Source organism: Megalobrama amblycephala, linkage group LG18 (assembly GCF_018812025.1).
Source record: "Megalobrama amblycephala isolate DHTTF-2021 linkage group LG18, ASM1881202v1, whole genome shotgun sequence".
Classification (NCBI taxonomy): Eukaryota; Metazoa; Chordata; class Actinopteri; order Cypriniformes; family Xenocyprididae; genus Megalobrama; species Megalobrama amblycephala.
Window position 1 is genome coordinate 1,486,835 of NC_063061.1, and position 288,358 is coordinate 1,775,192.

The 288,358-nt window shown below is 37.1% G+C and overlaps 1 protein-coding gene across 1 annotated transcript; it reads left to right on the plus strand.

Annotated features, from left to right (window-relative positions):
* Positions 1-14,537: 14,537 nt before the first annotated feature.
* Positions 14,538-241,737, plus strand: fstl4 (follistatin-like 4). Its single transcript, XM_048166722.1, has 16 exons — positions 14,538-14,683; positions 24,072-24,210; positions 36,677-36,710; positions 99,063-99,290; positions 162,791-162,972; positions 167,715-167,835; positions 203,140-203,306; positions 210,648-210,768; positions 213,868-214,029; positions 220,974-221,108; positions 223,007-223,033; positions 228,096-228,214; positions 228,362-228,511; positions 233,000-233,107; positions 237,022-237,131; positions 237,281-241,737. The coding sequence occupies exons 2-16, from the start codon at positions 24,082-24,084 to the stop codon at positions 237,981-237,983; spliced, it is 2,496 nt and encodes an 831-aa protein (XP_048022679.1). The 5' UTR covers positions 14,538-14,683; positions 24,072-24,081; the 3' UTR covers positions 237,984-241,737.
* Positions 241,738-288,358: the final 46,621 nt, after the last annotated feature.

Below are 288,358 nucleotides of genomic sequence, written 5' to 3' on the forward strand. Positions count from 1 at the left end.
GCAGTTATTTGAACTTTAGAGTATTTCTGGGCCACTTAAGTAGCGCTTCTGTACATCAAACAAGGATTAAGCTAGTCCTAGAATAAAATGCATGTTTGAGCTTTTAGCTGAATGTTAAAATATGTCAGTGCCATTGTTTTGTCTCAAGATGCACATCAGTAATGTGTTTTTCTAGTGAATGTTTATAAAAGCTACTTAAATGCCCTAATTGAACTAAGGCCTAATCCTGGTTTAGGCTAAGCTCTGTCTGTGAAACCGGGCCATTAACTTTTGAATAAGACACTACAGTTAAAATTACAATCAAGTGCTTTAGTATGTTAGTCAACACATCAAAATAAGTGTACTTATTTAAAGCACGACAGTTCTTTTATTTGACATTATTACAAAGTGCACTTTTTAAAGACAGTCATGAAAGTGTACTCTCGTTAAGCACACTTAAAGGTGCCCTAGAACTTCTTTTTAAAAGATGTAATATAAGTCTAAGGTGTCCCCTGAATGTGTCTGTGAAGTTTCAGCTCAAAATACCCCATACATTTTTTTTTATTAATTTTTTTAACTGCTTATTTTGGGGCATCATTAACTATGCACCTATTCAGGCTGTGTCCCCTTTAAATTGCGCGCTTCCTGCCCTCCGAGCTCTCAACTATAAAACAGTGCATTTACAAAGTTCACACAGCTAATATAATCCTCAAATGGATCTTTACAAGATGTTCGTCATGCATACTGTATGCATGCGTCGGATCATGTGAGTAAAGCATTTATTTGGATGTTTACATTTGATTCTGAATGAGTTTGATAGTGCTCCGTGGCTAAAGCTAACATTACACACTGTTGGAGAGATTTATAAAGAATGAAGTTGTGTTTATGAATTATACAGACTGCAAGTGTTTAAAAATGAAAATAGCGACGGCTCTTGTCTCCATGAATACAGTAAGAAACGATGGTAACTTTAACCACATTTAACAGTACATTAGCAACATGCTAACGAAACATTTAGAAAGATAATTTACAAATATCACTAAAAATATCATGATATCATGGATCATGTCAGTTATTATCACTCCATCTGCCATTTTTCGCTATTGTTCTTGCTTGCTTACCTAGTCTGATGATTCAGCTGTGCACAGATCCAGACGTTAATACTGGCTGCCCTTGTCTAATGCCTTGAACATGGGCTGGCATATGCAAATATTGGGGTCGTACATATTAATGATCCCGACTGTTACGTAACAGTCGGTGTTATGTTGAGATTCGCCTGTTCTTCGGAGGTCTTTTAACAAATGAGATTTATATAAGAAGGAGGAAACAATGGAGTTTGAGACTCACTGTATGTCATTTCCATGTACTGAACTCTTGTTATTCAACTATGCCGAGGTAAATTCAATTTTTAATTCTAGGGTTCCTTTAAGTGGACTTTAATTTCATTAATATTATATTATCTGCAAGTACAGTTTATGTACTTGTTCAGTTTATGAACTCTCAGGAGATTGTTATGGTAATAGAGATTGGCATAGTAATGGATATGGCAATGTTAATGTATTTGGTCTTGGCAGAATAGTACAGAGATTGCAACAGCAACCAATCAGCTGTGCTATGTAGATAATGATGTAATCACTACCAAATGAGTTGAAGACCTTTCAGCCAGCGCCATCTAGATTTTCATGCCAGAACTAGGTAATATTATTTTTGAATATAAGTTAAATATAAATATATACTTTTAAGATTTAAAATACACTACAATTGCACATTCAATGTAGTGTATAGTAGCCGTGTGGAGCGCTGGTGTTCTGCTTTAAGGAAAACTAAAGATGTTCTATGTGCTCCTTGCTTACAATTTTAGAGCGACGATACAGGGTTTAGTGTGTTTTGAACCATTTATCCCATGAGCTGTCAAGTGTAGAGCCTTCAACTCTGAGAGGCTCAGGGAATGACCATCACAAATTATAGCATTTTGAAATTCAGTGAGTGCAACCATCACACCACCGTTTATCCTCTTCAACTTACATTACACATCAGACCTCATCATTTTTCTATTGCCAAGTTGCCTATATCATTTACTTCTTTATTCGAGTTGCTTTAAAGGTGCAATCTATCATATCTGGAGATGTTAGGTTTGCAGTAATCAGTGTTGCAGCGTTGTCAAACCAGCCTTTCAGAGGAGTTGGAAACCTGCGAGAAATTTCCTCAGGAAAGTTTTGGGGCAAATGCTGCAGAGGCTGAAAGTTAAGAAAAAAGCCTTGTCAAGTGATTCCGAGGACAGGACTGTCAGCGCAGGCAGGTGTTTCTCATCAGCAAGGCTTCCTCTTGTAACTTGGAGATATTTTGTTTGATTCAAAGAGCATATCAAAGGATTTAACTCATGCACTTTGAACAGCTGTTGACTAACAGAAGAGCCTTGATCTGTGAAAGTCTTTTGGATGACAAGTACATTAATCCCTTGTTCTTTTGGAAATTTCATTTCTTTAAGAACTTGCAAAGGAGATGCTTTGGTTCAGCTTGTCAAGCGGTGCGTGTGAGAGTTCAGACATCCGACATCGGTCTGACAGTCATCTTGAGGTCTGTGATGTGTGGTGTTTTCCTCCAGCTGAATATTGGCCACAAGATGGCACTCAATAAAGCAAATAATACATCTTTTGCATAAATCAGGGGGTTGAAGTGCTGATTATTGGCACGTGATCTGAGCGATCATTTATTTTACTGTAAAGTAAAGCAGCATCACATGTTTGGCATCCCTTCTTTTAACCATGTTGGAAGACGTATCCCACATATCCCCTTTGCAAGTTCAAATCTGTTAAACTTTTAAAAAACGAAAACCTTGCGTTTGTTCCCCATTCCACTCTCCTCATCTCGCATTTTTCAAAGCAAAAATGAGTTCTGTGTGAACAAGCCCTTAGACTCTCAAGAGTGGTTTGACTCCCCCATTGTCAATAACATAATCTTGGTCAAAAATGAATCCAACTCTTGAAGGAAATAAATGTTGTGACTTTGCATGAGGTTGTGGAAACGATGCACACAGTAATCAAAGCTAAAGGCGGTTCAACTAAATATCAGTGAGTGCAACTTTTGTTTTGGTCAGGCAATGTATGTTCCAGTGAAATTGTCAGGCATGGTCCAAAATGATTAATCAATCTATAAATTCATGAATGCAATATCAGAGTTATTGACAAAGTACAAACGAACACGAGGGCCCAGTTGTTCAAAAACTTGAATCTGGATCAGAATGATCTAGATTTGGAAATCCCATGTTTTGCTATCCAGGATCAGGTAATCCATCTTACAAAGCAAAGCAAAATATGATTGGATCTGGCTGATCCAGTTGCACAGTTTTCACAAAATCTGGATTACCAGTACTCCAATTGGGGTTAAATTGCACAATCTAGCTAAAGAACAGCAGGAAGAAGAGTGGGTCATTTGAAATTTTTTATTTGAAGAGAAAGTAAACAAACATCCCCTTCTATTTTCAATTTCATTTAAACAAACTACTTATGGAGGCACTAAAGGGACACGGTGATGGAAAAAAGTATGAAATGGGAGAAAAAAAAAAAAAATATTTTAATGCTTTTGCACTTTGTTTTGCAAAAGTTTTGCAGTTCCCCAAGAAACTTTTGAGAGTGAATGCAAAACGCTTGCGAGTACGGAAGCGGATTAGGGCCAAGCAATAATAAAAAAATAAAACCATCTCGAGACTAAAGTTGTTAAATTTCGAGAAAAAAACTCATTAAATTTCGAGAAAAAAACTCATTAAATTTCGAGAAAAAAGTTGAGATAAAATGTTGAGAATAAACTCATTAAATTATGAGAAAAAAGTCGTTAAATTATGAGAACAAATTCATTAAATTACTTTATTCTCATAATTTAATGACTTTATTCTCAACATTTTATCTCGACTTTTTTCTCGAAATTTAACGACATTTTTCTCATAATTTAACGAATTTGTTCTCGTAATTTAACAACTTTTTTCTCGTAATTTAATGACTTTATTCTCAACATTTTATCTAGACTTTTTTCTCGAAATTTAACGAGTTTTTTCTTGCAATTTAACGAGTTTTTTCTCGTAATTTAACAAGTTTATTCTCAACATTTTATCTCAACTTTTTTCTCAAAATTTAACAACTTTTTTCTCGTAATTTAATGACTTTATTCTCAACATTTTATCTTGACTTTTTTCTCAAAATTTAACGCGTTTTTTCTTGCAATTTAACGAGTTTTTTCTCGTAATTTAACAAGTTTATTCTCAACATTTTATCTCAACTTTTTTCTCGAAATTCAACGACATTTTTCTCATAATTTAATGAATTTGTTCTCGTAATTTAACAACTTTTTTCTCGTAATTTAATGACTTTATTCTCAACATTTTATCTTGACTTTTTTCTCAAAATTTTACGAGCTTTTTCTCGTAATTTAACAAGTTTATTCTCAACATTTTATCTCAACTTTTTTCTCGAAATTCAACGACATTTTTCTCATAATTTAACGAATTTGTTCTCGTAATTTAACAACTTTTTTCTCGTAATTTAATGACTTTATTCTCAACATTTTATCTTGACTTTTTTCTCGAAATTTAATGAGTTTTTTCTTGCAATTTAACGAGTTTTTTCTCGTAATTTAACAAGTTTATTCTCAACATTTTATCTCAACTTTTTTCTCAAAATTTAACAACTTTTTTCTCGTAATTTAATGACTTTATTCTCAACATTTTATCTTGCGTTTTTTCTTGCAATTTAACGAGTTTTTTCTCGTAATTTAACAAGTTTATTCTCAACATTTTATCTCAACTTTTTTCTCGAAATTCAACGACATTTTTCTCATAATTTAATGAATTTGTTCTCGTAATTTAACAACTTTTTTCTCGTAATTTAATGACTTTATTCTCAACATTTTATCTTGACTTTTTTCTCAAAATTTTACGAGCTTTTTCTCGTAATTTAACAAGTTTATTCTCAACATTTTATCTCAACTTTTTTCTCGAAATTCAACGACATTTTTCTCATAATTTAACGAATTTGTTCTCGTAATTTAACGACTTTTTTCTCGTAATTTAATGACTTTATTCTCAACATTTTATCTTGACTTTTTTCTCAAAATTTAACGCGTTTTTTCTTGCAATTTAACGAGTTTTTTCTCGTAATTTAACAAGTTTATTCTCAATATTTTATCTCAACTTTTTTCTCGAAATTCAATGACATTTTTCTCATAATTTAATGAATTTGTTCTCGTAATTTAACGACTTTTTTCTCGTAATTTAATGACTTTATTCTCAACATTTTATCTTGACTTTTTCTCGAAATTTAACGAGCTTTTTCTCGTAATTTAACAAGTTTATTCTCAACATTTTATCTCAACTTTTTTCTCGAAATTTAACGACATTTTTCTCATAATTTAATGAATTTGTTCTCGTAATTTAACAACTTTTTTCTCGTAATTTAATGACTTTATTCTCAACATTTTATCTAGACTTTTTTCTCGAAATTTAACGAGTTTTTTCTTGCAATTTAACGAGTTTTTTCTCATAATTTAACAAGTTTATTCTCAACATTTTATCTCAACTTTTTCTCAAAATTTAACAACTTTTTTCTCGTAATTTAATGACTTTATTCTCAACATTTTATCTTGACTTTTTTCTTGAAATTTAACGAGCTTTTTCTCGTAATTTAACAAGTTTATTCTCAACATTTTATCTCAACTTTTTTCTCGAAATTCAACGACATTTTTCTCATAATTTAACGAATTTGTTCTCGTAATTTAACAACTTTTTTCTCGTAATTTAACAAGTTTATTCTCAACATTTTATTTCAACTTTTTTCTCGAAATTTAACAAGTTTTTTTCTCAAAATTTAACAACTTTAATCTCGAGATGGTTTTATTTTTTTTATTATTGCTTGGCCCTAATCCTCTTCTGTATGCGAGACTACTTCCCATCTCATATTTTTCCTCCCATTACCTTTTCCCTTTTGGGTTTCCGTAGCCATTCATGTGACCCACAACAGAAACAAACAAATATACACTCAATAAGGGGTGCAGTTGTTAGAAACTACTTTTGATTAGTTCATCTCTGATAATTGTGCAAATGTAGTTTATTAAAAATGTTTGTTTGATATGGGGATTTTTTTTTTTATGGTGCCAAATTTTTTGTTTTGAAAGGACTGAAAATAATTGGTATAACCTAAAGCGTATTTCTACTTTATTACTTTAACGGTTAAACTAATAAAGAGCAAAATAAAAATATAAATGCATATATAAATTATGTATTTTTTAACCAGTTTTGAAGTTTGAAATCCTGAAATCCACCCTTCTGCTGGGATCAGGACAATCCCTTATAAACATTTCTTACTAAAAGGTTTTGAACAACACAAACTGACAATTTGATCCAGATCAAAACCAAGATTGGATTTCTGAATCCTTTTTTTTTTTTTCTTCTTTTGAAGAGCCCATTTTCAAGGTTTGATCCAATCTGTTAGCCAAAATCCGATCAGATTACATTTTGAACAACTGGGCCCTGAGGATTCACCCCAGATGCGATCAAATGCCAGTCCTAAGGGGCGCTAAAACGTTTAGGATGACATAACGAGTGTCATTCATCTCATCATCCTTAAAAAGCCCTTTTACCTTCAGCAACAGCATCTGCAACATCTGCTCTGCCAAACATAGTGAATGTGCTCATTCTCTTACCATGTGACTAGACCCAATTGACTGTATTTCTTATAACTGCGGATCTGTTTGTTAATGGGTTATTAATGCAAGTTTTTGACAGTGTTGCAAGAATTGGAATAGAGCATTCTCCAGCCGCCCCATTAAAATGTTGTTGACTACTGCTGCCTGAAACAACACTGTAAAAAGTAATATCTACTCAATAAAAAAGTGGCAACAGATTACAAGCAATATTAATAATTAAATTCAACATTTAAGAATTGATTTAGAATAAATTCCTTAAATGTCAAACATTTAAAGTGCAAACACCATTACAAAAACCACAAGCTGACAAACACTGATCACCGTAATGGCGACTAAACATTTTCAATAAAATCAACATCAACATCTAAACCTCATGTGTTTCTCTTTCCTTCAGTGATTCTGCTTGTTATCATCAGGTGTCTTCAATGTTGGCAATAAAAAATAAAGAGTTCTTAATTCATCTTTGACGTCTGTCTGATATTCAGATATTTTTGTTTATATTTTACTCGTTTTAAATGGTTGACATTTAAGGAATGAATTTGACCAACTAAATTCTATTTATTGAATTTAATGAATAATATTGCTTGCAATCTGATGCCAACATTTGATATAGCGTATTACTTGTTACAGTGAAACGGCATCCTCCTGTCACTTGCATCACTTGCTTTGCCGCTTTGCAGTATTCCATGGAATCAATTGGCTGCTGCACTAATAAAGCTCTTTTCTCTTTTGTGATGAATGTTACATTGGGCATAAATATTTCAGGCACACATGCAACTTTGATGGCTCACCCTGTATTATCGCCTGTAACTGTGTCACCTCCTCTCTGCCTTTGAAACAGTGAAGCTGAAGCCAAGCAGACACTCTGCTGTTGCGTATGTGCACTCAAAGGATTCTCAAACTTCTGTTATTTACTGTATGATGTGACTCCTTGTGTAGTTATTTCTTTGTGTCATTACTTTCTCCATGATCAGTTACTGGAGACAACAGGGCTTGTTGTCACAAGGGCTATATATGCGAAATGCCGTGCGATATGGCTGTATATCAGTATAATGTAGAGTATTATTGTATTATGAGAGAGAGTTCGACTAAATGAGAGTGTCACCTGCATCTGATATAGCATTCATTCTTCAGGTCGATGACAATAATATTATATCCATTATAAAAAAATCAGTTTGAATGTCCACAGAGGAATGCAACATCTTTGTCTTTGTCCTTTTAAAAGTTCCCACAGAGCTAAAAGATTAATAAGACCAAAGATTGCTCGTTTGATATACCCAAAATGAATTATATCATAATCTCCTCTTCCAGGGAGACCTGGTCAAAACGGCAGCACACATAGTTGCATACAAATAACAAAAACAAAACAATCCAACAAATCAAATAGGCCAAAGGTCAAGAGAAGCACTTACAAGACTCTTTAAAAGCAGAATACAAAATACATTTAAAAGCACTCAAAGGAGACAAAAACTCTAGTTTCAGTACATTTTGTAAGTCGTTCCAAGGCCTAGGGGCATAAAAAGAAAAAGCATGCTTTCCAAATTCGGGATACCTTTGGGACTTTTAGTCAAAGATGCAGCTGCAACGAGTACCATAACCATTAGTAATAAAAAGCTAAAAATTTTGTAATATAAGATGGTAATTTACCAAGAAGCACCTTGGCAATAAATATATACATTTGCAAATTCCTCCTATGATGCAAAGAGGACCATGCTAAAGATTCATAAAAGATACAGTGATGTGTACGAAACGCCGCACCACATACAAAACGCAACGCTGCATGATAGACAGAGTCCAATTTCTTTAATAAAGATGACGCTGCATGCATGTAATCAAGATCACCATAATCAATTATTGATTAAAAGTACTCTCAACCAGCTCCTTTTGGGCCTTATAGGGAAAGCGGATAGAGGAACCCCAATTTTTGGCGTTAAATAAAAAATAATTTTTGGTAAAATAAGTGCTATGTTTATATATGAGTCACATATTTGAGGTCTTAATAACTACATTCTCACCTAAAAAAAACTCTTCAAACCAAAGCTCATACATCATCATTTTCTCTATCTGTTGGGTAACAAGTGAACAAAATAAAAACACACTGGCATAAAAAGAGTCATTATATAACAAATTTCAATACAATCTTTAAGGTTGAACTGATGTCACAGGCCTTGTCCAACTTTGAAAACCCAGTTTTTCTCTCCATTTTGGCCTTACACAATTTTTGTCCTCATTTTGACGTAATGTATAAGTATATTTAGGGTTTGTGCTTTTACAAAACTTGCGTTCCAGAAAGAAAAATATTCACTGGGGTAAAAAGTGAATAGTCCTGTTGTGCCAGGAGTTACTGCGTTATATTGATGAGAAATCAAAACTGCAGGGTCAGTAAACCTATTTTTAAATATGTATCACAAGTTTGCTATTCAAACTTAATTTTGGAGCAGCTTGTTTTTATTGGTTATGTTCAGTGTTGGGGAGAGTTACTTTTAAAGTGCCCCTATTATGGATTTTTGAAAATGACCTTTCATGTAGTGTGTAACTGCTCTAAGTGAATGAAAACATCCTGCAAAGTTTTAAATCTGAAAGTGCACCGTATATAAAGTTATTGTCTCTCAAAAGTAAGAGTCGACTCTGAGTCAATTAAATGAGTCGTTTGTAAACGAATCCCAAGTCGTTTACATTACATGGGTGATTTCAAAACACTGCTTCGTGTGTTCATGCATTCATTTATGAATCTTTTGTTTCGAATCAGTGGTTCAGAGCGTGTATCAAACTGCCAAAGTCACTTGAGCCATTGAAATTTCAAAACACTTATGATGTAACTAAGCCTCGTTTACTGAAATCATGTGATTTTGAACCACTGAACCACTGATTCGATTCGTAAAGCTTCGAAGCTTCATGAAGCAGTGTTTTGAAATCGCCCATCACTAGATATTGTGGAATAAAGTCACTATTTGTGTTATTTTTGGCGCACAAAAAGTCGTCGCTTTAAAATATTAAAGTTGAACCACTGTAGTCACATGAACTGATTTAAATATGTTTTTAGTAGCTTTCTGGGCGTTTGAAAAAGTGAGTGTTATTGCTGGTGATGCAGACCTCACTGAGCTATCAGATTTCATCTTACGGGTGTGGAACGACATGAGGGTGAGTAATTAATGACAGAATTTTCATTTTTGGGTGAACTAACCCTTTAAGGCACTTTTCACCAAAAGTGAAATGAATTAGCCTCTAGTCTCGTGTAGCCAGAGCTTCAGACTGACAGCAGAAGGTCTGGACTCTATCACAGCTTTTATTGGCCAAGGACCACCCAAGAGGACGTTTGACTGACATGTAACGCAACCAATTACAGTTCATTTTGTTCCGAGGCATGAAAATGTAAAGTCGATGTTCTTACAATAACAGACCAGCGTGCATCTGATAAATTATTCATTCAAGAACGTTGTGCAAGTTTACTGCAACAATGGAGCAGCGAACTTCACATACTTTTGAAAATTGAGCGTTTAGTTGATCCTGATAACACAGTTGTAAACATGACAGCGTTTTTCTTCCATGAGGGGGTTTGCTGTTACAGCATTTGTTTCCAGGTGGATTGTTAAAGAACACAACACACACGTCTCCTGGACATCCTGTAGAATTCAACCAACCAGATGACAGGATGAAGATGTCCAAATTGTTCTTATTTTATTGAAATATCATTGCTTTTCATTTAGTACTGCCCTTCGGAAGCAACAGAAGATACTTGCATGTTTCCCGGAAGAAAAAATAAGTACAATTTACCTTGATATTCAAATTCAAAAGTTTTCACCCCCCAACTCTTAATGCATCATGTTTCCTTCTGGAGCATCAGTGAATGTTTGAACCTTTTGTAATAGTTGTGTTTGAGTCCCTCAGTTGTCCTTGGTATGATAAAATGGATCTGAAAATCATTCAGTCACTGCTGGAAAGGGTTCAAATATGCAAAAAAAATGCTTAAAACTGATGAATCTGCAGGACCTGGAGGATTTTTCTGAAGAACAGAGCTCAGTTTAACTGCTCAGGACAAACAAGAGACTCATGAACAACCATCACAAAACATAAAAACAGCCGTAGATCATCAGGTAACCACACACAGTATTGAGAATCAATGGTTCACATACTTATGAATGGGGTTATTTTAATAAATTCAGCTTTTTTTTTTTTTTCTTGTGGACTATATGTAAACATCTTTTATGTAAAATATCTTACTCAGGACAGTACTAAACAAAAAATTACATGCATTTTGTAATCTAAAGTAATATTTGCTTGTTAGTATGGTTGAATTGGATCACTGAAGGCCAGCAGCAAAGACATTGGTTAATAAAGTGAGATTAAATACATAAAGTATATTTTTGCAATTTTATGTATTTAATTATTACAGGTTTGCATAAAATTCTGAGATTGCATTTCACTGTTTTTATTCATTTTGAGGAATACTGAATGTTTTTGTGCAAGTGAGAAGAGTACATGCATGTTCACATTTGTGACCCTGGACCACAAAACCAGTCATAAGTCGCACAGGTATATTTGTATTTGTATGGGTCAAAATTATCTTTTTTTTATTTATTTTTTTTATGCTAAAAATCATTAGGATATTAAGTAAAGATCATGTTCCATGAAGATATTTTGTAAATTTCTTACCATAAATATATCAAAATATGTATTTTTGTGAGTGGATATGCATTGCTAAGGACTTTATTTGAACAACTTTAAAGGTGATTTTCTCAATATTTCGATTTTTTTGCATGCTCAGATTCCAGATTTTGTATCTCGATCAAATATTGTCCCATCCTAACAATCCATACATCAATGGAAATATTATTTATCCAGCTTTCAGATGATGTATAAATCTCAATTTCAAAAAACTGACCCTTATGACTTGTTTTGTGGTCCAGGGTCACATTTAGTCTAGAACTACAATAACCATGATGTTCACATAGCGACACAACACCTCTGACCTTTGTTTCTCATGGGGACAGGAGAGCTGTCATTCAATAAATCTGAAGTTACTTGTAATCAGTGTTGGGGGTAACGCATTGAGTTATGTATTCAGATTACCTTTTCAAGTAACTAGTAAAGTATCGCATTACTTTTTCAATTAATTTTTTTTTTCAGATTTATTGACTGACAGCTCTCCTTTCCCCATTTTCAGAGAAATAAAGGTCAGAGGTGATGTGTCGCTGTGTGAACATGATGGTTATTGTAGTTCTAGACTCAACGTGAACATGCATGTACTCTTCTCACTTGCACAAAAACGGTCAGTATTCCTCAAAATGAATAAAAACAGTGAAATGCAATCTCATTTTATGCAAACCTGTAATAATTAAATACATTAACCCTCAGGGGTCTGAGGCTGATTTGGGGCCTGAAGAAGTTTTGACATGCCCTGACGTGTTTTTTTCAGTTGTTCATAAACATATTAATGGAAAAAGTTTCATTACACTGTATTCAGCACAAACTAGGCTACAATAATATGTGAGGAACATGTATGTACATGTTTGTGTTTTTGAAGGAATAACGTTTATGCGTGGTTATTGAAAAAACAAAAAACTCAAGTCACTGAAATAAGGCCAAAAAAAGTATATTAAATCTGTGTTCACAAGACTTCTGGGTATTGGAGGTTGTAGACTAGAGTTTTTGCTTCAAAATTATGTAAAAATTATCATTCCTACTCCTTCATATAAAACAATAGAGAGATTTAAATTTTCTAAAAACATCTTTGGTCAAGAAACACAGTATACGTGGAGGCGTGAATCATCATGAATAATGGGTGATTCTCACCTGAGAAGACAAAAGAATCGCATAAAAGAGCTCTAATTACATGCATAAATAATGAGTCCTTTCAGTCAGATAGGCTGTGAAAAAACCCTCTGTTGATCATGTCTCAAGCTCATCATAATGTAAATCAAACATACAGAAAAAACAGCAATACTGTGAAATATTATTACAATTTAAAATAATGGTATTCTATTATTAAAATATAATGCATTTCTATGATACAAAGTGTCTGAACAGTTATGTTACCTCTATGGCATTTCATATAGGCTTTTAGCTTAAAAGCATGCACATTTGGAGAAATATTGATGGATTCTCATGTTTATGTCAATTTTCTATACAGAGGAGTATTTATTCATTATTTATTGTCATCACTGTGAGCGCTGGATACTGTGTTTACAATTCATACTTGCAGCCGGAGGGCGCTCTGTGCACTTTTAGTCCACAAATGCCAATGCTAAAGAAGAATAGGCAATCCAGGAAATAACTGAACTAACAGAGGCCAGAGATCGCTAACTATGGCTATTCAAAACACTTTTCAAGACAATAAATACACGATTGAGACGATGTATGCATGTATTGACTGAATTTGCGTCTGAATAGCGCTCCCTCCGTGGGCGTGGCCGCATTAGCGGATAATGAGCTGAATCACAGACTTCTGACATGGCTCTCTTTTCATACAGATTACATAAACACAGAATGTTTGTTTTCGATTTGACTTGCACGATTTAAAACCTGACATCTCAACGTTTCTTTAGACACAAGTCTAATTTTTTTGTGATTAGTATTCACTAAGTTACAGTTCATTTTCTGAGAACTATCAGATTGGACTTCGTTCAGAGGGAGACGAGAGATCACGCATCATGTTAGTTGTCTTTATTTTACAAAAAGCACAACATTGTGTTTTTACTCTGAGTGTACACAAATAAAAGAAGATATTCCACAGATTAAAATGGTGTATAGCTCTTAATTGTATGTGCAACATTGACAGAGTATTTTGAGTCTCTTTCACACTGGTTAGAAGAAAAACGCGGTGATCACTCCGGCGTGACCGCCGACCCGAGGGAGTTAAACTGCACATATATACTTTATGTATTTAATCTCACTTTATTGCAATGTCTTTGCTGCTGACCTTCAATGATACAATTCAACCATACTAACAAGCAAATATTACTTTAGATTAGATTTTGAAATTTTGCACTTCCTTCTCCTGTATCTATTCTTCTTTAATCCAGAAAGGCAGCACAGCTGAAAGGTTTGTTTGAGCTGCGCCCTCTACTGTACAGGAGTAAATATGCATTTCCTTCAGCCTGAGGCTTCATTTCACTTTTGGTGTGAAAGGGCCTTAACATTTGCCAAAAATAGAACTTTTTTTTTTGTTATTAAAAACAAACAAGCCCAGCCCGGTGAGAAAAAGTAACGCAAAAGTAACGTAATGCATTACTTTTCATAAAAAGTAACTTTGGACTTTTTTAGGGAGTAATGCAATATTATAATGCATTACTTTTAAACGTAACTTTCGTCAACACTGCTTGTAATGTGTTACCCCCAACACTACTTATATAATGGATTTGAACACAATCTTTAAGGTTGAAGTGTGTTGTCATGATCCTCGTCCACACTAATAAGTTTGCATTTGAAAACACATCTTTTTCTCTCCGTTTTGGCCTTCCGTCCACACTGAGACAGCTTTTTTGTCCTCACTGTGATAAAATGCATATATATTTTAGTTAAGATTTAGGGTTTGTGCTTTATATTCCCTGGAGTAAAAAATAAGTCCTGTTGTACTCCTGCTCCAGGATTTACTGCATTATATGAATGAGAAATCATCACTATGCATTTTCAAATGTGTAACACTACACATCATTGTGGAACAGCTAGTTTTTATTATGTTTACTATACACAGACATGACTTTAATGTGATGATTGTAGCAGCATCTCGTGTGTGAAAGGAGTGTGGCAGGAGACAGAGGTGCGTGTGTGTTATATATGCGCTGTGTGACGTCGCAGGGAGTGTGTGTGTGTGTGTGAGAGAGAGAGGCAGAGAGAGAGAGCAGCTGAAATAGGGTGAGCTGGAATAGCGGGTCACTCTCAGTTGAAGGATGGAGTGAGAGAGAGCGGGTGTGTTCTTGTTTTTCGCGTGGACTGTGAGGTCTGTGAGTCTCTGGACATCTATAGCGCGCATTACACGCAGCATTTCTGTCTCCGCGCAGGAACACGACAGGTAACGAGCTACAGCGCCGTCTGTCACTTTATCCTGTGCTGCTGCTGCTGCTGCTGCCGCACGGAACGGTCGCGCGTCATGCAGAGCGCGCGCGGGTTTCCATCTCAATCGAAACATTAACGCGATCATTATTGTGAAGCGCGAGCGCGGTCGCTTCTGCGTGCGAACTGGAATTGTGTACGCGCTTTATGCATGCATTTCGTTTGTATCGAGTTCCTCAGCAAGAGTTTATTCTGCACTCTCGCTGTGTGCAGTCAGCGTGTGTGTCTCATGTTTAGTGCGCTCCCTACCTAGGCAGCACTTCTGGGCATCAGAGGCGCGCGCAGCGGTTGTGATGCCCAAACATGCGCTCTAGTTAGGCAGCAGAGGGTTCACGAGACAGCCGAGGAGATCAGTGACTCAAACTCACACATGGAAACATCAGCAGCACAGCAGATATATGTGAGCAGGGTTTATCACAGCTCATGTTTCATCAGAAGTTGTGTTTTTATAGAGTTATAAACTGTTATTTCAAAACATTGTTCTGTTGCTGTTTATTAATTATATACCAATCTATTAAACATTGTTATTTTATTTAACAGTATAATAAATGGTTTCATATAGGCTAAAAGATACTTGTGCAATCAACTTTACACTGTTACTATAATGAATGTAAAAAATTCTACAGTTAAAAACTTTTATATTTCAGAAGATAATAGGCTACATGTATAATATTGTTGTAAGTTAAAGGTATGAATCTCTTCCCAAATGCAAACCTGCGTTATTAAGTTAAGTTGATTGCATGTCTATATAGTGTTATTTTAGCTTCGCTGCTGGTGTTTTGTGTTTGTGTCATGTTTTTATTAGTCTGCTGAAGTCACTTTTGGTGGAACTGAAGTCATCATGTGCTCTTCTGTGTTATCTGTGATGTTATTTCAGATGTTAACAGCTCAAATAGGCTGGGTTATTGACATTAAATAAGCTGCAGGCACTAAAATGCTGGTAACATCATCATCATTGTATTTTGTAATGTAATGTTTTGGCACAGCGGCCAGATTTCAGCGTAAATACAACAAAAAAACATGTTGACAGTGCATCGGAAGAAAGAAAGAAAGAAATGTCTCACTTGCTGTTTTATTGTTTTATACTAAATGTAATGCTGTGATTATATAATGTATTTATTCTGAAGCTCTGATGATAAATCTGCTCATTGTTGGGTTGTGGTGTTGGGAAATCAGCTTCAGGACTCACAAAGTAATAAAAAATGATATTAGCATGAACGTAACCTATAGGATAAATGGGAAAACTGACAATACAGAAAAGCAGTAGTTCGACTGAGGTCATCTGGGTCATATTTTCTTTAATTTTGTATAATTGTGTTCATGTTTTTTGAGGATGAGGAGGTCACACATGATCTGTGCGTGTTGACTAGTTAAAAACAACCCAAATTGGGTTAAATAATCGACAAATCCAGCGATTGGTTTGTTTTAACCCAGCGGTTGGGTTAAATGTTTGCTCAACCTGCTGGGTAGTTTTATTTAACCCAACTATTGTTTAAAAATGACTGTAGAGCTCGCTTAAAATGAACCCAAAGTATGTTGGAAATTAACATTTAGATTTAATGAGATTAATGATTAATAATTAAGCAATAAACATTTATTAACAATAAACATGTTCACCTTTTGATTATTATAGTTTCCTCTAGTAATTATGTTTCTGATTTTTAATTTCCAACATATTTTGGGTTCATTTTAAGCCGGACATATAGTCATTTTTAATCAATAGTTGAGTAGTGTCCAGCACATTTAACCCAATCACTGGGTTTGTCCATATTTAACCCAACTTGGGTTGTTTTTAACCCAGCATTTATTAGAGTGTAGTTTTGCTTGTTCAGCATGATGGAAGAATTTGCCTGAATTTGATCTTTAACATCAAGAAAGCATTTCACCCTCATTTTGTTTTATTTATTCTCTTCCTTAATTATTGTGAAAATGCGGATTGTTGTTAGTTGTGTTGACGAGCCAATCAGAAGAGCCTTGCGATTACACTCTCATTTATGAATTTATAATGCAGTGATATTTCTGTCTCGTGTTCAGATGCAGTGATGATGCTTGAACGGATGTGATCTAGTGTGAACATTGATGTCTTCATTGTCAGTCCCAGTTCATTGTTTGGAGTTGTTTGCGAATCAATCCGTATTGAGAATTGCTCAGCTGCGCTTCCACATGTAATCTACTATACAACGAGCTCTTGAAATGTCACAGAAGTTATTTTTAACCTTTGTCATGCTATTCACGATCCTCCTGCAATATCTGAAGTTGTTTGTGTGGATCTGTGGTCATGTTTCGCTCGCTGAATAAGAGAGATTTTAATGCATTTTGTTCGTTCACGACGGCAGATGCTTATCTTCATTTCATGATTGAGATTTTCAGAAGATTGTTTTGATTTTCATCTTCCAGTTTATGTCAGTAAATCCTTTAAAACATTTCTCTTCGTTTGTGTTGGTAATATTCATACGAGCAGCTCAAGCTAATTTTATCTCATAAAATCATCTGCTGGCGCTGTTGCTGTCAGTTCACATGAGCTGTCTGTTTATGTAAAGCCAGATATAATTAGCATAAAACAGAATTAAATCGTGAGGATGATCATGATAATGTAAGCACAAAACAGCATGGAAGGAACAAAAACAGCTGCTGTTCCTGAAAAGCAGAGAAAACTGCAGTGCATCACATGCAAGAATAACATCTAGAACTATAAATCTAGCCAACGTGATCTAGTAATATTTTTATGTATTCATATGTCAAGAAGACTTCACTGACACACATAATAGTGTTCCTTCATTCACACATGAAGATCGCTCTGGATTAGTTTGAAGGTTCAGTGTTTGTCCTGCTGACGTGACTAACAAAGCTTCTTACGACAAATGTGGGAAATGACTTAGTTACACTCTCTAAATCTGCAATAGAGGCAGTCTAGGAACTGACTGACATCTTCACCCTATATTATCAAATTGTGTAAAAGATTTTGTAAGCATATTACGTAGTCGATTGCTTTATTTGTGATAATAATGCATTAAAACATGACAAATTCTGCTGACATACTGTCATACAAAGACACAAGAGAGAACCATTCAAATATTGGTAACACTTTACAGTATAGGTTTCGTTAACTACTTTATTTTTAATTATCTACTTTAATCTTAGTTAATGTTAACTTCAACATTTACTAATGCATCATTAAAATCTTGTTAATATTAGTTCATGCACTGTGAACTAACATGAAAAAACAATGAAAAGCTGACTAACATGAACAAAGATTAGTAAATACAGTAACAAAAATATTGCTCATGTTAGTTAATATATTAACAAATGAACCTTACTGTAACGTATTACCAAAAAATTAAATTATGCTGTATGCTTTTTCCTGCATGTGAGCTTTTTGTTTTTCTATGCATTTTTATATATATTTTTTTTAAAGTTACTATTGCATTGTAAAATTAAACTTGGTTATGGTATTTATCTGACACTTTTATTGACTAAAAAAAAAGGGCAAACTACAGCACAGGTTTTGTATATACAGTACTGTGCAAAAGTCTAAGGCCACCATTAGATGTGTTTTAGCAATGATATAATGACCATATATAATTATTTGTCATTCTCTTTATTAGAATATAAACAGAAAACACAGTAAATGTGTGTGCAGTATTACAAATCAGGAAAAACAAAACAAAAAAACGCTTTTATAGTCTAAAGTGGCGAGTATTTATTACACTTGAGCAACAGCGGGAACCGGCTCTCTTAAACAGAAATGGAATGGAAAATGAGTGGAAGGCCGAGAAAACTTCCAAAATCTAATGAGAAGCTTCTTTTTTTGTGAAAATTGTGAATGCATTTGGTTTATAATGGATTTAGTTTGGAGACAAAGAGAGACAGAGAGAGGAAGGAATGGAGCAAATATGCATATGAGTTTTGCTCAGGTGAAAGGCGTCATGGACAGGAGTGTTTTTTCCTGATTAGATTGCATGACTTTAACCTTTATATAAAGAAAATACTGATCATATTTCTGTAGCACACACAGCAGGTCCCGTTTCTTATGTTGCTCGAGGTTAGTGTGCCACAGTGAGTGGTCAGAAACACATGTGATTGAGAGGCATGTGAATAATCTCAGTACAGCAGTAGTAAAGCAATGACTCGAACTCAAATGACAATCGTGATAACAGCACGGGTACTCGTCTGATGAAAAGCAAACAATTATCTAAAGTTTCACTCCAGACAAACACCATATCACAGCTTCAGATCACCAGCATCAGCTCTCACATCTGCAGAAACACGCTGCTGTCAGAAGAGCTCAGTATTAGTGTGGGAAATAAGGCTTCGTAACCTTATCTTTCTCACGATAAAGCCATGGCATCAGCAATATCTGCAGCTTCTGCATGCCTAGATGACACATGATCTGGATTTTATGTTCTAATTTATATGATGCACAAATTCTATGATGCAACCATTTCTTTTAATAACAAATATTCCATGTAGTCTCATTCATAGAATAACACATGCATAATAATTATAAATGATCTAGCCAGATGCATTTAGCAGACCATGTCAACTCATTTATTTTCAGCTTTTCTCATATATTAATTTGTTCTGTACATTTACTAAAAAGAACATGTTCTTTCATGTGTACAGTTATAATCATTAATAATAGTGATTTTCAGATTGTTAACAGACCCGTGTGGGAGGTAGTGATTAGTTCAGTAAATTAACTTAGGTTAGTGAGTAAATCATTTTCTGTAACAGTGCCTTTTTAGAGCCGACAGCGACTCTGAATGGATTCAATTAAACGGCACCTATTCATTATTGATCTGAGTATTGACAATCTGAGCTGCTTCACTTTCAGATGCAACATGTTGCATATTTTTGCTATTTACAACATTCAAACACACTCAAAACTATAGTGACGTCCAGAGCTCTCGGGCGCTGACCGATATCAGACGCCTTCAGAGACTGACAGCAGATGTGTTGCTTATAAGTTTATGGAGAGGTTGTGTAAGAAGCTCATTTATGATGTTTTAGCTGTGTGATATTTGTGTAAAGAATCTACTATTCAGTTCATTGTATTTATTGAGTCGTGAGCACAAAATGCTGCGTTCACCATTTGATGACCCTGTTCAAAACTAAAAAAATTGACTTTTGGCCAATTGTTTTATTTTTAAGTTGGATTTGTACGTCTTTCTTTACAATAAATGACACTTGCTTTGATATTTTGTATCTACAGTGACATTCATATTTTTCATTTACATACACTGTATGTATATGCAACAGTTGGTGTTCCAGAATTAAAAACTTTTTTCATTTTATCCATATGGAAAATATAACTTATAAACTTTTAAAGACAAAACTACTGAGAGCAATCAATGATATTTGTTTCTGTTGAAGCCGTCAGCCTGCATTATTTCAACTTATTTTTAAAATAATTGTTTAACAGTGAATTTCATGGTGGAGAACTACATTACCCATGATGCAGTACAGAAAATCCCACCAATCAGAGAGGCGAAATAATTCTTTAGCTCCGCCCACTCCCATGAAGCACTGCAAATGATAAAATCAATGTTTTTCTCCAATGCATGTTGGCCACAATTATTGGCACCCTTAGAAATTCAGGGGTAAATATCTCTGAAGTATATTCCCATTCATATTCACATTTTTTAGCACACCAGGGTGACTAGGAGCATGAAATTGTCCAGCCATGACAGTTCTACAGGAGTATAAATATGAGGAAAAACAAAGGTCAAATTCCCTTAATCATTCATCATAATGAGTAAAATCAAAGAATATAGTGATCTGACGTGCAGCAAAAGATTGTTGAGCTTCACAAAATAGAACATGACTGTAAGAAAAGAGCTAAAGCATTGAAAATCCCCATTTCTACCATCAGGGCAATAATTTAGAAGCTCCAATTAACTAAAGATGTTACAAATCTGCCTGGAAGAGGACGTGTGTCTAAATCATCCTAATGCAAAGTGAGGAGGAGAGTTTGAGTGGACAAAGACTCTCCAAGGATCACAGCTGGAGAATTGCAGAGATTAGTTGAGTCTTGAGTCTCAGAAAGCCTAAAAAAATATATCAAAAGCACCTACATCCACACAAGATGTTCAGGAGGGTTTCAAGAAAAATCCTCTGCTCTCATCCAGAAACAATCTCCAGCATATTCAGTTGTCAGACACGACTGGAACTTCAAACAGGACCGGCTTCTTTGGTCAGATGAAACTAAAAAAGCTTTTTGGCAGCAAACCCACCAGATGGGTTTGGTGCACACATGGATAAAAAGTACCCCATGCCCACGGTTAAATACACTGCTGGATCTTTAATGTTGTGGGCCTGTTTTTCTGCTGGAGGTCCTGAACATCTTGTTCAGATACATGGCATCATGGATTCTATCAAATACCAACAGATAAAAAATCAAAACCTGACCGCTTCTGCTAGAAAGCCCATAATGGGCCGTGGTTGGATCTTCCATCAGGACAATGATCCAAAACAAACATCAAAACCTCTCTGAGCACAAAATGAAGCTTCTGCCATGACCATCCCAGTCCCCTGACCTGAACCCTAAAGAAAATGAGTGGAGTGAACTGAAGAGAAGAAGCACCAACATGGAGCTGGGAATCTGAAGGATCTGGAGAGATTCTGTATGAAGGAATGATCTCTGATCTCCAATCAGAGCTATTATCTTGGAAAAAGGACGTTGCAATAATTGGTTGCCAATAATTGTGGCCAACATGAACTAGAGAAAAATTTATTTCATAATTCGATTTTCCCCCACTTTCAATTGTTTTACTTTAGAATTTTGTGAATTTTTAGTGAATTATAAAGGGTCGTATACAAGTCGATGTATCAGAATGGTAATATGTTTTATATATCGCTTTCTACAACGTCGGACACATGACGATAGTTAATATGATTAGCCTTTGGCTTGACTATGTTATCAAACATCTAAAATCAGTATCCTTACAAATGCTTTGAACGTCATAGAAAGTCAGAGCAGAAATAGTTCATATACATAATTCACCTGCTAGATTGCTAAATCTACCTGATTTTTTATATTAACAGAAAAATATACCAGGATAACCTGGATAACTCCCCGCTTCGCAGCATAGTTAATGATATGCTAAAGCCCGCCCCCACATTGACGTGATTGGTTACAAGGTAGATTGTGACGTCAGAAACACCAGCGCTTGCAAACCGCGTTCTTTTTTTCACTGCAGTTTTAAAGAGAAAATACTCAGCAGTGGTGTTGACTGATGAATTTGCACATGGTTTGCCTTTAAGCATATTAAAAACACCACATAGACATATAAACAACATTAAAAACTTGATTTTCACCACAGGGGGACTTAAAGTGTCCAATATAATAGTATGAGATATGAAATATATGAAAAGGATAAGTCTGTATTATAAATCACACAAGCTGTACATTTGAGCAGTCCCACATGTCTGAGCTTCAGTTTAGTCATGTCCGGTTAGCATGAGACGTGCTCGAGCGAAAATCAGCCCACCGCATCAGAAAGCAAGCATTATGGTCTCATCTGAGATGTTTCACTCTGCTCACTCTCTGTAGAAACTGCTGCCGCACCATGCCAGGGTGAATTAGACATTTTTATACAAGGGAAAGGACTACTGACAGCATAATCCAACTTTGCATACGGTCATTATATTCATTACAATAAATAAATAAATACAGCATGTATTTGAACACGTAAAAATGTCTTTAACTCTTTTTTACCACCATTTACGGACTTTTATGTCAGCCCATGGCTGTGTCTGAAATCGCCCTTTATACCCTTAAATAGGGCACTATTTAAGGGAACAGCCATTTGTAGTGGTGACTGAAACATCACAACCCATTATCGAGAGCACTCATTCAATCCCATAATGCACCGCAATAACAAGTATACATCCGATGTACACTCAACAGCTAGAGAATACCCATAATGCACTGTGAGAGCCGCACACCGAATGAATTCCTGCGTCTGACCAGAAGATGGCGCCATTTTCCAAATTGCTGGTCCAATGTGGGTACAGTGTAATATCATACAGGTATAAATTCATTTTTAATTGATTATTAAATTGTTTAATTAAGGTTTATGCAATGACAGAGTTCAAGATAAATACTACTGGAGTTTGCAAAGTTTAAAATGATAGCCTCATGGACAGCATGCCGACACATTACGCCGTTGAGCTTCGGGTGACCCGAGTTCGAGTCCTGGCTCATGGACCTTTCCCAATCCCGTCCCCTTCTCTCTCTCTGCTTACTGTCCTGTCATAATAAAGGCAAAAACGCTAAAAATAAATCTAAAAGAAAACACCAAAACAATGCAAAAGCACTAGCTCCTCAGTGTCGAATTCACTCACTCGTTTTCATTCACTCCTTCAAGTGAACTATATTATTGGATTACTGTAGTAGGGAATAGTGAAAGAGGGTATAGGGGGTGATTTCAAACAAAGCCCATGTTTTCACTGTTATACGGTAGGGGGCGCTGTTACGCATCTTCTGAAAGTGTATTAAATCTCCGGATCCAAAAACGAACGATAGAAGCATTGCTAACGCGATCATCAACATTAAACAGCACATAAATCAAAACTGCTACTGTCGAACCCATGAAGAGGAAACGACTGTGAAGCTTTGGAGGTGTTGATGGAATCGATCTACTCCATCTGTGTTTTGATCATCCTTCTGAATCTGATCCAGATGTAGTCTTGGACAAAAACTCAAAATGTTGCTTTTTTAAATGAAAATTACCCACATTCAAGTGTTGATAAAAGTGCATGAAGCATGAAGCATGAAGAATAAAATGTTTTTTCTTTTTTCTTATTTTTTTCAAGGTGTCTGGCCATGAAAGTTTTGTGAAAATTATACAACTTTTTTTTTTTTTTTAAATACACTGGTGGTGAAAGAGTTAAACATTATACATTATACTTGTATCATTATGCATCAAATGTGCTGTTTTCATATTACATATTAAATTCTTACTAGATTTGCATTTCCCGAAGCAAATATTTAGGTTACACAATTTTACTCAAACTGTTTATGGGATTTTGTCTACTGGAAGTTTTGGCGGCACACACAGATTGAGCTGCTGCAGGAAAAGAGCATGATCCGACAGACCTAAACATAAGAACGCTTTATTCAAACTCACAGTTTAATGTGGCTTTCTGATGTCAGGTGCTCTGACAGATACAGCTGGATCGGCTCTGGAGGACACTTCTGACGTCAGTACAGCGACATGCAGCAGTCTCAGACACCTTGGGAGTGAGAAGGGGTTTATATCCTGCTGAAAGAGCGAGTGATAATGTGCTCTCTGTGTTTGAGTGGGTATTTGATGCTCATCATGTTCACGTTCTGCTCCTGACAGGCTGACGCTGATGGGCTGGTTGGGCGTTTGGGCTTTGTCCGTCCTGCTTGGATCTTCACTATGGCTGGCTTACGGAGTCCGAGCCGGCGCTGGAACTGGAACTACAGTGAAGGAGGGTGAAAAGGGACTTCATGAAGAAGTAGGTTCCATTTTCTTGTGTTAATATCCTGGCATTCAGTGCTAAAAAGTTTCAGTAATAGTGCAGGTTATGTCTGTAAAGCAGATAAAAAACTTAAAGGATTAGTTTACTTCAGAAATAAAATGTCCTGATAATTTACTCACCCCCATGTCATCCAAGATGTTCATGTCTGTCTTTCTTCAGTCGAAAAGAAATGAAGGAAAACATTCCAGGGTTTTTCTCCATATAGTGGACTTCAATGGGCACCAAACGGTTGAAGGTCCAAATGTCAGTTTCAGTGCAGCTTCAAAGAGCTCTACATGATCCCAGACGAGAAATAAGACTCTTATCTAGAGAAACAATCGCTCATTTTATTAAAAAAAATAAAATTATATACTTTTTAACCACAAATGCTCATCTTGCACTGCTCTGTGATGCTCCACGCATGACGTAATCATGTTGGAAAGGTCACGTGTGATGTAGGCGGGAGTACCGATCCAGTGTCTATGAAGCAAATGAATTTACAAAATTTACAAAAATGGTAAAACAACTATGTCGGATGATTTTGAAGTTGGAGGAGAAAATGAGATGGAGTTTTTCACCCTACCGTAGTATTTCTGCCTACATCACGCGTGACCTTTCCAACATGATTACGTAATGCGTGGAGCATCACAGAGCAGTGCAAGATGAGCATTTGTGGTTAAAAAGTCTATAATGTAATTTTTTTTAGAAAATGTCCGATGGTTTCTCTAGATAAGACTCTTATTCCTCGTCTGGGATCATGTAGAGCTCTTTGAAGCTGCACTGAAACTGACATTTGGACCTTCAACCTGTTGAACCCCAGTGAAGTCCACTATATGGAGAAACATCCTGGAATTTCTTTTCAACTGAAGAAAGAAAGACATGAACATCTTGGATGACATGGGGGGTGAGAACCAATGCTGAGGAAGTTGTGATCATCTTTTCTTCTCTATTGTGACGTATATCCAAGTGCAACACTTCTGGACCAAGAACAAATGTAGGACGGGGCTTGATTGGATGGTTGGATGGTTGTGGTTTGCTATTGGTGGATCTCATGTGAGTGACAGGTTGCTCTCCTCACTTATTATCCAGCTAGAACAAGCAGCAACTGCATCTAACAAAAACTTTATTCGATTGAATTCGTTATTCGTTTTGAAGTTGTTCAGACCAGTCAGCGTCTGACTTGAAGCAGCTCATGCCGGTTAGAAATTGTGTCCAACAGCGTAACTTTAAATACCACAGTTTATGCTAGGAATTAATCAAGAATCAAAACTAGACATCTTTACAGTACATACAGTACAGAGCATTAGCACTGATATTTCATCTAATGATACCGGACGGTTAGTGCTCAACAGAAATGTTCAGCCTCTTTGAAGGGGTAATAAAGCCCTTAATGAGCCTCTTCAGTCAGCAAATGTCATGTCTAATGGAGATGTTGTGGCAGGAATTGTTTGTCCCAGATGAGATCCTGAGGAGTGTCCTGAGCTGATGATGTCATTGTCTTCGAGCACACACACACACACACACACACACACACTGGGCTCGTCGTGAGGCCTGCTGGGACTTCTTAATGATTTCTCAGTGCTGTAAGACATCGACAGGCGGCATAGTTAAACACTGGTGCAGCAATTCACAATCAATATATGTGTTATAGTTCAACTATCTAGTTATTGTTTAAGTTATTTTTTAAAATTAGTTAAAGCAAGACAACCCAGGAGAATAGGGCAAAAAAAGTATTGCAAGTTTACTTAAGTTATGTTTAAATATGCAAATGAGCCGTCATCTAAATAAATATGCACTAATTTTTTCAGACCTGAAATATGATCATTGGATAAAGTCAAGTTCAACATTCTTGTTCCATTTTGTTTATATATTTGAAGGTTTGTACAGAGGGGATTTTGGATTTCTATTTTATTACATAAATCAGAAAGTACTGTCAACAGACCGAAAAAAAAAAAAATCACTATGTTTTTAGGCATGAAGTGTTTTATAAATCAGGCAAATGAAAAATGAACAACCCTTCAGAATTTAGACATGAATAACACTGTAAACTTGTTGAAGTGATTTCTGACTCACGGTCTTTAATGAGATGTACTGTAAATTAAATCTATGGGTGCAAATACAGTGCAATTAAATACACACTTAAGTTCTGAAAATTTCCTGATAATTTACTCTCCTCCATGTCATCAAAGATGTTATGTTTTTTATTTCTTCATTCGAAATGTTTTTTTTTTTAGGTTTTTGATGAAACCATTCCAGGATTTTTCTCCATATAGTGGACTTCACTGGCCTCCAAATGGTTGAAGGTCCAAATGTCAGTTTCAGTGCAGCTTCAAAGAGCTCTACATGATCCCAGACGAGGAATAAGAGTCTTATCTAGAGAAACCATCGGCCATTTTCTAAAAAAATAATTCAGCTGCACTGAAACGGACATTTGGACCTTCAACCCGTTGAACCCCAGTGAAGTCCACTATATGGAGAAAAACCCTGGAATGTTTTCTTCAAAAACCTTAATTTCTTTTTGACTAAAGCAAGACATGAACATCTTGGATGACATGGAGGTGAGTAAATTATCAGGAAATTTTAATTCTGAAGTGAACTAATCCTTTAAATGTGTATTTTGGATGTTTTCTTTCCATTAGTCAAAAAAGAAGGTACATTATGGAAGCAAAAAAGGCCAAAATCTCAACCAGTGTATTAAAAAACAATGGTTTTGCCTGTAGTGTCTTACCTTGAATATTTAGTTTATATCTAGAATAATCACAATGCTGTTTTTCCTGTGAGATTCAGGTCGGTTTGAGAAGTTGCAGACTCAGGCATATTTTCCAAATGACAGTACTGATGGCTGGATGAGTTTTAAGGTCATTGAGGGTCAAACACGTTTCATATTTCCTGCGTACTCAAGCGAGCGGCTCCTCCTGCCTCTCACAGATTGATTGCACACTGTAGCTGTGCAGCTCTAATTCATTTTCACAATTCCTATTGTATTCTCATTGCTTATTAATAGTGCATCCATTAATGTATCTCAAAACATCTAGCAAACGCTTCTTGCGCGTTGCATCTGTGTTCGAGTCGCCACACATTCATCATCATATACTCAAAACCCATATGATGATTTTCTGTGTCTACTGTCCAGAATGTCTGAGCTGCTCTTTTTCATATGATGACAGACATAACAAAAGCATCATAACATCAAATCTGTTAGACTTATTCAAAATCTCTATTTGCTTCCCCAAGATTGGAAAATTGCATACAAGTGCTACTGTAAAGGTGTTTTTTTTAAATATTCATATAAATATTTGTGCCTGTATATGACATGCAGGGAAAAAAAGTAAATTGTGCTCACAATTTACTATTTTGTTCCTTCGATTTGCTAAATCGTCCTCATGATTTACTATTTCGTTCCTTCGATTTGCTAAATCGTCCTCATGATTTACTATTTCGTTCCTTCGATTTGCTAAATCATGCTCAAGATTTACTATTTCGTTCCTTCGATTTGCTAAATCGTCCTCATGATTTACTATTTCGTTCCTTCGATTTGCTAAATCGTGCTCAAGATTTACTATTTCGTTCCTTCGATTTGCTAAATCGTCCTCAAGATTTACTATTTCGTTCCTTCGATTTGCTAAATCGTGCTCAAGATTTACTATTTCGTTCCTTCGATTTGCTAAATCGTCCTCATGATTTACTATTTCGTTCCTTCGATTTGCTAAATCGTGCTCAAGATTTACTATTTCGTTCCTTCGATTTGCTAAATCGTGCTCAAGATTTACTATTTCGTTCCTTCGATTTGCTAAATCGTCCTCATGATTTACTATTTCGTTCCTTCGATTTGCTAAATCGTCCTCATGATTTACTATTTCGTTCCTTCGATTTGCTAAATCGTGCTCAAGATTTACTATTTCGTTCCTTCGATTTGCTAAATCGTGCTCAAGATTTACTATTTCGTTCCTTCGATTTGCTAAATCGTGCTCAAGATTTACTATTTCGTTCCTTCGATTTGCTAAATCGTCCTCATGATTTACTATTTCGTTCCTTCGATTTGCTAAATCGTCCTCATGATTTATTATTTCGTTCCTTCGATTTGCTAAATCGTCCTCAAGATTTACTATTTCGTTCCTTCGATTTGCTAAATCGTGCTCAAGATTTACTATTTCGTTCCTTCGATTTGCTAAATCGTCCTCATGATTTACTATTTCGTTCCTTCGATTTGCTAAATCGTGCTCAAGATTTACTATTTCGTTCCTTCGATTTGCTAAATCGTGCTCAAGATTTACTATTTCGTTCCTTCGATTTGCTAAATCGTCCTCATGATTTACTATTTCGTTCCTTCGATTTGCTAAATCGTCCTCATGATTTACTATTTCGTTCCTTCGATTTGCTAAATCGTGCTCAAGATTTACTATTTCGTTCCTTCGATTTGCTAAATCGTGCTCGTGATTTACTATTTCGTTCCTTCGATTTGCTAAATCGTGCTCAAGATTTACTATTTCGTTCCTTCGATTTGCTAAATCGTGCTCATGATTTACTATTTCATTCCTTCGATTTGCTAAATCGTGCTCATGATTTACTATTTCATTCCTTCGATTTGCTAAATCGTGCTCATGATTTGCTGTTTCGTTCCTTCGATTTGCTAAATCGTGCTCAAGATTTATTATTTCGTTCCTTCGATTTGCTAAATCGTGCTCAAGATTTACTATTTCGTTCCTTCGATTTGCTAAATCGTGCTCAAGATTTACTATTTCGTTCCTTCGATTTGCTAAATTGTGCTCATGATTTACTATTTCGTTCCTTCGATTTGCTAAATCGTGCTCAAGATTTACTATTTCGTTCCTTCGATTTGCTAAATCGTGCTCGTGATTTACTATTTCGTTCCTTCGATTTGCTAAATCGTGCTCAAGATTTACTATTTCGTTCCTTCGATTTGCTAAATCGTGCTCATGATTTACTATTTCATTCCTTCGATTTGCTAAATCGTGCTCATGATTTACTATTTCGTTCCTTCGATTTGCTAAATCGTGCTCATGATTTGCTGTTTCGTTCCTTCGATTTGCTAAATCGTCCTCATGATTTATTATTTCGTTCCTTCGATTTGCTAAATCGTGCTCGTGATTTACTATTTCGTTCCTTCGATTTGCTAAATCGTGCTCAAGATTTACTATTTCGTTCCTTCGATTTGCTAAATCGTCCTTGTGATTTACTATTTCGTTCCTTCGATTTGCTAAATCGTGCTCATGATTTACTATTTCATTCCTTCGATTTGCTAAATCGTGCTCATGATTTACTATTTCGTTCCTTCGATTTGCTAAATCGTCCTCGTGATTTACTATTTCGTTCCTTCGATTTGCTAAATCGTGCTCATGATTTACTATTTCATTCCTTCGATTTGCTAAATCGTGCTCATGATTTACTATTTCGTTCCTTCGATTTGCTAAATCGTGCTCATGATTTGCTGTTTCGTTCCTTCGATTTGCTAAATCGTGCTCATGATTTGCTATTTCGTTCCTTCGATTTGCTAAATCGTGCTCATGATTTACTATTTCGTTCCTTCGATTTGCTAAATCGTCCTCGTGATTTACTATTTCGTTCCTTCGATTTGCTAAATCGTGCTCATGATTTGCTGTTTCGTTCCTTCGATTTGCTAAATCGTGCTCAAGATTTAGTATTTCGTTCCTTCGATTTGCTAAATCGTGCTCAAGATTTACTATTTCGTTCCTTCGATTTGCTAAATCGTGCTCAAGATTTACTATTTCGTTCCTTCGATTTGCTAAATCGTGCTCATGATTTACTATTTCGTTCCTTCGATTTGCTAAATCGTGCTCAAGATTTACTATTTCGTTCCTTCGATTTGCTAAATCGTGCTCGTGATTTACTATTTCGTTCCTTCGATTTGCTAAATCGTGCTCAAGATTTACTATTTCGTTCCTTCGATTTGCTAAATCGTGCTCATGATTTACTATTTCATTCCTTCGATTTGCTAAATCGTGCTCATGATTTACTATTTCGTTCCTTCGATTTGCTAAATCGTGCTCATGATTTGCTGTTTCGTTCCTTCGATTTGCTAAATCGTCCTCATGATTTATTATTTCGTTCCTTCGATTTGCTAAATCGTGCTCGTGATTTACTATTTCGTTCCTTCGATTTGCTAAATCGTGCTCAAGATTTACTATTTCGTTCCTTCGATTTGCTAAATCGTCCTCGTGATTTACTATTTCGTTCCTTCGATTTGCTAAATCGTGCTCATGATTTACTATTTCATTCCTTCGATTTGCTAAATCGTGCTCATGATTTACTATTTCGTTCCTTCGATTTGCTAAATCGTCCTCGTGATTTACTATTTCGTTCCTTCGATTTGCTAAATCGTGCTCATGATTTACTATTTCATTCCTTCGATTTGCTAAATCGTGCTCATGATTTACTATTTCGTTCCTTCGATTTGCTAAATCGTGCCCATGATTTGCTGTTTCGTTCCTTCGATTTGCTAAATCGTGCTCATGATTTGCTATTTCGTTCCTTCGATTTGCTAAATCGTCTGCATGATTTGCTATTTCGTTCCTTCGATTTGCTAAATCGTGCTCATGATTTACTATTTCGTTCCTTTGATTTGCTAAATCGTGCTCATGATTTACTATTTCGTTCCTTTGATTTGCTAAATCGTGCTCATGATTTACTATTTCGTTCCTTCGATTTGCTAAATCGTGCTCATGATTTACTATTTCGTTCCTTCGATTTGCTAAATCATGCTCATGATTTACTATTTCGTTCCCTCGATTTGCTAAATCATGCTCATGATTTACTATTTCGTTCCTTCGATTTGCTAAATCGTGCTCATGATTTACTATTTCGTTCCTTCGATTTGCTAAATCATGCTCATGATTTACTATTTCGTTCCTTCGATTTGCTAAATCATGCTCATGATTTACTATTTCGTTCCTTCGATTTGCTAAATCATGCGCACAATTTACTATTTTGTTTCGTTGCTTTGCTAAATCTTGTGCATGATTTACTATTTCACATCATTTAGTCTACAGTTTTTTTCCTGCATTTCATGTGCAGGGCTCTGTATGTGTATATATACATATGTATATATATATTTTTTTTTTTTTTCAAAGTTATTTTTTATCCATGCCAAAATATGGAACTTGGCATTCAAACCACTTCTATGCAGCATTCATCAAGTCATACAAAAGGTGAGAATTTGCAGGAGGAAATTCACTACAGGCACGTTTCCTGATGAGACCGCAATGATTTCAAAGATAGTTCAGGCATTTCTTAAAGCCTCTACGTTTACAGACAATATTAGGCTTAGACTTGGCTAAAACAAGTCTGTGTAGAACACAGACGTATGAAAGTAAACGCAGACATCTGAAAGTGCTGCTGAAATGACGTTTGTTCAGTGGTGCGTGTGCTGTAAAAAGCCCTTAGTTTGAACCCAGCGCTGTGTCAATCTCCCAAACTACTCATGTTAACACACTAACCCCAAGAACATACCCTTTTTTAATTCATCAGAGATGTTAAGGTATTAAATATGCATGGATTTATGGTGCCAGCATCCAGTGGCCGTATTTGAAACGACTTCATATGTTTTTAACCTACACTCTTAGAAGAAAAAGTTCTGTCAGACACTTTATATATAGAACCTTTTAAGAGTTCTATATAGAATATTGAACCTTTTTTTCTAATAAGATAGATGGCTTCATTTATTGTATTACTTTGAACTGCATCTTTTTCTCCTCAAAGGAGTTTTCTTGATCATGAAATGTAAAACAGAAAGGGTTAAACAGTTTGCTGTACACCATATAATAAGACATTCAAATGACAGCTATTCATTTAATTTAATTGAAATGGCTAAATTCACTGTATCATCCATATGTTTTGTCGTTTATTTGTTATTGCACATTATGAGAACTTTCATTTGAATGAAATAAGAAATAATTAAACATCTATTTATCTACTTATTTAGATAACTGTGTACATCATATCAGGGCACTGAATCAGCTGTCTGTTAGAGATCCTCATTGTACTGCTATTTGTGCAATTTTTTCAATTCCTTTTGAATTATGTCAGACTCATCGATATGTCCTCATTTATCAACATCAGAAGTTTTATTACGTTCTTCACTGCATTGTCACCGTTTGAGTGGAATGGTGGATGTGTTCGATTGAAAACAAAACACTTATCCTCTGGAGGAAATTGGCTGAGTGATAACTAAAGGCTTTCAGTGTTATCATATTCTTCACTATTTTGGGATGAAACAATAAAGGGTCTAACAGATAATTAAAAAATCATTTTCAGTTAATTTTCTCAATCTGATTAATTCATACAACACCACAGGGAAAAAAAAAACTGATGTCTTTTCATGGTGTAAACTATTAATGAAAGCCAAAGATTGTAACTTTGACATACTTTTGTTCAATGAACATCTGATCATTTGAATATTTCTTGCAGACATTTCATAAATACTTCTCAGTCTCAGTTTAGTTTTTCAGTTCAATATAGTTTGTTCTATATTCCAAGTCTTTCAAAGTCATTCAGTAACTTGATGTGAGGAACAGATGGGTATTTAAGTTGTACAATTATAGTTCAGGGAAATGTCTTTGGTTATGACTGTAACCATGGTTCCCTGAGAAGGGAACGTCTCGCTGCATCTGATGACAGTGCTATGGGGAACCCTGCAGCATGACTGTGTCTGAAGCACATGTGCAACTATTCCAATCCTGATTGGTGCTGGATAACCCCGTATGATGGCGTATAGCAGAAGCTATAAAGTATACCCGGAAACAAAGCAGCATTAGCTTCTGATTGGCTGAAGCAAGCTACTCACAGGCATGCAGGATGTATGGCAAGGTGACGCAGCATTCTCAGGGAACCATGATTACAGTCATAACCCGAGACGTTCCCTTTTGAGGGATCTCCACGCCGCTTGATGATGATGCTATGGGGAACAGAATACCCATTGTACCATACTGACAAATGCCTGTCCTAGTGTGAAACTTTCTGGGCACAACTTAGGAAGAGATTACTTGAGACTGGTATATAGTCCAGGTCCAGGCTGTAAAACCTGATAAATGTGTGCAGAGAAGACCAGCCCACAGCATCACACACTTCTTGGAGGAAAACTCCTGATAATAAAACTTTCAAAGCTGCCATACTCCTGGTAGACTGGGCTCTCACAACCAGAGGCAGAGGAAGGTCACGTGCCTCATAAGCTGTAGAGATAGCCTCAACTATACATTTACTAATGTTCTGCTTGGAAGCTGGGGAACCCCACCTGGATGAACCGAAGCATAACAGCAGCTGGTCAGATTTACATCAATGAGCAGTCCAGTGGATGTAAGTTTCATGTGCTCTAACTGGACAAAGCAAGTTAGGCTTCTCTTGGTCTGCCAACATGAAAGTAAGACGATGAAAGGTCAGCGAGATGGTTGAATGTGCAATGGAACTTTAGGCATGTAGCCTGGTCTAGGGTGCAAAATTGCTTTGACCCTACCTGGAGTCCAAAGTCTCGACACGTGCCAGGGACAACCCCTCTAGAACCATGCCCAGATCCCAGGCTGGAACTCTCGCATGAACAGCAGGCCTCAACCTTCTTCAAGTGCCATGAAGGAAACAAGTTACTTAATGGTGTCTCCCCAAAGAGCCACCGTCTAATGGTGCGTGGTAAGCAGCTATGGCTGCCAAATAGACCTTAAACATGGAGGGGGCTAGACCGGGAGAAAAACAATCCTGAAGGAACTTCAGCATTGAAGTCCAACTGGTGTTCTCTGCACCATAAAGTGAAGACTCTCCACTTTAAGGTGTAAAGTTTCCTCATGGAGGGACCTCTAGAGTTTAGAATGGTCTCAACAACTTCCATTGAAATACCAGCGTTTAAGAGTTGATCCCCCTCAGGGGCCAAACCCAGAGTTTCCACATCTCCAGCTCGGAGTGATAAATTGTGCCATCTTGTGACAGAAGGTCCTTCCTGATGGAAATCTCCCAAGGAGAGCTGTCTGTGAACCACATTCGGGCCGGCCAGGGGTGCGTTTCCCAAAAGCATCGTTAGCCAACTAACATTGCAAGTTCCGTCATTACTAACATAGCTCAAATGAACATTCACAAACTTGTTTAGTTGGAACAACAGCTATCGACCTGTGGTTAGAAGCATAGTTTCTTGTTTTTAGGACATGTAGACTTAATAAATCATTATCTTCAGCAAAAGCAGCAAACTGAGATTAAGTACAATGCATATATTTTATTTTGAATATATACAAATGTCACTTACATATTTTAGTCAAGTCAAGTCAAGTCACCTTTATTTATATAGCACTTTTTACAATGCAGATTGTGTTGAAGCAGCTTTACATTGATAACTGGTATATAATTGTGGCTGCACAGCAGCTCTTAAAGAATAGTGTCAATGCAGGCAGATCAAAGCACTGTTGAATAAATGTCAAGTCAAATGTCAAGTGTCCCCAACTAAGCAAGCCAAAAGCAACAGTGAAAGATCCCAACCTACAACAGGTGACATCAGGTGGCAAACAAGTGGCAAATAGGTGTTAAAAAGGAGAAAAAAAACCTTGGGAGAAACCAGGCTTAGTCGGGGGGCCAGTTCTCCTCTGGTGAACAATGCTTTGTTACGATTCAGGTTGCTATCATAAGTCCGATAGGATCGCAACAGTCAAAGTATTTATTCCAGTTCCATCCAGTTGAGGATCGTATTCATCACGGGGGTATAATAGTTTGTCAAAAGATTTGAAGCACCGTTTTTGAAGAGTGTGCATGTGCATACGTGCTCTAGTTGGTAAGAACGAGCCTATGATTGAATCTGGAACTAAAGCAAAATAACTGAGAAAAATTAAAATTAGTCCTTAGATGCAATTTCTGTAATTTATAGCAAAAATCTAGCATTAATTCAATCTCAAACGGATTCATTTAAAGAAGTTTTTACTCCACCACCTGCATGACATCATTCACCAACGTGGCTGAAAGACAGGTTTGTGACAATACGGTTTCGGGAAACAGTTGTAACTAGCTAGTTGATTTGCTCAACGATGCATCATACTGTGGTAGTGAAGTAATGAGTTATGTCGTTGTACGGGAAATGCATCCCAGAACGGGTTACTGAGAGTAGAGCTGACTGTGCATGCTCCGCTCCCAGGCAGCTCACTCACAGATTGTGTGTGTCCCCTCCCATAATGTAGAGAGGGCAGGGAGGCACACACAGACCGAACTGCTTATTCACCATAATATATATATTATTGGACATACTGTATACACAGAGAGCTTGCTGAAGAAATAGAAGCTAACTCTGCTTTGTTCCAGGTATCCTTTACAGCTTTCGCGGTACGCCGTCACGGGACAACATAGTGCCAATCAGGATTGGAATAGTTGCTCATGTTGCACGCATGCATTTTTAAACATTGTGTCACGTTCTGTTTACAACAGTCCACTCAGTAATACTCTCTCCAAGATGTTTAAATGTTCACTATGAGTAATCGTCTGTCTGTTGAGTAGAATATATTTGAAAGTGAAGTAAAATGGCTTAGTAAACTGTTGGACTGATGCAATACACTGTGTCACATGCACAATAGCTCTTCTCTAACTCTTATTAATTGTTCAGTGAAGCGAGGGTCGCCCACGACTTTAAGTAATGTGAAACAGACGTAGCAACAGATCTTTTCTTTATTGTGATGTACATCAGAGTATAATGGTTTATTGAAGAAAAAAAACCCTGTGTGCAGTATGTTTTGATCAGTACAATGTAATGTTACTTACATACTTGCTTTGACATTGTGTTTATGTGCATGATTTTAATGACATTACACATTACTGACTCCCATATCATCAACCTTGTCAGACTACTTGTTCTGTTCAGAGTTGTTTTCTCCAGGGCAGTGGATCCCAAACCTGTCCTGGAGGACCCCCAGCACTGCACATTTTGGATGTCTCTTTCATCTAACACACCTGATTCATCTCATCAGCTCATTAGTAGAGACCGCAAGACCTGAAGTAGGTGTGTCAGATATGGCAACATACAAAATGTGCAGTGCTGGGGGTCCTTCAGGACAGGTTTGGGAGCCACTGCACCAGGGTGTTTGTTGTATTCTTACTCGTAGGATATAAATTCAGAGTAAGAGTATTTGCTGTTTGAAACACAGTCACTTTTTGACATCCTTAATGGGAGAAGGACATGCTCCACTGAGACTCAGTAATGTTTAGGGTTATCACATGTTGAATAATTTTTCAAATTTGTAAATTAAACTGATCAACTGATGTCATGTTTGTTTTTTTTCTGGAATGTGTCAATCAGACATGCACTTGTAAAGTGGACTATACTGTCTATCTTAAATTTGGTTTACAAAACAAAGGTTTATATTTTCTGTTTTACTCTACGTAACATTTTTAGCTTCACTACTTACCAATGAAATAGTTCTGCCACACAGTTATGGATTGCATATTAATTTTCCACCCTTTTCTTTTGCAGCAATATGGAGGAGTTGAAAATAAAGTCAAGCTAAGTAAGTCCAAACTTGCATGTTTTTAAACCTTGTTTACATTGAGTTTGTGCATTAACTTACAGAAGAAACGGTTCTATATAGAACCTTAAAGGGTTCTGTCAGACGCTTCATATATACAGTACTGAACCTTTTAGGGGTTCCCATTATGGGATTTATGGATTTAGTTTTAATTCATTAATTATATTTACATTTAATTTTTAATTTTAATTGCATTTTTAGGAATTGAACAGCTCATAAACATACCTTATACAAGAATAAATAAATAAATAACATGTTAAACATGAAAGTATGCAGTCATTTAAGACATTTCTCCTTATTTAGAACCTTTTTGGCATAAAATTGAGCCAAGAACCCCAGGGATCTATATAGAACCACACTGAACCTTTTTTTCCAAGAGTCTGGGGTGTTTTATTTGAATTCACCTTCGGCTTTGTTGATTTATGGCATTGTCTGTCATTTTCGAGTGTTGGAGTTTGGGAAAACCAAAGCAAACTTTGGTCTTTAGGGATCTAAAGGATCTAATTATTTGGAGATACACTATATGGGAGTTGTAAAACCGGACAGTGAAATTACCTAAATTAGTTAATTTCACTCAAATATTACTGAAAGTTCATTGTACTTATTAGACAAAAGTTAAGTGAGGTGAATAACTGAATATATTAAATTGAACTTTAACTGTATGAGTGCAGCAGAGTTCTAGTTCCCAGCATGCTTTGCGTCAGACTGCATAAGGAGAATACATGTTGAGATGAAGTGTTATTTTGTGTTTTTTTTTTTGCAAAAATTTGGACAGATGTGTTAATCTATTTTGTTGAGATTTATAGGGGTTTCTGGTTGGGGTTTCCTCTGTGGTGAAGAGAAGAGCTTGTGGTTAGGACGGGCTGAGAAACTTTAAAATTAAAATTATACCTTAAAATTATATATACTGCATGTTGGTTAACAGTGCATATGCAAGTGTATAGTGAGAGTCTCTTTGTTACATTTGCACATACAAGTGTTTTTCTTTTTCTTTTTTTTCTCTCTCTCTCTGTGTGCTGAATAGGCATTAGATTGGCTATTGTGTGCACTTATGTGTCTCTGGTTGTAGTGCTGTATAGCAGTAATGATTTGTTTTCTGTATTGATTGCAGGGCATGCTTTGACATTGCCAAATCAGAAGTAACCTTTGCACATCATTGTGGCCATTTGATTTGAATGAAATGATTGTCTGAGAGCTAGCTATAACTAACATGTTACTACCCTTGTAAAAAACTTAATAGTATTGGTTGTGCACTTGTAGTGTACTTTAAATCTTAAAAGTATATTTAAACAAACAAACTTGCAGATAATATATTAATGACATAAAAGGCCACTTAAGTGTACACTTTCATGACTTTATTTTTTTAACACACTTTTAAAAAGAGAACTTTGTAATGTCAAATAATTGTTTTACTTTAAAAAAACATTTTAAATAATTATGTTTTAAAAATCTTTTGTCATGCTTTAAAGAAGTACACCTAATTTGATGCGGTAACTAACATAACGCACACATTGTAAAAATTTAATTTAAAGTAAGTTACCTCATTGCCTTAAAATTTTGAGTTCATTGAAATTAAAAATTTGAGTTAATACAATGAAGGCGATTGGTTTAATCAACAGAAACTCAAACCACATTAATTATCAATTAAGTTGATTTGACAAAAGAAAAAATAACAAATCATGAAAATAATTGTTTACAGTGCATATAAAGTAACTGATTTAAAGTCATTACAAATATATTTAAATACATACAAGTTTCAATAAAACGTACATTAAAATATATTTTAGTTTATCAGAAATACTTGTCAGTAAATTCATCAGTACACTATAATCTTATTTCAAAGACAATAGAAGTAGTTATGAAATTACATATAAAGATGTACTTAAGTGCTACTTAAAAACAGTTTAAAGTTGCATTTAATATACTTTCAAACTATAATAAATTTTTATTTAACTGTAATTAACATGAAATTAAGTGTCTAAAAACATTACATTCTGTTCATGCTTAAGTATATTCTTATTTTGGTAATAAATACTCAAATTATTAAAAAAATTGCTTCTTTTTCACGAGGGCGATGGGTGGTTTTATGCAAGCATTCATCAAACCCACTAACTTCAACATTAACATGATACATTATACAGTAAATAATGCCAGAATTCTTGTTTATGAGTAAATGATCCCTTTAGTGTCTAGTTTGTAGAAACGCAGCTGCTTTTAATGTTTTAGTGTGTCAATTTGGATTTGAGCAAAGGAAAGTCTTACTTTTATGGATTTACACCTGAAAAAAAGTAAGGCAGATCAAAAGCTTCACAAAAATCACTCGGAGAAAAAGTTTCCCATCCTTTGTGTTTGCAGACAGACAGCCTCTCCAGTGTGTCAGAAATATGCAAATGATGTGCTGATTTCCCCTCAGGGACTAATTATTCACTGGCTTCGGACTAAACTTAACAAAACACGCAATGGCATGTTTGATTTTTCTTTCCGCGGCTGGCATCACAATCCCTTCTCATGTGCGCGCGTCTGCGTATCGCGGTGCGTTATCTCAGTTTCCCTCCCTTCCAGAGAGGCCTCTTTGTTGTCATGTCTGTGCGTCTCGCTTCCAAAGGCTGACATTAATCAGACTGCCCCAGTTTCTGAACGCCACGCTTCTACCCAGCCACCCAGCCACTTAAGTGGATGACCAAACGATAACAGGGCAGGCTGACAGCCTTTTGGCTTCTACACAAATCATAAATAAATAACGTGCCGCAGGCAGCGCGCCGAAAAGGTCACTCAAGAAGAAAGACGGGAGAACGCTTGCGAGAAAGACCCCTTTTGTGGCAGAAACAATGCACAATCAAATCAGCGGCTGAACCGCCAGGATTCATTAGCCTGAAATCACAAGGAGAGGTTTGTTACTGCTGCGAATTACATGATATCACTAGGCAAAGCCCATTAAGGAGCCCTCTGCTTGGTTTCTACGCTAATTGGAAGGGAATTCGATAAGGCGCAGCACCTCGCCCGGCTCGCTTACGCGTCTGGGTCACGGCGGTCCGTAATGGATTGAGGGTTCGTGAAAAAACGGAGGGATGGTCTTGTTAGTCTTGGTCCCCAGCCCTGAACTAATAAAGCAATCACTTCGGTCACATCCACATTACAACATAACACACGGCGAAACGGCTCCGTAACGTGCTGAAGTACTAACTACAACAGCTGCCAGCATGACCATTGACACGCTGCGGTTAAATTCAGTTGCCAGATCACCTTTTAGTGCTTAATCCTGTACTGTTCACACACAGTTTGTATTTAAACACGCATCTGGCATGTGTGTCTCAAAACAGTGAACTAGTCCATTATAAACTGAGATACATCCAAATGCTTTATATTGAAAATAAGACCAGAATATTGCGACCCGCACCTGCCTATTTTATTAACTCCATAAACTAGATCGCTTTTTACGCCAAGCTCAAACAACAAGCCCAAAAAATCTTAATAAGATGGACATGGCAACACTGCAAGGCAGCCTAATGAGCATAAACAAAACTAGTTGTTTGTTACTTTTGTCAAAAATAGCAGACAACAAATGTGTGAGACACCAGAATGTTGCCATGGTTACAACAGTGTCAATCATTGCATTTTCGGGAGTGAGTTGTGTTCTGTACACACACAGAGAGCGGTAATTTAAGGGATTCACTTCCATATTTGAATGCAGTTGTCACTAAAGAAACCATTGCAGTGAATACATGGCCATAATGTCTTGAGTGGAGAGCTACAGTGTCTTCACACTATCTTTGGAGGTTTTAAGGATGTTTTTCATGCATTCCAGTGTTATTTTAGTATCATTGATATACTATTATAGTTTTTGTTAATATTTTGAATTTGATTTTATTTTTGTATTTTCTGATTTCATATATATATATATATATATATATATATATATATATATAATATATGCAGTGCTTCCCACAGGTTTGAAATATATGGTGGTAGCAGGGCGAAAAATCATCCTATTACCCACAGCACAGAAATGGTCTACTACATGTGACAAACAAATAATGTGTGATTTTTAACAGTATTTTTATTTATTGAAATTAATTTTAATTACATAGCATACTATTACATTTAATTACATACTAATATTATGCATTGTAAATTATGCAAAATTACAGCATTTAAATGGTTCTCATTTTCCTGTGTTCTCCTTGCTGTCATATAGTGTCTCTCTCAGTGAATGGGACACAGATTTTACTAGTAAAATGTATATAATGAATAATATATGCGTCAAATAATGTTCTTCCTGTGGGGGAGACTACAATAATTTACTATGAATTAAATGGAAATTAAATTAAATACAATTTAATGTGTAACCAAAATACCAATAATGCCCAAAAGAAAAAGAAAAAAACTTAGCATGTGACTTTTAATTATAAACAAGCCCGAAATAAACCTGGACTCTTATTTTGAAATGTCTGTACTATTGCAGGCTGATCCTTCAGATTCTTACAACCGTCTAAAACATTTTATATAAAGGCCATGAAGTAGACATTGTCATAATTCATCAAATTGAGTTCATTAGCAATCGCTTGGCATAAATCTGCGCTTTTCATTGATTGAGAATCACTTTGAAGCAGACTGAAGCGCTGTTGTGTGAGCTTGTAGAAAGCGCAACAGCGCCCCCTTGTGACTTTGCAAAATGCAGCGCCCGTGGGAATGTTAGCGAGAGTAAACAGTTCTGACGCACACATAACGAGCAGGTACGAAACGACTAGTTAATCGATCACGGATGGTTTCATTATCTTGGGTGCATATAAAAGTATAAGAGGATAAAAATAATAAAAGCAAAAATGTATCTCCAAATATACTTGGGCGGCCGTTAATATACCTGGGCGGCCCGCCCAAGTAAAGTCTATGTGTGGGAAGCACTGATATATATATAATGTATATTACCTATGGAAGCCCTAAGAGGCCATGGATTATTATACTTTCTGGTTTTCTCATTATCACTACTTAATATTTTCACATGATCTCGTCTTGACAACAAAAATTGTTCTCTAAGTTACACAACTGCGTCAACAGGCGGCAGTATAGAAATAAATATAATATCCGGTCATGGACGGCCGAGGCTCATTGATGCACGTGGGGAGCGAAGGCTGGCCCGTGTGGTCCAATCCAACAGATGAGCTCCTGTAGCTCAAATTGCTCAAGAAGTTAATGCTGGTTCTGATAGAAAGGTGTCAGAATACACAGAGCATCACAGTTTGTTGTGTATGGAGCTGCATAGCTGCAGACCAGTCAGGGTGCCCATGCTGACCCCTGTCCACCGCCGAAAGAGCCAACAGTGGACACGTGAGCATCACCTTGGATCCTGCCATCCATGTGGATGTTACTGTGACACGTACCACCTACCTAAGCATTGTTGCAGACCATGTACACCCTTTCATGGAAACGGTATTCCCTGGTGGCTGTGGCCTCTTTCAGCAGGATAATGCTCCTGCCACTGGTTCAGGAATGGTTTGAGGAGCACAACAACGAGTTTGAGGTGTTGACTTGGCCTCCAGATTCCCCAGATCTCAATCCAGTCGAGCATCTGTGGGATGTGCTGAACAAACAAGTCCGATCCATGGAGGATCCACCTCACAACTTACAGGACTTAAAGGATCTGCTGCTAACATCTTGATGTCAGATACCACAGCACACCTTCAGGGGTCTAGAGGAGTCCATGCCTCGACGGGTCAGTTCATATTGGCCCAGACTGTAAGAGAGTGAAGACCTTCTTCATGATCGCTATAATTTGTGCAATATTGTGTGCGTTACTGACAAGTAATTAACTTATAAATGTTAATTGCTTGTATCAATATGATTATTTTGCTTAAAAAAAAAATAGGCTATCTGTTTGCCGTTACGTTCTAACTGCTAGATGCTTGACTCAGTTTCATTACTGCAATAGCGAATATGCAATTTGAAAGGATTTCTTGTAAAATGTCACCAATATATTGCATTTATACCACCGTATGTGGGTATGAGAAGCTTTTCAATGTGGCTAGGCCAAAATCAGGTGGAAATCCACCAAAATGGTGGAAGTTAATTAAAGTTTTAATTTGAGTTAATAATAACACCTCTGCTGCACAGGCTTTAGCTTTATTTCAGAATCGGCTACTGAACCTCTTTGACATTCAGAGCAACACACAGATATTACAGTGCAGTATCAGTCATACGTCACTGTCAGATTACTGGAGAATAACTCTCCAGAGGTGTGTAATTATATTATTCCTAGGTCCAATAAAGTCTTCACGGCTCGCAGTCCATAAAATTCAGAAACCAAAATCAGCAGGCCATCAGAAACAAATCGTAATGTTGAATTATTATGGCTGAAGTTGAGCTTGTGAGTAGGGATGAGAATCTTTTAACCATTCTTGTTCCACTTCAGGATTCGTAGTACCTTTGAGGACACAGACTACGTTGTGAACACACTCTAAAACTAAAACATTCAACAGTTTGAGTACACAGCAAAATCCCCAGAGTTAAATCAACTCTGCTCAGAGGACATATGGTCCCTCTCTACATAAAGTTAAAATAACACTGAAGCAGAGTTCAAATTAATGAGATAATGTGCTATTTGTGGAGTTGTTTAATCAGATCTTGAGAGATTTAATGTCTTTTATCTTCAGTTGATTTCATCTAAGGCTGTGGCTGGAAGTCATTTGTAGTTATTGTGTTTCTCTTCAGTGATTCTGCTTGTTAACAGCAGGTGTTCATCAATAATGCTCAATCATAACTTAATCACTTAATTATCTCATTAACTTTAACTCTGCTCCAGTGTTACTTTAACACTATATAGAGAGGGACCATATGAAATCTGAGCAGAGTTGATTTAACACTCTGAGGTCTGAAGGTATCGCCGGCGATACCACCGTGGTTTTTTTCTTACCAGTGTGAAAGAGACTCAAAATACTCTGTCAATGTTGCACATACAATTAAGAGTTATACACCATTTTAATCTGTGGAATATCTTCTTTCATTTGTGTACACTCAGAGTAAAAACAAAATGTTGTGCTTTTTGTAAAATAAAGAAAACTAACATGATGCGTGATCTCTCCTCTCCCTCTGAACGAAGTCCAATCTAATAGTTCTTAGAAAATGAACTGTAACTTAGTGAATACTAATGACAAAAAAATTACACTTATGTCTAAAAAAAACGTTAAGATGTCAGGCTTTAAAACATGTAAGTCAAATCGAAAACAAACCTTCTGTGTTTATGTAATCTGTATGAAAAGAGAGCCATGTCAGAAGTCCGTGATTCAGCTCATTATCCGCTAATGCGGCCACGTCCACGGAGCCAGCGCTATTCAGACGCAAATTCAGTCAATACATGCATTCATCGTCTCAATCGTGTATTTATTGTCTTGAAAAGTGTTTTGAATAGCCATATTTAGCGATCTCTTGCATCTGTTAGTTCCTTGATTGTCACATGATTTGCCTCTTCTTTTACTGAGGCATTTGTGGACAAAAGGGGCAGAGCGCCCTCTGGCTCAAGTATGAATTAAAAACACAGCATCCAGCGCTCATAATAATGACAATAAATATAGAATAATACATATTACTCCTCTGTATAGAAAATTGATATAAACATATGAGAATCCATCAATATTTCTCCATATGTGCATGCTTTTAAGCATATTAAGAAATTATGGTCAATATAAGATTTTAAGAGTCAAAATGTGAAGCTTGAGTCTTAGATCTTTTTAATGATGTATAGTTTGTCAACTGCACATCAACATTTAGGCTCTATAATATAACAAATATAGTAGCCTATATGAAATGCCCTAGAGGTAGGAATATTCAGACGCTTTGCATCACAGAAATACATTATATTTTAAAGTATATTAAAATAGAAAACCATTATTTGGTTAGAGACTTGAGACTTCTTTTAAAAACATTATAATGGCAATGTGTTCAATCTTTTGACTGGTACTGTAATTTAACATAGGCCTATACACAATTTTCTTCATATCATGTGCAATAATACGTACATGCATGAGATCACAAAAATCATGTTTTTTTTTTGTCCTGAGTGGACTTTAATCCTGTTATCAGCATGATCATAGAGGGTTTTTTCACAGCCTACCTGACTGAAAGGCCTCATTAATATGCAAGTCATTTCAGGTCATTATTATTCAATTCTTTTGTCTTCTCAGGTGAGAATCACCCATTATACATGAGGATTCACGCCTCCACGCATACTGTGTTTCTTGACCAAAAGTGTCTTAGAAAATTTAAATCTCTCTATTGTTTTATATGAAGGAGTAGGCAGCATAATTTTTACATAATTCTGAAGCAAAAACTCTAGTCTACAACCTCCAATACCCAGAAGTCTTATGAACACAGATTTAATATACTTTTTTTGGCCTTATTTCAGTGACTTAAGTTTTTTGTTTTTTCAATAACCACGGATAAACATTATTCCTTCAAAAACACAAACATGTACATACATGTTCCTCACATATTATTGTAGCCTAGTTTGTGCTGAATACAGTGTAATGACACTTGTCATTTATATGTTTATGAACAACTGAAAAAAGCACAAATGTCAGGGCATGTCAAAACTTCTCCAAGCCCCAAATCAACCTCAGACTCCAGAGGGTTAACTCTGGGGATTTTGCTGTGTAACTGTAAAGTACTGGGTAATATAAAGTAACTACATGGGTTAAGCTTAGGTTTAGATGGTAGAATTAGGGTTAGTACCAAGTTATTACCCAGTTATTGTAATTACTGTAATAAGTACATAGTATGTACAGTATATGCAGCACAGGACTGCAAAATAAAGTGCTACCAACATAACTCAAATGATGTTTGCAACTTAAAAGGTTTACACTTTATTTTAACCTTTTGAGGCGCACTGTCCCGACCTCGGGCTCGACGTCACTTTGTTTAAAACATATAGATTACATGTTAACAAATATTAACAAATTATACATCTTTTGTAAGTGCTAAGGGTTTGGTTTCAATCTATGGTGTCTGTTTTATGATAGAGATGCTCCAGCAACTGTAATATTGTAATTTGTGTCGGGAGTGCAAATGACAACAAGCAAAATCAAAACGGGACTTCATACCTTTGTGATGAAATAGTGATCGTGAGATGAATCCAATCCGCCGCACTTGTGTAAAATTTCCATGATAAACATCCATTGAAAAACATCCAATAGCACTTTCTGTCCACAAAAGCATTATATCTGTGAAATATTGATATATTGTCCATTGTTTATGTCAGATTTCGCCTGAACGATCTGCTCTCCATCATCATTCTTCAATAAATTATGATCTGACGTAGTTACATTGTACTTACTCAAATAAGTACTGAGTGATATTAATTAACTATAGAGTTACGGTTAGGGTGAGGGTTTGATTTAGGGTCAGTTACTTGTAATTATACATAATTTACTGTTATTGCTATAGTAAGTGCATGTAGTAACATGTAAATATCTCACCTAAAAATACCTTTAAAAGGATTAATTAAATAAATAAATTAGAATTTCTATCTTGCCACCATGCATCCTATGAATCCCATGAATTTCTTGTTTTTTTAGTCTATATATATTTTATATGCATGAACAATATTGTTGGTTGATTGTATTTTCAACACCTTTTATTACAAGAGGACTAGCACAATGAATAACTCTTGAGTAATTAGACTCATTTAAGTCTCACAGTATAACACAGTAACAGTTCTTGCTTTATTTGGAATCAGTATTGATTGAGAATAATAACCTGCAGCTCTCATCCGAAGATCTTAAGTCGTAAATTACCTCTCAGAAATAATGAGCAGTTTTTGTAAATGACCATTTAGCAGGCAAAACCCATGGTAAATGCTGCATGTACATCAGTCTCTTGTTAACACTGCGAGAAGAAAATACCATATTCAGAAGTCATTTTACCTTTTTAACAAATTCTAAATGACGGCAATCTGGTATTTTTACCAGATTATTATTTGAGCTGTTGATTGGAGACAGTGACCTGAATCTTGTCTTGCTGTGAGTTGAGACACTTCTCCTAGTTTTACCCTCCCGGTCAGAGGAATAATAAGAAGAGAAACAGATTAAATCAGTTCTTGGCCCCTTAATACAGAATGTACAGTCGATTTTCTTAACTGATGCCTGTATTATAAGCTGAACATCTTAATCTCATTTGGTCTATTTCGAGGAGCGATCGGACCATAAGTCATGGCTGTGACTCTCATCTGTTGAAGTCCTTTGCAGCACTATGTCATCCTGCAGAGGACACGCTGTATCTGCATATCTCTGGGGCAGTGGAAATATTAATCAGAGACTGTCACGACGGGTTACATGACTCAGTAAACAGAGGGAGTGTAATGCCTGCGCACGTCTGACATCTTATCGATACCAAGCGCAGCAACACCAAGCCATTGCTATCTTTTAGAGATAATAACTTCATTAAAATTTTGTCTTTTATTTACTTATTTATTCATTCATTCATTTATGCATGATACGTCTGTGTTTTTGGTTACTATTGTGGTGAAGAGTTGAGGTGCTAAGCTCACGAGAGACGAGCCGATGGCTGTTCACGATTATTGCACTCTTTGTGTAGGGAGTGGCAGCCCCAAAATTACAATAACAACCTACATTTTGTCATATAAATGCATTGAAAAAATACGGAATTGTTGGATTATTGCAACAAACACCAGTATTATAACCAGCATACTCGTGACAAATAGCAACACAGCATGTTGGACCTTTTATTGAAAGTAGCCACTTTTACCTGTTGAGACATGCCTTCACAAGCATGTAAACTTCAGTTTTACGTTTTAAGTAGACTGAACACAATACAATTAATACGTGATAAAAAGCATTTGTTTTTAGCTCATTTTACAACCTGGTCTCATGGAAAGATGGAGAAACGTACCTGTGGGAATGTTTTTGTGAGTCGCCAAAATACGTACATATCACTGCAGAATATATTTTGGACTTTGCATCGCTTAACCAGCTCTATATGTTTCGCTTTCCTGACATTACAAGCTTGCAAGGTAGCTCAGCTGAAACGTAGTTGTACTTAAAGCCTAGGGTATGAATCCCGTGAAAGGCGAGTCACGGTAAAAGAGCGTGAAGACAGATCTAAACAAGCTAAAACGGCACAATTACAGATGCTTTTTATGTCACATTTGCTTTTGTTAACACTATCGGGTAGGTTTAGGTGTAGTGTTGGTGGTACGTTATTTTAAAACGTGAAGGAGTGCAAATTTCAAATCAGAACTGTGGTGATTCATATAAAAACCAACGTCATAAAAACGTACCATATTCATGTTTGTATGTTCAGGCAAAAAAATGAACGTATGAATGTATTTTACGACTCGCGAAAACTTTCCCACAGGTACATTTTTCTAATGAGACTGGGTTGCAATTTAACTTAAATAAACTGAACAAGCAGCAACAACTTTTTATTCAGTGTATTTTCCAGTCTTCCATTAACTTTCATGAAAAATAAGAATCGATATCTACCTCATTTTTAACATAAGAGTGGTTGTGGTCATTTGTAACGTGAATGTGCGAAGCTCTTTTGACAAAATGACAAAAATCACTTTGAAATATTATCGCTCAATGTTCCAGTTAATGAACATTTTTGAATAAGGCAAGATGTTACAAAATACATCTTTAACACGTTCGTAATATTGCTGCAGAAATAATTGGGGGTTATTCATGGACTTTGGTAGTAATTTGTTGATGCTTTTACACTTTTAAATGTCTTTGTAACGTTTGATGGATGAAAGAAAAGCCAAATAGTTGGGTTTAGGTTAGGTCAGGGCGGTGTTAATCTCATAAGCAAAATTACTGGTGAACTTGGTAGATATAACATATTGTCATTTCATCAACAATAACAGGCTTGTGTTCATAGTTTTAAGTGTGTCTCGATCACCAGCTGGAGTGCCCTTGATAGCCACCAGAGGGCACTCCACCCCAGACTGTTGTCAACTCCATCGAGGACTACATTACCCATAATCCTTTGCTCAGACTCATCAGCACTCATTGTTTTCAGCTGTGTCTCATTAGCCTGTTTAGCTCACCCTATATAAGCCTGGTTCATTCTGTTATTCTCTGCGAAGTCTTGTATGTGTCATCACTGCGTTTCTGAGCATGCCGTTGTTTATCTGTTTTCGAACCTTTGCCTGTTCTCTGGATTTGTCCTGTTTTCCTGTCTGTCCGAGTTCCTGTCCTGGTATCTGTTTGGACTGTTTGCCCGTGTTTGTGACCTTTTGCCTGTTTTGTGGATTACCCTTCTAATAAATACTACATTTGAATCCTCAACCGCTGTGTCTCGGAGCAGTAAATGACAAAGTCTTTGCTTCCTAAATATCTCTTGAATTTTGATGGTTCCATGTTTGCCCTCGCTGAACTTTAATACAGTCTGAGTCTTCTTTTACTGTAACTTTTTTACATCCTGATGTTATATCTGCATATGTAGAAGTGCAAATGAAATTTGAGAGCTACAGTGGAGGAGAACATTACAAATGAATAATGACTGATGGTTGGTGAGGCTGCGAACGGCTGATCTGAAGCAATATTCAGCTACTCAAACACACTTCCCATTCATTTATCCACCCTGAGAAATGACAAGTCAAGATGACAGCATGTCAGAGATGCACTACATAGAAAGTGAAAAAATAGAATAAAGTTATCATCTCGTTACTTATATGATGATATGGCTTGAGCCTCGTTATATCTTCCTGAAGACATGCAGCGTATATCTGTGTTAATACAGGGTTTCATGGCTGTCTTCTAACACCTCACAGATATGCAAATCGAGCAGCTGAGCAGACTGCCCAGATGCACACGCGACAGAACTGCCCGCCTTTCATTGTGTCACTTTGTTCATTTCTGTATTTGACAGGCAATTACCAGCGTCTTCATTTGCTGCTTTAGGACTGCACTATTATGCATATTCAGTTCCAGCATTTATTAGGCAGAATAAGTTGGCCATTGTGTTCATGGAAGGGCATCAATCGACAAGACCCTGACTGTGACCTATGAGTATTTTGTAGTTGTTACACACTTCTTATTGTGGTGTATAATGGGATTGAATCAGTGTACTAGGTAATGTGTTTTCGTACACCACTACATGGTAATAGTGCACTATATAACGTGTGATTTCAGACACGGTTTTGGTTTTATTGTTGCTGCTTCAATGTAAACAGCTTGACTGCCTTGGCAACAATTAAAGTCAGCTTGAAAGGGAAGTTGTGCAAGTCTTGTGTACCATATTGTGATGTATATCTGAGTGAATCGCTTTCGGAAGAAAAACAAATGTAGGACGGGGCTTGATTTTGTTTGTGTGGAATTGATTGGAAGGTTGTGGTTTGTGATTGGTGGATCTCATGTGAGTGACAGATTGCCCCGTCCTCACACCAGTAAACACATCATCAGAGAAGAGTTCAGATGCAAAAGCCGCTAAACGCCACCTCCATCAAAAATGAGATAATGATATTGAGCAAATGCTTTCTGCACATAGTATTCGTTCATCAAATACTTTCACTTCAAATCCGTTAAATCAGCCCATTCAGAAATACATGGCAGAAACCGCTAAACGCCACTTCCCTTTGTCAGCAAAAGCCTCTAAGTCCACAGAAGAACCAATCGGAAGACGCAAATCGAATTATATGATTTCAAGATGAATGGCGGTGTGCATATGAACCGGCTTTCACTTAAGTTTTTATCATGTTTTGTCCATCGTTACAGTTGCCCAAACACAACAGTGTTCCTTTTGCTGCTGTAAAACTGACAGAAATGGATGTTGTCCAAAGAGGTGGACTTTGTTTTTGCGAAAAAAAAACAAACAAACATTGAATTGACTAAAGTGACATTGTTGAAAATGAGACATTTCAATAACTGACTAATAACATTTTCATTGCCATTAAAGTAAAATTACTAAACCCAAATATAGGAGCTTGATTAAAAAAAAAAAGCACATTTAAAAGAAAATATTTCAGATGGACTTAGAGATTTTTGCATCAACACTACAAATATTGCAATATTGCAATTGCACCCCCCCCCCCCCAAAAAAAAACAACAACAAAAAAAAACAAGAGTTGTCAATTTTGATTTCATGTTGTTTTTAAAAATGCCTGTCTAGCTCATGTTTATACTGCAACAATTTAAAATGGAGCAGGACTGAGTGTGTGAACAACCCTTACTGGTACATTTGAGTGTGTGTTCAGACAGTGAAACAAAAATAACAACAGAGACGTGAGCACGGTTTTGTTGTGTCGCTAGTATTAAAACAATGAATTATTTATGAGCAAATGTGAATCTGGCTCAGGTGAACTAACTCTCTCTCTCTATATCCGGGCTTGTTTTAGATACTTGTGGTGGTTTCTGGTTTACCTACTAAATGTTCTACAGCTGGAATTGTGTGACAGCACTTTGCATGTGTGCTGTGCTTCAAGACCAATCAATCCTTTATTTCATCCATGTGTTCATCCTGACCGCTGTTTATCAGATGGACAGAACACCATTTAAAGAAATAGTTATATTATTATATTATCCTGTATAATTATACGGGACTCAAAAAGAGAAATATTAAGAATCTTTTCCATTGACAGCAGTTCATAGTTAACATGAAGTTTCACGAAATACCATAAAGATATAAAAGATTGTTTGACTCAACACTATTCCACCAGGTTTCACTTCATTGATGGCAAATGTCATTGGTTCTCTCATGACACGGCACTATGACTTGAGCTCTATCATTCGGCTTCAGATGATTCATAACAACTCACAAGGCCTTTATCTTGAATAAAGTGTACACTACTGTATATAGATTTATTTAAAAGAAATTAATTCTTCTAGTATTATTCATGAAACAAGAAAAACATTTTCGAATGCAGGGGTAAGAAAAATGAATGTACATTATTATTTTTAAGTATGTCTAGAGATTTTTACTGCAATATATGTTATTTTTTACATTTAGTGCACATAATATTTTATTTTAAAAAAATGTCATATTTTTATTTCCACTTTATCTTATTTTGAGAGGCTATTTGGTAGGGGATGACCGTGATTTGATTTATGTGGATATTTGTGAATCAACATTAAACTGTCTAATAAACACCATGTGTTTGAGCTAACTAGAAAACCTTCAACTCTGGTACCTGTAAATGTAAAGGCAAAACTTGGGTAACACTTTATTTCAACCTGGTCTCATGACGAAAACGTACCTGTGGGCACGTTTTCGCGAGTCGCAAAATACGTACCAAGGAGTACATATCGCTGCAGTTTCGCTCTGAAATGTCCACTGAGCGGCGCTAAAAGCGTGTTCTTTTTTTTTTTTTTTTTTGCCGGAGCAGATAATAGGGTGAATGCGGTACATTTTTATGACGTTGCTTTTTAGACGAACTGCCGCGGTTCTCGATTTGACATTTGCGCTCCGTTGCGTTTTAAAATAACTTCCCACCGACACTACGCCTAAACCTACCCGATAGTGTTAACAAAAGCAAACGTGACGTAAGAAGCATCCGTTTTTCAGCTCGTTTAGATCTCTCTTTGAGCTCTTTTTTTTTTTGCCGTCAATCGCCTTTCACAGGATTCGTACCCAGGCAGGGGGAGTCGACTCCTCGCCGTAAGTCCAACTCCGTATCGGCTGAGCTACCGAGCAAGCTTGGTTACGGTCAAAAAAAGCGAAACGCATAGAGCCGGAAAGTCCAAAGTACGTTCGTTTACAAATCGGGCACTCTGGTCAGATGCGTTTTGAAGTCGTAACATGATATTGCACGAGGAGACGCCAAAACGAGTCTTTACGAATCGATAATCCGACCCCGGCTGTCATCGAAACCGTGTGTGAAAACGAGCAAAAGCGCTTATCGACGTTTTACCGGCCTCTAGCGTTCGTTTCTGTCGGAAACTGCAGCGAGACGTACTTGTCGGTACGTAATTTTGTGTCTCGCGAAAACGTGCCCACGGGTGCGTCTCTCCTATGAGACCAGGTTGCTTTATTTCAATGGTCTACTTTAGACCTTCTACTAACTGTAAGTAACTTTGCAACTACATGTCAACCTGTTCTACTAGCCCGAACCCTAACCTAACAGTCTACTGATACACTAAATGAGAAGTTAGTTAACATGTAGTTGCAAAGTTATTTATAGTTAGTAGAATGTCTAAAGTGGACTATAACCAAAAGTATAACATCCAAAACTTTATCCCAACGTACACTATATTGCCAAAAGATTTGGGACCCCTGCCTTTACGTGCACATGAACTTTAATGACATCCCATTCTTAATCCGTAGGGTTTAATATGGAGTTGGCCCACCCTTTGCAGCTATAACAGCTTCAACTCTTCTGGGAAGGCTTTCCACAAGGTTTAGGAATGTGTTTATGGGAATTTTTGATGATTCTTCTAGAAGCACGTTTCTGAGGTCAGGCAGTGATGTTGGCGAGAAGGTCTGGCTCGCAGTCTCTGCTCTAATTCATCCCAAAGGTGTTCTATCAGGTTGAGGTCAGTACTCTGTGAAGGCCAGTCAAGTTCCTCCACACCAAACTCTCTCATCCATGTCTTTATGGACCTTGTTTTGTGCACTGGTGCACAGTCATGTTGGAACAGGAAGGGACCATCCCCAAAGTTTTCCCACAAAGTTGGGAGCATGAAATTGTCCAAAATGTCTTGGTATGCTGAAGCATTAAGAGTTCCTTTCACTGGAGCTAAGGGTTCAAGCCCAACCCCTGAAAAACAACCCCACACCATAATCCCCCCTACACCAAACTTTACACTTGACACAGTGCAGTCAGGCAAGTACCGTTCTCCTGGCAACTGCCAAACCCAGACTCATCCATCGGATTGCCATTGATTCATCATTTCAGAGAACACGTCTCCACTGCTCTAAAGTCCAGTGATGGCGTGCTTTACTAGCCTGACTACGTCAGACTTCCTACTTCCGCTCAATTTCATTTCGCTTCTGTACTCAGTCTGATACAGCGTCAGAGCTTTGTGTTTGCCACCGGTCTGGAAACAGCCGGGCCAATCAACGAACAGAGGGCGGGCTGAGAGCCGTGACGTAGATGCTAAGCGCCGAGTTTTACATTGTAGGTTAGAGAAATCGAAAACCGAAACGACCGCGGAAATGGGAAACGAGACACGGGATGCAAACTTCGGGATACATTAACTTCGCATAATCTGCAAAAGTCGTTTACAGCCATGTTCACTCCGGTATTTCGCTCACATCATCATGTGTTTACAACAGGTTTACAGTGGAAGTTCAATCATAGATTTGAGTTCGATGCATGATGTCTGTGCTTCGATGCGGCTGTACAGGCGGATAACATACGTCATAACTAAACGTATCTGATTGGCTTACGGGTAACCAATGATTTTAAACTTCAGACAAGCGTCCCCTAGCGAGAGAGAAAACACTTCTCTATTATGCCATTCCAGACTCTGTCTACGAAGCAAAGTGAAGTAGCAGAGTCTGGTATTACCAGGCTAATGCTTTACACCACTGCTTCTGACGCTTTGCATTGCACTTGGTGATGTAAGGCTTGGATGCAGCTGCTCGGCCATGGAAACCCATTCCAGGAAGCTCTCTACGCAATGTACTTGAACTAATCTGAAGGCCACATGAAGTTTGGAGGTCTGTAGCTATTGACTCTGCAGAAAGTTGGTGACTTCTGCACACTGTGCACCTCAGCATGCGCTCTGTGATTTTATGTGGCCTACCACTTTGTGGCTGAGTTGCTGTTGTTCCCAATTGCTCCCAAGTTGACCGTGGAATATTTAGCAGTGAGGAAATTTCACGAATGGACTTATTGCACAAGCGGCAACCTATCACGGTACCATGCTTGAATTCACTGAGCTCCTGAGAGTGACCCATTCTTTCACAAATGTTTGTAGAAGCATTCTGCATGCCTAGGTGCTTGATTTTATACACCTGTGGCCATGGAAGTGATTGGAACACCTGAATTCAATGATTTGGAGGGGTGTCCCTATACTTTTGGCAGTATAGTGTATATTATTGTTGTTGAGATAATTTGTTAACAATTAAAGAAATTGGCTGACAGAAGTTGAATGTCCAATTGGAAAAGCCATTGGTTTCATGAAATGGCATCACGATGGAGGTCACCGGTTCCCATCACTGACATAGAATTGCACAGAGCATTTTATTGACATTGGATTGTAATGTCTGTTATAAGTTAGTTATTTTAACATATTTTATGACTCATTTGAAAGGAGTACATCTCTATTTATAATCATGTTCACCTACACCTACTCACCTGTTTAGTGGACATACATGTTTAAAGACTTTGATAAGGTACAGAATCTCAAAGCCCAGAGTTCCTAGTGGAGCCCTGAAAGCGGAGGGAAGGAAATCAGTGTGAAGAAACACTCATCTGGTGTTTGAGCCCCCTGGGAAATACCTTTGTTAAAAATGTACTTCATATTCAAACACAAACGGGGCAATTTGTGCAAATATCATGTGTAATAGTGGGCAGGATCGTATAGACCCCTGAGAGGGGGTCTCACCCTATCTCATCACAGTTAAAGTTTCAGAAGTGGGTCAGCAGAATGAATTAGTTGTGTCATTGGATAAGGACATTGGTGGAGGATGTGAAAGCAGGCATGGCAGTGGGTTCAGACAGACGGTTCAGTCTCTGGTCGATTGAACTCTATGGCAGTCATTTCTCAATCATTTTTCTTCTGCGTTGTGAACACGTTTGTATTCAGGAGTGCTCAGGATCGTTTGCTCCCTCATCACTAGCTAAGAAACTATCACTGTAAAAAAGTTTCTTTGAAGTTGCAAATGCGACCTTGTGCTTATGGCCTAATCACAGCTATAGAGCCATATTGCACGGCTACGAGTGTGATATTGCGTTTATACAACAATTCAATAGCACGTATGTAAATGAATAAGAAACAACAATGGAATGTCTTTAAAACCCTCTTTTGTGCAGAATTACTTCCTTCCGCCACAGATTCAAATCTCAAGTTGACAGTTTAACAGTTTAGCCCAAGCCTCCGTTACTAATTTTTTTAAAAATCACTTCGTAACGAAGGAACACTGAGAAGCTTCGTTGAAGCTTGTTGTATTATGTAAAGAAGAGTATTATGGTATTATGAGAGAGAGAACAATTAAGCGAGTGTATTACCTGCATCTTGCTCATATTCTTCAGGTCAATCTTGTATTCATAATCACAAAAACAGTTTGAATGTCTGCTGAGGAAAGCAATATCTTTGTCCTTTTAACATTTACAGGGATTTCCCATGACAACACTAATCAATGCATTTGACGGTTGCGTCTTATAAGGTGTTGTATAAAGTAAAAATAACATCCTTGTTTCAGTTCCTTTCAATGTAAAAGTCTTTGCTACTGACTTATTCATGAAGACAGTCTTTGCCACCATCTAATGGCGTAATAATGTAACTTTCACTGAAGCTGAAATAACAATCACTCACAGACCCTTTCTCAATTCCAAATACAACATTTATATTAAATAATATTTATTTATTGAACAATAATATTTTAAATTATAAAATATAAGAAGTTTTTACATTAGGAAATAAACAAAAGGAAACAATTCAGTCAAAAGTACAAAAGCAGCACTCTAGTTAGTACAGGATTTGATTTAATAAAAATATAAAGTTATGAAACTTAACTTTGCCTCTAGCCAAATCGATTTGCCCTTGAACAAATAACAAATTAATAAGACCAAAGATTGCCCATTTGATATACCTAAAATGAATTATATCTTATGTTTAACCACTATCTACACAAGAACCAGCAGCAAAGTGCCGCAAAAAGCTGTTCTCAGTGGGTGCATGAGCGTTGAATGGCCACTGACGGTCTGGAGCTCACATCTCCAAAAACGTCTAAACTTATTTTCAAATACACGCTGTGTTTATAAATGGCATATTTGAGGTCTAAACAACTACATTCTCATCCTAAAAACTCTTAAAACGACGTTCCTTGACACAATAACAGTAGTATTTGTACAATTTAGAGTGGGTTTGCTCCTCCACCATTGACGTGTTTTCCTAGCCCCTCTTCTTCCCCAGCACCACCTGCCTAGATCTGTGTTTATGTGCATGTTTCAGCAGTAGCCTTCACTCATGCCAGCGGAGAAAAGCCAAGTGGAGAAAAGCCAAGCCAAGACAAAGCCTATCTACCTTCAATTCATATCAAAATGCTGTTTAATTTTATTCCAAAAGTTATGGTTGAAATCTCCTCTGTCACATTTGTTTCACTATATTAGTGATGACATTGTGTAGACTTCTATTGATTTTATATCAGGTTAATGATATTTTCAATGGCCTAACCCAACCCCCACCCCTTAACCTACCAATCACAGAAACATGCAAAACACTAGATTTAAATAAAAATGTACCAGTAAAATGTCCTCACTAGTCAGTTGTCTTAATATTTCACTATATAAGCGAGGACATTTGGCCAAGTGTAGTCAAACCGGTACACACACACTCGCCATTTGGCTGCGTAACAGTAATTTAGTGCAGAATCAAATATTAATGAGGTGTCTGTGAGTATTTTAATGGCAGAGTTAGCACGCTAGAGTTAGTACACTCGTCGTGTCTGTCTGCAGCGGAGAAGCAGGGTGAACACAACGCTGGATTTCCCTCTGCACGTTTGCTGTTTATACAGGCTTTAATTAATGCAAGAGCTTAACTGTATTTAAAATGTCCCTGTGGTGAACCTGATGAGTCTCGTTAGATGATGTGGAAGAACTGAAGTGCAGGGATGCAAACTTGTCACCTTTCAACGTTTCGAATCCAAAATAGGTCATTTTTGTGAGTCAGTGAAGGAGACTGAATATTAACTAAATATCAATTAGAAAAGTTTTTCTGATGCAAATGTCAGCTTTCTTTTTAGATACATGATCAAGACCAAACCAGCAATTATGCTTTAAGTAGCTCCGGTGACACTATCACAGTGTTGTTTCTCTGAACATGGAGACTGGGCACTGCACATGCGCTGAAGATTTGTTCTGTGTATTTGTTCGATGTAATTCAATATGTGAATCAAACTGAAGTTTAGGGTTCATACAAATAGAACTTTCAGATTCTCAAATCAGATTGGATTCATGTAAATGACAAATATATAGTGCAACTCCTGACAACTCCAAAAAGGAAGATGAAGATAATAATCTAACGGGGGACAAGAAAGGCAACAACTTTACAAAGGCATATGTAAAGACAATGACCGATAAAGACTCAAACACAGGGGTTTATGCACAGGCAAACGCGAAGATAACAAGGCACAGGTGAAACTGATTAAACACTATGGAAATTAATGAGGGAAATGAATCAAACAAGAACTAAACACAGGAAGTGAAAACATGGAAACAATAGAAACAGTAAGGCAACAGAATACCAAAATAAGAGTCCTTGAACACAAAACACACAAGACGCAGGGGAAATCGTGACACTATAATCTATAATCAAAATAGCTGTCTGCGCTGCACAATGAGTCTCTTATTTACACCGTCTTTATAATTTGTTGATTATAATGTAAGGACCCACGAGCGTACAGAACGCTAAGGCGAGCGGTGGACTAACTTAAACACCTCTGATTGGCCATTGCGTTCACACGCTCAGCAGATATGTCTGTGATTGGCTACAATGATCAATGCTTCGAAAACATGCTGTAAATAGAAAACTTTGATGAAAGAAATGATCCAGTGAATGTTAATTTATATAACTGCCGAGTCTCACACATCTGTGAGGCCTTCAAAAACCATCCGGGTGAAGACATCTTATTAGAGGAACATTGCCGTTCTCAGATTTAGAGCACAGCCCAGCTTTTACGTTCACACACTCACAAATTGTATTCTCGTTATCAATGCAGTCAGTTTCCATTGCGTCCCATGCATCGATGCATGTGCGGACCAGTGGAAGTCACATGGCTCGTTCCTCTCACAGAGACGTCATCCTCTAACTAGCAGAGCAAACTACCATATTGGGATTCATGCTGATGGATAACAGCGACGAGTGTCAAAATAAATCTCACGGACACATGGCTGCGCCGCTAGACGCATCAGATGTCTTGATGTCTGAAGAGCTGCTCTCAGCACTCTTGCTTGAACAGAGTCGGCTCATCATAGGGGATTTATTCAGACGGGTCCCATTCCATTCATTACCAGAACCAATGTACGACGCTTAATTATGCTCATTTATAATTGATATCATATCTCAATATTATTTAGTCAGGGACAGAAATATATGGAGATTTTTTTGGGCAGGCTATTTCACATGATTCATTCATGTAATTTCTCATGGCAGTATAAATATTTTATAGATTTGTCCCGTGGAGGGATTTAGCTGGATAATATGGATTTTTTTTTCTTCTTCGTATTTTCTCTTTACATCTAAAGTGACAGAGTGAATGTTAATTTAGGTCATGTTTAATGCTATATTATTTTAATTAAGAGTGAAACAGTCACATCAAGACAATCTTGAGTAACATCTTATTGACCTCTATCAAGTGTCTCTGGGGCCTGGTAAGATTATCATCAGCAGTCTAGTTGTAAATAAAAATATTGGCTGGTTGTGAGCTATAATAAGCATATTAAATGCTTTAACTACTATGCACAAACATTTAAATGAATCATTTGATGCACTTATTGTGTACATTGTACTTACATTTAAAAAAAAAAAACCTGCAACAAACCCGTCCCTAACCTTACCCATATCCACCTCATGAGTGCACAGTAGTTAAAGACACCTTATATAAAATATGGCCGCGTCTTCTATATGACTGCACATATAAACATTACATTCAGAACTTACAGACCTTTTGTGAGGAGCTCAATGCTATTGATGCACTTGTTTGGTGATGTTGCCTATGGATGTTTTACTGGATAAAGTGCACATCTAAGGTGATCTGGAGAGCTTCACTTCTGTGATTTTGGAGTGTGAAATAAATGGACACGGTCTATTAGCTCAAGATAGATTGCTCTCTGCAGTAGAGAGAACATCCTGAGGTGCAGACCAGCCATCTGAGACTTAATACTGCCTCAAAACTGTCTAGGGTCCTCCTTAGTTTCTTTCTTTTCAGGCACTGAATAATGAAAGCATTTTTGCTGTGGCTTGATTATGAGACTTGAAATATGACAGATGAATGTAATTAGTCATTTTTCAACAGAAAATTATTGCTCACTAACTCACACTAACATTTGTTTAACAAAACAGATAAACTTCTTTTTTTTTTTTTTTTTAAGGATATAAGACTTTTAATCTAACACAAGCAACTCAGGCTTATCGGAGAAACATGTCTCTGGCGACATTTCTGCAAAATGATATTATGATGCTTCTTGCACATTTTCCTGACGCTTTCAAAGTGAAATGTCCAGTGTATGCTATTAAATGTGTGTTCAGTTTTATCCGAAACAGATGAACATGAATCTGAACAAAAGCAAACATGAGATACAACACATTTGTTGAAACAACCAAGCCGTTTTAGCTGCTTCTACAAGTATTTGAGCTCTTTTATTGTGTTTTACACGACTTGTACCTGAGCGCTTCACATAACAAGTGCAGCTCTGTATCAGGTGAGCTATTGAGCAAGTTTACTACATCAGAAAAACCAAACATATAAGGCCTTATTTTAACAATCTAAGAACAGTCTAAAGCTCATGGCGCAGGTGCACTTAGGGTGTGTCTGAATCAACTTTTACTAGTTTAACAACAGAAAAATGTGGTCAGGCACTTGGTCTAAAAGGGTTGTACTTAGTCTCTTAATGAGTCACGGGTGTGTTTTGGGTGGTGCACCCCCCTATATGTGCATATTACTAACGCACACTTTAAAGGGGATCTATTATGCCCCATTTTACAAGATGTAAAATAAGTCTCTGATGTCCCCAGAGTGTGTATGTGAAGCTAGCTCAAAATATCGAACAGATAATTTTTTATAACATGTTAAAATTTGGGGTTAAGCAAAAACATGCTGTTTCAGTGTGTGCCCTTTAAATGCAAATGAGCTGCTGCGCTCAGCCAAAGAGGGCGGAGATTTAAGAGCTCGTTCTCCCCGTCAGGATTCAGTCAGGACACGCTATAATGTCAGAAACTGCGAATATATGCTGCATGGAGATAGAACAGGTATAGTTTAGTTCAATTATGGTTATAACATATATTGTCTTCTTCCATTATATTAGTACAAGCCCGTTGTACCTGACCCCGTCCGAATGATGGCCAAAACTTTACAGATGAGTTTTATGATATTTATTGTACCTCACACAAAAGATGAAGCATCCGTTTTCATTCTAGAAAATCTCTGTAAGAGCTTAATAAAAAAACAGTGCAGGTGTGCATTAAAATATTATCCATAAACTCTCTCTCTCCCTTGCATTATAATCAACATACACAGCGAATTACACAGAAACACTCATTACAACTAACAGTAAACTAATATATAAAGACCTTATGCCTTTTCGGGTGGTGCTTAATAAACTGGTAAACTTTATATCTGTAAATTAACTCTGATGAACTGTAATAAAGTGCTCTCACCTTCATCACTGCCGTATCCAGTATCACTCTGAAGACTGTAAGCTGGATCATGAACTGATCTATCCTTGAGTAACACATTTTTAGCTCAACCTCTGTTTTATATTGTCCCTTTGTATTGACATTCATTCACAAAGTAGTCTGGTGTGAAATGATTCGTGCAGATACAAACAAATTTCGGTAGAAATGAGGGAGCATTTTCTTCTAAAACAAAATGAATCCCTCGTCTTCAGCGGCTCAGATTTCGGGAGTAAATGGAGAGAGCTCTGTGGATTAAACCATCCAGCTACAGAACACCTAAAACGCTCGGTAGACATTCTCGTCAGTGCAGCAATGGCGGACTGTGTACAACTCGCTGTGAACTCGCTCAGGGCGGTTCTATGTTCAAACGGCAGTGTCTGTTAACATTTGTGGGCGGGGCCTGTGGCTAATGTGATGTCACACTGCCAGGGATCTGGAAACGGCTTGTTCTGAGACACTGCTTATGATTAATGGGGATTAAAAAAAAGGAGTGGTTGGATTTTTATCATTATAGGGTGGTTCTGTACACACACTGCCAACACACATTTATGTCCAAATATCATGCAAAAGTAAATTTTGCATAATAGGTCCACTTTAAATAATAAAAAAAAAAAAAAAAGCCTCAAAATAGCAACACACCAACAATGCGCCTGAACACACCTCGTTTTCAGACCAGCACGCCCATGGGTCAAACAGATGGACGCGAGTGCATTTTCTGTTTAAACAACGTGGTGCTGGTCTTGAAAATGATAACTGTGTCAGGCTGAAACTAGCAAAAAACACTTGCATCATGACGGCGACACATTGCGCTGGGTGTATGATAGGGCCCACACAGCTGTTTATGTGATGCAGACATCAAAATGTATTCGTTTATAAATCATTCACTATGGTAAAAGTGAGCTCATAACATAGTACTATGCAAGAAAACATGCAAAAATAAATCTTTATTAATTGAAAATCTGTGCCTGTAATCATAATTTGAGTGACTAATTTTACTACTAGTGTTCATTTCAGCTGGAAACTGCAGTGATGTACAGGTGTGTTTTTTGAGTCTTGCACAGTTTTACAATGAGCGTGAGTTAAACACAAGGGAGAACCATCACTTCTGGTGTAGTGACACAACATGTTGGTCTTCCTCAAGTCAAAATGCTTTTTCAAGAATTTAACCAAAGATACAAAACCTTAAATAAATAAGAAACCTTTTGTAGTATAAAAACTTTAAAAACTATTTCAGTTTTAAGGTGAAGTAGCAGCAAGGGTTCTATAAGACTTTTTTGTAGTGTATGTATGTCCTGGGTTGTAGTTCAAAGAAGAATTCTGGGATATGCAGACGCCACCCACTAGCTGAGGGAGGCACTGCTGGATTTACGGGAGGGCTTACAGACCCTCATGCTGTGGAGCACGAATCCCCGCTGAGACACACTGACTTCCTCTATAATCCAGGGTTATTTTATTCTGAGGCATGTGAGCAAAGACTCTGCTAAGAACACCAGATCAGAGGAGAACTCGCAGACATTACAGTCATGTTCTTACGGCTGTAAAAGCTTTCCAGTGCGCTTGATGCAATTGTGTGAATGCAAACACTTCTGGATACACAAGCTCAGCTTCATGTGGCGTTGCGTTTCATAAAGCAACATAAGTAGACGTTGGGTTCTCAGTGTTAGTTCAAGGGGCACCACAGCTCACCTTGAGAAAAAAGAAGTACACTTTAGCATACTTTTAAAAGAGAAGTTATTATGGTAAAAAAAAGTACTTAAAAGCATATACTTAAGTTTGAACTGAATGTAATGTGTCTGGAGAGTTACAATTAAATTGATATGTGTTATAGTTTAAAGGCAAGTAGTTGAACATAAAAGTGCATTTTTGAACCTCTCAAGTACATCTTTATATGTAATTTCCAGGGGTGTGATCTCACGAGATCTCACGAGATTAAAATGTGACGAGATTAAGTGACGAGATGACTGACAAGACCATGGCGGAGGATTCATTGCACAACAGAGCAACGAATTTGCAATGGTTTGATGTTGTGTGTGTTGACATCAGGTCATTTTCCTGCATCATCATTAGTCACATGATATTTACGGCTCATGTGATTGGCCACACAAATGCTCCTGAAGTCAAGTGACGGATAGTGAAGCCCAGGTGTTTTAGAAATTGGTTTTATTCCAATAAAAGCTCTATATCCACGTATGTGCTGCATTGGCCGCTCTACTGTGCAGCGAGTTCTTGTCTTGTCTTTCCTGCCGGCAGATGTGCGAGGAAAATAAAGAACCGTCCGATTGATGGCAGCCATTTGTCTGGGATGATACCCATGCAGCCGTGTGTGTCACATCTCTCTTTGTGCGATAACTGATATTTATAGCTGTTCCAGTGCTCGTTTTTGGCACGTGCATCATGAGCTTCTGTGCATTTCACTCCACGCTGTTTGCTTTAATGATGCCTCTCTGGAAAGGTGCAAACTTTATGTGTCGTTGGCAGCATTTGTTGTGCCGAGCTCAGTGACAGACCACAACAATGGAAGAATAGCAGAGAAAAGATACAGTCCGTCTAATTTCTAAAAGTCCTTGATAGTCACATCACACTATGTGAGGATGGAAAGGACGCTCTTATCAGCTGGAGATCTTTAGAAAATAGATTTGGCCATTGTCCTTTAGAAATCTTCATCTGCTCTAGAAGCCTAGCTGTATTCACAGAAACACAAAATCAGCTTGTAAACATACTTTATTGCTAGAAAAAAATTGAACTAACCCATTAAATATGAAAGTATTGTGCAATCATTTAAGACATTTCTACATAAAGGGTTCTTTAACATTGAGTCAAGAACCCTAGAGTTTCTTTTTTGGTTTAGTGGTGTTTAGCATTATGAAGGGAATCTGGGTATTATTTCCAAGAGGACACAAGATTACAGATTGTGTGGGATGTCAGAACATTTCATAGTAGATCTAGCAATATTAAGGTGAAAATGACTGATAGCGATACATTACAAATTCAGCAGAAGATGGGATTGTAGTGGATTATTATTCTTATCCCATTAGCAAATAAGTGTAGTCATGTTTAAAACAAGATCAATTCTCGGCAAGCAGTTGCTGTAACTAATCCACTGCTTATTTACTTAAAACAAAAAGAATCTTTCTCTTCTTTTCTACATTTCACTCCATTCATCTGTCTTACTCTTGGCATCTTTATACCTTGGCATTGTGTGCTGTGAATATTGTTGAGTCTAATGGCAAATTTCTTGTGATGTTCCTCATTTGTTTATCCAAGTTTCTTTGGGCAAAAGCATCTGCTAATTGAGGAAATCTAAAAGTAATTGATTACAGAAGCAAAAGATAATGAGGCTCGTTTTCAAATAGTTTTTTTCCCCCCTTTTTCAGCATTAATCTACCAAAGATGGAGGTTTATGCTTAAAGTCTCTTATTATCTTACACACTTTTGCTTTTCAAGTATATTTATTTTGTTTTAAGCATAGCTATTTTAGATATCTAGTTAGATAGTTAGACACACAGCAGCAGAGAGCCCACAGTGAGAGTAACAGAGATGTTTTATCTCCGTCTGTGTGACCCTCGCCGCCACATGAAGTATGGTAGGAGCGAGCCGAGCAGCTGTTTGCCGTCTGATGGCCAGATGTTGACTGAGGTGACCACAGCTCTGGGTCAAAAACTCAGACTGATGCCAGAGACACTGGTGTTCAAAGCGTTTCTAAGGATGCTGATTTTCAGAAGGCAGCTGTCTGACTCTGAGATGAAGAATGGGAACATGGTTTGATAACTTAATCAAGCCAAAGGCTAATCATATTAATTACCATTTTGTGACCGACTTTGTAGAGAGCAATACATAAAATGCATTACCATTCTGATACTTGGACTTGTAGACGAGCCTGTATAATTCACTCTTCCACTTCTTCTTCTGAATCAATCAGTTTCTGGTTCAAACAGACGAATATGACTGAATTAAAGCAGTATGTCCACTTGCCATTGTGCAGCATTTATGTCATATGAAATATCCTGCTTATATTGAGTGTAACCATATATATATATATATATATATATATATATATATATATATATATATATATATATATATGCACAGCTCACTGGGTTCTTTTCCTTAATGGTCTTCATTTAATGAGCATCGTGAAGACTGGCACACAGATCAAGAAACGCAAAGCAGTCCAGGCTCTGAGCCTGAGCGCGAATGACAGCACCTCCAGGAGCACCATGTGAATGTCGAATCACTGCGACTCTGTGCTCTTTTGGGGAAACAGGGCGTCTGCTGATAATATCTGCTCTTATCGCATGTCACACGCTCCACTGGAGCCCTATTGTTTCGAGTCATGAGGCCCATCCGTCTCTGCTGCTGCCCTATAGGAAGATACAGATCAGCCGCACGCCGTCAGGCCAACTGTCTCTGTGATAAGCCATTCTAAAGGGGCCGATTAGTTGAATTCATATGACTGAGCATTTAATCCTGATATGAGCATGTAGATTTTACTGGTAGCTTTATTAAAGGTGAAGTATGGATTTTCTGTAACACTAGTGGCACCTAGCGGAATTACAAAATAAAGCATATTTTGCAAACGCATGTTGCGCCTCCCCAACTTAAACATCAAACACAGCTCTTATGTTTGTGTGTGAAGGCATGTCTCAACAGGTAAAAGAAGCTACTTTCAACATATTAGGAACTTTTAGCTGTGTTGCTATGTGTCGCGAGTAAGCGACTGAGTAGACTAACACACTGTCTAAAGCAAACGTGACGTCTCGCTGATAATAAACCCATCCAGCGCATCTGTTTTTTTGACATGACACACCACAACTATTTGAGGTTGTCTACACTGGACACGTCAAAGTAAATGGGTACATTTGTCTTTCTGAACAAGTGCATGATGCTGCTGTATGGTATTGAAGCATCCATTGTAACGTGTAGCATTACTGATTAATCTTAGGTCTAAAAGCAATGAATTTTGTCTTGCACTCCTGTAACCAAAGCTAAATGACTTTCCCCATGTAATGCATCAGTCATGGTGTCGCAACAGCTAAACACCTCTGCCTGCTACAGTAACCACGCCCCCCACAGCGCTCCTCCTGCTACAGTAACCACGCCCCCAACTCTCAGCCTGTTACAGTAGCCACGCCCCAAACTCTGTCTGCCACAGTAGCCACACCCCAACTCTCCATCCTGCTACAGTAGCCACGCCCTAATGCTGCGTTCACACCGAACGCGTCTGGGGCGTCTGAGGCGTGTGATTTACATGTTAAGTCAATGTAAATGTGCGTCTAGGTGTCCTGCGGCGCGAATCAAGCGTCTAGCGCGGCGCGAATCGGCCGTTGACGCGCGAATGACGCGGCGCGAATTGAGCGTTCATGTGGCTGACGCGCGAATTGAGCGTCTGACGCCCAAACGCCCGAGTTGAAAAATCTGAACTTTGGCGTAAATTTGCGGCGCGTTAACCAATCAAGGACTCTGCTTTGGTAGTAACGTGTTTATGATGTGATCAGTGGTGGAGACCAGAACAAAGATGTCGCTGTGTGTGGCCACTTTGAGCTCTATGATGTGTCATTATATTTTTATCGAGATAAAAAGGACCTTGCCTGGAAGAGAATAAGCGAAGAAATCGGACAATCTGATTAGGTGTAAAACTTTTTGCATGATTTTAGCCGTTGATACTAGCCCACCTTCTAGCTAGCAAAAGTCGGCCGGCATAACCGAGTTAAATTGCCGCTACAGGTTTCCAACTGATGAGATTATGTGTTTATTCAGAGGATCTGTGCAGAAAGAGATGAAAGCCCCTCCCATGACACGAATTCGCGTCTGAACACACTTTGTTTAGACGCGCGAATTTTACGCGCGTCTGCCTTCAAAATGTTCAAGCGTCCAACTAGACGCGTCTGGCGTGAATTTGACGCCCCAGACGCATTCGGTGTGAACGCAGCATAACTCTCTGCCTGCTACAGTAGCCACGCCCCAAACTCTCCACCGGCTACATTAGCCATGCTCCAACTCTCAGCCTGTTACAGTAGCCACGCCCCAAACTCTCCACCGGCTACATTAGCCACGCTCCAACTCTCAGCCTGTTACAGTAGCCACGCCCCAAACTCTGTCTGCCACAGTAGCCACGCCCCAACTCTCCATCCTGCTACAGTAGCCACGCCCTAACTCTCTGTCTGCCACAGTAGCCACGCCCCAACTCTCCATCCTGCTACAGTAGCCACGCCCTAACTCTCTGTCTGCCACAGTAGCCACGCCCCAACTCTCCATCCTGCTACAGTAGCCACGCCCTAACTCTCCGCCTGCTACAGTAGCCACGCCCCAAACTCTCCACCGGCTACAGTAGCCACGCCCCAAACTCTGCCTGCCACAGTAGCCACACCCCAACTCTCCACCGGCTACAGTAGCCATGCCCCAAACTCTCCATCGGCTACAGTAGCCACGCCCAAACTCTGTCTGCCACAGTAGCCACACCCCAACTCTCCACCGGCTACAGTAGCCACACCCCAAACTCTGTCTGCCACAGTAGCCACGCCCCAACTCTCCGCCTGCTACAGTAGCCACGCCCCGAACTATCAGCATGCTACAGTAGCCACACCCCAAACTATCAGCCTGCTACATTAGCCACGCCCCCAAGCACTACCCCTGTTACAATGACCACACCCCAAACTCTCAGCCTGCTACAGTAGCCACGCCCCAACTCTCCATCTGCTGCAGTAACCACGCCCCAAACTTCATTCCTGTTACAGTAGCTAAACCCCAAACTCTCTACTAATGGGACCATAATGTAAAGTGCTATGGTCATTTTTTTTATGTCTTTTTCTTTAGGCTTGTTCAGGTGAATGTTTAGTGCGATATACATTTTAATTTGAATGAACGGCTGTTCATGTGTCTGTTCATGCCGACACAAACATTCACATGCCGTTAATGTAACAAATAGTTTTTTTTCTATAAAGGGGTGTTCTAATCTCTTTTCCATCGCACTGCCAATTAAGCTGGCCAACCAAATTGATTGTAACAGGTTGCCTCATTATTTTAAGTTACTCAAATTTTTGGACACTGTTTGGTGTTTTTCCTGCATGTCTCTCTTTGAATTTGCTGATGAAGGCTAACTGCTTCACCAGAGCAATTTCATCTGCCAGTGAGATCTCTCAGACACAGACAGCACACACGTCTATTAACGCTGCTCTGACATGTGCTCACGGCTACCTGTGCATTAATCACACGCCACGGTAAAACAGGAAACAAAGCAACATAATGAGAAACACAAGTCAAGCGTTCACTGTTACTAACGATGTCTGAATGAGATGTTCTGAGGCCACCAGTCACTTCATTATATTTCCACTATGACACATAAAAGCAGAAGACGAAAACGTGTGCATATAGTATTGGTCCTCATCTGATGTTGCAGCGGTCTCATTCAAAACTCACTGTACTCTCAACATACATTCAAGCTTATTCAAACACACATCTGCCTTTCAGCATTTTTGAGCTGGGAAGCAAATTATGAATACTGACGGTCTTGATCATTTGACTGTCATATGTTGTGTGGGGTTATTTCGATGAGTGCAGACAGTCTACAACCATGGACATGATCAGTCAGCTTCTTTAAACAATGTGTCGATAAATGTCATGTGACATTTAACCAATTACATTCAAACAGCCACAATGATTTTGTTTACATTACACTATAATGTAGATATTGTTGAGCACATAACTCAACCCTACCCCTGAACCTAACCATTTTTCAATAGAAAACAATATAAAAGCAATATAAAACACATTCCTGCCACATATCATGTGTTTTAGGTGTTTAGGTTATTTGCATTAAGCCCGCCTACCAATTTCTGATTGAGCCAGACAAAATAACAGTAGCAGTGGTGTGGAGAGTAAGGTGAGTGGCGTTGGCTTTTGATGCAACCGACCCGAGTTCATATCCGTCCTTTTCCGAACTCATTCTTCTCCCTTTTCCCATCACATCAACATGCCAAATTACGTTGAGAACATGCCATACAACATGCCAAAATACATAATTATGTATGCCATTGGTCACCCCCTCAACGTATTTATGCATGTCGAAATGACGTGACCCGTTGTGTTTCACTAATTATTGGAGAGAATCCTCTCGATTATTGGCTGCCGCCTCTGTAGATACGCTAGTAGCGTAGTGTTGTTTGCTGATGCAAAGAGTGAAAATTAGATAACGGAACACACTTATTATTGTGCGTTATCAGCGGAGACAATGGGAAAATCAGTGCCTGCATAGCCAAAGAAGCAGAAAAGGTCTGAAGCCAGAGGACACAATGACTGATTAAGACAAAACATGAGCATTAAACACAAGGCAGAAAGATTTGATGATGGACAAAATCCTCTGTAGTGATGCCAAAGTTGCATCTTTTTTGGGAATAAATCATCGTGTGTAGAGAACTATCTAAAATAATAGTATCATTGTAATTTACATAAAACTCAGAGACGATCATGTTAATTCAGATCAATAGATGGTGCATTATTGCACATAAAGTACATGATCAACAGCAATGCTAATGCTGGATAGAGAACTACTGAATGCACCTCTAAAGTTGGCATGAAACGGACGTTGCACTAGTCTTTACTTCCCTATTGTATATCCAAGTGAAACGGCTTCTGGGACAAGAACCAATGTAGGTCGAGGCTTGATTTTGTCCTTGTGGAATTGATTGGATGGTTGTGGTTTGCTATTGGTGGATCTCATGTGAGTGACAGGTTGCCCCGTCCTCATCATCCGAGAAGAGATGTTGCTGTTATTTTGATTAAAGATTACGAGGCACATGAATTTAAAACATTAATGATGTGCATGGATACAAAGACATAAAATACATTAAATAAAAAATAAGAATGGAACGTTTTGATTTCATTGTGACTTCATGTAATCGTTACTAGTAATACTAGTAATAAAATGACAGGATTTGGGATAACGTTTGGGGATTGTCCAACATATAGAGTCCTGATTGGTAAACGTTGAGTCATGATAAGAAATATTCATTTTGCGGTTTGCATCAGCATTGATTTTGGGGAATGACAGATGGGTGTTTATAATGACTGTGGCTCAATCATTTTTGAAACATATTGTTTATCCAGATAAAACTTTGGGAATCTTGAGGCAGCGAGTCTTGGGTCTGAATGTGTATAGGGAAGTGAAGCAGTACTGTTCTCTGTTTCAGCTGCAGTTTATGAAAATGGATTCTTTTGTTCTTTGCTTTAACACTGTAAAACTCATTTTTACATCCAAGAGCAATGCAATAGTGGTCTCCCTTTTGTCCTCTGATGCCCTGTGTCACTGTCTCTGCCTTTATCTTTCACTATCTGTCCTCTAATTTCTGTCTTTAAAGCGGTTCTTGATTATGATTTCACTTTTTTAACTTTAGTTAGTGTGTAATGTTGCTGTTTGATCATAAACAACATCTGCAAAGTTACGACGCTCAAAGTTCAATGCAAAGAGAGATATTTTCTTTTACAGAAATCACTTTAAGGACTTCAACAAACGGCTGGTAGGGACTACAACAAGCCTGGATTGGTGACATCACTAATCCTAAAATTTACATAAACCCCGCCCCCGAGAACACACAACAAAGGGGGCGGGGCCATGTTGTGCTGCTTTAGAGAAGAGGAAGAGTTGTTGTAGTAGAGTGTTGTTGACATGCCGTCATTTTACGCCGGACTGCTTCACAAACGAGGGTCAATTCAACACAAAAGATGAACATGACGACACATGCTAGTGGATGAGTTGAATCAACTCCACAGCAACTACATCAATTTATCCACTAACCATTCAGAAACGTCCAGTTTCATTCTAAAAGTCTCTCCATCAGTGTCGACTCCGGTTTGAACAATGTAAGGCTGAACACCGTTACTGACAATCCTCATTTTGGCTGCGTGAGATTCTCCAGCTTTGTTGTTGTTGAGCTGTTAAAGCTCCGCCCTCTTCTAGAAAGGGGGCGGGAGCAGCAGCTCATTTGCATTTAAAGGGACACACACAAAAATGCAGTGTTTTTGCTCACACCCAAATAGGGGCAAATTTGACAAGCTATAATAAATGATCTGTGGGGGATTTTGAGGTGCGAATTTATCATAGTCAGCAGAATGTCTAAAGGGGACCATCGAATTAAAGTGTAACCTAATTTTTTATTAGAGTGGAAATCCATTTTCTACTTGACTGCTTCATTTCCACTTTAAGGATATGTCAAGACAATGTGCAGCATGTCTGTAGTCTAAAAACAAGAGAGATTCAAAGTTCTCAGCAAACAGACAGTTGTGTCTCCACCTTTTGACCTCTTCTCTTGATATTTATCTTTCTGCCTTTGTATCTGCTGTCTGTGTTTTCCTGAAACCCTACATACACTATACAGACAGCAGGATGTGTCCCGGCAGCCGTTGGATCGTGTGAGATGCAGTGGCTGATGGAATCGTTCTCCGCTCACCGCCACGCTGGGAGATGTGTAACATGCGCTCTCAGCTCAGCTCCACAATGTTTACCACTAAGCTCATTGTGCTTGTTTTGCTGGAAAAACGCTTGGTTTTGCTTTGATAAACAAGTTTGTTGTCCCTCAGCTGTGTTTCAAAGCTATTGATTTATTTGCGTCTGCATTAAGCATTATGAAACCCCCTCCCCGCTCTGCGCTCTGTCACGTACACCGTGTCATCGATCGTTTCGTGCGCCGCAGGGGGTCTTAAAACATATTAAGCGGCCCTTAGTTCAGATACAAGACACTTGAAATCTGACAGCTCTGAATAAATGCAAATGCAGCAAGCCTGAAGAAATTAAACGCTCTCTTCCATAGGATGTACAGGGGCTTTCTTCTTCAATGTGAGATACTTGCAAAGTCTTAATACTTACTCAAGGCTGTGTTAACATCTGCAGTCAGGTAATGAATATTAATGCGGACAGTTCATTAACAAACTGTCAAAATTTGAGATTTCCCCTCAAGGGTAGACACACATTTGTGCCATGTGAGAAGAGACACACTGCTGTAGGTGTAAATCTGCAACGACTGTCATTGTGCTCAGGCCTTTTCTTATGTCTACAATACTTCAAAACATTGTTACATGGATGTTAATAGTCAGTTTGCACTTGACTTCACCTTTCATTTCCCTTGTGATGAATGAATCAAGCCACGGGTCTTGAACTCTTTTTCAGGATTAGAACCTTGTGACTTACAAGAGACATTTGGTACGTTTTCTCTGCTTTTTTGTACAAAATGTTGTTGTTGTTGTTTTTAATTAAACTAAGCCTCATTCAAGTGTTGATAAAAAAAAAAATAATAATAATAATGCATGCAGCTAGAATAATCCTGTTGATGTTTATAAGCAGATATCTTTTCATATATTGACTCACCCAACCAAATATTCTGGGGGCCATGAAGGTTTTGTGAAAATTATCAAAAATGCTGGTGCTGGCTGGCAACTTTTTTTTTTTTTTCTTTTTTTTAAGAATACTTTGGCTGGGAAGTTAAGATGCTACTTTGCAAAGTCATTAACATAGACACAATTACCTACAGAATTATACACTTGTACATTTTAATTGTACTTCATACATTTGAATGTGGTTGCAACAATGAAACGTAGCTAAAATTTACTCATCATTTAATCAGGAGTTAAAGGTTTAGTTCACCCAAAAATGAAAATTACCCCATGATTTACTCACCCTTAAGCCATCCTAGGTGTATATGACCATCTTCCTTCAGATGAACACAATCGGAGATATATTTAAAAATAACCTGGCTCTTCCAAGCTTTATAATGGTAGTGAATGATTTTGAAACCCAAAAAAGTCTGTCCGTCCATCCATCCATCCATCCATCCATCCATCCATCCATCCATCCATCCAAAAAGTAATCCATACAGCTCCAGGGGGTTAATAAAGGCCTTCTGAAGAGCAGCGATGGTTTTTGTAAGAAAAATATCTATATTTACAACTTTATAAACAAATCGCGTTCTGGCAGAAGAGTGTCCTCTGACGCTCTTCAGAAGGCCTTTATGGCCCATGGAGTCGTGTGGATTACTTTTATGATGGATGGATGTGCTTTTTTGGGCTTCAAAATCTTGCCCCCCATTCACTACCATTATAAAGCTTGGAAGAGCCAGGATATTTTTAAATATATCTCTGATTGTGTTCATCTGAAAGAAGATCATATAGGTTGAGATGTCTTGAGATGACTTGGAAAAGTGTCCCAATCAACCTGAATTCACCCTACACCTAGCAAATCATAGGATAATTTTCATGTTTCGGTGAACTATCCCTTTAAGACAGATTTGTTCCTGAAGATAACAGGACACCTCTTGCTGAATTACAGCACCTAGTGACGGGGCGAATCTACTGCGGTGGTAACTGTCACCCTAAGAAAAAGCATTGCCACCCCATCTGCCACCCCGGATTTATCCCGGTATAAAATATAAATGTAAGCAGTGTTTTCTGTATCGCATTTTAGCAGCTGCACTTTAATGTGAAAAAATGGCAAGAAAACACGTCCGCTGCACGGCTGAAGTCAATTTCATTAAAAGATATGACTCTCATGAACCGGTTCATAAACACAACCAGTGTAGCCCAATTCACTATCAAATGGATTATTTTGCAAATGCTTCTCATCATTTATTTTGAACTGCGTTGTGTACCATGACACTTTGAGGCATCAAAAGCACAGCACTGAAAATTAAAAGTTGAGCATAAGGGATGCAGTTGCTCATGCAGTGCGATGCACTTTTTTACAAATACAACAGGTCATCCAGGTATGCCATGCGTACAGGAAATGCACACGGCGTTAACTGCAGGAGTAGAGAGGTAGGGTGCTGTTCTGTCTGGAGGGCCAAACATGCTCCGCTCTTCCCCCATCTCCGTCAGACGGGCCGATCTAAATGCAGTCAGGCGTCCCGGGCATCGGCAGTAATTGAGCTAATGCCGTAACGCAGGTCGACAGCTACACGGACGAGCCTCCAGGCTTATTTAAACTTTATAAGACAAGAGCGTGCCGCCCCCCCAAGCCTTCTGGATGAATCATGTGTTTGCTCGCCGGTGCACTTCTTTTAACCCTGGTTTCTTCTGCATTATTGATGATCAACAGGGTCAGAATTTGCTTTTAGTGCTCCCTGATGACGGCTCCATCCGGGAAGCCGCGGCGAGTGCACTCATAATATCATGGCTGCCGGAGAATAGACTGGAGGTTTCTTGACGACATTCACCAAAGTAATGCATTTGTGAGTGTGAGTGTGTGTGAGAGAGAGAGACATACAGAACAGGAAGACTGTTGTTTGTGTTTTGTCCATTAGAGATTCCCCGGTCACTCTTTCAGCAGGGTTTGTGATGAGGACGCTTCAGTCTTATACCACCTTCATGTCATATCATGTCAGAATGATCGTATTTATGTGACGAACGTGCACGAATGATGCTATTATTTACCTTGGGAAAGATGAATCGTGCTGAAAGTAAAGTTTAGTTTAGATTGTAAATGGTTAGTGATGAAGTTTGTCAGAAAATGCAGTTCAATAGGTCATCTTCAAGTCATATTTATAAATATTGCGCTTACAAGATAGTTTCAAAACAGCTTTACAGTGATAAAGTGTCAATGTTGTAAAATTAATCAATTATGAAATATTGAATTTAAACTCTACAGAAAACAATTATTCAGATCAGTGTTTATTTAGTTCAGTTCAATTGTGCAAAATTCATCAAATATAGGGGATTTTGCACCGTATAGTTCTAGGAACTCAGTTATAGGAACTAATTTTCCCCCAGGGCCATTTTCCTGGTTGCATTTGCACCGGGAATAGGAACTCTGAATCGGCTGACAGCGGTGTCTTTAAGTGCGGCATTTGCAAACGCTAAAAACCGGTGGATGTTTGTTGTGCGTTTCATGATTACGGAGATGGAATGTAAACTCATAATTTATGCGACTGAAAGAGCAAAACGTGGAGCTAAGAGACGAAGAGACTGACAATTTTCAGTATTATATATCATCGAGGTGGAGAAAAGAACACAACCCTGCAGACAACAGGTAAATGCCATTATCGCTGTTTTACATGTTCGTAAAGTTTACATGGCTTTTTAAAAATGCCGGATGCCGGCGTTTGACATGCGTTTGACTAATCAACGTACACTCGTGTCACTGGTAGTTCCTATAGAGCTAGTTTAGACCCTACTCTGAAGTAGGAGCTAATTTAGTTCCCCCAAAAGGAGTTCCTAGAACTGAAATTGTTCCTGCTGTACGAACATGGCAAAATCCGGGTACTTCAGCCAATAGTTCTAGGAACTATGAAAAGGTTCCTCCGGTGCGAAAGCCCCTAATGAAACAAGTTCAGTTCAGTTCAAATGTTTGTTCTCATCCGATAGTGTCAGTGTGGATAATATTACTGAGTCTTACTTGTATTTTAAACCCCAAATGATCAAACTAAAGGCAACAATGGCAAACTCAGGCTGCGTCCAAAATCACATACTCTCCACTTATTTTTAAGAAGTAATTAGTTCACGACCACTAAAAAAGTATGTTTGGGTTCCCACTCTTTTCAGCAATAATTTTCCAGGACTTTTCCAGGACATTTTCAATTTTACAACAATGAGAATAAAAGGCTGGGATTACGCCCTAAAGTAATATATTGCTCTCTAAGTCTTTAAAACGTTTATTGCCATGACTTAACTATAAAATCAGTTTTTAATATGAGCTCTTAATCATACATTATGACTACGGAAGATTGTTTCCATTAAAAAAAAAAAGGTAATTGTGACTTAAATTTATTATTCAGTGGCGGATACAAGATTCCATAGTTCATTGCACACTGAGTCCGAAATTTGCATGCGAAACTTTCGCACATTAAAAAATAAATTTGACCTCACGTTATGTCAATCGCGTTTGCACACTGCCTCCGAAACTTTCGTCCGTCAAAAAAATATTCAGATCAGGTTCGATTTTCTGCCTTTTTCGCATCCGTGGCACGCATTTTGAGAGACGTTTTGATAATTCAGAGCCACCGTAGGCGAATGCCAAAATTCAGAATGCATCTGACAAGTTGATCCACGTCTTCTACAGCACAAAACAGCAGCACTGAATGACAAACAACGTGAGGAATACAAAGAGACCGAATATAAAGACAGATTGTGACAGTAGTAAAGCATCAAACAGAGCCACTGACATCCTGAAGTAAACTTTGAAATGCTCGAGATAATCCCACAGCTCCTTGATGAGGTGAATTCTCCTTTCTCTCTATGCAATCTCGGAATTGAATGGACACAATATTTCCTCTTTCTTTTTCTCTTTTTAGAAGAGAGGAGACAATTAATCGTGCTCACTGCTTGAAGACTTCATTTTGTATTGTTTTGCGATTTGTTTTGCGACTTTTTCCGCAACGCATTCATTAATACGCATCGGACTCAGTGTGCAAGGTCTCTGTGCGTGACGAATTTTTAGGATTGTGAATACGAAAAAAAGCATGCGAAAATTTCGGACTCAGTGTGCAAAGGCCTTAAGTCTTTATCTTTGCAAGGTGGACTTTTCAGGATAAGAGATGGACTAAAAATAAACTCCAACACCTTACAGCTAGTTTCCGGAAGATAAATTCTTCAAACAGTGGTACAAGAGGATGTGGTGCTGGTCCTTCAAGAGTCACTCTCAATCTGTCTGTCTATAAAGCCTATAAAAAAAATTGTCTTCTTGTATTTTACTACAATTCAGTATGTGATTCTTAAATGGGGGGCACACTCAAATGGTTTCACACTTAATTCTTCACCTTAATTCTTAATTCTTTTGCAGTTAACTTGTCTTTTCTTCTCTACCTGTTTTTGTCTGGCCCTGCTGACCCAATGAGCATTTTGCTGTCCAATGATCATGCCTTAACTGCAATTTCTAGTATTGCATTAGTATTACATCCTTCTAGTGGGAATTTAATAATTTTTGACCTTTCAGTCTGAGATAAATCTCTTTTTGGCTCATTTTATCTATAAAAGAAAACAAGCCTTCATAAACTAACTTCATGACTAGATACAAAATTAATAGTAGTTATTAAGCTTGGAATTGGTAAAATGTGCTTGTGGAAAAATATGATCAGAAAATCAACTTGCATAATAATTAAGCAAAAAATTATGCATTTAAGCAGTTAATAACATACTATAACAATATAATAATAACTTCTGCAAGTGGCAACACAAGACTAAACATCATCATTGAAAAAAAAACTACTCTCACGTGTCAAACTCAGCATTCCTGAACATCGCACTTTCTGCAACTAATGATGATTGTTTTAGGTCAGTAATAAGTTGCGTCGCTTCACTGCCATTCACAAATCCTCTATCATACACCCAGCGCAATGCGACGTAAGTGTTTTTTGGTAGTTTCAGCCTGACACAGTTATCATTTTCACGTTGTTTGAATAGCAAACGCATTCGCGTCCATCTGTTTGCCCATGGGCGTGCTGGTCTGAAAACGAGGTGTGTTCAGGTGCATTGTTGGCGTGTTGCTATTTTGAGGAACTGAAAACGACTGAAAACTGAAACCTGGTGTAAAGTCAATGGCACAGTATTTTTTTGTTATTTAATGGGAGTGTTAGTAATATGCCTATAGTCGGGTGTACAATCTGCTTATTACACACACAGCAGCACACAAACATGCCAAATATTAAAAATGTATTTAAACTGACTCGTCAGGTTGAGGGTGTCTACACCATGTGAATAGCGAATCCGCCATGGTGCAAGCGCAACTGGCTTTTAATGGGAATGGGAGATGAGACTCTAATTGATTTATTGCATGTTGCGCCCAAAACACACCCATGACTCATTAAGAGAATGAGGACAACACTTTTAGGCCATTTTTTCCATCATTATACTAGCAAAAGTGGATTCGGACATGTTTAGAACACGCCATGTTTAGATTATTAAAACTGGGCTTAAGTCATTTTGCTTCTCCAATAAATGTATCTTGATGTAAGAATGTTTAGATGTTTGTTCTGGAAAACAAGACGAAGCACTGAAGAAGAACATTGTTTACTGCAGTGTAATTAACCAAAACTTGAGCCTTGGCAGGAACTGGAAGACAGCAATCGTTCTGTTGTTAGCAACTTTCCGTCTGTCACACATTCACATTCACTGGTCAGAAGCAGGTGGTGTTAAAATGGAGTCCAGCCAATCAACTCATATGTAATTAAATTAGCTCGCTCTTTGCAGCAGCTCTTAGTGAACTAAGACTGCCAGCCGTTTTGACTAAACACACACACACACTGCAACAATTAATGAGAGCTCTTCAGCGTTTGGCCGTTTGATTAAGACAGCTGTAGCTAATTTGCAGCAGGGGCATTTTTGAGTAACAGCCAAAATTAGGATGTTTTTTTATGAGGTTTTTTGTGCTCTACAAAATAATTATGTGGGCCAAAGAGAAGTAAATCATCTGTGACTGATGACAAATGCCTTGCATTTGCTGAAAGCATTAATTTCAATAGCGTCCATTAGCAGCACATGAGCTGCCGTCCGCTTTGAAAGCGCGTGTGGTCATTCATTCATTTTGTGAGATTTGTTGTGTTGGACGTTTCTTTTATAGCCGCTCCGTGTTCCTCTGGCTGGAGGTCCTTTTGCAGTGCGGTGTTGCACCGGGGAGTCAGAGACTCTTTTAGATTTCCGTAGCAGGTGTAATGCTCTCATGCTGATCTCTCATCACTTATTTACCACCACATCCATTATGGATCGTGATTCGATTGAGAGAGAGGGATTTCACATGCTGTTGGCCTTCCATCAACCCGTAAGTAAGTGAACAATGTCTTTCGTCAAAGAGCCAAACATGAACTATCACAAAAGTAACTTTTATAGAAACTTTTGTTCATTTTTAACTAGGTGCATACATGTAACATCGCATATCAGGACAGACTTCCTGCAAAACACCAGGACGGTGAAAGAGAAGACAATCAAAAGACCACCGGGACACACTGATGCTGCTCGAGTCAGAAGTTGACATGTTGAGCTGCTCGAACAGACAGATCAATGTTCTGAGTCATAGTGCTTCACTCTTCAGGTCTTGAAGGATGTTGAACTGCTAGTATTTCATGCAACAGGTAAAAAACAAAGTACATTCTCACTTGTGGGAATCGATTCTCGAACTAGTTGCTTATCAGTGTGCATATTACTAGGTTTGAGTCTGGCTCTCAACACTTCTCCTTTTCTGTCCTTTGCATAAGTGTTTGTTTGTAAAGACAGAAAGAGATGTGTTGTGTGTCATGCTGTAGGTGACTCTGTGCCAGTGTGTGCGTGTGTGCATTGTCGTCCCCCGATGGCCCCGCTGTTTCTCAGGCAGACGTGAACTCTGGGTGATTGTCCCCGTGATGCCGGCGGTGCACTGGACCGCAGGAGTGTCTGAATGCGCATCAAGCTCCTGGCTTAAGGGCTGGACTGAAATATTCATCAGAAATACTACATGGACTTAAACGAAAGCCTCTTTACTGCATTTGAGAACTGAAACAACAAATGTCATTTTCACCACATCTACAGTTATACATTCAGCTGTGGAAATGCCATTTGAATTAGTTTCTGTATATTATTATACACTGAAAAAATGGTATTTTGTACAAACTTAAAAAAAAAAAAAAAAACTATTAATCTTTTTCCGCCAAAGACAAAAAACATTCAAAGTACAAAGATTTGTACATATTGTCTTCAGACATAAGCCATTACTTTAGTCTTTCTCTGCCAGCATTGTCTAAAAAAAAGTTGCCAGCCACCGCCAGCATTTTTGATCATTTTCACAAAAGATTCATGGCCCCCAGAATGTTTTTTTTTTAAATCAACATTTAAGTAAAACAAAATGAAAATCACATTTTTGTCAAAGACTACAACATGAGCATCAGCAATGCGTCTATCACTTGTTTCTGCTTCTTCTTCGCCTGTGTTTTGATCAGGAGGTTCTGTGCTCTTTCAGAAGATGCATAATAGCGCCCCCTACCGTGTAACAGTGAAAACAACAGTGAAAAGCCAGAAAAATCTGTTAATGATGGGGAAAAGAGTTAATGTAGGTAAACATAAAATTTTTTTTACAACTTAATTTTATCATAAATGGAAGCTAAATTGGCTATATGACAGTAGAAAGGTCTCTTAAGATTGTTTCACTTAAGAAACATTTAGTTAGTTATTGTTCAATTTGGTTTACTTAAAGGGGGCCTATAATGCCCCTTTTCACAAGATGTAATATCAGTCTCTGGTGTCTCCAGAATGTGTCTGTGAAGTTTCAGCTCAAAATCCCCCACAGATCATTTATTATAGCTTGTCAAATTTGACCCTATTTGGGTGTGAGCAAAAACACGCCATTTTTGTGTGTGTCCCTTTAAATGCAAATGAGCTCCACTTTCCAGAAGAGGGCGGAGCTTTAACAGCTCAACAACAACAAAGCTGGAGAATCTCACGCAGCCAAAATGAGGATTGTCAGTAACGGTGTTCAGCCTTACATTGTTCAGTCAGACACTGACTTTTCTGTATATTTTCTGTTATATACTGACAAAAAAAATCAACACTCTGGTTTTAAACCAAAATAGGATTTAAACTAAGTTGTTTATATATTATTTATTTTTTATTGGGAGTGTTACTTGCTTTTAGACAAACTGAATAAAACAGGTTCAAAACATAAACCAGTTTTTTTGATTGGATGCACTTTAAATAAACAACACAGTGTACAGTTTAAAACATTCACTTTTTTCAGTGTACTTGATGCATGCTGACATGACTTCACTCATGTTCATATATAATATATATAATCTGGCAAATTTTGAATTTGAATTTTAACAAGTTTGGGATTTGACATTTGCGGTTGCTACTGAGAACAGAGATGATCGACAATTAAAGTCTTAAATTTGAGTCTGTTCCTCGCAAACATATGGATTCTAAAGATGTGGATTACCGTGCACTTTACACATATACATATGAATTCTCATGAGATCATGTTGGTACAGCAGCAGTAATTCATCAGATGATGCCGAGTTTGTTTCCTCATGCTTGAGGACAGGACGTGTCTTTGTTTGGTGTTGCATGTTTTGAAGCAGCGGTACCTTCTGATAGACGACCGAGGGGAAACAGTTTCGTGACTTGTGGTTGGTTTGCTCGTTCATAAGTGTCCTCGACTTTTGGCACCATTGGGAAATGCATATGCTATTAAATTGTAGCAAAGCAATTTTACTATCTGTTCAGCAGTTCCCATGACCCACTGTATGGCCCAATTCCAGGGGAGACGTCCCACCTTCCCAGATTGTGATACTGTCTCTAAAAAGAAAGAAAAAAAGTCTTTGTTGTGGCTGAGGCACAATTCTTGAATGTCTTGAATGTACTACAACTCAAAAACACACAAGCTTTGAAGATAACTGGTAATAACTTACTCAAATGCCATATGCAACACAAATAATATTTTCAAAAGAGCAGTAACTGTAATGGGATTATATTAGAGCAACTGTGTTCATACCGAGATTGTGCTTTTGTTTGTCTTTGTTTAGGGATTTAAACAGTCCAGCTCACAGATGTTTGTTGTTTTGATGATGTGAAAAGCTTGATCAATGTTAAATTATAATATCTGCATTTTAAATTCATTTATTTTTTGTTCACAATGTATCGTGCATATATATCCAATCATTTATTTTTGTTGGTTGACACTTTACAATGAGGTCTAATCAGTCCTCAGTAATTAGTTAATAGCAGGGACGTGCAAAGAGTTCCTCAGAAGCTGCGCCTCAAATGTAAAATGTGGAAATCTGTCAGTATAATTCATATACAGTATATGTGCAGTATATAAATAAGAGTAAATTGAAAACTACTTACAATTAATGCAACTTCTGGCTCTGCATGGTTTTACGGATTGTCCAAAGAAATTTGTCCAAATTTTCCATTGTCCAATGAAATATGAGCTTGTTGTGCCACTTTGATGAATTATGCAATATTTTTAAATATGTAAATGTGGATTTTTTAACTGAATCGACACCCTAGTAATCACTGCTGATCTGTTGTTCTTAATTGCTTTTGTAAACAGAACATGTCACAGTTATGAATATGCAAATACTGACAATCTCCTTGTTTTTTTTTGTTTTGTTTTTGTTTTTGTTGACAGTGAGTAGAATAATTACAACAAAAAGAAAAAAAAGAATAGTGATTAGCACGTAAGGGGTGTCAGAATGTCAATCAAGCCCGAAGCAAGACATATACCCGTTATGCACTGTCCACCAGTCTGCTCTGCATACGCTTACCGCCTTGCTTTAGAAGGAAATACTTCTTAGCAAACTTTTAGTCATAATGAGTATCCAGAACAGACTGGTGGGCATGTCCTTGGATGGCAACATGCCCAGTGCATTATGGGTGTTGAAGTTTTCCTGCCTATTTGACAAAAAGGAAAATTTTTCTTTGTTTTATCTAATCAGGTAAAGCAATCGGCAAATATTTCCAGATAACCGATAATTCCAAAAGGCAACTATTGGTGCAGAATGATCTGTAAAATCAATGTATCGGTTGACCTCTAATGTTTATCATTTTCAACCAAAAATTTAAAGTATATTTTTGCATATGTCATCCACCTCTACCAGAATGTCTAAACCCTTTATTTAATGTTGCATGAGCAGTTTGCTGGCCTAGATCCCACATGTGCCCATCCGCCACTGGAACCAGGTTGCTACATAAATATTTTCTATGGTTATAAGATCAGACACAGAAACAAAGTTTGGGCCAATTTATAGATTGCTGATGTCTGTAAGAAGAAGTGCAGTGCTGTTAATTTCTGTCTGAGACAGTGAACGGCTGGAACACAGCTGCTCTTTGGACTTGTTTACAGAACAACATTCCTTCACACGGCGTGACCTATCGCACATCCAAGAATCCGTTCTCATCACACCGCTAACTTTAAGTGCTGATTGCAGTATACATATATTGAAAATCAATTATATTCTCACTTCTATTCAGAGATAAGCCATCCCCTCAAAATATGTTCAATATTCTGTGCAGGTTATTTATTTAGAGTTATAATTATAGGAAATTGTGTGCTTCTGCCCTCAGTCTTGACATATTTTTAGTAACAGTGCCGGAGTAGAAACGCAATCACTAGAGGAATTCTGTAACATAATTATTACAGGAACACAAAGAATAATGAGAAAATATATTCTAGGGATCACCGTGCCTATGAACCGCTGTCCGCTGTTATTAATTATCGTGAGTTCTCTCTTAAGCGCTTGGGGAAATGTCATTTACGAGGGACTGTGCAATCCAGCCCACAGACTGAACAACATTAATGTGCACAGACAGTATGTGGAACGCTCTACAAAACCAGTGTCCCTCATTAATATATGTGGAAATAACGACTTTAATAACATTAGCAATGCTGATTCCAGCTTTTACTATCTAAATGTACTAACAGAAATCCAGCAACATAAACGTTTCTTTTCCTTCACCACGAGGATGCCTTTTTTGCATCTTTCAGACCTGTTGAGCAGAGCTCAACTTAATGCAAAGCGATGCAGCGACTACCAATGAGTGCAGATCCGCCACCTGATACAGAAGAAAAGGTACTGAAAAAAAATGCTTTGGACAAACTTTAAACAAAATATCATGCTATACTTAATACAAAGTTCTGTCATGAAACTCTAGATAGCACAGGCTGATTGGTTCCTGCTGTATCAGTAGCCATTGAGCTCACCGCTCAACTGTCAAATACATGGTCAGCATTTGCTGTAGCAGTTGCGCTTTTAGAAACCATTCACCTTCCCCAGCTCCAGCTCCTGTATAGATCTGCTACGGGTAAATCATGTATGCTATATTGTACAGTAGAAGCAGGTCTTACTTGCTCACAGCAGCATGTTATGCATTGGCAGTAGCAAGTCCTGTACTTGCTCTGCAGTAGCAACCGCAGCAATAACAGCAACAGCAATAATCATTATCAGCAGCAGTAGCAACAATAACAGCAGCCACAATAACCAACAGCAGCAGCAGCATAGAAGATCTATTCCACCAAAACCAAACATAACAACATTGTCATATTCATTACCATGCCAAAAACAGCAGCAGTAGAAACAATAACAAACAGCAGCAGCAATAATCAGCAGCAGCAGCAAAAATAACAAACAGCAGCAATAATAAACAGCAGCAGCAATAACAGCAACAGCAGCAATAACAGCAGCAGCAATAATCATTATTAGCAGCAGTAGCAATAATCTGCAGCAGCAACAATAACAGCAGCAGCAATAAAAACAGCCACAATAACCACCAGCAGCAGCAGCATAGAAGATCTATTCCACCAAAACCAAACATAACAACATTGTCATATTCATTACCATGCCAAACACAGCAGCAGCGCCATAATCATTAACAGTGACAGTAGCAATAATCAGCAGTAGAAACAATAACAAACAGCAGCAGCAATAATCAGCAGCAGCAGCAGCAGCAAAAATAACAAACAGCAGCAATAATCAATAACAGCAGCAGCAGCAATAAAAGCAGCCACAATAACCAACAGCAGCAGCAGCATGGCAGATCTATTCCACCAAAACCAAACATATTAACATTGTCATATTCAATGCCATGCCAAACACAGCAGCAGCAGCAGCAGCAATAATCATTATTAGCAGCAGTAGTAAAAATCAACAGAAGCAATAATCAGCAGTAGAAACAATAACAAACAGCAGCAGCAAATAAAAGCAGTGGCAATAACCAACAGCAGCAGCAGCAGCAATAATCAGCAGCAGAAGCAATAACAAACAGCAGCAATAACAGCAGCAACAATAACAGCAGCCACAATAACCAACAGCAGCAGCAGCATAGCAGATCTATTCCACCAAATCCAAACATATCAACATTGTCATATTCATTACCATGCCAAACACAGCAGCAGCAATAATCAACAGCAGCAGTAATAATCAGCAGTAGAAACAATAAAAAACAGCAGCAGCAATAATCAGTAGCAGCCTCAAACAATAACAAACAGCAGCAGCAATAATCATTATCAGCAGCAGTAGCAATAATCAACAGCAGAAACAATAACAAACAGCAGCAATAAAAGCAGTGGCAATAACCAACAGCAGCAGCACCAATTATCATCAACTGCATCAATAATTAGCAGCTGAAGCAATAACAAACAGCAGCAGCAACAGCATATAAGATCTGTTCTGCCAAGACCAAACACATCAACATTGTCATATTCATTACCATGTCAAAAACAGCAGCAGCAATAACAGCAGCAATAATAAGCAGCAGAAACAATAACAAACAGCAGCAGCAAATAAAAGCAGTGGCAATAACCAACAGCAGCAGCAGCAGCAGCAATAATCAGCAGCAGAAGCAAAAACAAACAGCAGCAGCAAATAACAGCAGTGGCAATATCCAACAGCAGCAGCAATAATCAGCAGCAGAAGCAATAACAAACAGCAGCAATAACAGCAGCCACAATAACCAACAGCAGCAGCATCAATAATCAGCAGCTGAAGCAATAACAAACAGCAGCAATAACATCATAGCAGATCTGTTCTGCCAAGACCAAACACATCGACATTGTCATATTCATTAGCATGTCAAAAACAGCAGCAGCAACAACAGCAGCAATAATAAACAGCAGAAGCAATAACAAGCAGCAGCAGATACCCAATTAGATTCTCGGTGACCAAAACCAGGAATTTTTGCCTGTTTACCTCCTTTTGAATAAAGATAGTCAGCCGGGTAATTAACTAACACTTTATTTCATTTAGAAATTCTACTAACTACAAGTAACTTTGCAACTTCATGTCAACTAACTGTCATAAGACTGTCTGCTTAATATCTGATTAACACTATATTGGTGCTCCCAATAGACATTCTACTGACTATAAGTAACTTTGCAATGTCAACTTATTCTACTAACCCTAATACCTGATACTCTAATGACTGGTGTTTGACATGTACTTACAAAGTTGTTTATAGTTAGTAGAATGTGTAAAGTGGACTATAAAAATAAAGTGTAACCATGTGCTGTACTTCATATTTTTGTTTAATTATAGTAGTGTGTGTTGCTACGCTGCAAAAATTCAGTTCTTGTTTTTGAGTAGTAAATATATTAGCTTTATTAATTAAATCAGTCACTGAAATAAGAGGCACTGATCTTTTGCAAAACTATGTGATGCTTGTGTTTTAATAAAACAACTGATCTATATAAAATCATTTGGTTATATTCCTTATCGTATATGGCTTGATATTGATAAAAGACTCACACTGACATGATTAATAGTTGGCAAATCACTATTCAGTCTAATTTGACTACAGTGATTATCTGTTCTTTGCAGCTGGCCTGCAGCCTTTAATAGCTACAGAGTAATATTAATATTGTGGAAAAGAAACGCATCATCATCATCATCAGCTCATGTGCAGGTCAGAGGTGCAGCAGCCGTGTGCTACAGGAAGGTGCCCTTGGTCTGGATCAGCCTGGGACGTGTGGTTTGAGAGGTAGTTATGCTGTTAGATAGAGGAGGTGCTGCGTCAGCGCTGCTGCAGATCAATTGATAGAGAGTGACCAGCCAGTTTACAAGGACACATAAATAACCACCATCAAATGTGTACAGATGCGGAGGGAATTATTAGCACACACTGAAAAAAAAAAAGTATTTTTGTCTTAGACACATTTACTTGTCAAGAAAATTACTTAATATTTGTCAAATTTAAGTACGTTTATGCTTGAGCCAAGTAAAAGTATTTAAGAACATATAGATATTTGTACTGGAAAAAACAAATACAGTAAAAAATCTTTTTTTTTCTCCCAGTGCAGTGTAAGAACTGTTACTGTTTATCAAATATAATATCCAGCATATAGTTTGTGCTTGTGCACATATAATAAAAACGAGGCAATTTTAATTTGTACTTCAATAAAATAGAAGTGAGGCAAACAAAATCTATGGATGTTTCTTCAACTATGGCCACTGTTGTCTCCCTGGGGTTGATTTTCATTAAAATATAGTTTACTTTTTATCATCCGCGGTTCATCTGTAAGGGCAGGTGAGGCAGAGCACCACCAAAATATTCATCCAAAACACAGACCTCTACAGAAACTGAATCCATAATAAATTGTAAATGTGTTGTTCTGCATTGTGCAACAAATATTTTTTGGATTTTCTCGACTATTTTAAGTCAAAGTGAGCAGAATATATTGAAAATGTAGCATATGGCTTCGGCTGGCAATTAGGGATGCAAACGGGAGGAAAATTTCCGGTAAGTTTCTGGAAAATTTCCAGAATTTTGGAAACTTAAGGGCAATTTTGGAATGTTTTTGGAAATTTTCCACCCCTTTGCATGCCTAATTACGAAACTAAGTGGGCCAGTGAAAATGTAACTGCAGCGCGCTCTAGCGGCCCCGATATACTTCAAAGGAAATCGAAGAACGAACTGATGTGACGTCATTTCAAATAAAATCAGGCCAAAACGAAGTTTGTTTTGTGTTTGTTTTGGGAGTTCACTGCAAAAAAATCCTTTTTTTTTTTATTTATTATTTTTTTTTTGGTCTTGTTTCTAGTACAAATATCTAAAAATTCTTAAATCAAGAAGCATTTTCTAGACAAGAAAAATTATTGTCTTGAAAAATTGTCAGAAAAAAATAAGTCAAAATAAAGTGAGATTTTTCCTTAAAAAAAACAAACAAAATAATCTTATTTCAAACTGAAAACAAGATGCTTTTGCTTACCCCATTGTCAGATTATTTTGCCTCCGTACTACCATTGGTCCATGATGATAACATAATAGGAGCGGCACCTCCCCCAGTTTCTCTTGAAGCCAGTATGGAAGTGACATAAACTTGAGCCCATGTTAAAATGCCCAACTTTACAGCAGAAATAAACATGTTTACAGCTGGTACAAATTGTGGTTTTGGTCTATACAGCTCATTTTGCCATTCATGACAACTGTCAGGGGGGTGATTTTTTTTTTTTTTTTTTTAACATCTGTTTAAATAATATTAAGCCTTAAAGTTCTGCATAATTAAAGGCTAATTTAGTGACAGGTGGATTGCCGCTGCTGTCTGTCAGCCACTGAATTTGGCATCTCTGCAATGTTTGTGCTTTTTTTTCTGGGATTATTTCATACAATTATCAAATAATTTGGCTTGCTGTGCGGTTAATGGTCGAGACAGATGTGTGTCTGTGTACGTGCACGTGTGTGAAAGATAAACAGAGCACACGTTGTTGGATCGTCTTGGCATTGGATAAAAGTTTTGTCTGTCAGATAATGCCTCTCATGACACCACAAACTCATGATGGAGATGATGGAGAGCAGATCATTCAGATGAAAACAATGGACAATATATCAATATTTCATGGATTTAATGCTTTTGTGGACAAAAAGTGCTGTTGGATGTTTTTCAATGGACATTTTACCCAAGTGTGATGGATTGGATTCATCTCACGATTGCTATTTTATTACAGAGGTATGAAGTCCTGTTTTGATTTTGCGTTTTGTCATTTGCACACCCGACACAAATTACAATATCACTGTTGCTGGAGCATCTACAAACCCGATTCCAAAAAAGTTGGGACACTGTACAAATTGTGAATAAAAACAGAATGCAATGATGTGGAAGTTTCAAATGTCAATATTTTATACAGAATACAACATAGATGACATATCAAATGTTTAAACTGAGAAAATGTATCATTTTAAGGGGAAAATTAGTTGATTTTAAATTTCATGGCATCAACACATCTCAAAAAAGTTGGGACAAGGCCATGTTTACCACTGTGTGGCATCCCCTCTTCTTTTTATAACAGTCTGCAAACGTTTGGGGACTGAGGAGACAAGTTGCTCAAGTTTAGGAATAGGAATGTTGTCCCATTCTTGTCTAATACAGGCTTCTAGTTGCTCAACTATCTTAGGTCTTCTTTGTTGCATCTTCCTCTTTATGATTCGCCAAATGTTTTCTATGGGTGAAAGATCTGGACTGCAGGCTGGCCATTTCAGTACTCGGACCCTTCTTCTACACAGCCATGATGTTGTAATTGATGCAGTATGTGGTCTGGCATTGTCATGTTGGAAAATGCAAGGTCTTCCCTGAAAGAGACGACGTCTGGATGGGAGCATATGTTGTTCTAGAACTTGGATATACCTTTCAGCATTGATGGTGCCTTTCCAGATGTGTAAGCTGCCCATGCCACACGCACTCATGCAACCCCATACCATCAGAGATGCAGGCTTCTGAACTGAGCGCTGATAACAACTTGGGTTGTCCTTGTCCTCTTTAGTCCGGATGACATGGCGTCCCAGTTTTCCAAATTTTGATTCGTCTGACCACAGAACAGTTTTCCACTTTGCCACAGTCCATTTTAAATGAGCCTTGGCCCAGAGAAAATGCCTGCGCTTCTGGATCATGTTTAGATATGGCTTCTTTTTTGACCTATAGAGTTTTAGCCGGCAACGGCGAATGGCACGGTGGATTGTGTTCACCGACAATGTTTTCTGGAAGTATTCCTGAGCCCATGTTGTGATTTCCATTACAGTAGCATTCCTGTATGTGATGCAGTGCCGTCTAAGGGCCCGAAGATCACGGACATCCAGTATGGTTTTCCGGCCTTGACCCTTACGCACAGAGATTGTTCCAGATTCTCTGAATCTTTGGATGATATTATGCACTGTAGATGATGATAACTTCAAACTCTTTGCAATTTTTCTCTGAGAAACTCCTTTCTGATATTGCTCCACTATTTTTGGCCGCAGCATTGGGGGAATTGGTGATCCTCTGCCCATCTTGACTTCTGAGAGACACTGCCACTCTGAGAGGCTCTTTTTATACCCAATCATGTTGCCAGTTGACCTAATAAGTTGCTCCAGCTGCTCCTTATATGTACATTTAACTTTTCCGGCCTCTTATTGCTACCTGTCCCAACTTTTTTGGAATGTGTAGCTTTCATGAAACCCAAAATGAGCCAATATTTGGCATGACATTTCAAAATGTCTCACTTTCAACATTTGATATGTTATCTATATTCTATTGTGAATAAAATATAAGTTTATGAGATTATTGCATTCCTTTTTTTACTCACAATTTGTACAGTGTCCCAACTTTTGTATATCATAAAACAGACACCGTAAATTGACCGTAAACCTTTAGAACTTTCTAATGATATAACTTATGTTTATTAATATTTTAGATAGTAACATGACTTTACTTGAGTGCTAATTTGCAGAGCTCATGCTAACATACCCATGCCCTAATGATCAGTTGCTTTTCTTATGTTTTCTATAAAGCAAATGCTTGCTGTTTTCTAATTTTTGTTGTGTTCATGTTGTTACTGAGAGGAAAGCGTGCAGCACATATTTACAAATTCATCTAAACGTCGCTCACAGCAGTGTGGGTGGCGTCAGATGTTCGGTAACAGTGTATCGCTGCTCATGCATTTCTAAATTCGTTTTACGCTTAAATGAAGAATGAAAAAGAATGTTGCTGTGAGTATATTGCCCTTCACTGAGATCCACTGGGGCAGATTTCAGACTGTCCCGCTTATTTTCATGTTACCTTGCATAAACCTCGCTCCAGACCTAGACGATATCAGTCCGCTTCAGATATGTGCATATTAGTCTGCATCAGGTCAGTAACTGTTGGCATGTCTGTTATATGAATATATAATGGATATATGAATATGATGTTTGAGAATAGATATTCTTTTCCTCACTGGAAATCCTCCACAACTTGTAATGTTCAGAGGCAATAAATAATACATCAAGACATTCAATCATAAAGTCTGTCAATCAACATTAGAGCGCCACCTTCAGGCTGAATAAATGCAACCTCTGCCAAAGTGTTCTGTGTGTGTTCAGCGATTACAATATAATGTCTCTAAGAGACATCTGAATTTACGGTCAGGAGCTGCTATTGCTTTTTGTTATAAGAAGATCACATTAAAACTCTTGGAAGTTTTTTTTTTTTTTTTATCTTCAAGCATTTTCTCACTGCTTTTGTGTATAGATTTTATTGCTTTACCCTCGACTTTACATTTTTGGAAGTATTTTACACGTGTCCATCAAGCTTGTTTCTTACTGGCAAATCGTTAGATTATGTTTTAAAAATGAAACGTTTTAAGGGGGAAAAAAAATCAGTACATTTCTGATATTGATGTTTGGAGGAAAAACCGAAACTACAAGCTTCAGAAAAAGCCTCTCTGATGATGAACATGTGAACCACCTGTAATCTAGGAAATGTTGGAGCTTGACAAATAGGCCGGTCACCACAGCTTTGTACAACAACTAGTCTTTCACTACAGTAACTACTCACTTCAGCGTGTTTGATTCATTCCTCCACACCTGCGGTCCACGACACAGCTGGTGTAAAACACACTACACACCACCGCACGCCACTAACAGATGGAGCGGGAATCTGATCGATAAAGTGTTATCAGGCCGTCCAGTGAGTCCAGCGCTGGCTTTGTGTTCGTGTGTTTACATCTGAAACCTTTACAATACTCGACCTGTGAAACACACATACACACACACACCTCAGTCATGGTCTTTGAGTTATAGCTCTTCAATCTTTCTCTCTGTGTGTTTCACGTTGACCTTGCTTTTTTTTTTGGAAGTCATATTTTATCCAAGACATTTAGCAGAGAGCACTTGTAAGAAGTTTGATGGATGTTGGCTCTCAGAAATGCCTTTTACCTCCTGTATGCTTCATATTCAAGATTTCATTGTTCTCTGCTTATTGAGGAAGCTCATGCATCACGGCTCTTAGCAAAAGATCAGATTATTCATGACAAATGAATGATGAGTCTAATATCAGCTTCATATAATGAAAAACACAAAACTCAAAACAGAGACATTATAAGTCTTGTAATCAGCTGATAGATGACCGCCTAACACTCTCTCATGACTATTTGTAACTCTTTGCTTTGGTTAATTGGTGATGAATTCATAAGAAGTGGTACAATCTCATTTGTCTCGCCTGTCTTTGGCTTCATTGAGTTTATAGGTGGAGATTCATGCTTATGATTTTATACAAATCTTAACTTTCATATGAATCAAAGTGATGGCGTTGGAACGCCTGTGACTGTGTGTATTATTACAGCAAGTTGTGATGTAACAGGGAAGCACGCTGGATGATAACAGCATTAAAACAACACATGCTCGGACTGCCGCTGCATTGATATTCAGACATCTACTGTGCTGTCAAGAGCATTCTGGTGTCAGAGAGAGAGTCAAGCATGACATGCTGCCTTACAAACACATTCATCTGCTTCTCAATAAATGCAATATCCCTGAAGACTAGATGACGAGAAAAATCCGTTTTCTGTATTTATTTCTCACAGTGCATTTGAGAAGGGCAGTGACCAGGATATCCGCACCACAACCTTAAATGTCATTCATGCCAAAAGTGCTGTTGTTAACAGATATCTATGCATGTTTGAAAGTCAAGCATCATTGTGACACGGTAATTCTGTTTTACTTAAAAATATCACATTTAATTCAATGTTACTTGCTGTTTCTTTGTGAAATTTCTAGCAGCGAAAACTATTTTTTTTTTTTTTTCAGTGCTTGAATGAAAACACTAAGGGGCAAATTCACAAAACAACCACATGCTATTTCAAATCAAGCAGCTGTGACTTACTGACTTATTCACCCAAAAGAAACAGAAATAGCGCTGCACCTTGAGTATTCAAATCAAGTCATTGTCATGCATTTCCGTGCAAACTTGCCCTCTTTGACTGCTATTTATTCACAAAACTCAATGTTATTTGTCTGAGTAACTAAGCAATTACATGAAAGGGATGTTTGTGCGCACTTCCCAGCGATCATGACGGCAGTAAAGCATCAGATGATGGAGAAGAGCGTCATAACCAGGCATCGTTCAGGTGTCTGTGCGCCAGCAGAGATTTTGTGTGTGCGTTTGCACCGCTGCCTGATCTGCATATTTCATTTAGTGAATCAGGTGCTAAACCGTCGCAAATAATTGTGCATGCAAATAATTACTATGTGCAATCAGACGCACATTTCCCTGTCCTGTCACCCTCAGGATTTTTCAGTCCCATGAAGGCAAAATTCTCACGAATAAAGGTTCGTTGATAATTAAGGTGATTAGATTAGTCCCCATGGATGAATTAAATGATTTAAAGGGAATAGTTGTTAAATATAGCTTCCAAAATGAGGATTTTGTAGTAATGCAGAGGTGGAAAGTAACTAATTACAAATACTTTCGTTACAGTACTTGAGTACATTAATTTTCTCGTTTTTTATAATTAAATTGTGGTACTTTTACTTGAGTTGAATAAAAGTAAAGTATTTAACTTTGCTACATTTATTTTTCACTAAAAGTACAAAGTACTTAAAGAGTCTAAATGCATGCACAAAGCTTGCCCTCTTTAACAGTACAGTTAAATTAAATGTACGTAGAAAACTGAAATAACCTCAACATTAGAAACAACAGTGAAATAAGAGCGCATAGTTTATCTGTCAATCAGATGCATGTAAAAATGAAGTTCGTTATTATAGCAACAGTTGACTCTTGGCATATTTTAAAAATAACGCAAAAAAAGCATTTTATTTAACATGTCAACCCGTACCCCACTTTATTTTTTTTACTGGCACTTTTCTATTCACACTGTTTTAATCCCACCTTTTCTCCTATATCGGACCTCTCACTTACACTTCTTTGCTTTTGCCCTTCTTAAAAACATTCAAATGATCTTACATGGACTTACTTTTCAAAATTAGTAATAAAACAATCACTCTTTGCAACAGGGATAGCTAGTACGTTTGCTTAGAATAGTGTCAAACACGACACAAATTAATGAGATTAATACCATGTTTTGCTCCAAAATGACTATATAACATACATGTCAGTCATATTTGACATAACTTCTGTGGTCCCATGTTGCTTCTTAACACAGAGTGAGACAGAAAATATATTAGGCTATATTATAAAATTCTATGATAGCATTGCATTAAAGTTCGGCCTATACATTATTCTTATGAAAATACCTGAGATGGCTTGAAGAACACAGATAAAAACAGATATGTCCTTGCAATCGTGTTTTTTGTCTCAATGTTTCATCAGTCAAAACGTATCTGTTTGCATGTTATTGAGCTGTAGCGATATCTGATATCATAAGTTTAATATTTCTATGAATCTCAATTGCACAATGGCGCCCTCTGGCTTCCAGTATGAATGAAACAGAAAAATTATGCGAGAGTGTTTAGCGCTCCATATTGTTTAAACATCGCTAACATTTTGTGTAAAAATAGAAAAATTATACTAAAGTACTTTGTAATGTACACTCTAAAAAATGCTGGGTTAAAAACAACCCAAGTTAGGTTGAAAATGGACAAACCCAGCGAATGGGTTGTTTTAACCCAGCGGTTGGGTTAAATGTTTGCCAAACCTGCTGGGTAGTTTTATTTAAACCAACTATTGTTTAAAAATTGCTATATGGCTAGCTTAAAATGTACCCAAAATAGTTGGGAAATTAAAAACCAGATGCAATTAGAGGCAACAATAATAGACAAAAGGTGAATGTTTATTAATAAGCTTTAATATTTTATTAATATAAATTTAATAGTTTAATAGTTTATTAATATAAATTTATTAATAAGCAATTTAATACATTTTTGTTTAATAATTATTCATTGAACATTAATAAATGTTCATTTCCAACATACTTTGGTTTAATTTTAATTAAGCAATACAGTAATTTTTAAACAATAGTTGAGTTAACCGCTGGGTTAAAACAACCCAATTGCTGGGTTTGTCCATTTTCAACCCAACTTGGGTTGTTTTTAACCCAGCATTTTTTAGAGTGTAACTTGAGTAGTTTATTTACTCTTACTTGAGTCACAATTTTTTTCAGTACTTCTACTTGTACTCAAGTCAATTATTTCTTAAGTAGCAATACTTTTTACAAAAGCAATGTTTTTACTCTTTCCACCACTGTAGCAAAGTAATAGAAGAACCATTTCTGATTCCCCAAAAAACAGTTCTTAGTGCAAAGAACCTTTTTCCACTATTATCAATGTCAATGCCAATGCCATTGAAGAACCTCTAGAGTGTAGCTCACAGAATATTCAGGGAATTTATGCAACATTTTTAAAAATACAACAAGCTGACTTCTCTTCTGCCAGAAGTTTACGATGAATGTGCTCTTGAGGATGGAGGGGTGGTCTGCGGTTAATGTCAAAACAGAAGCTGTTCATATGATGTGAGCTTTCAAGGATTACACCACTGTTGCTCTTGTCTGTGCGACTCCCTTTGAAAGGAATCAATTAGTCACATTTACTTGATGACAATAGGATGAGATCCATAGCCATCCACTGCAGATGAACAATACTTCCAAACGTTCCCTCTGTGATTCCCCAGGTGATTCATGTGTTTAAGCATCTGTCATCCAGGCCTGGAGTGATTGCTGACTGAGTTGGACAAGCAATGGTTTGCAGCTTCTTAACAGTCCCAAGAATGGCCGTGATAATAAAAATAACGCATTAGCGACTTGGCAGAGTTTGAGAGCTTTCGGTGGAACCTTTAAGACTCTTGTATCGCCATTGTCTCGCTGCCCACATTGAATGGATTACAAATCAACTCTTTAGCTTCTTAAGTAAATCACAGCGCAGTGCAGTCGGGAATTGTCAGCGCGTACATGCCGCGATTGCAAAGAGGACGACATCTCTGCAGAATTACTAATAGTGCTGTAAAAGGAGCATTTGTGTTTTGGACCGGATTGTTCAACTTGGAGCAGAGAAAGAGTTTAGAAAGACAAGAGATGGTCGGACAGCAGGCGTCCGAAGAAGAGCAAATCATTTTCACAGAAGCAGAGCTCAGCTAAGCGCCTAATCTTCAATGCTCAGGGAATACAAATGATCTGGTAATCGTCTGCAACCTTGACACGGAGGAGGAAGGTCACGATGTTGGAGCGGGTGCTCGTGCCTGTCGTTGCTTTATGAAGGTGCTGTAAATAATTAGTAAACCAAACGACATGGGCTGGGCTCCTGAGGGGCTGTACGTATTGTTTTGCCCTGTTGATCAGATTTTTAGTATGTCTAGACAGGCAAACATTGCTATGACTGTTAGCCATACTCATCCAAAGAGTATAAAAGTTGAGCATTTGGGTCATCCTGTGGCGTTTGTGCTCCAGACGTGAATGATTCCTCAGATCATGTGTGGTGTTGAGGAGATTGTAAAATCCCACAGATGCTCAATGAAGGAGGAACATTTAAAAACATTGAAATGCCAACAGTGCTGCAATGCTGCATTAACTAACCCCACAATTACTGGGACATAAACTGCATGTATAGGGGGGTGATATGAATAAAATGTTATATATGTAAGGGATAATCCATGGCTAGGTGTGAATTACACAAGATTAATGCAGGATATGGAGGCAAAGGTAGTTATGGGCGCTTTCAAAACACTGCTTCATGAAGCTTCAAAACCTTTACAAATCTTTTGTTTAGAATCAGTAGGTCGGAGCCTGTATCAAACTGGGCTAAATAAACGAGGCTTTGTTATGTTACGGCATAACTGTTTTGAAACTTGTTCAATGGTTCACTGCAGGAGTGCAATGATCTCTATGAACCTATGAATCACTGAATAACCCCCAACAGCAAACCATTGACAAGTATCTATGGGTTTTACCTGATCTCTGATCAGTTTTATACATTTGTATACGTTTTAATGAGACATTAGTGTAATTAAAAGGAATAATAGTTGAGCCATCCATGGAACAAACAAACCAAGCCCTGAAAATTGATAAAAGAACACATATTATACAGACACTTGATATTTAATCTTATTAGATGATTCGTTAATTGCATTTGATAGATTTTACTTTCGATAAAACATTTGCAATGGGTTTTATGCATGCTTGGCCTGATTTTTTGTTGCATTTGTTTTCACCAGCGTGTCACGTTTCGAACGCTTCGAAACAGTGAATCATTTTGCGAAGCAATTGGTGCAATTGATTCAAATCTTTGAAAAGTTTAATGCACAGTGGAGTGAATTAAAATTGTTTAATGCATACTTAGCTGTGCTATTTTCGTCAGTTACAGCTCTTTAGATCTAGCATTCTGCCCACTTTAAATCAGACACAGAGATAAAATAGTGTGGTAAGATTACATTTATTTGATTGAATTATAACATTTATTTATATAACGTCTGTGCAGCATCTCTCTACCTACAGTGAAACTGTGAGTTTAATTACTTCAAAAACAGCGATTGTTACCCCCTCATTGCTGAGTAATATAATTAAGCATTTCAATAGCAATGTTTTTCAATAACAAGTTTCTGTGCTCATGAATGATTCTGTGTGTGCGTGAGCTTTAATGAAAGCAGCTCATTAATATAGAACGGTGATTAAACTGACTGAAACTACCTGTGCATTAAACGGTTTTAATGCACAGCTTCTAGCCAATCAGATTCGGGTGTTCAGACAGACTATGGTATTAAATGGTATATATCACAGTTAGGGTTGGGTATCATTTGAAAATAAATCAGCAGCCTAAAGAACACTTAAACAAGGAACTTTTTGCTAGAAGTTTCAAAAAATGCCAACTAGACTATCTAATATAAATTTCAAACATTATTAAAGACAAGTAAATGGTCAATAAAAAATAATAACAAATAAACCAACTAGCAATAGCACAAATAAATACAAATGAACAAAGTTCAGGTACAGAAATTGAAATCAAATGTAAAATAACACTGCATATAGATTAATCCTTATTAAAGTTATTAAGTCAAGAGCAGTGAGAGATTTTCTCTTTGCCTTTTGTTTGATTGAGACAGCAGGAGGAATATTAAGTTGCTGTCACTTTAAGAGTGAATGCACAGATCCAATATACTGTTGCACATGCGTTTTATTTCTGTTTACGTTCACGTTAGACAAAACCGACTGTGTTTATGAGGATATTTTGTCCTAATTTTGTGTGTATTTGTCCATTCAAGCACAAGAAAGCTTGTGCGAAATGCACAAAAGAGAACACAATTCAGTATTTGCGCACTATATGAGAGGCGCCACGCTTCGGATGTGTTCACAGCACAGAAAACAGCGTGCGAGTGCAGAATTGAGTTTTCTTTCGCGTCTTCTTGCGTTTGAATGGTTTAAAATGACATGCAGACAGGAACTGATAAGCAGAATCGAAATGTGTGCGTGTCTTATCGAATCTACGGTCCTTGGAAATTCTGTTTACATATGCTGGAAATTTTTGTTACCCAACTCTAATTGCAGAATAGAAAAGTGTTGCAGTATAGTTATTTTTGCTGGAAAAGTGTTCTTACATGACATAATCATGTAGTAATGGCTATGACAATTGAGTTATGCAGTCTACACTGAACATTCTCATCTGTACACAGTTTAGTTTCATGCTTGGTGCTGCATAATCTCTACCAGTCGACACATTCTATTGCCTCATGGTGAGCACCGTCATACGACCAGCCTTAACAGCATGTGGTGAAAAAAGTGGCCGGCGGTGATCCGAGTTTGATGCCACTCCAGCGGTCTCAGTCAGCGGTCCAGAATTAATTGGGAATCATTTCCTACCTACCAGCTGTCGCCCGAAGAAAGTACTAAAACTGGCACGGACGATGCACAGGCCCAGAATCGGGTGAGTCACCCCAGCAGGAGTTTTCCCCAACTGCGTTCCTGCGGCTCTGGAAAGAGCGATCCAGACCTCAGCAGCTTTCCCAGTGCCAACTCAGGGAATCGGTGGGGAGCGGGTTTTCAGACTTGGCTGGAGAAACTTTAACATTCTCTGGGATAATGTGAACCGCAGTGCATCCAAACTGCTTTACAAACATGCTGTTCTGTCTTTGTTTTACTACATTCATGGCAGAGCATCAACTCATTTTACTTTCACAATGTGAATTGTGCACAAAACAATGTTGATTTTAACTCTGAGCCTTTTCTGTCTCCAGATGAGGGTCAATGCAGGAGGACGTACTGTGGTCGGGGTCGGGAGTGCGTGGTCAGGAACGTAACGGGCCGTGTCGAGTGTGTGTGCCAGGAACGGTGCCACACTTCCTTTGTTCCCGTGTGTGGCTCTGACGGACGTTTTTATGAGAACCACTGCGAGCTGTACCGCACCGCTTGCCTGCAGCGGAGGAGGATCTATGTGGTCCACAGCAAAGACTGCTTTTTCAAAGGTGAGCTGCACGATCCTCACTGTAGTGCTGTGAATGCAACCGACCAGTTCTCATGTATGTTGTGCATACATATTTGCTGATTTTCGGTGGATCATTTTAAAAGAGATTACAAAATTAGCTCTGTGATTTCAAATTACTACCTGTGCACAAAACCTGTGTGAGCCTTTTGTATCTTTACTATACTAAAACTTGTACTATTGAAGCCACACATGCCAAAATGGCCCCAATTATGCTTTTTCAGATATTCCCTTTCATGTAGTGTGTGAGCTGTTGGTGAATGTAAAAGGTCTGCAAAGTTTTAAAGATCAAAGTGCAGATAAATGGAGTTTTTGTCTCCCAAAAGATAGAAGTGATTCTGAAATGCCTGAAACGAGTCGTCAGTAATTCCAGTCTCACTTCCTGCTGAATTTACGCAGGTTTGTAACAAATTTGTGTAATGCCCACTATAGAGCTGCATGATTAATTGTTAAAAGATTGCAATCTCGATTCAAACACCCACACAATCTTACTCCTAAATTACAGCAATGTTTGTTAAAGGATTAGTTCACTTTCAAATTAAAATTTCCTGATAATTTACTCACCCCCATGTCATCCAAGATGTCCATGTCTTTCTTCAGTCGAAAAGAAATGAAGGTTTTTGATGAAAACATTCCAGGATTTTTCTCCATATAGTGGACTTCACTGGGGTTCAACGGGTTGAAGGTCCAAATGTCAGTTTCAGTGCAGCTTCAAAGAGCTCTACATGATCCCAGACGAGGAATAAGAGTCTTATCTAGAGAAACCATCGGTCATTTTCTAAAAAAAAATTAAAAATTATATACGTTTTAATAATAAATGCTCATCTTGAACTAGCTTGTAGACGCTGCTAAGTGTATTACTGCCCTCCACAGCTCACATTTTTAACTAAATTGTCATATACAATATGCCAGTGCAAGTATATAACAATTAGTTCAAACTTTGACCTGTGGAGGGCAGTAATACACTTAGCAGTGTCTACACTGCTGGAATTCTAATAGTGAAGAAGAAGAAGAAGAGAGCTAGTTCAAGATGAGCATTTATGGTTAAATGTGTACACATTTTTTTTATTTATTTTTTTTTAGAAAATGAGTGATGGTTTCTCTAGAACCCTTATTCCTCGTCTGGGATCATGTAGAGCTCTTTGAAGCTGCACTGAAACTGTAATTCAACCGTTCAACCTTCAACCGTTTGGAGTCCAGTGAAGTCCACTATATGGAGAAAAATCCTGGATTGTTTTCATCAAAAACCTTAATTTCTTTTCAACTGAAGAGAGAAGGACATGAACATCTTGGATGACATGGGGGTGAGTAAATTATCAGGAAAATTTCATTTGAAAGTGAACTAATCCTTTAAACCTTTGACAAGTATAATCACAGTGAACATTCAGATCTACATTGGCTCTCATCCAGAGAGAGCTGTTGTCATGTATCGGTATAAAACATCTTGTCAACCACACAGTATCATTATTTCTCTCCTATGATAATTGTCACAGAAGAACTGGGATAAACGTTTATAGTTCAGATATAAACACTGATGTCTAGGGTAGCAATCGAAATAGAGAGAATCGCCTTTTGAAAGTACTTGGTACTTTTAACGTGGTACTTTAAATATATATAACATGGTATCTAAATAATACAACATGCATCATAGCTCCAGCTGCGAGGTTCGCCTCCATAAAAATGCAGATATGCGTTATGTGCATGCCCTGCTGAAAAATCCAGCATTGCTGGTCACCAGAATAAAGTATGTTTTGCATGCTGGGACCAGCATGGGAAGCAGAAGTTTTGCCTGAGAACAGCATGACTATGCTCCTACACCAGCACTATACAAGCTCAAACCAGCCTGGACCAACATGGAATTCATGCTGGCTTATGCTTGGATTTTCAGCTGGGCAGCTGGAGGTCCATGGGGCAGGTGGAGGACTTCAAAGCAAAAACATCTAGTTGTTTTCTGTGAATCTTGAGATTTATTTTTCTTCTTTCAAGCATCAATCTAACAGCATGAGATTTATGTTTAAAACAAGACTAATCTATTTTCCAAGATGCATGCTTTTACATCGTGCGCAGTTCTGCAAATGTAAATGTGTCTTGATCTTTAGCAATAGCGCTTGCTCAACCAGTTTAACATCACAGACCATACTTACTGAATGTCATGTGATCATCTCTAGACTGCACATAAAATGAGTATCCATAATCTATAGTTTGTGATCTGTTGTGGTAGTGTCAGGGGAATATGCCTCGTGAGAAGGCGGTCAAGGTTTATGGCCTCTAACTAAATGAAGGTCATTCTAAAGCACAAGAAGCACTTGACAATGTTCCACCTCATAAATAATAATAAAGCACTGTGCCTTTGTGCACAGCTGAGGTGTGCGGTCTGAGGAGATCCAGCAGTTTGAGCTATAAAGTATTTCACATCAAGAAGGGAAATAATAACTTTGACAAACAGCACTAGGAGATGCAGCTTTAATCCAGTTTACAGAGGGCAGGGAGAACAGGAGACGCTCACGTAAGCAACGTCACTTTCAATGTCACGGTGGACTCGCTTAGTTATTCCAGCATGTGTAACCTGAAGGAAAGGAGTCTCGGGTGTATGTGTGTGGAGGAGTTTATACATTATGGCATGTGTCAGGAGTTATGCTGCATGGGTTTATGGTGATTTTTTTAATCCTGAAGGTTAAATTCAGACACCATCACTTTTATAGCTCAGAGCTTTATGGGATTCTCTGTTATAGCTTTAGTTTTCTGTTTTAATTCTTATATTTTATTTATGTGTCAATTTTGAAGCTATAAAATGGCTGTGAATTGCAAAGTGATTGTGAGTAGCAGCTCAGATTGTCTTCTGGAGAATTTAATGACAAATGTTTACAGTATATGCAGATCTCAGACGTTAGTATTTTAGGAAATCTGAGCTTTTCAACCAGAGACCAAAATCAGAGACGACAAATTACAAAGACCACGACTGGTGTAGATTTAAAAATATGCCCTTCTTCCTAACTTATTTGATGAAATTCATTCTCCGATCCAATCCTTCTTCATAGCGTTAACATTAGCTACATTTTTAACCCAAGTTGCCAGATGATGTAGCTTGTAGCCAACTTTTTGTGTCAAAAAATATATTACAGTTATGGTTTTGTGTGTGTGTGTGTGTGTGTAGTCGATTGGCCTCAACTGCATTTAGATGGTTTTCTGTAAATGATATCTGGCAACAGTACATAGTTTTTCCGCTCATGTGAGCACTTCCAAGTAGATAAACCACTCATAAGTGTTATGTTTCACCTCGAATGACAAGGAAACTTATATTTATGTTAATATAAAGAAGCAAATCCCCACTCTCTTCCTCTTGAATGGCTTTGGTATTGTAGAGCAGTTAATGTGGAGCACGTCGCTGCTGCGTGCACCAGTATCCTGGAGGGTTAAACACCTGAAACGAATAGTGGAAAGTTGGCATATTTTTAAATAATTCATGTCTTCTCGGGTCCATTCGATAAAAGCACATTTATTTTAAGGACCTGTGACTACTAATATCAGACCCAACCCGTATCCAAGGCATGTGTCAAAGTTTTGGACCTCGGGTTTTCAGATCTAAGTGGACCCATGAAGACCTCAATATCTGAGATTGGGTTGCCAAAACTACCGACTTCGGTACCAAGTCGGTACTGAAATTTTAACAATGTGACGATACCAGCATTTCCCCCTAGCATTCTTAACACTCTGAGGTCTGAGGGTATCGCCGGCGATACCACCGCGTTTTTTTCTTACCAGTGTGAAAGAGACTCAAAATGTCCAATGTTGCACATACAATTAAGAGTTATACACCGTTTTAATCTGTTGAATATCTTCGTTCATTTGTGTACACTCAGAGAACGAAGTCCAATCTGATAGTTCTCAGAAAATGAACTGTAACTTAGTGAATACTAATCACAAAAAAATTAGACTTATGTCTAAAAAAACGTTGAAATGTCAGGTTTTAAATCGTGCAAGTCAAATCGAAAACAAACATTTTGTGTTTATGTAATCTGTATGAAAAGAGAGCCATGTCAGAAATCCGTGATTCAGCTCATTATCAGCTAATGCGGCCACGCCCACGGAGCTAGCGCTATTCAGACGCAAATTCAGAGGCAATACATGCATTCATCGTCTCAATCGTGTATTTATTGTCTTGAAAAGTGTTTATCTGGATGTTAAAGCCATGGTTAGCGAACTCTAGAAGACATGCAGTTAGTTCCTGGTTCTTCTTCTTCTTTATATGGATTTGTGGCCTAAAGGTGTACAGAGCGCCCTCCGGCTGCAAGTATGAATTGTATCCATCACTCATAGTGATGATATATAGAATAAATATAGAATAAATATTACTCCTCTGTATAGACATTTGACACAAACATATAAGAATCCATCAATATTTCTCCAAATGTGCATGCTTTAAGCTAAAAGCCTATATGAAATGCCATAGAGGTAACATAATTGTTCAGACACTTTGCATTACAGAAATACATTATATTTTAAAGAATATAATAGAATACCATTATTTTAAATTGAGCTGAGACATGATTACAGAGGGGTTTTTTCACAGCCTACCTGACTCAAAGGCCTCATTAATATGCAAGTCATTTCAGGTCATTATTATGTGATTCTTTTGTCTTCTCAGGTGTAAATGGCCCATTATTCATGATCATTCACGCCTCCATGCATACTGTGTTTCTTGACAAAAAGTGACTTACAAAAACTAAATCAATATATTGTTTTATATGAAGGAGTAGGCAGCATAATTTTTACATAATTCTGAAGCAAAAACTCTAGTCTACCACCTCCAATACCCAGAAGTCTTATGAACACAGATTTAATATACTTTTTTGGCGTTATTTCAGTGACTTAAGTTTTTTGTTTTTTCAATAACCACGCATAAACATTATTCCTTCAAAAACACAAACATGTACATACATGTTCCTCACATATTATGGTAGCCTAGTTTGTGCTGAATACAGTGTAATGACACTTGTGTCATTAATGTGTTTATGAACAAATGAAAAAAGCACAAATGTCAGGGCATGTCAAAACTTCTCCAGGCCCCAAATCAGCCTCAGACTCCAGAGGGTTAAACACCTCTGATTGGCCATTGTGTTCACGCGCTCAACAGATATGCAGACCTGCTAACATGTATGCATTTTGTGTAGCGGGCACACATTTTGACCTCAAAGTACGCAAAAACCTGGCTCTGTGCACCATAGACTGTAAGCTGTACACATGTAGTACTCAAATCAAGCAAAAGAAAGAGTTCGACCAATCATAGCACTGGGTTAATTTCCCCAAATAGCAAGAGGGGATGACTGACAAATGCATATCAATAAAAAGAGACTGCAAATCGACAGCAACACAAAATCCCGCTCGATCCCTCCTTCCACTCCCGCTGTCTGACAGTGACTGAATTCTCAAGCGAGGACAGCACAGCAGTCACGGTACTTCTGACTCCTCAAGGTAAACGGGTATAAAATGCTCAAGTAATATTGAACAACAAATCTAAATAAAATTGAAATCGCTATATGGCTTAGTGATTATGGAAGTGGGGGATATGACAGGGGGATATCCGATCTGTCCACTTACATGGCATTTCTTCTTTCCTGAGGAAACTGCTGTTATTTAGTTCATTGTGGGTTTTGCAGTGGCGTTGACCACATAACAGTCCTACATCACTTCACCATCATCATTTGAGTCATTTGAAAGAGCCATACAGCCATACAAACATACCAAAAAAGTACAAAAACACTGACCAAGAAAATAAATATGACAATATAGGACCAAAATGGCCAATTTCAAGCTTTATTGTCCTGTAAACAGCCGTACATATGCATACACACAGTTTAGCCATTTATAAAGGCAATTACTGAAGGAATAAAAGGGTCTAATTATATGTTGGTCTTACACTGAGGAAGACCAGAGCCTTCAAAATCTCTCACATATCTTGTATCTTTGTTCATGTTATTAAAATGAAAGACGCCTCCTCGGGTCACTGTTCAGCTCAACTTTGATCCCAGCACTGTCTCTTGCAACATATAAAAGCAGCAACAACACACTGCACTGGAAAGACATCTTTCTTCTCTGCAGGCCGCCAGAGTGCCACAACAAAGCGTACGAGCATTTGACTGATGCCTGGTGCGCAGCGGGACGCCTCTGAAGCTGCAGCGTCCACCATCACAACACCAAAAGGTGTACAAATGAATCTCTGGTGGGTCGAGGGATGCTGGGAGGTGTTTTTGCCGTGTCAGTGACAGAACTCCTAATGATCACTCGCGCGTCTGGAGATATATAAAGTCATGTACATGCACAATAGAAATGTTTTTTAATTAAAGGGACAGTATGTAAGATTTTTGGATTAAAATATCAAAAAACCACTAGAACAGTGGTTCACATCAGTGTTAATTTCGTTGATGAATAAATTTTGTCATAATTTTCGTCAACAACATTTTTTCACGGACGAAAACGAGACGATGACTAAATAAAAATGCGTTTTGTATGACTAAAACTATGACTAAAATCTATTTTTCGTCAACGAATAAAAACGAGACGAAAATGAAAGAGAGTGACGATTTGGGAAGATATACAGTCAGGACTGCTGTAATGTGTGGAAGATGCGCACATTTGAAGTGTAACATGCTTATCTAACCGCAGGAAACGCAGCGCTGTTGCACCCTCTACAGGCTCGTCCAGCAGCACTTCAGACTGCTTCGCAATTAAAGGGGTACTTCACCCCTGGAAAGATGAATGTGTATTTAAAATTGGTCATTTATGTAGTAGAAATGTGAAATTATTTTTGAATTTGGAGCTTTCTAGACTGAGAAAAGGCAGAAAATGTATTTTTGACTAATGTGGATGAAAGACAACAACTCCCAGAATGCACTTGTTTTGCTGCCCCTGCGAGGCCACGCCCAAACCACGCCTATCGGTTACAGGCGGAATTACCAGGAAAATTCAAACAACTAGGCTTGCTTTGTTACATATTAATTCTATAAATCGTGAGTTAGTTCATACATTTACAGCGAAATGGTGCTAAATTGCTTTGTACCTGGATGTACACCCAAAAGCAGGAAAGGGCAAGTAAGTTTCCATCATTTTCCGATTAAGTTAAAGATTTGGAGCGATGTAAACAGTGGCTGCGGGCCATCAAACACCCGAAGTTTGGAGATGACACCGTTATAGAAAGCCTAAAAAACCGCAGAATATGTAGTCTCCATTTCAAGCACGAGGACTACGAACCAAATATCCTTGCAATGAAGAGAACCATTCTGAAGGACACCGCGATCGATATTCACTTTCCCAGAGGACGAACAGCCTGGGCATCTGGTACTAAGCGTATTCGCCTAGAGGTTAGACTCGCTGATACTAGACTGATAACACAGTAGCCTATATGTAGTGTTGTAGGTAGCAGTAAAACTGCAAACTTAGCAAAGTAACGTTAGATAGACAATTACATATAAGTTGCATATAAGTTGACTGTTATCAAAGTAAAGCCACTGTTCTGTAAAACTGAGTTAGTCTATTTATCTATTTATGCTAATGTTACCACAAAAGCCTGTTGCTGTATTGGTTGAGATGACTGCAGAGACCGATAAATTTGCGAGATGAACCACTGATGTAGTGCAGACTATAACAAAATATGTTAAGCTTAAAAATATAATTGACACCCACTTTTGATAAAATCTTTGATCTATGTCCGTGAGTAACCTCAAACGTGCATATGTATGGGCGTGGTGAAAAAATGCAGAACTACCTGCTATTACTGGCTGTAGTTTTATGCCTATGGCCAAAAAAGCCTCCGATGAAAAATGACGATTTTTGCGTCATCGGAGGCTTTTTTACAGAATAAAAATGCATAAATCTCTCATCTCGGGCTGATATGAAGGGGGAAAGCACGGTAATTCGAAAATACTAGTGGTATTCTACTAATACAAAGCTTAATGCTAAATCCTGAAGTAACCCTTTAATGAATAGCGCACATTTATGCCAAGCAATTGCTTATGAGTTAATGTTGATGAATTATGACAATGTTTACTACAGGCTCTTTATATGGAAGTATGTTTTAGACAGATGTAAGAATGCATATTTTATCTCCTTCATTTGAACTTAAATGAGCATCCTGCTACAGTGCAGACATTTCAGAATAAGAGTCACCGTGTATTTCAGGATGGTTTATAATTATTATTTTTTCCTGGTCATTATTGTTATTTTGTTTACACAATAAACTGCATTTAATTTAATTTCATTTCTGTTTAATTCATAGTAAGCTAATGTATCTTCTTTCACAGGAAGGAAAGACTAAGAACATTGTTTGACACATTATTCAATATATTTTACAAGTATAAGGGTTATTATAGTTAAACCTAAAACCATACAAAATCTTAACTGAACGTTAACTGAAATAAAAATTAAATAAATAAAAAATGTGAACTTATTTTATTTCATCTAGATTCCAAGCTTTGGCTTATCCTGGTGTACTAAAATAACTAAAACCGAAATAAAAAACTACATAGATGTTTAAAAGCAAAAACTAAAAGACATAAACACAAAAACATTTCTAAAACTTTTAACTAAAATTACAATGAAAGCAGAAAAACTAAAAATCAAATCTAATCAAATTTATTTTTAACAAAAACTAAAATAGTATCTCAATGATAAGTGTGTCAATCCCTGAAAAGCTTTTGTGTCTTTTTGCACTTGAACGGTCGAAAACTGTCCGCTTTGGTGAGTAAAGTACAGTTGGTTGTCTTTAGTGAATATAAACAGTTTGGAGAATATCAGATGTATATCAGTGTATTGGATCTGTGTATTGTTAGAGAAATGCTTAATGCATTACAGTTTAACTAAATTAGATTTTAGTCGACTAAAACTAAAACAATTTCCAATGACTAAAATATGACTAAAACTAAATCAAAATGTGCTGTCAAAATTAACAGTGGTTCACATGCTATCAGAAACATCCCACTTCTGAACGCCAGGTTCATACTACCGATTTCTTGGGGAGATGTTATTTTAGCAAAATAACTCATGTTAGTCCAACAGAAAGAGAGAAACATGTGAACATATTTTTTTTGTAAATATCAGTCAAAATAATAAAATAATAATAATAATAATAATAATAATCATCATCATCTCCCAAAACAATTATCTATATGCTTTAAATCAAACACTAGAAGTATTGCAATATTTTATTAAAGGTCCCGTTTTTCGTGGTTTTTTGAAGCTTTGATTGTGTTTATAGTGTGCAATATAACATGTGTTCATGTTTCGCGTTTAAAAAAGCACAGTATTTTTCACATAATTTACTTATCTGTATACCGCTGTTTCCACTGTCATAAAAACGGGCTGATGACTTCCTTGTTCTATGAAGTCCCTCCTTCAGAAATACGTAACGAGTTCTGATTGTGCCAGCGGTTCCTGTGTTGTGATTCGACAGCAGTTTAGCGCATCTTGCCCAGAAAGGTCACGCCTCTTACCATAACGTGGAGATGCACGCGCTCAGTGTTATTGTAAACATGTCTTTAATTTTACCCTATCAATTTGAGCCGGAATCAGACCCGGTGATTGGACTGCGGGATGAAAATAACAGCGTTTCGACGACATGGCGACAAACACACTCTACAAACGCAACTCTTGTGTATTCCTGTGGGCGGAGGTTAGTCAAAAAACTGTTTTAGTGACGTCATTAAAGAAGGAAGTAGAGGGATGTAGTCCAAACTGGCCGTTCGATGTAGGCGACTTCTGTTAAATAAAATATCTCGCTTGGCATTGAACTTTGAGCTTTAAAATTTTACAGATTTTATTTATACTCTAACAACAACATTACACACTAACTAAAGTTTGAAACATGGGATCACGAAGAACGGGACCTTTAATCAACTTGATGCATATAACGCCCAAACAAACAGTTTTATCTCTTTATTGGGTCAAATACATGCTATTTTCACTTTGTATAAAACATACAATTTATGCTTTACATTAATATTGCTTATTCATATATGTAAATATGCACTACTTTAATGACGAGACAAGATGATGTGATGATTGTGGAAAAAAACTAATAAAGAAAACCAGTCACAGCAGCAATCGTTCTCCCCTTCGCCATGATTAAAGGTGCCCTAGAATTAAAAATTGAATTCACCTCGGCATAGTTGAATAACAAGAGTTCAGTACATGGAAATGACATACAGTGAGTCTCAAACTCCATTGTTTCCTCCTTCTTATATAAATCTCATTTGTTTAAAAGACCTCTGAAGAACAGGCGAATCTCAACATAACACCGACTGTTACGTAACAGTCGGGATCATTAATATGTACGCCCCCAATATTTGCATATGCCAGCCCATGTTCAAGGCATTACACAAGGGCAGCCAGTATTAACGTCTGGATCTGTGCACAGCTGAATCATCAGACTAGGTAAGCAAGCAAGAACAACAGCGAAAAATGGCAGATGGAGCGATAATAACTGACATGATTCATGATATTTTTAGTGATATTTGTAAATTGTCTTTCTAAATGTTTCGTTAGCATGTTGCTAATGTACTGTTAAATGTGGTTAAAGTTACCATCGTTTCTTACTGTATTCACGGAGACAAGAGAGCCGTCGCTATTTTCATTTTTAAACACTTGCAGTCTGTATAATTCATAAACACAACTTCATTCTTTATAAATCTCTCCAACAGTGTGTAATGTTAGCTTTAGCCACGGAGCACTATCAAACTCATTCAGAATCAAATGTAAACATCCAAATAAATACTTTACTCACATGATCTGATGTATACAAGCAGTATGCATGACGAACACTTTGTAAAGATCCATTTTGAGGGTTATATTAGCTGTGTGAACTTTGTTTATGCACTGTTTAAGGCAAGCGTGAGCTCCGGGGGCAGAGAGCGTGAGCATTTAAAGGGGCCGTAGCATGAATCGGCGCATTTCTAATGATGCCCCAAAATAGGCATTTAAAAAAAAATTAATTAAAAAAAATCTATGGGGTATTTTGAGCTGAAACTTCACAGACACATTCAGGGGACACCTTAGACTTATATTACATCTTGTGAAAGAACGTTCTAGGGCACCTTTAAAGATTGTCACGGTATCAAAATTAGTTTCCCAGTAGTAAATATGACTTGAGAGGTCTTCCAATTTCCGACTAGGGAACTCTTATTTATGATTATTCTGATAGCACGTGTGGGCAGCATTACTCCAGCCCTGTGGGTAAGATGAGCCACTTTTGTAACAGACCTTTATTTAATCCACAATCCATCTCTATATACCGGCGAGAGTCAGTGCTTTACTCACACAGACTCTTGAGATATCACTTCACTTATACTGTATGTGACCTTCTCAGACGACTCTCTCAGTATACTGCAATTCAGACATTAACACGGGCATCATGCTGTGTCACCTCAGTAAATATAAGAGACAGCATGTTTTTTGTCCTTTTTAAGTAATATTCAGGTGCAGTGCATGTTTTTGTTGTAAATGAGCCTGAAAGCGCCGCTCTCCTTCTTTCACGATGGTGAATAAACAGGCTTCTTCGGCCCCTCCGGTCACGTGGCCACTTCATTAACTTTATTGCTCCCGAGAGATTCATTACTTTAAAGTATTTGCTATTTGAAATGGATGCCGTGTTCTACTTATAAATGTCCCCTGAAGTCCCTCGCCTCATAAACATCACTCTCAGAAGTGAGAGACTCACGAAAGCTCAAATGTGATGTATACGCAAGAGTACAGCATCGCATCGCTGTTGCTCACGGTTAGTGTTTTCAACAAAGCCTTATTCGTTTCAGCGCAGTGGTGTGACTATCTTTCAGCTTATTTTACATTTGCATTTAAGCCTGTTCTGTGATTAGATGACTGTTAATTAGTCCATTTACCACACGTCTAGTCTACGTAACCTTTAGTGCTCATTATTATTTTTTACATTTTCAAATGACGATATAACAAAGGTCCAGTGGAGGTGATATTCAGTATCTACTCCTTTTCCTCACTGTACAGTGATGAATGTGAGTGTATTGTCATTTGAACAGAGCAAGTGTTTGAACTACTTTTTATGACATGAGACAGTTGCACTGGGGCTTGTGGATGCATAACACCTTACTTTATGCTTAATATCAAAATATGCAAATGCAACTTTTTAGTATAAATAAAACCGAATGATTTTTTAGTTATACTTTAAGAGGGCTTGTCCAACTCCAATTTAGAATAAAAATGATTGTTCTGTAAAAACATGTCTAGAGTGTAGAGTGAACATCATTTAAATAATGTTTCTCAAAATTGGTGTAATTACTTTGTGTGTCAAACTTTTTTAATTAGCAAAAAAAAAAAAAAAAAAAAAAAAAAAAAAAATCACATTTAAGCAGTTTTATAGCCCCAGTTTAGTATTTGTGGTCTATTCCATGTAGATTAATTAGTGTTTGGATGTGAATGTGATGCTCTTTCTCATTAAAACTAGATTTGTGATAATCATGTTCATCATTGGATCATTGCTGATAATCATTTATGATTGGCATATTTACACTAAGTGAAAAAGCGATATAAAAGTAGCAGTTCTTTGCAATAAGTGTAAATAGTTGTTAGATGCTATTTATACTTTTAAATAGTGGCAGTCAATATTGTTCTACATTAACAGGATGCAATAATATCATAGAGTGTAAATATTTATTAAAATAGTTAAATGGATGCTGCCTTATTGGGACACTAAAGCCCTCCCTAACCCTACCCGATAAATACTTTATTATGAAACACTCGTTAGGCGCTTTATTTCCATAAATATGTTCTTCATATTTATTGAAAATAAATGCCTTTCTGATCTTATATGTGATGGAAAAAGGGAGAAGAGTGGGTTTGTCAAAAGGCGGATTCGATCTCGGACTGATCGTGTCAAAACCTTCAATGCGCTTTACTCTCGACGCCACTGCAGACGTAAAGAGGTGCGTGTCTTTTTTAATCTTGTGACATTGGTGGGTGGAGTTAGTGTAAATATCATTTGCCCACAAGACAGGCTATTTTCACTTAAATGTAAATAGACACTTCGTTTATGATTTATGGCGCTGTTTCCACCTGGTATTAACCCGTGTGCGGTCTTCGTTTGGGAAGTACACTCAGGGTCTTCGGGGTCCACAGACCCCAGGCAGCAAAATGCAATTTTGTAACAAAATACTTGTTTTTTTTTTTTGTTTTTTTTTTTAACAAATGTAATTTTATTCTATTTATTAATGTTTTTACTCCATGTTTGTGCAGTTTTTGGAGGATTTATCTTTTTTTTTTTTTTTTAATTTATATTAATAAATATAGGTTTTTATGCAAAAACAGCTTTTTATGTAAAATTCACTTTATAAAAGACACACATTTCTAACTTTCATTCATGGGGATAACATGGATAATTTGACATGGTTTAGTGTGAGATTTTTGCCCATCTTTTGGAAAATGCAGTTATGAAAGTAAAAAAAAAAAACTCATTTTTAAAATCATTTTTACCAGTAAATGGCAGCAGAGCTCCACTATATGCTATGTGCTATTTGACTGACTGAAAGACTCTTTTCACAAGTATTTTTCAGTTGGATTCATATCTAAATATTCTGAAATCACAATTATAACAATAAAGGCTACTTTTTGTCAAAGTTGAGTATTTATTGTAATGAAAAAAATCTGTTTTTTCAATATTGTTACATTATGATGAGACTCCACTTCATCCTCAAAATCAACATTTTTGAAAAACTTTTTTTTTTTTTCAGTACAAAAAAATACTAAACTTTGACAAAAAGGAATTTTTATTGTCTTTTATTGTCATAATTATGATTTCATAATATTTAGATATAAATCCAACTGAAAAATACTTGTGAAAAGATGTCTTTCAGTCAGTCAAATAGCAAATAGTGAAGCTCTGCTGCCATCTACTGGTAAAAGTGATTTTTTTTTTTACTTTTAAAACTGCATTTTCCAAAAGATGGGCAAAAATCTCACACTAAACCATGTCAAATTATCCATGTTATCCCCATGAATGAAATTTAGAAATGTGGGTCTTTTATAAAGTGAATTTTACATAATAAGCTGTTTTTGTATAAAAAATATTTATTTATTTATTTATATAAATTTAAAAGATATGTCAAATCCTCCAAAAACTGCACAAATATGAAGTAAAAACATTAATAAACAGAGTAAAGTTACATTTGTTTTTTAAAAAACAATTATTTTGTTACAGAATTACATTTTGTTGTCTGGAGACCCCAAAAACCCTGAGTGTGACCCTTTTTTTTTTACACTAACATAAAAACAAGATATCACTCCATTTTTTTTTTCTTTGTGAAAACATGATCTAGAAAGTGTTAACAACTGTACAAAGTTCATTTGGACAAAGAGAACCTTTTTTTTTTTATTTGAGCAAACGTCGTTTGGGGTCTGTGCAAACCCCAAAGACCCTATAAGGGTTAAGATGTGTTTTGGTCGATCAGATCACTCTAAATTCAGGTGTAAATGGGGTCTAAAACATTTTGAGCTCGTTGAGCTTTTGACCTCTTCCAGAGGTAGTTGAAAACACATTCGACTGGATTTGCTTTGATAGTGTAGACGCTCATGTGATCAAACAGCCTCTAAAGACCGTCTACTCTCCACATACTGACCTGACGCATAAACATTATGGGAAGCGCTCTAGTTAGACGGGATTCAAACTTTGTTGCTTTGGTCACAATGTCCTGTCACCAGTCCTGATTTCAAACACACACTCACAGCATGATCTTGTGTCTGTCAGAGCAGAAACGAAAGCTGATGCTCTCTGTGTTTATCAGTACAAAAAAGCCACGCATTTACCCGCCCATAGACTCTCACCTCAAAGAAATCAGGACAGAAGTGGTTGAAAGTGGACAAAAGAGACGGATTAAAACACCAGGTGTAAATACTTGTGATCCGATCGACCAAAACGCATCTTAATACCAGTGGGAAACAGGGCCTACGATTATTTTGAAAATCAATACTCCATGTAGTAAATCAGAAATGACTTATTGTATACTTTGTCTCTTCTTTTGACAAACACCCTAGCAGTGTTTGAATGATTTCATTATATCATTATGAAACCATTTGGAAATGTGATGCATATCTGTCAGTCACACATAAATGAGACAGGTAAGATTTGTGCACTCATGGCATAGATTGTTATATATATGCATATATGCATCTATTTTAATTTTAATTAATCATATGTTCAAAATGCATTTATTCAAATGGCTTAAAGTCAGCATTCTTTGTGAAAACAATTACGTTCATTCAGTTAATAAGTATGAACATAGTTAAAATATGAAGTAGTACTGACACATATGCTTCACATTATGTTCAGGAGTTTGCTTATGTTTAAATGTATGATGTAAATTGTATATGCATTTCGAATGTAAATGTCTTTTGAGCGAACCGCAGCATCATAGCAGTGAATTTTCTCACTCTCCGGCCACATTTGTAAATGCAGCCCTGATTAGTAAGTGAAACTGCATGTGAAGAATTTGCATACAAATCAAAAGACAAATTAGGACAACTGTTTTTTTATTAGGCTTTGTTATATATTAGCATCGTATGAGGCTTGAAGAGACGGCCGAGCCTGAAGGGCCAAACAGAGCATGCTCAGTTCAGACCGTCTCTTTTAACACACGCCAATCAGCTCAAAACAAAATAATCTCCTCTGAAAGCGCATCCTCACATCCGCTTTAGAGACTCTGACAGTCCTTGTATAATGCGTTTATCTCTCTCTATGCCTCTCACTCGTGACGTATTGGTCTGGGTTTCAAGTGATGGCTTTCACCCAAATGAGCTCTAATACTTTAGTCCCGGGCTATTTAATTTGAAACGCTAAATTACAAATTTGAACGGTGAAATTAAAATGCTATTTTTAACCGGGAAGGGGAAATTGTAACTTTTGGGATTTGTTTGTATATCAATCTTTATTCTTTCGTCATTCGTTTAACGCCACGAGGTTGTTGAGGAACTTTGTGTTGCTCAGGAGATGATCTGGATGTCAACTTTGACAGTCTCAGAAGTTTCTCATACACGACCTTAAACACAGACTGAGTGAGTCGCTACAGTCATCCAGTAAGAGCTGTGAAATGAACATGGAATCATATTGAAGTTCATATTGAGATCTTTTGATTGCAGACTTTGGTATCCTTTTTTGGTGAGATTCTTTTTCTCATGAGAAACATCTGAGAACGCATGTTCAGAGAAAGAAAACAGCGAGCACTTGAGATGTTGTCTTGTGTTAGATGGCAGTCTGTGAAAATCACGGGTCTTTGAAAGTGACCCTTTCTGTGCTAGCAAACAAACCTCTCCATCTCTGTCCATCACTTCTGAGGGATTTTCACTTTGCTGTCAGACTCCCCTCCAGCACCGGCGGTTTCCAGTACACTCAAAAAATGATTTTACGATACTGTTCAGTTTATTTAAAAAAATCATTTTCATTTAACATCATTGTATTAGGTTTGTCATTGCAATGTGTTAAACAGACTTGAAACCATTGCGTTTTGGCTCAACTCAATATTTTCATTTTGAAAGAATATGTTTCAATTAAGTTGGCCAACAATAACATTTGATGCTTGTTCAGTTTACTTATGTATATTAAGTTAGTCCAACACAATTCTTTTCATCCTCTTTATTTAATCCATTTGAGTTGAGATAAATGATTTTAGTTGTGTTAAAATAGCATAATACACTCTAAAAAATAAAACATTGGTTCAAAAAAAAAAAAAAAAAAAAAAATGTTAACGTTTTACACTAGAATTTTTAACTTAAGCCAATTGGGAGAATTACATTAATTCAAAGCAATATTTTGAGTTGATCCAACATAATGTTTTAAGTAAGGTGAAGACGTTTTTTTGCCACAACAAAACGCATTTCTAAGTAACATGAACTTAATAGTTGTCAACATGAATGCAACTATTTAAGTTGATCCATCATAATGTTTTAAGTAAGGTGAAGACGGTTTTTGGACACAATAAAACGCATTTCTAAGTAACATGAACTTAATAATTGTCAACATGAATGCAACTATTTAAGTTGATGCAACATAATGTTTTAAGTAAGGTGAAGACGCTTTTTGGACACAACAAAACGCATTTCTAAGTAACACGAACTTAATAATTGTCAACATGAATGCAACTATTTAAGTTGATCCAACATAATGTTTTAAGTAAGGTGAAGACGGTTTTTGGACACAATAAAACGCATTTCTAAGTAACACGAACTTAATAATTGTCAACATGAATGCAACTATTTAAGTTGATGCAACATAATGTTTTAAGTAAGGTGAAGACGGTTTTTGGACACAATAAAACGCATTTCTAAGTAACACGAACTTAATAATTGTCAACATGAATGCAACTATTTAAGTTGATGCAACATAATGTTTTAAGTAAGGTGAAGACGCTTTTTGGACACAATAAAACGCATTTCTAAGTAACATGAACTTAAAAATTGTCAACATGAATGCAACTATTTAAGTTGATGCAACATAATGTTTTAAGTAAGGTGAAGACGGTTTTTGGACACAATAAAACGCATTTCTAAGTAACACGAACTTAATAATTGTCAACATGAATGCAACTATTTAAGTTGATCCATCATAATGTTTTAAGTAAGGTGAAGACGGTTTTTGGACACAATAAAAACACATTTCTAAGTAACATGAACTTAATAATTGTCAACATGAATGCAACTATTTAAGTTGATGCAACATAATGTTTTAAGTAAGGTGAAGACGGTTTTTGGACACAATAAAACGCATTTCTAAGTAACACGAACTTAATAATTGTCAACATGAATGCAACTATTTAAGTTGATCCATCATAATGTTTTAAGTAAGGTGAAGACGGTTTTTGGACACAATAAAAACACATTTCTAAGTAACATGAACTTAATAATTGTCAACATGAATGCAACTATTTAAGTTGATGCAACATAATGTTTTAAGTAAGGTGAAGACGCTTTTTGGACACAATAAAACGCATTTCTAAGTAACATGAACTTAATAATTGTCAACATGAATGCAACTATTTAAGTTGATCCATCATAATGTTTTAAGTAAGGTGAAGACGGTTTTTGGACACAATAAAACACATTTCTAAGTAACATGAACTTAATAATTGTCAACATGAATGCAACTATTTAAGTTGATGCAACATAATGTTTTAAGTAAGGTGAAGACGGTTTTTGGACACAATAAAACGCATTTCTAAGTAACACGAACTTAATAATTGTCAACATGAATGCAACTATTTAAGTTGATCCATCATAATGTTTTAAGTAAGGTGAAGACGGTTTTTGGACACAATAAAAACACATTTCTAAGTAACATGAACTTAATAATTGTCAACATGAATGCAACTATTTAAGTTGATGCAACATAATGTTTTAAGTAAGGTGAAGACGGTTTTTGGACACAATAAAACACATTTCTAAGTAACACGAACTTAATAATTGTCAACATGAATGCAACTATTTAAGTTGATCCATCATAATGTTTTAAGTAAGGTGAAGACGGTTTTTGGACACAATAAAAACACATTTCTAAGTAACACGAACTTAATAATTGTCAACATGAATGCAACTATTTAAGTTGATGCAACATAATGTTTTAAGTAAGGTGAAGACGCTTTTTGGACACAATAAAACGCATTTCTAAGTAACACGAACTTAATAATTGTCAACATGAATGCAACTATTTAAGTTGATCCATCATAATGTTTTAAGTAAGGTGAAGACGGTTTTTGGACACAATAAAACGCATTTCTAAGTAACATGAACTTAATAATTGTCAACATGAATGCAACTATTTAAGTTGATCCAACATAATGTTTTAAGTAAGGTGAAGACGCTTTTTGGACACAATAAAACGCATTTCTAAGTAACACGAACTTAATAATTGTCAACATGAATGCAACTATTTAAGTTGATGCAACATAATGTTTTAAGTAAGGTGAAGACGGTTTTTGGACACAATAAAACGCATTTCTAAGTAACACGAACTTAATAATTGTCAACATGAATGCAACTATTTAAGTTGATCCAACATAATGTTTTAAGTAAGGTGAAGACGTTTTTTGGACACAATAAAACGCATTTCTAAGTAACACGAACTTAATAATTGTCAACATGAATGCAACTATTTAAGTTGATCCAACATAATGTTTTAAGTAAGGTGAAGACGGTTTTTGGACACAATAAAACGCATTTCTAAGTAACACGAACTTAATAATTGTCAACATGAATGCAACTATTTAAGTTGATCCATCATAATGTTTTAAGTAAGGTGAAGACGTTTTTTGGACACAATAAAACGCATTTCTAAGTAACACGAACTTAATAATTGTCAACATGAATGCAACTATTTAAGTTGATGCAACATAATGTTTTAAGTAAGGTGAAGACGGTTTTTGGACACAATAAAACACATTTCTAAGTAACACGAACTTAATAATTGTCAACATGAATGCAACTATTTAAGTTGATGCAACATAATGTTTTAAGTAAGGTGAAGACGGTTTTTGGACACAATAAAACGCATTTCTAAGTAACATGAACTTAATAGTTGTCAACATGAATGCAACTATTTAAGTTGATCCATCATAATGTTTTAAGTAAGGTGAAGACGGTTTTTTGCCACAACAAAACGCATTTCTAAGTAACATGAACTTAATAGTTGTCAACATGAATGCAACTATTTAAGTTGATCCAACATAATGTTTTAAGTAAGGTGAAGACGCTTTTTGGACACAATAAAACGCATTTCTAAGTAACACGAACTTAATAATTGTCAACATGAATGCAACTATTTAAGTTGATACATCATAATGTTTTAAGTAAGGTGAAGACGGTTTTTGGACACAATAAAACGCATTTCTAAGTAACACGAACTTAATAATTGTCAACATGAATGCAACTATTTAAGTTGATCCATCATAATGTTTTAAGTAAGGTGAAGACGGTTTTTGGACACAATAAAACGCATTTCTAAGTAACACGAACTTAATAATTGTCAACATGAATGCAACTATTTAAGTTGATCCAACATAATGTTTTAAGTAAGGTGAAGACGGTTTTTGGACACAATAAAACACATTTCTAAGTAACATGAACTTAATAGTTGTCAACATGAATGCAACTATTTAAGTTGATCCAACATAATGTTTTAAGTAAGGTGAAGACGCTTTTTGGACACAATAAAACGCATTTCTAAGTAACATGAACTTAATAATTGTCAACATGAATGCAACTATTTAAGTTGATCCAACATAATGTTTTAAGTAAGGTGAAGACGGTTTTTGGACACAATAAAACGCATTTCTAAGTAACACGAACTTAATAATTGTCAACATGAATGCAACTATTTAAGTTGATCCATCATAATGTTTTAAGTAAGGTGAAGACGGTTTTTGGACACAATAAAACGCATTTCTAAGTAACATGAACTTAAAAATTATCAACATGAATGCAACTATTTAAGTTGATCCAACATAATGTTTTAAGTAAGGTGAAGACGGTTTTTTGCCACAACAAAACGCATTTCTAAGTAACATGAACTTAATAGTTGTCAACATGAATGCAACTATTTAAGTTGATCCAACATAATGTTTTAAGTAAGGTGAAGACGCTTTTTGGACACAATAAAACGCATTTCTAAGTAACACGAACTTAATAATTGTCAACATGAATGCAACTATTTAAGTTGATCCATCATAATGTTTTAAGTAAGGTGAAGACGGTTTTTGGACACAATAAAACGCATTTCTAAGTAACATGAACTTAAAAATTATCAACATGAATGCAACTATTTAAGTTGATCCAACATAATGTTTTAAGTAAGGTGAAGACGGTTTTTTGCCACAACAAAACGCATTTCTAAGTAACATGAACTTAATAGTTGTCAACATGAATGCAACTATTTAAGTTGATCCAACATAATGTTTTAAGTAAGGTGAAGACGTTTTTTGGACACAATAAAACGCATTTCTAAGTAACACGAACTTAATAATTGTCAACATGAATGCAACTATTTAAGTTGATCCAACATAATGTTTTAAGTAAGGTGAAGACGGTTTTTGGACACAATAAAACGCATTTCTAAGTAACATGAACTTAATAGTTGTCAACATGAATGCAACTATTTAAGTTGATCCAACATAATGTTTTAAGTAAGGTGAAGACGGTTTTTGGACACAATAAAACGCATTTCTAAGTAACATGAACTTAATAGTTGTCAACATGAATGCAACTATTTAAGTTGATCCAACATAATGTTTTAAGTAAGGTGAAGACGGTTTTTTGCCACAACAAAACGCATTTCTAAGTAACATGAACTTAATAGTTGTCAACATGAATGCAACTATTTAAGTTGATCCAACATAATGTTTTAAGTAAGGTGAAGACGGTTTTTGGACACAATAAAACGCATTTCTAAGTAACACGAACTTAATAATTGTCAACATGAATGCAACTATTTAAGTTGATGCAACATAATGTTTTAAGTAAGGTGAAGACGGTTTTTGGACACAATGAAACGCATTTCTAAGTAACACGAACTTAATAATTGTCAACATGAATGCAACTATTTAAGTTGATCCATCATAATGTTTTAAGTAAGGTGAAGACGGTTTTTGGACACAATAAAACGCATTTCTAAGTAACACGAACTTAATAATTGTCAACATGAATGCAACTATTTAAGTTGATCCAACATAATGTTTTAAGTAAGGTGAAGACGGTTTTTGGACACAATAAAACGCATTTCTAAGTAACACGAACTTAATAATTGTCAACATGAATGCAACTATTTAAGTTGATCCATCATAATGTTTTAAGTAAGGTGAAGACGGTTTTTGGACACAATAAAACGCATTTCTAAGTAACATGAACTTAATAATTGTCAACATGAATGCAACTATTTAAGTTGATCCAACATAATGTTTTAAGTAAGGTGAAGACGGTTTTTGGACACAATAAAACGCATTTCTAAGTAACACGAACTTAATGATTGTCAACATGAATGCAACTATTTAAGTTGATCCATCATAATGTTTTAAGTAAGGTGAAGACGGTTTTTGGACACAATAAAACGCATTTCTAAGTAACATGAACTTAATAATTGTCAACATGAATGCAACTATTTAAGTTGATCCAACATAATGTTTTAAGTAAGGTGAAGACGGTTTTTTGCCACAACAAAACGCATTTCTAAGTAACATGAACTTAATAGTTGTCAACATGAATGCAACTATTTAAGTTGATCCAACATAATGTTTTAAGTAAGGTGAAGACGCTTTTTGGACACAATAAAACGCATTTCTAAGTAACACGAACTTAATAATTGTCAACATGAATGCAACTATTTAAGTTGATGCAACATAATGTTTTAAGTAAGGTGAAGACGGTTTTTGGACACAATAAAACGCATTTCTAAGTAACACGAACTTAATAATTGTCAACATGAATGCAACTATTTAAGTTGATCCAACATAATGTTTTAAGTAAGGTGAAGACGGTTTTTTGCCACAACAAAACGCATTTCTAAGTAACATGAACTTAATAGTTGTCAACATGAATGCAACTATTTAAGTTGATCCAACATAATGTTTTAAGTAAGGTGAAGATGCTTTTTGGACACAATAAAACGCATTTCTAAGTAACACGAACTTAAAAATTGTCAACATGAATGCAACTATTTAAGTTGATCCAACATAATGTTTTAAGTAAGGTGAAGACGTTTTTTGCCACAATAAAAACACATTTCTAAGTAACATGAACTTAATAATTGTCAACATGAATGCAACTATTTAAGTTGATCCAACATAATGTTTTAAGTTAGGTGAAGACGCTTTTTGGACACAGTAAAACGCATTTCTAAGTAACATGAACTTACCAAGCACCGCTTGTCACCATGATGGTAAATTAGCATAACAAAACACTAATTACTGCTAAATCTCCCTAATCATTAATCTTGTGCAAAAAACATTATATAACACTTAATTTTAGCATTTACTCTCCCTTTCAAGTGCCATGGGCAAAGCATGATGGGAAATATAAATCCCAGCCCAGTTTCACTTAACTTAAGTTCGTCTAAATTAAAAGAAGTGTTCATACAACTCAAAACAATCAAACATGTTTACACGTCATCAGATTGTATTTTACATTAACAGAACTTAAAATGAAATACATTTTTGATTAACTGAAAATGTTAAACTATGACAAGTCATGATAGTATATCGAATCAATAGGCATAATTTGTGTGTCATCCAAGCTCAATAAAATAACAATTACAAGTAAAAAGTCTAACAGCATTTCAGAACTTGATTTTTTATTTCACAACAATATATATATTTAAGTAATGACTAAAGGTCCCCTGAATTAGTTTTTAGAGTGTAGAAACTAGGAACAGGATTTTCCCTTCGCATCATGCTTTGCACGGGGCTGGATAGGGATGTTGAAATAAAATGTTAAATAAATCAAGATGAAAAAGTTGTGAGACTTGTTAATGTTTGATGTTCTTTTATGTTTCTGAGTTTCTGGTGTGTTAGTGTTTTTAGAGGTTACCATTGTGGTGAAGGACCTGCTAACAAAAATTAAAGTTGTTTTAATAATAAAAAACAACTACTTTGGGCATGCTGCATGGATATAACAAAACCATCTTCTGTCTAATGCCTAACAATAAGAGTCTTTACAGAGTAAAGATAGTGTAAAAGGTTTTCTTGTTAGATAACATTTGTAAAGGTTGTGAAAATAGTGCTTGATCACATTCACTAAATAAACTAATCAGTTAAACTGGATTAATTTTTGTTTGATAATGAACTTAATAGTTTTGTGCAAAATTAAGGATGTTAACCTGATTCAACTAAATGGCATTGAATTAACCTTATGTAATAAACTTAAGTTATTAAATGCAACATAACCTGTTGACATAAAAAAGTTAAGTAAATCCAACATATAATTTTTTTGAGTGTAGTTATATAGCACAGATCCAGATCATGTGTAATCAGTAGGGATGCCCTGATGTATCATTACATCATTAAGTTATTATTTGCATGTGTTTTGAAGCCATATCAGTCTAAACTTCTGATCCGAAGCACATGCACAGAAAGCTGGCTGTCAGACAGCGCGTCCCGTGAGTATTAAACAGTCCCTCCACGTTGTCTTAAAAAATGCAATGGAATATGTGGGATATTTTTGCAATTTTATGCAATGAAATTGCGGGAACTTGCAAAAACTGTGGTTTGATGAAAAAGAGAAAAAAAGGTGATTTCCCCCAACACCCTGTTCTCACTAGGCTACTACCTTAATGTAAAGAGTCATTTCTTATTACTTCCTATGATAAGCAAGCATACTAAATCACAGAATATTTAAGTTCTCATTCTGCTTTATTTTAGACCTTAATTAACACATGGCTCAAACTTACAAAACATTGAGTCAAACAAGTTTGCGCGGTCTTTTGCGCTTATTTTTGTTGGCAAATGAGAATGATTTGCGTAATTACGTCACTTCATAAGGTTCCCATGGCAATAGGGGGAAAAATAATGGCGCTTTACTTGTGTGATGTAAACGCAACATTTTTCAACTTTCTGCTAAGATATATGTGACTTTTTTACAACGAAAATACAGGGATTATGAAATCATGCTAGCCCCGCATATTTTGCTTGCTGAAATCGGCAATTTATGCGGCGAAAGTGCGGCGTATTTGAAAAAATGCGACCCCCCGCATAAATATGCGGACTTTGGCTGATTATGCATTAAATCAGGCGATCGCATAATCACGTTTTTCTGGAGGGACTTAAACTAAGTTCTCTTTCACGTCTCATTGCACTTAAACTGTCAAACACAGTCGGTTATGTCTGTGAACGTAAACAGCAGGGAAAGAAATTGCATGTGTATATTAGATCTGTGAATTAAATTAACTAAAACAGCTTGTGAAATATGTGTCACTTAACATTGCATTCACATGATTTTCCATGCATAGACTAACAAAAAAAACAAAAACAAAAAAAGAATGATTAGTACCTATTAGCTTAAAACGTCCACCCTGTTGCACATTTCCAGATTTCCAGATATACACATAAAAAGTAATTGATTTTTTTTTTGTCAGCAAACCTGTTCAGTCCAAAATCCCCCAAACTGTAGGAATGACCCTTGCATGTCCAGTGTAATAGTTCACTCATAGTCTAATTTAGTAGTTAGTACTTTGCTCAATGCACAAAGTTACAGTCCCAGTAGAAGAGCAAGAGGGGTTCAGATGGCTTTAAGAAGCTCTTCACAAAAGATCGCAGAAGGTCCTGTGTGTATTTGGACACGGCAGCGCTGTCACTTCATCTGTCCGCTGCCGCATGTCTGACCTTGTACAGGAAACACTGCTGCTCAGTGACACATTAGCTGTCAGATGAAATACTTCCACTCGGCCAGTCCAAACCTTTGGATCTCCCAGGACAATGCAGATGATGAGTTTTAGTTTTTAAACCCATCATTTTGCAGAGCCATTGGGTGGTACTATTACTTGCAACACATAAATGTTGGATTGGCCTTACAGTTGTCCAAGATTCATTGTGTTTGTTGCATCAGTGTTGACTACAGAAACCAGATACTACCACAATACATCCACCCAGATGAGACTTCTTCACCGGCATAACTCTCACGCAAAATTTGCGTATTGCTTGTGTGATATCCAGTTCGTGGTTTAAAATGGAAATATTTTCAATATTGTGACATAAATATATATTCTTCATCACCAGTTGCTCACAAAATGATGGACAATGATTGACATTTCGTGCTCGTCATTTCCCGTGATTAAAAAACTAAGTAAATTATTAAATAAATGAGTAAATAAGTAACAAGCAAACTTAAACTGGTTTGCTTACAATTTCTGTGAATAATTTGCTGATGCATGTACAAAAAGACTTGTCTTTTGTGTGCACCAAGAAGCTCTAGTCCACCGTGTCTAGTTTGGTTTGCACTCTCCACATGAGCCTCACCGACACGTTCCACAAACAGCGAGAGATCTCCACTGTGTTTTAATGCCTTCCACAGAGAGAAGCGTCACCATTCCTGTCATCCTTCCCTATGGGCCCAGCGAGAAAAATTAGCACTAATACCTGGTGACATTGTGCTCTGTGTGCTCATTAGCAGGGGGCAGCGTTTCAATCACACTCCCCGTCTGAGCGTGTGCTCAACAGAATGCTTAACACGCTCTTCCTCTGCCAAGACAACTAACACGGTCTCGGGGAGGTTTCTGAGCGTGTTGTTTTGTTGTTTTGTGTTCCCGATGACTTTCATTCACGCTGCATCTTCTCCCTGTGACGCCGCCGTGATGCCGTGCCATGAGTGTGTTTGTTACGCGCTTTTCTGATGAAGGTAATCAGGTGTTTGTTGTAATTTCATTTGTCCCAGTTAAAGTATGTTCCCATCCCGGCGTTCATATGGAGTGAGGTCAACGCTCGGCCCGCAGGGTGACACATATTGATCCGTATTGGACATGTGGTCGACATTAAAGCTCCCTCTGCTGACAGAGATGAACAAACACGCAAATATATGTTTGGAGAACAAACATGTTGTGGTCAAAACATGAAGTAATTTACTATATGCCTTGTTTTACTTGTCATGTGACCTGAATCTGGATGTTGTCCACATACTCACTGGAAAGACAAGACAAATTTATATAAACACATTATATATATATATATATATATATATATATATATATATATATATATAAAACTTTCTTTAAGCCCCAAGTTTCTGATTTTGCATGGGTGTCAGAGAGAAAATATGGATGACGCAATAGATGCAGCGATTGAATTGGTGGGAAATGTGTTGAAATGAATTAAATTAATTAAGCGAGCTAAATTGCATTTAAAAATACAATAGTAATGTACAAATATGATAGAATATGTAGTGACTAAATTTACAGCACATTCACGAATTGCTCATAAATGCTTATGCGCATTCTTTATTAAAGGTGCCCTAGAACGTTTTTTTCACAAGATGTAATATAAGTCTAAGGTGTCCCTTGAATATTTCTGTGAAGTTTCAGCTCAAAATACCCCATAGATTTTTTTTTTTTTAATTCATTTTTTTACCTGCCTATTTTGGGGCATCATTATAAATGCGCTGATTCAGGCTGCGGCCCCTTTAAATCCTCGCGCTCCCCACCCCCGAGCTCACGACTGCCTTAAACAGCATAAACAAAGTTCACACAGCTAATATAACCCTCAAAATAGATCTTTACAGGATGTTCGTCATGCATGCTGCATGCATACATTGGATTATGTGAGTACAGTATTTATTTGGATGTTTATATTTGATTCTGAATGAGTTTGATAGTGCTCCGTGGCTAAAGCTAACATTACACACTGTTGGAGAGATTTATAAAGAATGAAGTTGTGTTTATGAATTATACAGACTGCAAGTGTTTAAAAATGAAAATAGCGACGGCTCTTGTCTCCGTGAATACAGTAATAAACGATGGTAACTTTAACCACATTTAACAGTACATTAGCAACATGCTAACGAAACATTTAGAAAGACAATTTACAAATATCACTAAAAATATCATGAATCATGTCAGTTATTATCGCTCCATCTGCCATTTTTCGCTGTTGTTCTTGCTTGCTTACCTAGTCTGATGATTCAGCTGTGCACAGATCCAGACGTTAATACTGGCTGCCCTTGTGTAATGCCTTGAACATGAGCTGGCATATGCAAATATTGGGGGCGTACATATTAATGATGCCCACTGTTACGTAACAGTTGGTGTTATGTTGAGATTCGCCTGTTCTTCGGAGGTCTTTTAAACAAATGAGATTTACATAAGAAGGAGGAAACAATGGAGTTTGAGACTCACTGTATGTCATTTCCATGTACTGAACTCTTGTTATTCAACTATGCCGAGGTAAATTCAATTTTCCATTCTATGGCACCTTTAAATAACATTAATGATAAATTATCAGTATATGAGACGAGCTTCCATACTATATAGCTTTTTATAAATGTGTAACATTCATTTGTATTTCTGTATGTATGAACAAGCAGAAACACCAAATGGTGATCCATGCATTTCAAACAGATAAATGATAAGACCTCTGTTAAACAACGCTTCATCTGGAAAGCTCAGACAAACATCTGCTAAACATATATTCAAGCAGTTTTGCATATAATAAATCATAAGCATCTTAAAAGGTGTTTTCTGTGTGTCTAGACTAACCTGCACATCAAATACGCATCTACGACATACGTGTTAATATTAACACACTGTAAACCCACACATTTTATGAAGACGCTACACTGAAACCTAACGAATAAATGTCATATTCCTTCGGTGGATCTGCAACGCCCGTCTGCTCCGCTGCTCTGCACATGCATTGGAGTAATGATTACGAGAAAGTTTCTCATTATTACAAGAAAATAACTCATTTTTATGAGAATGTTTCTCATTATTATGAAAAATTAAGTCATTATTATGAGAAATTTTCTCAATATAATGATGCACTAAGTCATAATTATGAAAAACTTTCAATATAAAGAGATACTAAGTCATAATTATGAGAGTTTCTCGTTATTATGACTTAAAGAATCACATTTTTCACTCAACTGTGTTGGAAACGGGCTTCTGTAATTACAGGATCAACAATCACATGCAAATGTGAAATGCTTATAAGATGAATTGCTTGTGGTTTGTGAAGTTTTAGTGCTGCAACAACATACAGAGGTGATGTGAGTAAGTTTCATGAGTACAGTAGTTTCTGCTGTAACATGCTTCAGTTTCTCTCGCTGAGCAGTGTGAAATATTTAATGCTTTATACCTTGAAAAAAACAACAAACTCAGATTTACAGAATGCTGGTGCTGTCAATACAAAAGTAATGGACCGAATCCCTGAAGATACACTCGAAGCCACTTACACACACAATGTAAGGCAGTGAACAATTTTTGCAACCTTTGCTATTCTATTTCAGTTTCTTCCTTCTTTTGTTTTTCAGCATTTTATTCTCTATTTTCTTGCATATGATTTTGCAGTGTTTAAAAAAATCAAAACAGTGATACGCTTTAGCTTTAAATACTTATTTAATTACTCTAAAAGCGACATCATAACCATGACGAGACTGATGCTGCAAGAGCAATTCCAGTTTTTATCAGTTACGGCACAATGTTGTCCAGAGGATCGTTCGTGATTTAATTAAGAAACACACAAGGTCAGCAATGTTAATGAGAGATTTACAAGCAGATTTATGTTTATACCTGCTTATATATAAATACAAATAAATGTCAACAGCTGGCAAAACTAATACTCATGTCTAGTCACTCCATTACAAATGACATCCACAGTGAACATCCCTCTGGACACTAGAATGACGTTCCTCATCCCTAAAAATATCACACATCTGAGAATATCGAAATATATGTGATACATCCTCTTAGCAGCTGGTTTGGGATCAGATTAAGTCTTATAAAGGTTAAATACTGTTATGAATGATAATGATTTTGAATCCAGGACAAGGCATTGATATTGTCCAGACTGCATGCAAAAAAATATATATTTTCTTCCTCAGTGTTTTTTGTTTGCTTAGTACAAATACCTTAATTCTTAAATCAAGATACATTTACTGGACAAGTCATGTTTACAGAAAAATCAAGTGACTTAAAACAAGATACTAAATGCCAAAAACAAGAAAAATGTTTTCACTTTGAGTGAATTAAAATTTTATTTTTATTATTTTTTCTTGTTTTAAGCATAACGTCAATTAATTTAGATTTTTTTTTTTTTTTTTTTTTTTTTTTAGAAAAGATGAAATGATTTTGCTTCTCAAGTAAATGTGTTTTGATTTTAGAAAGTGTACTGGAATTCAAGACAAAAAATACTGAGGAAGAACATGTTATTTTTGCAGTGCTCAGGAATCCTTGTGTAAATTTCTGGATTAAAGTTATCAAAACCGTTATCAAAAATTGCAAATACAATTTACAATAAAGATTACTGTACCTCGCTATTGCAATTTTCCAATGCCTCCCAGCATTTCAATTTGACCATTTTCAGATGTTTTTCACAGCCTCGTATGAACCTGATGATTTCCGCTAATGTTATGCTCTTAATCACGCTCACCGTATCAAACTGCACGACTCTTCCATTCCAATTTTCCTCTCTGTCTGGACAGACTCGATTTTGAAGGCCAATTATTTTCAGAGAGGGATAAAATAGCAACCTTTGAACAACCTTGTTTTCCAATTCAAACAGCCTTATACTCAATATACAAATCTCCCATAAATCCCACAGTGGATGGCCTTACATTTAGAAGATCGTTGTGAAGCAGAGCCAGGCCAAAAATCATACAGGTTTCTCCTTCTGAATCTCAAATGTCTTTGGGTTGCATTTGAAATTCACTGCCAAATCCTCCTGTCTATCAGTTTAGAAGTGTAGAAAAATGGCATACACAATGGTGTTTTCCATTCAATCAATGGTTTGAGACACAGGCGTAATTTGTGTGTCGGAGTAAAGCATTGTTTCCACAGCGTCCGCATCAGACAACACACACCGAACCTGAATTACCGTCAACACCTGGCCTGATGCCACAGCTGATCAGTGCTAGTTGCTAGTTCTACTGCGTTGTATTAAAAAGCGCCATCACTATCCACTAACTAACACTCCTAACCAGGGGGGGTCAGGCTTTCGAGGGGTGCATGTGTATGCAAAGACTACAAAATTGTATCATTTGACAAACTGTAACATATAGAGAGAGAACCCTCCGCTATGAACAATAAAATGCTGATCAAAATAATTCTATAGGTGTGCAAAGCTACATCTGATGACAATGAAAGCTTTCTGTAGGCCTTCTCCTGTGTGTCAGTATCAAATATAAGAGTGATTCTACCATTAAAGGAGAGAAAATAAATACAAAATGCAGTGCTCGACATTAAGCCTTGTTTTGTGCTTGTCCTTTGGACAACTAAATTGGTGATTTACCTGTCAGAGTAAAAAAATAGGATTTTTGTGTGTGTGTTGTTGTAAATATAATCTATTCTGAAACCAGCAACATTCTCATCAGTGTTTTATCAGCAGCAACATATTTAAATATGCATATTTTTGTTATTTACCCTGGGGGCATTTTATTAACCTTTATAAAGGGCATTTCCCCCCTAATCTAATTAAATGTATGTTTAATCTTTTATTTCAAACTCTTACATTTGAGAAATTAAAATAGTAAGACACTATAGGGCTGTTACCAAATTAAATGATTTACACTGAAAAAGTACAACTGCTTTCAATAATGTTATGAGATTCTTTAAATATTTTTGAATAAAAAAATAAGAAATGTTGGTGGGACATTTATACTTTTAAACATGAAATTAAACCGCCAGTAGATGGCGTCAAGTGACCGTCTTAAAGGGTTAGTTCACCCAAAAATGAAAATGATGTCATTAATGACTCACCCTCATGTCGTTCCAAACCTGTAAGACCTTCGTTCATCTTCAGAACACAGTTTAAGATATTTTAGATTTAGTCCGAGAGCTTTCTGTTCCTCCATTGAAAATGTATGTACGGTCTACTGTCCATGTCCAGAAAGGTAATAAAAACATCATCAAAGTAGTCCATGTGACATCAGTGGGTTAGTTAGAAGTTTTTGAAGCATGGAAATACATTTTGGTCCTAAAATAACAAAAACTACGACTTTATTCAGCATTGTATTCTCTTCTGGAATCCTTTCCATTGAACTGATTCCATTGAATTGATTCCATCGAATTGATTCTATTGAACTGATTCAATTGAACCCTTTCATCGGTCGGTGTTGGTAATGCACTTTTATGTCGCCGTGGTTGTTTTTGGCGATTAGGACATCCGCGACATTTTGAAGCATCAAAAATATATTTTGGTCCAAAAATAACAAAAACTACGACTTTATTCAGCATTGTCTTCTCTTCTGGGTCTGTTGTATATCCGCTTTCACTCCACAGTGACGCTACTTCTTCTTCTTCTTTCCTGTTTTACGGCGGTTGGCATCCAGCTTATTGGTGCATTACCGCCCCCTTCTGCTCCGGAGTGTGGCGCTGCTGACGTGTTATCTAGTGCGCCAGAGCTTCGTTTACTGTCTGAGGTTTGTATTTTGGTATTGCTATATTTTTTAAAATGGTGCGTAGGTGTGCATGTCGTGGATGTCCTAATCGCATCACTGTCCAGAGCAGAAGGGGGCGGTAATGCACCAATAAGCTGGATGCCAACCGCCGTAAAACAGGAAAGAAGAAGAAGAAGTAGCGTCACTGTGGAGTGAAAGCGGATATACAACAGACCCAGAAGAGAAGACAATGCTGAATAAAGTCGTAGTTTTTGTTATTTTTGGACCAAAATGTATTTTCGATGCTTCAACAAATTCTAACTGACCCTCTGATGTCACATGGACTACTTTGATGATGTTTTTATTACCTTTCTGGACATGGACAGTATACCGTACATACATTTTCAATGGAGGGACAGAAAGCTCTCGGACTAAATCTAAAATATCTTAAACTGTGTTCTGAAGATGAACGAAGGTCTTACAGGTTTGGAACTAACCCTTTAATGAGTGAGCCACTGAGTCATTTATTCAAACGATTCATTCAAAAGGCTGATTCAAGAATGAAGCAGTTGTTCATGATTGGTCCATTGAATCTTCACTCAACCGATTCGTTCAAAACGCTGAATCATTCAAAGCGGCTGAGCGTAGCTGCGAGATGCACTGGTTCTGCCTTGTTTGGAACAATTTTCGCTGCTACAATAGAACAAAAAACAGGCAATATTGCACCTCAAACGTAAGTGATTAATATTAACTACCTGTTTATTGAACAGTTATATGAAATTAATAATTATTATTTCAATCGAGGTGATATTCAGGAATTCAGCACTTTCGGTCGTGTGATGCTTAACTTTATCATATGTCGTAAATAGCCAGCTATAAAAACCCCACATATTGAATTTTTCCTGCAACATGATATCTGAGTTTCTTTGTGTTTGTTTTGAATTCTCCTCAAGAGGTTTCTCCTCAAAGCCACTTAAGCTAAACTAATCAATCTCACGTTTTGGTTTTTATTGACATTTTAATCAAGCTACGTATCTGGTCAGGCAAGTAAAATTCTCTTTCACTTCAAAAAATCCACAAGCGTATGTCGAGCCCTCGTAAGCCCATGTGCCGGAGCTCAATTTAACCCCTGCTCCTAACAGCCCATAAACGTGTGACAGGTCATAATTGTATGAGATCGGCTGGCTTCTGACCTTCCTTATTATATGGCTTGATTTTTAATTACCATCCCCAGAACATAGAGTCAAACTGTTTCTGTCTCTGAATGAATATGTTGTATAATCAGGATTGTTTTTCTATAAGCCTCATTTGCTGTTTAAGAGGAAAATGTTTTCTCCGATTATGAAAAGCTTTGCCGTGTCTAGAGGGATTCTCTTGCCTGTGATTACCATCCTTGAAGCCTCAATTATTGCGAAAGGCCAGCGTTATCACTGCATTAGGAATTTTAATTTCCCCTCTGAAACTGCAATTTATTGTATGAAGGAGCGCATTTAAAATGCTGATTTATCAGGACTATCAGAGGGATTGCAGGCGAGAGCACGAAAGACATGGAAAATCACCGCAGTTCAGCAGGATCAAATAGATCAAACACATCAAATAGACTGCATTTTGCTTCACAGCGATGTGCCGAGCATTTGGATTCAATAAAGAGTTCATGCGTAATACCACTGGATAAGAAATGGGAAGTATATATCTGTAGCTAAACAAGATTATGTTTAGTAACTTTCTTCTGTGGAAACTCTGCAGTCACAATGATGGAGAGTTCTGGGTGTCTGTGAAAAGCCATTATATGGACTCACAGAGATTGATTCTTTTCCTAAATGTCTTTGTTTATGTTTATCTGAAGAAAGTCAGTCATATACATCGGGGATAGCATGAGAGTGAGTAAATGATGAGAGAATTTATTTTTGTGTGCACCAGGAGCACCAGTCCTTCCACCACTGATTACCCACAGCCACAAATATATTTAATATAGCTGCTGTTATTAGATTATAGAAGTGTGAGTTTCACTAATCAAAAGTCAGTCAATAAAATATTATTATGGGGATCCAGCATATCTAGTAGTTTGTGCGTTCCTGCTTGTCTAATGGAGAATCTCTCTAGAGGCCAGGCAGGAGCGAGAAACACAAAGGTTTAGGAGATGGCCTCAATATGTGACCTGCTTCTGGCCCGAGGCTTTCATCCCTCTTCCAGAAGTGGCTCTGGGTTCATGTCCAAGCCAAGACTGGCGCGAGCAGAAAATGTAGTGTGGAACAGGATGATCCCCAGCTCCTCATCATGGCCCGTTGTATGCATTATTCATGGACTAAACTTCTTAAAATAAGATTGAGGAAAGGGGAGATCGTCTTTGTCTCTTAAAGCCCAGGTTTCCTCTCTGGAAAAAAAGGGTGGACATTGGGTTGAGCAGTTTGACCAAATTTATAGTGTGTTATGAGTAATTGTGTATGAATCAAATGAATCAGGGGTGGCAAACTCTGATAAAAACTCGTCTGTGTCTTTCTAGTAACCCTTCAGAGCTTGATTATCATGTTCAGGTGTGTTTGATTAGGGTTACAGCAAAACTCTGCAGGACTGTTGTTCACCACCCCTGATATATATGATACTGATAAGTTAACAAAAATGGATTATATATGAAATACACATGTGGTAAAGGATATTTCTGCACAGTCTAATCATTTAAATACTTGCAGATACTGCAGATTTTCCCTTGTTATTTGGAACTTGATGTACAGAAATCAAAAGATTGAATCTTTCATTATAAATGTGGCATCAGTGTAAAAACAGCTTTACATAATTAATCTATGGAAGCTTGTTTCCACCACTAAATAAAAAAAAATTAAAAAGATAATTGTGAATATTTATCTCACAATTCTGAGTTTTTTTTTCTCGCAATTGCAAGATTTAAGCTCACAGTTACGGGTTATAAAGTCAAAATTGTGAGATATACACTTGCAATTCTGAGAAAAAAACTTTTTTCTTACACTCTAAAAAATGCTGGGTTAAAAACAACCCAAGTTGGGTTAAAAATGGACAAACCCAGCTGTTGGGTTGAATCTTTAACCCAACCTGCTGGGTAGTTTTTATTTAACTCAACTGATGTTTAAAAATCACTTTATTGATCACTTAAAATGAACCCAAAATAGGTTGGAAAATAACATTTATTAATATATTTAATTAATAATAATTAAATAATAAACATTTATTAAATTGCTCATTAATAAATGTTCATCTTTTGATTATTATTGTTGCCTCTAGTAATTATGTGTCTGATTTTTAATTTCCAACATATTTTGCGCTCATTTTAAGCCAGCCATATAGTCATTTTTAAACAACAGTTGAGTTAAATAAAACTACCCAGCACATTGAACAAACATTTAACCCAACCACTGGGTTTGTCCATATTTAACCCAACGTGGGTTGTTTTTAACACAGCATTTTTTAGAGTGTATTTTGTTCCCTCACAATTGAAAATTATATCATGCAATTGCAAGTTTATATCTAACAATTCTGAGGAAAAAAAAGTAATATAAATTCGCAATTCTGACTAAATATCTCGCAATTCTGACTTTATATCTCGCAATTCTGACTTTATATCGCAATTCTGACTTTATATCTCGCAATTCTGACTTTATATCTCGCAATTCTGACTTTATATCTCGCAATTCTGACTTTATATCACGCAATTCGGACTTTATATCTCGCAATTCGGACTTTATATCTCGCAATTCTGACTTTATATCACAATTCAGACTTTATATCTCGCAATTCAGACTTTATATCTCGCAATTCTGACTTTATCTCGCAATTATGACTTTATATCTCGCAATTCTGACTTTATATCGCAATTCTGACTTTATATCTCGCAATTCTGACTTTATATCTCGCAATTCTGACTTTATATCGCAATTCTGACTTTATATCTCGCAATTCTGACTTTATATCATGCAATTCAGACTTTATATCTCGCAATTCAGACTTTATATCTCGCAATTCTGACTTTATCTCGCAATTCTGACTTTATATCTCGCAATTCTGACTTTATATCTCGCAATTCTGACTTTATATCGCAATTCTGACTTTATATCTCGCAATTCTGACTTTATATCATGCAATTCGGACTTTATATCTCGCAATTCTGACTTTATATCTCGCAATTCTGACTTTATATCTCGCAATTCTGACTTTATATCACGCAATTCGGACTTTATATCTCGCAATTCGGACTTTATATCTCGCAATTCTGACTTTATATCACAATTCAGACTTTATATCTCGCAATTCAGACTTTATATCTCGCAATTCTGACTTTATCTCGCAATTATGACTTTATATCTCGCAATTCTGACTTTATATCGCAATTCTGACTTTATATCTCGCAATTCTGACTTTATATCTCGCAATTCTGACTTTATATCGCAATTCTGACTTTATATCTCGCAATTCTGACTTTATATCATGCAATTCAGACTTTATATCTCGCAATTCAGACTTTATATCTCGCAATTCTGACTTTATCTCGCAATTCTGACTTTATATCTCGCAATTCTGACTTTATATCTCGCAATTCTGACTTTATATCGCAATTCTGACTTTATATCTCGCAATTCTGACTTTATATCATGCAATTCGGACTTTATATCTCGCAATTCGGACTTTATATCTCACAATTCTGACTTTATATCTCGCAATTCGGACTTTATATCTCGCAATTCTGACTTTATATCACAATTCAGACTTTATATCTCGCAATTCTGACTTTATATCTCGCAATTCTGACTTTATATCGCAATTCTGACTTTATATCTCGCAATTCTGACTTTATATCGCAATTCTGACTTTATATCTCGCAATTCTGACTTTATATCTCGCAATTCTGACTTTATATCGCAATTCTGACTTTATATCTCGCAATTCTGACTTTATATCATGCAATTCAGACTTTATATCTCGCAATTCAGACTTTATATCTCGCAATTCTGACTTTATCTCGCAATTCTGACTTTATATCTCGCAATTCTGACTTTATATCTCGCAATTCTGACTTTATATCGCAATTCTGACTTTATATCTCGCAATTCTGACTTTATATCATGCAATTCGGACTTTATATCTCGCAATTCGGACTTTATATCTCGCAATTCTGACTTTATATCTCGCAATTCGGACTTTATATCTCGCAATTCTGACTTTATATCACAATTCAGACTTTATATCTCGCAATTCTGACTTTATATCTCGCAATTCTGACTTTATATCGCAATTCTGACTTTATATCTCGCAATTCTGACTTTATATCGCAATTCTGACTTTATATCTCGCAATTCTGACTTTATATCTCGCAATTCTGACTTTATATCGCAATTCTGACTTTATATCTCGCAATTCTGACTTTATATCTCGCAATTCTAACTTTATATCTCGCAATTCTGACTTTATATCTCGCAATTCCGACTTTATAACTCGCTATTCCGACTTTATATCTCGCAATTCTGACTTTATATCTCACAATTCTGACTTTATATCTCGCAATTCCGACTTTATATCTCGCAATTCCGACTTTATAACTCGCTATTCCGACTTTATATCCCGCAATTCCGACTTTATATCTCGCAATTCTGACTTTATATCTCGCAATTCTGACTTTATAACTCGCTATTCCGACTTTATATCCCGCAATTCTGACTTTATATCTCGCAATTCTAACTTTATATCTCACAATTCTGACTTTATAACTAGCTATTCTGACTTTATATCTCGCAATTCCGACTTTATATCTCGCAATTCAGACTTTATATCTCGCAATTCTGACTTTATATCCCGCAATTCCGACTTTATATCTCGCAATTCTGACTTTATATCTCGCAATTCCGACTTTATAACTCGCTATTCCGACTTTATATCCCGCAATTCTGACTTTATATCTCGCAATTCCGACTTTATATCTCACAATTATGACTTTATAACTCGCAATTATGACTTTATATCCCGCAATTCTGACTTTATATCCCGCAATTCCGACTTTATATTTCGCAATTCCGACTTTATAACTCGCAATTCTGACTTTATATCCCGCAATTCTGACTTTATATCCCGCAATTCTGACTTTATATCTCGCAATTCGGACTTTAAAACTCGCAATTCTGACTTTATATCTCGCAATTCTGACTTTATAACTCGCAATTCTGACTTTATATCCCGCAATTCTGACTTTATATCCCGCAATTCTGACTTTATATCTCGCAATTCGGACTTTATAACTCGCAATTCTGACTTTATATCTCGCAATTCTGACTTTATAACTCGCTATTCCGACTTTATATCCCGCAATTCTGACTTTATATCCCGCAATTCCGACTTTATATTTCGCAATTCGGACTTTATATCTCGCAATTCGGACTTTATATCACGCAATTCGGACTTTATATCACAAAATTCTGACTTTATATCTTGCAATTGTGAGTTTATATCTCACAATTCTTAGAAAAAAAGTCAGGGCTGTGAGATATAAACTTGCAATTACCTTTCTTATTTTTTATTTCATGGCGGAAACAAGATTCCATATGAATCTCTTTAGTTCAAAACTAAAAATTCAAAACTGTCAAACAGTCTCAAAATTCTGATTGTTTGAGCCACATTTGAAGTTGGTAGTTTTGTGAAAAAGAAGTACACCTCAGAATACTTTTAAGAAGAGTACTTGCTGGATTATGGAAATGTGTTATAGTTTAAAGACACTTAATATAAAGTGGGACCCCAGATCCTTTTGTCTCAAGACTCTTCAAATGCATGTCACAATTCAGGAGAGTCTCTCACTGTGTGTTTTTACGGTGTTGATGTGGCATAATTTTCCTGCAGCTCTTCAGTGACTAGTCATATGATATTTACAGCTTGGATGATTGGCTCAAAAACTGTTATTCCATGAGCAAAACTGGTAGATTTCAAAGTCGAGCAGCTGTCATTGAGATGAATTGCAAAAGAGAGCTCTCTCCAGGTTTCGAAAGGTGCGTCCCAGTTTGTGCATTTATGCAATATTCTATGTGGTTTTGTAACATAAATAGTGTGAGTTCACACACAAAAAAAAATCCAAATAGAAAAAGAGCACTTAATTAACTGAAAAATGAATTGTGGAATGTTGGACACAGCTTTAATTACATAGCGGAAGTAACAGCAGCTTGGTTGGTGTGGATACTTTAGTGTGCACTGCATAGTGCTCCACAATCATGCTTATTTTACCTTTGCATACATGCAACTGTTTTTTTTACTGGTGACAACAAGCTGGTACATACCAATTTAAGGATTCACGATGAACCTAATGCATACTCAATAAATGTGCTCACTGCAGCACTTCTAAATGAGATGCTGCAGCTCAATCCTCAAAGTCTCTCTCACCTGTTACTGTATGATGAATTAACTCTGTTACAAAGTGTGCATATTTTTATTGATCTGAAGAATTCAGATGATGCCCAGAGTATAGAGTATAACATCTAATCTGTAATTGTCTGAATTTGTCATTTGAACTCTGTAACCACTGCGGTTCTCTTAAAGGCCTGAAAAGAAATAAAGTAATTGATTTTATTTTCCCCTCTTCTCAAAGCGTGCCTTGGCAAGATTTCAGCCCTAACCATTCCCCGATATCTCGGATCGGTCTGATCACTGGGACATCCTGTAATTACACTTCTGTGTGTTTGAGGGGTTGAGTTACACTGGAGAATTGCTCATCAGTGGGAATATTGTCAGCGCTGGTCAAACACTTTAGATTAGGATCAATACTTCTGTCACCTTTGCTACAGTCTGTCTCCAATTTTTCCCCAAACACTCTGCGGTTTGCCATGATGAGTGCCACAATAATTACAGTCATCACATGTTCCCACATCTCAAGAAAGCGCTTGGTGATGGATGTCAACGCCAAAGCTTTTTTTTTTCTCTTTTGATTCACCCTTTGCTACGTAGATAATTGGGATGGCATGGTTTCTTGTAACTGGATTTAAGGGATTATCTTCCATTCCAGCAGCCGGCCTGAGAGAGACAGGAAGAACAGGGAGCTTATTAATGGTGCTGATAAATATAATTCATCTCAGATGAAGATGTCATGGCCCTTCAGAAGGTGACAGTAAGGGAATTATGCTGGTAAGAATTTAGATATATGCATACATATAATTTGAGATATTTCGTCATTCAAACAGTATTAAGCTTTTAAAAATGGGTTGAAAGTTTTTACTTTTTTCTTGTGTGTATATGATGGTGTGTTTTTTATTTTTCTCTCTGATCATATGTGTCCATTGGCATGAATTGATGAGAGCATTGAAAAGGCTGAGAGCTGCTCAACTGCATGCAAATAAGTGGCAAAATATGTCAGATTACAGCCAATCACTGTGAGCTGAAGGCAAGCCAAACTTGTGATGTCTGTCATAAGCATTTCAAAATCTACTTTTAATGTTGGCATTTCTGCTAGATTCAGTGCTTAAAGTATTAGTTCATCCAAAAATAACACTTCGGGCATCATTTACTCGCCTTTTTCTCAATATCCTGGATGCTTGTTTTGATATTATAAATTATATCTAAATATATCATTAAATGATAATGATATTTAACATTGTCTTTTTGAATGTCTGCTATGGAGGACCAGGATTAGCACTTTTTAGACGGTTGTGAGTTTAGTAGGTGGAAAATGTAAATAAACCAACTAACAAATTTATGACATAAATGGATAAAAGGACATGTCTTAAAATTCAGTGGGAAGCTGATTGATTGATCAGCTGTCTAGTGTTTTTATTTTTTAAAACTCAGTTGGCAAATGGAAAAAAAAGCAAATATATTGCTTTGTGTTATTGAATATTTAAATGCTCTTTGTTCAATTACAAAAAAACAACAACAAAAAAAACAACGTTTACTCTATTTAAAGTCTAAAACCCCTTTGCCAAAATTTAACTGTAAAAGTAGTAAACTTTTTTTTTTTTTTTTGTTTGTTTGAAAACAAGATACAGTAGAGATTTTCTTATGTTAGAATTTTTGATGCAAAAATTTATGAAAAATCCCAATTTTCCCATTGTTCTGATGGTGTAAGGAGATGTTCGGCTGAATCTAATATCCTGAAAACTCTTATAGGTCAAATTAGCAGCAGATTATTTTACAGTAGTTTGACATTTGAAGTTTTTTAGGTATTATAATAACATATAAGTTACTAATACCTTATAATACACCTTACATTTGGTTGTATGATCTGAAGAAAAATGCCTGAGACTGGGAAAGGCTCTAGCATCCTCACAATCCTACATGAGATACGTAATTTGGGGGATGGATCGATGGAACATTTTTTTTCTAACTTTTAATACATTTACAGCAATAATACATTACACTAAATACCTACTAAGGGCAGTTAGTATTTAATAAATATAATGTGCAATAGTAGTGCTATATCATGGGTATTGTGTTAAAATGTCACACTACACAAATAGTATATTAAGTCTGTCAATGTAACATTATTTTCTGACTCATACATTCTGTAATAAAGAACGTTTGTACCATAAAGAAATGCATTAAACAAACATTTGTTTTATTAGAAATATTAGACATAGGGGACATAGGGGTAACTGTGAAGCAGGCAAATGAATGTCTGGGATGGTTTCGTGGGTGTAGACACGGAGACAGGAAATCCCTGTTGCCCTCTGACGTAAGGCTCACCGTTCCCCTCAGGTTTTGTGTGAAAATAGCACAGGCTGGTCAAGTGAGGAAACATTCTCAAGAGGCCATCATTGTTCCCACTGGGGCAGAAAACTACATCCATAAGTCTCTGGATTTGGTAGGTGCCTCATGAAGCCTGAAGGGAAGGACTTTATACTGCCAGTGACCTCCTGGCATTTTCTTTTGCATCATCTAAAAGGGGCACCTGTCACATGCCCTTTGTTAAATCCAAAATTGAAATAAATCTTGTCTCACATAATCTCTCAATCATCTTAATCTCAAAGCAGCTGGTGTCATTTGGCTTTTGGATGTTGTTACCAAAACAGAAGGTGCCTTTGGGTTTCAAAACTATCAAGGAGGTTAAAAGAAAAATAACTATGCACTGGTTTTGCATCTCTGAAATGATTTAGAAGTAGAAATGAAAACCTTTTGAAATGAAATTTTAGTAAAAAGTGCACACAGATTAACATGGGACCACATTCTCATACTCTCGGTGTTGTCGCTGGGATAGCACCTTTTCAGGTGATGGGAGATGTTTGTTGTGTTTCCCGCCTTGGTTGGAACTGACTGTCAACATATTTTGCAGACCGTCTCAGCCGGATCACACAGAATGTGTTTTTGCATTCCACTGCGCTACTTTTCCTTTTGTTTTATATGTAAACGTTCTAGACGGATGTGTTTGACTGTTGTACTCGCATCTTTTGTAGCATCTCATTAATGACACACCATTCTAAAATTCTAAACTTTTAAGAAAAATGCATCTCATCAGCTTGTATTTTTCTTCGTTTCGCATTTATGCAAAAGCGCATTCTGGGTAACATGTTCTTACCTTTTTTTTTCAACAATTTCCTCAGCTTTAAAGGGTAACACAAGTTCGGTTTCATTTTCGCTTTCATTTCCCTCACCGGTGAAGGAGACGGACTGGATGTTGTCATCTTTATTTCTGATTTCAGAGCTTATTTCAGAGCTTATATCCATTATTAGGGTTGGGTATCGTTTAAATTTTAGCAATTCTGATTCCAATTCCGATTCCGATTCTTATCAATTCCCAATTTCAATTCTAATATGGTAAAAAAAAAAAAAAGGAAGTCAAACATTTATTAAACATTTAAAATGTTTTAAAATATGATACATTTATTATTTATTAAAACGTTTTCAGCTGAATACCATGAACAAAAATCTGCAGCCTAAAGAACTAATAAACTAGACTAATATAAATATCAAACATTATTAAAGACAAGTATATAGTAATACATTAAGAACAAATAAGCAAATTAGCAACAGTACAAACAAATACAAGTAAAATATAGATTAATCCTTATTAATGTATTGAAAGTTATTCAGTCAAGATCAGTGAGTGATTTTTCTTTTGATCTTTAACAGTAATGACACAGACAGCAGCAGATTCATTATTAGGCTTCTGTCACTTTAAGACCTCATGCACAGATCCAATATACTGATACACGTTTGATAACTGCTTATGTTCATTTAAGACATAACTGACTCTGCTTACGAGGATATTTTGACATTTGTTTTTAGTGTGTATTTGTCTATTCAAGTGCAAGAAGATGCAAAAAAACCTTAATTCAGTATTAGCAGACTGTATGAGAGGTGGCTTTCTGTGTGCGTGCTTCAGATGTGTGCACAGAAAACAGCGCATGAGCGCCGAATTGAGTTCTCTTTCACATCTTCTTGTGCTTGAATGGTTTAAAACCACATAAAAAATGCGCACACAGAAATCGATATGTGGAATTGAAATTGTAAGTTTATAAGTATCCGATTCCAGAATTGTAATCGATTTTTGATTAGTCGTTATCGACATATGTTTTATCATGATCTAGTTATGATATTGTTCATCGCCCAGCCCTAGTTTAAATATACATTCATGTTGAATTTTAGCCCCCCAAAATCAAGCCATGAAAATACAATGATTTAAAATACAAGCACTGTTAATGTGCCATCTCATTTAGTGCCATCTGACTGGAATGATTTAAATAGTTGAACAACTTGTATCTTGACATGCCATGTTAAAAACAGCGCAGATTCTTGCATTTATTTACAATTTTTCAAAATGGACTTTCTTAAAAGTACAATGATGAAAGAGTTTTCAGCTGCCAGAGATGAAAAGTACAGCATCTGCATTCATATGCACTAGTCTACCAACAGAACAAAACAGCTTGATACTAAGCAAGTCTGGAATTAAGGTGGATCATCACGTCAAATATGAATCTTAAAGCTGTTTACTTGCACTCGTAAATGAAAGCAAACAAGCATGACAACTAGATGCATCAGCAGGTGTACAGGCATCTGGTCAAATTCCCTCTGGGTCATAAGCACATTACTTATTGAGATATGCATTATTCACTGATGCGTGTGTGTGTGTGTGTTGTCTGAGGTTGGCACAACCCCTGCTATCAGCCTGGCAAAGTGCTAAATTTATTGCGAGGAGGAGCTCTGTTTTAGGAAGAACACCAGCAAAGTGAAAGTGTCATTGGCTTATTAAATCATGCAGAGATGGGCCGCTAGGATCAGACCACGTTCACGTTCATGTTCATGTAAGGTGACAGAGTTTGAAAGCCACAGCTGCTGGAACAGAAGGAAACCATCATGATGTCAGACATGAGAGGGCAGAGATGACAGGCAGCCGTAGCCCCTGCTGTACTGTACGAGTGTAGAAACAACACTGCTTCTGCTAGATCACACACCCTAAAAACACATACTGTTATACTCTATTCAGTGAAAGTTCTGAGAGCTCCAGCCTCTCAATGTCCTTCCCAGCAAAGGTCTGAACAACCAAACACTGCTTTGAATGAGCAACATGCTAATGTCTGAGGCAGATGTTGAAGTTCGTGTGACCTTTTTCATTTGAGCTCCAGCATTATTGAAGAATTCATTTCAACATCAGTATATTTTTCATATCTTTCTATTGGTGAATTATCTTTTGACAGTTTAACAGTTGTGACCAAGCCTCCGTTACTAATTCCGAAACGTCACTTTAGAACTAGTAATGAAGGAATGTTGAATTGCTTCATTAAAACTTATATCAACTAAACGAGTGTATCTGATATAGCATTCATTCTTCAGGTCAATGTCCTTAATATTACATTATATCCATTATAAAAAATGTTTGAATGTCCACTGAGGAAATATCTTTGTCCTTTTAAAGTTAAGGGGATTTCCCAGCGCTCAAACAAATTCATTTTGTCCTTTTCAAATTGCTACTAACTCACTCATGAAGACAGTCTTTGCTGACATCTAATGGCGTGATAATGTCACGATCACTAACGGACAATTTTGCAATACCAAATGTGGCATATTATTAATATAAAATAATATTGAACAATAATATTTAAATTAACAATAATAGCCATTGTAAAAGATAATAGGAAATAAACGCAAACAAACAATTCAGTCAAGCGTACAAAAGCAGCGCTCTAGTACAGAATTTAAGTTAAATATAGCCTAAATACAAAGTTATGAAACTTAATATAGCCCTTAACCCAAATCGATTTGCTCTGGAACAAGTAATAGATTAATAAGACCAAAGATTGGCCGTTTGATATACACCAAATGAATTATATCTCATGTTTAACCACTATCTACATAAGAGCTAGTGGCAAATACCCGAAGGACTGGCTGAGATCAACCTGTTCTCGGCGGGTACACGAGCACTGAACGGTCGCTGATGGCCTTATAAGACTTGATTTTCCTGCTAGACAAAAACAGAGATCAAGCATCCTGCAATAAAGCAATAAAACTCATCTGGAGAAGAAGATCTCAAAGAAATAGCAAAGGACAACGCCTTGCCCCAAAACAGGTGTTGGTGCAGTAAATATTTATAACCCTTTTGTTCTGGTCTGTATATAAGGTAAATTGCAAAGCAGTCAGGGGGGATCTTCTGTATCCAGAGACCCCCACACAGTGATGGACAAGTGTCTTCAAACACTAATCCACCACTGTGTGCATGTGCATTTCAACTGATGTTATGCATTCATTATTTCTGAATTGGCTTCTAATTGTATAACTGTAATGTAACTGGCATGATACATTTTTACTTGACAAATAAAATGTTATATTTGGTTTATTCTGTATTATTCTTAATTCATTATTTCTAGTAGATTAAAGCGAAAGTATTACCGCAAATCTGTCTTCAGGATTGATCATACGGAAGGTTTAATAGATGGAGCATGGGGCACGTCAATTAAGTCCATTTCGATTTCTGACTATCGCTGCCTTAAATGCACGACTGTTTCACCAATTGTTCTTACATATTCGGGTCTTTATCGACCCGGATCTATATCTAACACGGAAGGATCTCTACCTGTCGCGATAATATAAAACTCCTCTGATATTAGAGTAACAATTACAGAAGAATAAAATAAAGCATATTTTGTTACCTTTTGGAGCTTGAAAGGGCTCTGTTTGAGCAGATGCTTTATGCCATCATCCCTGTCCTCGTCAGAGCTCATTTCCTAGTAAATTCAGCAAATAATAGGCTATTTTTATGTTTGAGGTCACGAATATGAGCCCATTCGCGATCTCAAACGTATTCTCAGAACTATATAATTTTCAGCATCTTCAAAATCAATATTCCGATCGCTAACAGCTTCACCAGATCCATCCAGTAACAGTTACAGTCATATTTGATTGCGTTCAGTACTTGCTCTGCAGTAAATCGCTGAGCCATTTCATGTTTTTCTTATTATTTCGTTTTCTGTCTGAATGAGTCGTCACTTCAGCATTGTGTATCAGACATTGCCACCTTGTGGAATAAAGGTGAATTGCACTTATTCCGTCATCTAAGATTCAATTATTTGTGGAGAAAAAATATACATACACTCATACACAGCTCGGGTCGTTAGCGACCCTATACAATTTTTACAAAAAATGAATACAAAAATAGGCATTCTTTTATAATTTTATGATTTTTTTCTTGTTATATTCTTTATAATGAATTGATTGAGGAATACCAAGAAGGTTGATGTCTAACTTTAAAAAATGAACGAGGAGGAGGGTAGTGAATGATGGTTGCATTTAAGGTAAGGTATGCATTTAAGGGTTAAATAAGTTGCAGTTTTCGTAAATATATAAAAACTATGCTTTTTGTTACGAGTAAGCAGAGCGTGACCGACTTAAATGTAGATATTTACCCTGCATCCAATGTTTAAGGTCAGAACTGACGAGTTTGTGTCTGGGAAGAGCACTCAGTTGGCCAAAGTGACTTTTCTAAAGCGATACCGGGACTGCAGTGAACGAAATAAGTGAAGATATAAGGTAATCAGAATAATCAAAAATCTAAATTAAGGCATAACTAATGATTAATTTCTAATTGGAAACACAACCTAAGAGTAATAATCATTTGTAATTGGAGTCCGATTAAACGAGTGAAATTAAGTGAACCTTCAGAGGCTTCAGACGCGTTAATCTTCACCCAGGTCGCCGGATTCCGTTTTTGGGCCGATGGCGGGTTTCTTACAGCCTGGAGCTCAAATCTCTGAAAAATCAAAACGAAAGGAATGAATTAGTACAACGTGGCCTTCGATTTACTTAAATGAGAGAATTGATTAATTAGTTATGGGAGCAGATTCTTAATTCATGGCCACGATTTACAAAAAAAAGGGGGGAAAAAAATTGGTAAATCGTGGCCATAATTTACTAAAACACTGAAATTAATTCTTAATTCGTGGCCACAGTATATATATGTATTTGTCTGCATGTCCTGTGCGGGGCTCCGTACATTTCAGCTTGCCTCGATTTCACATGATACATTTGTACATCTCCTCCCTGTGGCTAAGACCATCTCTGAGCAGAACTTGAATTGGAATAACACATTTGACAGACCTTTTCATGTGTAATATTGCACAGGAGACTGGCAATTATATTTTGGCAGTTCTGCTCCATTTAGAGAGGTCCAAAGCACTCTTGAGTTTGACGTGTACTTATGTATTATACAGAGTATGTCCTAGCTTATGTCCTTGCTGATGTGATCTACCCAACTAGGACATGATCCTGGATCACCACACCTCTCGGTCTGGCAACAGCACAGAAGGAACCACATATTTTCAAAAACTGACTTGCATGATTTGTGTTTTGGCTGGTTTACAGTCCACCAGACACCAGTCAATACTGTACGTCTACAACACTTTATTCTTAAACTTTTATTCTAAACACGGTCATTTCCATGTTTAGTGCTAACACATGTAATGTCTCAACAACTCTAATCATAGAAAAACAAATAGCTTATAATTACGATTAACTGATATAGTGTAGCTAAGAGCTATATTTGTTTGTGGGAGTTATAAGGCATGATGTAAGAAATAGAAAAGTTGCCGGTTCAAAACATGATATGGTGTGGTCCAGGAGCTGACTATATTTTGGGCAATATGACTGTCTGAAGTGGCTTGGGAAATGTTATATATTTGTTGTGTCAGTGTGTTGTTCTGTTTTATTGCATGTGTTTATTTAAAAAAAAAATACATGCATAGAGTTTCACTGCTCCAAAAACCTGTAAAATGAGTTTTCTGTTGAGTGTGCTAATTGGATGTGTGTTTTCATGTAGTGAGATCCCTTTGGAATAATTGAATGAAAACAGCAATCCCATGAGAGCGACTGTGGTGAAGCAATTGACAGCCTGTCGAGAAATCCAGGGCTGCGGGAAGCTTGTGAAAATCACAACAGCCTGAGTTTGACATCTGTATTTTTGTTCTAACACTTCATTTGTGCCTTCACTGTGACAACTCACTTTAAGAAGCTCTATGCCGTGAGCGTGTATGTATATTCCCACAGTCATAATAGAAATATCGGTATTTATGTACATTATTTAGGGTGCATATAAACAGTTCACATTCAAGTCCTCAATTATGTTGTATTTTTGTGTCATATTTCTTTTCTCAAAGCATTTAATTTTATATTAAAAAGATGTCACATGTAGGTGTTACAAAAAAAGTCTGACACAATTTAATTAATTGTTCTTGAAGCAGATTTCAAATGCATCTGATTTGTTACCCAGGAAAAAGAAAGGACTGATTAAATTTTGAACACATCATCCATCACTTTAATGTGCAATGAAAAATTACAATCCATAAGCACATATAAAAAGTGTTTTTTGGTACTTTAAGTAGATTTGTAAGGCCACACTTTAGTTTAGGGTCCAATTCTCACTATTAACTATTAACTACTACTAACTACGATTTTTGTAATTACTGCTTACTAATAGCTAGTAAATTAGTTGTTAAATGTAGTTTTTTTGTGTGTGTCCCTTTAAATGCAAATGAGCTGCTGGTCCAGAAGAGGGCGGAGCTTTAACAGCTCACGCTTCGGTTGCTCAACAACAACACTCTACTACAACAACTCTTCCTCTTCTCTAAAGCAGCCCAACATGGCCCCGCCCCCTTTATTTTGTGTTCTCGGGGGCGGGGTTTATGTAAATTTTAGGGTTAGTGATGTCACTTACCCAGGAAGAATCTCATTGTAGTCCCTACCAGCCGTTTGTTGTAGTTCTTAAACAGAGAATTCTGTAAAAGAAAATATCTCTCTTTGCATTGAACTTTGAGCGTCGTAACTTTGCAGATTATGTTCAAACAGCAACATTACACACGAATATTGATCTAATATTGAACTTTAAGCCTTCTAAATATTGACACACACCATATATTATACATACTATTTTCTTATTTCTTCATGTTTTTTTTTTTTTTTTTTTTTTTCTAATTTTATTTTCTGCTCTTGGGTCCATAGTCATAGCTATCTATATTATGTATTTCTTTTTCCTGTGGCGCAGGTCATTTCTGCCTTGTTTTGCATTGACAACATTGAACTATAACTATTTGGGAACCCAACACACTTTGTGTTCTTTGCATATAGGGAGGAGCGGCACTGACATCACTCTTCCTGAGCAAACTGACTGTAAATATAAAAGACATCCGCAGTACCACTTACTTTACAGATGTATGTTTCCAAACGAATTTCACATCAGTAGGGCTGGACTTCCTTGGCTCTTTTGTCTGGTTATTATATCTCAACAATGGCGCTATAGTGAAGTCCTTTAGCAGCTATCTGTAATGGTGCTTTCTAAGGGCATGTGTGTGTGTGTGTGTGTCTGTGTGTGTTCGCTCAGATTCTTTCATTCCAGCCTAATGGAAGTGTTGAGAATGAGATACTTTTGTCTGGGTTTTAATTAAGAGTTCAGTCAATGGAGCCCAACTTCCCTCATTGTGTTCAGATTAGCCAGCCGACTGATGATGAGGATTGTGGGAGATGAAGCTGGCTCCAGGGGAAACATGTGTTCATATTATCAGTCAAAGCACATTTCCCCCCTCTGTCTCTCTGGGTAATGGAGCACTCTTTGTGGCGCGATATTAATTGAAGGAGGAGAAGGAGCTAAAAAAGGACAAGAAATTGGAGGCATTGGCATAACATTTGCACAATGCATAAATTCAGACCGGGGAGAGTTTACTGCTCGACAGGCAACAGGCACGGAGGAGAGAAAACCAGCTCGTGATCCTGAGTGCCAGTGGATATTTTAACTATTTCCCTGCCAGCAAGTTGCCGACATTTTTGATCATTTTCGCAAAGATCAAGATTGAGTCCGTCAACACTCCCAAAGCTTCATGGGTTCAACATTTCATTTGGAGTTTTGATTTATATGCTGTTGAATGTCTGATGATCGTGTTAGCTTGCATGTCGCTTGTTTCTTCTTCGCCCGTGTTTTGATCAGGAGATTCTGTACTCTTCCAGACGATGTGTAACAGCGCCCCCTACTGTATAACAGTGAAAAGCCTGGAAAATTTCATCAATGGTGAGGAAACAGTTAATGGCTTCAGAGCTTGGAAACATGTCGTCCCATCAGACGAGGTGCAGCTAAAGGAGGGTCTTTCAGCGTTATAATGTTCACCTGACAGAGGGAAATGAAGCCTTTGGGATGAAATGACTTGGAGATGTGGTAACTATGAAATATCGTTTAATGGCTCCCTGAGGAGGACAGCGTTTGAGCTCTTTGCTTAGGGAAGTACCCTGAAATGAAGAATTTGACATCATTTACTCATCCTGTACGCTGGTGTTTTTTTTCTGTGAAACACAAATAAAAAGACAGGCAAAGTTATCACACCACAGCTTTTTTGAACAGTATTTATTGCATGTCCTCACCAAAAGTGATGTTTCAAGCCATATGGCTCTTCATCTGACAATAAACATTCACAGGTAGGCCCTTATATACAGCAAAAAACAATATTGCATGACAAAAAAATAAACAAATAAAAAAAAAAATCAATATATGCATGTAGTACCATAATGATTTCAACATTGGCATCAAAAAAATGAGTGGAAAACAAACAACTAAACTGAAGGTGAAAATATCAATTAACTTATTACAGCAACAAATCATGTCAATCCTGCACCCAAACAGAAGATCACAAAAAAATTAATAAACACAATAAAAAAAAATATGAATACACTACCAGTCAAAAGTTTGGAAAAATTACTATTTTTAATGTTTTTGAACGAAGTCGCTTATGCTCATTAAGGCTGCATTTATTTCATAATAAATACAGAAAAAAACTATAATATTGTGAAATATTATTAAAATTTAAAATTATGGTTTTCTATTATAATATACTTTAAAATATAATTTATTCCTGTGATCAAAGCTGAATTTTCAGCATCATTACTCCAGTCTTCAGTGTCACATGATCCTTCAGAAATCATTCTAATATGATGATTTATTATCAATGTTGGAAACAGTTGTGTGGCTTAATAATATTTTATAAACTGTGATATTTTTTCAGGATTCTTTGATGGAAAAAAAGTAAAAAAAAAAATCTGTATTTATTTAAAATATAAATTTTTTGTGACAATATAAACTACCATTCAAAATTTAGTATTGAGTAAATTGAGTATTTTTTTTTTTTATTTTTTTTTTTATTTTTTGAAAGAAATTAATACTTTTATTCAGCACGGATGTGTTAAATTGATAAAAAAAAAAAAAAAAAAAGTGATAGAAAAGATATACATTTTGAATAAATGCTGTTCTTTTTAACCTTTTATTCATCAATGAGTCCTGCAAAAAAGAATCACAGGTTCCAAAAAAATATTAAGCAACACAACCGTTTCCAACATTCATAATAACTGAGCATCAAATCATCATATCAGAATGATTTCTGAAGGATCATGTGACACTGAAGACTGGAGATATGATGCTGAAAATTCAGCTTTGATCAAAGAAATAAATTATATTTTAAAGTATATTAAAATAAAAAAACATAATTTTAAATTGTAATAATATTCCACAATATTATATTTTTTTCCTGTATTTATTATTAAATAAATGTAGCATTAATGAGCATAAGAGATTTCGTTCAAAAACATTAAAAAATAGTAATGTTTCCAAACTTTTGACTGGTAGTGTATATTAAAGAAAAGGGTGAAAAAGTAAAGGGCCCCAATGGTTTAAGGGTGAAGCTGTTAATACAAATCATATATTTTCCCAAATCATATTGCACAAATTCATATCAAATTGCAAAGGCTTGTGTTTTCTTGTGAGACTGTGATGGTGAAACACGAATGGAGATGTTTTGAAGAAAGATAATGCAGCTCCTTTCCATTCAACAGCAGTTAAAAGCAAATAGTACAATAAAGTGTTCATAAATGTAAATCAAACTGTAGCTTTGTGTGATGAACAGAACAAATGTAATCCATCATTCAATCACAATCTTTTTTTCTCCAAAATGTTCTCAAACTGTGAAGTCACTGATGCCAAAGTCGCTTTCAAGGAAAGTCTGTTCACTCGGCGGCCATATTTGCATATGAATCCTGAAATCTCAAAACCGCTTGACACACTGACATTTAAATAACATATTCCAAACCAGAAAATATCAGCTAAAGAGACCTATTACCACGTTTTGCTTGTTTTGACTCTCAGATTGGTGGAATTTTGTGTAGTTTTCCACCACGAACTCTGCTGTTAAACACAATTATTTTAAAAATAAGTTGAAATAATGCTGGCTTACAGCTTTAACAGAAACAAATACCATCCATTAACAACGCTGTTGCTCACAGTAGATCTGTTTTCAAAGTTATTGTTAAAAATCAATTTCTCTTTGGATAAAATTAATGGAGTTTTTACTGCTGGACCCCGACTGTCGCGCTCTATTGCACTCTCTCCCTTTCATCAGTACTGCGGTCTTTGTGTGTCTAAAGACTTTGTCGATGCTAAACCTCATGCAAAGCTGTCGTATGACTTCAGAATACTGATATTATTAGCATTCTCATTTAAAACACGTTACACCTTCACATCGGTTCACCAGGAAGACACCAAGCTCTTAAGGCTGTTGACTTTAAATTGCTGAAATGTTGCGCTCCGTCACGCAAATAACCTGTTAAACACAATAATAGTTCAGCTTTGAATCTCTTCCATTAATTCATAACTGTGCTTGTATTGACATGTCTGTGAGGATTTGTCCAACGCCGAGGGACACGTTCGACCCAGATACAATAATGAATGAGACTCAATTGTTGAGAGCTTCAGCTGCGTGTGAATGCTGATTTATTAATTAGATCGTTCATTAGTTCTGCTCCCCAGTTGCTGATTTTCACTCAGCCCGTTTACCTGAACGAGTCTGGCGATGTTAATCAGTCTGGAAGCCCCTCGGGGACAGAGATCGGCTCTGGACCAGTACTGTTGTGAAGAGTGTTTCAGATAAACGGCCATTTATGTGTTTGTGCGGTGTATTGAAATGCGGCTGCATGTTCTCACCTTCACTCTGAATAGAAAACTCGTGGAATTGCATCTCCTGATGTTATTGCTTTTTATGCGTGCTCTGTATTGTTTGTCATAACGGCAGCATATTCTGAAGTGGTTCCTCTGGGGTGAGAGTCTATGACTCGATGGCAGAAGAAAAACAGTGCTGCTACTGATAATGGTGATAGAGGACGATATTTCCGTTTAAAGAGTTAGTTCACCCAAAAATGAAAATTCTCTCATCAAACCCATTCCAAGACTTTCATCCATTTTCGAAACACAATTGAAGATATTTTTAATGAAATCTGAGAGCTTTTTGTTCCTCCACTGAAAGTCGTATTCACCCAAAATTCTGATACTTCAAAATGTTCAAAAAGAGATCTTAAAAGGGAACCTTTTCACAGATGTAATATAAGTCTCTGGTGTCTCCAGAATGCGTGTGTGAAGTTTCAGCTCAAAATCCCCCACAGATCATTTATTATAGCTTGTCAAATTTGCCCCTATTTGGGTGTGAGCAAAAACACTCCGTTTTTGTTTGTGTCCCTTTAAATGCAAATGAGCTGCTGCTCCCGCCCCCTTTCCAGAAGAGGGCGGAGCTTTAACAGCTCAACAACAACAAAGCTGGAGAATCTCACGCAGCCAAAATGAGGAAAGTTTTCAGCCTTACATTGTTCAAACCGGAGTCGACACTGATGGAGAGACTCAGGAAGAAGTTACAACTTTTAGACGTTTCTGAATGGTTAGTGGATAAATTTATGTAGTTGCTGTGGAGTTGATTCAACTCATCCACTAGCATGTGCCGTCATGTTCATCTTTTGTGTTGAATTGACCCTCGTTTGTGAAGCAGTCCGGCGTAAAATGACGGCATGACAGCAACACTCTACTACAACAACTCTTTAAGTACTCTATTGGGTTTCCATGTTTATGGGGATTTCCATAGAAATAATTATTTTTATACTGTGCAAATTCTGTCCCCTACCCCTAAACCTAATTACAATGTGATCTAATGAGTACGTATTTCATAATAACAGCATTTATTTATTTATGGTTATGTTCAGCTTTGGAGAAGCATTTTAAGGAACACTTAATACTAATGCAATTAATGTCCAATAAATGTACTTAATTAATGCCATTTTCCAATATTCTGTGACCTAATCTAAAGTGAGAACTATTTATGGTTAACAAGTCATTAAAAAAGCATTATCTAACTCTGTATATATGAGCTAATAAGACAATAACAATTTATTACAGTGACAATGACGAACTCACTGTTTGTAAATAGTCTATTAATGTATTAACTAGAGTTTGTAAAATAGTAATTAACTAATAGTTTGCAAATGATTTGTCAATACTTTATTACTGTATATTTATTATAAAGCGTCACCATATATTTTACCGTGCTTTAAAGAAGTACACCATTTTGATGGTGTTGACTAGCATACTAAAAAACCTATAATTTTAACTGTGTTATTCAATATTACATTTGAAGTTAAAATATATGAAATGTAGTAAATTACAAATTTATCATTACAAATATACATGACACACAAGTTTCACTGGAAAGACATTAAATTATATTTTAGTTTACCAAAAATGCTTGTCAATAAGTCCAGCTATACAACCATATTTCAAAGACAATTGAAGTAATTATGAAATTACATGTAAAATTGTACTTAACCCTCTGGGGTCTGAGGATTTTTGGGGCCCTGGAGAAGTTTTGACATGCCCTGACATTTGTGCTTTTTTCAGTTGTTCATAAACATATTAATGGAAAAAGTGTCATTACACTGTATTCAGCACAAACTAGGCTACAATAATATGTGAGGAACATATATGTACATGTTTGTGTTTTTGAAGGAATAACGTTTATGAGTGGTTATTGAAAAAACAAAAAACTTAAGTCACTGAAATAAAGCCAAAAAATATATATTAAATCTGTGTTCCCAAGACTTCTGGGTATTGGAGGTTGTAGACTAGAGTTTTTGCTTCAAAATGATGTAAAAATTATGCTGCCTACTCCTTCATATAAAACAATAGAGAGATTTAAATTTTGTAAGACACTGTTTGTCAAGAAACACAGTATTCGTGGAGGCGTGAATCATCATGAATAATGGGTGATTCTCACCTGAGAAGACAAAAGAATTGCATAATAATGACCTGAAATGACTTGCATAATAATGAGCTCTTTCAGTCAGGTAGGCTGTGAAAAAACCTGTGAGACATTGATCATGTCTCAAGCTCATCATGGTGTATATCAAACATACAGAAAAAACAGCAACACTGTGAAATATTATTACAATATAAAATAATGGTATTCTATTATATTCTTTAAAATATAATGTATTTCTGTGATGCAAAGTGTCTGAACAATTATGTTACCTCTATGGCATTTCATATAGGCTTTTAGCTTAAAAGCATGCACATTTGGAGAAATATTGATGGATTCTCATATGTTTATGTCAATTTTCTATACAGAGTAATATTTATTCAATATTTATTGTCATATGAGCGCTGGATACTGTGTTTTCAATTCATACTTGCAGCCGGAGGGCGCTCTGTACACCTTTAGTCCACAAATTAATCTAAAGAAGAACAACCATGTGACTCTCCAGGAACTAACAGAGGTCAGAGATCGCTATATCATCCAGATAAACACTTTTCAAGACAATAAATACACGATTGAGATGATGAATGCATGCATTGCCTCAGTATTTGCGTCTGAATAGCGCTGGCTCCGTGGGCGTGGCCGCATTAGCGGATAATGAGCTGAATCACAGACTTCTGACATGGCTCTCTTTTCATACAGATTACATAAACACATAATTTTTCTTTTCGATTTGACTTACACGATTTAAAACCTGACATTTCAGCGTTTCTTTAGACATATGTCTCATGTTTGTTTGATAAGTATTCTCTAAGTTACAGTTCATTTTCTGAGAACCATCAGAATGGAGAAAGAGACGGCAGATCAGATTTTGCTGCTATGTGAAGAAAATCCAGCAAAACACTCCAGAGTGTTCGTTTCATTTGTAAATAACATGCAGTCAAGTGTACAAAAACATACATTCAGTTTTGCACTTGAGTATAATATTTTAAAGGATATTATTTTCATAGTAAGTATTCTTTTGGAAGTGTACTTCTTTTTCTCAAGGACATTTTGTCATCCCACTTGCTCATATTTATGTTGGTGATCTCAGCAGAGATGCGTGATGATTGAGGATTTGAGTGTTTTCTTGTCCAGCAGCTGTAGTTAGTCCATTTAAAACCCAGAGGCCTCCAAAGGCTAAAGGCTGAGCACTATTGATCGAGCTCTAGAAGCGCTGAAGCTCATACAGAGTCCTGCAGCAGCTCTCAGTGTGATGCTGAGAACGTAATCACGCCCTGCGCTGCTGCTCTTAATCCATTTACTGTTTGACAGCCGTGCAATTGTTTCCCCTACAAACCCTTTGTCAGGTGACAGTTCTGGGGTCAGGAAAATGCCGGGTGAGTCTACTTCTGCATTTGGGGGGATTTATTTGTCGATTCGACGGAGGTTATTGTCCAGCCGTGTAATGCCAGAGAAAAGGGTTCACCTTGGTGTTGCCGTTGGATTACGGCATGCGTCGCTCAGGTGTAGATGAGACGAGACCATTTATATTTGGTATTTATAACATACTGAAGTTGCAAATGCTGTGTTTTAATCTTAAATGCCATGCCTGACAGGACAGGATAATTGCAACCACTAGTTGAGACCGAAATATATGCAGCGCTTGTGACATTTATCCACAGGCATTAGCCATACTGCTTATAACCTTATAAATGTACAGAAACAGACTGTCTGACTGTCAAAGGCCAGATTCTCTCACTAATAGACAGACAGTCAACTGAATGCACACTTCTGAAGATTTTCTTTTCTAACTTCAAGAGGATTGCTTTGCTCTCAGCGATTAAAAGCTTTTTGATCATCATTGTGACTGTCTATTGACTTCAGAAAGTGCTTCATGTGATGACATCAAAATGAACTGGTTTATTCAAGTCAAAATATATAATTATAACTACATTAGGTGACACCAGTGTTAGAAACAGCTCCTCAAGATAATGACGCCACAAAATGAGTCCTTACATGTTTTGAAGAATGATTTTCATTCTCCATGTGGCAGACGTTCAGTCATCTAGCTCTCTAGTTTATTGTCTTCTCATAAACTGATGTACCAAATAGTCTACAGTATGTATGAAGTAGTGAATTTACATAATCATTAGAGAGCTGCTGTGCAAGTATGAATGTTTATGTAGTTTTTGTGCAATAAATTCACCATAATTGATCATGCATGACATCCTGCTGCATAACTACAGACATGGAAGTATTTAATGTCAGTGATCAGTTATTCACTGCAGCAGTGCCATGGCATTATCTTCTCCGGCCTCACGTACAGGAACAGAAGAGCTTCTGTTAATTACACTGTGAAATCTGCTGTTTGATTAGATTACGCATCTTTACATTCCCATCTAGTCTCCATTAGATGCGCAAAATGCCAATGAATTTTTCTTTCTTGGTGGAAGAGAGATGCAAATAGAAATGAGTTGAAGTTTTGAAGACACAGGGGCTAAAGTGTCAGAGAAATCAGATGAGCTTGTGATCTCTTGTTCTGGATGGTCTAAAGCAGGACCATCAGCAGGGGCGGATTTCGTGATTCGGGGGCCCTAAACAATTGCAGGTTCCTTTCACTGTTGTGATGCCTGCTTGCTGCACGACCGTGTCCCATAGTTGTGTCCAATTTTTTAAATTTTCCATGTACATGTTATAAATAATGGCTTTCTTTCCTGTTGTAGACCCCTTGTTCACGTGTAAACAGGTTATAACTGTATTAGAGTAGGTTGGTGCTTTGGGGTAATGTCTACACAATGCAAGACTGTCTAATTCTAAACTTTAAAATACTTTTTTATATTGTAATTACAAATTTAAATTAAACTGAAGGAAATTATAAATTTACACGCTTAAGGATTAATTCAACCAAAAATGAAGTGTGCCAGTGAGCATGTGTCCTCTATTTGGGTCCTTCACAGAAATGAGTGAGTGCCATTTACAACAATAAACATTTAATATGCATTGTTGCTCAGTATTTAATTATTACAGAAGAGGATTAGGGCCAAGCAATAATAAAAAAATAAAACCATCTCGAGATTAAAGTTGTTAAATTTCGAGAAAAAACTCATTAAATTTCGAGAAAAAAGTCGAGATAAAATGTTGAGAATAAAGTCATTAAATTATGAGAATAAAGTCATTAAATTATGAGAAAAAAGTCGTTAAATTATGAGAACAAATTTGTAATTTAACGAATTTGTTCTCGTAATTTAACAACTTTTTTCTCATAATTTAATGACTTTATTCTCAACATTTTATCTCAACTTTTTTCTCGAAATTTAACGAGATTTTTCTCGAAACTTTAATCTCGAGATGGTTTTATTTTTTTATTATTGCTTGGCCCTAATCCTCTTCCATATAATTATAGCTTCAGGTGCATATTTTCATTTGTGAAATCAGTTTTTTTTTTTTTTTTTTTTTCTGAATTCAGGTTTGTTTGTTTTTTCTGGGTGGTTATATTAAATGTATTAATCAAAAAGCATGTCTAATTAATTGAAATCATGAAACTTGTTTAATTTAACAGCAATTTATTAAAAGTTTAACAAAAATTACATTCTTAGAGCCCAAATTCTGTGCTTTCCTTTTTTTTTTTCTGTATTCCATTTTAAAGTTTATTCAAAAACATATCTAATAAATTGAATTCCTAAAAACAACTTAATTTATTCATTTGCGTTCAATAATAGGGTCCTATGAATTTTTTTAAAGAAATTATGTTTTGTGTATTTAAATTTTTCTGGCTATCAAATGAAGACATAAAACATTAATCGTTTATTCCAATGAAAATTAAACAAACCCTTTAAAGTTTTTGTACACAACAGACAATAGCATTAAGATGTACGTTTTACTGATCAAGAGTAATATAATCAAACTTTTATTTTGATGGGTTGCCTTGAAAACCTTTTCTGTGTGTGTGTGTGTGTGTATGGTATGATGAAATATGGACGGAATCGTGGAAATCCTACATATTGTGGCTTTCGGGGTCCAAGGCGGTCGCATTACCTTTGCCTAATGGTTAAGTCCGCCTCTGACCATCAGGGTGGCAGCAGGACAAACGAATCAGACTGGACCTAACAGAGCACTGAATCAGTCACTGCAGTTTTCAGTGGCTCAGTGTTTTGTAGTAGTGTCAGTGTTTCCCACAGGACTTTGTGAGACTGCGGTGGAGCTTAATTTGTCCCTCTAGAGGGGTATGGGGTCATGACCACAAAACTCTTTTAACAGTACATGATTTGTAAACAAACACATTTTGACGTTCACATACTCAGCTCTATATGTATGGCTTTTTCTGACACAGTAAACTTGCTCAGTGGCTCACCTGGTACAACCTGGTAATTTTGCAGAAATGTTGGCACAGGTGCATTTTTCCAGTGAGTCTGGGTTAATATAAACAGTGTATCCGAAATGTGTAACTGGATTGAATCTATGCATATGAACATGTTGATTTACAGAACAGAAGTCAGAGTTGGAGAGAACAATGCTGCTGGACAACAACAACTGTTTATGCAGTACAATGCAAGTCATGTACTAATATGATTGTTCTCTCTGAAATGTTTGTCATGGTAGACGTGTGTGTGTGTATGTATGAATGGAAGTGAAAATAAGAGCTATATGGTGAAAAAAGAAGTGGAGTGTGAGACCTTTCATGAGGAAAAAGGAGATATTTGAGGATTAACTCAGATTTATGGCATGTCATAATTTATACGTTTCAGCACTGACCTTTCCCTTAGCACTCGAGTGATAGATGTACTTCATTACCATGTTTGAAAAGAACCGAACGAAACACCTTCTTCTCAGAGTCTTCAGTGATTGATCAGCGCAGGATTGTGGGTAAAAAGAAAAAGTTTGTGTATGACCCTGATGTCATGTTAAGAGACAGGCTTGACATTGAGGGTATACATACACTACAAAATGTGGTGCAGGAAAACACAGACATGTTTAAAAACACAGCAGAATATGTCTCCCATAATCTCAAATGTACGTATAGCTGATGTAGTTATATTAGGGTGTGACTAGTCGATCAGTCTTACATAAGTCCTGTAAATGAGGCTAATTTAGGCTCATGTTCATTAGCACCAATGAGTCATGTTTGTACTCTATATGGATGTTAAGTGCAGCCCTTCAGAAGAGGAGCCGACAGATATTCATCAAATAAACTTTTATTGTACAATACTATCAAAGTCGTCAGACAGTCTGTGAAGTTTCAGCTCAAAATCCCCCACAGATCATTTATTATAGCTTGTCAAATTTGCCTCTATTTGGGTGTGAGCAAAAACACGCCGTTTTTGTGTGTGCCCCTTTAAATGCAAATGAGCTGCTGCTCCCGCCCCCTTTCCAGAAAAGGGCGGAGCTTTAACAGCTCAACAACAACAAAGCTGGAGAATCTCATGCAGACAAAATGAGGATTGTAATGTAAATTTTAGGGTTTGTGATGTCACTAACCCAGGAAGAAGCAACATTGTGCGACAACGGAACAAGTCATAGAGAAAATTATCATCAAAATCAATTAAAAAAATAAATAAATTCAAGAAATCATTAAGTAAAAAGGGAAAAACACTTGAAAGACATTGATATATTGAATTTGATACATGCATATGTCTGTATCATGTAGAGTGTCATGCCATATGTAATAAGATTTCACTCCGTACGAAAGAACAGTTCTTCTCTGCTGTGAAATAGTGGTGTATGTTACAATTTTTCACTTTGGGTGTTTCTGCACACCCAGGAACCTTGCATCTTCCCTTCTTATAATACATTGTTGCCAATGTGAGGTATTGTCTAAAACCTCCTCGAAAAGTACCCCTTATCGCACAACTTTGCCCTGAGGCAACGAAAAGAGAAACTGAATTTCTGAACATGCAAAATAAAAAAAACTTCATAAAACCTTACAAAAGGCTTTTGTACACCTTCATGCATATTTTTTTTTATGTACAGTTCATGTCATGTTAAATAAGATTACTAAAGCAAATAATATTTCCTTCTTCTCACACCATGTGCACCTGTGACCGTGTGTCAGAACAGGACCTTTAAATGGTGCTTGATATTGACTCCAACACCTTACTGAACTGTTCTTTGGTACTTTCTTGACCTTTCTAATTGGTTGTAATCATTTAAAGAAAAAATTACTAAACATAGGGCTTAAGAAAACTTTCCGTTGTGCTGTAGAGGGTTAAATATACACTGGCTATTATCAATTTCAGTATAGCAATCATTTTGGAAAAGCCAAACTAGTAAATATGTGCATGTTTATGTATAAAATATGTCAGAAATGATATCCTCAGCTGGATCAAGTTACTCCTCAAAATGAAAGTAAAACCACAGTTGCGCTCTTCTTCCTTCACGGCATCCTTAAATGATGCAAAGTAAATGAATCTGATTATCCTGATGAAATGTGATGAGTTTTATAGAGTTGATGTGGGTACCTCAGATCATTACGTGTGAATAGCACTCGCTGTGTTCATATTAACAGATAATGAGCTAACACAAGAACAACTGGACATCTCTCTCTTTGACACTTAAATGTTTTTATAGATATACTGTTCATGTCTGTGTGACAAGTATCCACAGAGCTTTGTTTCATTTTTGTGACGAGCTCCAGAAAAAAGTTCAAAGAGACCAAGACGGCAGAAAGAACGTTCTTTATTTTACAAAAGCACGTTTTGATTTGATTGTAAGCTGAACACATATAAAAGTTTTGAATGATGTATTGCTTGTATCTGTATGACAATAAATGATAGAGTATTTCAAGTCGATTTTGCTGATATGTGAAAAAAATACACAAAAACGTGCCGGCGCGTTCGTCAACTCCAGAGGTTTAAAGCTATTAAAGTCATGTTAGTGATTTTCTCTTTGTTTGTTGTTTGATTAACATTGACGACAGACGGCAGCAGGTTTATTAGGCTGTTAGAACTTTACGATTGGTGTATTTACAGAAATATGGTCTGCAAGGTTTTTACTTTTAGAAATTTTAGCACATCAAGTTAAGCTTTTAGCACATCAGGTTATGATTACAACTGTTTACTTCAGCTATAATCATAACCCTGCCACCTCAGCACAAATTTAATTCAAATTGTGCGTTTTCACTTCAGTTCAGCGAGGTAGTGCGAGCGTGTGTAGACACAATGAAGATTCACGCGCTCGTCTTTCCTCAGTGTGTGCGTGTGGCCTTCGGTTCAGATGTTTCCCAGAGAGCAGACGAGACAGTCACACCGCAGCCTTTCATCATGCGTGTTTGAGATTGTTGAGTTCCTACCGTGGCGGTCAGTTACTGCCGACTGCTGTTCTCTCCGTTCGGTGTAGTGAGACTCCTCTCAGCGGGCAGCTCTGATCCGTCATGTAGAGGGATGTCTCCTAATGACTTATTCATATCATATTTCCTCTTCTCATCAGTCGAGCAAAGCCTTGTATACGCTGCCTCCGTTCGTGTCATATTTCGCACTGCCTCCGTGCCGGATACAAGAAACAATCTTCCTCCCACTCGAGGGGTCTTTAAAGAGCGGCTCAGCGGGTGGGCTGTGTTTGCATAATTTTATTGCCAGTAAGGAATAAACAGTCACTACCACACTTGATTAATCACGGTTCTCGTTTTCCCCGCCGTCTTTCATAGACATAAGTGCTGCGGAGCCGCATGGGAATTAATGTGACAGTTTAAAACACGCTTGTTAATCCCTCACTGCCGAAAGAAGCTGCGATACAGCTAAAGTGTCTAAATGAGAATGTTTACCTTTTGTCTTTCAGTGTAAATCGCAGGATTACAGTGAATTAATTGGGACCCCTGCGCTGAACGACTGTCCAGAAATACAAATTGCAAACATGTCCGTGCATAAATGCAAATCGGCTCCTCGTTGCCTTCGGTCGTATCCGCTAATTGAATTCCTCTGGTGTGTCCTTACAGGCGACACGTGCACCATGGCGGAGTACAACAAGCTGAAGAGCATGCTGCTGGATATGCAGCCCAGGACCTTCACGGACGGGGAACCGAACGCCATGGACCAGAGGAGGACTCTGGTGGACACCATGTTCAAGTATATAGATAGAAACCAGGACGGCCGTCTGAGCAGCGAGGAGCTGGCAGAGGTGAGAGGACCGACCGTCATTCCCTTCACTCTGAAAGGACTGCACATTATCCTGCTTATTACAGCGAATATTACTTCAGAGAGTCATTATCTCATGTCATCCCAAACTCATATGCTGCTGTTTTTCTGTGGAAGCCAAAGTTGACGAATAATTATATGATAGTTCACAGTCAAGCTCTAAAAGACAACCACCTCCAAAGCGGACAATATGATTTGTGTGCCACTCTTTTATTATCATTTGAAGTCGTATGATGCTTTGTGTGAGAAAAAGACACAATTTTGAGTTGTTATACAATGTTTAGGATCAAGACTGACTGTACACTCTTAAAAAAAATGTTTAATGTAGAACTCTAGGATTCTTGACTCAGTTTTTTCATTTCATGGTGAAATGTCTTAAATGATTTTTCTAGTGGTAAAGTATGTTTACAGGCTGTTTAATTCATAACATTTAAATAAAATAATGAATTAAAGCCACAATATATACATTTTCGGCACTAGAGGTCGCTTATTTAAAACAAAGACGTAGCTTGATGATGCCTTGATTTCGTGGAATCATGGGAGGTGTTGTCTTCTACAGCCGAAGACTTACTGTGTTGATCTATATAACATGATTAGTTTTCTGTTAATGAATGTGTCCAAACAGTTGCTCACGTGTCTTATAAAACACATAATATACTAAAGCGTCGGGTCCCACTTTATATTAAGTGGGTTAACTACTATGTACTTACATTTAAATTAATCATTTGATACAATGCACTTATTGTGTACATACATGTTTTTACATTGTACTTATATTTTAAAAACACCTGCATGTAATTACATCTGTAATTAATTTCTGTAATTACATTTATAACTACACTGCTGACCTTCCCTTACACCTTACCCCTACCCTTAAACCTACCCTTACCACCAAACCTGTCCCTAACCTTACCCGTATCCCACCTCAATAGCAGAAAAAGTGTTTTACAATTCAATATGAACCCAATAAGTATATTGTACTTATTTTTTGATGTAAGTACATAGTAGTTAAGGCCACTTAATATAAAGTGGGACCAAGCGTCTTTGGTGTTTCCATGGTTTCTACAAAATAAAACCTGAAATCGAGAGTAAAGCAGGTGTGATGTCAATGATAGGCGATAGTCAGAGTCCTGGTTAAAAATCCTACATATTGTGCCTTTAAAAAAAATGAACAAATTTAAACTAAATCCATAAAATGATTCTATGATGGAACTCCTAAAAGGTTCTATATATGAAGCGCCTGATGGAACACTTTAAAGGTGCCGCAGAACGTGTTTTCAAAAGATGTAATATAAGTCTAAGGTGTCCCCTGAATGTGTCTGTGAAGTTTCAGCTCAAAATACCCCATAGATTTTTTTTTTATTCTTTTTTTTTTAACTGCCTATTTTGGGGCATCATTAACTATGCGACATTCAGGGCTGCGGCCCCTTTAAATCCTCGTGCTCCTCCACCCCCGGAGCTCGCGCTTGCCTTAAACAGTGCATAAACAAAGTTCACACAGCTAATATAACCCTCAAAATGGATCTTTACAAAGTTTCGTCATGCAGTATGCCTAATCGTGTAAGTATAGTATTTATTTGGATATTTACATTTGATTCTGAATGAGTTTGATAGTGCTCCGTGGCTAAAGCTAACATTACACACTGTTGGAGAGATTTATAAAGAATGAAGTTGTGTTTATGAATTATACAGACTGCAAGTGTTTAATAATGAAAATAGCGACGGCTCTTGTCTCCGTGAATACAGTAAGAAACGATGGTAACTTTAACCACATTTAACAGTACATTAGCAACATGCTAATGAAAGATTTAGAAAGACAATTTACAAATATCACTAAAAATATCATGATATCATGGATCATGTCAGTTATTATTGCTCCATCTGCCATTTTTCACTATTGTTCTTGCTTGCTTACCTAGTCTGATGATTCAGCTGTGCACAGATCCAGACGTTAATACTGGCTGCCCTTGTCTAATGCCTTGAACATGAGCTGGCATATGCAAATATTGGGGGCGTACATATTAATGATCCCGACAGTGATCCCAGTCAGTGTTACGTTGAGATTCGCCTGTTCTTCGGAGGTCTTTTAAACAAATGAGAATTATATAAGAAGGAGGAAACAATGGTGTTTGAGACTCACTGTATGTCATTTCCATGTACTGAACTCTTGTTATTTAACTATGCCAAGGTAATTTCAATTTTTAATTCTATGGCACCTTTAAGATTCCATATAGAACCTTTTCCTCTAAGAGTGAACATTATCTCACTTGCTACACAAATAAATACATACATGCACGTAAAATATTTTTACAATTTTACCTTGAAATTATCTTAAATCTTCCACTAAGAAAAGTATATTACAGTATACTGAAGTCCTCTGGTTTTTATTTTCAGTACAGTCTTTTCTAGTAAATTACCATTAAGAGATCATGTGTGAACAGGAACTTTCAAAAATATTGGTAAGTCAGTTTTGCCAATTTCCCAGTATGAGAAATCGTAACATTAACACCCACCAAATGCAGGTGTATTTCAGCAGTGGTGTGTGACACAGTCAGTCCTACTAGCCACTTTAGCGGGTTGAATTTTATATATAATATAAACAATTTTTAATTGTAGTCTTTTAAAAAAGCATCTGAAATAATAAACTAAGTGCAATGTAGTGTTGTCAGAATATAGGTTTTCGATACATACCGACACTGAAATATCTGAAACACTTCCAATACTCATTTTCCTCAGAATGGATATCCAGCTGCTCTTTCTCTCTCTCTCTCTACGACAGCGAGTGACACACAAACCGCCTCGATTCATTTGCTCCGGATGAATATTGTTGGTAACAGGGCTTGAATTTCGCCATGGGATTGTATGTATTGCGCATAATTTTACTCATTCCTGCAGATTTTCTTCTCACACCCAAAGTGTGCGCACATAAAGCTGCCTCTCAGCACTAAAGTAAGTTCTTTATCGCTGCTTATTGGGCTTAACCAGTCAAATACACACAAAATGCCGGTCTTGGCAAGTATTCATGTAAACACAGTCAGTCATGTTTGAAGTGAACGTAAACGGTTGAGAAAGAAAACACATGTGTAACAGTATAATGGATCCGTGCGTCAGGTCTTAAAGTGACAGCAGCCTAATATACCTGCTGCCAAATTATGAAATAATATTAAAAATATGAAACTACTTAGCTTTATGGGTTAACATTACATTACATTATTTTGGTAACACTTTAGTATAGGGAACATATATATATACATATATAAACGATTAACTATGACTTTCCCCTCAACAAACTCCTAATTTACTGCTTATTAATTGTGAATTGTTAAGTTTAGGTATTGGGTAGGATTAAGAATGTAGAATAAGATCATGCAGAATAAAGCATTAATATGTGCTTAATAAGTACTAATAAACAGCCAATATTTAGTAATATGCATGATAATAAGCAACTAGTTAAAAGACCCTAAAATAAAGTGTTACCATTATTTTATAACAGTGTCATCTTTTTTAAGAAATTTGAAATAGTCTATTATCTGACCTTCTGTTGGAGGAAACTTTAAAAACAACACACACACATTATTAAATTAAAACTATTCATGACGCTGTTATAAAATTATTTGACAGAGTATTAAGACTTAATGGCATTTTAATGACAAGTTCAATTTGTACAACTAAAAAAAAAAGTGGTCAGAAAAATATTCATGACACTATTATAATGGCCTCATGTCAAAACCAACTACATGACAGTTTAATGTAATGTTAACCCATAAAGCTAAATAATGTCAAGATGTCATGACAAAGACACTGACAGGTTATGATGTATTGGTGCATGTCAAGTTATCATAACACAGACATCTCAAACAATGTCATCTTTGCATTAAAAATGACATAATTGAGCTAATGACAGTTAAATAAACATAAACATGCATAAAACCTCTTTCATATTCATGACACGTCATGTCATGATTATTAAGGGGTCATGTCAGTCTTATGCACAGCCCTTCAAGTAAAGTGTTACCGTTTTTGGATTTTAGTTTAAAACAGTCTTGTGTAAGCGACCCCTAAAGTGCTTCTCCTCATGTTGGTGAATGAAGACAAGATCATGTTCAATGACTGATATCACAGAATTTACCGTTATTTTGGTGCTGATGTGTAAACAGTCTCTTAACGGTAAAAAGCCAGAATGACATTGCTTGTATGAACAGCATGTTTGTGTATTTACCAGTAAAGTCATTCTGGAAATTTTACGGTAATTTACTGGAATTATTGTGTGAAAGCGGCTGGTAATTGAGTCCTACACTGTAAAAAGAGATTACTTGCGATTGTTGCTTTAAAGAGCTATTTACCTGATTTAATGCATACAAATTAGTATTGTTGATATAAATCATTGTATTTAGGTGGATTCAATGATGTTAAATAATATGAGTTGCCTTAGAAGTGTGAGAGACTGAAAGTAGTGCAGGTTTCATAATCCTCCCCTCCGCTGAAGCTCATGTTTAACCTAATTCTCAGATTCTGCTGGCTTGGTTCTTGGCATTATTGAAATCTGGGTGAACAAACAATGATACAGTTTTCATTTTTGGTGAACTCTTTAACACCCATAACATATGTTCCAACCAATCTGCATCAAGAACGCCTGTGTTGAGACGTAAAACCATACCTATAATCAAACTAAATTCATGAAATAACACTGTTTAACTTAATTGAACTCCTCCTGTTCTTTCACAGATCTCCATAAAGGAGCATTTGGAAAACATCTTATTGGAGTGCAGCATGCAAGACCTCCTGCGATACGACGACTACAACAACGACGGTCACCTGACCCTCCAGGAGCTCTACACGGCCTTCCGTGAGTCCCACCGCCGCCTCACACATCACTACTCATCAGTACAAATCAGCCTCTCTCACCATGTGGCAAATCTGTAGATTTCTTTTTTATGCCCTCAGTGAGCCAGGCACCATTACGCCTCTCTCCGAAGCACATTTGCGGTGAAGCGAGCACCTGATCCTTTGGGCCAATGAATGCTAATCATGGCCCGATGATGAGAGATGAGTGCTTTTGGCTGAAAAAGAGGGATGAGATGGCAAGCCGAGATTATCTCGTATCATCCATCGTCCTACGCCGCATAAAGCAAACGCTCTCGTTTCATTCGTTTCAGAAATTGGCAAAGCGATTCACAGTCCTGCACCACGAATGAGCAACTGTAACTAAAATTATACATCCATTCCATGAGGAGATCAATCAGAGTGTTTGAGGTGCTGTGTGACCCTTACTTTAAGATTCAGCTACTAGTGTAAAAAAAACACAGCTTCATTAACCAGCACCAGTCATTAACCTCAATGATGAGGAGTTTACTGGACTGCTTGTTGTCTGTTTGTTTTTGTGTCCAACTGACCAGTGTTGGTAATCAGGTTGAGTGTAAGAGTGTACATGTAATAAAACATTGCATCGCTAAAGCTCTTCTCAAGGTTAACCGTGTTGCTGCAGTGGGATTTTGGAGGATGTCATCTGGAATGAGGGAGAATATCTGGTGAGAAAGGATTCCATAAAAACAGGCGTCTCTGAGGAGATCCCACTTTATGCTATTCTGTTTGTTTGTCAGAGAAAGACACAAGATTTTTTTTCATGCTTTATTATGTGCATTACATTGATTTTTCACAGGTCTTGATTGTTCTATCGTGTAGATGTCAGCATTCATTTCAATATTTCTTCAAATGTGCATGCTTTTAAGCTAATAGGCTATATGAAATGCCACAGAGGTAACATAATTGTTCAGACACTTTGCATCACAGAAATACGTTATATTTTAAAGTATATAATAGAATACCATTGTTTTAAATTGTAATAATATTTCACATTATTGCTGTTTTTTTTTTTGTATGTTTGATATACACCATGATGAGCTTGAGACATGATCACAGAGGGTTTTTTCACAGCCTACCTGACTGAAAGAGCTCATTGATATGCAGGTCATTAGAGCTCATTATGCGATTCTTTTGTCTTCTCAGGTGTAAATGACCCATTATTCATGATGATTCACGCCTCCACGCATACTGTGTTTCTTGACAAAAAGTGTCTTACAAAAACTAAATCAATATATTGTTTTATATGAACGAGTAGGCAGGATATTTTTTATATCATTTTGAAGCAAAAACTCTAATCTACAACCTCCAATACCCAGAAGTCTTGTGAACACATATATAATATTGGCTTTATTTCAGTGACTTAAGTTTTTAGTTTTTTCAATAACCACGCATAAACTTTATTCCTTCAAAAACACAAACATGTACTTACATGTTCCTCACATATTATGGTAGTCTAGTTTGTGCTGAATACAGTGTAATGACACTTTTTCCATTAATATGTTTATGAACAACTGAAAAAACACAAATGGGCATGTCAAAATGTCTCCAGGGCCCCGAAAATCCTCAGACCCCAGAGGGTTAAGTGAAGTTAAGTTTTCATGTATTGTCTCAGTTGTTTGTTGTAAAAAGCTGGTCAATATCTAGTCATTAGCTGTCTGTTAGCTGGTCCGAGCTCTTCATTAGCTGGTTCAGGGGAGACGTTCTTACTCGGTCAGTAAAGGCATATATAGGATGCTACAGGGGCAGTTGTAGCCTAATGGTCAGAGAGTCGAACTTGTAACCCGAAGGTTGCAGGTTTGAGTCTCAGTACAGGCAGGAAGTGTAGGTGAAGGGAGTGAATGAACAGAGCTCTCTTCCACTCTCATTACCAACAACTGAAGTGCCCTTGAGCAAAACACCAATCCCCGCAGCAAAAACGGCTGCCCAATGCTTCGGGTGTGTGTTCACGGTGTGTGTGTGTGTGTGTGTGTTTACTACTGTGTGTGTGTGTGCATTTGGATGGGTGAAATGCAGAGCACAAATTTTAAATATGGGATATCATACTTGGCCACACTTTCACTTGCACATAAGCAGCTACTGAAATGCTGAAAAAAACATTAATTTTTAAAGACACAATAATGCGTTTTGAGTTTTATTGACCATTCGGCATTGTCACAGGTTCTTAAAGACAGTTCTGTCATGAGTGTTTGACATGGTTATGTATGGTCTTTGGTGGAATAGATCTGCTACAGTTTGTTATTGCTGCTGCTGCACAATACATACACGACACACTGCTGTGATCAAGACCTGCTGCTGCTGCTGCACAATATAACGTACATGAATTACCCGAAGCAGATCTATACAGGTGGAGCTGGGGAAGGTGGAGGGTTTCTGAAAGCGCGCTGCAACTGCTACAGCAAATGCTGACTGAGTATTTGAAGGCTGAGCAGTGAGCTCAATGGCTACTGATACAGCAGAAACCAATCAGCTGTGCTCTATTGAGGATCATGTGATTGCAAGCAGATTGATTTAAACAGTTAGTTCACCCAAAAATGACATTTCTGTCATTAATTACTCACCTTCATGTCGTTCCACACATGTAAGACCTTCGTTCATCTTCAGAACACAGATATAAGATATAATAAGGTCATGCAGATAATGTATTAAGCATAATATGTGCTTAATAAGTACTAATAAACAGCCAATATTCTAGTAATATGCGTGCTAATAAGCAACTAGTTAAAAGACCCTAAAATAAAGTCTTACCCATTTTTTTTAAATCTAATTTCTCATATTACAAAAACTATGTAATAAGGTAATAAGCATCAAACTATAATAATGTAATGAACATTAAAATTGATAACAAGTACTTGTTAAAATATAAGCCCATAAGATTACATTAACTAATTTTGTTGACACTTTTTAGAATCGAGTGATGGTATTTTTATTTTGCATTGCAGAAGTAAGCTATTTCCTGTGATTGTGCAATACTTTTGATTAATTAGCCACTATAGAGAAATAACAAAGTGCAGAAAACAGTAAAAGTATTTGCACTACAAACCAGTGTTTTTATAATTATGATAATGAAATTATACTAGTTTGCAATGTCAAACTGGTTTAACTGTTTTTATACAGGTAAAATAACTGGAAGAGAATGACACCAGAAGCCAGACACATTCAAGTTACAAATACGTGAATCAATCTTTCACTGAGCATGTAAAAATGCCTTCTGGGATTGCATTCATCATAAGGAATAAATAAAATACAATTTGGCCATAATAAGGTATCTTAGAAACACATTTAGGCTATGTTGCCTGATTTGTATCATTAGGCAACATTTGCATCTGCGGTCATGGAAATTAATCTGTCAAAAAGTGTGTAAAGCTTGTGTCTAGGCAGCTCACTGTTAAAGTTACACCTTACATTAGAGTTTATTCACACATGAGGTTTAATAGAGCAGATCACGTGACAAACACATAAGAGTAAAGCTCATTTAACATTAATCTGAAAATACTTCAGCTTGATTTAATCTGACAGTACTGGATATCTGCGCTTATACCAAAAATTAAACACATAAGCCTACCGATAAGGCTCAGTTTCTAGGACAGAAATACGACAACAGTAGGAACCAAAAAATACTAATGATAAGTAGTGAGGTTAGTGATTCGAACAAACTACTAACAGTAAATGAGTGTTCATACTGACGGTGATTCCTCAGATCATGTGTGCTGCTGATCAGATGCACCATTTACACCGGCTGAAAAAATCCCACAGACGCTCACTGAAGGACCTGAGTCACATCTACAGACCAGAAGATCAGTCAGACAGTAAGAATCCACCTAGAAACCAGCCAGAACACCATAGCAACCACATAGAAACGGTTTTGAGGCAGCTTTCAATCAACAAATCCATTTTCAGACTCAAATTATATAAGGTTTTTTCAGTTCTTCATTATTCCAGGTACAGCCACACACACACACACACACATACATTATTTCATAGTACAACACTTATCAGCACTGAGGAGAGCTCCACAGCCCTTTCATGGCCCTGAACAGCCTATTACACATACAAAAAGACAGAACCATGCTCGTGAAAAAGAAGTACACTTTAGCTTACATAAAAAGAGTACTTCATACAGAAATAACATATTTTGAAAGAATATACTTAAGAGTGAACTGAATGTAATGTTTTCAGACACTTAAAGGGGTCACGAACTGTGTTGGTTTATTGTTTTATAATGTTTCCTGGGGTGCACTTATAATGTTAGTATGCTTTTTACATCAAAAATGGTCATAATTTAGAAATAAAAGGCATTTTTCCTACCCTGGTTTTAGCCTCTCATTTGAACGCTCTGTTTTTAGGGGTGTGTCTCTGTGAGACTTCAGTGTGAACGCCCACTGCTGTGATTGGCTGACATGTTTGCATATGAAATAGCTAAATATTACTTTCTCTAAAACTTTTAGCATGTTTTTATTATTACAGCTCTCAAGGTTAACTAATCGTGAAAAGTGTTGCATTACATTTAGATCTATGGCATCATATTTAGATTGTGGCATGAAAGGTTGCAGTGATGAACATTGTAGTCGATCACAGACATGTTGTTGAGCTCATGAAAGCAGTGATCTCATCATTGCAACTCAATTTCTGCACACTTACGAATGCTTTCATCATAACTAACAGTGCAAACACATTCTAACTAAGAGATTTTTTGAATAAAACGGGAGTTTTGGCGCGAGTTCAGAACTCAATTACTGATAAACTCGCTCTGTTTGATTGACAGCTCCAGCGATTGCAAAGGGAGCGTTCTGTATATATATATAATTTAATCACAGTTTAAATATCAGATTATTTTCATCCTACTAAGAGAAACAAGGTGAAGTTGAACGTTTAGTCACTGGTTTGATTTACTGACACACAGACAAAGATCATCTGACTGTACATGAATCATTAATATCAGATCAGGCATTAGAATGAACACAGTTACTGACATGTTGTTGCATTACTGTCAAGTCCATATCGTAAAAGTCTGTTTGCGCCAAAATGCGATTGATTTACCAAAGAATCCACAGTGAAATGTTCTGAATACAAATAAATAAAGCTCAACTGAGACATTCACATTGTTGAAAATAAATAACCATATTCTTGCATTAGGATCCTTTGAAAGGTAATGTTATTTTAGTCCTGTATCGCTCTTCTCTCCTCCTCATCTCACTAACACACCAGTGGGCGGGGCTAATTTTGCAACAATGAAATAGGCATTGATTTCTTCTGCGGAGGCGGAGTTTCACCTATCTATAGACACATTCCAGGATCAGTCGTTCTCTGGGTCTGGTGTCAATAAAAGCTTTTATTGGACTAACAAGGAAGTTTTCAATTCTGAAACTTACAGGATATTCTTATAGTACGATGACCTCTTATATCTAAAAAGCTCAAGGAAAAGTTGATTTCTCAAATTATGACCCCTTTAACTGCATGTTAATTGCAATTAAATGAAAATTTATTATCATTTAAATATATATTTGATGCTATTAGTTGAACTCAACAGTACTTTTTGTGACTAACTTAAAATGACTTTTCATAATCTTCTAGTTTTTGAAATATGGTTAAATTGTACTGATGAATTTACTGACAATAATTTATGATAAACTAAAATATACTTTATTTCTACTGAAACTTGTATGTCATGTATTGAAATATACTTGTAATTACACATAAAGATGAAGTTGCAATTTAGCACATTTAAAATATATTAACTTGTTAAATTAAATAACAGTTAAAATTATAGTATGTTAGTCAACACATCAATAAGTGCACTTCTCTAAAGCACGACAAAAGATTATTAAAACACCTTTTAAAATGTACTATAATATAGTATAATGTTTAATTTGACATTACTCAAAAGTGTACTCTCTTTAAGTACAGAAAAAAAATATATACAGTATATACTTGTCAAATTTGAAGTACACTACAAGTGTGCATTCAACACAAGTGCACAAGATCTTCTTTTTCACAAGGGCACAGATGCAGACAGGACAAATATAAGAGCCTCCAGAAAAGAGTCGCTCTACCTGCTGAAAGCAACCAGCCGAAGCCTGAGCAACTGCGACAGACGATCGATGATCACCTACGAGGAGTCTTACTGACAAAGAGCCGAAGATAAAGAGCAGCCGGGTGCAGGAACGAGTGAACGGGTGTAATTGGTTGAGAAAGAGGTCCCGCTGAGAGCAGGGCTCCTGTGCATGACAGCGGCGCTGAAGGTTAGCGGGTCTCTCGGTCTGTCCCGTCTGACGAATCTGAGCCACAGGTCAGCCGAGGTTTATGCATATCAGAGGGGGTCGCAGGTCTTACTAGGGGCTGAATTACTGAATTAGACAAGGAGTTAATTAAACACATCGAACGAAGACATTAGCGCCTCGCTAACTGAAGTGGAACCTCATAATCATTCAAATGAAGCAGCCGCTCCAGAAACCACACAAATTCTGCAGCGTGAATCTGTGATTCCAGTGGAGTCTGATGTTGACATGTTGCTGAGCTAACTAATGAAGTACACTAATGAGTGTGACATGCAAAAAACGGATAGCATAATATTATTAATGGAGTGCATGAGCATTAGTGCATTTCTTGTGACTCATCCTCTGTCTTGGATAAAGGTTTTGCCACACAATGCATTGTGGGATTGACTTTTTTGTGAAAGTTAAAAGTGATACTGTTTAAATGAGATAGTGTAATGCTTCTGCCTACATTCACATCAAGAGCATATCTATAAAGCCTCAAAATACTGTCTAGGTAGCCCCAGTGAAAAAGAAGTACAGAAGTACTTTTATAAAGAGTACTTATTATGGAAATAATATTTTTTTAAAGAATATACTGAATATAATGTTTTTTAACACGTATAATTGCATGTTATTTACAATTAAATGAAAATGTATTAGTTTCAATGTTTTATTTAATTCCATTAGCTGAATGTTTGAGAGCTTTTTTGACCCACTTACTGTATGTTCGTCTTTATGTGTAATTTCAGATTTACTTGTATTGTCTTTGAAATATTTAGTAAACTAAAGCATTTATGGTAAACTGAAATATGCTCTAACATCATTTCTTCTGAAACTTGTATCATTTATTTAAATGTATTTGTAATTACGCATTTTTAACCCTCTAAAAACTTTTTTTTTTAGGCTACAAAACTTGGTTTTGACACTTAATATGTGAAGATACAAGATCTTGGACATGATTCGAAAAGGTTAAATGGTCCTAAAAATATAGTCACACTTGTACTCCTCAGTGTCTAAATTGGGCGCATTAGAAACGTGCAGACTAGTTGTTTGCGTGCAGACTAGATTTTGTCTGCACGCAAACAAAATCTTACTGAAAGCTCATTTTTTGAGATATCAACATCAAATTTGATCAAATTTTAGATTTATGGATTTGATTTTCTCACAGTTTTGGAAACATTACATATAAAAATCAAAATAGTACTTTTGTGCATTTTTCATAACTATAAATTTGAACTTCTATAACTTTTTTAAGTTAGCTTAAAACAAAAAATACCATTAGACAGTCATAAAAATAGATCAATGACTTCTGTACTGTTGCCGTTCCACACTCGTAAGACCTTCAGAGAGGTATATGACTCCATAGACAGCAATATAATCAACTTTCAAGATCCAGAAAGGAACTAAAGACATCATTGAAATTGAAAAATTGAATAAATGGATAATAAGTAATAAAATATATATAAATATATAAATTATTATTTATATAAATATAATTTGGTACCATAAAATAAACAAAAAAAATAGAAAAATATTAAATACAACTAAAATATAGTGTATTCATTTCTTTGGAATGAGCAAAAGGCCATTTTTGACCGCCACACGAGTGTTACGTACTGCTCATGTGTTGAAGATCCAATTTCAGCTTTATTGTTATGATCCAGAATCGTAATTCATGTTACAGGCAAAAGGTCAAACACACGAGAAAACAATCAAAATGGGCAACAGGATAGAAAACACAGGCAAAAAGAGTCATCCAGAAAACAGGCAGAGAATCAAAAAACCAAGACACAGGAAACTAGGATAACGCTCAGAAATGCAGTTTAACAACATACAAGACTTCGCAAAGACTGACAGAAAACACAAGGATTATATAGGCAGAGTTAGCAAGGATAATGAGACATACCTGAATGTAAGGAAGCAAAATGAGTCCAGGCAAAGGGTTATGGGAAATGCAGTTCATAAAGCGGTAAAGGACTGCCCTCTGGTGGCTATCATTGGCACTACGTCTGGAAAGTGTGACAGTGAGGAGCACCAGAGGGTTAAAATGTATTAAATTTAAATGTAAGATTGAATAACACACTACATTTAAAATTACAATCAAGTTCTTTACTTGTGCTTAAGTGTGTTAGTCAACACAAAATAAGTGTACTAAGTGTACAGTTTTTACTTTTAAGTTTTGGAGTACACTACAAGTGCACATTCAGTACAATTAAGCACACTTCTTTTTTCCACAAGAAGCTGTAAGCTGCTTACTACGTTTGTGAATAAAGCTAGTGATCATTGCACTCCTGAAGCATCAACACAGACTGGGTTTGAGGTGTTTTCTTCACTGCTTTAGGGAACATTCGTGGAATAAATCACATCTGCATTCACTCTGGCAGACACCTGAAGTTCTTGTTCTTTGAAGTTGATGTTTACTCATATCAGCTTTTGTGACTAATTGCACCTGGACGGTTTCCGTGGTAACTAAGCGTGTCAGTCGTGCAGGTTTAATTAATTACAGCATGTCTTGAAACGGCTTTAAGTTTTAATACCCTTTTCTCCTGATAACAGATGGACACAAGCCGCCGCTGTCATTGCCGATATTGTCATATCCTGTCCTGCATCCATTGTGGCTCGATGTGAAGAGCCAGCTGTCAGCCAGAATAAAATCAGCCATGCGTCCTGTAATGCGTGCCACAACGTGAGTCATCCGGAAGAGTCTGAGCCACCGTAATCTCTGTAAAGATCTGATTTATGTGCCACGCGATGAGAGCAGGAGGAGGTGTAAATGTGTGTCTGGGAATCCTCCCAAAGCTTAACGTGTTTCACAGTCTGGCAAAAGGTTTGATGAATGCACATTTCTGCAGCTTCTTTGGATACCGGCGGGTTTGATTCAATCATGAATGATTCCTCAAATCATGTTGTTCAGGAGAGGTGTGCTGGGACGGGTTATAATATCTAGAGATAAAATGATATTGAGCAGCTGACTCAAAAATGAAGTGCTGCCATTGCTTCGTCACTCTCACGTCGTTTCAAACCTGTATGAGTGAACAGGTTTGTATGAACAGCTCTTTTCCCTCCTGACACAGCTGTCAAGCTCCAAAATACACAAAAAGTACCATTAGACAGTCATAAAAATAGATCAACGACTTCTGTACTGTTGCCGTTCCACACTCGAAAGACCTTCGTTCATCTTCAGAACACAAATTAAGATATTTTGATGAAATCTGAGAGGATATAATCAACACTTTCAAGGTCCAGAAAGGTACTAAAGACATTGTTAAAACAGTCATGTGACTGCAGTGCTTCAACCTTAATGTTATGAAGAGACGAGAATACTTTTTGTGCGCAAAAACAAAGCACTTTATTCAACAATCTCTTCTCTTCTGTGTCATTCTCATATGTTGTTTACGTCCAGCGCTTCCAGGTTCATCGTCAGAACATCGACTCATTGAGAAACTTTTAAAGTCAGCATGACATCGTGATCGTCTTTTCTTCCCTATTGTGACGTACAATACTGGTCAAAAGTTTGGAAACATTACGATCTTTTAAGTCTCTTCTGCTCACCAAGGCTTCATTTTACGGAAGAGGATTAGGGCCAAGCAATAATAAAAAAATAAAACCATCTCGAGATTAAAGTTGTTAAATTTCGAGAATAAACTCGTTAAATTACGAGAAAAAAGTCGAGATAAAATGTTGAGAATAAAGTCATTAAATTACGAGAACAAATTCATTAAATTATGAGAAAAATGTTGTTAAATTTAGAGAAAAAAGTTGTTAAATTACGAGAACAAATTCGTTAAATTATGAGAAAAATGTCGTTAAATTTCGAGAAAAAAGTCGTTAAATTACGAGAACAAATTCGTTAAATTATGAGAAAAATGTCATTAAATTTCGAGAAAAAAGTCGTTAAATTACGAGAACAAATTCGTTAAATTATGAGAAAAATGTCGTTAAATTTCGAAAAAAAAAGTCCTTAAATTACGAGAACAAATTCGTTAAATTATGAGAAAAATGTCGTTAAATTTTGAGAAAAAAGTCCTTAAATTACGAGAACAAATTCGTTAAATTATGAGAAAAATGTCGTTAAATTTCGAGAACAAATTCGTTAAATTATGACTTTTTTCTCGTAATTTAATGACTTTTTTCTCATAATTCAATGACTTTATTCTCAACATTTTATCTCGACTTTTTTCTCGAAATTTAACAAGTTTTTTCTCGAAATTTAACAACTTTAATCTCGAGGTGTTTTTTTTTTTATTTTTATTATTGCTTGGCCCTAATTCTCTTCCGTATCATTTATTTGATCAACAATACAGTAAAATCTGTAATATTGTGAAATATTATTACCATTTAAAAGAACTTTTGGTAACACTTTATTGTAGGGTCTTTTAACCTGTTGCTTATTAGCATGCATATTACTAGAATATTGGCTATTTATTAGTACTTATAAAGCACATATTACTGTCTTATTCTGCATGACTTTATTCTACATTCTCAATCCTGCCCAATACCTAAACTTAATAACTACCTTACTAACTATTAATAAGCAGTAAATTAGGAGTTCATTGAGGGAAAAGTCATAGTTAATAGTTTATATGTGTTCCCTATACTGAAGTGTTGCCAAACTTTTTTCAATGTGAGTATATGTAATTTATTCTTTTTTTTTTTTTTCTTTTTTCTTTTTTTTTTTTTTTGTGGAAATCATGATACACTGCCATTCAAAAGTTTGGGTTAAGTAAAGATTTAGAAAAGAAAGAAATTACTACTTTAATTCAGCCAAGGCACTTTAAATAAATGCTGAAATAAATGCTGTTCTTTTGACCTTTCTATTTATCAAAGAATCCTGAAAAATAATCCTGTTTCCACAAATCTGAAACAGCACAACTGTTTTCAACACTGATAATAATAATCATAAATGTTTCTTGAGCATCAAATCATCATATCAGAATGATTTCTGAAGGATCATGTGACACTGAAGACTGGAGTAATGATGCTGAAAATTCAGCTTTGATCACTGGATACAATTACACTTTACTATATATCCACATAGAAAACACCTTTTCTTTACATTGGAATAATATTTCACTGTTTTTACTGTTTTGATTAAATAAATGCAGCCTTTCAAAAACATTAAAAAACCTTAATGTTTCCAAACTTTTGACCAGCACTGTATAAGTGAAACGGCTTCTGGAACAAGAACAAAAGTGGGGCGGAGCTTAAGTTTGATCATGGGGAATTGATTGGATGGTTGTGGTTTGCTAAAAAAAGATTCTGAGGGAGTTTAAGTTATGTTATTTCAGTGAACGTTTATTTTATTTCAAGCAACAAAATGTTTTTCAGTTAACTATAATAACCCTGATTCCTAGTTTCCTGTGGATCTACATGGACCAGAGTGGAGGTCATATTTGTAATTTCCCAAATTCACATTCTTGATGACTCCAGCTCTTATTAATCCACATGTAAACTCTGGCAGCGCAGAAAAGAGCGTTTAGCGTCAGTTTCTCTCACGCTTTACATGTACACACGCACAAGTGCTGCGGCAGCATTCTGATGATCGTGGAGCGGCTCCAGGCTGTTCGCCGCGCCGCATGTGGGCCGCTTTTATCTCAGCCTCTGACTTGGACTGAGAGAAGGAAATAATTCATTACCATGGCTGCATTGATTTATTCCTTCTGCAGGCCTGAGCTAGAGTCTGACTCCAAACAAATGCTTTAGGCGATGGACTGTTCAGCTCTTCCTAGCGCCGCCACCTTCACACACACACACTGGCAGCAGAAAGACTTCAATGTTCATTCTCTTGTCACAGAGGCAGAAAATGGTCATGATGGAGCGGTTCAGGGTCTGGCAGCTACTGTACTTTTCTTAATAAAGGAAATAATCTTTCCTAAAGGGGATCTATTATGCCCCTTTTCACAAGATGTAATATAAGTCTCTGGAGTCTCCAGAATGCGTGTGTGAAGTTTCAGCTCAAAATCCCCCACAGATCATTTATTATAGCTTGTCAAATTTGCCTCTATTTGGGTGTGAGCAAAAACACGCCATTTTTGTGTGTGTCCCTTTAAATGCAAATGAGCTGCTGCTTTTCAGAAGAGGGCGGAGCTTTAACAGCTCAACAACAACAAAGCTGGAGAATCTCACGCAGCAAAAATGAGGAAAGTGTTCAGCCTTACATTGTTCAAACCGGAGTCGACACTGATGGAGAGACTCAGGAAGAAGTTACAACTTTTAGACGTTTCTGAATGGTTAGTGGATAAATTGATGTAGTTGCTGTGGAGTTGATTCAACTCATCCACTAGCATGTGTCGTCATGTTCATCTTTTGTGTTGAATTGACCCTCGTTTGTGAAGCAGTCCGGCGTAAAATGACGGCATGTCAACAACACTCTACTACAACAACTCTTCCTCTTCTCTAAAGCAGCCCAACATGGCCCCGCCCCCGAGAACACACAACAAAGGGTTTATGTAAATTATGTAAATTTTAGGGTTAGTGATGTCACTAACCCAGGAAGAAGCTTGTTGTATTCCCTACCAGCCGTTTGTTGTAGTCCTTAAACAGCGATTTCTGTAAAAGAAAATATCTCTCTTTGCATTGAACTTTGAGCGTCGTAACTTTGCAGATGTTGTTTATGATCAAACAGCAACATTACACACTAACTACAGTTAAAAAAGTCAAATCATAATCAACCATCCCTTTAAAGGGTTAGTTCATAACGTACTCGCTCTCATATCATTCCAAACGTTGATGTTAGGCTCTTTTCCAGGAAATAATTGTGAGATCAGGGGCCGTCAATCTCCAGAATCAATAAAAAAGTATCATAAAAGTGTGGATTTTTAAGGTGAGTAAATGATGGCAGAACTTTTTAAAGAATTATTGCTTTAAATATTAAGTGTGCTTTTGTAATGTGAGTGTGAGATGTTAAAATGCAAATCATGGTTTCTCATCACTGTCAGTCTAAAAGCATCAGGCATTGGTAGTTGTTGCTGTGGCAACTGGGTGTTGCTGATATCACACATCCACAGGTTGAAGATGATGCCTTTAGACGAGTCCTTGGATGGAAATGTCTTAAGTGAATCAGTAATCAGTCCAGCTTGATTGCACGTGAAGAGAAAATTGAGAAGCACTTTGCCCGACTGATTATTCTATAATGCAGCCATTTTGAGCAATGATTATCGACTGATTAATGGTTCAGTGTTCAGACTTACAGTGCAGTTTTGAAGTGTTGCTTTAATTGAGCAGTAAAAATCACTTTCATTTTCTCCAGAGAGAACTGATTTTTTAGCAATAATGTATAACACTTTTGAGATAGACCTTCCATGAGCTCTGATTACCAATGACAAATAATTTGATCATGATGATTTTTTTTTATTCAGAATTAAAAAAAAAAAAAAAGTATAATATAATAAATATTAGTAGCCTATTACAAATAAAACACAGTAAACATAAGTAGAAATATAGCTGCAAGCAGCAATTATGGGGTCAAACCGAATAAGGGCAGAAAAGGAAATATTTGTGGACATCTGTGATCATGAGGTTAGGATAAAGCTGTTTAAATTACATCAGTTAAAGCATTTATAACATAATATCATGGTTTATAACTTCTGAGCAGTAGGTGGCGCTATGACGAAACTCTGCATGCACCCTCAAGTCATGCCTGTGATGACATGTACCAAGTTTCGTGTCAATACACAAAACTTTTGCAAAGATACGGCTGCATACCCATTTTGGCGTGCTCGCAGTCAACTTTGTTGACGCAGTATAATACAACGGTTGGATCTATCAAAAATGTTTTAATAACTTTTTGTCATGAGTGTCTGTAGATGCTACATACCAAATTTCGTACAACTCGGACAAATTTTGTAGGTTTTGAATCAAAGTCAATTTGGCAGACAGTAGGTATTGTAGAATATGGCAAATTTGGTATTGTTACAGGTCCTCTCAGAACATGGCCTCGATGAATCACCGAGTTCCGATACTTTCATTTACGTAACGACACGTTGATGCATTCGTAAAACACAGCATTTTATGACAAAATTCAAAATGTCCGACACCCAAAATAGCCTACCAAAGAATCTTAGGAGACCATCCTCATGATTTTAGGACAAGGCATTCAAAAGTTATAAGGAAAAATGGCTATTTTTGCTTATATTTTGGCACCAGTAGGTGGCACTGTGACGATACTGTGCATGTACCTCAAAGTCATGCCTGTAATGACATATATCAACTTTATGTGTCAATACAACAAATCATTGCGAAGATATAGCATCAAATCCATTTTTGTGTGCTCGCCATAAAATTCGTTGATGCGCTAAATGAGAACAGATTGGCCTTCAGGGCTTGACCCCTAATAAAAAATATAGTACCTGCGCATTAAATCCCCAATTTGCCAACAAACCAATGAGAACACGGGATAATGATGACGATACATTACAACAGACCGAAGGCGCCAAAGCTGTTGTGCATCCGCTTAACCAAAACCCTCTGTAACTGGTAGATTTAAAGGGGTGGTTGATTATGATTTCACTTTTTTAACTTTAGTTAGTGTGTAATGTTGCTGTTTGATCATAAACAACATCTGCAAAGTTACGACGCTCAAAGTTCAATGCAAAGGAGATATTTTCTTTTACAGAAATCTCTGTTTAAGGACTACAACAAGCTTCTTCCCGGGTTAGTGACATCACTAACCCTAAAATTTACATAAGCCCCGCCCCCGAGAACACACAACAAAGGGGGCGGGGCCATGTTGGGCTGCTTTAGAGAAGAGGAAGAGTTGTTGTAGTAGAGTGTTGTTGACATGCCGTCATTTTATGCTGGACTGCTTCACAAACGAGGGTCAATTCAACACAAAAGATGAACATGACGGCACATGCTAGTGGATGAGTTGAATCAACTCCACAGCAACTACATCAATTTATCCACTAACCATTCAGAAACGTCCAGTATCATTGTAAAAGTTGTAACTCTTTCCTGAGTCTCTCCATCAGTGTCGACTCCGGTTTGAACAATGTAAGGCTGAACACCGTTACTGACAATCCTCATTTTGGCTGCGTGAGATTCTCCAGCTTTGTTGTTGTTGAGCTGTTAAAGCTCCGCCCTCTTCTGGAGCAGCAGCTCATTTGCATTTAAAGGGACACACACAAAAACGGCATGTTTTTGTTCACACCCAAATAATTTGTCAAAGTCACTCAGATCTTTATTCCTGCTCATTTCTCCTTCATCCAACACATTTGCATATGCATTTTATGATTTGTATTATATTTGATACATCAGGCTTTTATGGCTCATATAGTCTGATATAGTGAGAATATGGATAAAAAACAGCTTAATTTTATTCAGAGGCTCAAACTGAGCAAAAATATGCAGTTTGCTGCAGATGCTGATATTAATATGAACAAAAAGTGATAAAAATCTGTAATGCTTGTAATGTAAATCAATGAGATATTTAAAACAGTACAGCAGATACTGACATAAAATGCATATAAATATCTGCCAATAAAATATCTTATAAGATGATATTTAAATGCTTAGTTTTATGATCAAATCTCTGTAGTTTTAAAACATATAATGCAATACAATGATGATTGAGAGATGAACAAATAAACCTGATGATCATATTTGATACTCATGATTTTTCTATAAAAATGATGTCTGGATGATCAAGTAAACCAAAGTCGCTTCAGTCTGAAATATTACAAAAAATATCAAAGTTATTCTTACGTTTACTTGATAAAATCAGAGCAGATTTGACAGCAGAAAGACACGAGAGCTGAAGAACATTTGTACATTTAAAAGACTTTTACTCGCTAAAGTCTAAACTATCAATCAGAATGGAGCAGATTGTGTGCGACAGGTTTATCAGCATCTTCTAGAGCTCTTCGAAATTGTAAATATTTGTGTTAAAATTGATCAAGGGCTTGTACGTCCTCTTACACAATATAACCGAAACCCTACATGACTCCTCCCGACACATTAGATGCTTTACAAACACAAATCAGTTAGTGATAAAACCGTCTTCTGCAAGATCTGAATCAAATATCAATCTGCCGTCTGTCCCGAATGCCACACTAACCCTGAGTGCGTCTGACGCGATGGGCAGCGGTTCACTGCGGACACCTAGTTGTCTGTGATGTATGTCCAGTTTGTCTGAAAGATCTTCATATATGTCTTGAGGTTAGCAGATATCACATAATGCATCCTGCTGACATATAATTATGTGAAAACCCCAGGCCGCTCATTATCCCATTATAGCTGTGAATCTAAATACAAACTGCCAACGGCTCTATAATGGCTTGTCAGCACTTCTGATTGTGTTTGACAGGAGAGCGGTGAGACGTCAACATCACTTTCATTGCCATCGTATTACCCTCCTCCACACGACCGCTCAGAAATCTCTCGCGTCCACGTTGTTTTGACTCAAATCATATTTTCACAATATCAAATCAGGTAGCTTCACATTTCATTATCATTTATTTCACTTTATAATTGCACTGTGCTGTTTTCACCTCGGGACTAACTACTGGAGAATGTTATTAGAACATTTTTCTTTCTTCAGGGTCCAGATTTTACATTAGACATCAAGTAGAGACACAAAACAGTACCAAACACGTATTTAATGTTGTCGTATTGTCTAGTACAGTTTTGTTCATGTTTTCTCTTAGGATGAGAGCAAGCTGCCCATGTTGGCATCTGTCTAATTTGACTGGCTTCTACCAAAATAGTGTTGAGTGTGATTGGACAAGCCTTTGACAAAATTATTTGATTAGATGCAGTTTCATTAAATGCATTGAGATGTCTGTGACCTTCTGGTCATGATGTCTGTTCTTATAGCCATGAAGCAGCTGAGGTCAGACATTTTACTATAGTATTCTAGAAGATGCTGTAACTCTTTGTATAAACTGTATTTTACAAGTATTTCCCTCATGATGCAGAGAGGGCTTCGGACCCACTTCATATTAAAGGGTTAGTTCACCCAAAAATGAAATTTCTGTCATTTATTACTCACCCTCATGTCGTTTCACACCTGTAAGACCTTCATTAATCTTCAGAAAGATATTTTAGTTGAAATCCGATGGCTCAGTGAGGCCTGCGTAGCCAGCAATGACATTTCCTTTCTCAAGATCCATTAATGTACTAAAAACATATTTAAATCAGCTCATGTGAGTACAGTGGTTCAATATTATTATTATAAAGTGACAAGAATATTTTTGGTGCGCCAAAAAAAAAAAAAAAACTAAATAATGACTTATATAGTGATGGCCGATTTCAACCTGTACTACCATGTAAATTAATCATTGAATACTATGCATTTATTGTGTACATACACTGCTGTTTTTTTAAGAGATTAATAGTCTTATTCATCAGGGACACATTAAATTGATCAGAAGTGACAGTAAAGACATTTATATTGTTACAAAGGATTCTATTTTAAATAAATGCTGTTCTTTTGAACATCAAAGAATCCTGAAACACTAAATGTATCAGTTTCACACACACAAATCTGAAGCAGCACAACTGTTATCAACACTGATAATAATCATAAATGTTTCTTGAGCATCAAATCATCATATCAGAATGATTTCTGAAGGATCATGTGACACTGAAGACTGGAGTAATGATGCTGAAAATTCAGCTGTGATCACTTTAATAAATTAGACTTTACTATATATTCACATAGAAAACAGCTGATTTACACTGGAATAATATTTCATAATATTACAGTTTTTGTTCATGAAAGAGACATACTTCAAAAACATTAAACTTTTGAACGGTAGTGTACATTTATTTATTACGTTATTTATTTGTATGTTATCTAACCTGTATGTAATTACACTGAAAATACCATGATTTTAGGTGATTTTTGTTTATATTGGTCTAATTGAAAATCCTGGTTTCCGGTTAGTTTGCTTAGAGCGTTTGATATGGTTTGATTTTTGCGCATGACCAGCATCACCGTTAATTGTTTGCAAGTCGACTTCATGCAGTGGATCTGGACCTGTATCGATTAACGCAGTGTTTGGTCTAGAAGCAACAAAAAGCAATCTCCTCCGTTTCAGTGTATCCAGCTCTGTCATTACGTCTGAGGCCGGCACTAAGCCAAGCGGAGGAAGGGATTTCTGCTGTCATATTGCTACAAAATGGTTTGTAGGCCTTATATTTGATCAGAGAAGAGGAAACTCCTAAAGCAAGGTTAGATTGACCTTTTCTCTTGATATTGCGCTTTTCAAAAACTGATTTACTGTGGAAAACACATCACTGCTTTTCTGCTGGAGCCTCTGCAGGAGAATGCGGCGGGTGCTGTTGAAGGAGAATCTCTAATCTAATGTGTCTCTTTCCCCAGTACAATCTGCTGCGTTCAGACCCTCTTATGTGCGTCGTCTAAATACTGTACTTCAGGACACACAGACACAATCCCTGAACAATCACATTAGTGTGTTCATAAACATGAGTGGAAGCTCCCGCCATCTGTACGAGTCACCTGACTGCTGTTGAGCTATCGTGAGTGATGACACCTGCCACACGGCCCCTCCCACCCGAGCCTGACACGACATGATACCTGCGACTCCGCCGTTCCCTGACGCACGCTGGTGCTAATGTGCGTGATGTTCTGTGTCAGACGGGTCACGGGCAGGACTCAAAGTGTATATGCAACTCAGGCTCATTATAAAATCATGCCTCTACTTACATTTTTGCAAAACTCGAAATACGTAGGCCTACCAATACATTAATGTTGTCACAATACTGGAATTTCCAACTTTGATACCTTGAAAAATATTGATTTTCGATAACCACACGGAAAACTGCCATGTATACCTCCATACTGATATTTTTATTATTATCTCATAATTTTTTGATAATTCTGTTGCATTAGCTCACGCACAGCACATTGAGGCTTTATTTGAAACTTTGAACTAAATTCACCAAAAAAAAAATGTTAGCAATAAAATAAAAACACAAATAAATAAATTGCAAATAATAGCACAAATAAATACAATAGAATAAAGAGCCAAATCAAATAAACATTTTTCTAACTGTATATTCAGGTAAGAAATGCAACAGAAATGAAAGTAATCAAAAGTAAAATAACACTGGATAGTTATCATTGTAAAAGTTAAATACAGATTAATGCTTACAAATAAAGTTACAAAAGTTATTCAGTCAATCTTTTGTTCTTTGATTATCATGACAGACGGCAGCAGGTTTATTAGTCTGCTGTCACTTTAAGAGTTGATGCACTGATCCAATATACTGTTACACAACATGCATTTTCAAATGTTTACGTTCCAAAACTGACTGTTTACCTGAATACTCAGCAAGATGGACATTTTGACTGTAATTTTGTGTGTATTTAACCGTTTAATCGTAGTAAGCCACTCAATTTGGTTCTTGTGAGCTGTTTGAGAGGCGGCTTTATGTGTGCGTCACTTATATAGATCAATGGTGCGCTCGCTTTTGTTCTGAACGCGAAACCCGCGGGAATGATTAAAATTATGTGTAATACCTGCACCCCCGTGCTGAAATTCAGACCCTGTAACACCAATTCATCCGGAGTGAATGAGTTGAGTGGGTAAGATGAGGCGGGTGTGTGTGAAGAGAAAGCGAGAACGTGCAGCTGGTATCGGTGTATTGATGCTGCAGAAAAGGGGAAATGCTGAAATGAACACTAGAGGAAGTAAAACACCAACCTCTTTTATTCCTTTTCACACAAATTATGATTACAGAGGAAGACTGTAGATTTATATAGTCTTATTTTCATGCGGTTCCTTGCACAACACTGTTATGAGCTCAAATCACTTGTACCACAGTGCATGATTTGTAATCTAACACATTTTGATGTTTGTGTCGAATTACAAGCTCCATATGTATGACTTGCTCAGTCGCTCACCTGGTACAGCAGTGCACTTATGATGTGAAGTGCTCGGGTACGAGATCTATACTAATCGCATACTTTAGCACTTAGCCTAGTGTTGCATGATGTGTTTCTAGCATGTTTGGTACTTCATGGCATATACAAATGTGTTTTTCTGGGAGTGAATTACAGTGCAAAGCATGCCATTTCCTGTTGCCAGCAGGTGGCGCTATGACTAACTGGCATATAGATGTCTTCAGGCCAGGACTCTTCTCAAACGTGAAGTTTGGGGCAGATCTGACACTATATGTCTGAGTTACAGCAGCTTCCTCTTTCATAGTGAAACATCAGAATTTGTCAGGCCGCCACTGACACGCCCTTCAGCAAAAACTCAAGATCTTTGCAATTTAACGTTGCAAAGGCCTTTAGATTAGACTGACCAAATATGATGTTGATTTGATTAAAGCTCTAGGAGTAGTTCGTTAAAGTACAACATGTGGAAATGGCAGAGATTTTGCCGATTTCCACACGTTGTTTTTCAGATTTTGCATCCAGGGACTTTTTTGTAGGTATTGGGATGTTACACGTGTCTACCGAATTTCATAATTTTATGTTAAACGTAGCAAAAGGGCGCTTAATTGAAGTTTTGTAGATGGCGCTATCGAGCCATTTTGCCACAACTAATTCTGAAATCCATATCAGATGTAAATTTCATCAAATGTAAGTTTTTGAGCATGATTAGGCCCTCAAAAATGTGATTCATTTCGGAGAAGAAGAAGAATTGACTGAGCAATTACAATAGGGTTATTACAAATTAAACAGGATGCAGTGCAAACAAGCAATACAATAAAATGAAGTGAATACAGCACACAATGAGAAAAGTGACCACTTCATTATGAAGTATATATTTTTTTATGTTTGAGCACTAAAACTCTTTTTGTTGTTGTTGTTGCTGGTAATGAAAGTCTTTATTACACCTACAGCAGTTTATTAGAGCAGGAAATGAAAGAATCAGTTCGTGGTCATTCCACGCTGGTCCGTTTAAGCATTTTGTGCCGGTAAACATCATTTCTGCTTAGTGTCAGACCAAGAGTGTTTACAATAAAATAATCAATGGTAATTTGCCAAGAGTCTGTTTTCATTTGTTTGAAAAGATAATGGAATATGGAGAGTGTAATAGGCCTACACTGCTATTGGAAACTCTGGAAGAATGAGCTGTAGCAGGTCGTCAAGTCAAGTCAGATTTATTTGTATAGCTCTTTTCACAAAACACATAGATAACAGAAACACATTACAATACACTTTACAGAAAGTCGTACTTTTATGTCTATAGTGCCTTAGTGCTTTACTATAGAGCAAGTTTTAGTGCTGGGCGATAAGATTATACATGCACTGTAAAAAATCAAAAGTTGAGAAAACTCAAAAATCTGCTGAAGTTTGTTGCCTTAAACTTTTAAAGGGTCTATATGTAAGATTTTTCTTTAATAAAGCATAAAAATACCCTCATATGTTTGCAGATATTTAGGAAACATGCTAAGTTCAGCTACTTGTTTCTCAGAAAAACAATGTTACAGCCAGACATTCTACTTTGAAATGAGGGTTCCGTGTCGGAATGTCTGCCTTTGTTCCGGTCTGTGCGAAACCGTGTGCTGCCAGTTTATCCAATAGTATTTCAGCATCACAGGTTGCCAGTTGGCGGAAAACACTGCGTATTGCAGCCATGGAAATCAGCAAACAAACTGGGTCAGAGAATCGCAGATTCTACCTGACCTAAAAAGCCTCTGCATCCATCTAAATATCTCTATGAATGACAGCATATTAAAACACAAATAAATCAACTCATCAGCTTACAGTGTGTAAGTCTCCTCAGCTTTCGTTGTCAATTGCGCTCCCTCTTGTTGCGTGTCCTCAAGCTGGCCACCCGCATCTTTGAAGGAGGGGGCGGGGCAAACAATATTTTGAATTTGGACTGCAGTACCTATTTCGACCACTGTCATTCCTAAATAGATCCCCTTTAAGTTTTCTCAACTTTTGATTTTTTACATTGTGTGTCCAACATATTCTTGTTCACGACGCTCATCCATGCATTTATTTGTTGGATGCCACATTTGCCTGATGAATATATTTATATTCCATTGTTCAATGATTTGTTGTATAGTCATAACAATTACAATTCTGTGTTCCAAAGAAATTAGAAGACTGCATGAACGTTCCAATGAGCCCTCAGATTTGAGTGGTTAGGTTTGGGTTATAGCGGTCATCGTTCCCTCTGACTTAAGACAGTAAGGTTAGGTGTTTTGTTTGACCAGAATGCTCCACAAAAGATGATGATCCAGAAGCATGTCCAACTGGGCAAAATCACACTCACCGTTTACAGGTTTAAAAAGTTTTCCAAACCTGTCCTGGTTGAGTAAACAGCCGCGGGCAGGTAATTAATCACAGCGCGTGCCCTTCACGTCCCGCTGCGGTCTTCGGGGAGCAGGTGACACGTGGTGCTAAGCAGCATTCTCTCATTTCAAAGAAGTGTTTGTTCTAGCCACTACAGGTCCATCATGCATTGGATGGCAGCTTTGAAGTTTGGGATTGTAAATTGTCTCAAAGACTTGGTTTATGTTGACGCATCTTTCTGTTGTGTGAAGTCAGCGATGTGACGATGAATGTTCAGTAGAACATCAGCAGGTCGTTTGATTCAGTGGGGAGCCAATAACATTTCACAACCTTTTCAGTCATTTCTGCTAAATTATTTTTTAATAAGCAGATTGATTTGCAAATTAAAATCTTGGGCTATTTGTGAACCAGTTTGACCAATTCATTGAAAAAGAATAGACTCTGTAAATGATTCACTGATGAACCCTAAATTATATTTTTAGGGCTCTTAATTTTTAACCTTACTAATCACACGGCTCTTTGAAAAGCTGCTGAATATTGTTTGAATATTGTGCATATATATGTACATGCTATAGCTTCACAAATGTATATGTTTCCATAACTTTTCCAGGCTTGGACAACAACAGTTTAAAAATCTCTGATATTGTCATGTTTTTAATGAGCGTGGGATCCCTGTTATGAGTCCCATCGTTCTTCAGTCAGTTTTCTGTGTCTCGAGGCATGAAATACTGAAGCTGAATGTTGTAGCTGGATGAGGAGTAACACAGTTCCCTTATCAGTCCTCACCTGCTGCACTCGTATATGAGTAGAGAGGATAAAAAGCATTTCAGGGCATCCAGCTTAAGACATTTATTTATATTCTTTTTTCACCACAGTCTCCAAGAACACACTTGCTTTGTTGCTAGTGTCAAGTCATTTTTATTTCATAGAATGGAAATGAATTTGCTTCATAATTGAAGATGGCCCTTCAGGGCAGGATGGTGGGAGGAATGCCAACATTCCTTAAATCCGGAGCGCTGCAGACCCATCCCAAGCATGTGAGCTCGTTTTTACACCCATGCATCATGAAAGTGAATCTAATCACTAGTGTGATATTCTCCTCCCACCATCTAAGAGCTTTTCTTCAGAGGAGAGAATAGCCACATTCTCATGAGGATCTCTTTCTGCTGAACACACAGAGAGAGAAGAAGCTCCGAACTTCTCAGAGCTCCTGCACATATACTTACTCTGAACATATCAAAACAATAAATAAAACTGAGTCTTGTTCAGTAAGACGTAATATCAATTAGTGATTTGCATTGATATTATTTTGTCTTGTAGTTTAATGCTATATATAGATATATATATATATATATATATATATATATATAAGTCAATTGTGAGTTATATAGTCAATTGTGAGTTATATAGTCAGTTGTGAGTTATAAAGTCAATTGTGAGTTATATAGTGAATTGTGAGTTATAAAGTCAATTGTGAGTTATATAGTCAATTGTGAGTTATATAGTCAATTGTGAGTTATACAGTCAATTGTGAGTTATAACAATTGTGAGTCATACTGTCAACTGTGCGTTATATAGTCAATTGTAAGATATACGGTCAATTGTGAGTTATACGGTCAATTGTAAGTTTTACAGTCAATTGTGAGTTAGAAAGTCAATTGTGAGTTATGTGTTCAACTGTAAATTATACGGCCAGTTGTGAGTTATGTGTTCAACTGTGAGTTATACGGCCAATTGTGAGTTATACAATCAATTTTGAGTAATATAATCAATTGTGAATTATAAAGTCAATTGTGAGTTATACAGTCAATTGTGAGTTATAAAGTCAATTGTAAGTTGTAATGTCAATTGTGCAATTGTGAGTTATAAAGTCAATTGTGAGTTATATAGTGAATTGTGAGTTATACAGTCAATTGTGAGTTATACGGCCAATTGTGAGTTATAATGTCAATTGTAAGTTATAATGTCAATTGTGCAGTTGTGAGTTATAAAGTCAATTGTGAGTTATATAGTGAATTGTGAGTTATATAGTCAGCTGTGAGTTATAAAGTCAATTGTGAGTTATAAAGTCAATTGTGAGTTATATTGTGAATTGTGAGTTATATAGTCAGTTGTGAGTTATAATGTCAATTGTGAGTTATTGTGAATTGTGAGTTATATAGTCATTTGTGAGTTATATAGTGAATTGTGAGTTATATAGTCATTTGTGAGTTATATAGTGAATTGTGAGTTATATAGTCAGTTGTGAGTTATAATGTCAATTGTGAGTTATATAGTCAATTGTGAGTTATACGATCAATTTTGAGTAATATAGTCAATTGTGAGTTATAAAGTCAATTGTGAGTTATTTATCGATTGTGAGTTATATGGTCAATTGTAAGTTATAAAGTTAATTGTGAGTTATATCAATTGTGAGTTATATAGTCAGCTGTGAGTTATAAAGTCAATTGTGAGTTATAAAGTCAATTGTGAGTTATATAGTGAATTGTGAGTCATATAGTCAGTTGTGAGTTATAATGTCAATTGTGAGTTATTGTGAATTGTGAGTTATATAGTCATTTGTGAGTTATTTAGTGAATTGTGAGTTATATAGTCAGTTGTGAGTTATAATGTCAATTGTGAGTTATATAGTCAATTGTGAGTTATACGATCAATTTTGAGTAATATAGTCAATTGTGAGTTATAAAGTCACTTGTGAGTTATTTATCGATTGTGAGTTATATGGTCAATTGTGAGTTATATCAATTGTGAGTTATAAAGTCAATTGTGAGTTATATAGTCAATTGTGAAATATTAATTGTGAGTTATAAAGTCAATTGTGAGTTATAAAGTCAATTGTGAGTTATATAGTCAATTGTGAAATATTAATTGTGAGTTATATGGTCAACTGTGAGTTGTATAGTCAATTGTGAGTTATACGATCAAGTTTGAGTAATATAGTCAATTGTGAGTTATAAAGTCAATTTTGAGTTATTTATCGATTGTGAGTTATATGGTCAATTGTGAGTTATAAAGTCAATTTTGAGTTATTTATCGATTTTGAGTTATATGGTCAATTGTGAGTTATATCAATTGTGAATTATATAGTTAATTGTAAGTTATAAAGTTAATTGTGAGTTATATCAATTGTGAGTTATAAAGTCAATTGTGAGTTATATAGTCAATTGTGAGTTATATAGTTAATTGTGAGTTATACGGTCAATTGTGAGTTATAAAGTCAATTGTGAGTTATATAGTGAATTGTGAGTCATATAGTCAGTTGTGAGTTATAATGTCAATTGTGAGTTATTGTGAATTGTGAGTTATATAGTCATTTGTGAGTTATATAGTGAATTGTGAGTTATATAGTCAGTTGTGAGTTATAATGTCAATTGTGAGTTATATAGTCAATTGTGAGTTATACGATCAATTTTGAGTAATATAGTCAATTGTGAGTTATAAAGTCACTTGTGAGTTATTTATCGATTGTGAGTTATATGGTCAATTGTGAGTTATATGGTCAATTGTGAGTTATATCAATTGTGAGTTATAAAGTAAATTGTGAGTTATATAGTCAATTGTGAAATATTAATTGTGAGTTATATCAATTGTGAGTTATAAAGTCAATTGTGAGTTATATAGTCAATTGTGAAATATTAATTGTGAGTTATATGGTCAACTGTGAGTTGTATAGTCAATTGTGAGTTATACGATCAAGTTTGAGTAATATAGTCAATTGTGAGTTATAAAGTCAATTTTGAGTTATTTATCGATTGTGAGTTATATGGTCAATTGTGAGTTATAAAGTCAATTTTGAGTTATTTATCGATTGTGAGTTATATGGTCAATTGTGAGTTATAAAGTCAATTTTGAGTTATTTATCGATTTTGAGTTATATGGTCAATTGTAAGTTATATCAATTGTGAATTATATAGTTAATTGTAAGTTATAAAGTTAATTGTGAGTTATATCAATTGTGAGTTATAAAGTCAATTGTGAGTTATATAGTCAATTGTGAGTTAAATAGTTAATTGTGAGTTATACGGTCAATTGTGAGTTATATAGTCAGTTGTGAAATATGAATTGTGAGTTATATAGTCAACTGTGAGTTATATAGTCAATTGTGAGTTATAAAGTCAATTGTGAGTTATATAGTCAATTGTGAGTTATACGGTCAATTGTGAGTTATATAGTCAATTGTGAGTTATACGGTCAATTGTGAGTTATATAGTCAATTGTGAGTTATACGGTCAATTGTGAGTTATAACAATTGTGAGTCATACTGTCAACTGTGCGTTATATAGTCAATTGTAAGATATACGGTCAATTGTGAGTTAGAAAGTCAATTGTGAATTATACGGCCAATTGTGAGTTATATGTTCAACTGTGAGTTATATTGTCAATTGTGAGTTATAAAGTCAATTGTGAGTTATACGGCCAATTGTGAGCTATACGATCAATTTTGAGTAATATAGTCAATTGTGAATTATAAAGTCAATTGTGAGTTATACAGTCAATTGTGAGTTATACGGCCAATTGTGAGTTATAGGGTCAATTGTGAGTTATAAAGTCAATTGTAAGTTATAATGTCAATTGTGCAATTGTGAGTTATATAGTGAATTGTGAGTTATATAGTCAGCTGTGAGTTATAAAGTCAATTGTGAGTTATATAGTGAATTGTGAGTTATATAGTCAGTTGTGAGTTATAATGTCATTTGTGAGTTATATAGTGAATTGTGAGTTATATAGTCAGTTGTGAGTTATAATGTCAATTGTGAGTTGTATAGTCAATTGTGAGTTATACGATCAAGTTTGAGTAATATAGTCAATTGTGAGTTATAAAGTCAATTTTGAGTTATTTATTGATTGTGAGTTATATGGTCAATTGTAAGTTATATCAATTGTGAATTATATAGTTAATTGTAAGTTATAAAGTTAATTGTGAGTTATATCAATTGTGAGTTATAAAGTCAATTGTGAGTTATATAGTTAATTGTGAGTTATACGGTCAATTGTGAGTTATATAGTCAATTGTGAAATATTAATTGTGAGTTATATAGTCAATTGTGAGTTATAAAGTCAATTGTGAGTTATATAGTCAATTGTGAGTTATAAAGTCAATTGTGAGTTATATAGTCAATGGACCATTCGCAAAGACCCGCCCCCTTTAGTTACTGTTGCTATGTCCGACGAGCCATGCTACTCTCATTCCACACATCATGTTTTCATGCAGTGAAAAATACATCGTGGAGCAAAGAGGACACAACTTGTCGACACACAAGACAAAGCAGGTTACTTCTGATATGAAAAAAGTCTCAAATTTCAAATATTGTCATTTTTAAAGACGTTTAAAGGCAGGGTAGGTAAGAAATTTTGTTCCAAATTTGTTTAAACTTTCTATATATATACATGCATAATTAAAATGTAAGAACTCTGATAAAAAGAGTATAAAAATCGAGTGACTCTAGACCGTTTAATCTGTATTAAACACAGCTCATTATTTCCATCCGGGACGAAACATAGGATTGGCTTAGGCGGCTGTCACTCTCTCGCAACCATGGCAACCACCCTTTTGCCACACATGACCTGCCCACTTGCGCGCACACGTTTGATTTGGGGAATCCAAGAGGCATGGATCCTAGGAATACCAAAACAATGGCAGAGAAACAGCAAGCTAAATTCACAGTACCGGCCTATGCAGTTAGTGAAGGCAAACCAGGCAAAAAAAGGAAGACAGTAACAGTACAAGAAAAGGCAATGAACAAAAAGTCTTTGGATAAACAAAGAAATAAAACGCGAGTTAATATCGGCGTGGCTTTCCAGCGATGGCGAGAACTGAGGGAACTCAAGGGGCTGAAAAGTGACTCCTTGATGGCTTTATTTCTGCTGGACAGGTAAATCTTTCTTTTTGTATTTTGATCATACATATTTTTTTGTTTATTTTTTCATGAAGCATGTGTCATTAGCACACGTAGCTGCGTAATATAGCTAACATAACATTACTTAGCGAGCCGTAGTAGAGACGATAAATAATGATAGCTATAGTGTTGAATTGTGCATAATTTTACCCTCTGTCTAAGTCTTTTACCATGTTCACCTGTAAGTTTACCTGCACGTTTTTTTCGCCTTTGTTTTGTTTTTATATTCTCTACCTATGTTTACTGATGTCTTTATCTTGTATCTGTGTGTGTCGTACACACTTTGTTGTATGTGTGTGTTATTATTTTGTGTCTGCAATGCAGTTGTGAGTTGATATTTGAGTGTATGTTACTCTGTTGATCTGTAGAACAACGTATATGTTATGAATCTTACACGAAATTCATCTTCATCACAGTGTAAATGATGGTAATGGAAAAACGTGTATCATGCAACCTGTTTTTAGCTTTGCCTTATAGATAACTAGCTCGTTAGCGATTCAAAAAATATATATTTTAAACTTTACCAATATCAATATGCTAGCTTGATAGTGAGTACTAAAATACATCTTGTTTATCTTCATAATTATAAAGTTATTTTTATTACATGTGATTCTGACATGATGTCACTACATGCACTGTGCTCCTTCCTCTCCGCTCGTCTCAGGTAAATAATGCGTCTTCCAGCTCAGTGGTCGGAGTCACACGTTCATGCGTTTTGGGGGCGTGGCTTTGGAAGGAGCCCAGAAGGGAGGGGGTGGAGTGAATGGAAATAATGAGCTGTCTTTAAAACAGTCGTGAGAGGTCTACAGACACTCGATTTTTATACTTTCTTTTTCAGAGTACTTACATTTTAATTATGTATTGATATATAAATAAAGTTTAAACAAATTTTGAAAAAAAGTTTTTTATACATTTTTTTGCCTACCCTGCCTTTAAACAATAAATACCATTTTGTGGCTCTTTAAAGTGTCATGACAGATTGCTGTAGCACCTCAGTTCAAGTGGCTCTTGAACCGATCATCTCCTCCTAGTATTTAATTTATGGCATCAAATAAACATGAAAGAACATCAGAAGGAATGTTGTTACAACCCCGGAAAGATGTGAGCACATACAGTTTTTCAAGTTCAAGTCAACCGACATTACTCTACTAACTCCCCTGACTGCTTTGTCAGACATAACAGCGGGTTCGGCTTTATGATTGGTTAGATCGCCTGTCAATCAAACTCCCAGCAAAGGGTCAATTGTGAGTTATAATCTCGCAATTGTGAGGAAAAAGTAATTGTGAGCTGACTTTTCTGAGTGAGGTTAATTCTCACAATTTGTACTTTATAATTGTGCAATTGTGAGTTTATACCTTACATTTCTGAGAAACAAAAATAGCAATGGTATGCATGAAAATGGCTTTTAAATATGAACAGTTTAGCGTCATCATGCAAAGATATTTGACTGTCCAGTGCTGCAATTGACCCATCACAATCAAGTAAATCAAGTGTGTGTGTGTGTGTGTGTGTGCGTTTCATATATTCATATCCTCGTATGTTTTACTCTACACATCTAACTATATAAAGAAATAAAAGCAGTTGAGTGTGAAAGAAGTTGTGTGTGTGTTGGCAGGCCTGCAATTATGCTGTTTGCACTCTTTAGAGTGTTTGCAGCCAGCAGGTGTTGTGCTTTACGGGGGTGTTGGTGTTATATTTTTAATCTTATTTTAGGCACAGAGCACACTGAAACTCCTTTAATAAATCCACATGCCAGAAGAGTGCGAGAGATCTGACAGCTCTTGTGTGTCACATGAGACCTGAAATAAACGACCAATAAATGTAATAACTTAACACACAACACACACACTAAAGCCACGGCAGGTCTGTGCATGCAAAACTCAATCCTTTCAGTAATGAAACGCATTTAGATTGGTAAATGAGCTGTTCTAGGATGTTTCAAACAGCATCATTACACACTAAAGAAATCTGAAAACATTATAAACCATTTTAGGAACCCTTTTAAACACAGAAAACGGTTTTGGATTCCCGACCCCAGTCATTGCATCTTAAATATGCAGATGTGGATGGCATATCAACATTATCAGCTGAGAATCCCAGAAACACAGCCGTTATCCCGCTGTAGAGAGTTTCATCTGTGTTCTACTATAATGTCATATATAAAGACACTCAGGCTGTTGATGCATCTCTCCTCTCTGACTGAGGAGGCACTTCACTCGTGCCCTGAAGGAAGCTTTCATTTAGGTAAGAAATGAATGGCCTTGAATTTGGCTGGTGCCAGATAACACCTAGCTTTGATGGATCAATAGTTTGCAAATCCAGAGAAAGTCAATAACTTGTGAGGAGGAGCTATTTTGGGGCGAGAGGGGAACACAAAGAGCCATTGCAGAGATAATGTCATGTCAGCCCTATCCAGCGGGAGGGCCACCACGGGCAATGGATATGTCATCCGTCTGTCTGCATGTCTGCCGCAGAGACTAGTGTGTGTTTGTGTGTGTGTGTGAGAGAGAGAGACAGACTGTGGTAAACAATCTTAAACCATGCCTCTTCTGCTGGGGAAAACTCAACATGGTGCCAGGAAAATGGAAAGTATTTTTATTGCTGGAGGCTAAAAATGAGAAGTAAAGCGACAAGGCATCTGCTGAATCATGAAAGGGAGATGCTAGGTTTTGTATTTGCTGTAAAATGTGAAGCTGTTTTTGGGTTCAGGGTTTGAGGGCTGAGGCATTCACTTTCAGACTCCTGTGAGAAGAACTCTTGCGCAGTTGTCTTTGCTTTTATAAAACTTCCTCCTACCGCTTGCTATTCTAAGGCCACATACTCACTAGTTTAAATCGTTTGGTGTAAGTTATATTTGACAAAAAAAGAAATATCATCACCTGGGGATGCAATAATGAGGTGCTGGTGTTAGTTTATGTCTCATGACCGAGCTTAAAACTAACTTTTTGCCACACTTGCCAATGGCCTGCCGAGTAAAAACTATTTTTTACCTGCCGTGAAACAAAAACAGGCCGGTACGACGCCAATATTTTAGGTACTAGTGAAAATTCACAAATCTATTCCAATAACGATACCACGGCTAAAACTACTAGCTTAACTGATATAATTTTAATAGCCTACATTTTAAAAGCCAAGTAAAAAAAAAAAAATATATATATATATATATATATATATATATATATATAATAAATAAAGATAAAATTGAGTAAACATTGCTTTTCAGGCAGGTCTAACAGTAGTTATTAGGAACGGAAACTTAATAAAGTAAGCTAATCAAATAAATAACACATCTTCATATCCTTTTTAAAGTTCAAGAGCAGTGAGTGAGTTTTTTTTTTTTTTTTTTTTTGTCCTTTGTTGTTTGGTTAACATTCAAATCACAGACAGCAGCAGGATTATTAGGACGCTGTCACTTTAAGAGTGAATGCACGCACAGATCATGCATTTTCTCTCTCGACTGAGGACAAAACCAACTATGTTTACTAGGATACTCGCAGAAACTGCATTTTTTACATAATTTAGTGTTCATTTGTCCGTTCAGTCACAGGAAGGCATGAAAGACTTAGTATTTGTGAGCTGTCTGAGACATGGCATTCAGAGCGCACGATTCAGATGTTGAACTTCCCACATCTCGCCCTTTCTTGTGTTCTAGCGCTTGACTATTTACATTAGAAAGGCTTACATTTTCGTGATGATGCAGCACTGACCCGTCAACTGTACAGAGCATCCTTCACGTTTGTTCACATTCACGTAACATTGCATTGTTAGAATTCAACTGGCAAGTGACACCGTTTCACATACTCGCCAACAATGATTTTTACTCGCATTTGGCGCTTGTTAATTTAAAGCCGTGCTCATGGCCGGGTACAGGTTACCGTTAGACCACAGGATAGTAGGAGTAACTACAGCACTAAACTACTCACTATAATGTTGCACCGCTTTTTAATGCACAAAAACGTCTCTGTCTTATTCTCTAGCCACCCACAATCCTGTTTAACCAGGCACTATCTGCTCTGGTGTTGCTCTGGTCACACTAAAACATGCCACTGTTCTGCGTTCATTAGCATTATTACATATTGAGCATTTTCCACAAAAATCAGTATGAGAAACATAAAGTCAACACATTTGTGGACATTTTCTAGTGATCTCAGCAGCAGTAATTCATCAAAAGATGATGAAATTATATGGGGGAAAAATGCAAATAAACAATTATACTTTGGACCAACTTTAAAAAATAAAATGCTTTGGTTCAAACCTTAAATTTTGATGTAATATTAATCAAAAATATTTCTTTTCCCAAAGACAAAAACATTCATAAAAAGTAAAAAACGTATTTATTGTAATTGCATCACTTACCTGTTTATGCATTGTGTTCCTGCAAATAAACATTCCTGTTTGAGTTTTACCTCACTTCTGGTCATTATTATGTCCAAGTCTGAGTCTGATGAATATATTTTTCTTAGACATAAGCCAAAGTGTTAATGTAGATCAATATAATAATTTTTTGGCTTTTTACTACTTAATTGCAATATGATCAAAAGCTAAAAAGATAATTAACTATAATATGAGTGAGAGTAGTTCACTTTCAAATTAAAATTTCCTGATAATTTACTCACCCTCATGTCATCCAAGATGTTCATGTCTTTCTTTCTTCACTCGAAAATAAATGAAGGTTTTTGATTAAAACATTCCAGGATTTTTCTCCATATAGTGGACTTCACTGGGGTTCAACGGGTTGAAGGTCAAAATGTCAGTTTCAGTGCAGCTTCAAAGAGCTCTACATGATCCCAGACGAGGAATAAGAGTCTTATCTAGAGAAACCATCACTCATTTTCTAAAAAAGAATTAAAAATGATATATGTTTTAACCATAAATGCTCATCTTGAACTAGCTTGTAGACACTGCTAAGTGTATTACTGCCCTCCACAGGTCAAAGTTTGAACTAATTGTTATATACTTGCACTAGCATATTGTATATGACAATTTAATTTAGCTGTGTCTACAATCTAGTTCAAGATGAGCATTTATGGTTAAAACATATATCATTTTTATTTTTTTTTAGAAAATGAGCGATGGTTTCTCTAGATAAGACTCTTATTTCTCGTCTGGGATCATGTAGAGCTCTTTGAAGCTGCACTGAAACTGTGATTTTGACCTTTAACCATTTGGTGCCCATTGAAGTCCACTATAAGGAGCATATTCCTGGAATGTTTTCATCAAAAACCTTCATTTCTTTTCGACTGAAGAAAGAAGGGCATGGACATCTTGGATGACATGGGGGTGAGTAAATTATCAGGAAATTTAAATTTGAAAGTGAACTAATCCTTTAAGTAGAATTTCCAATGTAAGATAAAACTAAAAACATTTTGTTAATGTTAATTTAGTTCACTTGGTATAAATAAAGACAAGGCTATTCTGTTCTAAAGACCCATAATTTTAGTTTAGACCCATATAAAAATGCACTTTAAATGACACGGTCAGTGATGGAGAAGAGTGTTCTGACAGGGAACATCTCCAGTGTAGTGGAGCAAACATTCCCAGAGCCAGTGCAGCGGTCTGGATCACGCAGTGGATCACAGCTCATTGCTGGTGAAGCGAATGCTGCATTATCTGCAGTGGAGGACGTGACGTGTCCGAAGCGTGTTCAGCACAGCCATCTGATGGCCTGTTCCTTCCTCTTGCACCTGCTGCTTTCTCAGATATGATAGCTGCAGTCTGACAGGCAGGTGCATGATCTCCTCTTCCCTCTAACCAGAGCAAATCAATGTGTTCAGCTCCGCAGTGCTCTCCCAACATCACCCATATGAGCTCTTTTCATTTGAAAGAATTAAACCCACCTGCAACTGTCAGGAAATCATACAAACAGCACGTTTGTTCCAGAGAGCGTCCACTGCATTCAAATCATCTGCTGAAGCACTCGAGCATCAGCACGCTCTGTTTAGACTGCTGTCAGCGCGCCGACACTAGCTGTGATATGACTGATCTGAAAGCCAGACTGCAATTGACCCGAGGTCATCCGGAGACATTTGCGTTGTCTGAGCCGTTCCTGTTTGCACAAAACTGTTCATCGAATGTTTTTAGGTCCAACTGACTCATATTTTTAAAGGATCATCCACAAATTGTCAAATTTTAAAGTGGCGTTTCCTTTCTGAAGAGCATAAGTTTGAAGCTTAAATCATTCCCATGTCTCTAACAAACTGAATTGCACAAATAATTATATTTTATTTAGATTTCTGATTTTTTATTATATATATATATATATTGATTGCTGGAATTTATATATCTATGAAATGTATATACATTAAATTGCTGGACAAGAAAAAAAAATAAAAATAAAAAATTGTGTATCAATGTATTAGTTTTTCTCAAATTATATTTATAGTTTGGTTCATGCCTTAATTTTCAGTTACAATAGTCATGTTTATTTGTATTTTTAAAAGAAGCATTCTATTTTATGTTATGTACTAACAAACAAATTAAATTATTTTATTTTATTTTATTATTTTATTTTATTTTTTATTATTTATTTTATTTTATTTATTATTTTATTGCATTATTTTTATTTTATTTTATTGTATTTTATTTTATTTTATTTTATTTTATTTTATTTTATTTTATTTTATTTTATTTTATTTTATTTTATTTTATTTTATTTTATTTTATTTATTATGTCATAAAGCTAGCCAACATGTGTTCTGCACATCAACACAGCACAGCAAAAAATACTGTTTAAACAAAATTGTTTCTTTTATTTATTTATTTTTCCTATGTGGAGTGTTATTTGCTTTTAGACAAAGTAAACAAAACTGGAAACCATCATTTTTGTTTTGACCGATTTAAAAATGCAATTTAAACAAATGACAAGGTCGTTTCAGTTTTCATCATAATAATCGTAATAATGTTGTTTTGTCTTGCAGAGGTGGTTCAGCTCAGTCTAGCTGATGATAAGCGTCTGAGCGTCACAACAGTGACCGTTGGCCTGAGCGCTGTGCTGTCCTGCGCCATTCAGGGCACTCTGAGACCGCCCATCATCTGGAAGAGAAACGGCATCATCCTCAACTTCCTGGATCTAGAGGATATCAATGTGAGTACTTTGATATCAAACTGTTGAGCATCATTATTGTCCAAGAAAGAAAAGAAAATGCAACCTCTGTGACAACATGCCCCAATAGCGTTGTGTGTTGTGACATTAAATGGGTGACATCACAATTGGAACATTCCAATAAATATCATATTATAGGCTATTTAAAGCAAAATGTAAAGAGAATTATGAACTAAATATGTAGTTAAACATTGTTTGGCCATCAATAGTTGTATTTAATTAATGGTATAAAACAACATTTAAAAGAGTAAAGACTCAGTAAGATGTTTGCATGATACGAGCAAACCTCTTCACTTCCATTTACATGCAATTTTCACCATTCTGATTATTCACTAAGAATTATGGTTATTTTTATGGCTATTATTCTCATATACTCTAGTGCACAGCACATATGATGATCTCGCATGCAGTCAGAGTGTTACTGGACAAGCTCTTCTAGCGCACCAATTTGTTCACAGTCATTTTTCTGGTGATGCACCTAAAAATGTCTGCATTTTGATGTTTTTAACCATCAATATACTGCATTATATTCATTTTGTGCAACGTTGTCAACATTAACTCAGTTTCTTCAGCACCCCAATCATGCACACGCGCACTTTGATCAGAGTGGAATAGATGCCATTAAAGTGTTTACATGCCTTTTTGCTGTTATTAAAATCAATTTGAACCAAGTATTGTGTTTACATGAGGTTAAGATTAATCGCAATATTGTCTGTCTCTTTTGCACCTCGCTTTTAAATCGCTAATTCGATTAAGTGAAGAGCGCACGGCTGCACAGGCATTCATAACGGTGTGGAGCAGAGTGAGTGTTTTTTAATTAATTCCTGTGAAAGTTGAGCTTCCTTAGGAATGATCTGATAACACTCTGCACCAGTAGACATGCATCGTTACGAATGCCCATGCGGCATGTGCGCATTTTACTTTCACTTTCACTTTCAAATTAGTGCCAATTCAGGGGCGACAATTGCTTGAATGGTGGGTGGGTTGATTATTATTCTTAATGAAAAACACAACAACTAGAAAACACAACTAATTCTTTGTAGGTTCCCTAATAGCATTGGGTTTAAATCCAAAATATTGCCAAACAGGAACTTTTACATTTGAAACGTCTTGTCAGTCAGCTCCTCACTCTCGTGATAAATGAAATCTGTCTCCTGTCTCCTTAATTGTAATGTCTGTTATCTAACTGAACTAAATGATTTTTATTACTGTACAAAATCAAAATGACGGTGGGGGTGATGCCACAGTGGGCAAGTAACGTATCGCCAACTATCGCAGCAAGCCTATCTGTCACCTAACAAGAATAAACCAGACCAAAGTGACAGAACCCTGACAATTACCTAAATCTCACTATAATTGCATTATGAGGGTACATGTGGTCATGAAAAATACCCTTTCAGTTAAAACTGACTGACTTTATACTGTGTCGTTGATTCTTGTCTGAATGTATGCTGAAATATGATGGTGTGGTAGATCGAATTCACAAAGATTATTCTAATTATCATCCCTGCTAGAGAAATACAAGTTTGTATTTAAGTTGGGACACTGTAAAAATTGTGAATAAAAACAGAATGCAATGATGTGGAAGTTTCAAATTTCAATATTTTATTCAGAATACAACATAGATGACAAATCAAATGTTTAAACTGAGAAAATGTATCATTTTAAGGGAAAAATAAGTTGATTTTAAATTTCATGGCATCAACACATCTCAAAAAAGTTGGGACAAGGCCATGTTTACCACTGTGTGGCATCCCCTCTTCTTTTTATAACAGTCTGCAAACGTCTGGGGACTGAGGAGACAAGTTGCTCAAGTTTAGGAATAGGAATGTTGTCCCATTCTTGTCTAATACAGGCTTCTAGTTGCTCAACTGTCTTAGGTCTTCTTTGTCGCATCTTCCTCTTTATGATGCGCCAAATGTTTTCTATGGGTGAAAGATCTGGACTGCAGGCTGGCCATTTCAGTACCCGGATCCTTCTTCTACGCAGCCATGATGTTGTAATTGATGCAGTATGTGGTCTGGCATTGTCATGTTGGAAAATGCAAGGCCTTCCCTGAAAGAGACGACGTCTGGATGGGAGCATATCTAGAACTTGGATATACCTTTCAGCATTGATGGTGCCTTTCCAGATGTGTAAGCTGCCCATGCCACACGCACTCATGCAACCCCATACCATCAGAGATGCAGGCTTCTGAACTGAGCGCTGATAACAACTTGGGTTGTCCTTGTCCTCTTTAGTTCGGATGACATGGCGTCCCAGTTTTCCAAAAAGAACTTCAAATTTTGATTCGTCTGACCACAGAACAGTTTTCCACTTTGCCACAGTCCATTTTAAATGATCCTCTGGACATCTTAACTTCTGAGAGACACTGCCACTCTGAGAGGCTCTTTTTATACCCAATCATGTTGCCAATTGACCTAATAAGTTGCAAATTGGTCCTCCAGCTGTTCCTTATATGTACATTTAACTTTTCCGGCCTCTTATTGCCACCTGTCCGAACTTTTTTGGAATGTGTAGCTCTCATGGAATCCAAAATGAGCCAATATTTGGCATGACATTTCAAAATGTCTCACTTTCAACATTTGATATGTTATCTATATTCTATTGTGAATAAAATATAAGTTTATGAGATTTGTAATTTATTGCATTCCTTTTTTATTCACAATTTGTACAGTGTCCCAACTGTTTTGGAATCGAGTTTGTACATGTTTGTGTAATTAGACTTTGAACTCAAAACATCTTTCCGGAGCCCCCTGCATGAAATGTTGACCTGATCCTGTCTGGAAAGCCTTTATGGTTGATGTAGAGCTCACGTTATGCACATTATGGCTGGCTGACAAAAGATTTTTACGGAGTAGCTCACCTGAAGCTCTTTTTGCGATAGCATAACTTATATGCACCCTACGTGCAATGGCGCTTTCACCGTATTTTGATCATAAGGGAATGTTTTGTATGAAACGGTACTGAGAACACCTTCTCAAGGTGAGAAACCATGCTGAGTTTCTTTCCTGATGTGAAATGATTTCATCCTCCTGTTAATTGGGCAGCTGCTGCATATCTGATAATCATCCAGAACACAGGGCTCAGTCGGGGTCCGGTTGCATTGATTTTCACCAATTAATCAGTATGTTGGAGAATAGAAGCTCATGCCAAAACAAATTACAAATGTTAATGTTCATTATCAGGACACATGCTCTGTATTCTGAGGCACACTTTCCGTTTGCAATTACTAAACATATTTGTGTTTCCTCCACTTCATATCATGATGTAATTGGAAATAACTTCTCAGGAGTTGGGCCAGGAGCCGTGCTGATTTCAAAGGACTGCAAATCATGTGCAGGTTTTGAGAAGCGGACATGCTCGGGGTGGGAATGGGTAGTGCTTAATGAGGTGTGTCCCGCTTGTGTTTAGCTCACCTGCGTTCCTGTCAGCATGGGGTTGTGTTTCTGCGCTCGCTCATTACTATACTCTAATTGCATGTTAATGAAGTGTTTGTTGAATGTTGCAACACTGACCCAGTCAACGAGGACGCGTGGGTCAACGAGAACGAGCACCGGTGAAGAGTGCTGAATGACGCCACCGTTCAGCTTCATAAGCAGCTGGAGTGAGAATCGAGACGCTGCAGAAGACGACTGACCAATATGGAGCTGGTTAACTGATGCAAAGTCTAAAATATATTCATTTACAAATCGTGCACTTTGGTAAAAAGCGTTTTGAGATCCTAACATAATATTGTGCAAGGAGACGTGAAAACAAGTTCATTTCTGTGATATGTACGTATTTTTGCAATTCGCAAAAACGTTCCCACAGGTACGTCTTTCCATGAGTCCAGATTGGATTAATTAATTGCAAATTAATAACATCAAATTTGGCTAAGAAATTGCCCCCCAAAAATAATTTAAAGTCATTGTTGTGTTAAATGAGAAAAGCATTAAATAGAAAAAAATTAGCTTTAGAAAAAAAATGTATTTGATTCAACGTACAATTTATTACACATAAACTTCTAGGCTTCAACAAACATGAGGGTGAGTAAATGATGATATATTCATATGGAAAAATGAGAAATATATTTTTAATAAAATGATACTCTAAATAAGAATCTAAAACTGCCTGTAGGTGGCCTTAAGTAAGTCATTGAATCATTCATTCATATGATTCGTTGAAATGGCTGATTGATTCAGGATTTAAGTAAATGGCTCTCTTTATAAATGGACCATTGAATCATTGATTCACTGACTGATTCTTTCAAAATGTGGATTCATTCAGAAATTAAACAACGCTGTGTGTTGGTCGGAGATGCACAACAGTTCTTCTCCGGCATTATTGGTAATATTTTCGTTGGGAAAATTGAGCAAAATCAGACAATGTTGTGTCTAAAATATAACACAATATTAACTTCTTATTTATTGAACTGTTGTATAAAATCAATTTCACATTTGCACTCGTGCTATTCAGGACAAAACTCATGTGATATTGCTTAAAGGTCCCGTTTTTTGTGTTTTTTTTGAAGCTTTGATTGTGTTTATAGTGTGCAATATAACATGTGTTCATGTTTCGCGTGTAAAAAAAACACAGTATTTTTCACATAATTTACTTATCTGTATACCGCTGTTTCCACTGTCATAAAAACGGGCTGATGACTTCCTTGTTCTATGAAGTCCCTCCTTCAGAAATACGTAACGAGTTCTGATTGTGCCAGCGGTTCCTGTGTTGTGATTCGACAGCAGTTTAGCGCATCTTGCCCGGAAAGGTCATGCCTCTTACCATAACGTGGAGATACACGCGCTCAGTGTTATTGTAAACATGTCTTTAATTTTACCCTACCAATTTGAGCCGGAATCAGACCCGGTGATTGGACTGCGGGATGAAAATAACAGCGTTTCGACGACATGGCGACAAACACACTCTACAAACGCAACTCTTGTGTATTCCTGTGGGCGGAGGTTAGTCAAAAAACTGTTTTAGTGACGTCATTAAAGAAGGAAGTAGAGGGATGTAGTCCAAACTGGCCGTTCGATGTAGGCGACTTCTGTTAAATAAAATATCTCGCTTGGCATTGAACTTTGAGCTTTAAAATTTTACAGATTTTATTTATACTCTAACAATAACATTACACACTAACTAAAGTTTGAAACATGGGATCACGAAGAACAGGACCTTTAAGTATATCCTGATATACAATAAATATGAGACAAAAACTCATTTTAGGGGCATTTTTGCCCTTTGTTTTGATTGTGAGGTCTTTGGCATTGATTGGGTCTGATTCTCCGGGAAAAGATGAGTTTATTCTACATGATTTCTCACTGTTGACTGATCTTTAAAAATAAGGCATATGGTGCGTGTTTATATCTGTATAGCAACTAGAGTTTTAGGGTGCACATAGGATCATTACAGGTACTTTGTTGGTTTCTGTTGTACCGGTCAGTATGGCGGTTCATGCCGTGAATCATTGATTTCAATGGTGTGTGAAAAACGTTTTAACTGTTTTAACACAGCATTGCATTTGAAGCAGTGAAGATGTTTTCAGACAATGCTGTAAAACTCAGGACAGGAAGACTCTTACAACACAACAGTGACCCAGGAGTAAATGAACTGCTGAGGGTTCAAAGAGAAGAAGCTCTAAATTTTAGAAAGGCCAAGCCGGTGTCCTGACCTCAATCCAGCTGCAGTCTGTTGTGTGATCTGGAGCGAGGAGGAGCCGGCAAATACACCTCAGCGGCTCCTGAAGCACTCAGTGGAGGAAATTGCCAATAAAACGCTTTCAATAGCTACAGCTGTGATTAACTTTTTTGGTTTTGTAAACGATCTGTGTGTTGATTGGTAAATAAAATGTGTGTGTACCAAGATTCAGTACGTTATGGACAGTACACAAGGACAGTACCTACACTCTAAAAAACTGCTGGGTTAAATATGGACAAACCCAGGGATTGGGTTGTTTTCACCCAGCAATTTGTTTCAACCGATTTTGGATTGATTTTTTTTAGCCAGCAATATAGTAATATAGTAAAAGGCATGTTTTTGCTCACCCCCAAATAGGGGCAAATTTGTGGGGTATTTTAAGCTGAAACTTGACCAGACCAGAGACTTATATTACATCTTGTGAAAGAGGCATTAACCCAACCTGCTTGGTTTGTCCATATTTAACCCAACTTGGGTTGTTTTTAACCCAGCATTTTTGTATGGAAGCTGGTTTCTGCCATGAAATAAAAAAGGTAATTACGACTTTTTATCTCACAATTGCATGTGAGAATTGCGTGATATAAAGTCACATTTGCAAGTAAAGTCAGAATTGATTTCTTTCTCGGAATTGCGAGTTTATATTGTATTGATCGATGACGTATTATAACATGTTACCGTGTTTAACGTGATGCCTAATGTTTTATTAGTTTAAAGCATCAAACACCTCCTTCAGTTCACATCTGTATCTCTTTGGCACAGTTATGTGACGAACACTCATCTCCGATTCAAGGTTGCCATTTCTAAAACTAATAGCAGCCAAATTTCCCGTGTGTTTTTGTGTTTTCCGGTTATTTTAATTAGGGGGTTATTAACTGTATAGTTTTGGTGCTGTCCTCATCACAAGGCATTATCTGACAATTGATTTTGAAATGTGAACGACAAACTCTTAATTACATTTCATCAGAAAGTGGCAGCCAATACAGCTCCAGTGATGAAAACCACTATTATGCAGCATAATATCGGCCTCACGGCAGAGGTGAAGTATTATCAGTCGCATAATCTTTATTTAATAAAAAAAAGTAATTAGTTTTTGTCATTGGGTTTCCGCAGCATCCGTGTCCTTGGAAGAGAGTCAGTTCTGCCCTCTTCATCCTAAAACTTCATCACTTGGAGGCAAAGTCGTGTTTTTCCAGAAGCCGATCATCCATCTCGCTGGATTAGTGACGACCTCCTAAACAAACAAATGGCTGTTTTGTTCCCTGAACGGCAGTCGAGCCCTTTTCAGTGCGCCCTATAAAGCTGCAGGTGTGTTAGGGTTTAAGAGCGAGCTTCCGTGTCCTTAAATCATTTACCCTCAGCAAACTCATATAACTACAAAACAGTTTAATGTTTTAATCCCCCTTGAGTCGGCCCAAAGCCCCAGATGAGGGGATGCATCCTCACAAAACCACAACCGGCTTCATTAATCACGCTAATGCCGGCTATATTTTTAACCCTTACCATTTATCAGCCTGAGAGAGCATGACAGTGAGGAACAAACCCCTACTCCCGCTCGCTCATGGGACACCGCTGATGCATAGTCTATTCATCCCATGACTTCCTGCTGTTTTATTCTTCGTCTCTTTCTTCCCGTTCAATTAGGACTTTGGCGACGACGGCTCGCTCTACATTACTAAGGTGACTACGATTCACATGGGGAACTACAGCTGTCACGCATACGGCTATGAGGAGCTGTCCCAAACCCACGTGCTCCAGGTGAATGGTTAGTAGTAGAATCTTTCATATCTCACCTTTGCTTTTCATGAACTCTGTAAGGGTTGTAAAGTTGTGTACCTTTTTTATGGTGTTACACGTCATTATGATAAATTACTATAGTCATTTTGAAAACAATCTAAAGGTTAAGCGTGGCAGTGATATAATGTGCGTTGCATTAAGGCTACATCTATCCAGATACATTTGAAAACACATCTCATTTTTCATTATGTTTACATCTCATTAGAAGAAACTCCAGGACCTGAAATAAGTTTGTCAGACAAAGGAGACGTTCAACATCTCAAAAGGGTTGAGAAACACAAGGGACTGCAGAACTAAAATTTAATGGCGGTAGAGAAACCATGTATAATAGTGGCCAAAAGTGATGAAAAACCTCTTGGAAAACCTCTACTGACAAAACAAGCGCTCTAACAATCACGCTTATTGTCCCCGTTAATTGAAAATCCTTCCAATATTTTTCTCTTGCAAATATATTTCAATAAATCTAAACTGGATTGCTATCTTTGTTTCAATGCAGGGTTTGTTTATATTCCTTCATCTCCCTCGATAAAGAATGATGCCTTGTAATTGAAGGTTCGAACAACCCATTTTCTTTAGCAACACAATTTCAAAGGGTTTGAAATCCAACAAATTGCTTTTTTTGTTTAGTAGCAAATATATATCGCTAAAACGGTCTGGAGTCACTTTATATTCAGACCCACTGCCTTAAACTTTCTTTTCTTGCTGTAACTAAAGCAGGGTTTCTTTGCAAAACTGTGCTGGTTTCCCCATCTCTGTCTGTAGCCATCGTTGCTGCATGAATGCTTCTGGAGTTTTCGATCTAAACTTTCCTGCTTTACATCATATCTGGATAACCAGCCGTAGCCAGCGGTGTACCACAGGGTTCAGTCCTGGGTCCGCTGCTCTTCTCCATCCAAACCAGTTCTTTATCACACTTTATTCAAATATTTTTAAAAGTTTGCTAAAGATTTTGTAAGCATATTGCATAGTTGTGCTTGGATTCAATTGTTTTATTTGTGGTAATAACACACTGAAACATGCCAAATTGTGCGTACATCATTTTTGGCCAGGCTGTAATGCAAAGAAATGAAGAGCTCTTTTCCAAAACGCTATAAATCCATTTTAATAGTTTTCATGAAAATGACATTTTTTTACCTAGACCTATACATTTTGTTAATATTCCATTTATCCTGTTAAAATGGTCTATTGGCTCAGTCTGAACATGATTGTTAAAGGCGAGGCGAGGCGAGGCGAGGCGAGCCGAGACACCCTTATATTCAAACGAACCTATCTCGGGAACCGAGCCGAGTTGGCGCTCCGGACTCCGGCCCCCAGGTGTAGGTCTCACTGGCTCATCCAGGCCATCAAAAGTGTTAATCGAGTTTAAAGCACTCATTTTGAAGACTGAGCACAAACAAACTCCCTCGCTTCAAAGAACCGCCATGTTAGATTGCATCGAACACTCGCTGAATTCTGATTGGTCGAGAGGACATATCGCATTTAGGCTAAAAACAGGTTCGGCGCTTATAGCAGTTTGGAAAGAAACTGCATTTTGCAGTACATTTTAAACAAGGAAATATAGCGATTTGGCATGAAACATTGATGGAGCAGAGAATAGGTTCAGTACACAGCAAAATGGCATGACCAACTCATTTTTTTTAAATTTGGCGTTTATTGCGTTTTGGAAAAGAGCTCTTCAAATAACTGATTATGCTGTAGTCAATGTAGTATGCTTTTCTTGTGAGCATTTTGTTATATAAAACCTGTAGCTGTAGTTTGCCTTTATTTTGCCTATATCCCCTCCAGACATAAGTTTTGGCCGCTACTGTAATTCATCCTTCACCTGGAGTTTGATTGACAGGCGATCTGACCAGTCATAATGCCGAATCTGACAAACCGACAAAGGTGTACAGTATTACATCAGAAAAAGCTTTATATAAATGCCTCATTCATTCATTTAAAGCAGACAGGAGAGAGTAGATTATGGTATGTACTGATGTCTTTCCATGGTTCAAACAACATCCCTTCTGATGTTCATTCATGTCTATTTGGCACTATAGTAGGAAAGGATGATCGGTTCACATGCTGCTTGAACTGATCTACACCGATCTGTCACGCCACATTAAAGAGCCACAAAGTGTTTGAATTTTTTTTTTAAAAATGATAAAACTTGAAATATGAGACTTTGTTTATATTAAAAATAACCTGCTCTGTTTTCTCTCCCGGCGCATGGTCAGTGTCCTCTTTGTTCCGTGATGCATTTTCACTGCATGAGAACATGATGTGTGGCGTGAGAGTGCCATGGCAACAGTAACTAAGGGAGGCAGGTCTTTGCAAAGGGTCAATTGGCTGACCAATTTGAAGGAACTGGTTTGGATGGAGAAGAGCAGCGGACCCAGGACTGAACCCTGTGGTAGGCCGCTGGTTATGTGAAAGTGGATGTGAAGCAGGAAAGTTTAGATCGAAAACTCCAGAAGCATTCATGCAGCGATGATGGCTACAGACAGAGATGGGGAAACCAGCACAGTTTTGCAAAGAAACCCTGCTTTAGTTACAGCAAGTAAAGAAGGTTTAAGGCAGTGGGTCTGAATATAAAGTGACTCCAGACCGTTTTAGCAATATATATTTGCTACTAAACCAAAAAAAAGCAATTTGTTGGATTTCAAACCCTTTGAAATTGTGTTGCTAAAGAAAATGGGTTGTTCAAACCTTCAATTACAAGGCATCATTCTTTATCGAGGGAGATGAAGGAATATAAACAAACCCTGCATTGAAACAAAGATAGCAATCCAGTTTAGATTTATTGAAATATATTTGCGAGAGAAAAACACTGGAAGAATTTTCAATTAACGGGGACAATAAGCGTGATTGTTAGAGCGCTTGTTTTGTCAGTAGAGTCGCTCTAATTGAAGAGAGATACAGCTGCATGAAGAGCCTTGAGCTCCCTCCACCTCATCTCTCATTCGCTTCATTAAATGACCATTTCTGACTAACACAAAGTGGGGGAATCCAAAATAAAGCAATTGTTCTGGAACTGAATGACTTTCTCTGTTGTTCACAGTCTCTTTTTGTCTCTTTGTCCTTCTAGTGCCTCCAGTAATCCTGGTCTATCCGGAGACTCAGGCCCAGGAACCCGGTGTCGCTGCCAGTTTGCACTGCCATGCAGATGGTATTCCAAACCCCAAACTCACCTGGCTGAAGAACGGCCTGGACCTGCAGCCACACGGATCCAAGCAGATTTCACTTCTCGGTACGACCCTCAGCCCTTCCCGTTGGGAATCAGATAAAGACGGACGGTAGATAAACAGACGGACGTGTGACGGTCAGATCACGTAACGAAGCGCGTGAAAAACATCCTCCGTACGCAGCAGCGGATTGCAGCTGTCATTTAAGTCGTTGCTCGAGCGCTCGGCTGGCAAGCCCTCAGTGCTGTGGGAGTGAGTTTGCGGCTCCCTGCGAGGACGATGATGATGATAATAAAAGCAGTCCATGAAATAACCATAGCGGGCCCAGGCAAATGGGCTGTTTTGGAGAGACCTGTCGTTTCCAGCAGGAGTGCGGTGCAGTATTGTTTACAGCGTAGCCCCTTATTAGATAGCACTTTATTGGTTGAGTGCGGTCCATTACACCCTGTAATAGGCTGTTATTTAGATCAGATATTTGTGCTGTTAAGTTCTGTGTGAAAAGAAGAGCCTTTCAAGGTCTCATTTCTCTCATTTATTTGTTTCAGCTTCATCGTTCTGGTTATTTATTCGTTCTTGTGAGGTTTAAAATAACACAGAATGTTAAGTGGCGAAAAGAGGTAGTGGCTTATTTCAGAGATGTTTCAAAATGAAGATTTGTGTTTCTCTGGCCATTCATTATCCTCTTGTGTTGTGGGTATGTCTGTATTTCTGTCTGCTTTCATTTCCCTCTGCTTTCATGCACACATTAATATTTTATAACCGCTCTTTTCAAGCTCTTCTGTTTCTGTTTGTGTCCGCAGAAATATTTACAGCATCCAAGATAAAAGATGATTTCATCACAAAGTCTGAAAAATTTACTTTCACAAGATGACAAATAACAGGCCTTGCTCAGTGCGGAGACACAATGTGTCATTTTGTGTCAACTGATTTTTTTTTTTTTTTTTTTTTTGCTATATGGGAAGATGGATAGACTTGTAAGCGCACTGACGGCGACGTAAAACAGAGTTTTGATTTATACTCGCAGACAAAGCAAGGTAAACAATCACAGTTTCCGTCAGGGTTTCCCACTTGGGGTTCGGACTCGATGAGAAGCTAATAATTATTAAATCATTAAAATATCAAGTGAAATAAATAACACTTGAACACTAAATAATGATTAAATATTTATTTGTTTACCTGCATTTCATGTGGCCATTAATCAGCATCAGAGAACCATGAACGCGCAAATGTGTTGTTACTTATTGAAATATTAACTTAAAATCTCTGGGGTAATTCAAATAAATATTTTAGATCAAATGGGTTCAGCTGAAAAAAAAAAAATTGGGAATCGCTGGTTTAAATGAATTGGGGTTTTTTTAGGTAAACAAAAATAATATTGCTTTGGCATGTTAATAAACTCCCATGTTAATTTCTTTAACAAAAACTATGATGATTTTTTTTTTTTTTTTTTTTCCATGACAAAGACGAGACACTGACGAAGCGACATAGAAAAAAAAATATTAATGTAATTTGGAATTACTATTAGGAATTTCACCATTTTAGATTGAGAGAAGTTTCTTATTTTACCAATTTTCATAATGTAGAGTGTGTGTTCATTTATATTATAAATAGTCTATAATAAATAAGGAAACTAGATGAGGTAAAGTATGGATCAATATTTTCATAATTTATGCTTATATGTGAAAAAATTCTGATGAAATATTTAAAAAAAAAAAAAACTCAAATGACAACAATCATTGCAATTATAATTTTGAGCAAAATATTCATGATTATCAATTTAACCATCATGCATCCTGATGAAAATGAGTTTATTTACTAAACTAGACTAAAATGCCCAGACGTTTGGCCGATTAAAACTTGACTAAACTAAACATGATAAAAAGTTAAAAGTGCATTTCACACAGGACTAAGACTTATATCTGATGAAATTACTACAACGCCTATGAAAAATACTCTCACTGGCTGAATTTATCTACAGCAGTGGACACATACATCTTCACTGCCATTTCTACCAATTCTCAAATGAAATATTGCATTTAATAGCATTCTGTGGTGGAAATGACGTTTTAAACGTTCACTCATTATGATCGACTCCTTTGTTTTGCTTAGGCTAATTTCACAATCCAAAACACACACCGAATCTCACTTTTTGTACATAATAAATGGAGATATTCACCTTGATTTTTCTTGGATCACGCCTCATATTTCATGCTCAGTCTCTTTAAATGTTGTTTGTTCTTGAAGGTGTTTTAAATCATGCCCAGTGCACGAGTTAATGCATAACATCATTTTTATCAGCATCAATATGTGGGGTTGAACTGTATATGAACAAACTATACGAGAGAGAAAGTGTATGTCCTGTATATGGAAATGGTGGCAATTTCTTTTTTCCACTTTTTTGTCTTCTCGGTTTATTTTAAATGCGGTGTGACAAATGAATATTTTAAAGGCTCTGAATTAATATGAGCTCACAAATACTGCATGCATAATAATTCTATGAGAATTATTAGCAAAAGGCTCATTATCATTTCATGTCTATAATCCACTTGCAGTGCATGAATGTTCCTGATATGGAAATATGAAGTCAAGCTGCAAAGAAAGTATAAAGCGGTATAAAGAGTAAGAACTTTTGGCCTGCAGTGAGAAGCTCTTGTTTGAGTTGAGTCTGTATTTAGAGGATAGATAGAATGGGATCAATAGAAGGACAGGAAAGTAGAGTGCTAGAGATGAGAGAATGAAGGTGAAGTGAAGAGAGAGAGAGAACTCCCCTGCATGTGTGTGATCTTTGACGCGGCACATGAAAGCGCTCGTGTGACACAGACAGCATTCAGAGAGGCTTGTGTTGTGATCAAGACAGCATCAGAGAACTCGCTGAACTTCGAGAGCAGCCGTCCTGAGATGTCACACACACACAACATCAGCTTCTCTTCTCAGTTTACAGTTTACAAGAGCCGCTTTGATTTGGAGAGTGTGTGAGTTCATCTGTAATGCAGCGTAATTATCTTCATGCTCATTATTACTCCAAAGCTGATTCTTTTGGTGATCGAATCCCAGAATCTTTGAGGTGTTGTAGTAATGAATGACTCTGTAAAGGTGATGCCGTCAGTATTCACAGGTGCACAGGTTTGGGTGGACACTGATATGCATGAGCTTCACTAAAGGCCAGTTCAGTACTCAGACACAACAATCCTATAGCCGACTCTCACTTATCATTAAATGATGGAGAAATGTTGTCAGAGACCCTTTTAATGACTGAAGAATTATTTATTCATGAAATCCATTTGGTAATGAAAGTCATTTGCAGTGTTTTTATGGCTGAATTTAATTAGCATCAAAGCTCAATAAGAATAAAAGTGAAACACCATCAAAGTAACATCATGAACTGTGTGTGTGTGTGTGTGTGTGTGCACGCTCTCACAAATATACCAGCCAGCCTTCAAAAATCACACAGCACTTAGTAAAAACCGTTATCCCACTTTATATGTGAGGTCTTTAATTACTATGCACTAACATTCAGTGGCTGCTGGTGGGTTTTAAAATAGAGAAGGCACTAAATTGTAGCAGTTTGAGGATCTGTCGCAGTCATGTTCTGTTTAGTTTTATTGGCATGTTCCGTTTTATCATCCCTTTCACCGTTTCTCATTCATTCCATTAGTTGTCATGGTACCTAATTAGTTCACACCTGTTTCCTGTTGCATTAGTTATCTTTTCTTGTGTATTTAAGCCCTTGGTTTTCCTCCTTCATTCATTGTCTCATGTCACTTATATCTTGTGGATATTTCAGCTAAATGTTTACTTCACTTAATAATAAAGTTTACAATAAATAAATACATATAGGCTAATCAATCACTGTTCAATAAATGTACGCTTAACATTTTGTTTGTGTAATTAACATGTTTAATAATCAACAGAGCATTCAACATCTCAAGCGCAGGCAGAATGCATTCAGAAAGATGTCAGATTATTCTATAATTCTAAAAACTTTTAGATTAAACCCACTTTATTTTCCTCACTCATTTGAAACAAAATTATATTACATAATGTGTTTGTTATTTTTATCCGTCATGTAGGATAGGTTGTGATATCATGTGCGTTAAACTGTCTCCCTCCTATCTTCCATTAAAAAGAGGTGCAATACTCCAGATTTCCAAAAAACACAACTTTAATCCAGTTGATATTGGCTAAAACAATCTTGGGATGCTGTTTGAGAAGCGTGTTTATGTGTGTGTTGTTTCCTATGTAGAAAATACAATAGGTTACACACTATCACTGAATAGGCTATAAATCATATTGCTTATCAATATACATTGAGTGACATAATGAGGTAAACGAACACTGAAACTGCGATGATTAAAATAGCGTCTTAAAGATATAAGGTGCAAACAGAATACTATAAAGTGACATCAAAATTAGTTTTAATAAGCAATAAGTTTAGTATCACACCGAACTATTGCGGTCGTGAAACTGTGGTGAGTCATGCAACTAGTCAGAACGATAACAGATACACTTTCAAGCAAAATAATTATAATCAGTCATTTAACAGTTGAGTTAATCGCTTAAGGCACACAATACTGCACAAAATAAAGCAATCACGAGAACTCTCTCTGTCCGAAACTCGTACAATCTGAGCCAATATGAACTAATACAGTAAAGTGGACATTTACAGCACATCATCAGTTATATTTGGTAATACTGTATACTGCCACCTGTTGGCACATTTGTGTAATTTAGAGCAGAGATTAAGTTGTGATCATGACAAAACAAGTTAGAAAAAAAATAATAATCAATGGCCGTTTAGGGCTTCCGTATGTTTGCCTGCTTCTCCTCGAGCAGGGAGATCGCTCCCTCGAGGATCACACAAGGGACTTCTTAGATCTGGCGTGCCTCACCGAATATCTCTGCTACACTAAATCTCTGCTGGTTCAGCCCACTTCCAAGTGTTCTTCCAAGTGTTCTTCATCATCGCTGGTTCAGCCCTGTTTCAAGTCGTTTTTGTAATCGCTGGTAAAGTACAGTTCCACGTCATCTTCATCTTTGCTGGTTAAGCTCAGTTCCTAGTCATCTTCGTTGCAGCCGGTTCAGTCTCAAGTCATCATAATCTCCAACGGTTCAGCCCAGCACCAAGTCTTTGTGTCCAGCATCAAGTCTTCATCAACCAGCACCAAGCTGCCCTCATAGCCATTGGCTCTGCCCAGTTCCAAGTCTCTTTCGTCTCGGAAGGTGCCGCCCAAACCTGCCTCTCCCACCTCCTCTGCCAAAAGCCATCCAGTTCCTCTGCCTCATCTCCACTGTCTCCCTTCAGCCCTTCGGCTCCTCCAATGGTTCCGGCCAGCTGCATAGATCCAGCTGGGACTTCCCAGTCACCAGCTCCGCCTTGGCCTACGGATCCCTCAACTCCAACTCAAGCCTCCAAGCCCTGGGCTCCACCTCGGCCCTCCGACCCATCGGCTCCACCTTGGCTCAATGCTCCCTCAGCTCCACCATGGTCTGTCATCCCTCAGGCTCCTGACACAGGATCTTCTTATGAGGATTTTTTTGTCACTTTTAGGCAGAAAATGTAAAGAAAATAACACATATACAGCAAGACAATATGAATATAATTGCCCTCACCTAGCGTATCACTTGAAGCAAAAAAAAAAGCTAATTATCCTTCTGTTCTTTTAAATGTCCATGCTGTAGCCTATGATGTCCAGCTTAGGCTTGGAGTCTTCCTTCATTTTTAATGTATAGCTGCTGTTCGAATCTCAGGAAAATGGTCAGAGATGAGACAAGCTTATGAATACATGTGAAATGAGTCAAATATTTCTAAATGTGCCGTCAAGACCTTGATCGGACCCTGAAAAAATGATTTCCATAGGTGTAACTAACTAAAGGGTTTAGCAATATTACATCATATTTTGGCTTGAATAAACAAATGAAAATAGATGTCACCACATGAAACACATTTTTAGGTTACTTGACAAAAGAAACTTATGATTTTGTGAAATAGAAGACAAGACATGCCAACCTTACCTTTCCTTCCTTTGGTCATTTTCAAAAGAAACCATTTCTGCTGAAAAAACAGACACTCAATAAATCCAAGTATTGGACTTTATAACTCGGCACAGTATTAGCTGCACCACAGGGAAGCCTTTATGGGTTTTAAGAATGCCTTCACCCAAAGCTCTGTCAATGAAAAATGTTATTGGTCGACTGTAGAAACAAACACTTCAAAGTTACTTTTGAGATTTATGTTATTGCCCTGTAGTTGCTTGTTGATTTTGTTAGAGGCATTTTTCTTCAGAGTTTGTGTGTGTGTGTGTTAACTAGGGATGTTCCCGAAGCCGAATACCTTATTTGGAAAGGCACGGATAATGGGTTTACATTGAATAACAAATTCTAACAAATAATAGGAAAATATTCAGCAGAAACAGTCACTCTTTGTGTTTGTTGGATAACAGCTGAGCTAGGGGGATATCATAGCACAATATTATACAAAAACCTCTAAAATCCCTACACAATAATGAGTGTTTAAATCTATTAAAGAAATTTGCAGCATGATCGTAGATTAAATGCATTGCTGTCTCTGTGCGTCTCTCAGAAATCAGAGCCTGTTCAGATTTGCATTTGCATACATAGTAAAAGTTGTTTTAGCAATTTTCAACCACTGCATATTCTTTTTTTTTTCAACTTCCATGTTCAGCTATTCTATATAGAGTTCTCTTATTTGAGGTTGTGGATGATTGTCCTGGCGTACACAAAGTTCCTCTGGAAAAAATAAAGAAGAAAGAGTGTTGTATTTTATTTAATATTAAAATAACATTTAATTAAAAGATAAATTTAATAAAAAATATTAATTTTGTGAGGCATATTTGTTAAATGAAACCGATGAAGGGAACAGAATAATATCATCCCATCCCATACCGGATCAGCAATGCAGGATTTTTTTCGCAGGGAACAGATAGGAAATATAGGAATTACACTGTAAATGCACTGAATCATCTAACTCTGTGTCGTTGTGTTTCTTCAGCTAATGGCAGTGAGCTTCACATCAGTAGTGTGCGTTATGAAGACACCGGGGCTTATACCTGCATCGCTAGAAACGAAGTTGGTGTGGATGAAGACATCTCATCTTTGTTTGTGGAAGATTCGGCACGTAAGACACGTGAGTGATGATATTGAAGCTGTTTCAGCAAAGATTGTAATGATTATGTAATGAAAAAATGCTAACATCTAACTTAAACATCTAGTTCAGTCATGAAACTCTAGAGGGCGCCGGCTCATGGGTCCTTTACAGCAATCACATCATTACCACATGGCACAAGCTGATTGGCCTCTGCTGATCCTGCAACCAATGAGATTGTTTGCTCAACATTTAAATAGTCTGAGCCCCTCCACCTCCCCAGCTCCACCTGCCTAGATCTGCTACAGGATCGATGTATGTCTATTCATGCACAAGCAGCTTATCTTAAATCAAATCAAGATGTATTTATAAAGCACAATAAAAACAACAGTGCTGTACAAAACCATGCTAAAAGTAGACATAATAATGAATGTAAACTATTTAGACTGCAGTTCATCTATTAGCAATAGCAAGTCCATACTTGATCTGCATCAGCAGCAATAATAATCAGTAGCAGATCTAGTCGTCCATGTAGATCTACTAGAACTGGTTTTATTCACGTCAAACCATCTACATACTCAATTTATACCAACAAAACTATTTGTATGGGTTCAATCAGGCAGAAATAGCTCTTTCTTTTTTTACAGTGTGTTTACAGTCACTCACATACTGTATTTGGGAGAATCGTGTTGGCTAGGATGAAGTGTTTGACTATCATGTGGGTTGCTGGTTCAGTCATTACCGGCAAGTCGGCTCACACGTAATTAAGTCACCAATGCGGAAAGGACAGTTTGTCATTAATAAGGTTTTAATGGTCATACAGTAATAAACATCTTCAACCCTGTGGAGTCTTTGCCAATTCCTGTTTCAAAAATTATAGGCATTTTCTGGACTGTTAAATTTGCAGTGTTCAATTACAGAGAAATGAAGGTCTATGAATCCGATTATGTCAGTAAATGGGGGATTATTTTCTGTCCACATTTGGCCTTAGTGAAGTACTACAATACAACCCTTACCCGACATCATAACCGAAAGAGGTGTAAATCACGGATCAGTGCCTTCCTCTCATGCCTTGTTTCTTAATTCTATTAGCATTTGTCAGTAATATACAGTAAGACATGGGCATCGGCATGATAAAACTAGAAGGAATAGAAGTAGTGCTTTCTGTCCAAAACACACATTCAGTCATTCAGTTATCAAAGTGTTATAATAAAATGTCCATCAGTCATATTTTCCCTAACACATTGTCCTTGTTGAATATAAAGGGCGTCATAAAAGACAGGTGACAAGTCCCATATGAAGAGGACAAAGGCTGGTTATTTTTACATTTAAATCATCTCGAATAAGACCTTTGAATAAGCCTTTTATATGTTAAACCTCATGTTTGGGAGCTGAGAGACCTCAAGGCCATTTTAATATTTCGAAAAATAGACTTAACGTTGAACTAGCAGGTTGATATTTCATGAGGTTATGAGAATCAAGTATAAAATTTTACTTTGATATCATGCGTCAACCGTTCATGCAAGTAGGTTTGGGGTATCTGGCGAAGGATTTCTCTACAGTTGCTTTACTTGTTTTATCGTATCTTTCTACACTGTATTTCTGCTGATCAGAAACATGACTAGAATGGATACCAGACTCGTTTCTGAAGAGTTGCATGTCCAGAGCTTTAATGATATCTGCCTGCTGGGTTTCAGTGAGCTCAGAGGGACATACTGGAGGAATCCCAGAGAAAAAGCACAGGGTAATATTGAAATGAAGTTCAGCAGGAGCGTGTTCATCTAATCCAGCAGCACATCTCCACCTTCAGGGCCATCATTACTAATTCTTTAAGTAGTCCACTGGATCATATTAACGTGAAATCACTATTATTACAGTGAGTGTGTTTCTCTGCTGTCCACTAACACTGCTCTCTGTTTCTCCTCATGCTGTCCATCTAGTGGCCAACATTCTCTGGAGGGAGGAAGGTAAAGCTGTTTAATGCTCATTTTATAATAAAATACAAAATACATTTTGAGAGACACTTTGAGAACTGTGTATGAACTGAATGAGTTCTTACTGAAATAAACATATCCTGGCATATTAATGTGTCAGTCGTAACCAGCACACAGTTGAGCTAATGAACTACAATACTTGGTGAAAGATTGGTTTAATGTCATTATCATGAAGCGATAATCTACTCATTATCCCTTAACTGATCTTACCACAGTAAAGGGTGTTTTACTCACTCTGCCTGTGTCGTACCTGACCATAGTAAAGAAAAGAAACACAAATGAGTGTTTCTCCCACTTGAGACTTTCACTTGCCTTCTCACATGATTTTGAAGCCAGTAATCTTTCTGTACAGTGTCTCAAACGGTGCAAGTCAGAGATTTCAGTATGAACTCATTCCTCAGCTAATTCTCTTCATGACCTGAGCATAGATCCACATTTAATATTTTCGCTTAACCATGGTAAAATCACTAGAACGCACAGGTGCTTGTGGCTTTATCGCTTTTTTTATTTATACCCAAAGAAATCTCACATGCAGTTTGATTTAATTGTTGCATATCGTGTCATGTTGGTCATTTATTACACTCTGTCTCGTATGTTTAATGACTCAATGTAGCTTTTCACACTGTACTTAGCCCTGCTTTATCATCGTTCTAAACGCCGCTTTTAACCCCGGGTAAAGGAACGCTTCACACTTGTAGCAGGGTTAGCACCGCTTTTTACTCAGGTTTAGAATGCAGTGTTAGAATGTTATGACTAGATGCTTAGCAACCAACACACTCACGGAAACACAGCGTGAGTGAAGAAGAGAAAACAGGCAGAAGATGCGCATGTAAACAGGACGTGTGCTGTCAATGATTGACACTGACAGTGCAAACATGCAAATAAGAACATTAACCCAGGGTTTAGGAATGTACAGAGTGAAACGACAGCTTATGAATATCCAGGATTAGCTGTTAACCCTGGGTACATTGTGAGCCAAGTGAAACATGAAGTACGATAGCCCAGGATTCCGTTTACCCAGAGTTAGGAATGACCCAGGGTTAACTACAGTAGTTCAAGTGTGTGTCACGTTCATCCTGTATGTGTGACATTTGGTTGCTTTAGCCGTTTAGATACTGAAAATTCAAGTCTTAGGGACGGTTCACACAGAACGGACTTTTCCATTTCACTGCATTTTTTTTTTTATTTTATTTTTTTTATGTAAACATGCTAGATGGACATCTTTCTCGTGCATGACCAGGGTTGGGAAGGTTACTTTTAAAATGTATTTCACTACAGATGACAAAATACATGCTTTAAAGGGGGGGATCATACACAGTTTCTGCCAATCTCATGTTAAATTTAAGTACCTATAGATTAGCATAGCATACTTCATATTGCCGAAAAGTCTTTAGTTTTATCATATTTATAATAGATACATACGTTGTACAAAGTCTTTCCGAAAACAGCCGAGCTCCTGGAGGCGTGCCGTGTGAGCAGAGCTAAAGAGTCACGAGCATGTGCAGCTTTTGTGTAGCGATCGTCTGCAAGCTATCAATGGTCAGCTAAACAAATGTATTTAAACACACACAATACACCATCGCATTATCTTTTGTGATGATATTTTATACTTTATACATTATACTTTTGAATTACTATAATGAATATAGCGTATAGTGAATGATGAATAATGAATTTATGAATTCACTACATTCGTGTTGTTTGCATTATATGCACTTAGGCACCGACTGCCAACAAAACAGACATTTGATGCAGTTTTACTCTCCACCTGCTGTTCCGACTCATGACCGGGATCATTACCGCTGTGACCGCTCCATCTTTCACTTTCAAACCATCTGTAAATCCAGTGTAGAACTGGGTCTTGTTTATGAAACCATAAGCGCCGATCCTGAGGGCTCGAGCAGACAGAAAAACACGAGATATTCTCCATTCATTTTAACCAATAAAAAAGTGATTGCAACTATCAGTTTCTATGGTTATTTTAATAACAAATATCGAGAGCGCATCAATGTAATGCATGAGAACATATCTCTCAGCTCCACTTAACGCTGGGTTCTTTGAGCAAGGTTATCTTTCCCTCACAACCAAAAACACACTTTTTAGACCTCAAAATCAACAAAGTTACAAATCTTTCTCAAGCAAGTCCTGTGCAGCGCTGCTGACGACTTCTGTAAAGCTGAACGAAGCGAGTTGATGGGCGCGCTCTTGCTCTCTCGCTCTGGTCAACGCGTGCACGCTCTTTCGGGAGAAGTGCCCGTACAAGGAATTCCGACCTTTATGACATCACACAGGCACATACTCAAAAAAAAGACTGCGAAGCTTATGAGGATTTGGAAGAGTATTTTTGGCACGGAAATACTCCGTCATACGTCCAACTCGTGTTTTGAAACTTTGGCCTTATTTAGCCTGGGAACTCTTTAACAGTGCAAATAAGTCAGAGTGCATGAAATAGCATTACACCCCCTTTAAGGTAAATTGTTTTGTATTTTTTTAGATTACACAAGTTTTGTAACTTTATCTAAATACTTTAGAATACTTTGGAATACTAATAAGGTATGTAACACAAAGGGTCCACCAAACATAGGACTTGGTTTTCCTCTGCATATTTTTTTTTTAACAACGTCAGTTTTACACAGTATTTCTTGAAGGAAGAAAAGCAAACAACCTTTAAAAAAAAATATATATATATATATATATATAAATTACTGATACAACACAATGCATTAAGAGCTGGGTTGTGTAGATTTTTGAATTGTATGTTTCTTGTGGGAAACATGGAAGTATTAGCTACTGAAGGGCTGTACTATATGAAAAAATATGATCAAAATATTAAACAAAATTTACACATCATCATCATCATCCTGTTCAAAGTTTACACACCCGGCTCTTAATGCATTGTTTTCTTCTGGAGCATCAGTGAATGTTTTCACCTTTTGTAATAGTTGTGTTTGAGTCACTCAGTTGTCTTCAGTGTGAAACGATGGATCTCAAAATCAAACAGTCATTTTTGGAAAGGTGTCAAATATGCAGAAGATGCTGAAAAAGCTATGAATGTGATTGACCTGGAGGATTTTTCTGAAGAACTGTGGACAGTTTAACTGCTCACGACAAATGAGGGACTCACAAACTATCACAAAACATGAAAACAGTCGTGGGTCATTCAGGTAAACCACACACAGTTCAGATTCAAGGGGGTGTACATTTTTGAATGGGGCAATTTTTATAAATTCAGTCTTTTTTTTTTTGTCTTGTGGAGTGTATGTAAACATGTATGTTATGTGAAAGAGCTTATTCAGGACAGTAGTAAATAAAAATAACATGCAATTTTTATGATCCCTTTTATTTTGTTAAAATTATGAGTATGAGCAGAGTCAGACTCAGAGAATTACAGATTGCTGTTTACATTAATTGCCTGTTACAGTTTACATTAATGTATAAATGAAATAAATGACATTAAAATTCAAAGTAATCACTGTGGAAATCTAAAATTCTTTTCGGATGTAATCGTAATTTGATTACCACCCATTTAAAATGTAACTGTAATGAAATACATATTTAAAATGCAAATTGTATGTTTTCATACTAGGCGTTTGAAGGTCCCCTTTAGACATTCTGTTGACTATAAGTAATGTTTTACCTACATGTCAACAAACTCTCAGAGTATTAGTTGAGCATTAGTAGACTGTTAGGGGTAGGGTTAATAGAATAAGGGGTTCAGGTTAGTAGAATAAGTTGACATGTACTTGCAAAGTTACTTATAGTCAGTAGACTGTCTGTTGGGAGCATCAAAATAATGTTTTAGCAGATATTAACTCTTTCCCTGCCAGCATTTTTTTTTTTTTTTTTTTTTTAAGTTGCCAGTCAGCGCCAGCATTTTTGATAATATTCACAAAAATTTCATGGCCCCAGGAATATTTAGTTGTATGAATATCTGAACATGCAATATATCAAAAGAAAGAACAGACCCTCTGCTTTTAAACAACAACAACAGAAATGTTTTATTCTAGGCTCATGCATTCTTTTTATTAACACTTTAATGTGGGAAAGTTATATTTAAAAAGCTAGATTTTGAGCAAAAAGTGTTTTGTCAAAGACTACGTCTGGATCAGATTCAGAGCGATGATCAAAACACAGATGGAGTATCAAGTCAATCAACACCCACAAATCTTCACAGTCCTGTAGCTCATCCTGGGGCGACATTTCATTCAGTAACATTAGGCAGTTTTGATTTATAAGTTGTTTAATGTTGCATTATTTTACATGTGCATATGATTACATACTGTATGCTTTAACTTGTTTCTGCTGATTCTTCGCCTGTGTTTTGATCAGGAGATTCTGTACTCTTTCAGAATTTGCATAATAGTGCCCCCTACTGTATAAACTCGGAAAGCTGGAAATTTCCGTCAATGGTGGAGAAAGAATTAAGCAGATAGTCTACTAATACTCTAATGAGAGTTAGTTTACATGTAGTTGCAAATTTATTTATAGTCAACAGAATGTCTAAAGTGGACCATCAAAATAAAGTGTTACCAGCATTTCTGCAAAATAGCTGATTTGTAAAGTAGTTTGGGTCAGTATTTCAGTGTTTGAGCTGCCCCACAATGCCTCAGAAATCAACGGAAGTCATTTAAGACTGCGGTCTGCCTGCTCATCATCATTAGGACCACAGTCATCCACCACATCCGTCGAGATGACCGCCAGCACTGATCAGACGCAGCTTACCTGCCACTGTGTGTTTTTGCACCTTCTGCTTTCTGACAACATGACAACTCTGTGCTGCCGGTCCCTGGCAGCGCCAGCATCGCTCCTCTGACGTGGCCACACTAATTAGCAGCTGTTGTTTGCTGCCAGGTGACAGAAGACCTGCAAATGCACTTTTTGGAGTCTTTGCAGGAGATTTTAATAGTCTCTTCTGTCTAACCGTGTGACGGTCGGATTGTTTGGAATGGTTTTCCCTGTTTGGTGTTGTTTTCTCTCAAAAGAAGAGTGTGCATGTAATGTTGTGTGTGATCGATGCACCTGTGTGTCGTTGTAGGGCTCAGTGTGGGCAACATGTTCTACGTGTTCTACAGCCACGGGATCATCATACTGCAGCCTGGCAACTGTGAGATTCGCAGACGCATCACGCGGACAGAGAGGATTCTGGGTAGTGATGTAAGTCTAACCCCAAAACAATACAAAGAAATAGGAATATACGCCAATTTTAGGATTAAGATTGCTTGCAGTGGAACAGAATTTTCTCGTTCCTCAATCCCCAAAGTTCTCGATGCAAAAATCAATGTGTCCATATTTTCCCTGCAGGAAGAGCTGTGTCCCAGAAGCACGGGCGTCTCTTCACACGAGTGCGTCTGGGCGTCAGCGGTCAGCGTTAGGGACAAGTACGTGTACGTGACTCAACCGCTTCACAACAGACTGCTGCTGATCGACACACAGGCGCAGAGAGTCGTGCAGGTGAGGAGGCATGTGTTTTTCTTGCACCCTGCTGTTGTTCTAAAGCCGTATGGACCACAAAAGGAGAAGGAGCTTGTGCTCGTCCAAATAATGGCAAACAACATCAAGCTTTTTAAAAAAAAGATACAGAAGTTTCACAGAATGATGTCATGCAGCATGTGTCGTATATTCCAAGTGTGAAAAATAAACCGGAATATAATGTATTATTTTGTGCACGGCACGCGTTCATGAGACTCTATTAGCGCCACCGTTCACTTCAACTCGCCCAGAAAAACCTACAAGTTGTGACTAGGCTTGCTGTGATAGTCGATAGTGATGGTGTCACCTGCTCACCACGGCACCACCCCCCCCCCTCCCCCCACCATTGTTTTGATTTTTTTATAGTATAAAAATCATTTAGTTCAGTTAGAAAACAGAAAACAGAGACACTAAAATTACAAACTGAATGCATCTGCTCAACGCAGCATGAGCCGAACGAGAGTCGCAGCACAGATCAGCAGCAGGAGAGTGAGGAGCTGACTGACAAGACGATGGCGGAAGATTTGGTTTCTAAGCAAAATGTAAAAGCGCCTATTTGGCAATATTTTGGATTTAAACCCAGTGCTAACATGAAACCTGTAATGAATTAGTCGTGTTTTTCTAGTTGTTGTGTTTTTCATTAAAGGTGCCCTAGAATCAAAAATTGAATTTACCTCGGCATAGTTGAATAACAAGAGTTCAGTACATGGAAATGACATACAGTGAGTCTCAAACTCCATTGTTTCCTCCTTCTTATGTAAATCTCATTTGTTAAAAGACCTCCGAAGAACAGGCGAATCTCAACATAACACCGACTGTTACGTAACAGTCGGGATCATTAATATGTACGCCCCCAATATTTGCATATGCCAGCCCATGTTCAAGGCATTAGACAAGGGCAGCCAGTATTAACGTCTGGATCTGTGCACAGCTGAATCATCAGACTAGGTAAGCAAGCAAGAACAATAGCGAAAAATGGCAGATGGAGCAATAATAACTGACATGATCCACGATATCATGATATTTTTAGTGATATTTGTAAATTGTCTTTCTAAATGTTTTGTTAGCATGTTGCTAATGTACTGTTAAATGTGGTTAAAGTTACCATCGTTTCTTACTGTATTCACAGAGACAAGACTGTCGTTATTTTCATTTTTAAACAATTGCAGTCTGTATAATTCATAAACACAACTTCATTCTTTATAAATCTCTCCAACAGTGTGTAATGTTAGCTTTAGCCACGGAGCACTATCAAACTCATTCAGAATCAAATGTAAACATCCAAATAAATACTATACTCACATGATCCGACGCATGCATGCAGCATGACGAACATCTTGTAAAGATCCATTTGAGGGTTATATTAGCTGTGTGAACTTTGTTTATGCACTGTATTATAGTCGAGAGCTCGGGAGGGCGGGGAGTGTGCGATTTAAAGGGGACGCAGCCTGAATTGGTGCATAGTTAATGATGCCCCAAAATAGGCAGTTAAAAAAATGAATTAAAAAAAATCTATGGGGTATTTTGAGCTGAAACTTCACAGACACATTCAGGGGACACCTTAGACTTATATTACATCTTGTGAAAGAACATTCTAGGGCACCTTTAATAATAATAATGAACCCACGATTCAAGCAATTGCCGCCCCAAATTGGTGCTGGCGCAAAGCGTTTTCAGTTCATTCCTATGGAAGCTCAACTTGATGAAGAAAGTACACAGATACTGTTTTGGGATTTCTAAGCAGTGTATTTCATGTTGTATTTTTGTAAATCTTAAATTCTCACAACAGTGAACTGCGGCGCTAATAGAGCCTCACGAATGTGCACCGTGCACAGAAGACCAACGGCCACGCTCAGGATTTCCATTAAATAATACATTGAATTTCGGTTTGTTTTTCATCAAACCCTATCATAAACACCCAGAACACTTGGAACATAAGACACGTTCCACATGGGATCGTTCTCTGATATTTTTGCTTTTTTTTTTACAAGTTTGATGTTGGTCGCTATTATATGGATGAGTGCAAATTTTAAAAATTCTCCTTTTGTGGTCCATAAAAGAAAGAAGGGCATTAGAACAACACCAGGGTGAGTAAATGACGACTTCATTTTAAGTATTTGGTGCTGTAATGAACACCATAGTGAACACGAAAATCTAAATGTCTATTTAAAACATTTAAATACTGTTCAGAAACAAAAAGTAGTACAGCTGCTTTGTTTACAGAGGTTATCAGTGTAACGGCTGCATTTCTGCTGTTCCATCAGCGCCATCTACTGTCAGAGAGTGAATGTGCGTTTTCATTCAGCCCATCTCATCCGTGTTGGACTTGATAACATCAGAGTGCAGATGTCTCTTTGACGCACTGCTGTAAATTTTAAATTGGTCGATGGAAAAGTATTATAAAAATGCATTCTAAAAATGTAAATAATTCATAACAAGGAATTATTCACTGTATTTTGAAGTTCCCACGATAGCAATACCATGCATGTTCATTATTGCAATATATATCTTATATCATGTCGGCACATGTCTATTGCAGGCTACAAATTGATTCACCGTTTGAGACATTGTTGAGGTCTGAGAAACTCTAGAAGAGATGCATGTGAGATCTCTGGGGTCTTTTTCACAGGAGAAACATCTGACAGGCAGGAGTCTTGATTTCCAAGATTTTTCATCACATCATGTTTTCTCCCCATAATAAGCCGTGTCATGGGTTGTGTGGACATGTCACTGGGTCACGGATAATAAATCCCTCTAGCATGATCAGAGGAGCTCAGCGATGAATAAATTACAACAAACACCAAATGATCCTGACAATCATTCAGTGTTTTTAACTAAAGATGGAAGTGTCTGCTAACATTCAGTGCTTTGAACGCTGCTTTTATTTACATGATAATGAAGCATCTTTTAAGAAAGGAAACTACTAATGAGATCTCTGTAGGATCTAAACAGAAGTTGTTTCTTTTGCAGCAAGATAATCTAACTTTGAACCTTTCAGTTTTATTAATAAGCAATTTAATACATGTTTATTTTTTAATTATTATTCATTAAACTTATTAATAAATGTTAATTTCCAACCTATTTTGGGTTCATTTTCAGCAAGCAATATAGTAATTTTTAAACAATAGTTGAGTTAAATAATAACTACCCAGCAGGTTGGGCAAACATTTAACCCAACCGCTGGGTCAAAACATCCCATTCACTGGGTCCGTCCATATTTAACCCAACTTGGGTTGTTTTTAACCCATCATTTTGTGTAGGCTCAAACATGCACTAGTCCTCAACACCTAAGAGACATGCCAGTAAAAATCAGAAACATCTGATTTGTGAGGAGAGCAATCACGTTTATTTTGTAAAATAAAAATAAAACTGAACACCTCAAAATTGCAATAAATCAAGGTCGACACAACAGCCTCTAAAAAAAACATCTACAAAATCTCAAGTCTCAGTTGAGCTCAAGTGCACAAAACGGTCCAATATCCTTCAAAAGGGTCTCTTCAGTATAGTGGATAAAATAATATTAAGTAAAATGATGTGCTGGTTTCAGCTGCATGTCGTCATATAACAAATCAAACACCTGCAATTCAGCAACTACCTGCTAATGCATTTGCATTCACGTAAAGTAACATTGTCGACAAGTTTGGGTGAATAAAGTCAAAACACACTAGATATAGTACATTCAATAGCCTTAGATAGCAATATCGCAGAAATAAAAAGTTAGGTGCCATGCAAAATGTAACGAGGAACTGCATCATTAATCACACATATTTGCAGTAAAAAGTACATTTTACTTGTTCAAAAATGTAGTCAAGTAGAGAGTAAAAGTTGCTAATATCTTTGATGCTCAGTAAAAATACAAAGTAGCCAAAAAGATAACTAATTACATTTACTCAAATACTTTACACCTCTGGTAAAGCCTCTGCTGTTAGGATGCATTTTGGTCGATCGGATCACAAATAGATGAGGGAGACACATTCCCGTTTACACCTGCTGTTTTCATCCGTCCATTTTCAACCACTTCTGTCCTGATTTCTTCGAGGGAAGGGTATATGTGATCTTTTTTGTACTGAAAAACATATGGAGAACATCAGCCTTCATTTCTGCACCGATAGACACACGGCCGGCCGAACACTGCGAGTGTGTGTTAGAAATCAGGAATGGCGAGAGAACATTGTGCTTGGTGCTTGTGGCTGTCAGAGCAGAAACAAAAGCGGTCGCCCATGGAAGAAAACAGGACAGTAGTGGTCAAAAGAGACGGATTCAAACAGGAATGTGTCTCCCTCGTCTACTTGCGATCCAATTGACTAAAACGCATCTTAACGCCAGGTTTAAACACGGCCCAAGAGACATTTGGTTCTTCATTTGCAGCTTACATCTGAAAGTGTTCGCAGTCCTTTATCAGGTCACTGTGTTCACTCATCACAGACAAACACAGATGGATGAATATCCCTCTCTCTGTTTAAATGACAGGCTGTGGAAACAGACGCCATGCCCGTCAAACTCTTCTACGACAAATCTCACGATCAGCTGTGGGTCTTGAGCTGGAGAGACCTGCTGAAGTCCCGCTCTACGCTCCAGGTGAGAGCACGCACCTGCACAAAGCCCTCGTTGTCTTCACGTAAAACATCGCTTCTAGTTTTGGGCTGAATTCTGTTTAGACTCTCAGGCAAATTAGAGAGCTCACACATCCTTCATGTTTTTCAGCCTGAGAGCTCATTCGGTTTTTGAGCTCAGTCTTTTTGTGACAGTCTTTGCTTAACAAATACATTTCTGCACCCTTGCTTACTTAATTGCATGCATGCATTGTCAATAATTTCAGTTCCCCGTCAGGTAGACCTATGTGAATCAGTGTGCCTGGTTCCCACGTTATTCTTTGTCAGGTCTGATCCTCATGTCAATGCACACGTATGAGAAACACTCAGCCTCAAAGACAGAGCAAATGAAAGGCTTTTTATTTAACAAACAATGTGTAATTCCAGCCGACATACACATGAATAATTCATGTTTTATTAAATAGTGGGAAAGTCCTCAGGTGTGTTTGCTTGTTCAGCATGCCCACAGAGCGCCAGCCGCTCAGAATAATGAAGGCGTTTGCTATGAATCACTCAGAAATGCTAAAGAGCACTTTTAGCGGGAAGCTGCATAATCAGCTGCGGGGGATATGGATTCACACCACAAATAAATGGCTTGATAATATTCGACTCATTTTGAATGCGTGCAATTGACCCGGGCATGGGCAATTTGTCAGGCCTGGAGGCAGTACTCGGCTCGAGAGGTGAAATATCAAACCCATTTTTTTAAATGGCTCAATATTCTTAGTCAAACATCTGAAGCTGCTTGTCAGTTCATTAGATTAAACAAATGAGGGCTGAGGAGAGTGAAACACAGCCGCGTGTGTGCGCTTGGCTCTGATCCTGCACTCATCACACAGATTCACAAATCAAGAACTCATAGTTTGCATTCATAATCATCTGCGCTGGACACTTGTTAACGAGCCAAAAGTGGCTTTCTTTTTTCTTTTCTTTTCTTTTTTTTTTTTTAGAGACAGAGTTTCCAAGTGGTTTCAGAATAACTGTTGTGAACTAAGCCACTAAATATCCTATAACATATTATAAATACAAATATGGCATAATTACTTCAGATAACCTTGTGAAAAAGAAGTGTGCATGACTGTATTGAATGTGCACTTGTAGTGTACTTTAAATCTTAAAAGTATAGTTTTAAAGAACTGTGCTTATGTCCACTTATGCATGCTTAAAAACTTTCATTCTTAACACACTTTTAATAACTGCACTTTTGATAAAACAAATTTTATCAAATTAAAAGGTATACATTTTAATAATTTGTCGTGCTTTAAAGAACTACACTTATTTTGACATGTTGACTAACATACTAAAACACGTGCAAAGTACTTGATTATAATTTTAACTATGGTGTTATTCAAAGTTAATACATTTTAAATGCACTTAATTGCTGCTTCACCATTACAAATGTGTAATTACAAATTTATTTAAACACATAACACAAATTTCAATGGAAATGACATTAAAGTATATTTTAGTTTAAAGGGTTAGTTCACCCAAAAATGAAAATTTCTGTCATTAATTACTCACCCTCATGTCGTTCCACACCTGTAAGATCTTCGTTCATCTTCGGAACGCAAATTAAAATATTTTTGATGAAATCCGATGGCTCAGTGAGGCCTCCGTCCTTTCAGATGACCATAAAGCTAAATATTTAAAACAGTTCATGTGACTACAGTGGTTCAACCTTAATATTATCAAGCGACGAGAATATTTTTGTGCCAAAAAAACAAAATAATGACTTTATTCCACAATATCTAGTGATGGACGATTTCAAAACACTGCTTCATGAAGCTTTATGAATCTTTTGTTTCAAATCAGTGGTTCGGAGCATGTATCAAACTGCCAAAGTCACGCCCCCCAGTGGTGACCCATTGAAATGTCGAAACACTTATGATGTAACAAAGCCTCATTTACTGAAATCACATGACTATGGCAGTTTGATGCATGATCCAAACCACCGATTCGAAACAAAAGATTCATAAAGCTTCGAAGCTTCATGAAGCAGTGTTTTGAAATCATCCATCACTAGATATTGTCATAAAGTCGTTATTTATTTATTTATTTATTTATTGGCACACAAAAATTATTCTCGTTGCTTCATAAGATTAAGATTGAACCACTGCAGTCACATGAACTGTTTTAAATACATCTTTAGTAGCTTTCTGGGCATCTGAAAGTATAAATTATCTTGCTGGCTATGCAGGCCTCACTGACCCATCGGATTTCATCAAAAATATCTTAATTTGTGTTCCGAAGCTGAACGAAGGTCTTACGGGTATGGAACAACATGACGGTGAGTAATTAATGACATTAATATGAATTTAAACTATAATACATTTTCATTTAAACTATAATACATTTTCATTTAATTGTAAATAACATGCAATTAAGTGTCCAAAAACATTACATTCAGTTCACACTTAGTATAGGGAACACATATTCACCATTAACTACGACTTTTCCCTCAATAAACTCAATTTACTGCTTATAAATAGTAAGTTAGTAATAGTTAGTAAGTTTGTTGCTAAGTTTGAATGTAGAATAAGGTCATGCAGAATAAGGCATTAATATGTGCTTAATAAGTACTAATAAACAGCCAATATTCTAATAATATGCATGATAATAAGCAACTAGTTAAAAGTCCCTAAAATAAAGTGTTACCGTATATTCTTTTAAAGTGTTAAGTGTCTTTAACTACAATGTACTAACATTTAAATGAGTCATTTGATACAGTGCACTTATTGTGTACATACTGTACATGTTTTTTCATTGCACTTATATTTAAAAAAAAAACATCTGCATGTAATTACCAGACTGTGCTCCAAAAAAAAATGACCCTATAGGTTGTTTTTTAAGCACCATATTACGACCTGTATTTACGTTTTGAAGTCATACGCCCTCTAGTGGGCGTAAAAATAATGACAGTGTCGTGTTACGTCTGTCGTCATGAAATGACGTATGACTGTCAATCAAAATGCGTGTTCATTTAAATGCAGTGTGTGGACTTTTTACACTATTTCTCCTATTTATTTCATTTTTATTGATGACTACACCCACCCCATCCCTAAACCTAACTTTAGTGATTTATAGTGCATACACACTTTATGAGCACATGAGTTCCCTGGGATCGAACCCACGATCGCATGATCACATGATTGCATATTGTTATTGCAAACCCGAAATATGACGCAGATAAAAGGGAACAATGCATTAAAATGAAAGTGTCCTGTTGTCGATAGGGGCACCACTTTAGTAAACGCTCCTATGGGTTGCATTTCAGGGAAGTGACAAACAACCTATATGGTCGTATTGGTTGGAGAACATGTTGGTAATTACAGCTGTGTGTATTTTCTTAAACCTACCTGTACTACCAAACCTGTCCTAACCTGACCCGTATCACACCTCAATAGCAGCACAAGTGTTTTCAATACAACACAATAAGTACATTGTACCAAACAAATTTTTGATGCAAGTACATAGTAGTTAAAGCCACCTAATATAGTGCAAAATCAGTGCAAAAAAATCAACTTTTTTTTAATAGCAAAATTAAGTTGGCAAACAATATGATTGAATACTGACTAGAGGAGAAGCTACGTTTTAAATGAATCAGTTTCAGTATTATACATGTTTATTAAATGTAAAGTGAGTAGGGAAACATCATAGGCATGATTAAATACTCATCATGGGGCAGTTTCACACCAAGTTACAGTTAATACAATGAATTAATGAACGTCCTGACATTTATATAATAAAGTATCAAAGCAAGAGTCATTCACTGCACAGGCTGAAAGCACGAGCACACTGTTTTCATAGATTATGACAGTAGATGTTATCCATTTCTACTAACATCTTTGATTATTGCATGCTCATTATTGTAAATTAACTTTACTCGTTTCTGTTTTTGAGGTGATCACTTCTGCAAGTGCAGTGGAGCAGCGTCAGATCGTTCACACTCCGTTTGAAAGAGTGGAGGATTTCTACATCCCCCCCACCAACCTCATTATCACCCACGTAAGGTATGAAACGATCCTCACCGCTCAGCGTGCATGACCTCTGTCAGATTTTCAACATAATTCTTCCAAAAATTGGAAGTGTAATTAACTGCACAGCACTTAATAAATCTGCAGAAAGATCATTAACCTGTCTTTGACCATTGTCATCTCAGGTTTGGCTTTGTCTTCTTAAAATCGGAGTCTGCGGTGCATAAAATCGACCTTGAGACCCTCCATCTCGTCAAGACCATCAGTCTGAAGAACTACAGCTGTATTCCAGCCAGCATGGCCTACACTCATTTAAGCGGCTATTATTTTATCGAGTGCCAAGTTGAGAACCGTTCGACTCCCAGCTCGCAGATTCTCATTGACAGTGTAAGCGACACAGTCATTGGACCAAATCCCAACATCAATGGCCGGCCGTTCGTCTCTCCAGACGGCCGTTTCATCGTCTCCGTGGATAAGCGACGCAGAAAGCTCCAAGTCCAGACCATCTCCTTCAGCGGCGAGCTGCAGATAAGCCACGAAGTGGATCTCTCGATTCCACTCGCAGACTTGGAGTTTCAGCCGTCCTTCACAGAGGCCAACCAGTACGTGGTCGTGACCTCTTCGGCTCAGGGCTCGGAGCTGGTTTTCTCGGACCTGGCGACAGGAAGAGCGAAAGCCCTTCAGAACATCAAGGATCCGATTCCAGCCACCAGCTGGCCTTGGGGAGACGCCAATAGGGTGGTGGTCTCCAGCGGGGTGTTTGGACGATACTTGGTCACGTCTTCGGCCGAGTCCCTGTTCGTTTTGGACGGCAAACAGAGCGGCCCTCACTGCGAGGTGTCAGAGGTCAAGAGAGGGAACACAGTGGTGTGGGTGGGTGAGGTATGAGTGGCGTACCGCGGGCCGGTTCTGCAGAGGATTGCGTCGGCCCACGGGGCCAAAGCTCGGGAAAACCTTTAAGGGATGCGAATGGACTTGACCCTAGTAGTGAGTTAAACGAACCTATGTGCGGGTTTCTGTATAGGTACACACAACATGCACACACATTCAACAACGGCAAGAAACCTTATACAACAAGGGAACGAATGAAAACACCCTTCAGTGCAACAGTGAGCTAATTTAATGAGAGATGTACATTTTTTGCACTTCCTTGTTAGCAGAAGTAGTGTTAAGCAGCAGACGGGTTAGGTGATGGCTGAACTATGCACAATGCTTTTTAAAGTTTTTCAGTGTTTTTCTTTTCATTGTGTTCACTTGTGATATACGGTCACTGCAGGAAATGTGTCCATCGGTGTCACGTCTGTTTATGTCGGTGTAGAAGATTGTGTTGTTTGCATCGTCCCAGTGTTTCTGACTACACGTTTCAACAGCTTATTGTTTGTTTGTTTGTTGTTTTTTTACAGTTATTAGTACAACACTTAAAAATAAACATGTTACAGTAACATCTAGCAGTTTCCTCTTTCTAAGCTGTTTAAATGAGATGAGTACTTTCTGTTGTCCTGAAAGCTTTCTGTGTGCGTGTTTGGTTTTTATGGAGATACACTTTGGGGACACATTTGTAAGTTATTAGTACAACACTTAATAATAAACACGTTACAGTAACATTTAGCATTTTCTTTTTTTTTTTTTAAGCATGCGTTGAATCACTTTAATCTCACTGGTGCTACGTCACCCCCTGAAGTATGACGGCGTACCGTGAAAGCTATAAAGGATACTTGGAACAAATGGCTCATTTCCACCGAGCGACACAATTCAGTTCAGTACGATTCGGGACAGGAAACTCTGATCCGGCTTGCATTTCTACCACCAACCATACCCTTACTTGCAACCTGGTCTCATGGGAGAGACGTACCCGTGGGCACGTTTTCGCGAGACACAAAATTACGTGCCGATGCGTACGTCTCGCTGCAGTTTCTGACAGAAACGAACGCTAGAGGCCGGTAAAACGTCAATGAGCGCTTTTAGGTTTCGACGACGGCCGGGGTCGGATTACGGATTCATAAAGACTCGTTTTCACATCTCCTTGCGCAATATCATGTCACGACTTCAAAACGCTTCTTACCGGAGCGCCCGATTTGTAAACGAACGTACTTTGGACTTTCCAGCTCTATGCGTTTTGCTTTTTTTGGCCGCAACCAAGCTTGCTCGGTAGCTCAGTTGGACTTATGATGAGGAGTCGACTCCCCAACACCGAAAATGTGAAAAACGTACCGCATTCACCCTATTATCTGCTCCGGAAAAAAAAAAAAAAAGGAACACGCTTTTAGCGCCGCTCAGTGGACATTTCGCATCGAAACTGCAGCGATATGTACTCATTGGTACGTATTTCGGGACTCGCGAAAACGTAGCCACGGGTACGTTTTCGTCATGAGACCAGGTTGCTTACTTGATAGGCGTGGTGTATGGCAGAAAGAAGCGATCGACGTCATTCTCGTGTGAAGAAGAAAGTGACAGTAAACAACAATGGAGGAAATACAGCAGCTTTGTTTGAGCAAAGGCTGAAGGCTGCAATGAAAAACAGCCAAAAAGTACACATTGTGTTGCAACGGTATTGTGCTGTTATTTCCCTAGTAGCATAAGCAAGTGACGATTCTCTGACAACCAATCAACGTTCTGCAGTGAGTGTAGCTCCACCCTTTTGGTACCAGTACTATTGTGCTAGGTACCCCAACGGAAGGGTCCCAAAAAAGTGGTACAGTACGGTTCAGAATTAGGGTACCATTCACAACTTCTGACAATGGAAATGGCAAAAATTGCGTACCATACGGTACTGAACTGAATCGTACCACTAGGTGGAAAAAGCCAAAACAGAGTCAGCTTCTGATTGGCTGAAGTAAGTCAATCACTTACAGGTATGCCGGAAGTATGGCAAGGCGACACAGCATCTCGTTCCCTTGTCAGGGAACCAGAGTTACAGTTATAACCGAGACGTTCCGTTTCAAGGAGTCAGAATGTTGACGCTATGAGAACTTTCATACCCACTGCACCATACTGACAAATGTTTGTCCTTTTGTGAATCATGTCGAGCACAGTTTAGGACAGAAGCACCTGAGACCCTGGTGTGGAGTCCAAATCCCAGCAATAGAATCTGATGAATGTGTTTGGAGAGGCACAGCCCACCGCGTCACACACCTCTTGGAGGGAAACTCCTGACAGTAAAGCCTTAGAGGCCACCATACTCCTAGTAGAATGAGCCCTTATAACAAGAGGCGAAGGAAGGTCATGCTGTAGAGCTGTAGTAATAGCCTCAGCAATACACTTGCTTATTCTTTGTTAGGTTGATGAGGAACCCTGTCTGGGTGAACCAGAGAATACAAGCATCTGGTCAGTCTTACACCACTGGGCAGAGTAGTGGGTGTAACACTCAAGTGTCCTAACTGGGCAAACTGTGTTATGTATCTCTTGGTCTGCCTACTGAAATGGAGGATAAAGGCCTGCAGAACAACTGAGTGTGCTACTGTATGTTAGTCTGAACTTTAGGCATGTAACCCAGTCTAGGGTTAAGAATTGACCCTACCGGGAACAAACTCTAGGCAAAAGGAGGCAACAGAGAAGGCCTGCAGATCTCCTACCCTTTTAAGACCGGTAATAGTGAGCAAGAAGCAGTCTTCAACCTCAACCACCACCACTTGGATGATGCAATGGCAGCCAAAGAACAACAGTGCACTCACCAACCAATTCAGTGGATGGGGATAATTAGGAGACCATGATTGGTAAGGGCCAATGGAGAGAATTTGGCCAGGTAGGGATGTAATCCTGGTCTCCTGGCCAAATTCCCACCATTGACCCTCTTTACAAGAAGTGCCATGGGCCACAATGACCACAGAGTGTCAGGACCTCGGTTTAACGTCTCATCTGAAGGACGGTGCTTGTTTCAGTATAGTGTGTTTGTCACTATACTAGGCCATTAGGACCCACACAGACCACTCTGCTGGCCTCACTAACACCTCTTCCAGCAGTAACCTAGTTTTCCCAGGAGGTCCACCATCCAGGTACTGACCAGGCTCAACCCTGTTTATCTTCAGTGGGCAACCAGTCTTGGGCTACAGGACGATATGGCTGTGGTCAAAGGCATAAAGTTTCCTCGTGGAGGAAGCTCTAGAGTTTAGGATGGTCTCAACAACCTCTGTTGAGAGACCAGAGTTCAGGAGTTGATTCCCTTCAGTGGCCAAACCTACAGCTTCCACATTTCCGGCCAGGTGTGATAGAATGTGCCCTCGGCCTGTGACAGGAGGTCCCTCCTGATGGAGAGCCATTTAGAAGAGGCAACAGTTGGCCAGCCAACTGATGAACTCAGATACAGATGTAGCCTCGGCCACTTCTGCACCGTGGCGTCCAACCCCAGGGGAGGGAGAACCAGAGCGGACAGTGCATCGTCTCCTGAGATGCAAACAAGTCCACTTCTGCCTGGGCAAACTTTCTCCAAATCAACTCCAAAAAGAGTAACACAGAGCCCTTACTGAAGACGCAGAAGCTGATGATGTTTGTTCTGGATATCCTTTATGGCTTCCATGGTACGCCATTACGTGTCATGGGGTGACATTGCAACAATGAGATGGGAATGATCCAAAACTTCCCTGTTGAAAAAAAACAGCATATGCTGGTTAGGTATGTTTTGAAGCATGGCAGCTGGTCATGAGCTTGTTTAAGCTGGTCAAGTACTGGTCCTAAGCTGGCCTTAAGCAACTAGCTCCAGCTCATGACCAACTAAGGATCAGCATAAACCAGCTCAAACCAGCTGCCATGCTTCAAAACATACCTAACCAGCATATCCTGGTTTTGCTTCAGAGGCAATCATGCAGGATGCAATCATCCGTTCCCATAGGGTCAACATTCTGATGCTGCATTGAGTTCCCAGGAAAGGGAACTGTCTAATAAACATACTATATAATGTCTTAATGAAAATGTCAAAATACAGAGAGGTTTGTGTAAAGGCTTAGGGGATAGAAAATATCATTAGCTCAGTTTAAAACAATAAAAGTCAATAGAAACACCCGGCATGAATAAAAAGTGTGTGTGGGGATTTTCTTTTGGCTATTTTGTTTCAGTGGACAACAGATCTATGGAAGCTTGTTTCTGCCATGGAATAAGAATATAAAAGATAATTGCGACTTTTTATCATCAAGAATTAGGACAGACAGAAAAAGAGACAATTCTGACTCAATTGCAAGTTTACATTTCACAGTTCTGACTATTTTTCTCAGAACTGTCAGATCTAAACTCATAATTGCGAGTTATAAAGTAGAAACTGTAAGATGTAAACTTGCAATTCTGAGGAAAAAGCCAGCTCACAATTCTGACATTTTCATGTAATTGCAAGTTTAGATCTTAAAATTGCTAATAAATAAATAAAGGTAATCGTGACTTTTTTTATTCCATGGCAGAAACAAGCTTCCATAGAATTCTGTCTGAACACAAGCCACAAATAGTTCAGATCTTTAGCTTCGTTAAAGTATTCCTACATTCATATATTGCATTCAAACACACAGTTGAAGAATAGAATAGAGAATAACAATGAAAGTAAAGTATATTTTTGTTCAATAGAACCACTGTGCTATATGTAAAAACGTCAGATTCAGGCTCATCAGATTTTTGGAGGTCAACAGAAGACTTATTAGAGCACTGTTGCACTGAACACACATCATCACTACTGAGATGACCACAAGCGCAGCTTTAAATCACCCTTTTTGAGACGAAATGCCTAAATTGGCATTTCAGTGTGCTTTCAAGCTCAGTCAGATATGCATGACTACACTATTACTCTAGAAAGCCAGATGGTTAGACCTCAACGAGCATCACAATGGACACAGATATGATCAATTTAAGGCCCAAACAAACCTAATTAAACTCAGTGGGCTAACAACCATTCAATAAATATGCTCCTCATGTATTTGAGTTTGTGTCCTTCACAAACCAGAGTCACAGACATTGTTAGAGCAGTGTGAACATTGTGCGTCCCATTTATGGGTTGAACAAAATAGAAGTTTGTCACAGGAGAAATGTTATGAACGTAAAATCTGTTTTGTTCAAGATTAAACTAGCTGCACACATTTTGTACAATAATATGTCCTGCACATAATATGCTGTTCTTTTAAAAAAATCTGCATTGTGTGTGTGAGCTAGCGAGCAAGAGCGTGTGTGTGTGTGTGTGTGTGCTCACAGTTCTTTTTAGCACTGAAATTCCAGCCTGACTTTTGCCAACGAGGCAGAAATGAAGCATCTTGTGCCTCATTGAGTCACATTTAAGTCCTCATCCATTTGTCTTCATTACACTCTATTGTCCCTAGACTGTTTCAGCTTGTTCTTGTCCTCATCATGTACATTTGTTCCTTCGGTGTGTTATACACCTCTTCAACACCTCAGCCTCTGTTTATGTGTGTCACGAAAACCTTTATGAACTGCCGTTTGCAGTTGCCAATCAGTCGGTCAAGAACCAAAGGCTTTATTTGTGATCAGAATTTCAAATCCATGAGTATATTCTGATATTTTACTTAATGTGGCATTTCCTTTTAAAGCTGAGCTGTCATGATGTTGGTCAGGAGCATCAGATAACAAGAATGTTTGTATGATGTATTTGCTCTGGCTTTTATTGCTTAATTCTGTGTATGTGTAAGATTTGTTCCTCCCAAAGTACATTTTGTATGGCGAATAAAACCTGGTCCTTAAGCGTGTATGTTAGAGGCACTTATTATTCAGTTTGATTCACGTAGACATTAAATTCACACTATTACACCAAACACTCAACATTTACATTTCAATCATGACAAAATGCCAAGGGCCTAAACTCAATGACGAGAAATGATTTATTTTCATTTATTTGAAATAACCTTTAACAGTCTTTTAGCTGTCTTTGTGCTGGTTAATCTATATCTCTATGCAACACAGTTTTCAGCATTAATGCAATAACTGTTGAAATGTTGATGTTTTGCAACCCAGTAATGGCAGTAATTGCTCCTTTTTTTCTTTTCTTTATTTTATTGATTTATTTGTGTCTCTCTTTGTAGTGTAACTGACCACACCAGCAATGTTCTCGTCTCGTTCTCAGCTTGTCTCGTGGTCAATCAGCACCATGTTCTGTTCATTTGTGTGTGTGTGTGTGTGCGTGTTATGTTAATTTGATTTAATATGTTGTAAAATTGTGAAATGTTACACTTTTCGGGAAGATAGTGGCTTTACTTAATTCACAGATGTGCTTCATGGGATGTAGAACAAAGTTGAAATGTCATGGTCATAATTTTAGTGAACTAAGTATCTGTTAACCTGTAACAAACATCCAGATTCCTGAGGTCCCGGTACACCCAAGTGATTTATTAGCATTGGTTGTGTAGATACTTTTATTGTATAATGTAATATAGTGTTGCCTGGGATATATATTTCTTCCAGTTTTACAATAAAAGATGAGACCCGAACGTTTCGCAGTATGTGGCTTTAATTTAATGCAAATAAGAATGAAATGCAGTTGGGAAATATGTCACATGATAAGAGTGTAAGCACGTATTTATTGAGTATATGCTTTTAAGAATCAAATGGTAATCTAAATATTGGGAGGTACGTGTTGCCCACAGTGTCCTGGTACAGTTTCCTGACGTTTTTAGTCACTGTTTGCCAAGAATGACCCTAAACTGTGAAACGAGTCCAAGTAATTTTCATTGTAAATCACATGTGGGCTTTTTTAGAGGGTTCATTGTTGTTTTGCAACAGTTTCTTTGCAATTCGGAGGCCCGTTTCAAAGAAACCGTTGGAGCTGTAGTATGCAGTGTGACTGTAATTACTTTATTATCCAATGTTATATCACATTTCACTCTTAGAATGTGTTTATAAACAGACTATTATCTCTTTAACCATAACTATTGTTAAAATCATGACCGAAAACACTCAATCTTCGATTGTCACTCTCTCAGCCCATAAGCTAAAATGAAATGATACTAAAACCACCAGTAGGTGGCAGCAAATCATTGTCTTAATAAGTGAGTCATTGAATCATTTAGTAGTCAAACAATTCATTTAAAATGGCTGCTTTATTCAGGGACGAAGTAAATGAGTCATTCATAGACCGATTCATTCAAAAACACTGATTCAGTAACGAAACTGAAACTGTTGCTCGAAGACGCGCAATGACTCTACTGTTTGCAACTATTTTCTTTGGCAAAATAGAACAAAAATAGACAATATTTTGCCTATTGAACTGTTGTATAAATAAATATTACATTTGCAAACATTCTGCTGATATTCGGGGAAACAGCACTCTTGCTCATGTGGTATGGCTTATAAATATTAAAGAAGACCTATTGTACCCCTTTTCACAAGATGTAAAATATCAGTCTCTGGTGTCTCCAGAATGCATCTGTGAAGTTTCAGCTCAAAATCCCCCACAGATCATTTATTATAGCTTGTCAAATTTGCCTCTATTTGGGTGTGAGCAAAAAACGTCGTTTTTGTGTGTGTCCCTTTAAATGCAAATGAGCTGCTGCTCCAGAAGAGGGCGGAGCTCTCTTTTCCAAAGCAAAGGCCGCTACTGGTGTGTTTGTATTGGAGTTGTAATAGACGTTTAATTCCAGTGTCACTGAACATAATGATGGAGCTCATTCTGACGGTCATTATCTGAACATCTTGACTGATGAATGGCTCCTACACAGAGGTCAGCATTGATAACCTTCTTAAATCTCACTCCATGGTCCTGGTGAACAAGTGATAAGGCCACTTGAAGCCTTCCTTTACACGCCCTTATCTTAATCTATATGCTTTAGTGTTCTACACACTCTTCCATCTGTAGCAATTATTCACAACAACTTGCCAGTGAAAGATGCTGTCAATAGATCGTCCATCACTGTCACTGCTGGAGGAGCGTCGCAGTGTTGACACACAGACGCTTTCCTTGCAAATAAATCTATATGAGCTTCTCTTGCTTTTTTCTCGCTAACTTAGAGAGAGAAGCTATTGATCGTGATCACAAAGAATTGATCAGCTGAAAAAGGTTGAGCCATTTCTCACATCAAGTGTTACTCTTAAAATATTTTGCTTTTCAACAAGAAGTCTTTATAAATTATCAAAAAGAAGAAGACAAAGCCTGTTTTTCAGTGAAGTTAAGCACACTGATTGTGGAAAAAGTAATGATGTATTATTCTGTACATTCTTTGTTGTGCTGCAATTAAACTGAATTTAAATGTCTACATGTCATATTGCTTATTCGTTGTATTATAATAATTTTAAAGTGAAATGTGAGACTGCTTTTTGATTACTTTAGATTAGGGTTTCCTACACCCTTTTGTCAGCCGAACCCATTAGATGTATTTCAATAATTTAACTACAGTATTTGCATGTTCACGGTTCTCGGTTGAAATCACTAACAGGATGAGGAAATGCAGCGAAAAGAAACATTTCACTTTATAATTATTATAATACAACAAATCAGGCATTTTAAATGCCTCATTAAAACCTGTATTCATAATTCAATTTGTAAATCCATTTATTTATTTCTCTTTTTAAATTACATTTAGAAATTGCATTATTTTAAATTCATGCATGTATTTTTTTGACTGTTTCATTTATAAATTACTTTAATTATTCTTTTTATTGGCAATTAAAATATCAAATAATTAATTACTTTGTAATTATAGATTAATAAACTAATTTGTAAACAAATGTATTAATGCCTATTTTTAATGTACAATTAGTTATTATTTTATGAAATGCTTTATTATTATTAGACACTTGTGGTCCTCCATACATTTTGATTGTTTAATTTTGTTTATTTCTAGTATTATATTATTTATATATAGAGCTGCACAATTTGGCCAGAAAATTATATTGCAATTATTTTGTTATTTATGACAATTTGATATAACAGTCTCTCATATTGCTGCTGCTGAAACCAAATACCCCTTTCAGGATCTTTATTATTATTATTATTATTATTATTATTATTAACTCTAATTATAAAAATGAAGACATGAATATATTACTGTTGTACATTACAGAATATTTGATAATAAAATAAAATAATTTGTGAAAAGTTACCAATATTTATGTCTTAAATTCCTGGAGCTACTAACATTTCAAATCCTTTTTTATTTATTTTGGTGGAATACTGGTGAAATACTGTTTCTGTCCACAGAAATTGTGGAAATTATGCAAATGTGTAAATAAAGTGAATCGCAAGCTTTATCGTGATTTCTGTTTTCAGTTGTGTAGCCCCTATTTATTTTCATTTTATATTCAATTATTAGCTTTTCATCAACTCTCAAACCACCTGCAGTTCCCTTACGAACCCCCAGGGGTTCACAAACCCTCTTCTGGGAATCCCTGTTCTAGAACTTTTCCTTTACATGTTTCTTGACGTTTCAGACGTATCCTTCCTCTGAGAACAGGTTGTTTCGGGTGCTTGTGAGAACCGTGCCAGCTGATATCAGGGAAATGATGTTTTATTTGCCATGTCATTCACAGTTGTGAATCATATGTTCTGCGAGAGCGCACATCTGCCACCCTCACGAGACCGTAAGACAGCTTGAGAGGAAGAGGACTGTCTTCTGACTGGAATAATAAGGTGATCTACAGTTTGAAGACTTCTGCTGGATTCTGTGAATGATGGATTTATGCAGGATTCTCTTACTCAGCTGCAGTTGTGATTCTCTGGTTATCAACAATCAGAGTGTAAGCAATAAGCAGACCTTTTAGATACAACAGAAAAAAATTAACATATCAAAACAACAGATAACAAAAACAAGGAGAAGAATAGCAAAATAAATGCATTCATGCTGCAATGCATGTTGGGATCTAGGACAGTACCTTACACATCACAATATAATCGATGAGCAAATATACAAGAGATCCTGTTGAGAATTGAGTCACAGTGTACAGCGTCAATAAACTGTATGACAACTAGCAGCAAAAATGAAGAGTGTCTATTAAGACTAAATGCAAATAGCCTGTCCTGTGAGCAAAATATTTACACTCACTCCCACCAAGTTACAAAAGAAACCCATTCAGTAACAGGATCGGTGGTGTGGAGAGTACAGTAAGTACAGCGGATTTAGCTTTTGACATTTTTTCTGGTCCCATGCTTCTCCCTTTTCCCATGTTATATCAGCTTGGAAAGGTGTTTACTTTTTTTTTTTTTTAAATGAATAAAATATTTTTAAAACTCTAAAATGGTTAGGAGTGTAGGGGAGAACTTTAGGGACAGGGACAAGTAAGGTCCAATGTAATCATATGCATTGCATATTAAATCATTATCAATCATCAGTTTGTTGCAGTAAATCAAGAGGTATCATATCAATCACAAGTGAAATATGGAGTACCCCAAGGCTCAGTACTAGGACCGTTGCTTTTCACGCTTTACATGCTACCCTTGGGAGATATCATTAGAAAACATGGCATTAGTTTTCACTTTTATGCATTAGTTTATCACAAAACTAATGGAATGCATAGTTAAAATTGGATGACTGGTAATTTTCTACTACTAAATTCTGAGAAAAACCAAAAACCTCTGCACGTAATAGCCTAGAATACTGTCGAACACTTGATGGCTGCTCTGTTAAGTATTCGCCGTGAAACTGGGTGTGCTCTTTGATACCAATCTTTCATTTGAAATCCACATTTCTAGCATTTGTAAAACTGCATTCTTCCATCTTAAAAAGTGTCTAAATTACGACATATGCTCTCAATGACAAATGCAGAACAGTTAGTTCACGCATTCATGACCTCAAGGCTAGATTATTGCAATGCTCTACTGGGTGGTTGCTCTGCACGCTTAATAAACAAACTCCAGCTGCTCCAAAAACGCAGTTCTTAGCCCGCATTAGCCCGGTTCTGTCAACACTGCATTGGCTCCCTATTAAACATCATATAGATTTTTAAGATCTTGCTGATTACTTATAAAGCCCTGAATGGTTTAGCTCCCCAGTATTTGAGCAAGTTCTTAACACATTATAGTCCCTCACGTCTCAAAATTCTGGCCAGTTGATAATACCTAGAATATCAAAATCGACTGCGGGTGGTAGATCCTTTTCCTATTTAGCTCCCAAACTCTGGAACAATCTTCCTAGCCTTGTTCAGGAAGCAGACACACTCTTGTCAGATTAAATCTAGATTAAAGACCCATCTCTTTAGCCTAGAATCCACATAACACATTATCACAATTCTATAATTCAAATCCCTTAAAAAGATTATTAGGCTGCATAAATGAGGTCAAATGGAAACACCTCCCATAACAGATTTTTTTCTGTCTTTCCCAATTAAACTTTTTTTGCACAGAGTTATGTCAGGACAATCGTCCACAGGCTCAAACAAGAAAACTCTACTGTATATAAAATAGCCGATTAGAGAACATGGACATTCAGTGGTTGAAAATTGTTGAAACTTTGATTATGCATACAAATGCAAATCTGAACAAATTAAAAAGAATACATAAATGCTTGACAGCTCCAGGAGACAGTAAGATCATATTGTACAAGGTTTAAAACATTTAAAGACACATATCAAGTACTAGAAAATGTGTATGATTCAGTATTTTAGTTGAAATTACTCTTTACAAATATCTGATTGCTGAGAGACACCAAAGACTTTAGATATGCACTCATTTTGGATGTTTAAGTATAATATCAATCTATGCATCAATCTATGCACTGCACATGAGGAGTGACTGTGTCTGACTAATATTTTTCCAATTATTCGGTAGAATTCATAAGCCATATTCATAAGGTATTCAGCTTCGGGCACATCCCTAGAGGTGAGTATATATGCAGTCCTTAATTGATATGTTGCATATGTGTTTAATTTGGAGCTGGCATGGAGGATGGTTGGAGACAGGGCATGACATGAACTCAGAATAAAAACTGCAGTTATGCTTTGTAAGAGTGCACTACCTGCAGGCTGCCTTCTGAATGAGCCCATTGTTAGGGAAAAGTGGCTGAAGTGTATTTGTAACAATGAGACTGATGATTTCAGTCTGATCTGAACAGTTTGAGTGGCACATTTCAGAATCAGCACCAAAGAAAAGATGAAGCAGTTAAAACTATATTGAACCCAACAACAAACCCATAATCCATTGGTACTATGGGTCTGAAATGAATGAGAACGTGGGCAAAAATGCCCCCAAAATTCAAGATACACAATTAAACTGAACATATTACGACTGTTGCGATTAAAGTAGAATGTGAAAATGAATGCAGTTCCAAATAATACAGTTTAGTTCCAAATATTGCCCCTTAATGGAAAAGTAAATTTCTGACCCTTATTGGTATGCATTGTTACTCATTTTACATGCAAAAACCCAAGATCTTTAAATTACAGAAGCACAAATTGGCATGTTTATATGTCAGGGCCATGTGAAAATGGTCATGTGACACTCAGTTATGATTTTTTCTTTACTGTTACAAAAACGAATATCATTACAAATGGACCTTAATAAATTGTTATCATAAATTAGATTTTTCTTCCATTTATATGACATGATTTTGTATGACTGCAGTCATACTGTTAAGTTTTATTACATTTGAAAAGTCTATTAAATTTGCTGATTCCTTTGATAGTCCCTAAATAAGAGCTCATTATATATGATTTAGTACATTTTCAGATTGGAATCCTGCTATTTATTTTCTTCAAACCATGCAGATTGCTGTATTTTGGCTTTGAATTAGACACCAGATTTATATAGTAAAGCTGTTGTGGAAAAAAACTTTTCCAGTGTTGGTCGCTAGTGTTGGTTCCAATAATCAGATATCACAATGTTTTTTTAAAAATGATTTACTTATCTTGTCATAATCATAAACAGAAGAGATCAAGTATGGATACTTTAAAACTCCATTCGGCGACAGGCTCTGAAAAAAACAACACAAAGTGTAAAGAAATTATTTATGCCATGTGCTAATTGTTGCACAGTCAAGATGAATAAGAATTCTCTGCCAAACTTCTAATTTTAGCTGGTGGCATAATAGTGTTGTGAAACTTGCCCCAAATTATTTAAAAAAGAAAGAAAATGAAAAAGTAAGGAAAAACATGTGGGTCCAATAGCTGCAAGTGACGGCGTTCTCCTGAATTATGCTATTTGTTTTTCAATTCTAAAGGCCTTTGAGGCCTGCTTTCAACATATTTCACAAGGTCCCTAAAGACAGAGAGAAAAAAGGAAGGGGTGAGAGAAAGTGTGCTGGTGCAGTAGAGACACAGTAGTTTGGGGGCATCATGTATTCCTAATGGAGCAGGCTTCATAGGGAATTCATTTCCCACAACTCTCAAAGGCATCGTTCTCTCTTTTTCTCTCGCAGTGTGCCACGGCCAACCCACACGCATGTGCATGAACAGCAGCGGCGTGTGCTGGACCTCTGGAATGAAGAGGCAAAGTTCCCTCTCTGCCTTTGGCCTGTAGTCCAGTGTGATGTTTACATGCTTTCTGGGTTAAAGATATTTGGAACAACATTTATTTTACACCGTACTAATAAATAGTATGCAATAAATACAATGTTATAATTAGCGCTGTTGATTGCATTCATTTAATTAATGAGTAATGGAACAATAACACAAATACAAGACCAACATCGATCATCTTACATTTCATACTGTTGATGGTGACGAACATGAAGCAGGGCAACAACTCACTGCATGATGAAGCCTATAGAATGCAGTTAAAATACCCCTAAAATTCAAGATATCAGGGCAAAAATGCCTCTGTATGATATTTATATTGTATAATATAGTTAAGCAATATCACACAAGTGCTGTTTTTGTCCCGAACAGCATGAGTGCAAATGTGAAATTTTTTTTTTTTATACAACAGTTCAATAAATAAGAAACTAACATTGTGTTATACTTTAGACAATATTATCTGTCAGCTTTGTCGATGAAAATATTACCTGTAAAGCCAGTGCAGAACTGGCTCATTCATTTATTCATTCATTCATTAATAGCTTTCTTTTGTAATGTCTATTTGATGTTTTTCTTATTTAACACAATAATGACTTTAAATGATCTTTTGGAGGTAATTTCTCAGCCAAATTTAATGTGCAATTAAATTGTGATCAATTCGATTAAATTAATCAGCACATCATGTAATTCATTTAAAATTACAATTAAAGGTGCCCTAGAATTAAAAATTGAATTTACCTCGGCATAGTTAAATAACAAGAGTTCAGTACATGGAAATGACATACAGTGAGTCTCAAACTCCATTGTTTCCTCCTTCTTATATAAATCTCATTTGTTTAAAAGACCTCCGAAGAACAGGCGAATCTCAACATAACACTGACTGTTACGTAACAGTCGGGATCATTAATATGTACGCCCCAATATTTGCATATGCCAGCCCATGTTCAAGGCATTAGACAAGGGCAGCCAGTATTAACGTCTGGATCTGTGCACAGCTGAATCATCAGACTAGGTAAGCAAGCAAGAACAACAGCGAAAAATGGCAGATGGAGCGATAATAACTGACATGATCCACGATATCATGATATTTTTAGTGATATTTGTAAACTGTCTTTCTAAATGTTTCGTTAGCATGTTGCTAATGTACTGTTAAATGTGGTTAAAGTTACCATTGTTTCTTACTGTATTCACGGAGACAAGAGCCGTCGCTATTTTCATTTTTAAACACTTGCAGTCTGTATAATTCATAAACACAACTTCATTCTTTATAAATCTCTCCAACAGTGTGTAATGTTAGCTTTAGCCACGGAGCACTATCAAACTCATTCAGAATCAAATGTAAACATCCAAATAAATACTGTACTCACATGATCCGACGCATGCATGACGAACACTTTGTAAAGATCCATTTGAGGGTTATATTAGCTGTGTGAACTTTGTTTATGCACTGTATTATAGTCGAGAGCTCGGGGGGCGGGGAGTGTGCGATTTAAAGGGGACGCAGCCTGAATCGGTGCATAGTTAATGATGCCCCAAAATAGGCAGTTAAAATAATTAATTTAAAAAAATCTATGGGGTATTTTGAGCTGAAACTTCACAGACACATTCAGGGGACACCTCAGACTTATATTACATCTTGTAAAATCTGGTTCTAGGGCACCTTTAAGTTATAATATATATAAACATACTATTTAGTAAAGTCAAAGGTCTCAGGTTTTTGCTTTTGTAAGCATTTTGTAGCATTTTTATCTACTGTCTCTCCTCTCCTTATTGATTAATTCACTCATAAGGTTGCCAACCATTCTGTAAAATACAGAATCGACTCGCATGCAATGACTGCATACGAAATGAGGTTTGTTCCATTTTTTGGTCTTTCACACCCTGAAAACTCTCACAACCAAAAACTCTGCATTCAAATCATCTTAAAAATCTCACATTAGGAAAGTGAATTGCAAAAGATGTGTGTAGCCTGTTTGTGCACTTGTCATCTGTGTGACTGTCATTGATATACACTGGAAAACAATTATATTTGCTGCTTGTTCAGTTTACTTTGAATGAGCTAAAACAACAGGTAAAGTAAAGAACAAGGAAAAGACTTGTGTTTAATTTTGAGTTTAAAAAGTTTCTTCAAAATATATTGAACTGGGACTGGGACTGGTAGCTAGTAGTTGTGATACACAGAGTTAGATGGATGATTCATGTTATTCTAGCAGAAAATCTATTCTAACAGTCTAGAAGAAAGTGGGAATATTACCCATTCTGGGCTAGACTGAGTTAACAATGTGTCTGAATTCACCCCAATGTTCTTCACTCGAGGAAAACTGATATTTAGAGATAATTGTTGATACATTTTTGAGATCTTTTGCTGTATTTCTAAGTTGGTGCAGAAGGTGGCAGAGGGCGCAGTGGAGATAGAAGTAATAAGGTATTGATTTTCAGATTTGAAGACGGGGAGGGGGTTTATAACATGATAAGATAAAAACAATTTGACGAAGAGCTGAAAAAATACACACTAGCACAAAGACAGAAATATGTTTGATTTCTCACTATGTTGTTGGTTTTTTTATTAGTATTATTTTATTCCTTCACCTTCTTAGGTCACGTTTATGTGTTGTTGAAAATCTCAGATACACTTAAACTTGAATTTTACTTCTTTTGTTGAGAAAGAATTCAGACTTAATCAACATACACTGCTCACTGATCTTCAGTAAAGACATCTGTCAGAGTTTATGCAGGCCTCTACGACCGCTGCCAGAAACCTCCGAGCAGCAGAATGCTTTTCTTGGCATCCGTCTCCACAAAGGTATGCTGGAGATTAGATGATGTCTCGCAGTCACAGCTCTGAAATGGTGAACTTATGCACCAATAGTGGCAGCAAATACAATTAAATGCAATTATAATGTTTTTATAAAAAAGTGTAAGTTGAAGAATAAATCCTGATGAGATATGTTTAAACACAAAGCTGTCCTGCACATTCATGCTAACACACATCGCCATATATCACACTTGCGTTTTTCACAGCATCATGCTTATATATTATGTTTTAGACGATGTGCCCATAGATAATCTGGAAGTGCTGATATAGATGAGTGAGGCAGAATTCTCCAGCAAGAACACTGTATGCTATCTTTACTATTCATGTATTCTCTCCCGAGTATTATCATCAGCATCTTTCCATCTATAACCATTGGGAGGGTCCAATAAAATGGAAGTTGTCTGATTTAGCATTGCTATTACAGCAACTACAAAAACCTGTAATGTTTATCCCCAAATCAGAGGAAATGAAAGTCATAAACCTGTCACTGTGCAGCTATGGCAAAAGCAATAACCTCTCAAATGCAGAGAAACAGGTGCTAGACCATCTGCGTACACTTTGATAGCTATCCTTAATTAGAGAGATTTTAATGTAAAATGCTGTGAATGTTGTGCTGACAACTTTAGATGTTGCACAAGATAGTAAAAACATTATAAAGATCATTCATTTTTCTGTTTTACATAACTAATCATTTGAAGTCAGCTTGGCCCTTGTGTTATGTTGCGGGTCAATTTGACCCGTTTAGTTTTTCTAGTTGTTGGAAATACTGGTTAACCTATGGGTTTTTTTCTTGATATTTTGTGACTTTTTCTCATTTATCATCATGAACATGCATGCAAAGTTTCACCATGCTGGTGTTTTTTGACATATACAAACAAAATTACTATTACGTTCGTGATGTTCGCGGGTCAATTTGACCCGCATATGTTAACGCTCTAAGGCAACTATACTGACCCAAAATAATAACATTTCTTGGTTATATTTTGTTATTTTATTTTTTTACTACCTTATGAAGCTAAAAAATTTGGTTTTCCACACTTATTTCAATACAGAAAAATATTTTGTCAGCCACAGATGGTAAAAATTACCTATCATTTATTTTTTCAAGCTACCTGATATAATATTAAACCTTTGTTTTTTTTCTTGAAATTTTGTGACTTTTTCTCATTTAGGGTCATGAACATGCATGCAAAGTTTCAACACACTGATGTGTTGTGAAATGTGCATACAGAAATTTTATACGTTCGTACTATCCGTGGGTCAATTTGACCCCCATAGGCAATCATTCAAAATCAACTACAGACCCAAAATGCAAAACACTTCTGTGTTGTACGTCAGAACTCCTCAACTCTAGTACTGATGTGTCAGTGTCTTAATGAGTTTAACTGCTTTTTATTTTCAAAGTTTGTGGAAATATAAAGTTGTTTTACCTGTTAATTATCTATCCCACTTTTTGAGCATAGATATTAAAATGACTTTTCTAACTTAAATTGTTAAAAAAATTTGAATACTTCAGAGCACAGACTTAAGTTTGGTATCTTTTTAAAGGGAAAACTTCACAGATTATTGTAGAAGTAAAAAGTAAAAAAAAGTTGTAAAAGTAAAGTTTAAAAAAGTTTATGTAAATTTAAAATATATAAAATATATATTTTTTATATTTTATATAAAATATATATTTTACAAAACATTTTCAACTCTAAAACATCAAGAAAATCAAAGTTAAATATCTGAACAAGTTCTGTGCCAAATTTTAGGTTGATAACTCAAAAAAACAAGTTTTAGTAAGACTTTTTGTGCGCAGTACCAAACTTTTTCACTAGATGATATCAAGACTCCACTGGTGACTCTTCGATTTCCATATATGGTTTTAGTGATCTGAACCATATTTTCCATACTTTTCAAAATATTTATGAAGTAGACATCCTATTCATTAGAAGTTTGGGCAGTAATATTAATATTTGATTTGAATTCGATCCCTAAAACACATAAAAAAAAAACATAAGGAAAGAATCAGAGCGTGTTATAGTTTGGCGCCACATCACAAATGAAGAATCTATCACTATTTATCTATTGCTCTGTCATTTCTTTTGAAAATCAGTCACCAAATATGAAAACTAGAGTCTGAAAGCTTTCAAATGATATATAGTTTGTCAAGATTACTTTAGGTTTAGACTAAGATATTATTGTTATAAATGTATAATGGTAAATGTCCCACAGGTCGGGGGAGGGGCCGTCTTAAAAATAGTGGTTAAAAATATTTTTATTAATCATAAATTCAGATATTTATTCTTTGTAATGTGTGAAAAATATTGATATTAAAAGTTAATTATTTAAACATGATTGTATGTTTTTTTTCATAGTGTGATTTTTGGGGAATTGTATAGAATCCAATAAGGGTCAATTTGACCCGGACCATACGGGGTGTCACCAGAAATCGAACACAAGGGTTAAACCTTCACGTTTTATATCACACTTATCAGGGGTCCCACAGGGTTCAGTGTTGGGTCCTATTTACTTCTCAATTTATAGCTGATCACTCAAAAATGTGGCATTTTCATTGTCTAAATTTGATTTTAAAAAGACATTTGGCCTAGAAGCTTCTTCCAAAAAGAACAGCTGACATACTACCACAATCAGTTGTTCAGGATTTAACATTACATACAAAATGCAATATGTTCACAGACAATATACAACACAATAAGAAATACACTTTTCCTCTTAAGTCAAAAACTATTACACTAACACCCTCAATAATGTTCTACTGAATCATTTTAAATAATAAAGTCATACAGTTGTTTTCTTAACAGTGCCACGTCCTCACAGCCATGATAATATTGTGTATTTTATTGTGTCAACATCTGTCATTTGTCTTTACCTTCAACCAACCACCTAAACATTGAATAGGAAGGTTAAATTCAAAGGTATCAAACGAGAAAAACACTAAACATCCAAAGAAAATCTGTTTCAGTGCTAATAAAGGCCTGACATCTCTGTAGCTGATTGTTCACTGTGTATCGCTCCACTGTCTATTTCTGAAACCTTGAAAAGCCTTGCACATCTCCTCAACATTATCAAGCTGGAAGGCTAATCGCCTCAAGCCTGTCTATCTACATCTAAATTTATTCTACATCTTAGCTGAAGTTCACACAGCTATCACATCCAGGTGCATTAAAATCTCAACCATCATCCTGGTCATCCAGCTCTTCTGTGTGGTCACCCAAAACAGGGCTGATATTTCCCCCATTCTCTCAAGGAGATATTCCACTGTTGACTCCACAACATTATCATTAAATATTCCCGAGAACACATCTTGGGAGAGGGCACGCAAATGTCAAAATTACACCTTGAAAAGTCACCAATCTTGAGCTCTTCCGTCTCAAAGCTCCGCCCACGCTACTTGATTGACACTCCTCATTTGCATTTGATTTGCCCTTTTTGATGTTGGTTTGAGCATTTGATTTATGATTTGAGCATTGAATTATGACAGGTTTAAACTGGGTTGATAATGAAAATTAAAAATCAAATACAAATGAGTTTTAATTTGATTTTTGATACAATTCATGCTTGAAATTGCATTTGAGCATTTGATTTGAGCAGACTTTGATTTATTATTTGACCTTTTTAAGCATTTGAATTTTGTTAGGAAAAAACTTCCATATGAATGTGCAAGGATTCCCGTGTCATCCGATGCCATTTATTTTAGCTTTTTCCGAGAGCTTACTCTGCTCTGATTGGCCAGATGGCCCAGTCTGTCGTGATTGGTCGACCACTTACAGCGCGTGTTGGAAAACAAACGCTCATTAGCATATCTGAATTTCAGCTCCTGATCTTCCTCAGCAATACAAACAGTAACGATGGCGTCGGTTTTCAACATGTTCTCCAACCAATACGACCATATAGGCTGTTTGTCACTACCCTGAAATACGACCCATAGGAGCGTTTACTAAAGTGGCGCCCCTATCGACAACAGGACACTTTCATTTTAATGCATTGTTCCCTTTTATCTGCGTCATTTTTCGGGTTTCACGTAGCGCAATTGGCAGAGCATTGCAATAACGATATGCAATCATGTGATCATGCAATCGTGGGTTCGATCCCAGGGAATGCATGTGCTCATAAAGTGTAAATGCACTATAAATCACTAAAGTTACGTTTACGGGCGGGGTGGGTGTAGTCGTTAATAAAAAATTTGTTTTGCTAAATGGAAATAGGACAAATGGTGTAAAAAGTCCACACATTGCATTTAAATGAACACGCATTTTGATTGACAGTCATACGTCATTTCATGACGACAGACGTAACGCGACACTGTCATTATTTTTACACCCGCTAGAGGGTGCACGACTTCAAAACGTAAATATAGGTCATAATAAGGTGCTTTTTTTTTTGGAGGACTCGGTTTTACCATATCAATCTCATTCTTTGGAAGTGTATCAAAGTGAATTTGCTTTGGCAGCAGAAAACGGCGTCTTCTCGACATGAACAACACAAACCAAACTCTTCCAGTCTCAAATACAACTACAGTGTTTGAGGGCGGGGCAAAGGAGATGCTGTTCAGCCAATGAAGAGCATAGGCAGGCATTATGCAAATTAGTTACAAACCTACATAATTCTTGATAAGTAAGATCAAGATTACTAAAAACTCATTTCAGACAGTTCAGAATCACTTCTTTCTTTTGGAAGACAATAACTCCATTTATCTGCACTTTGAGGTAATATCCCAAAAAGCATGATGGGGCACTTTAATAACTCGCAGGAAAGTACTAAGTTTGAAACTTCTTTTGGTGTGAGACTTTGTTTTGATCCTTGTAGATGTGAAGAACGTTAGTGTCCCCCAGAAGAATAAAAGACAAAGACACGAGATTCAGAGTGGAGGAGGTGATTAAAAGTGCTGCTCTAACACACGTGTATCACATCTTCAGCTGTAATGACACCTACATTGTGTGTTTCTCACACAAACAGCCACCTACTATAAAAGACTAAGTGAATATTCAACATCAAGGCCTGTCTTTACACTCTCAGCCAACTCGCTTCGGTTCACAGCTGCGCTGTTGAAAACACTTTCAGCATCTTTCCCTCCTGAAATCCATTTTAAACCATTGTTAAAGGTACTGTGCTGGTACAGATTGGCTAGAGTCTCCAAACATGACCAAAGATCTCAAAACCAGAAGTAGAACCATACGCTCACAGTTATATATTATCTCTCTCTACAGAACAACTCAGGTGTGAACAGATCATAAATCAACATTCAATATAAACAGCTCCTACACCACATGACTTAATATGGAGAAACACATAAGTAAAGCCACTTTTGTTCACATGAACGCTTCCTGTCAAAGCACATTTGAATAATTTCGCTATTATCACCTTTGTTCATGTTGGTGAAAGCAGCAGTTTGTGCGAGCTCTTTATTCATTTCACCCATTACCACCTTCATTTCTGTTACAATCATTCTGTCTGAATCAATGTAAAGCTACTTTGACACAATCTGCATTGTAAAAAGCGCTATATAAATAAAGGTGACTTGGATTGGATCTGGAGCGAACGCTAGAAGCCTTTAATGCCCCGTGCGATGTGTTCAGACCTCCAGGATGAAAGAGCAGCGTTTCATGTTCCCAGACTTCACTTTTCGACCCCTCACCGCGAGGTTGAAGCCATCGGAGCTTGCGACACTGACTCTCCTTGAGGTGGCTCTGACATCCAGCTTTTATTTCGTTGTACCTTTATCTCTCTTAACAGGATGTAGCAATCCATTAACGCTTCTCTTCATCCACAAAGTGACCCAGTCGACCTACTTTCTTTTCCTCTAACTCTGGGCTCCTCTCTCTTTCCACTCTCTCCACCTTTTGTTTTTGCTCTTTTTTATTCTTTTCTCTTTTTTTTGCAATGCCCACTACAAGTCACCTTTTAAGGTTTTGACCCTGAATGGATATGGCTTAGTGCACAGCCCACCCTCCCTTTGTCACGGAGTCCCCAATCGGTCAGAGACGCTGAAGCATGAATGAGGAAATGTCAGCTAAAAATGGGTCGGACAGCACATTTCTTTATTACAGATATTTAATAACCACGGTATAATATCCATTAGGTCTAAGAAATGTAATAGGGATCTTTGTACATGAGTGAGAAATAGTTTGCATTGTGTTGTGCATCTGTCATACTTGAAAGATTTGGTTTGATTAAAACGAACTTGTGTGCGATTGCTCTGTTAGTGCGGTTCATTTGAATGAGTGTGAACGCTGCCATCCAAACCTTGGTGCGCACCAAACAAGAGGACCGAAACCCATATTTTCAGGAATCTCGATCCACTTTTATACAAACTTTGGTGCAATTTGGCTCAAATATGCAACACGGACCAAAGATAACTAAAGGAACTGAAAACAGTCGGGGCCAAACAAACCAACAGAACTACAAGTGTGAACACACCCTAAAATAATGAATATAAAATTGAGAATCTAGGTCTTTAAGAGCTTGAAATATATATATATATATATATATATATATATATATATATATATATATATATATATATATCACTCAATCGATATTATGCACTAATGGATCCTTTCTCAATACCAAATGCAACAACATTTATTTATATGCAATAATATTTATTGAACAACAATATTTAAATGAACAACATTAGCCATTATAAATGACAAAAGGAAAAATACACAATTTTATAGCCTTAAAGGTGCCCTAGAACTTCTTTTTAAAAGGTGTAATTTAAGTCTAAGGTGTCCCCTGAATGTGTCTGTGAAGTTTCAGCTCAAAATACCCCATAGATTTTTTTAATTCATTTTTTTAACTGCCTATTTTGGGGCATCATTAACTATGCACCGATTCAGGCTGCGTCCCCTTTAAATCCTCGCGCTCCCCGCCCCCGGAGCTCGCTCTTGCCTTGAACAGCATAAACAAAGTTCACACAGCTAATATAACCCTCAAAATGAATCTTTACAAAGTGTTCGTCATGCATGCTGCTTGCATACATCAGATCATGTGAGTATAGTATTTATTTGGATGTTTACATTTGATTCTGAATGAGTTTGATAGTGCTCCGTGGCTAAAGCTAACATTACACACTGTTGGAGAGATTTATAAAGAATGAAGTTGTGTTTATGAATTATACAGACTGCAAGTGTTTAAAAATGAAAATAGCGACGGCTCTTGTCTCCGTGAATACAGTAAGAAACGATAGTAACTTTAACAACATTTAACAGTACATTAGCAACATGCTAACGAAACATTTAGAAAGACAATTTACAAATATCACTAAAAATATCATGATATCATGGATCATGTCAGTTATTATTGCTCCATCTGCCATTTTTCACTATTGTTCTTGCTTGCTTACCTAGTCTGATGATTCAGCTGTGCACAGATCCAGATGTTAATACTGGCTGCTCTTGTCTAATGCCTTGAACATGAGCTGGAATATGCAAATATTGGGGGCGTACATATTAATGATCCCGACTGTTAAGTAACAGTCAATGTTATGTTGAGATTCGCCTGTTCTTCGGAGGTCTTTTAAACAAATGAGATTTACATAAGAAGGAGGAAACAATGGTGTTTGAAACTCAGTGTATGTCATTTCCATGTACTGAATTCAATATTTAATTCTAGGGCGCCTTTAATATTAAATTATTAAATTTAATACAGCCCAATTCGATTTGCTCAGGAACAAGTAATAGATTAAGCCGGATGCACACTGTGTGATTTTGGCCACGATTTGGTCGTCTGAGACAAATTTTGAGAATCCTAAAAGATTCCTATAATCTTAAGCTAAAATCTGTAGTCTTTGTTCGCTGGTTTGATGTGTTCACCGACAGCCGATCAATGACCGTCGCAATCAGATTTTACCTCAGATGAAATTCTGGCAGTGTCAGAAGATTTGCCGCACAGTCCTGCAGTGTGACTTCTCCTACGACAAACTTCAAATTGTCTTCGTTTTTCAAGACAAGTCATGATAAAAATTAATGCTAGAGATGTCTTTGTTAGCCACCCTTTCAGTCCTGTGTGTAATGCACCTTACAGTCACCGAACGTGTGTGTGGGTTGATGATGTAAAACTCCGGACAAGTTTTCATGTGTGCATCTGTTTTAACACGTCTTGACTGTCGTACCGTCTGACATAATGACAGCTGAGAGTGTGACAATCAAGTTCAAGTTCAAGTTTTTTATTTGCCAATACCACCATCTGTACAAACATACAGAGAAATCGAAATAACGTTTCTCTTCTCTCAAATTGAGGATAATGTTTGAACAGTCTGACAAACAACAATCGTAAAGGACTGTTATAAATCGCACAGCGTGCACCCGGCTTTAATAAGACCAAAGATTGCCCGTTTCATGTACCCAAAATGAATTATATCTCATGTTTAACCACTATAAGAGACAGCGGCAAATCCCCAAAGCGCTGGCTGAGATGAAGCTGTTCTCAGCGGGTACTCGAGCACTGAACGTCCGCTGACGGCCTGGAGCTCGCATCTCCGAAAACGTCTAAACAAATCATAAAATAGGCACTATGATTAAATATGAGTCACATATTTCAGGTCTAAACAACTACATTCTCACCTAAAAAACTCTTAAAACTACAATTCATACAACAAGTGAAGTATTTGTAAAAAATACGGTGAAAAGGTAGGAGTGCTGTTATCACTAGAATATCACACACCTCTCAGCCAATCAGATTCGAGAATCAGAAAGAACTGTTGTATAAATATATACATATAGGTATAGTTTCATATACTATATATATATTATTTTGTTTGCTTATGAGTTTGAAAACAATTGCTGAATCACTGAAATAGTCACACTTTCACAGTGAAAGAATCAATCTGCAGAATGTGAAGAAAAACTGTGAAAATGAATTCATTTTAAGAATGCTTAAAAAAGAGTTTGATAAACTAAAATGTGTAAATTAGGAAAACTAAACAGCACATTATCCAAGTGTAGATCAAATCAAATGTGTTAATTAGGATTAGGTTGAAACAGTTCTCATGTCTGAATGTCCCAGTGCGATTAGAGAAAGTTAGATCACACTACCTAAACAATGTCACCCTTAAAATCTCTCAGTGCAAACAAGGAAACTTGTGGGAAATATAAAGGAGCGGATGAAATGTGCCCCAGTCAGTATCATATCTCTGCGTAACGCCGACCTCAAAAGCATAATAGTGACCCAGACGATTAAGATGAGACCAGATCTAATTTAAAGAGCTTCACACATCACACATCATCTCGCTAAACCAAGAAACACAAACACAAATAAACTAAATATGCCAATACTGATCCTTTTCACAGACATGATGCATTTTGTGACATGCTGGGTGGATTATCGACTAAATTAAACGTGCATTCACCATTATCTCCGCTTGTGTTCATTAACGCAAACCTTGAGAGAACATGCTTTATTGTTTCACTGGCAGGACATGCTTTGTTGCAGATATGCTAATGGTGCTCTAACAGTCAGATGCACAAAGAATTAGCATGCCGTTCACTGATTTTTAATGTCAATTAAAAGCAGGAGTGTGACAAGACCTCCATAAAACAACTGCTCCATGACAGGAGCTGCTCTCTGCAGTTGCTCTGTGGCCCTTGAATGAGTTATGCTAATAGACACCAGCACTGGCCAGAATGCCATTTTGATTTGCATATGGCACATTTTCTCTCTTCATTGATTTTAGGTTGGAAGGCATGACTGGATTGACAGTTTATTTGATTAAATTGATGCTGCATGACATCCTCCACGACAATGGGCTTACTTCATTTTTGCACCCTCATTTTCTCTAAGCACAAATCCAATAGTGATTGCACTATACTTCAAACTGTTTCAAAAGTGCTTTGCAATCAGGTTTAATGAATTCAATCTTGTGACTGACATATGAAATTATTCCTGTGTAACATCAGTTAGAGCCGAGTTTACGGAGAAATGGGCCATAATTCATCTATATGCAGGATTCTTGGATTATTTTGCCTTTGCACTTTATTTTAAGGTGACGTTTTTATTGACTAATAATAATAATAATATGGACTTACTTTAAGGTGAAGGTTTGAGTTAGGCTTTGGTTTAGGGTGAGTTGCTTGCATTTATGCATAATTTACTGTTATTACTATGGTAAGTACGTGTAACTGCATCACCTTAAAATAAAGTGTTACCCATTTTGCTTGATCCAAGTGAAAATATGCCATGTTGCAGTGTTATTTGTTTAATTGGATTCTCTTTATCTGCACGACTGATCATGACTATGATGTGGGTCAGTTCCTGAAGTTTCTGAAGCAGTTGATCTGTGCGTTTGGTTTGATCTGTGCAAAAGCCCTAGGAAAATAATAAGGATGTGTACTTCAGAAAGAAAAAAAAAAAGATATATTCATTACTACAACTCCTTCCTCCTCATTCCACGGACAGCCGCCACCGCAAGGACACATCAAAGATAGCGTTAACCCTCCTCCCACAAGAGGGGAACAAATATATCTGAGAATGAGACACACTCGGTCGCACATAACGGTTTGATGCGCCTGGCTTTCACACCTGTGAAGTGGGAAATGGCACTCCGTAGCCGACTGAGGGTGAGATTAGGAAGTCATTTTGATTAATGTTAAATCTCACACTGTGGAGTGGGAGTAAAATCATCCCAGCCCATGAAGTGAGAACAGCGTTACACAGTCCCTTACTGCTACTGGAAGCAAAGCACACTGGGAGAGTAAGCGCATCTACTGGCAAAATCAATTTGTAAAAGCGGCTTGGATGCTTTTGATTCCAGTCTTTGATGAGAATATTCCCTATCTCCCTATCCTTGTGACACAGTCCTGGACAAAATGAAGAGATGACACACCTTCACAGAGTAAAATGGCCATAAGCTACCTTTGAGCATGACAAATCAAACTAAAGTCTGTTGTATAACTATATATATATATATATATATATAGACAGGGCTGGGCAGGTTACTTTTAAAATGTATTTCACTACAGATTACAAAATACATGCTTTAAAAAGTAATTTGTAACGTATTTTGTTAGATTACCCAAGTTTTGTAACTTAATCTAAATACTTTAGAATACTTTGGAATACTAATAAGTATGTAACACACATGCAAAAAAAATGTTTTTCTCACAATTCTGACTTTTTTCTCAGAATTGCAAGCTGCGATTGCAAGTTATAAAGTCAGAATTCTGAGATATAAACTCGCAATTTCCCAGTAAAAATGTCAGAATTGCAAGAAAATAAGTCAGAATTGTGAGATTTCTCGCAATTGTGAGAAAAAGTCTGAATTGCAAGTTTTTAATCACGCAATTCTGACTTTATAACTTGCATTTACGAATTTCTATCTCGCAATTCTGAGAAAAAAGTTCAGAACTGTAAGATGCAAACTCGCAATTGCAAGGAAAAACGTCATAATTGTGAGATAAAAAGTTGCAATTAGCATTTTTTTACAGTTCAGATACAGGACAGTTCAGATTCAAGGGTATATACATTTTTGAATGGGGCAAATTTTAGAAATTCAGACATTTTTTCTTGTGGAATATATGTAAGCATATTTTATGTGAAATAGCTTATTCAGGACAGTACTAAATAAAAATAACTTGCAATTTTTATGATCCCTCTTATTTGGTTAAAATTATTAAATTGTTGCATATTCTGCAAGAAATGTAGCTGATGCTTTTGCAGACTGTCAGAGTCAAAGAATCACCAATTGCGTTTTACATTAATTACTGTCACAGTTTACATTAATGTTTAAATGAAATTCAAAGTAATCACTTCGGTAATCTAAAATACTTTTCAAATGTAACTGTAATTTGATTACCTCCCATTTAAAATGTAACTGTAATGAAATACAGTTACTCAAATTTGTATTTTAAATACGTAACTAAGTTACATGTATTTCGTTACTCACCAACCCTGTATATATATATATATATATATATATATATATATATGCAAGCTCCAGGCCGTCAGCGGCCATTCAGTGCTCGTGTACCCGCCGAGAACAGCATGGGGACATTTTTCTTTCCATGTGATTTTTGTCCCAGGATGGGATTATGGACTTGACATAGTAGAGGAAGTATTTAGAGGTCCTTAATCTCCAATTATTTCAGTCTTTCTCGCTTATTTTTGAAATAAGAATGGTTGCACCCACAGATGTATGTTTTTCTGTCATCATCAGAAATGCACTGGCCACCTACAGCATGACTGAGATCAGATGTTCACTGGTTTTTGGTGTGCTCACTTTGATTAAATATTATGAAGACAAACATTTTAAATAGGGTCAGTCTATGAGCCAGTGTAATGGAGCTGATGTGGAAGCAGACGAAGGCGATGGTGAAGAGAATATGGTTATAATACATTATAATACTTATCTATTCATTGAATACATCTTTAGAAAGTACAATGCATTAAAACACACGACAAACAACCAATTTCAGAATCTGCAAATATTATAATGCCTTTTAACTTTGGTCACAATTCTTTATGAAAAGATACAATGCATTATAACATACATTATGAATACATTTATAATGCATTATACATAAGGGCTTTAAGTAAAGTGTTACCAAAATATTTATTTAAGCTACTCTTTTGCTACACACTCAAAAGTATGTGCGTTTTCTTCACAAAAAGAGTACATACTTTTAGTGTAAAGTATAAGTAGGTGAATTGGGACGCAGCAATACCCTCGCAAACTTCCCTAAGCACTTCCCCTCGGGGGAACCCCACCAACATTTTGAAGTGCATTCAACTTTGTTAAAAATGTTAATTTTTCTGTCTGCTAGAGGTCACTAGAGTCCTGTTCAAAACAAAGGTGTAGCTTGATGATGCCAAGTTTGAGCATGGAATTATGGGACATGTGGTCTTCACCTCACAGCTGGTGGAAACAATCGGGATTGGACTTGGGAAGAAATCATGTTCATGGATGTGAATATTAACGTCACTGTAGTATGAAGCAGAGCAGGAGCGAGTGTTGTGGAGCTGAACGAGGAGCTGGAGCGATTGATCAACACACGCCTCACGAGCAGCGGGACTTTTATTATGACACAGTCGCCGGCGCCGCTTCCGCTTTTCCGGTCATGAGTATGAGGTAACGCAGCTCTGTTTATCATATTAGATACATTTGAGAGTGTTGAAAATGATGTTATAACGTTACTCTGTGCGTTCGCTAGGCGGCTGCTGTGAGACACTGTTACACACTGCAGTAAGATTGATCGATTTTACAATATCATATTAAATGCTGGATGGCTTGTGTTGATAAATGGCATGCAATTAATTTTAAAACGTATTGTATGATGGAGAAAATGCTGTATTACTGTTACTAAAAATAAAGCTGCATCTGATTATGCTATGTTAGCTACTTGACAAAATAGTGTTTTTCTCTGAGGCATGGTAAAGCATGGTACTCGCAAAACATCAAGAAAATTAGATTTAAACAACAATACTAAAAATGTTGAGCTATATAACAATAATTAGTTTTCTGTCTATAAATGTAACCAAACAGTTGTTCCCTTGTCTATTAAAACATATAATATATTAAAGAGTCTTTGGTGTTTCCATGGTTACTACAAAATAAACCGGAAACCGAGAGTAACGCGGGTATGACGCCATTGACAGGCGACTCCTCACACGTCCCGCAGCCTTGGTTAAAATTGCAATTTTCTCACGATTTGCAAACAGTTGCAAACATTTGGGATATTGTCAGTACTCAAGTGAACAAAATATATAACACTGGCCTAGTGGTTTTTGGATATTTTACTGCAGAATTCTTACATATTGCACCTTTAAGTGGGCGAGGGAAGATCCTCAACCCCTCAATTTTGACCCGAGGGAGCAAGTTTACTCAACATGTACACCCACACAACTCCAGTGTATGATATTGGATATGTTTTGACATGTAACTGCATAATACTTGTAGCTACTGTTATAGCTTATTGTATTGTTATTATTTTTGTTTGTGTAATTTTTGCATTTTCTCCAACAGCTGAAGCTGAATGATGCACAAAACAAATTCATAAGGAAGAAAACTGTAAACAATAAATAATCTCCATTGCGGTGTTACATCCACCAGCTGGAGTGCCCATAATATCCACCAGAGGGCACTCATCTCAACTCCTTTGCTTTTCCATCATGAAATTCATTTCCCATAACCCATTGCCTGGACTCTTTATTATTTGATGACTTCCACCTGTGTGTCATTATCTTGTTAAGGTTTGCCTACTCTCACTTTGCAAAGTCTTGTTTGTGTTACACCGTGTTTCTGAGTGCTTTCTCTGGTTTCCCGTATTACGATTCTGATCTTCTGCCTGATTTCCTGGGTTTCCCTGTTTGCCCTGTGTTTTGACTAGGCTTGCTGTGATAGCCGGTGTTACCGGCGTTCAGCTGCACCACCGGTTCCGTCACTTGCTCACCGCAGCAACGTTTTTATTTTTTATAGTAATAAAAATCATTTAGTTCAGTTTGAAAACAGACACTACAATAACGAGAGTCGCAGCACAGATCAGCAGCAGGAGTCAGATTTCATTCATCAGTTGATTTGTTTTTTATTAAGAATAATAATCAACCCACCATTCAAGCAACTGCTGTCTCTGAATTGGCACTAATTAGAAAGCGAAAGTAAAATGCGCACAGTCGCATTGGCATTCATAGTGGTGCGTGTCAACTGGCACGGAGTGTTTTCAGTTCATTCCTATGGAAGCTCAACTTCCGCAGCCGTACGCATTTTACTTTCGCTTTCGGTTCTGCCGGTAGTGGGCGCTCATTTTTTTTTTTTGGTTTGCTTTTTGCTTTTACCAGTGGAAATTGTGAACGATGGATGTCATGCATGCAGTATGTTATCATTATTCCAATGCATTCTTTGCTTGTATTTCGAGACATAAAAGTGATTGAGAGTTGTAGCGCAGTGCCCCGTGCCCTTGCAGAAAGCTCTGGCAGCCTGACACCTGGCACAGCTGTGGGAACAGATTAGCCGGGCATATGCTGCCTTCTGCATTCTGGAATACCCATCTTGGGACTGGCAATAAAAGTGGCAAGTAATTTACTTTCCCCGAGTCCCTGTCCTATTTACCCAGAGAGTTAGACCATGCCAGACCCAGTCAAGGATACGATTAATGGAAAATCTTTATGAACAGTAAAGTGTAATCTTATGTTAATGGATAAACAGGTTCTGTTATGACCAGCACTGCAAACATTAAAGATGCTCGTCCTTGCCTGTTGTGCTGCGGTCAATAGCTTTGCTTCTAGTAGCATATTCTTATTGCATGATAAAAGAAAATCTAATCGTGCATCTGCACTTCGATGCAATAAATAGTTCATTTATATTTCATCTGCTTCAGCCATCAGACCTCACGCAGGGAATGATGCATCTGGTCCAGAGACTCATTATTGCCGTGACTTTTACCGGGTCTAAAGGTGACAATGATTCTGCGTTGCAGACGTCGCTGTTGCTCGCTACAGTCATTCATCACGTGTGTGTGATGTCAACATGTATGGATTTCTTATTCAGCCTTATGGGAGCAAGAGAAATAAAAGATGCTGTTGGTGTACAACCTGATCCTGAAGGTGTTCGTGCGGCTCTTGTCTGGGTTTTTTTGCAGGATGTTTGCACATGGCTGCTGTCATGCTAGGACAGAAAAGACTCGCCCCAAGTCAAGAGTAGTAAGTCAAAAGTTGACAATCAATGATGGAAACTTTACTAAGCATGAGACAAATTCAAATTCTGCTGTAAAGCAGCTTGACAGAGGATACCAGTGTTATTTTTCAGCTCGATTCAGTTCAATAACTGTGTAAAGTTCATCATTTATGACTATTCAATAACTGTGTCGATGTTGCAAATTCTGTCGATTATGAAAGCATTAAGATTTGCCCTCACTGAAATGACTGGAATAACCTGAACCCATTAGAGGGTGTCCTCATAGAATATATGGTATTTTATATGATGGACTCTTAGTTTGTATATCATTCCTTGGGTGTCTATACCCTTAAATAGGGCACTATTTGAGGGAACAGCCATATGCATTGGTGTCCAAAACCAAAGTGGACATTATCGGGTGCACTCATTCAATCCCACAATGCATTGCAATAATGAGTGTGCAACTGATGTACACTCAACGGCTAGAGAATACCCATTCATTATGATGGGTGCACCAAATTAATTCCCACGTCTTGCCAGAAGATGGCGCCTGCAGCCGAATAATCCATCCATCCATTTTCCAAACCATACAGCGTAATATCACACAGGTATGAATTCCTTTTTAATTGATTATTAAATTGTTTAATTAAGGTTTATACATAGTTCAAGATAAATCTTTTCATTACTACCAGAGCTGCCAGTTTTCAAATAATTAATACACAGAAGGCACAATATATGCAAAAGAGGTGCACTCAGTGTCCGAATTCACTCACTCGTTTTCATTCACGTTTTCATTTTCATGAACTACATTAGTGGACTAATGTAAGGAATAGTGAATGAGGGTATAGGGGCGATTTCGAACACAGCTCTTATTTCATTTAGTTGTCATGGTTACTCATTGTTTGACTGATTACTTCCACCTGCTCCTTGTTTAGTTCTCGTTATCTTAGGTATTTAAAGCCCTCAGTTCGTTCGGTTCTTGGTCTTGTGTTGTTCATGCTGCCACACGTTTTCTACGTTTATTCTTTGTTGTTTCCCAAGTGGATTATTTCATTTGTTTTTGGTTTAACTATAAGTTAAAAGTGTTGCAATTAGATCCTTTTCTCCTCTTCATTGCCTGTCCAGCTGTGACTGTAATGTTTCAGACACTTAATTGCATATTCGTGACGAAAGGAAAATGTAACATAATTAGTTGAACTAAAGACTTATTTTTATTTACTTTTTTTTTTTTTGACCACTTAAGTACATCTTTATATGTAATTTCATATTTCTATTGTCTTTGAAAAAATACTACTGAATGAAAAGCATTTATGGTAAATGTCATTTCTATTGAAATTTGTTTGCCATGTACTTAAATTAGGGCTGTCAAGTGTCAAGTGTCAAGCAATTTAATTCATCTAATTAGTCACAAATTAATCGCACATAAAAGTACACCCAAAAGATAAAGTCATTATTGTGTTAAATGAGAAAAGCATCAAATAAACAATACAAAAAGTAGATTTATTATTATTATTATTTGATTCAACATAGAATTTATTACACATTTATTACAAGCTTCATTGGCCATGAGGGTGAGTAAATGATGACAGAATTTTCATTTTTGGTAATTTAATAATTTTAATGCATTATTTTTTCCCATAACTAATTAATTAAGTTAATGACAGCACTAATTTAAATATATTTGTAATTACACATCTATAATGTGTTTATAAAATTTAATACATTTAAAAAAGAACTTCTTTTTCACACTATTGACATTTAATTTGATGCACAGCAGATGTATCCCATGCATATACAGAAAACAATGTGCACAGTATGCATACTATCTACAGAAGTGATGGTAGTGTGCTATTCTGAACATCGACACACTGTCTGTGGGGGGAAAAAATGTGGTGACAAATGGGCTTGATTTCAGGTGAAAAATAGTAACAAATTTTGGTAAAAGTTTATGGACAAATCTCTGTGGGAAATGTTTGGCTGCAGGCGTATTTTCATAGCAGCTGAGTAACACACATCCAATATGACAGAATGATACATGATGATATTTGCTGAAGATGAGAACAGCACATAACCTAATATTGGCAACAGTGATAACTTGATTCCCAGAAGACGGCAGTTACCGAACGGGTCAAACTGAGCATGACTTTCTTAAAGTTGAGACTAATGTGTTAAAAACTGTTTGAATCAACCTGAAGGGAAGTGCACCAACCCAGACTGTGTGTGGTCATGTGCAACCAGTTTTACCTCCACTGGCATTGATAGTTGTCCATTTAAAAAATGTATCATCATAAAAATAACTTAAAAGCAAACACTAAAGTGTTTTTCAAACATCACAGGGATTATAGCAGAATAGCAGACAAGAGGCATATAAATGCAAATAAAGCTGGTAGTTTATTTAAATTGAAAATATTATAATCATAGGTTAACAACATTCAGAGCTGACTGCAGCATGAAATATTACTTTTCTAGATGAGCCCAGAATCCTCATGTTCAATCACTCTGAGCAAAATAAACATGACAAGTCATTTTATGTTAATCAGTCAGTAATTATACAGTAGTGTTTTTGTAAATGCACATGGTTGCACGTGAAATCACTCTCTGCAATGCTTTCTTATTTCTCTGAAATCACTTTTTTTTTTTTATGTGGAAATGGCACATTAGACTTTTTTTGATTTTGTGAAATTCGACCCAGGCTCGCTATAAAAATGTGCCTCGACCGCCAAACACACACCAATGCATAGAGTTTACTGCAGTTTCCAGCTGAAATTAACACTATTGGCCAGTGGCGGCACTAAGGACTAAAGCCCTGCCAGAAATTAATGTGCAACGGTCAAGATATCAGACAACGATCAAACATTTTCTTTTCTTTTATTTCTTTTTCATCACCGTTAGGGTGAACTATGAAAAACAATTAAGAATGAATATTAAAATATGTATTATTTGACGTTTAAAACGTGAGTGAAAGATCAGGGGCTTTCGACAATAATCAGGAGTAGCTAGCTTCTCAGAAGTTTACAAGAGGACAGTACGTCTGCTATCTTTTGAGATATGTCTGAAGTCTGCGGTCTTTTGCTTCATATTTAATAGCGCTTCATTATGATCGCTGTTGATGAGGAGCTTAATATGATCACTACTGGCTAATGCACACCTGATTGACTCCTCCCCCATCAAGTCCATTGTTAGTGCATATAGGCACATTACAACATTTATTACACCTAATTTTATTTTTAGATTTTTAAAGGTGCCCTAAACGCGTTTTCACAAGATGTAATATAAGTCTAAGGTGTCCCCTGAATGTGTCTGTGAAGTTTCAGCTCAAAATACCCCATAGATTTTTTTTAAATACATTTTTTAACTGCCTATTTTGGGGCATCATTAATTATGCACCGATTCAGGCTGCGTCCCCTTTAAATCCTCGCTCTCCCCGCCCTCTAGCTCTTGACTATAATACAGTGCATAAACAAAGTTCACACAGCTAATATAACCCTCAAATGGATCTTTACAAAATGTTCGTCATGCATGCTGTATGCATGTGTCGGATCATGTGAGTACAGTATTTATTTGGATGTTTACATTTGATTCTGAATGAGTTTGATAGTGCTCCGTGGCTAAAGCTAACATTACACACTGTTGGAGAGATTTATAAAGAATGAAGTTGTGTTTATGAATTATACAGACTGCAAGTGTTTAATAATGAAAATAGCGACGGCTCTCTTGTCTCTGTGAATACAGTAAGAAACGATGGTAACTTTAACCACATTTAACAGTACATTAGCAACATGCTAACGAAACATTTAGAAAGACAATTTACAAATATCACTAAAAATATCATGATATCGTGGATCATGTCAGTTATTATTGCTCCATCTGCCATTTTTCGCTATTGTTCTTGTTTGCTTACCTAGTCTGATGATTCAGCTGTGCACAGATCCAGACGTTAATACTGGCTGCCCTTGTGTAATGCCTTGAACATGAGCTGGCATATGCAAATATTGGGGGCGTACATGTTAATGATCCCGACTGTTACATAACAGTCAGTGTTATGTTGAGATTCGCCTGTTCTTCGGAGGTCTTTTAAACAAATGAGATTTATATAAGAAGGAGGAAACAATGGTGTTTGAGACTCACTGTATGTCATTTCCATGTACTGAACTCTTGTTATTCAACTATGCCAAGATAAATTCAATTTTCAATTCTATGGCACCTTTAATGACTTTTTATCAACTCTTTCCCTGCCAGCATTTTTGAACATTTTCACAAAAGATTCATGGCTCCCAGAATATTTTTTGTGTGAATATCTGAACATGCAATATATCAAAAGAAAGAACAGAGCCTCTGTTTTCAAACAAAAACCCATATTATTGTAGCTTCATGCAGTCTTTTATTATGGGCAAGTTTCATAAAAAAGCAAGATTTTGAGCAAAAAGCTGAGAAAATCATGTTTTCCTCCAAGACCTCATCTGGATTGGATTCTCAACGATGATCAAAACACAGATGGAGTAGATCGAGTCCATCAACATCTCAAATCTTCACAGTTCTGTAGCTCATCCTGGGTCGACATTTCATTCGATAACGTCAGGCAGTTCTGATGTATATGCTGTTTAATGTTGATGATCGCATTATTTTACATATGCATCTGCTTACATATGCTATCACTTGTTTCTGCTTCTTCCTCATCTGTGTTTTGATCAGGAGACTCAGTACTCTTTAAGAAGATGTGTAATAGCGCCCCCTACCGTATAACAGTGAAAACACCATCAATGGCGGGGGAAGAGTTAAAGAAAGACCTACGCACTTCAAAAATGGACACGGTAAAAAGAGACATCAAGGTAATTTCATTTAAACTGAAACAGGGTGTACAAAATATGACATTTCTAAAGGAAATTGTCTGAAAAAAAAAATATCATTATGGTCAATGGATATGAAATGTACCGTAAACAAACCCATGTTAGTGATAAGAAAATATCCTGCAAGGCCATTAAAGGTGTGAAATGGACTTTAATTAGTATTCATTATTTCCTGTTGTCTTTGTTCAAGTTCCCACCAATCGTTAGTTTCTATGGACACTAATTATCTTCACAACTGTTTGTCATCATCTCATTATCACTGTGTATTTAAGTCCCTCATTGTTCACTCTTCAGTTGTCTGTGTTTGGCACACACTGTTCGCTTTTGTGGATTATCTGAGTTTCTATTATTATTAGAGACATTCATAGTGAAACTGGAACTTCTGACTCATCTTTGGACTCCAGATTGCAGCACGTCACTTCTCAGACATTCAGACGATTCAGCATGTTCATTCAGCGAAAACAAACTCCGACACACTGATCCCACAAATCCTGTTGGTGCGATGTGAATTGTCCTTAACAGGTCATCAGATGAATATCTTTCTAAAGCGACTGTTAAAAGGACATTACGCCAGCTCAAGCCGCAGCTACATTAGCACTGATTAAAACATCATTAAGCTAACAACAAGCCATTCTGCTCTAATTACAGTGCCTGTGTTTCATGGCTATCCCATCTTTTTGATGAGCGTTTGTAACAGCGTGATCACGTTACTGCACACTTTGCTCTTTGATCTTATGAAGCTCACAAATCACTCCAGACGATGAATTCTGTCCAGATACTCCCACCGGCCAGTCTTTAGTAAGGTGCACTACTGTATATGAACACAACACAGACTCTGATGTTGAAAGGAGAACTATTTACTCAACCTTGTATACTTTCTTTCTTCAGTGGGATGGAAAAGGAGCAATTTTAAATAAAATGCTGGTTGTACTTTTCCATCCAACTATAATGAGCCACAGGAAAATGATGTCACGATGACAACACTGATTGGTTGAGAACACCACAAGAACAATCACTGTCCCAAACTCTCTCCAATCATATCCTCAGAATACACAGCTAGTTTTGAATGGCTGTCAATAGAGGGAATAATGTTTTGAGCCCATGTACGGGCCTGTCATTGAGGCTCCTCAGCACACACACTATGAAATGAACACTAGTAATATTGGCGTTTGACTAACAAACCCCACTAAGAGTAGTGTTTTTTACTGCGTGACTCATAAACAGACAGTGATACTTGATTTATGCATTTCCGGCACTGCATTTAACCAAATACTCACGAATGCGTAGATTGCAGTGTAGTCTGAGCTGCATCACGATCCAGGACTCTATTTTACCTCACTATCGATCTCACATGTCAATACACCAGGTGAAAGTAATTGGGTCTTATGTGGATGGGTGTAAGTTTAATTATGTCGACTGCCTGGATCAATTTTAGGGGGCATCGTTCGGGCTGAGGGGACAGACCTTTCCAGACGTCGTTTGACGAAGCATTAGAAAAAGATTTGAGATGGTGGGAAACCGTCCGTCATTATGATGATGATGATGATTTTCATGTTGGGGTTTGCGGAGTAATTCAATAAAAATTCTTTGGTAAAAGAGACAGGTTAAGTCCACCGCTTGCCCGTGGGGGAGCAGACGTGTTTTATAATGAGAGAACGGTTTTATTTCTCCAGAGGGAACAGCTATTAAATTGAAACACTGTTCATCTGACACTGAAAGCCATTCACGTCTCATCGCCCATAAATAGACTACTTTGCACAATTTTATCTCTTGTGTATTCCTCTTTTCTGAACGGATCTGAAGTGTGAGCCCATATTAGCAGTGTTAGGAAATGTCAACATGCTGTTAATGTTAACTAACTGTCAGATAGCTTTATGTTTAGGTTACTGTTGTAGATCACCAGTTTACACAGTTATTTATTATTGGTCAGCATTAATGTTATAAAGGTTACCGCAATAATCGCACATAATTGATTTGAATAGATGTGAAAAAGAAGCATCAACACTAGGGTTGAATCCAATTTGCAAGAGCTCAATTCGATACGATTTTCATTTAGATTCGATTCTCGATCCCCAATTTGATTCAATAAGGCCCCAGCACAAAAACTAAATTAATATATAAACTAGTTTTTTGTTGTTTTTGACCCATGCAAACTTGTATTGTAATAAGGTTATGACAAATTTTAGATAACAGTGAAATTACGCGAAAAAAAAAACGACGCTATATTTACGTTTTGAAGTCATGCGCCCTCTAGTTGGCATAAAAATAATGACAGTGTCGTGTTACGTCTGTCGGCATGAAATGACGTATGACTGCCGTTTCCAATCAAAATGCGCGTTCATTTAAATGCAATGTGTGGACTTTTTACACCATTTGTCCTATTTCCATTTAGCAAAACTAATTTTTTATTAACGATTACACCTACCCCGCCCCTAAACCAACCCTTAGTGATTTATAGTGCATACATACTTTACGAGCACGTGTTCCCTGGGATCGAACGCACGATCGCATGATCACATGATTGCATATTGTTATATATTGCAATGCTCTACCAACTGAGCTACACGAAACCCGAGATATGACGCAGATAAAAGGGAACAATGCATTCAAATGAAAGTGTCCTGTTGTCGATAGGGGCGCAACTATAGCAAACGCTCCTATGGGTCGTATTTCAGGGAAGTGACAAACGACCTATATGGTTGGAAAACATGTTGGAAATTTCACAATTCTCGAATTCCAATTTCGATACCACAGCTAAAATTACAAATATAAATTTCAAACATTATTAAAGATATGTAAATGTTCATTAATAAAATAAGAACAAATAATTGAACTACAAGCAATAGCGCAATAATCAAATGTAAAATAGCACTGCATAGTCTTCACTGTATTAAATATAGATTAATCCTTATTAAAGTTATGAAAGTTATTCACTCAAGAGCAGTGAGAGATTTTCTCTTTGTCTTTTGTTGTTTGATGAACATTATTGACAAAGACGGCAACAGGTTTATTAGGCTGCTGTCACTTTAAGACTGAATGCACTGATCCAATATACTGATACACATGTGTTTTATTTCTCTACTGTTTACATTCACTTAACCAACTATGTTCACTAGTATACTCAACAAGATAGGCATTCTGACTTAATTTTATGTGAATTTGTCCTTTCAAGATGTGAAAGAGAGCTCAATTTAGTACTTGCACGCTGTCTTAGACTCGCGGCATTCTGTGCGCGCTCCGGATGTGTGGCACGCACAAAGCTTCTCACACAGCGCACTTTCGCATCTTCTTGTGCTTGAATGTTTAAATTTGCAAGGTGTAAAAAACTGTATGATTGAATAACAAATACAATGAAGGAAGATCCTTTTTGGCAGTATGTCCAGCCAAACCTTTATCCACTGGAAATAATCAAGTCCTGTGCTAAAATGGTATGTGAACGCAGTTCCATGCTGACTTTCAAACTTAATAAAAAGACATTCATACCACGAGGAGCTTCTTCCACAGTGTGTGGAGCTGATACGGTGAGTTACAGCGGAGGTGAAGCGAGGAGATGACCCAGGCGGCGCAGTCTCTCATCTGTCTCCTGAAATCTCTCATTCATCGCTCGCCGCTCTCAGAGGACGGCCTCACCTGAGGATGATGTCATTCAAAGGTGACAGCATTGAGAATTACCTGTGAAAATATTATATTTATATGGATGAGCTCCTGTGTGACTGACAGTGTCATTTAGAGGGAGTCAGACACTGTGTTCAGTCAGCACACACTGTGTTTACATTTGCACACTTATATTGACATGATCCAATCAAGATATTGAAAATGACACATTTTACTTAACATGCTGAGAAAAGTCGTCAGAATATGCTGGGGGAAATATGTAGAAAAACATAATGCCCTGGCCGAAAACCACCAGTACGTTTTCAGTTAAAGAGGATCTATAATGCCCCTTTTCACAAGATCTCTGGTATCCTCAGAATGTGTCAAAATCCCCCAAAGATCATTTATTATAACTTGTCAAATTTGCCTCTATTTGGGTATGAGCAAAAACACACCGTTTTTGTGTGTGTCCCTTTAAATGCAAATGAGCTCCGCTTTCCAGAAGAGGGCGGAGCTTTAACAGCTCAACAACAACAAAGCTGGAGAATCTCACGCAGCCAAAATGACGAAAGTGTTCAGCCTTACATTGTTCAAACCGGAGTCGACACTGATGGAGACTCAGGAAGAAGTTACAACTTTTAGACGTTTCTGAATGGTTAGTGGATAAATTTATGTAGTTGCTGTGGAGTTGATTCAACTCATCCACTAGCATGTGCCGTCATGTTCATCTTTTGTGTTGAATTGACCCTCGTTTGTGAAGCAGTCCGGCGTAAAATGACGGCATGTCAACAACACTCTACTACAACAACTCTTCCTCTTCTCTAAAGCAGCCCAACATGGCCCCGCCCCCTTTGTTGAGTGTTCTCGGGGGCGGAGTTTATGTAAATTGTAGGGTTTGTGATGTCACTAACCCAGGAAGAAGCTCGTTGTAGTCCCTACCAGCCGTTTGTTGTAGTCCTTAAACAGAAAATATCTCTCTTTGCATTGAACTTTGAGCGTCGTAACTTTGCAGATGTTGTTTATGATCAAACAGCAACATTACACACTAATTAAAGTTAAAAAGTGAAATCATAATCAACCACCCCTTTAACGTTTACAGAGATTTCCTTCAACCCTAAAACACAGCACAATGTAATGCATAATTCAAAACACCTGTAAGAAATCAATACAGAAATACAGCGTACACACTTAAACTCTAGTGAAATGAAATAGTTAATCTGTACCGAAAAGGCATCTCAAACATCCAGCCAGATTTTAACAACAACTGTCAATGACAGCAATTAGAATCAAAGAAAGTCACATACAAGCAAACTCTGCCGAAAGAGATATTATCCACTCTTGGTTATGATGCAGGATGAATGTTTGGAAGAATCCATAAATGTGTCCTTATTTAGGCTGGAAGAAAACACAGTCCAGGTCCCAGAGCAGTTCCTCAGAAATGGAGCACATGCAGCTATCTAATCTAGGAGCATGTTGTTTGATGCTCAAGGACAGCATCACCTCCACCCATATTGAAGAGGAGGGCGAAATTTAATTGAGAGCACCATTTAAGAAAGTCAGAGAGCTCCAGCAATGTCAACACGCAGTGATGTCAAACCTAGCACACAATCCCAGGTGTCTCCTTCCCAAGCCATCAGGAACAACACGATGTGTTTGTTTGCGACTTTTGTCCCGAGCACAGTTTTGATGCAAATGTCTCGACGGCAGAGCGCGAGGTGAGAGGACTTGTCAAAGTCACAGCAGAAAGTGGGGTTATCATAAAACACAAACACACAGAGCACAAGGGCAATTACTGCCCTAATATACCATTTTCCCCTCAAGACACACATAACCTCAACGCTAGATGATTGCCAGCACAATATGAAGCCAACCATCTCGAAGTCACCTTTCCATAATGAAAAGAAGAGAGGTCAATGGAGAAAGCACAAAAGAGATGTTGAAGCTATGATGCAAAATTTAGCTTAGGGGGAAAAAAAACATCATCTAGATACGTACATATACAAATTTTAGTATGAATATTTAATATATGTAAACCTATACGGCATATCAAGAGTGATATGCCATTTATGTTAACTATAAGGCGATGCATTATTGTCACATTTATCTTCTAGATATATGAAAATATATTACATGCTTAGAAATTACAAATGAGGCCAATTGTAATATTGCACATGATGAAGTAAGATCTTGAGTTCTTATAGCTGATATTCATTAGTGGCGGTGCGTGTCCATTAGCAGCAGGTATGAGGAGAGAAACAGATGTGTTTGAGGAACGGCCACACACAGTCATGGATCAGAGAGCAATGACAGATTTATCCAAATAAAAGGCTTGAGCACTCCAGGAAAGCATTGTGTTATCGCTTTCATTCCCTGCAGTCTTCTCACGCTTTCACGGCCCGTTCTGCTCTGAGGGCTGGATGCAACACAGGCAGTGTTTGAAGAACAAACAGATCCCTTCCCCCTCTTATCTCTAAATGTCTTTTTAAACACATCACAGCTCCTCATAGGCTTTTAATACAGCAGTAAATGCAAGATTCACTGTCGCAGTCAGGCTGAAAAACAAGCAGCAGCAGATAACAGTCCAAGCTATGGATAGTGCCACAAAACCTCTCAACACGTCCTTTCAAATACTACATTTTTAAAATCTATTGTACACTTTTCACCATTTTCTTTATGCATGTTAAGCATGCTGGAAGTGTTATTTTGTTTGATGCTACAACACTTTCTTGGGCCAAAAAACAACACGCTTGATCCCAGAAAACCCAAACAACCATTTTCACTAGGACCATTTTAGCAATTATGTGTCCAGATCTATGTTGCTGTCTGGGAAACCAAGACCCCTATATGCTTTGAACTATATGTCCATATGTGGAGATTTTCTAAGTTTATCTATGTCTCAACCAATCAGAACGATTCAACCTGAAGTAATGACGTAGTTTAGTGACCTGTGTTTGAGTATAACTGCTGTTGTATTGAGTGTGTACAGAGGGTGGCCTACGAACTTCTGCTGATGAAACTGCAAATTATTCTTTAGTAAATTTTTCTTCAATTGATTGCATCTCTGACTCCTGGTCTTCATTCTTCAACTGTAAATTCCCCTACAAAACAACTAAATGAAATCGGTGAGAAAACAGCAGTTCAGAAAGCATCTGATCATAGCGATATGGATATGCTTGCACAAGCTCTGCAGTTCGGCAATTAACCGGAAATTAACCAGAGATTTTACACCTCAAAGAAGGCGGAGCCTCAGAACCACACCCACCTATTACATCATCGCCATGGACCAGTGGTAGTACGAAGGTGTTTACCAGCCAGAGTAAACTTTTCAGGGAAGCTGTTTCAAACTCCTGAAACGAACTTTGTTGTGGCCTGATTTTGTCTGGAATGATGCCACACCAGTTCATCCTTCAATTTCGCTTGAGGTACGGTATATTGGGGCCTTTATTGTTTCCTTCAGAAGACATTGATTCATCCACTGGGGTCATATGGGCCTTTTGTTGCAATAGATCAAAAAAGTCACCCAGAATTGGACTTTATAACTCACGATTGCGAGTTTATATCTCAGAATTCTGAAGAAGTCCGAATTAGGAGATATAAACTCACAATTGCGACGAAAAAGGTTAGAATTGCATGTTTTTGCATGTTCTGACTTTATATTTTGCAAGTGTGAGAAAAAAAGTCACAATTATCTTTAAAATGGTTTCAGTCCATGGTGGAAACAAGCTTCCATACAAAACACATGCTTAAGAAAATTAGAAATAATTCTTACAAAGTTACAAAGTGGAACATTTTGTTGGTGTTTTCGCCAAAATTTCTCCCAGGGGCATAACTCCTACACAATACAAATAACAATTCACGAAACATTAGTAACTGTATGGCAATGTCCAGGTATCCACTGCAACACCCTATTAACCACTTTTCTTCATAGTTACTGCTGCATCTTTAAGAACAAATACGTTCATTTGAGTTACACACTGTGCTTCTTGCTAGTTTTGCAGTAGCAATGTCATGCTTCTTCATTATAAAGGTCCACCATCCTCTCTTTATGCTGATACGTGCAGCTTCATCAGGGTTGAGTTAAATCCACTGCAGTTCTTTTCCTCTCCTGCTGTGATCAAACAGGATGCGGCTGATAGAGGGGTTTAGAGAGATGCAGCGGTGCTCTTAATTCCAGGCATCCGTGAGGGTGAAAGCGCATGAGGACAATCAGTTAAACCCCCCCCACCCCAAGCAGCCCACCTCACCCGAGCTTCATCCATCACAGACACAATGCTCTGCCTCCAGTAATGATGTATGGCCAGAGAGGTTACTGACAGGTCATCATGAGGGGGCCATTGATCAGCGGCAGGAAATGTCCAGTCATTAAGACATGCATGGCAGGTGAGCCTCAATCACTGGAAATAAAATTGATTATCTAGTCCAGGAATTTTTGTCTTCTCTTTTGGGAGTGAATGATTGGAAACACTTATACCCATGAAGCAAGCTGCATTTACATTTTTAAGCAGCTTGAAATGTAGCTTCCTCAACACCATTAATTTTGCATCATAAGTTAAAATACTCCTCCACTTTAGCAGACTGACTCATTTTAAAATGGGCCGTGTGGCTTAAATTAAGGGAGGCACTTTTACACAGAGGAGAGGCGGCAAAAAATACCGCACCGACGTCCGTTAGCCAACCTATCAATCATTTCCCACTGGGATCCTCTTCAAACTGCTTATTTATAACACCTGCTGAGGCATAGTTACGGAAAGATGAGTGCTTATGGACAGCGAGCTGTGAGGAGCCAATTTACATTTGTGACCATTAGGATTCAGAAGATAACAGAGCCATTCCACGTGCGAGCACAGTCTCTCTGTGAATTTCACCGGCAATTAAGATGAGCTGTAAATCACAAGGACAGGTCCACGAGTGCTTCCGGGGGATGTTGATATTTTACTCAGGTGAATATGTTTTCCTCCAGTTAAACCTCAAATGAGAGACGGCAGATAACAGTCGCTAATGGAATTCTCCTGTGAATAACAGATAAGTGGAGCATACAGCATAGAAACCTGTTCTGTCTCGCGTTAGTCTCGTGGTTTGTCCAATTAGAAAAAGACAAAAGATCATTATAGTGGACTATAAAAGCTGATTAACATTCAGGTCCTTGATAGAGCACACTTACACATTATTGCATCACTAGGCAAAAGCACAATATTGACTACTAAGTGAGAAACGTAGGGCCTTATTTATAAAACATTCGTACGCACAGATTGTGTATGTACGCCTAAATCCACGGCAACATTCAGATTTATAAAAACGCTCTTTTCCTTGTGGCAGAGAATCGGAGAACTGCAGGTATTAGGAAATCTAAGCAATTCTTGCAGCTCGCCATTCTCAAGTAATGCATTTGGATGTTGACTGGGGCTCTTTTATATGTTAATGACATGTTCGTTCTTCGAATCACAGGTACGCACATTTGAGAAATGACCGTAAGATCAAATGTAGGATGGTTTCTACACAAAATTTTATAAATGAGGCCTGTAATGTCCAACCATGTAGTTTATTTTTTGTTTGCATGACTTTATTTTTTAAGAGTACTACCATAACAAGGACCGCAGCCTATAATGTCAGTTGCTATAGTGCGCGTTTTGAGGCCAGGGAAGAGAGGTTTACTCACACAACTCTTACTAGTTGGTCTCCGATAAGCTCATCCCCTTATACCTTACTCCCATCCAGGTCACGGCACCAACGTAACTGATCCTACTCACACTGCTCCGAGCAGGATTCAAACCGGTGTTTCTGACATGGGAGGCGTGTGCGCTACTAAGGATGCTGAAGACCGCAGCCTCTAGCATCAGTCGCTAGTGTGCCTTTTGAGGTCAGGGGAATGAGGTTCACTCACACAGCTCTTAGTAGCTGGCTTTTGTTACACTCACCCCCCTAAACCTCACTCCCATCCAGGTCACGGCACCACCGTAACTGGTCCTTATCCCACTGCTCAAAGCGGGATTCGAACCAGTGTTTCCAGCATGGGAGGCAAGTACACTAACAATGGCCGCAGCCTTTAATGTCAGCCACTATAGTGCGCGTTTTGAGGCCAGGGGAGTGAGGTTTACTCAACAGCTCTTACTAGCTGGCCTCCGTTACACTCACCCCCCTAAACCTCACTCCCACCCGGGTCACGGCACCAATGTAACTGGTCCTTATCACACTGCTCCAAGCGGGATTCGAGCCAGTGTTTCCAGCATGGGAGGCAGGTACACTAACAATGGCCGCAGCCTTTAATGTCAGCCACTATAGTGCGCGTTTTGAGGCCAGGGGAATGAGGTTCACTCACACAGCTCTTACTAGCTGGCCTTCGTTACACTCACCCCCCTAAACCTCACTCCCATCCGGGTCACGGCACTAACGTAACTGGTCCTTATCACACTGCTCCAAGTGGGATTCGAACCGGTGTTTCCAGCATGGGAGGCAGGTACACTAACAATGGCCGCAGCCTTTAATGTCAGCCACTATAGTGCGTGTTTTGAGGCCAGGGGAGTGAGGTTTACTCAACAGCTCTTACTAGCTGGCCTTAGTTACACTCACCCCCTAAATCTCACTCCCATCTGGGTCACGGCACCAATGTAACTGGTCCTTATCACACTGCTCCAAGTGGATTCCAACTGGTGTTTCCAGCATGGGAGGCAGGTACGCTAACAATGGCCGTAGCCTTTAATGTCAGCCACTATAGTGCGCGTTTTGAGGCCAGGGGAGTGAGGTTTACTCAACAGCTCTTACTAGCTGGCCTCCGTTACATTCACCCCCCTAAATCGCACTCCTATCTGGGTCACGGCACCAATGTAACTGGTCCTATTCGCACTACTCGAAACGGGATTTAAACCGGTGTTTCCAGCATGGGAGATGGGACATGCCAACAAGGACGTTAAAGACCGCAGCCTATAGTCTCAGTCGTTACTCACTCACCCCCCTAAACCTCACTCCCACCCGGGTCACGGCACCACTATAACCCCTTCCGGTTCTACTCGCACCACTCAAAATGGGAGTGGTGCGCCTCTTGAGGCCAAAGAAGTCAGATTTACTCACACAGCTCTTACTAGCTAGCCTCCACTACATATACATACTAAAGGTGAATCGGGAGAAGCTTTAATGTCATATGCAGAACTGTTCTGCACAGTCAAAACAGATCACATTAATAGGCCATATTTTGAGGTTTTACTGGTGGTGTTAGTACTCTCCATTTACAGTTACTCAAAAACAAGACTGCATTTTAGATATGATGTTATTTCATATAAAAATGTCATTAAATCATTGATTTTGTTCTTGCAGCATTATTGGTGCCTCAAAGTGCACTTGCACCCTACAGAATTCCTCTCCAAAAGCAATATATACACAAAACGTGTGTATACCTTCCGGTTCTATTTGCACCATTCTGAGCGGGATTCAAACCGGCGTTTCTGGCATTGGAGGTGGTCTTGCTAACAAGGACCGCAACCTATAGCATCAGTTGCTAGTGCACCTCTTGAGGCCAGGGGAGTCAGGTTTATTCACACAGCTCTTACTAGCCGACCTCTCTTACACTCACCCCCCTAAACCTCACTCCTATCCGGGTCACGGCACCAATACAACTGGTCCTACTCACAGCACTCCAAGCAGGATTCGAACCGGCATTTCCAACATAGGAGGTGGGCCCTAACAAGGACGCTAAAGACCCCAGCCTATACCACAGTCGCTAGTGCGCCTTTTTAGGCCAGGGGAGTGAGGTTTGTTCACAGTTCTTACTAGCTGACCTCTGTTACACTCACCCCCCTAAACCTCACTCCCATCCAAATGGAAGAAGCAGTGTTCCTCTTGAGGACATGGGAGTGAGATTTACTCACACAGCTCTTACTAGCTAGCCTCCATTACATATACATACTAAAGGTGAATCGGGAGAAGCTTTAATGTCATATGCAGAACTGTTCTGCACAGTCAAAACAGATCACATTAATAGGCCATATTTTGAGGTTTTACTGGTGGTGTTAGTACTCTCCATTTACAGTTACTCAAAAACAAGACTGCATTTTAGATATGATGTTATTTCATATAAAAATGTCATTAAATCAGGGCATTGATTTTGTTCTTGCAGCATTATTGGTGCCTCAAAGTACACTTGCACCCTACAGAATTCCTCTCCAAAAGCAATATATGCACAAAACGTGTGTATACCTTCCGGTTCTATTTGCACCATTCTGAGCGGGATTCGAACCGGCGTTTCTGGCATAGGAGGTGGTCGTGCTAACAAGGACCGCAACCTATAGCGTCAGTTGCTAGTGCACCTCTTGAGGCCAGGGGAGTGAGGTTTATTCACACAGCTCTTACTAGCCGACCTCTCTTACACTCACCCCCCTAAACCTCACTCCCATCCGGGTCACGGCACCAATATAACTGGTCCTACTCACAGCACTCCAAGCAGGATTCGAACCGGCATTTCCAACATAGGAGGTGGGCCCTAACAAGGACGCTAAAGACCCCAGCCTATACCACAGTCGCTAGTGCGCCTTTTTAGGCCAGGGGAGTGAGGTTTATTCACAGTTCTTACTAGCTGACCTCTGTTACACTCACCCCCCTAAACCTCACTCCCATCCAGGTCACGGCACCACTGTAACCACTTCCGGATATACTCGCTCCGAATGGAAGCAGTGTTCCTCTTGAGGACAGGGGAGTGAGATTTACTCACACAGCTCTTACTAGCTAGCCTCCATTACATATACATACTAAAGGTGAATCGGGAGAAGCTTTAATGTCATATGCAGAACTGTTCTGCACAGTCAAAACAGATCACATTAATAGGCCATATTTTGAGGTTTTACTGGTGGTGTTAGTACTCTCCATTTACAGTTACTCAAAAACAAGACTGCATTTTAGATATGATGTTATTTCATATAAAAATGTCATTAAACCTGGGCATTGATTTTGTTCTTGCAGCATTATTGAGACGCTCCAGTAAATCCCACAGGCTCACAATTATATTTAAAATGTTCAGCACAAGGCACTGCTAAAAACCGTGCTCGCTGAAATGAACAGAGCTTATTTTTCTATGTACTACATAACATTTTTTGTCTTAATATTTGTAATTGGTATACACTTACTAAATGTCACAAAAAGCATCTTCAAATATTATTACCACAAAACACTGTGACCCAGTCTCCAGTGTAATTTTATAAAACGATGAGGGTTAATAGCAAGGGCTGTATATTTAACATGGGGCTGCAATTTGGAGTTCACAACTGCCTTACATGGTGAACGAAGGGAGGGTTTCTATTTCCTACCAGAGTTTCAGTTTGGAGAAAGCCAAAGAACACCATTCGTGCCAACTGTTAAACATGGTGGGAATCAATGACAGTAAGCTGTCATCTTTTGGGACTCATTACGTTTAACGGTTGCTCTGCATGTTGTGTAACAGCCAAGTTAGATTTCTGATGACTGTAAGAACATCTGCTGAAGGAGGTGGATTTTCTTAGAGAGTTCCTCAGCTGTAGAATCGCCCGTCTGCCTAGATTATAAATGTCTGAAATTATATATTTTAGTGATGAATTAAAGCATTGCTATTTAATCAAGCATATTGTGAAGTCAAAGCATGCTGACAAACCAGAATAATAAACATAGTTGGAACTCGAGAACACTGACACAGTACTGTTGAACGATTTTAGTCCAGGGATGTCTGGTATTGTGAAGCAGGCTCAGATCCCATGTCTTACATTAACCTGAGAGAGACACCGTCAGGTCTTTTTTAAGTATATGTATGGATTACTGTGTGTGTCTCTCTCATGTCACGCCATCTTCGTGACCGCAGTCATCAAACGCACCACCGCGGAAGGTCACCGGTGTCGGTCCTCCGGTTCCATGTGTTCTCAAAGTCATCACATTCAAATCTATTTTCCCTGCGTGTCCTGTAATAGAAAAGGGAAAGGCAGGGAGATGAGCAGCCGGAGAAGAGGGATCTACTGAGTAAACAGCATGAGACTGAGCAGTAATTGTGCTCTCAGTCTCCAGTCTACATATAAACACGATTCAGTGT

Coding starts and splice junctions, on each gene's coding strand:
- fstl4 (XM_048166722.1), top strand. CDS start 24,082: ATGGGCTGGTTGGGCGTTTGGGCTTTGTCCGTCCTGCTTGGATCTTCA. Junction 228,512..232,999: donor AGGCGCAGAGAGTCGTGCAG/GTGAGGAGGCAT, acceptor TTTAAATGACAG/GCTGTGGAAACAGACGCCAT. Junction 233,108..237,021: donor AGTCCCGCTCTACGCTCCAG/GTGAGAGCACGC, acceptor TCTGTTTTTGAG/GTGATCACTTCTGCAAGTGC.